The sequence below is a fragment of the Anopheles coustani genome, chromosome 3, assembly GCF_943734705.1.
Source record: "Anopheles coustani chromosome 3, idAnoCousDA_361_x.2, whole genome shotgun sequence".
NCBI classification, from domain to species: Eukaryota; Metazoa; Arthropoda; class Insecta; order Diptera; family Culicidae; genus Anopheles; species Anopheles coustani.
In genome coordinates, this window is record NC_071288.1 from 79,028,271 (window position 1) to 79,316,628 (window position 288,358).

A 288,358-nucleotide genomic window follows, 5' to 3' on the forward strand; every position below is an offset into this window, starting at 1 on the left:
TCCATTATTCATTTTTTCCCTTCCTGTTTCCTTAGAAGTATCCAACTGCCTTTGCTATACGCTGTGGTACTACCGAGGTCGATTAGTTTCATCAATTCTACTAATGTGCCGCCATAAATTGGAAAGGAGGGCTCGTGAAGGGAGAGCAAATCGATTCCTTGCACGATTTTCGTATCTCGTTCTGGACTATTTCATTATCTGTGTCTGCAGGAGCTGCCTGGAAGCGTTCGCGTTCATCCCGAAAGGAGCTCTACAGCCGATTGGCTTCCTCCATCGTTCGTGCAAGGGATGATATTTTTGCTTTGCGCTACTGGCATGGCGATGATGCTTTGCGTACTGTGACACATGAGGCTAACTACAGCAGTTGGGAGAACCCAGCAGTCACGTCCACGGGACACACCAGGCAATGGAGTGTCAACCCGACCCCGTGAACACACTATAATGATAATATTTATCCACGAAATTGTTTTCCAGCCGATAATTTATGGTCCGCAGCCTAGATAGATTGGCCTAGTTTTCGCTCCTGGTACCGGACGGTACGTCCACTTCGGAATGATTTTTATCCGGGCTGCGGGCGTTTAGTAATAAATCGATATTTACTGCCCACTTCCGAGTGGATCACGCCAAGTTGGTATGACGGTTGACGTTCGAGGGAGAAATTATGACATCGGTTGTCTTTAATGGCACTGTTTACATGGTTTTTCTTCCCTTCTATTGGCTACCATCGGTGGTGGTCAATCGATAGTTTGATGACGGGACGATAAAAACATCTTAGAACCGAGCTAGCCAAGGATCTTACTGGAAACAATCGAGAGGAGGGATCAAAGGCGACGAAGGAAAGGACATTAGTACTGAACTGCTTGATCCTAAACAACGCAACACAAATCGACATCGAGGGCCGACCGAGAGTAAGCGGCTTAGGTTGGAAAATAACTTACTTTTCCGATTTTTCTCCGAAGCTGGCCAGGGGCAAGGATGCCCGGAACAGGACACGATTTGCTTTCGACGATTCTACCATGGAAAGGTAGCCTGCATTAAGTTGATACAATCGATGGGGTGGGGGGATGTAGGGGTAGGGAATTCATGAATACATTTTCCTCTCTGCCGTCAATGAGGGGCTTTCCCTGGAAGGGGGCCATTCCTTCCGGCTGCCTTTAAGGAGGGGGCAGTAAAAATATTATCCTTCCACGTCCTGTTTCGTTCGCCTTTAATATGATTACATTCAAATGCAATCAAACGCAAACCGGGTTCCAATCGATTCGAGGGGCTTTTCCGGGGCACCGGAAGTGCTCTTGTTTGTATACAGTATTTTTACATTCTTGTTGCCACTAAAGGTGGACTTTTCCCCCCCATCACCTCACACCTCATCAATCTCCTCTTCGATTGTCCTTTCGACGGATGTTGACGTTTTGCTTCACCCCGGGTGGATTTGTTTTCCGTATGCACGCTCGCCGATGTTGTGATTTTCTTTTCGGGCCACACTATTCCTTCCCCTCGTGGACATGCCGAAGAAAAACACTTTTGCACCGTTCGGCGTACTCCCGAAGCCCGATGGTGCGGTGCTTTTTAACTTCGTTTACCCCGATGCTCCGTGGTTCGGGAAAATCCTCGCTAAGGAGGAATTAATATTACCCTCCTCTCAACCATTTTTTCTTGTCTGTCCTTTCTTCCACCCTACCCTCTTTTGGTTGGCCCGATCGAGTCGTTATCGTTTTCCCTATGTCCAGCACGTTGGGAGGTTTAACAATCACCCCCAGAGGGGATGAAGTGGAACTGTACCAATGTTTGGCCCTATCTTCGGGGCCAGGAGAAAGGGAAAGCCGAAAGCCGTCTTTAGTCTGACGAACGTTGTTATCCTTCCACTGGACCCGGACTGCGTCCTCGCAACCATGAAGGGCTAGTTTACATGATTTGATTACTTTTCGTATTTCCTTCTTTTTCGATGCAAAAGGGGCTCGCTAGTTGACAGCTTGCACGAGTTTTCCTGATTTTTACGGTGTATGTATTTGTGCTGCTTGTGTTTTTTTCTTCAGATATTCCTGTTTTCGATATCGAAATGCTAAGGGAGTGTTCTTTATCGTTTGTCCGGTGGAGTTGTTGGTAGGGTGAGATAATTAGAAATTGAATTTGACTTTAACGAAGTTAATTCTGTGCAATGTTGTATGGAATGAAAACAAACATTAGGAAGGTTGGTAAAAGGGGAGTTAATCTAAACCAGTTTAGATAAGTGAATCGGAACAGTTTTATACAACAAGAGCAGGAAATATTTGCTGGTTCGCGTAAAAATGTTTAAATTACTGCAATGCATCACATTTACTTACAGCGCAGTAACGATAATAAAAAACCCCAAGCAGAAATAAGATAACAACCCCATTACGGTAATCCCTTCTGCCCAAAAGTGTTTGCTCATGCGAATGCCATAATTATAATTACATGGAATTATCATCTCCCACCGTCATCCTCGCCATGCAATGCCTATTTACGGCATTTTTTCTTTCGTTCTCGCAAGACAGGGTAAGGTTTAGGTCAACCAGACAGCGGTACATTCCAACGTACCTAGCAAAATGACCGATGACCGATGGAAATCTCTCCGATGGAAGGAAAATGAGTGGAGCCAAAACGAAAAAAACTAAAGTAGATAAAAGTCCTTAGGATGTAGGCATTACATCGACGGCAAACGGAAGCCCCCACGGGTGAGAGTTGAAATCCAATTCCGTTGAAACCATCGTAAGCCGTTCAAAGTAGGCACCACCTACTCGTGCCCTTTGGATTTCAATCCTTTCGTTTTTTTTCTCGACCTCCATTGCATGATTATAATATTTCCTGTCAGTTTGTATGTGTGCTCGGATGCTTGTCGTTTGTGTCTTTTTTGTGCCTCCTCTCCATCCGCTCCATCGTACATTAAGGCTAACCATATCCGCTCGTATCTAGTGCAAATCCACACCGGGACAGGAAACATTCAACTGGCCAACGGTTTAACAAAAACAAACACACACACAGTCATGTGTTTTTCCTACCAGTTCCGGACCGGGATGAGAGGCTTTTCCACCTGGCTTCGACCGGAAACGCCCGCCCGCTTTTGGGGTCATATTTCATGACGGCCTGCGCCGTCCACCTTATCTCGTCGCGACCGAACGGGCCGGAAGTACGATGAAAACATTGTCGAGATCTCCGGCACATGTAGGTAAGTTTAAACGGTTTAAGCGTCAGCAGCGTTTTTTTAAATATTCAACCCACTACTGACTGGTGCATAAATAAGTAACAAACTATTTCGCAACATTGCCCACAGACACCGGCACATCCGTTGAGCGGGTTGGAAGTTAACTGTTACAATTTTAACATTTCCGAAACCTTGTCATTTTCCGTCTGTCGTAGAATGGGAAAAACAATAAACATCTGCGGACAAACATTTGTAACTTCCGGTTCGGGTCGGGGCAGGTTCTACATGGTTTCAATTTGTTTCTCATCTTTGACCGGAAGTAACTTGCGACGGAGAGCGAATGAATGTATGTGTGGTAGTGTTTTTAGTCCTCCGGAAGCGATTATGTCCTTGTCCATCCCGGAGAGTCAGACTATTCATTTTTTGTAAATTTCAAACCTTTTTCGCCCTTAATCCTTCATAACTCCACGTCATGTTTTAATTTCCCAGGGAAATGGCCGGTAGTTTGAAGACATTTTTTAACGACTTCCCTTCCGTTTGGGACGGTGGCTTAGCCACGCTTACATACACATACGCGCAACGGTTACATGCATTCCTCATAATCCCTCTCGGACCGTGATGTGATGATATTTCATAATTAAAAGCGTTATCCGCAAGCGATGGGGAAAAGGGGAGAGTTTTGGATAGGCTTCCACCCGCTCGTCTTTTCACCGTTGAACTGTCCTCTTCGGCAGCTAGGCCCAACACAAGGGCTGACCAACTGAGTCTCCACTGGGAAGATACGCCGAGAATGTTATCCGTTAGCCGTTTAAGGTATGGCAAGATTTTTGTAGAAAAAACCAACTCCCCAAAAAAAACAAGTGAAGCGTGGAAACCGGGTAAATTTTCCCCCGTGGAGACACGGTCGAACAGGTCTGGTTTAATTTCCGTCATTCTCACGATTCCAGAGCCGACGGGATCGGGATGCAGTGTTTTTAGAATTCCTGTAACGCTTGTCCGGCCGAGATGGAATTTTCAAATTTTGTGTTGGTAGAATTTTCTTTCACCGGGCAATTTTTCGGCTCACAGAAGGCAGGGCTTTCCGGCTCCCAACAGAACGAATCAATTGTGGTGTATTTACTGTAACGTGCCTTTCTTTCGTTAAAAGATTCGTTAAATTCATCTAATACTATTGAATAAACTAGGAATAGTTTGTTTAAGGTTTTTTATAGGAACAAAACATATTTTTTCAAAAAGTTTTTAGTAATTAAAAAAGTACTCTCTAATCATGACAAGAAATTTAGTTGTAGAGAATTTTGTTTCTTGAAGACATCAGTTTAAAACGCAATCTAATCATACGATAGTTTTAATCCACTCGTTCGTAGACCAAACCGGAAAACCTCAACTTCGTTACACCAAATGGGACACTCTGTCCACTGCCTGCCGGTGCACTGCTGCATTCGTCATCTCCCAACCACAAAACATACAACCCTCATTCCAACCCGCATCCCTTGCCGTATGTAGGTGAAAATGAAATTAAAACAGCCGCCCTCGAAAAAAACTAGGTTATGGTCGTCTGGTTTTCTATGATTGAAGTTAGCTTCTCGTTACGTTTTGCAGATGTACGGAAAATCCGGAAGGCGTGTGAGGTGGTGGAAATGCTGGAAAAAACTCCACATACCACACGGCAATGCAATGCAGTCGGTGACACATTTGTGCTGGCGAACGGTATCTGCTGGTTTGCAGTAATGATTTCGAAGCGTGAACTCAACTCTGCAGCAAACTCAAACACTTGTTGGAAAGGGACACGTAAGGAACAAAGTCGTAAGCTGTAAAATTTTCTCCGGAAAAACTTTCGGTGCTCGGTGGAAGAAAGTTTTCGGGAACCCAGATTGGACCCAGGATTCTGGTGGAAACCAACGAGGCCTTGAACGTGAATGAAAAGGGTTAGCCCTAGGATTAGTACCTCAACAGGCCACTCCCTTCGGGGTTTATCCGGGCAGCAAAGGATCGTTTTTGTGTGCGTGAAGCCAACCCCAAGGCACTCCCATCCGCCCATCAAGCACGTTCTCTACTTTTGACCAGCACTGTTGTGGCCTGTTTCTATCGCTGCTGGTAGTTTTGTCGACTTTCTGCAAACTATAAATTAGAAGCGGCTTTTTATTACACACCCACAGACACACACACACACTTTTACCAAAGGGGGGATGTTTGGTGTGTTTTCCAAAGTAGCCTGTGGGTGAGCGAACGATGGGTTCCGTTCGGATCGACAGGACGGGCCAGAAGCACATTTAGCTAATTGCAGAACTTTGTCCATCCCAGCGCGTGAGTCGACCTTTCCGCCATCCAGTGGCTCTGTTCGAGGTCCTGAACTTGATCCTCTAAGTGGGTGGAGGAAACTCCCCCCCTGGGAGATGTGTGCGTACGGCCCTAAGTGGTGGCGATGGGTCTCTAAAACTCGATTAACCTACATTAAAAGCGTTACTTCAGTTCATCCGGGCCGCTTTTGGACCTGAGGCCAGTTTTTGCACCTGCAATAATCGCCATCAACGGTGGGTTAATGGGTGAGCGCATCGATCAAAAGCGCTCTAAGCTGGACCGGTGGTGCTAAACTGGTGATAAAATGTTTTCATTATGCACTTTGATGCTCTAAAACGCACACACACACACACTCGGCAACGGATGTGCATCCTAATAAGCTAAAGTGCATCACCGTTTTTATTTTGGGGTGAGTTTGGGTGGTGGTGAAACGGTGGGCGGGCGGAAAATCCATCAACGCCTCCGGTAGCAGAACCGAAACGCATCGCACGTGCACGGGTGTGCGTCACGTGTCAAACGAAATGTGCACACAAATTGAACGACTCAGCAAAAAGAATGTTGCCAAACTCGTTTCCGAGTGCATGTAAAAGATCGATTCGAGATCCTGGCACGCTGGAGCGGTAGGAAGACTGGATCTATGGTGCGTGTAAGCGGGAAAGGAAGGGTGACTAAAAATAGGATTTCCGTAACTGTAACCAAAATCCGGCCATCTACGGGGTCCTGTCATTCTACACACGTTCGCACCGGGCGACACCATCCAGTTAAAAAGCAAAAATAATTGGCCCAATAAGTCCGGAATCACGTACGTCACCGAGGGTGGCTGTAGGGTTTTGATTGCAGCTATAGGCTGTTTGCTGGCCTGATGCATGGACATATTTAGCCGACGTCGAACCCCTGAGAAGGATTCGTGCCTTCGGTTCGGAATTTGGGCGTTAAGAAGTGGAGCGTTGCATTTTGCAATCGACATGCTGACTTTTTTTTTCTTCCAGTTGCATAATGGCTAAGAGTGGTTTGAGTGATTTTTATGTGGCTTTTCCAGTGCGATACACTTTTGCTAAATGGAGAAATCATCATTGAGACTGAGATGGGTTTCACTCATGCATGACAAACCCAATAGGGCTTGTAATAATAATCAATCCAAAACACAAAAAGTAAGTTCTAAAAGCGATAGAATGTCTAAAGAAATATTTTACAAAATCTTATCACGTTGAGTACCACGAATATCATTTTTTATCGCCAGCTGTAATTTGTTTTGAAATGTTATTACGTCAAAATATATAAAAATGAAATACAAAAGCTAAAGTTATTATAAAAATAGTTTTTCGGGAAGCTTAGGCTTTGCTTGGTTTTCAAAAACCGGTTTAACACATTTAGTAAACTATTTTTATGAAAAGTGATTGTTCTAAAAAAGTGTGTCAAACACGCTTGGCAATCAACGTGTTAACGACGTTAACATTGCACATGGTTTTTTTACTTACAGAAGAACGTATTCAATAATGAAGACATTTTTTATTGTTCTCTGTTTTCGAGGAGACCAATAAAACTTTATCTGAGAATGAACAAATTGAAAACAGACAAAAAAAGCTTCCAATTCGTACCCTTTTATCTGCCGACAGGTTTTATACATTATCATTTGATCCTCTTGTTTTTTTTTAATCTCGCGAAAATGTTTCTTAATCCAAGATGCCCGAGATAGGTTTCTTTTTCGGGAATAAAAAACGAATAACTACAGTTGACAAAACAAGTAAAAGAAAGAAAAAGGAAGAAAGTAGCAGCAACAAATAAAAAAAACCAGAAAACAACTCTCGGATAACTTCCGGTAATAAGTTCGATCTAATGATTGCCATCCATTGTTCCACCTTCTTCGTCACGAAGGACCAAGCGAATGCGAACCTACAAACTTTTGCCTACTACTCCTACTAGCTACTTGTTAAAATCTCCCGAGATTTCGGTCTTTGCTGAAGAAAGTGTTTACAAACAAATGCTATAAAAGGACCAAAAGTTGAAGGGAAAAGGAAAATCAATCCCAAAGTAGATTGTTCGTTTCGCGAAATTCCCGTTTACTTTCATTTTATCCCTTTTTACATCTACCCCTTCCAGCGGGTTTTTTTCACAAAAGACATTACAATGGAGGTATAGAAAACTTCGAAAATCCATCCCGAAGGGGTTTGCAGGATGAAAGGGGCTCTATGTGTATATGTGTGTCTGTGTGGTTTTCTTATCCTAGGGAAAGTGTAATAATTTCCCTGGAATGTTTTTTCCTCCACCGAGAGAACATTGTGCGATTTTCTGCTGTGCCGTGAAAGGATGTAGCAGAAGTCTTCGGAGTTGCCGAGTACGTTTGTAACGTCGTTTGCTCGCATACAATTTTCCTCCGGCCCTTGATGTTGTACGTGTTTTGCGCCAGGAGCTGCCAGTGGCAACAGTCGAAAGCACTTGTTCGCGTACTTTCCAAGTGCGTACTTCGCCACCGTGCGGTAAAGTTCCGGGACGCAATTCTGCTGATCGTCTCGCACAAGATGATGATGATCGCAACGATGATGGTGTTGCATCACGCACACAAATAATAATAAAGTGTAAAGAAACTACCCGGGTACGGAAAAAAGAAACGTCGTTTTTCTGCCCGAAAAAGGGATCAGATGAAACGGGGCCACAGGGTGGAAAACTTTTCGCTCGTTATCCTTTTTAATGATTTTCCTTTTATTGAAGTCACCGCACATTTTGTCCTCCTGCCCTCGTGTTAATTCTTGGCTGGAGAGAAAGGGAGAGAGGATAAAAAAGAAGAAAAAAAAAACAACGATGCAATCGAGAAAGAAAAGGGTAACGACGGAAAACCCGTAGTTAAAAGTTATTGATAATTTTAAAATAAACAAAGAAAATCTCTTTCATCCTGCATTCCCCCGTCTATCCCGACTGTTGGTAAGAAACAGCCGGCTCGAAACTTGAAGAAGTGCAGATGTGCAGAAGTGGTAGTGAACTACTGCCATCTCGACGAGCGACGAAAGAAGGGTTTTTCCAAATGGGCCCGCAAAGTTTTGCCCGCAATGTTGAAGCGCTCATTAGAGGCTTCTTTTGCTCCCCCGCCGGCCATCGGGACTTTGGGCCTCGGGGATCCACGTTCCCATTTGTTTACATAATTAATTCTGTCATTCCGCAAATCCCGAACCCCAATTGACGCTGTGCAGCGATTGAAACAAGAATGAAGAAAAAAAAATCTGTACAATCCAATCGGAAAACCGAGATTGTTGAACGAACCCACCACTTGTCCCGCCGCTTCCGTCGCCATTTCCCTCGCCAGCCTGGGGAAAAGAAAGCGAAATCCTTACATTCGAATATCTGAAAATTCAATTAAAACAGTACCGAGTCGCGGGATATGGCCACTGGCGGCCGGACGATGGATGGTTTGTTTCCCGGTTTGGGAGCGAAAAGAAAAACCAAATGATGAAACACAAAGTAGGAAATAAAATGTAGAAAGTTTTGGTACAAAAAACCGCTCTGCAGAAAACTTCCTCCGACACGGTAGGTTCGAAAAAGCATAAGTGTTGACGAGGGAGGAAGGTTGATTTTTCCGGCCGGAGGGAGGTGGCGTAATGACCAGTGGGTTAAGAAGCGGCCACTTTCCGGCATCGAGCAAGTGATCCTAAATTATGCTAACAAGTGAATTCCATTTCATTTCGATTTGGTTTTTTTTTCTTTACTACCTACAACTCCTTTTCTTTTCGTCGAATTATTTCTCCCTCACGTCGGGGAAAGAAAATGCAGGCTCATAAGAATAAAGAAGGGCAAAGCGAATAAAGGACGACGGGGAATTGTCACAAACGGTTTCGTTGGCCAAAATAAAGTGTCCAATCGCTCGCGGGTGGGCTTTCGTTAGTTCGTTTATCACTCATCACACTTTATGATTTGCTTGTGTTTGATATGTCGACATAAATGCCGGGTGGGGTGAAAATGCAGCCAAAAGTGTTTCACTTCTTGCTTTCCCGGAAGCGAAGGAAACCTTGCGTAGGAGGCTTTCGATTTCATCGCCAAATGTACTTAAGAACAGTCCTGGGCCACCCTCCCGAAAGAGCACACCCCTTAGTGGGGTTTTCGTGTGAAGGAAAATTCTGACATTTCCCCAATCATAAACATGCCACAAGAAAAAGTGAAATAAAATATGAGATCTGCCCTTTACCGCGCGCCACGACAACCGAAGCGTGGAAATCCGATTGAGAAAGTACCATTCCAACGGGGTCACTCGGTACGTACTCGTCCTGTCATTACAATGAGCAAGTGTGGGAGGCAGGATAGCATTGCGGCATCAGCACGTGCCAGCCGAAAACGGACCCAGCTGTTCCGGGGCGGAAGGTACAGGCGAGAGAAACGGGCCGCTTGTTAACCGCCAGGGCGTAAGATCCTTTCGAGCAAAGGCGCTCGTTGGCGTTTCCGGTGCCGGTTCCGTTTGCGATTGTGTGGTCGGTTCGGGGGAAAGGAACAAGGAAGGTGGGGGTGGCAAACAATAGGAATGAATGCTACCACAATCGTGTAACAAGAAGCCAAGGGCCGAGGTGTAGGAGGGCAAACGCACCGTGAGGGTGGGGAGAATAAAAAAGAAGGCAACGAAACGTCGAAACAGAACCCCCGGCCTGGGGGATATTATTCAAATGAAATGTATCAGAGTGAAATATCTTTAATATTACATTTCCTCGTAATTGAATCTACGTTTCAGACGGCGACGGGGTCGTCGGGACCGAGGCCAAAGCTTGCCGATGCACCGGGAAGCATCCGGTGGCACGTTGAGGTTTCGTTCGTGTTTCCGTTCACCTTACATCATGTTTGCATGTGGTACGTGGGGTTGCACACGGTGCTGCCAAGTGGGGGAGGGAATTCGGAAGAACTGCTTCCTGGGCGCTTGACAGTTAGCTGCTTATGCTCCTGCAGCCTTTTGGACAAGGGCTGATGAATTGGAAACTCCACGCTGCAGCGCCAACTGTATCCTACGGAAAGGGGAAAAACTAAACCATAATACTCACGCAGTGCAGGAAAACCAGCGTGGAAAACCAAAAAGGATAATCAGTTTTTAATGATGTTTGCATGCTATAGAATATGTTTTTCATGCAATCTTCCCTCATTAAGTAGTTAAGGAATCAATGATGGTCTACAGAATTATAAGCGGATGAAAACAAATAAGGCTAACACAATGATTAGATCGATTGATAAATGACAAATGAAGTTATTTACCAGATGCCTTGTAACGGAAGAATGTAAATAAAGTCTGCCATGCAATTGATTCAAAAAATGAAATAATTACTATTACTTCCTGCAATAACTTCTTCTTCTTCTCTTCTTCTTGGCGTAACGACCTCTTGGTCATGCCTGCCCGTTAAGGGCTTACGAGACTTATTTTTCCCTGTTGTACGTGGATAGTCAGTCCTCTCGTACAGGGAAGGGCACGGTCTCGGTCGGGATTCGAACCCACGACGTCGAGGTGGTGGGCCCCGTCGCTCATGGGCCGATTTTCTAACCGGCGCTACCGCTCGGCTGTCGCGGACCCCCCTGCAATAACTATTTTCATTGAATACTTATTTTATTTGATACTATTTATGGAATTGACCTAGAACATGCAAGACATTTCGTTTAATACTGACTACTGAAAATGCTGTACCGAATAGTAGCATTAAATTTTGTCACTAGACAAAGGTGTTTATATTGTTCACTTATAATATAATAAATATATAAAATAGCGGTTCAAATTAAAAAAAGGGGCCATTTTAACCGCAACGAAATTTTCAAATTTTATATCTCAACAACGGCGCAATATTTTTTTGAAACGTAACGTAAGGCATTTCTTAAAATCCAAAGCTACATCTTAAATAAAAATTTCAGATTTTTCTTTTCGATCAGTTTCGAATACCAAATCAACCACTCCTAGCATGCTTTCATGCTGTCCTTTTGACTGTTTTCCAAATACGTTACAACTTCGCTATTTTTTAGGATTTGGCAAATCCATTAATGGCTACTTTTTAGTACATTGATGAGCTATCTTTTGGCGTTTTTGGTTTCTTGGTACACCTCTCCACGATTCCCAAGCTGGAGAAATGCAATTTTTAATTTTTTTAAATGTATAATTAAAGGAATGAAGTTAAGGGCAAATTAAAACTTAATCAAAAATTTCAATTTGAAACATTCTGTAGAATAGTAAAATTTTCTAGGATGTTTTATATAGTATTTAAGTTGTATCAAAAAGATGATAAATATGTTGCACCGATGTGATGAAACGTTAAACGCTCTCCAGTTTGTTACAAGCATGATGCAACTGCATTCGTCACGTTTTCTTCTTTCGTAAAAACACAACACAATCCCAAATGAAAATTGTTCAAAGATAAATCGGATCAAATTAAAAAGCAAGATTAAAAGTGCTCTTTTTTGTTGAATTAGCAATGACATACTTGTAACCGGTTCTAACCCTAACCCCCCGATGCAGATCTACCTAACCCTTTCCGAAACTATCGCATTCGATGGAGTGGAAAAACGACGCCAAAAGTTCCCTAATCCCGGCTCGGCTCTTCTCCGTGGTTCAAGTGAGGCGCAGACAAACCAGCAAGAGTCTATTAAATTGCATGTAGCGCCTGCCGGAGGGACAACTGCTCCCGGAGTAAAACCAACATCGTTGCGCGTTCCGACCGACTCATCAAACCGTAACGGTTGTGAAACTGTTGATTAATTGTCATTATAATCACTTCCCGAAAACCCGTTCGCCAAGCCAATGCGATGCGACTTTCGTTCTCGGTTCCCGGCTCCCGGGGCCGAGGAAATTACCATAATTTACGCTGACAGTTTTCGGAGGAAATCGGAGTCGAATCGGGCGCCCGTACGGTACCGGTTCGAGTCGGACGAGACCCTCGCAATGCCTACGACAATGCCTCTAAGAGATCCCCGTTCCCTTGTTTCGAGGGTCGAAGATGCTGCCGTTTGATTTATAATTGTTCCATTCGACACCTTTCCCCTGGCGGCTGGGTGAGTGCAAGGAGGGGGGGTTGGTAAAGTGGGTATGTCAACGCCACTTTTCAACCCTTTTGTCCCGCGGCGAGGCACCAAACCGGTTGCGAATGCAAGGCGGAACAAAAAAGCTTATTTCAATAATAAATTGGTTCACAATCGACCAACGATCGCAGAGGATTCTGCCCGAGGGGAGGGAGAGGGAGGGAGGGTTAGATCGAGCGCGGGGCAACCATGTTGGCTAATTGGATAGGAAGGCTAAATTGAAATTCAAAAATCGCCAGTCAACCGAGAACACGCCACGATGACAAAGTTTCCACCGGAATGGGCTCGGCTAAAGAGGGGTTCGGAGAGATAGAGAAAAATCTCAACCTCACGCTTGATGCGCATAAATCCATCGAGCGTTAACATCTACCAGCTCCCTTTCGCATCCAACTAAACCCTTCCGGTGGTGCGTCCTTTGTTCCGGAAGGGTTGTTTGCCAGTGGGACACTGGCTACAGGAATATGTAGGTTCGCTGAGGCGCAAGGATGCCATTCACGCCAACTGTGCCGAATGCCGGAGCACTCGACTGTAGCATCAGTTGGATCGGTTCGAAGAGTTCCATGCCGTAAGGGACATTGTGTTACTTGGTCATCGATAAGATACGACGTGTGAGGCGATGTGTGTGTGTGTGTCTAAGGATGGGCGTTTTTGCTTGCGGACACTTGTTATCAGATGTAAATAAGTGATTCTGAGGCGCAGGGAGGTGTTCAGACGTTCGATAAACTATCACACCGATTGACAACTTTCGATGCATCAAGCTTTCGGATTTCTGAGGAACACACGAACACATTCGAAACTCATGTAATGTCCTTTGCTCTACATGTGCACCTACACGCTCAAATATCCCAACGGTTCTGAGAAAGTGCAGTTTTACATGAGGCTCTTGGAAGTTCCATCACCGGGTTGTCCTCTTATCCTCGTGCTGGTCTCCATGGATGATAAAAACGTGGTGAAGCAATGGAAGGATCTGGCTCGTGTAACGCACCTACAAGAGCCGTTACCACCTGAACTCACACCGGATGCACGGTACAACTTTGCAGTGGGAGTTCTTTTCGACGGTCGAGCTTCCCAGAAGAAGTGAGCCCAAGCCGGTGAGTAATGTTAGTGCGTTCATCCGAACCTGGCTGAGGCCGGCAGGCACCGCATATGCACCGCACATGACCTGCAACTCGAGGGTGTTGATTGTTCCATTGCAGAATGGATATCATATCCGAACGGACCTGGCTTACCTCGTAGCAAACCAGCATTTCCTTACCAAACGAACCGGAAATACGGATCTCCGATAAGATACTCAGAAGGAAGTGTTCGGTTTCGGTGCGAACCTACCACTACTCGCTGGGACTAACCTCGTTGGGTCGTACGGGAAGTATCCTACCCCCCTCGGCTGTTTTATCCAACCCATCTATGGGTTAAAGGAAACTCTCAACGATGCAATGGAATTCAGTTTTCAAATGATTTAATAATCAATTTATTCAAATGTATTTAAATTCGTTCGTTTTAGTTACGGATTTACACTTTCTCTCCAAACTGTTTGTGGTTAGACGGGAATGCAAGCCGCCCGGACCATTTCGAAACCGGGGTTGGGTGAGGGTTGGGCTTTTGCGAGAAGGAGTATCTGAACAATCGATTTACGATTTACAAATGGAAATTTCATATCAATAAACGTTAACTTCTTTACTGGGCTTGCAAGTTCTCTGTGTGTGAATGAATCGGTTGAAATTATATTCGACTCCAATAAAGAGGGTGATGATGGCGCATGAAGGACGAACCAGAAGGTGTTTGATTCCTTTCGAAACAGATGGTTAAAATCCAGGTTGATTGAGGGGAACTAAAGAAATTATGCAGCTTAGCACAAGAAGGATATTTTAAGTAGACTACTCACATTTCAAGACAGCTTTGTGGGAGATTCCTTTTAGTTCAAACGAGCTAAGTTTTTTTTGAAGATGAATTAATGAGCGCATGAACGTTATTTCAAACAAACCGCAAAGACATACCTTTGAATTAATTTAAAATTCTAAAGCAATGCAGACTGATCAGTGAAGTGGTTTTTGAGCCGGAATCCACATTCAACATTTCATCCGTTTTTCATGTACCGTTTTGACGCGTGCAGGGTAAATAAATGAGGTAAAACATTCCTGGAGTGCGCTTGTATATTCTATGCATTATCGGTGCCTAAAGTGTTTCGCCGAGACGAAAACCCCAAACACACCCGTTTTTCGTCCATACCTCAACCGAAATGATGGATAAAGTTCCATCGGGTAGGGTAGGTTTTGACTATCCGATGCATTTTCCTTTCCCGAGGATTCGTTTCTGGTGCTCGTGGCAAAAAGTTCTCCATCATCGACCGACCGAGCGGCAGCCGGATCCGGCGTTGAAACCGCATCGTCCGTCGAAGAATGCGCGTCGGGAACAATGAAAAGGGTGGAAAAGACGGTTGAAATTTTCCAAACCTATTTTTCAGACCGCTCTGGAAGGCGAATCGCTTTGGCTAAACTTCACTTTCAGGGTTATTTTCATCCCGGTTCGGGTAGAATTCCTTCCCCGCCAGCCACAAAGGCTTCCTGCACGGCCGGCTATTCGGCCACAAAGACTGGTGAAGGAAAACATTCTGCCCAAAATTAAGTATTTTTCCTTCCGATCCTGACAGCTCGGGCTTTTGGATGGATTCCACCACACGCTGGCCGTTTTTTTTTGTCTCCACTGGTGCAGCGAACCGAAAGCAAACAGAGTTAGACGGGAATTTATTTTTTTAGGAAATGAAGTGGAATAAAATGTTTCACTCCACATGCCGCCCGGTGATAACTCACTGAAGAAAAGCATGTGAAACGTTGGGCTTCTCGTTCTCTAACCAACTTAGGTGTGATTTGACGGATGACAACTCGAACGAAACATTGTTGTTATCTTAGTAGCACTGAATGATTAATGCTCAAAAAGCATAATCGTAGTTCGGGCAGAAACCCACATTCACTTATGGGAAGTAACCTGAATTCAAATGAAATAATTTATACCAACTTCGTTTGAGTGTTAGCAATCGATAAACCAACCATAACCACCTAGCAGATACATACATGAAGCCGGCTTATTAAATATGAACGAGTTTACAGTTCATTACGCGCGTAATGAAGCGCAGTTTCAACTCGGTGAATCGATATGGTGAAAAGAGCACGTTAAAAGTTATAATGACCGTAAATTGGAGCCGGAAAGGATTGTCAGTTAAAAGCGCTGCAACAAAAGTCCTATGAATAAAATTGACTCTGCGACATTGACGTTGTTTTAAAGAGTGTTGCTTGCTTTTTTTCAAATGATATTGGATTATTAATTTACAATAAAGTTAAATTGAAAAATATGTGATGACGATAACTTATACCAACAAACTATATTTTAAAACCAATCTCTTTCAGCGTTTGAAACATGTTTTTTGTTTTTTAAATGCCACTGCAGTTAACAGCAAATGTGATATTTTGATCGGCTCTTCGCTTCTCCGGTATGTATTATTTATCCAGTGATGAACTCCGGCGAAAAAAAGACATCCAGATTGCACCAATTATTCCACGCAGAAGCCAAAGGAAGACCTTCGACGTTTCGGACACATAATTGCCCAGGAGCGGTTTTTGGCTTCGGCCCCGCAGAAGGGGACTGGGCCAGATTCAGTGGCGGTGTTTTTAATTTGCTACAATTTTGCTTTATCGTTGCGTCGAATTATAATGCCATCCTGGACGGAGCTGGCGGTGCGAAATGTTGCTTGGGGTCAGTTTTTTCAATGCCAGAAGCTGTCAATTTCCTGCAGCCACTTTCGAGCCAAATTCTGAGCCCGTAATGATATGTTAGAGACTTGGTTTAGAATATTGTTTGGCAAAATGGAAAAATAAAACGAATGAAAGATTGATATAATTTTCCACAACATGCTTCCATCGGAAGTAATCAGTTTTTTTTATTATCACTAAACATCACTCCCGGTCTGTATTTACGTTCGTCATCACTGATGAAGGCAAATTAAGGCCGTTTTGTCATGCCAACACAGATCGCTATCGGAACACATCCGAATGTCCTGCCTGCCCTTCCCAAAACTCCGGGGCAATTAGACGTTCGACGAAAAATTGTTACCATGTTCTCGTGACAAATCGTTCTCGTCAAGCGCCCGGCTTGCTCTTTGAGCGTAAACAAAACAAAATAAGAGGCTTTACGAAGACAAAACATGTGCGGCGACATGCGGTAGCAAGCGAGCGAAAAAAAAACGCTGCCTGCGCTGCAGTATCCTTTTTGATTAACATAATATTTACATACGCTACAAAAACATTCCAACCAAAGAGGGTGCCCGGTGGTTTTGCCGTGTCCCAAACAATCGATTCCGTAAGGAAATTGGGGCCTCGAGTCAACCCTCGACGGCAAATACTACAACTTGTAATGCAAACGCATCCAAGGGCAGGGAACACGAGTCTTACATTTTTATTTACTTGTTTACCTTGATAGGATCGCTTATCAAAGCAAATATATCAGGAGCATCGTTGGTCGTGAGACGGCTTGAAGAAACCAATTCGCTTCCGCAACTCGCTCGCTCGGGAAGCGGGGATGTTCGGGAACCTTAGAAATCGAAACTGAAAGGGAAACGATTCGTCATAGCAAATATAAACGCGCAACGAGGGTTTATTATGCTGCTCAAAAAATCTCTTTGAATCTCATCCGCTGACAACCGAATCCAAATGATAGTTCAAGGAGTATTTCGTAGCATAAACAAGAGGATGAAGAATGCTTATCAAGATCCAGATGGAACTGATAGACATCTTCCTGGCTGGAATTGATTTCGTCCAAATTCTGGGAATGGGAAGGTATTACAGAAAAATGGAAATGGGAAAATATTATGAAAATGTTTTAGGAAGACATCTTGTACAAACTTGTTGTGCTATTTTCATCTTGAAAAGAAATTGTACATTCATCAACATCTTAACATGTTCACGTTCATAAAGGGTGACAAGCAATTCGGAATTTGTCACGAAACTCATATATTATTACACTGATATAATTTTAAGCTATGGTAAATGTACAAAATTATCATTAGGAAAAGTTGGTCTATTTGTTATTTGTTCAAAAACAAGTCTCAGTATTTGTTTTACAACCAAATTTAACACGTTGACTGCCATGGCTATTATTTTTGATAGCCAGCTGTCATTAGTTCTAAAAAGTTTTTGTCCAATAAATAAATGAAAATGTAACTTACAAATTATAGTTATATTTAATATCAATTCTTTGCGAAGCAAAGTTTTTATTTTGCTTAAAAAACCGTCTGTTATTGTTGTTGAATGTTATAAACAAATTTTATTAAAGATTGTACTAAAAAAGTGTGCTAAAACGCTGAGCAATGAACGTGTTAATAATAGATGATTGTACTAAAAAACTGTTCTAAAAACGATTGGCGTGTTAAAACTTGTTGAAACGTGTCTATGAGTCAACCATTTATTTTTGACGATGTCCTCAAATATCGAAGTACCATATCTGGACCTCCTGTGACCTTCCTAACCACAAGCTCTAATCAAATTGTGATAATTTATTTTAATTGCTCCACGCACCACGGAGACAAACGTCGGTCGTCCATTCTTTCCAATTAGTACAACCGACGGCCAAAGTCAAGTGCGTGTGCCAGCGGTTCGTCTTGAGTTAAATTTAACGTCTACCCCATCCCATCCCAAAGCTACGTCACGTGCCGAAAATGAGGGTCTCACGAGACGTATAATTCTTCATCAGCAATGCCTCAAACCGGGCTAGACCGAGCGCAATTGGGTTGGACTAAGCGGGATCGAGTGTTTCATTAACGAGTGAGTATCGGCGGCCAACGAAAAACAAATTATCGGAGAAGATTGAAGGAGTGAGTTTGATAAGTGCTGACGGTGGCGAATCATTGTGGCGGATAACAACAACTCATTAAGGGTTGTAAAAACAGGTGTTGGAGTGGTCGACCGTGATGGTCGTTGCATGCTGCACGAGAGTTTTCGTTTTTTTTTCGTTTCCGATCAAATGTATTACATTCCACGATGCACTCGTCGGGAAAGTGTTGCCCAACCCGCTAATCAAGTGGTGTGCCATTAAGCCTTTGACCCGATCATTACACCTGACCGGAGCGGTAACGCGCGGAACAAAGTGTTGTAAAACTTTCGGACTCCAGGTCCGGGATATACCTGACGTCATCCAACCAACGCGTGCGTTTACCTTGTGGGCAAATTATTTAGTGATTTATTGTTGGGTGCAACGGGAGAATAGTTGCACATGGCTAACAATGTGACCGAAACGCAAGCTAGGCACCCCAAAAAACGCGATCAGCCCTTTTCTTGTCCACTCCGGAATCGCTTTGGCACACGCAAGGAACGGTTTCGTTCAGGTGATGGTTGCTGTAAAACGGGGTTTCCTTTTGCCGCAGATTGCTGCAGATGTGGAAAATCCTTCCACAGAGACAACATGTCCCGTGTGAGTGTGTGGGATCAATCCCTCCGGGACCATTGGGCGCCCCGTCCGGAGGTGCACACAGAATGTATCCTGTGAAAACTTGCTCGCTCCGCATGCACCACATGCACGCCGAAACTAACGATAGAGTACGATAATGTACAAACAGAGCAATTTTCTCTAATTGAAGCGTACGAACCCCGGTACGTTACGGAGGCGTCAAGGGGTCAGGTCCCTCTTTCGACGGCCAGGTGTTTTCTGCGACCCCGGGCACCGGGTGTGCTAGTGGCCGTAAACTGCACACGGCTAAGCATACAAGACAAAAATTATATCAAACATAACATTTCAAAGTTTAAATTATTAATTAAACACGAGCCAAACTCTCGCCCAAAGCCCAGCGTGTTGGGCGGTGTCCTTGCCCCGGTGCTGCAGTTCGGTTGCGCTTGTCTTTGCCGGGCACGAGTTAGAGCCCTTTTTCCGGAGCACCGAGGAATCTGGTAGTCGGTCAGAGTTTCGTTTAGTTTTATTTACCTCCACCGGGCTGTGCACCGTTTGCTCAACTGACTAATTTCGTTGCTGCCAGATTGTTGTCAACGATAGGGTTCGGCCATGGGAGTCGTGGGTCACTCCACACTCACCGGTGGCGCCTCTACCGGGTCGGCACCAGGTTTTTAACGGTGCAAAATTGTCGCCCGAAACTTCCACACACATACACACACACACACACGTCCCACGTACCTCTTGGGGTTAGAATGAATCAAATTTAACGCGACCACCAACCCGGTAAACCCGGAACACTCGCAAAAGGCGGCCACTGGGTTAAATGGCAACCGTAGACCCTCTTCAGGGTTTAGGGCTGGCGCAAGAGTTAATTTAATTTGAGCATCGCCCGGTCGTGCACTTTTTGAGGTAATGACTGCACCGGAAAGCGCTTCATTTACGGACGGAAGATAGAATTTTCACGGCAAAACAAGTGAAAACCTTGGCAGGTTGTGCGCTCCGGCGGACCCCAGGAGTTCTTTGGATTCGACGCCCGGCTGACGTTTATCTGCGATGACACAGTTGGCCTAATCTGCGACACACCGAAACGGGCCGGTGCATAACTTCGTTGGCGGCGCTGTAATTATTTCATTTCCGGCCGGAATTAGATTGCACCGGAGTTTTCCCACCGAACGCATTACCATTAGAGCGCAAAAGGCTTCTAAAATGATTGTGTTTTAATTGTAAACGATTGTCTGGAAGCGGTTGGTTCTGGAATATTTTCCACTCGGTTTACCACAGCGCTTAAGAATAAGCAAGTGACTCACGAGGAGAACGGTGAAGATACTTGACGTTCAAATCTGATCCCAAACAAGGATCCGATGATGAGCTTGGCCATAAAGAGATCCCCTTGGAAGTCCTTTTATGATACATTGAAAATCACTTCACCTTTCCTCGTCAAAGTGATTCGGTTATCGTATTTTTAACATTCAAATTACTTTGCATGATGGAAAGTGAAGCATCCCCTCAGCCAGCGGGGTAAGAAAAAGTTTATGCATTTCCTTTTCCGATCCACGGCTACGCTCTAGCACTGATGATATCCATATCCACAAATCCAGCCTTGCGAAATAAATTTGAATTGATGGCAGATAAAGTACTCACTTTTGTGCCAGACCGAAACCCGTGGCCTCAAGCGACTTCCATATCGCTACTTGTTAAAACGAGAAAAAGAAAAGAGGGGGGTTAGGGAAAGTAAAACTAGCGATCGCCTGGTGGAGTCTCTTCTCCGACCTACCTGAGGTGCTTTATGTCGAACGAACCGAGCTATCGGAAAACTGCATCCAATAAAGCTGCTCAACCGCCCCGATGTAATAGATGCCTCCAATACCGATGGTAAGGGTGGCGGTTTGCATGAGAAATAAGAACGCCCCGAAGAAGGGATCAACAAAATGGTTCTCGACATTCCTCCAGCTCGTTGCGGATTGACTCGGTCGCTCGTATCGGGGTGCGGGTGGCTTTACCTCGACTGGAGAGGAGTGCGCTGATAAGAGCCTGCAGCTTTATCGAACCGTTCAAAATGGCACCCTGGTTGGGCTCTGGTAGAGGAGGGAGGAGAAGGGACCTTTTTCCGAAAAACCCCTTTCACAGCCGAATGCCGGAGGAATGCACATGCGTTTGATTATATTGAAGCTCGTAGCTGCTTGAGGTTGATCCTCGGAGTTGGGGTTGCATGCGAGCCGAAAAGGAAAAAAAAAACAGTAAGGGACCTCCACACCGATCCGACTATGATCCTGTGCCCCGTGGGGTTGGGAAAAGCCACGGAAAACCTGTGGCTTGATCTGTGTGGGTAGAAAGTTTTACTACATCAACTCGCTGGTGGCGAAAGGATGCGATGGATAGTGGAAATTGCTGTGGGTCGCCCTCCGGCGTGTGGCGGAGTGGAAAGAAAATGGATTTCTTGTTTTATGTAAATTGATTTCAAGATTGTGCACCGCTTCACATGTGCGCGTCCATGCGATCCGGCGATATCCTTTGCGTCGGAGTGCGTCCGCTTCGCAGTTGACCTTCCTCTTCGGGGGGGATGAGCGGGTGCAAAGGGCAGGTCAGGAGGAGTCGGTCGGTCCCGCAAAGTTTTTAGCTCCCAACAGGCTGGGGGTTCGGTGAAATCTCTCGCAGGATAAGAGAAGTCGTTGGGCAGATTATCTGCTTCTTCGCAGATGACTGATTTTCTTTCGTGAGTTTTGGAGCGGGATGAAGCGTGTGGCGGCGGAAGAAGCGTTGTGGCTTACGAACTGTCGGTGATTTGCGAAGGCAAGGGTCCTCGATTCAACCCGAGAACGTTGCCGAGGGCGGCCGGGACGATGCTGATGATGATGATTATGATGAGGATAGCGATGCACAAGGTTCGTGCGGAGACGAGTAGACACTAGGGCATGGCACGTGAACCTGCCAAGTAGTGGTACAAGCGATTTTCATCCCTCAGGAGCACAATGAAGCGAAAAAAAGAATAGTTCATAGAAAATCACCCTTATTTACATTATTTTATCCTCCTTCTCTTCGTGGTGTAACTCTTCGGAAGGTTTTTTCGTTAAATTCTTTTACTCCATACGAACCACAAGAAAGTGGGGTTTCCCGAGGCAGCAATAAAAGAGCAGTGCTCGGTTTTTCTTTCAAGATCTATGAGGGGGGTAAAGGAAGGTTGTACCTTCCCCCGTGCACCGCTCCGCTTCGATCGCTTCCGGTCTGATCAATTGTTGTCTGACCATTTCTCGTGGTCCAGGAAATTGTATTCTCCCAAACGATGGCAGAATAATGATAGTGCTTCAATTTGCTCTTGAAGTCGAGCTCCTCGTAGAAACAGCGTTCTTGTGTGGCTAAAAGAGCTTCTTAGGGTTGCAGGACTACGTTTAAAGTAAAATTCCATCAGAGGACGCAGTTGAATTAAATTATCAATTAAAACAGAATAATTTAACAAAAATGATAGTATTGCTTTCGAACTAAAAAAGATTTTGGGTCAAAAGATCATCAGTTGTTTTAAACCTGATGTTAAAAATATGTTGAAACGTATCTTATGATGAAATTTTTTGTGTATTATTGTGCTATCTAAAAGAAGTGGTGAGATGAAAAGTGGTTGTTTTTTTGTTGTAAATTTTTAGTTTAAATAAACTCTAGTTTTTAAATCTTAATCCACATAAGCCTTAAAGTTTTTCGAATAATTACACACAGTAGTAAACTAGAAGTAAACACATACAGCAGTTTATGTTGTTGTTTATGTTTTAGTATTGTCATAATAAACTGTTAACATATTAAAATAATTTATTTTGCTAGATTCTTAAGAGAACAAAATTTTGAAATAAATGTTTGTGTAAGATTAAGTATAAGAAGAAATTATCATAGAATAACAACATTTTTTTGAGCAATTTAAAAAATGACTTTTTGATATCACAAGAATTAGCTGTAATCAAAGAAAGAAAAAAGAGAATATGAAAGGTCCATTTTGCCATATTTTTAACAACCAAAAAGAATTTGATAACAGGGTTATGAACAAAATAAATCGGAAGTTCAACAGTATTTACAGTGTTTACAATTTTGTTTGTTCAGCAAAGTGTACTTGTAAGTAATTTCTAATCATTGCTACTTCGGCCTTGAACAACTGTGATGTGCGAATTCCAAAATGAAGCGCCAAATTTGCCAACACGCAACCAGAACAGCAAACTAACTCCTTATCGGTCCGTACGCAACAGGAAAAACCTGCTGACACAAACTACAAAGATACTTTCGACGGGCTATTAATGTTTTATCACGCCTTGCAGTTCGCAGGACGCTGGCTGATGGAAAATCCTCCACAGCGCGCCCGTGGAAAATGCTTCCGGCGCGATGCAACCCAGGAAAAACCGCCCCAAACTAAGGCCAACGCCGTGGTGTAATGTGAGCGCTGAGGCTTAGCAAACTCCGCAACCGTTGATTGTGTGGTCAAGGGCCGAAGCACTCCCAGGGGAGGGAGTGGGGGGGAGGGAGAAAGCAAAGGGGGGAGCAGGTTGCTTGCCTTCGAAGCGAGTAAACCGTTCCAGTCGTGCCCTGTTACGGAAAGTGCAGAAACCATCCATTTTGCCAACCGTTTGATGTGCGTTAAATGTATGCTCCGGCACAGCCTCATTAAAATAACAAAGAAGAAAAACATAAACAATGACAGTCCATTGTCTCCACCCGCTTCCGGGGCCGCCCGAGCTTCGTCCCCCTCCCGCCAATTGGAGTGGATGCTCCGGTTTGACCGGTGCTACCGGTGCACGCGGTGGCTCGACGACCGAGACTCACCGAGTGATCCTTACATCTCATTATCTGCTGTGTGTCGGTTCCCCCTGCTCCCTACATTACCCCTCCCCCGCAGAGAAAGGGATGGGAAATCTACCTCCCATAAATGGGTAAAGCCCGAGAAAAGTTGCAAATGTCAGCGAATCCTCGCCTGTGCGCTCGCAAGAACCTTTGGCGTGTGGCAGGCCTGTTATTGTGGAGCGTGTTCCCGGTCATAATCAAATCATCATTCTCGCGCACCGCCACCGCACCACCACCTGCACCACCTCCCCAGGCCGGTGTCGTCCGGTTTCGGGATTCAATCAAGAACCCGGAGGCGTACGCGACATGCGACCAACTAGTTCCAGCGATATGCAATATCGTTAGCGGGCTTTGTGGCCACCGTGTTGCATCGCGCAGTACCGAAATTGCAAGCAGTAACCGGGAAACGACCCGCCAACCGAAAGGGTAGAAAAAAACGATTCGAGTAAACACAAAATACATTTTGCCTTGTATTTTGCAACTTTTCCCAAGGGGGGAGAATTTTTGGTTCATTTCGGCTGCGCTCTGCTGGTATGTCCTATGAGGATATTCATGGCGAATTTCGGCACGGGTTTGCGGTCAGCTGGTGCATCATTCCAATTTTTCTTCTTTTCGTTTCCAGGGAAAACCAGTAGCAGTTTCATTTTTGTGTATATGCATTGCGATGTAGAACGGTTTTTTCTTCATTAATGAAGAGTTCTTCGTTTAGTTACTTTTTGTTAATGTTGCTGCCTGTCAATGTTCGTTTATTAACTGGATTGTGAAGAACGTCGATCTAAACAAGAAAAGGCTCTAGCCGGGACGTTTAACGAACCCAACTGTGATATTTTGGGAATTCAAACTCACAGATATTCTTTTTGATACTTTGAGTAACGGTTCATAAAAAGATATCTTTATAAAATTTCTAAAGAGCTATTTCTTCCCAAATTTTCAGTTTTCTTCCGTTCAATGTTGTTTTTCAGATGTGTTTTGAACGTTGTGTATTTTTTGATAGGTTGTTAGCAATGTTGTAGGTTTCATTTACGTTATTGGTTTTTATTTAAATTTTTACTGATTTTAGCTGCTTTTTTTAAAATAATTTTAAGATTTTTCGTTTGCTTTGTGGTTTGTAAGAGGTTAAAAGTGTTGTATTTAAAATTATGAGACAAATATGTATTTCATTTTTTGTAAATAGCTGAAAATACGAGTTAAACGTTGAAGAATGCGTGAAAATATCCCTTCTCGAAATTCTGCTCCCCGGGGTTATCGGATTCATTTTTCTGCGTAACCGTGCCGTCTTACTTTTCTTTGAATTCTTTTTCGCTTCTTTCGTTTTTGCCTGCCTTACTTTCTGCACGCATTGTTATGCATTGTTTGATGCAATTTATGCATACATTCGCGATATGCGCTTTATTCCTGAGGCCCTTATGCTGGCCGAACTCATCCCGAAAGTTATGCGATGCTAATGTGCATCGTTGGGACCGGCTCTGTCGTACCTTTGCGTCAACGAAATTCAGCCTGCTTCCCCGGGGGGAGAACATAATCTGGAGCAAGGCTCCGAGGGCCCACGGTTGGGTCTTATTATTATTTTATTTATAAATATGCTTATCGGTACGCAGCCCGACGACGCGAGCATTCTCGAGGCGCGGTTAAGGGTTTCGACAAAATACACACAAAAAAAGTAAACAAACACACATACACCGGTAGACATGGGCTGGGAATGCATGCTCACAGTGTATGCTGGGTGGGTGGCTGATGCTGACATTTGCTCCATTCATACATTCGGTCGCGACAGGAATTCTGGTTCGGCCGTTCCGCTTTCGTGTGAAAACTCGTAAGAAACCAACGCTCCGCTCGTTGGTGGAGAAACCGCCCGTATCTCCAGAGATAAACCGAAACAAGCGACTCTAGAAAAGGGTCGTCCAACCAGGGAATGGCGCAGGAGCGCACAGGATAGGGCATAACAACCCCAGAACCGAAGCGTGGCAGGCCAGTGGCAAGAAAGCAGTAAGAATAAAAATGATATTATTAACGAGTTATGCAAATATTATGATTATAATTTAGCTTCTGGTTTGATTGTTTCGCTCTCGTTTTGCATCTGTTTTATTCCGTTCCCTTTGTTGGTTTGCTTCGGTAGCGGTTTCCACTGCGTTGATATCCTTTTGCTGACTCGGTTTTTTGCTTTGCTTTGTGCACCGTACCACCGTGGCTTCCCGGAGCTGATTGGAAAACGGAAGGTCCATTTTGTGCTTTGTGTGGCGTGGGCAGGGTTGGGAACCTTTTCCCGTTGCGCTTCTTCTCTACAGGACTCCACACCAGGTTAGAGATACAAAATACGAAAGACCCACCAATGATGTTGTACGCGAAGAGTGGGAAAATTGTCACACAATGTCCGGGGCTAAGGAAAGAAAATAAAAAAGCGAACCGAACGTGGTAACAATGGCTTCCTCCTTCGAGGACGAACCTGCGACGGAGTGCGCGAATGTTTCTCGTTTGTGCAGCTGCTCGTGTGTTTGAGTTTTGCATTCGCAAACCGCGTGGTGGAAAGCGGTTGCAAGTTGTAAAACGCGTCCATAATTAACACGTTGCGTACCGCGTCACCCAAATATGGGTGACGGCAGTTTTAGTACAACAAAGTTTTTGACCTATAAATAAATGAAAATGCAACATAAAAATTATTGTTATATTTTATATAAATATTTTGGGAAGCTAAGTTTTTGCTTGGCCTTCGAAAACAATCGGTTTAACAAATATTATAAACAAATTGTAATTAGAAAAATTGTACTAAAAATTGTGCTAAAACGCTTGGTACGCAACGTGTTAAGCATCAAACGGCTGGCCGGTGGAATAAAGTGTCGCACTAATTGTACGGTAGGCAAACACGCTCCTGGAGAATGGTTATGTTGTTTCGTATAATGAGATTTTTCACTAAATAGCTGGTGGATGTTTGCTTTTCATCGAACCTTTGCTGCATAAGTGAAGCTTCCCGTTCCTTAAATACTTGATATTGAATTTTCTCTGTTTTGTGAATGGTGTTCTTATCATTTTGTTTCGGGAATCGGAGTTTTTCATGCCAGTTTCTTTAAACACAAGACTTCTGTCAGTCGTTGATCGACCTTCCTGTTCCAATCTTGCACTTCCTTACTGTCACTGATTAGCGCTGAAAGCGTCAAACAGGCGGGAGATACTGCGCGCGAGAGAGGACAACGAACAAGACCATACTGCTGGAAAATCCTTATCATACCACCAGCTGACAGTAGGTTCCGGTATCAAGACTGTCACCGTTGCGCACTGTCCTGGCTTCCGGTGGCAGCTCCCAAGCCGTCCCAACTGCGTCGTCATTAAGCGCGTCATTATTATTTCAGCATCTCGATTCCGAATGGAAATCTAATAATAACAGAGCGAAGCTGGAGTCCGAGTCTGTGAATGACTCGAGCCCCGGCTGTATGAGTTTTGCAGTCCCGCTTCCGGGCCGCTGTTTTCCGAAAAGTGACAACTCGGCTGACTCGAAAGAAAAGGAAAGCGGAAGTACATGAAAAAAGGGGAGCCCCTGGGTGTAAGGTCGAGGGCAGGTGGGAAAAGAAAAACTTTCCACTCACGCTCGCCAAAGAATTTGTGCTTTTCTTTTCAGCATAAAATAATTAAAATATATGACGGAAGTATCACCCACCTCCGGGGGAATGGCGGCAAAGATCGTACCGCCACGGGGAGCGTCTTGTGGGGGAGTTCTGTGAAAAGCGCAGAAAATGTAAAATAATCAACCGTGGAGTGAGTAAGTTACATGGCCCCGTATTGAACGGAACGGAAATGGAAAGTCTTAAAAAAAGGGAAAAATACTGCAGAGAACTTAAGGAACGGAAAGCAACCAAAGGGAAATGGCACGGTATGGCGAGAACGTTGAACGGAAACTCCGGTGGAAAGCCCAGTGTAAAATATTTTCTCCCACCCTTATTCAATTAACACTTGTCGCCGACAGCTTGTCTTCGGTTTCGGAGTTTGTGGAAAAATTTCGCCCCTCCTCGCCATTTCGTTGGCAGGCAGGCAGGATGGAATGTGTGTGTGTGTGCTTTTTTGGGAAGAATTAAAGACAATTTTGGCGAAGTTTCGGGTGGGGAAACCAGTCTGAAGGAAGACGCTCGCTTGTGTTGTTCTTTTGCAGCATGGAAAAATGGGCAAATCTTCGGAATCCAACGGAAAAGTTGATTAATTAAATTAAATTCTTTCTGAACGGCGCGTGAGAGGTACAAAATCACACATTTGTTTGATTTAAAATAATATGCAGGGAAGTTAAAATTTCCCAATTATTATTCAGAACATAAAACTTGTTCCATTTTCGTAAAAGCATGTATGATTCAAGTTCTAATTAGATAATCAAAACAAATACCCTCATCTTGTCTAGATGCACGGGGTTGCCAAAGACGATAGCGATATATTTGAAAACGTGACTTTTTCTCGTAATGATTTTTAACGAATCACTCGAAAGAGCCATGAATGCCAAACGAATGCGAACGTTATGCTCCATCGGCATCGAACTGCGTGTGACAAATCTATGCCATCGCGACTGAGATGAAAACTAAATTGAATTTGATGAACTACCAACCCCTGTTCGGTGCGATGTGAAATTAGCCATGCACGTGAAACCAATTTGGTGACAAATTGCACTCACACGATCGAACGTGTCTTTTGCTTCAAATTCATACGATTCGCTTCGGGCGAGCGCTAAAAGAAGAAAGGATGGAATCGTGCCTTACATCTTGGGGGAAAATTCAAACTGCATTTCCACGACCTCCCCTCCCGCTCCACAGGGCGAAAAGAAGTAGCCGAGGAAAATGCTGTCCCAAAATGAATCGCTTGCCGTGTACGTGATGCACTAAAGCGCGAGCTTGGAACGCACAGCTTTTACCCTACGGAAAGCTGATGAACCGTTCGCCGGGCATGTCGTTGGTGAAATTCTTATGCAGTACAGTTACCGTCTACTTGAATGGGCAGCGATGAATCTGCTCGTGATGGTTGGTTCTTTTCACGAACCCCGGGCCCCGGTTGCTTGGGAAACTCCGAAACTGCATGCAGCCACGCCTGGTGAATGATTACACCCTTGCACACTCACACACACTGTTCCGCTAGTAAATGGTGTTGTTACACGAGAAATAAATCTAAAGTATGCTCCAGGTGCGCAGTTCGGCACGGAGTTTTCCTCCCCGGTGGGTGGAGGGTGAAGTGTTGTCGGAGTGGCGGTGGTGAATTATTTAACGTTTCAATCATTTCACGCTGCAACCAAAATGGGGGATGCGGGAAAACTTTCATGAAAGCAGCCATCGTTCACAACTGGTGGCTCGTTTCGGAGTTGCACGAATCCGCTTTCATGGTAAGAACTAGTACTCATTTAACTCCCATTGCAGCGGGAAATAAACGGTAAGAGTTATCATAAATAAAGGAAAACGGAAAGCACCGTTCGTAATATAAATTATCGTTTCGATTGTTCCCCGATCGACATTAAAAGAACAAAAACGAAACACACTACATTTCCCCTGCAAGGAACCGAAAATCAACAGTTGGTTTCGGATGGGTTTCTGTCGTGTGAGTGCACCGTTTTACCCGGCGACACCATTTCCATTTTGTATCGTTTACGATCGTTTAAAACACTGCTCGTATTTATCGTTTACCGAATCAACAAAAGCTGAAAACTGGATCGCAAATTATTACAGCTTGTAACATGAAAAGCTTTATTGATAGAGGCTGACCGCAATCTTTGCACGAACAACACCCCGAACCGAACAACAATAACAATCCCTCTCCACACACGATGGGAAAAAAGGACCTCTTTTGATCGTGCGTTTGTGTCGAAAGGGTTTTTTTCCATTACAACTCTCGCACAGTCCGAGTTCGGTTGAGTGTTGATTTTCCGAAACATCGATCAACAGGCCTGGGCTGTTTTATTTATTTTCCAACCCCCACGGGAAACCGAGGGCAGCGCTTGCAGTGGCGAGACTGTGCATCAAACAGGATAACACCGCAAGCGAGATGTTTATCCACTGGTTTTGGTAATTTATTTAATTTCAGTCAACATCAACAGTACGCGATCGGGAGTGGGCTCGGGCATAAACAACAACCAGAAAAGGAAAAATCGTGGGGAGAATTTTACTATGTTTTTATTCCGCTGGGAAAATGTGCAAATTTTAGAGTTAAAAAATCACCATGGAAAACGGAGAACGATAGTTTGGAAAACGCTCGGATGAAAATTGCAAAGTGGAAAGAAAAATATTGCAATCCCATCGGAGGGTACGATCGCGGGGACATGGCGGTCAGATAGCTATGGACGCGCAATATTGGTAGTGCAAACCTCGAATGTTTACCGTTTAGCGTCAATAAATTTCGCTCGGAACGGACATTTTCCGACAGTTCACAGCACAGTCAATGTTTGATTTTTTTCCTCACCGCCGCAAATTTTCCCATCCTCCCATTGCCCGCTGCACTTTGCTCGATGAAGAGCACTTTTTTTTGCGCCATTTTAACCGCTGCGTTTTCATTCTCGTGCAACTCTTTTATGGAAATGTTTAGCAATCTCGCGAGGAGGAAATTGAAACTTTCCATCCCCCGTTCACAAGGGCCCTTCTCGAGCAGGCATTAGCAACCGCTGGCAGAAGTAATTTTAATATATTTTCCACTTTTGGAAGCATTAAGGAAGCAACCTTCCGCCGTAAAACGGGCTGAGGTTCTCCTGAGGGAAGGAGTTGGGAAAACGAAAACTAAGAAAAAATCGTACAGCTCTTCATGATCGGCAAAGTTTTGCTCAGCGCAACGGGTTTCCACCACACCCCTCCCCCCAAAACCGCGTTCCGAAAGGTGAGCTGCGATGGTAAAATAAAATGAGAAAAATCTTTCACCAGCGCCCGAAACTATTTTATGAACTATGTTCATTAATTATTCTTACGCTCATAACCATCAAAGCCAGTCAGGCGAGTGGGGGGTTGTTTTTGCGCTTGAGAAGATGTGTTTCCCCCAGCGCGGGAAAAGCTTCCAACCGGTGTGCGGAGGAATTTTTCCTTGCCATTTTACCTTTTTTCCCTTATGTTTGCGTTGGACAATCTTACGGGGTTAAGAAAATGTTCGCGAGCTCGTTTCAAGAGTTCCTCTTGAGCCGGGAGTGTAGAAGGAAAACACAGTTTGCAGATTCGCATAAACTATGCACTGCACCTTGATCAGGAAAATGAGCGTGGAATGTTGCTGGATAATATAAGATTATTTGAAAGAAAGAATCTCTTCCCGGTGGCTGGAACCGATACTGATTCTTTCTGAAAATTTGTTTCAGTTTTTTCATCCTCCGACAGCTTTGGATTTTTCTTAACGCGTATAATGTAGCATTTATTAATGTTGATTAAATAACAAATTGCTACTTGTTGTTCTCATCACAACAATAGCTGCCACACATGATAAAGCATCCTTCGTCCAACGCGCCGCCAATGAAGTGTCAGGGTTTAATTTGTGGGAACGGCGGTCGACAATGTTCGTTGTCTCAAACTTTGATTGTATTAATCTGATACAATTTACGAAACGGACCAGCATCGTTCACGCGAGCCGCGATGGTGGCACCATCAAGCGAACGTTTGACGCTTTCCTCGGGAAAAAACAAACAAAACGTCAACTCCCGGGACGCTCGGGAAAGGCCACAGGCAACCATAAATTAGAGGAAAAATGAATTTGCTCATTGTTGTTGCTTTCCGATCGGCCACAAAACCGTTTCGGCAGCCGCCCACTGTGCCCGAGGAAAAATTCCTCCTCACAGCGGCAGGATCGGTTTGTTCGGACGGGAAAAACTTTCACCACACGGCAGCTACTTGTATCGTTTGCCGGCCTGAGATGGTGGTGTGTTCCCCCCGATACGGACTCCCGGCTTGGTCGACTCTCGGTTGAGCGAGCGTAATAATTTATCGCCCGTAATTACAACGTGACATCACACCATAGAGGAGAGCATTTATGTAACGCGTTCGTTGGCGGTTCCGGACCTTCTCCCCACTACCTCGCGGCCAAGAATTTTGACTTGAAGCCTGTGTTCTTGCGGTACGCCCCCCGGGGAGCAGTAGATGGTAAGTACTCGCTGGCACAAGCTGCCAAGTTGTTGGAAAAGTTGTCACACGACGTTTCGCCCTCACAACGCTTCCCGTCTTGGAGCACTATTTCAACCCGTGTCAAATAAAGGAGGAGGGTAAAAATTAAACAAATTCCTTCCGTTAAACAGCTTCCCAGTGTTGTGCTGCCGTACCGAGTCATAAGGACTTCCCGCCATTAACGGGGGCTCGGTCAGCCCGGAATGTCCGGTCGCTTAAAAATACGTAAGCATGCGTTCCGTCTGCGGTCTGCTAATTGTGAATATTTAATTAAAATTTATCGACTTCCGGCCGGTGACATAGTTTTCGTGCTCGGCTATTTCCCGGCCGGATTCCTACCGTTGGGTGGAATTCACAGAGGACCCAGCCGGGCGAACACTCCTGTTTGGGTAACGACAGGGAACGGCGTTGGTTTTCTTGGAGGAAAGGGAAAAACATACATCCCCGCATATCAAAACTATGTCCGACACGAAACCACAACACAAGAGTGTCAAGTGCGTGGAGGTCAATTGGTCGCCACCGAAACACCGGAGCTGAAGTCACACAAACACACCGCAACGATGGCCGATCGAAAACAGATGTTTCTGGTGCTGGAACTAATGATCGCAAATAATAAATCAATTAATTATTAATAAATAAGACCGGTCGCTTAATTGGTTTTCAATTGAAACAAATTGATGCTGATGTTGCGTTCGGTTCGGTGGTTCGATGCTGGTCGAAAAGGCCTAAGAAGCTGGGCACATGCCCTAGCCGTGCCGGGAATAAATCACACCCAATCGTCGTTCGCAGTGTTATTAACCGTCAAACGATAAACTTTGTCACAGACATTCGTCGTCGTTGTCGCCATTTTAGATCGCTCGCGTTAATAAACCTCATTCTATACTTCTTAGTTTTTTTATCGCCTGTGATGTGGGTTGAGAGCTCATAGAAAATCGATTTGTTCGTGTCTCGAATGGGTTTACACAACGATTTTTCAATATAGTTTTAAGCGGAAAAGCTACAGTCCCAGCTGGGAACATAGTTTCCCCATCCATTGCTCGCCCGAGTTGGAGGAAGAAAACCTTTACGATTTATGGTGGCTGCCAAAACCAGCCCATCGTAAAGCGTAACGACTGCCAAACCGTTTACTCCGTTGACGCTACTAACTTTGCGCAGTAAAAGCCGGCAGTTGCCAGAGTTTGACAAGTACTTAGCCGCGGCCCCGGGGCTACTATTGCTGCTAGAGGTGGTAGCAATTTGCGCCATTGCCCCCTCGCAGTTCACTTCGCGGGGCAGGATGTTTGCTTGACCTCCAGGGCAAGTCTACAAGCGGCAAAGTGGGGGGCGAAAAGATGACGGAAGCCAAGTTATTGCACATTAAAATCTTCGTCAAATCAGCCATCCTGAAAGCGGTTCATTATGAGGAGTTCCAGCGCAGCTCCGCTGAAGCGTTCGCAATGCGGAGGGTTTATCCATTTTCTTCACGGAAAAACACACTCCAACCGACGACAGTTGGCCAACCGGGTTACAAGCAAAAGCACCGGAACATGCAGCGCCTGGAGGAGCGTCCAGAGGAAATAATAAAATCTTTATAGCCGCTCGCTGCAGCTACCGCCTATAAAATGCAATAAATGCTTGTTTTATTAACGTTGAATAAACTTATTATTCTTCGCATTATGCAAATTCTAGTCACAGAAGAAAAACAATCATTTGGTTTTTGATTTCCAACGAGTAAAAATTGAAAACGAACAAAAGTGATAAAAATGTTTTCTATCTCGACGATATCTTAATGATCCTTAAAGAGAGTTAATTTATCTCCGAGCACTGTGCACTTTTCATTTATGTAATTAAGCCTTATCATGTTTAAAACATAATCTTAATATTTGATGGGAAACTCAATCAATCAAAAACGGTTTGTAAAAATGTAGCGATTTAAAAGAATCATACATCCACACACAGGATTCAATTTCCTACATGATTCGACCCAAATCAATCTTGCTCAAATTACACTCGTTTACCAGGTAAAACAACACGCAAAAACTATCCGAAATCAAATTACAAATTGCAATTAATGAATGTACGTGAAATTTCACGTTTCACTTACCGCTCCATGGCGTTCCATCGCAAAAGCCACCACCTCCAACGATCAAGTGATGCAATTTGCACCAAATAAAGGACAAACATTATATCGGCAAACGGGAAAATAAATAAAATAAACTGCCACCCCGTTTCCTCTTCGGAGCGCGATTCCCAGAACTCCGCTATCGGAGGCGGAAATTGATGAAAAACGACGGCTTACGACAATCAATTTTATACTATCGACATCCGGCTGTGATGAACAGGATTTTTTCGGGTACTTTTTTATTCAACTTTACAAGTAATTCTCGTAACATTCGCATAACGATTGTTACAATCACTGTTTTGATACGGGGCAAGTTATTGAAACCTGGTACAAACAATTTTCGGGAGGTCCGAATAGCATGGAAAACTGTTTGATGAACAAAAAAAAATCACTCATGGATGACGAATAAACAAACAATCAATAGTAAAACGGTATCTTTCCTGTGAACCAACAGCTTCTCTTTTAATGAAGCGCACAAAGGTGACACGGGCACGAGCTGTCGAAAATTACATGCAAAATGACATCCCCGAAACGAAAAACGAAAAATAATGGCTCACAAAAACTCCGCTTTTCAATGTTTTGCAACCTTTTGGTCCGGGATCGCGAACCGTGCCGGGTTTTGGCAAGTGATATTGTTTTTAACGAACGGAAAAATCATTAAAATTCAATAATACTATTACCGCCGCTATCGGAATCGGAAGGGTGAAAAATCAAATGCACAGTAAAAACATTTCTCGCCGGGAAATCGCCGCCACGAAACGCACTGGTGATGAGTTTTTCCATTTATATTTATCGTCGCAAACGGACAGTGTTTTCGTGCGTGTTCGAATTGTTTGATTTTTTGCTTCGCTTTTCATACTTCGATCTGGCATCGGTTGGGGATTGAGTTCATTCGAACTGTTTAATTGGGAAAATATTAACGTTCCCCCCGAAAAGTAGGCGAGAGGGAAATGCTTGTACGGTGGGCAGTAAATTTACTGGCAAAAAATTCCAATGCACCCGACTGTCCATAACGCAACATGTAACATTGATTTTGTGTAATTTTTTGTTTTTGCCAAACCATCGGAAAGGCTTCCCATTTGGGTTGCTGATGGCAGAATTTACGCCCCACACGCATGCATAAAAAATAATGCTGGAGTTGATCAAGTCGTTTTTGCCGGCCCTTTTTGTGGGGCTTTAATGATGTGCGCTTCGTGTGGTGCAAGTTCGATTTTTCGCGTCACCGTGATGAATTCTATGGCTTTCCCGGTGCTTTCGGGTGCCTCCTATCAAACAATAGTTCCCTGTCCGGGATGAGAATGGTCCTTTTTGGATCGGGAGTACAATTTACGTGAAATTCATTCATCGGAATGAAATCACCGTTTTGGGGAAAACAATGGCTGCGAGGGCTGGTTCGAAAATGAAAACACAATAATGCAATGCGTCGGTAGCAGAATGGGAAGCAAAACGAGAGGAAAATGCTCGATGGGTTAAATTGCTTACAATAATAGAGTTTAATTAAAAATATTCATATTGCATGAGATTTTCGCGCAATTTTCGTGCGCGGCCCGGGAAGATGGGGAAGGATTTCCCCCCTCAGAACCGAGATTGTTGACGAAATGGGCAAACCGGAGGTGCACCATTGTCGGTTTCCACATCCTGACGGGGTGAAGGAAAATGTAATTTTCACCCACAGTCCAAAAATGAATCCCCACACACTAACGAAGTGTATATTGACGGGCTCGTTTCGCTTTGTGGATTAAACAGGATGAGCCGGTGTTTTCGCCCATTTTTATGTCGGGCTCTCGATTGCAGTGTAACTCTATTTTATTATTACTATACTATCATAGCTGTGTCCGGTTTGAACAATAGCTCCCAACCGGAGCTCGGGAAGGAACGTGGAAAAACAAATCTCTTTCAATAGTTCCATCGTGAGGTTTTTTTTTTCGACCGGATTAAAAATTAATGAATCAAACGGCTACCGGCTTGCGATTTCTGGTGTGGTTTTCATGGTTTTGGGAAGACAATTTTCGTACATTTTGCGCATCGGCTTAGGGACCTAATTAAATGCTAAGTAAATCATCAATTGTTTTCATCTGCGGAATGGATTTCAAATGATTTGGAATCAGTTTTCTTGTAAGGTAAACACCATTTTTCCACATTCTATAATTCCAATATAATTGTTGGTATGTAATGATCGCGATTCCGCCATATTTTATGCACGAGTTATTTTCATAAGACAAACAGTCCTCGCTAACTTTTGCGGGAATGCTGTAGCTGTTTCCATCTTTCATGTTGATCGCTTTGATGTCACATTAGTTAATGGTTCGTAAATGCTTCGGCTTAATTGACGACAGTCAGGCCACCCACGAAATTCCACCCACCGCGCGCCGTATCAATAAGGCAAAGAAAGTTAGAATTTATCTTTGATTTCGCGCTAGTGTGGGGCCTCCATAACCCTCCTTCGTTCCCTCCAGATCCCTCCAATCACCATCAATCGTCGGTCGGTTCGCTTCGAAGAATGTTCTTTGTTTGCGCTCTCGGAGCTCCGGATCGTAATCTTCAAAAGCTCCAGAGACTACGCGGGCTGTCAGAGTGCGGCTGGAAATACAAAGTAGCAAATTGTGAGTGGCAGCAGATTTGCCACCGAGTGACCCCGAAAACGCCCACCCCCCCTCCATCCATCCATTCGGATGCGCCAGAATCGGTCCGTTAATTGGTGGAAATCTTGCTCGCTTTCGCCGCCCGCTCCAGTGTTTGCTTACAATTAGGATCTCCGTTCGTGCATCAGAGCTTTACGAAATGGGCGCTGGTGGGCCTTTTTCGACCGCTGCACTATGGAGCGAAAAGAGCAAATTGCCGGGATAAAATTCAGAATCAAATGTTTTGCAATTTTTTCATTGTAATATCGTGTAATACTATTATATTACACGAAATTATGATGTTTCGGGACAATCCCGCCAGGTGGCGCTGCAAAAACCTCATATTTTTGGAATTTTCTATGGGTGCATTATTTTTTAATTTTTTTTTTTATACTAACTTAAAGATTTTTTAAAGTTTGATATAAAACAAACTAAATTTACTACAAACTTCCATTCAAAATATTGTCATCTGGAATATAATTGATATTCAAAGCATCTAACGCGGACATAACGTCTCCTAACGAAGAGCTACTATCTGAATATTCTGAACTTGTACCATCATCTTCTTGGGTTTGAATTGGCAAGGGACTGTTACTATTTGAGGAGCTGTAATCTACGAAGAATGTTTTTACTGCGTCTGGGTATGGAATTTGTTTTTTATTTTTCAACGATTTAGCCAGAGATATTGTTGAAATGTATGGATCGGATGATTGTAATGCTCTCATAAAAATGTCTTTAATATTGAATTCTCGTGACATTTTACGGGCGTGTTCTCTTCTATCCCTTCTGTATATTTTATTTCTACCTTCTGCTGCTTCCTCTCCTAAGGATCCCAATGGAGCTGGGGCATTTACAATGATTTCACCTACATGCGCAAGAACTTTATGGACAGTGGAAGGCATTTTGTACCAATTGTAATGATGTATGTAAAACTTGTATGTATCTTTGCAATATAGACTAATAGTTTTTGGATTTAAAGGCTGTGAACAGTTGATGGCTATTAAAATATTTCGAAACCTTTCTATGAGTTCTGTTTCTATTTGCAAAATATCGCTCAATTTTTCTATGTTTGAAAAAGCCCGACGACAAACATTTCCCGTCGTACTATTTCCACCCATTTGCCTTGGTTCATCTACTTTTACACCAAATTCCTTGTACATCTTTTCCAATACAATTTTTTTTCGATCATTGTACATGCTTTTAAAATTTTTAGTAACCTTCCATTTTTTAAATTCAATTCTGTACGAAATGTGAAGCAAGCATTCGAAAAATCTGATCCAACAGTGCAGTGGAGATATTCCATAAGATAAATTCTCAGGAGTTGGAATAAATCCATTTTCTAAGTGCTCTACACTGTTCATTTCGGTTGGTTTTGCACCACATATACAACATGTTTGCATAGATAGAGTGTCGGTTAAATATGCCAAAATTTTTCCATCAATTAAACTCATGTAAAATGAATAGTTTACCGTCACATTACTTGTTTCATTTAGCTGAATTGTATAAGGAACTAACCTGGTTATTTGGCTTTTGATTTCGTCTACTGTTTGTAAAACTTTTTCTTTTGACTCTTTCGCAAACTCGATCACAATTGGCCTGCAAAACCTAACACTTTGAGGCATCAAGTTTATCCAGATGATATCTGAATCGTCACTGATGAACGAAAGACGGATAGGCGTTAATGCCGATACTAATAAATCACTGTCTGATGCAGTATTTTCTCCGGAACCATGAAGCGGTTGATTGTAAATGCTGTGTCCACTAGATCCGTCAATGCCCCACGAGCACAATAATACGACGCTTAGTGAATCACACAAAGAAGATGAAAGGTGTCGCAAGATTTCTGCCTTTTGTATTTCAATTATTCTACACGCAGTGTGATTAACCAACTCTTGTAGATTAACTTCAGCTTTTGTTTCACTAATAGAAATAAAATCTTCACTTGGTGCGCAGGTTTTTTTAAGTTTGTTGATTTGGTAATATGACGGAAAAACTTTTTTTGATACTTTATGCAAATCATTATACTGGGATTTTGAGAAACTATTGTCTATAAAACATGCCAACGCTTCTTCGGCAGATACTAAAACATCACTTTTGGTTGTCATTGGCATAACACTTGAAGGATTTTTCAAAAACATGTCTATCATACTCATCAGCCTTAACTGCTTTTCTTTAAAAGCTAACAACCTCACTGAGTATAATTCCTTTTCGAGATTGCCGTTGATATCTGTCTCTTTGGCCACACTTCGACGTTTATTCCTCACGCAGAGATCATTAAACTCTTTTTTTGGCCGTCCACGACTTTTGTTTTCCGTATAGGCACTAATGTCAAATGGTTTGTTCAACCAGATTTTCGAATCCTTTTGAAAATTCTTCGAGTTTCTAGCACATTTCTTCAATCTAGCCTTGAAACTTTTTTCCAGTATCATCAACTTATTAGTCACTTTCAATTTATCACACGGTTTGATGCTTACTTTACTTTCAATGAACTGTAAAGCATACCCAATGTTTTCCTTGCAAGAAGCATTGTTTTTCAAAACGTTTATGATATCATTGATTATAAAGGAACCCATCGTGAAATTATTAAATCAATCTCAGATAGATTATTTACTTGAAAACTAAAAAAACGTTGTTCGTTCTCCAAGGAGCTTTCTGACAATTGGTGTTTATGCTGTTCAAGGTAAAGCTTGAATGATGTTTTTATAAACGAACGTATGTTATATATGTATCTTTTCAAATGCATACCGCTATGGTATGCCGTTCGAAGGTCAAAATTTTAACATCTACCTTAGCTGTTACTGTATGGTTAGGGTATATTGTTTTCAAAAGCAAATATTATCAAATATTTGTGTTCACTTCTATGAGTTATCCACCCACAATTAGCGGCGTTTTACCATTAGGGTAGAAAAAGAGTGTCAGGTATATCTACCCAAAATTCACGGCTTTTACAGGTAAGGGTACAAACAGAACAAAGTGTTAGTGTAGGGTACATTTATTATTATTTATTATTTTAGTGTAGGGTACATTATTCCGAGGAATTTTGGGTATAAAAAAATGGGTTTGTGAGCTGTAGAACAAGTAAAAGCGACCTGATACATTCAAAGCAAACCAAACCAAGTTTCATTCTTTGCCAGTGACTTGGCTTGTCTTTCCCCTTTTATGTGATGTTCAATCACTACCCTGCTTCACATTTTTCATTGAATGAGAATTTCAAATTTGAATGCATTGAATGAGAATTCATATTTCTTACCACACATGATGCTGCATATGGCATGATGGAGGCGCCTAGTAGCTGATAAACTATAAGCTTCACATCTAAAGTACAGAATAACGTAAAGATGCGCGCGTATGCGCAAAAAAAACTATCATTTATTGTTACAAAACATTCTAGGCTATAAGTGGGTATGCATCATATTACAATCTTTCGCAATCCTTAGCGATGGCATAAGGTTAAAAACAGAAAATTGAAAAATTTTCCGGGAGTTTTGCGAAACAATGCTTAATATTTTGTGACATTCAATTTCAATTAGCTTAAACTGTCAATAATTTTAAAGCTTGATAATAAACCTTTCCAAAACTGTGCTTGGAATCCGATTCCGACCATTATTATAGGAGTTACAGACCTTCAAAGTTGATGGATTTTTTTCAATTTTTCACGCAATATTTTCACAAATCTTGACTTTGAGAGGCTGTTTCTCAGAACCTGGAAGAGCAGAGGCTCTAGTTTTTGGGTCATTTCTTAGTTTCATCTTGTAGTTTAAGAAAACATGTCTCTTTTTTCTGAAATCCAAAAATGAATTTTTGATTTTTATCCCGGCTTCGCTCCATCGTGCGCTGGTGATAGGTTTAAGGGCTGCCCCGTTCGATTCCACGCCGTAGGTTGGCGCTTTCATTAGCATCAATTAGAAGTCGTTCGCGTCGAAAGCCTAGCCCTCTCGGGAGCTCCAGGGCAGGGTTTGGTCGAATGTGTTCCCAGACAGCCCGGTCGAAGTAAACGCAGAAGCTAGTGGCTTTTCCACCACGTCATGTTTTGGGAGTTTATTCCCGACCACGAGTTGGCATGACTTATCGGACTGATTTCGCTCGCCGAATTGAGACCATCGCCTGTCACGACCGACAACTCGTCGATGAGCCGCCGCTGAAGGTCTTGAACCATTGAACTTGACGGATGGTACCAATGGGCGACGAAAATCGGCATCCATGGTCATGGCGCATTCCCGATACCGATGAAAGCGGTGGAGATAAAACCTTGGAAACAGAGCGCGACAGCCACGTAGCCAAAGGAAACGAGGCCAGGGCAGAGATTAAGTAACTACAAGAATTCAGTCCCCCCCCCCGGGTTCGGTTTTGGGGACCGCGACGGGGAGTGGAGAAAGCAACGAGCATAAAATTGTCACGTTTTTGCATGCATCTTGAATGCATTTTTCATATTAAAATGATTTACGGTGGCGACCTGCCGCGGGTCGAGGAATTTACAACGCTTGCCATATATATTTATTTTCTTTACTACGCCAAGTGACAACATAATAAAGCGATGGCGAACGGGTTATGGTGGGCGAAGAGAAAAACGAATGAAAAAAGGTTCATATACCAAGAAGGAAATCCTAAGGAAGACGCGTGGGGTTTTTACCTCGCGGAGATAGTTTGCGCGGGTTCATTGTCGTCGGTCCAGCAGAAGGCGTCTCGTACTTCATGGAAAAGAAACAACGCACCGACCCAACGTAATGAAGCGAAGTAGCTAAACGGGATCAATTGCGTGCGGTTGTGTTCGGTTGAAGCTATAATCGGGAAGGTGTGCGGCAGAATATAGGCATCGCTACCGCGAGAGACACCACCGAAGAATGGAGAATGGAGGATGCTGCCCGGACGCAAACGGCAGACGAAGCGATGCGCTTAATAAGGTATTTAAACCTCGTCAACAAACTTCATATCGCGGGTGGGAGGGCAAACGTGAATGGAAGCGCCCGTGTGGCACCTCCTGCATCGCCATAAATAATCCGCACCGCACCAGAGTGTTGTCACCATTAATTATGGGGCTTTTAAGGGGGTCGAGTTCGGACGATTCCTGTTCGCCCAAGATGCACTCTGCCATTGTACGTTTAGTGTACCTTGAGGCGGTATGTGATACCTAGGAGCTCGTGCGAGGCATCTCCACTGCTGGGACAATGCTGCGAAAACCTGTTTGCCACCGAAAGGTGACCTTCTCGTACGAGGTGGAAATAAATCTCAGCCATTCCAAGCGACACTCCACTCCAAGCTCTCCCGAGGAGTGGACAAAGTTGCAACCGGCGGGTAAAAGGTGGAACCCGCGGGAAAAGAGTCCCACCCGGAAATCACGGATCATTAGACTAATTTGCTTGGCGCGCGCGGCAACGGTTTGGGGACACTCCGAGGAATACCAGATGTAGATTTAGAACCAAGTTCCCACCGGTTGTCATCGGTCGCGTAAAAATTGCCCTTGCGCGTCGACGGAGGATCATGGAGATGATGTCATAACCGTTAACACGTCAAAGCATCCGTCAACGTGGTCCGCGGTAAGACGATTCCCATTTGTTCCGATGCCTTCAGAAGCAGGCAGATGATGCAGAAGATGATTTGTTTGCATATAGGGAAGAAATGACAACACTGCTCGGATCTTCGGTAGAATCCTATCCGGTTACTGCGAAACGTCTTAAAAAACACACACAAAAAGAAAACAACGGCATCGAATGGGATAGCTCTTGCTCTTGCGCTCGACAACCACGAGGTACCGCGGGACACACCTTCTCGCCGCATCTTCCAAGAAGATTGAGACATTCCTAAGCAAACATTTTCCACCCGATGTTCGTTCCAGAACAGATTCATCACACGAGGTGAAGCAATGCGGTTTTGTTTGGGAAGCACTCTACCCCCGCCAACGATATGCTGATGATGGTGATGACGATGGTGATGATGATGCTGATGACGCTGTCGAGGACTGTTTCAACACCCAAGCGGGAGCGAAGCAAAATGTGGAGCATCTCGCGGAGCCCCGGGGAGGTGTTTGAAATGTGAGAAATTGTGAAAGCAAATCGTGCGCTCTAAAGTGTCACTAACGATCTTGCCCCGGGATCTAATGAACTGTGTGAGCGACGACGAGCTGCAGCTGTATCAATAAACTTATCCGGTGTATCTGGGCTGACGAGTGATGTGGTTCAGTTTTTTTTTATCGACGCTTTGGACGTCTTCTTTATCGATGAATTTGTCATAGATGTTTAGTAAAATATTTGGAAATAACTCTTAGAGCATTATCCAGTGTCTAGGACTTGAGGTACCTTCAGTTCAAAACCCCTAAAAGACCCTCTCAAAATAACCGCAAATCGTGGCCTTCCTTCATAATGTTGAAATTTGCATAAATCCGCTCTAGTGCCGCCTTTGGTCGCAATTCGTTTAATGCTTCTCCATTGACCTATGAATCAATTTCCCTACCCTTAAGACAAAACGCTCCAATGATATGCAGATAACCTTCACCGGAGCCCTACAAAGACATCACGAACCGTGGCCAACAGGGAGACCTTCTCATTCCACCCGCCCGTGTGCCGGCTTAATTATGCCAGCATGCCGGCCCATTCCACATATGCTAAAGAAAAACCTCCAGTCCCGGGCCAATCCCATCGCGGGCCAATCCCAGCTCATTCTTTCTTTTACTGCGGTGGCGTTGCCTGGCCATCGGTTGTGCAATTAGCAAGCAGTTCTAGCAGTTCGAGCCGCTTATTTATCCGTGTCATTGTGCTTTCCACAACCCCAAAACGATTGCATTTCATTACCTGCCTAGCCACTGAGCATAATTATTAGCATATACACCGCGCGTCACGGTATGCAGTAATCATTGCATTCCCGATACCGTGCACCTTCGACGACGGCTGGTGCGCCATTGTGTTGTTCATTTGTTTCGCCCGAACAGGGTCGGATTTGGCGGCATTAACACAGTGGGACAGTGACAACATTTCGTCGCTTGTCGCAAAACAAATAAACGTGGCGGCGCGGAATTATCGCTGGACTACATCTTGTGATCACTCCCAAAAAACCGGCCTGCCTCGATGGAAGAGTTTCCACCAACGTTGTCACCAGCCGGCGAAGGAGAAGGCTCGTCCCGCACTCTCCCAACGGTGACGGAGCGCTCGGTTGTGGGCCTGCCCAGTCGACACGATGTGAAGATTTACGATACCACACGGCCACACGTACAGCTTGGGAGCTCCAACTCGGTCACGAAGTCGGCAGTGCAGTGCAGTATTTCGGCCAGCCCGTAGGACTTACTAATTAGGTAAAGAATTCGAGCCACCGAAAAACTGGAACTCCGCCAAATCAACCGTAAACTTCAAACATTAACCCACGGGAGCGATGGCGTCGTTGCAGCTGCCAGTTACCAGCCCTCCTTCTCCCGTGCGGTCTCTCTTTCATCCTTCCAGCATCCAGTAGCCGAATCTGGAACGCTTTCGGTTCTACTATTGTTTGCCAAAGCAATTGCTACCTAAACGCGACGGAGCTGTCGTTTGGAGGAATGGTCCCGGTCGGCTTTTCAGATGCAACTTCAGGTAAACATCAGGTTTAGTTTCCTCGAAAAACTACAAATGGTTAAGAAGGTGTCAAAATACACACCACCGATTCGGGCAGTATCTTTCGCACGTAGGGGTTTAAAGACTCCCGGATGTTTGCAAGCTACCCCCGATCGCCTCGGAGGCATTGTTGTTACACGATCGACTGGTTGTCGGGTTGCAGCAAAGTTCTAAATTAAATATGAAACCATGTTTCCGTGCCTGGCCCGATCGGTTTCTTGTTTGCTTTCTTTGAGGGATCAGCCTTCTGAAGAGAAAGCACAAAAATAGATCCTCTTTATTACCGGTCGCCGTTCGTCGGTTGGTTCTTTTCCTTCTTACGGGGTGTAGTGTAAGAATGTTTATGTAATCGCTTTTGCGGCACCTTTTCCTTTTCCCCATATTTAACACCATCCTCAGTTATCGATGCTACCGGAGTCTGCTTTGTGCCTGCATAATCCGCTATAATCCACAAACGCACGGTGACAACTCGGCCGCAAAGAGCGCACTCGCATAACCACATTCGCTCACGTTAGTGCTCATTTCCGTTCCGGCTTTTATTCATGCGCTCATGTGCTTCGTCCTTTGCGTGGTTTCATCTTACGGAAAAGATCCGCTCGTTTCCCCACGAGCAACGTCAACATCCCAGTCCGGTCCCGCTGAGCGATGGGAAGCGCATAACGGCGATGAGGTCGTTCAGTGTACGATGGCCGTTTTCAAGGCGGATATTACTGTCGTTTGCGATAATCGACAATCGAGTGTCATATTCTGAAGCCGATCGAAGTGCTGATGACCCAATCGGCGTGGATGGTACAAGATATTGCAATAATCTTTTGTCGATGGACATTCGAGAACGAGCTTTGGATGAATTGATGCATTTTGTTGTATGGTTGTTGTACATTTGTATAGTTGCGCATGGGAAACAACTCAATCTGTTGGAAACAGGTTTTTTGTTCCTCACGGTTATCCGCCTTTTACACGAGGGTAGGGAGTAAATGCTGTTTTCCATATCGCAAAGTTTGTAATTCACGTAAGATTTCTTTCAATTACATATTTCATGAATCTTAACATCTACAAGCTTTTCCTTTCACACGATCTTAACGCCCTTGTCATCTCATGTACAAATCGGTGAGTCAGATGATAAATATACAAACCGCCTTTCGAAGGGATGATCCAGTGCCATTAAGACGCCTGCGGACGTCGAAAGAGCGGCGATTAGTAGGAAGCTCTTCAAACATTTGCCACACGTTCTGGCGAATACCCTGGGAAAAAGGAACCGAAACGTAGGCTAGCACTTGCCGAGGGGAAAGGATTAACCAAGGCGTGCGCTCAACTTCCACTCAGCGGAACAATCTGTAAACACTCGAGACGCAACAATCAACCCGATGGAGCATCAACAAAACGTTGTCAGCGTGGTGTAGGCAGACACTTTAAGCTGTATCTGGTTTGAACTAAACTCTGCCTAACTGGCAAGAAGGTTGTCTGAGGGTTCCTTCCAAATAATGACTCCAATTGCCACCGTTTTGTCAACGCCGTCAAGCTAATCGGTGGAAAGTAGAAGAACAGTTGGAAACGATTTCCATCATCGCCGCGACGCGGGCTCTCGTTTTGGGCCGTCTTGGAGTGGTGGCTCCCGTTCAATTGTGGCACTGAAACCGACGGGATTAAACTGACAGCTGGAGGAATGATGATAGAGGGCAACCCATGGTACCGCGTCGAGGATAGAAGGGCGAAGTCAAACCGGGAGCCCAGATTAACCACGTGATGGTGATGTATGACAGCGTCGTTGTGGTTTCTGTTTGTTCAGGCATCCTCGTACAGGGTCGGAGGAGGTAAAAGAAATACCAATGCATCTCCGCGTTCCATGGATTGAACCATTGATCGGTTTCGGTAGCAATGTGGTAACAATATTTACCAGCTAATGGCTACTCGGGTCGACTCAGTAGGCTTTGCAGGCGAAGCAGAAGCCGGTAAGAAATATCGAACATTCCGATAGAGGAACGAAAATAAAAATAAACACACCAGTAAGACACGGCTCGTTGTAGAGCGCGATTAGAGGAAGTCTGGGAAATGCGTCCGATGATCACCTCGCGTGAGAACCTTCCGTATATCAGGCGTGGATGCGTTTCTCTATTGATTTCTTATGAATTGTGTTTGATTTTATTATTGGACACTCTTGTAAACACTGAGAAACTTGTAAAAGGTTTGTCATTGACTGACATTATAACATTAAAAGATTTTATTTACAACTGGATTGAAGCAGATGATCGAGGATTTAATTCAAGCATTATTTTGCGTCAACATGTTTAGTTCGAAGGTCAAAGTTGCAGCTTTGTTTCGCTTCTACTCAGATAAGACTGTTTTGACCAACATTTGCTTTGGTATTCAACCAAAATCGTTATCAATGTGTTATACACTGCAAAAACAGCGATGAAATACACAACAACTGACAAAAATACTACTCCAGTTAGTTCCTTGAGGTCACGAGTAATTGAAATTTATTTTGGCACAAACAATGTAGAATGAGGACACATGTTAACTTATCCACCGAACGAAGACGAAAACGACTGTGAGGATGCTTTTGTATTTCCGCTGACCTGGAACGAGGACGAAGAGCTGGTCGACTTGGTTACCACCGTGCCATCGGCAAGTACGACCCGCTCCGAGCCGGTGTTGGCGTTCGAAGCCGATACGGACCCATCCTTTCCAATGTTCTGGCTTTGAGCCGATCCGGTCGATCGGTCTCCCTGCTTTCCGCCCTCCTTGAACGATTCACTGTTTGTCTGCGCCTGACTCGCCTGGCTACCCTGCGCCGTCTGCAGCGAAGAGGCGGCCCCACCGGATGTCTGTTCGCGCACGTTCTGTCCATCGCGGACCGTGTTCGTGTTGGTGTTGGCGTTCGACAGCGCCTGATGGTCCTTATCGAATGACGCCGATTGGCCTTGCGCTTGATTTTGGCTCTGGAACTTGTCGCCGGACTGGAACGACTGCTGCTGCGTGTTGGTCGCACTCAGCTGGCCCTTGCTACCGTCGGCGGCAAGGTTGGCGCTCTGACTACCGCCGGCCGTTTGCTGCTGTACGCTTCCATCCGGTCCGATCACCGTTTGCGAGCCGGTATTTGAAGCGGCACTCGACTCCATCGGAACTCCGGGAGCTTTAGGTTTGCCCGATCCACCAGTAGGTAAAAACACCGGCAGTGAATGCGGCGGTTCTTCATCTTTAGGGAACACAACGGCATCGTTGAAACCGGGGCGAGCGAGTACCAAGGCGACACAAGACAGAACACCTACCACAACGGCATACTTCACTAGGTAGTTCGCCGGCATCTTTAATGTTGCTCGTGTGGTTTACTATTGCGGATGGTTCGAACGACGCCAAGGCACGAGCAGTACTGAGCAGTCCGGGATGAGCAAACGGCACAGCATCACGGACTCTGTTAGGTTCAGGAAACCTGATTTCACTGACCTTACGTGATAAGTGATGATTACGAGTACTTCAAACGTGCGATCATGCTCGCCAAGGTTGATTATTGGTTTGAGTGAGAGTTTTCAAGGGTGTGTTTGTGACACAAACTTGAAGGAATCCCCCCATGTTGTTTTCTTTTTCGTAGTAACTCCGGAGGAATCTTGCTCTATTGAATCTATGAGATGGAATTCAATGATGCTCTCTTTCCTTGGGGTTTAGTTGGACAAAATGTTGTGAGGCGTGTTTTAGTCTGATTACTTCGGAGCTTGGTAAGGCATGAAATAATCTGCGGAACTGGGGATTTCCTGTTAGTCAGTATAGATCTGTAGGAATCGAACGACTTTATCTCAGTTTGCCAAATGTTTTGAAATTAGCTTTTTGATATGGTTTTAACAAAGAAGTACAAGCAAAACTTGTTTTAGATAACTGAGTGAGATTATATAAATATGTTTTTTTTTTTAAATTAATTTTCTTATGTTTTTACAAAAACTCTCAAAAATGAAGTGGCTTTCTCAGATGACGTCAACGCCGACGGCTTTCTACGCGATCGGAAACCAGTTTCCGATTAAATAATTAACGGAAAATCGGAACTTCCCAAAGAGCGGATCTGAGACATCGTCCTCGATATTGATATGCCTCACCGTTGTCTATGGAAAGTAAACTGGTCCTAGCAAATATCCACCAAGCAGGGTGAACTGGTGCTCTGAAAAACCCCAACTTAACACCCCGAGACTAAGGGAGTCCCAGGAGTAACACGCACACACATAGCGCCGGTGTGTTGTTGTTTGGAAGATCGCACAGAAGCAACACTACTGTCAATGAATATACAGTCTCGGCTTGCATCGGCACGTACGGGCGATTGTGATCGCATCGTCATCAACCTTGGCATCGAGTAACCCCTCTCCGCCACCCTCATGGGTGTGGTTGTGGAGTGCCGTCCGAAGCGGGACGTTGTACGTTCGCTTCCGTTCGGACTGCGGGTGTTGGGGCGAAGGGCAGAGTTCCAGCGGAGCGTGGCAAGCACGCCAAACCAGTTTTTGGAGATGCTGGCCGAAGACGAGGTCGAAGACGTCGCCGAGCTGCCGTGCGGCGAGTGCTAAGTTGCCACGCCACCTTGCACACCGTCGCCGTGCGAAATGTGTTCGATTCTGGTTTTTGTCGCTTTCAATGCCGACGTATTGTCCGACTCGACCGTCGCCGACCAGCTGTACGCAATGGACGAGACCACCCCACCCCAGCGCCGTCACCACCGGCCGAATACGGGTTTTGAGCTGCACGGGGAAAAACCAGTTCTTCAGAGGTTTTGGGGTAGCGAATCCGTAGATTGCAGAGTGTTGTTGATCTAGCGACGTTCAGTTCTACGTGGTACCGTCTTCCGGACAGACTCGTTTCGGACCGAACGCAGCTCGATTTGCGATAGTTCTCGAAAGGAATGCCGAAGTGCGGCGAAAAGGTTTGAAAACTCGAGTGAACTAACTGTACTCAGGTGTGACGAAAGGCTGAACGATGATACGGGTATTGATAGCGTGTAGTTTGCTCTTATTGTGTTCGCAAAGGCAAGGTAAGATCGCACAAAGGTGATATAAAGATCACCTCCCTTTAAAGTGCTTTTAACATACATTGTAGCTCACCCTTTCTAATATAAGAGCCAAGAGTATTAATGCGCAACGTTTTGTTTCTTGCCGTTTTAGGTGTAAATGGTCATCATTACGATTCGGACGAGCACGATGACGACCACCATCACCGCCATGGGCCGCATCAGCACGGCTACGGCCGCCAGGGTGTAGCGATTGGAGCCGGTTTCGGATACAACCCATACTACGGCATGCCACAGCAGTATGGGTACGGTGGTCAGCCCGGAAATTTGTTTGACGTGGTGACGAAAAACACGGCCGCAGTTTTCGATAACGTGAACAAACAGATCGGACAAACGTTCAATGCAGTCTCGCGACCGTTGGGTATCGGATTCGGGTTCCTTCCGGGGATGGTGAGCATTGGTGGTTCCTACGGAGGTGGCTATGGACAGTACGATCCACAGCAAGGTCCTGGGTTTAACCAACATGGGCAGCATCCGTTCCCGTATCCTGGAGCAGGAATACCCGGGCAAGGTCCACCGTTTGGCCATGGAGTGCAGGATAGACCATCGCATCACGGAAGACCTCACGGAAATCGCCCAGGACAGGGATTCCAACCGCAGAATCCTTCCCTTCCTGGAGTACCTCCTCTAAGTCCAACGAGTCCTACCGTACAACCTGGTGGTCCCAACGAATGGACCTCTCCTCCGAAAGTGCCAGATAGTCCCCCACCAGTTCCGGTTACACCTGCTCCACCGGCCGTTCCAAGTGTTCCCCCACCAGTTCCTCCTGCACCGGTCCCACCACCAGCGGTTCCACCGGTACCGGCTCCACCACCAGTACCAGAAAACCCACCCCGAGTCAATACGCCACCTCCACCACCAGTTCCAGTAAATCCACCACCAGTAAATCCTCCTCCTCCACCGCCACCACCAACATCGGACAATAACAGTTGGAGTCCCGACAATCTGCCACCAGTGGCACCACCACCAGCCGCCCCGAAAGGAGGAGACAACGTTGAAGATGAAGATGACGCCGTGTACGATATCGACATCCGCCTCGGTGGTGACGATAAGGTGAAACGAACAAAGCGACAGTTCTTTCCGAACCTCTTCAATCAGATTGGAGGTCTAGTGAATACAGCCGTCAACTCGGCCGGTAATTTGGCGCAGGGAACTTTTAACCCTGGTCAACCAGCTCCCGGTGGTTTTCCGAACTTCTTCGGACAGCCACAACGACCACAACGTCCACCTCAACAACCAGCACAGCCTGCGCAACCTGCCCCCAACACACCATCGCCACCACCACCACCACCACCGCCACCACAACAGCAGGGAAGTAAGTCTCCCGAGTTAAACCTTCAGACGCTTGGTGAAGATGGCATGGTTTGGACTTACGAATCCCTCGGGGTGAAGCCTCCTGCACGGGTGCGTCGTGACGTCGACGCCATCTACTTCCCCGACGACGAGGATGATGATCGTTTCACTAGCCACAAACAGCCACCCACACACAAACCCGCACCCGTACACCTGGCGGGAGTCTCTGGCTCGCAGGCGGGAGCACAAAGTCAGTCGCAGAACGTTGCGAATGGATTCCAACAGAGCAGTGGATCGCAAAGTCAGACGCAAACCGTTCAGAACCAGCACGGTGTGTTCAATCAGAATGCGGCTGGGAGCACGTCGGGTAACGTGGCCGTCGATGGTTCGTCCGGGCAGCTGAGTGCGGCCAACACGCAGCAGCAAAACTTCCAGACGGCGACCGGTTCCGGCAGCCAAAACCAGGCGAACAGCCAGTCGGCCAACTTCGATAAGAACACGGGCAACCTGCAGCTGTCCAACTCGAACGCCAACACGATGTCGATCCGGGAAAAGGACAAGTACAAGGAGCAGGCGAACGCCGGATCATCCTCGGTGAACCAGAACCAGTTCGGTCAGTCATCGAGCAACGCGCAGACTAACTCCGAAACGTTCTTCGAGAACGGCGTGCAGGGCAACAAGAACTCCGCCTCCAGCCAGAGCTTGCAGACGAACAAGGATGGGTCGGTGTCCGGTGCGACCAGTAACACCATGTCGAACACCTTCACCGGGCCCGGTGGCCTGACGGGTTCGTCCTCGTCTAGCCAGTCGTCGAGCTTCAACCAGGGCGGTGGAGGCGGCTCCCAGACCGGTGCCTTCAGCGGAGCGTCGAGTGGCGCGTCCAGTGGCGCTTCCTCCAGTAGTTCCGCGGCGAGCTCGTCCGCGTCCGGGCCGCTGTCGTTTAGCATAAGCGGATCGTTCGCAGGGCTTCCGCTGGGCACACCGTTGGGTGCCCCGTTGGGTAATCTCCTACCCAATCTATTCCCCAAGCTGGTGGGACAGCAAGCCGGTTAGAAGTAGTTTAGCGTTAAGATACGAACAAAGTTCGAACAACAGGCACAAAATGTTCAAGGTGACCCCCCTTTTTTAATGGGATAAAAATAGCCTACCTTTGCAGTGAAGAGCCGCTCGTTATCGTGTTTGCTTTTTGAATGTTGAATTCGTTTCCGAAATGATTCCCATTTTGCGTAGAAAAACCTGATTGCTTGATATTTTAAATGTTTCCGGGTTGCATGTTTCGTTTGTAACCTTTTTTCTTGGAGTTCGGACTTGGGTTCTTTTTGACTGTAGACAGGAAAACGATGACGTATTTGCCGTAAGTAGCGATTGTGGTACGCATGAAACATACTCCATGCAAGCATTTTAGTGGACCCTCTCTAGATGTTGCTAAAGAACACACCTGACACGCAACTCGTGCCACATTTTTGCGAATGATTGATTTCCCCCCGATTTATCCAAGGAAGAAACTAGGGTTCAGTATAATTTGTTCTTGCTTTTGACAGGAGCTTATTAAAAGTGACGCGGTATTGCCGAATATACGCCCACAAGGTACCAGCTTAGTGCCACCTTTTAATAATAAGAGGTTAATCGCATTTATCAAACGTCTAATTATTGGTGAAATATCCACCGAAAAAGTAAATAACATAGCAGGGAGCGCCCTCGGTTCGTAACCTTACCTTTTTTTTGTGTCACCCACTTTCTACGAAGAGGTGTGTAAGGAGTTCCAGACGCTGATTGTTATCACATCGTGATACGGCTTTTCCTCTTCAAGTGGAGTACAAAAATCAATATCTTCGACCTGCTCCGAGGCTCCAGGGAACCCGAGCGCGTAGGAGTTGAATGTAAATTTATTGCTGTCAACAACCGCTGGAGTGGCGACATCATGGCAAGTGCTCGAAATTCAATAAAAAATTCATTTCGCTGGAAATATTTACCCATCCCGCCCGGCAATCAATCGAACAGCGTTTGCGACGGCGGCTCTTATGTGCAAACCCAAGGCATCCGCCTCCGCCAACGTTTGTTTTAAAGGCTTCACCCGTGGCGGAATCTCGGTGTGGATCTCCCTCGGGGCGCTGTCATCGTATGTCAATGAGATTTTTGAATGTTATTAAAGATGTCCTCGCCTACTTGAGGCTCCAGGCATGCTGGCTCCGGTTGCACGTACCATGCCAACTGAAAACCCATGCAACCTCCAACGAGATGATGGTCTTTTTTTCCCTATGTTCATTCAAATTTTCGATTCCCCTTTTTGACGATTTCCTGGAAAGCGTAAGGCCAATCTGGGGCCCCGGTGCAAATGTCGTCAAGTGCGACTCGATTGGAGCTGGTAAAGAGTAAATATTTTCTAAATAAGCATGCCTTGAAATTGGAGTTGGAGGTTTGTACCTTTGACCCACCAGCGAGTACGCAGCACGTAAACCAGGTGTAAATACGCCCCTGGTCGAGTTTGCACGTAGTAGGCGAAGATTTCCACGGATTGATTCAATTTTCGATGTCAAAAGTTATGATCGGCGTAAAAAGACTAAAGACGATTCATGGTAATATGCATGAAAGTATGATTGTGGAGTAAAATGAATGTCGATTCAAAAATATAATGGTAAAGTTGTTCTTTTCCGACTTATCAAATGAGAATGATTTATTTTAAAATAATACAAAATCGGTCATTTGACCAATGTTTTCACCTCAAACAGAATGTTAATTAAGAGCAGATATTGATGTATGTCCAAAAATAACTGTACACCGGTCGAAATAAAAATATTCCAGAGCCAATGTGATCAAATAACATTCAAATAACATTTCCAACATTTTTTCCATCGAGCTGCACCCTATGAGTACCAGACACCTCGCACTCCATTGTTCTCGACTTGATCCAATTTACTTCCGATGTGATCATGCAGATATTTCCCACCCACACACACACATCGAATGCTATGTGTTGTGATAATCAAATTGAATATCGATGTAAAATTTCACCGGAATCTTACAGCTCAACTGACGGATTCACTTTATCACCTTTCATCGGCCTCCTTTTCTCGCACCACTCGACGTGCTGATGGCTCAACAGCGGAGCAGGGAGGAACATAGGAGACACTTGTGAGGTAGAAGACTCCCAGAAGACAGTTGCTCGGTGACTTTTCACACTGAACGTATCTCGATGGATACTCGAAGAGCTTTTCCACACGATGATTGGAGTGGAGCAGCATCGGAATATGAAGTTGGGGAAACCGACGGTCGTAGCCTGCACATCGCCCCCTGGCCCCTCCCCGGGCGCCCCGGTAACCGAAGTCAATCGATCATACTTCGTTGAAAATGTGATTTATTGATTTTGAATTCCGAAGACTCAAGAGACTCACCAAAGCGGGCATACGAATGAGGTGGCTGAGGAAGCGGGCTGAGGGAAGGTACCGTGTTGATGAGAGTGCATTTGTATTTCTCGTACGCTTGCAGGCCTGTGGACAGGAACATCATGAGCGTTCGAGCAGCGCCATCATCATTCGGAGTTTGTCCATTTTTCAGCTTCGGCGAAAAAGCGGCGCAAGGAAGGATGGAAGGTGTGGGATGTGAAGAGGTTCGAAGGCGAAAGATAAATGCATCTAATAAGATCTCGATGCGAGCGGAGTCGGGAAGCTGGCAACGGTTGCCGCCTCTGCATACGGGTCGTGTTTCGAGTGCATTCTCAATCACACTCAAGAAGCTGCAGGTTTTCAGTGAGCTGGAAGGTGACGAAGGAACGTTGGCAACAGAATGCGCTGGACCATTCCAGTGGAAGGATTGTGTTTATCCAGGGAGAAACCTGATGGTGCTGATTCTCCTCCCCGATGTGAAGATGAAGAACTTTACGATCTCAATTGAAAGATGATCGACGAGAGATATTGGGTGTTATTTCTTCGCAACTACTGACGCTGTTTCCAACCGATGTTTGTTTTACCAGAGTCAACTTCAGGCTGTTGTTCTTCCGAGGTAGCGGCCTGATGATATGCAGCACTAACGACCACAACGGTATGCCCAGTGTTACAGGACTGTTTAGACATTTTTTTCTCTCACAAACTCCCACCCACATCAGACGGTCTCTCACAAACTGTGGAAACTTTCCACCGAACCAACAATGCCGGCTCAGCACTCTAGCTCTCGTGGCGGTCAATGCCATCAGCCTGATGAGGGTGATCAACATCATCACCAAGAGCGATTGGTTTCGACAGTTTTCATCACGTAAACGGTGCACTTGTAGTCTGATTGGGCATTTGTTTTGCCCTCGTTTCTCGTTCACTCCTGCCGGAAACTCCGCTGGATAGGGCGAGCTGGGCACGGAAGTGTATTAAAAACTGCACTAAATATTTATCAAACGAGCCGTAAACACGACAGCACTCCATCGTCCCGTTTTCGCTGCCATCCAAGCTCGGTTCTTTGTGGCCGGATCCATTTTTCGGAATCGAAAATGCTTGTAAAACTAAGTGCAATTCAGAAATCAATCTACCGCAGACCTGTCTACCTTTCCACCGGGTCAGTTTGGAACCGTTCGCCCCATCGTCCACAGCAAACGCATATTCGGCTCACGGCGGAAATGCATCCCAACGAAAAAGAAAAACAAATGCAGCCGAAGGTGCGATTGCAGGCTTTGAAAGGTGTTATGCTGGTTTCACTTTTCGGGATGCATTTCCGTAGAAATGGAATGGAACAAAAACGATGTACACGGCCGCTAATGCTGGGTCGTAACGTTAATGGATTTTAGTTTTTCCTTTTCTGCTGGCTTAGCACTTCTAAACTACGAGCCTAGACCGAGTGCAATAAAATAATAAAATACATCAAGTTTAGCTTTGCCCGGGATGCAATAGGGCGAACCGATTGCACTTCCCAACGCATCATAAATCGGAAAATTGAGTGGTTCTGAGTGAAAAGGGAAGCAAAGCTTCTTATATTCAGACTTAACGACGAAGATTAGACCTTAATAATTTGGATAACGGAAGATTTTTGTGATTTGAACTGATTTTGAGCATGGATTTTAAATTTTATGAAAGTCACACTTAACGTAAAATTTATATCATGAAAATGTATCAAGACAAAGTGGACAACAACCAAATACCTTCTAAAATTCCTGATTTTTATGAACATTTACTCTCCGTCAATTTGGTTTAAGATGTTTTAATCGTATATACTTTTGTATTTTAATGTGATATATGCTATTAAACAGTATTCGTGTCGGATATAGTTAGGGCATAAACAATTATAACATAATTTTTGACGGAAGAGTCAAAAGCATACAAAGTAAGAAAATTCCTTTAAAATTGGAAGAAGAGAACTAACTTTTCAACTATTTCAAGGATGTTTGTTAACTGATTCGGATTTGAAATCTCGTATTGATCAAAGTTTCAATAAAATTGACACAATCAAAAAAAAGTAGTAAATACTTCAAACATAAAAAAAAATTATCTCTAACTCCTGACTTCCTTCTTATTTACTCTGTTGCAAGTTGTGAATTTCGATTTTTGTTCAAGTAATTTTTTGTAATATGTAGTGGTACTCTAAACTAAATTTACACGTATAACGTTTACATTAGACATATTTGTTTTTCTTGATTGTTTGTTGGACTTTAAAATTTTTTATTTTAAATATTTTTTTATTAGTGGTTCTCAAATGTCACTTTGAAACCCTCGTGGTAGATATAATGTTCATAAATAATACAATATCATGTTTGATATAGGATCCGATCATGTTCGACGTGGAAACAATCCCTTTAAGAACGGAAACATAACTAATGTTTGTTTTTCAACTTTCTCGATCGATGGTTTACGACCCAAAACAATTCCTTTATTACTTTTCTCCTCTTGTCCATATGTTTCACCTCAGTTTTTTCATTTGATAAATTTCCGCTTTTTCTTGCCAGACTGCAAACCAAAGAGAATAAAATACAGATAAAGCGAAACAGCTGAGCACTTCAGGGAAAGCCGTTCGAGGGTCCTGCAGTAATGAAAAGGTTTTTTTTTCTTCTTCCTCAGCATTTGAGTAATTTATAAGTGCCCAACTAAGGATGGTTTATAGTCCACTTAGCTTAGAGAGATAGAGTGCAAAAAAAAGGCTGACCCTCCACAGTCGAGGGGTAAAGAGCAATTATTGAATTTCGGTTCGCTACCGTCCCTTCCAGATGGATGGTGTGCACAAAAACGCGATCCCGAACGATGCCAATGGACGTTGGGAAAGGTGCAGCAGTTAGACTGCGGTATATCGGTTTCTCCGGTGGTTTCGGTGGGCAACAATCTTCCGATCGGTAGTGTGCATGGTGCATAAATGTTTATCAATTACGAACCTCAATAAAGAAAGGCGGAACGACGATGCGGTATTCCCCTCGGCATTCGAAATGGCGAAAGGATGGCACGCGGTTCGGCAACGGAGCTGGTCGATGTCTCTAATGCCGTTTCCGTGTGAGCTTCTGCCGGCGTTCTGGTAATGGAAGGGTAGCTTTCAAAACGGTTCCGGGGATCGATTCCGTACAATCGGCACAGAGAGGTGACAGATGTGCCAATGGTCTACTTTATTTCACCATCGTCCAGGACCACCGGGATGTCCACCTTTCGTGTGTCCGGAGGGGTTTTGGAGTTGGTGCTGGCCGGAGTCCGGAGTAACTGCCTCGACTCCGAGGGGTGCATAAGACAATCCATCAATTATGTCATTCCGGAGAATAGAAATTTTGCGGTCAATTTCAATTGACATCCGGCAGGCGGCAACCCAATGGAGGGGAGTTGGTCGGAGCCAGCAGGGGAAGTGAATGATTTTACCGCAACGGTTGACCGGCTTTTTGCGGTTGTGTGACGTCCGGTGTTTCGGGTAGATCGCCCTGCGTCCGTGGCAGCACTTCCGCCAACATCTCGTGCATTCATCACAAGGAAGCCCACCGTCACCGCGGTAGGGGAATCAAACCTGGCGCCCATAAAAGAGACCCCTTCCCCCAATGGTTCGGTTGCTCAAATGTCACCCGGCCCTGGGATGTGTTTTGTTTGCGGACACCACCACCATCGCCGGGGGCGGCCGATGGAAAATTAATTCTCCTCGGAGGTGGCAGTTTATTGGATGGAAAATATTTATTACACGAGAATAATTCACAGCGGAAGGGTCGCCAAGCGGACGATGGCGCTGTGAGAAGCTGTCATTTATGCACTAATCGATCGTATCTCGGTGGCTTGGCCGGTAGGACCCGGAGTTCGTTCCGCTTGTAAATTTCCGGCCCCGAGTTATGGACCTCGATGCGGGCAACACTGATCTACGATAACGGCAGACCGCTGACCATGGTGGACTGCAAAAATGTCGTAGCGTCCAGCAATACGGCATCGATGACGACGCCCCGCATGCTTGCAGAGGGTCTAGGAATGGTTTGTTCTAATAATAAAAACGCTTCAACGCATTCTGGCATGTGGTGCACTTTCATCAACTTCGAGGAAAAACTTTCTAAAAACTCCTGGTGCCAGCGGAGAAAGTTGTCTGAGAGATTAAAGGAACTAGACAAACTCAAAGGATGCAAAAACAATCAGCAGAATGCATCATTCTTCAACTCCTATCGTAAAAGATCCAGAAAGTGGTGGTTCTAATGAGACACAAATTAGCTGCCAGACAATCGGCTCTACCTTTTGTGTTTCCGTTGTATTTCTCATTTTACAAAAAAATGGTGAGATCCGAAAGGAATGAAAACTTTTCCCATTTCCTTCAGCGTCGAACCGCCCGCCGAGTTGTTCATTCTTTCAAATACCAATATCACCTTTTTGCTTGCTTATCAGGTCAGCTTGAGCTAACCTTTTCTACACACTCCCAGCGTGAGTTTCGGTGGACGACCGGCTGGAACCGAAACTCATCTCGCTTTCCGCTCCTGGCGGGTGGTTTCGTTCGTCTTTGTGGTCCGAAGATTATGTTGTCCATCCAGGGGGACGGGTGTCTAACGGAAAGGAGAGAATGGTTAGAGGAAAGAACACACACACCGGTCGACTGTCGCCATTCACCGGCATCGGACATGCTTCCTGCTGGGTTTGTTTCTCCGCGTTGATCGGCCATTTAGTCGGAACGGTGAACAATCTCGGTGCCTTGCGGAGCGCGATCGTGAAATCGGAACGCAAAAGAAAGAAACCCACCCTCCCCCCGGATCATAATGCAGCCGATGGTCATGTTTGACAGTTAACACCTTCATAAATACCGGGCCACTTTATGGGCAAGGTCCTCACGGTGGACGTATCCTTCGGAGTGGAAGCGTACCGGTGACGTTCGGTTTCGTGGCGGGTTTGTTTTTATTGTCCAACATTCCGAACGCAACTCCTACGAACTATCGGCGCACTCTGGCTCATGTCTCACTCGCCGATATTTCGCTGAACAAAAAAAAACAAGGTGTCACCGACTGGACTAACCGAGACGGTGCCTTCCGTTCATCAATCTCAATAAAGCGAACTCTGGGCTCCGGATAAGTGAGTCATGTGCGTTCCCCCCGGTGTGGAAGAACGTTCGAAACGTTCCGGTTGTGGCCAAGCGACTTGGGAAACACTTCAGGTGGAGTGTGCTATAAAATGAATTACATATCGGACTGTAGACGAAGGCGGAGGAAGCGGCAGTCCGGGGTTGCAGTAAAGCAATAAAAATTGTTTTAGCGTGTCGCCATAAACCTATTGAGCACAAAATATTCTCCAAAAGTTCCGAGGAAGTCCGGGACCGAGCGAAGGTAAGGGGGCTAACGAAATGTAATTTCGAAGTTGAAATTGAAACGACACGGATAAACATTCCCTAAGCTGATAAGAAGGGGGCGTAGCACTGAGGCCTAGAAATAGTGTGGTGAACCGCGATGGACGCAAGAATTTGTCAACTGAGTCCATGTCACTCCCCTTAGTTTTTTACTCGATTCTCCGTTATCTGCCAGTTGTCAGTCGGACGCTCTTGGCAGGATCCCGTAGCGTCATGGAGCGTAGTACGGGAAAAAAACATCCGAACACAAAGAATCGAGCCTCCGAAAACCGAAAGTGACAGCGAGTCGCGATGAAAAACCGATCCGACCACATGTTCCCCCGCGGTGCGATAACCATCGACGGTCGCGACTTGTGTGTTCGGCGACTATGTTCACTGTGACAACAAACAAACACCACCGATAATCTTCTCCCCGGCCCAGAGCACTCCGGTCCGATGTGTCTTTCCGCTGGCTTCGACGGTGCATCTGCATAATGGAATATCGCCCAGGGATAGGTTCCGTTTCCCGCGCTCAGGGTTCCCCTTTGACAGGCGCAAGGGCGCATTAGATAAGAAATTTATGGTGACACGCTTAGAGACCGCTGCTGCTCACCTGCTTCCCTGGCTGCAAGTTCGTCCTTGTTCGTGTGCCAGTTGCTGTTTTGTTTGTGCTCTACGTCCCAAGGGATGCTCGAGTTGGGTCATTAAAGAGCCGGAGCAAAACATCAACAATGAAAAAAAAACCCCTAGTGAAACCTACCCATCGGAAAATCCGCCCCGAAGCACCGCTCGATACGAATCAGTTAACAAAATTAATTGATTTCAAACTACACACGCGTAGTTCGCACCGTGTCAACTCCCTCGCGGGCTTAGGCGTGTTTTTTTCCGGGGCCTTGTTGGCCCAGAGGCGTGCTCAGTCGACCTTCTCGTGACGAAACGCAAGACAATGAACCAATACCGAGGCCTAGGCAGCTGATGGAAATGCTCCCGGTAAGACCCGGTCGCATCAGAGCTTCATCAATTTGAATTCCTACCGCTCGTGATGCCGCTTTTCCCGCACGGTTTCGTTTGAAGTTCAGCTCCTCTTTTTGCCACCATTGTTTCGTGTCACGTAGGAAAAAGGCAGCCATCCTGGATGACTTTTCCGACCTTTGCCTACGGGGGTGTGAAAAAGTGGACGAAAACTTCGATGGACCATTGTGAGTGAGTTAGTGACGGTGGAACACCTGCCGATCTGGGACGTGTCTGGTGATACGGAGCTTTGCTGCAGTTGGTCGAACCGCTTGGAAAAAGGACGAAGCATGCCCATTCGGGTGCGGAACAGGATTACCGAAATGGAAGCAGAAGGAATGTCGGTCTCTCAAGAACACTGGAACACTGGAAAAGTCGTTTTATCCGTCGTGAAACATGTAAAACATAATCAAACTTTGTTTGATCATTCGGTTCTTTTCACTTCAGAACAAGTATCATACGTTTTCGTCAATTACTGGATGCGATCAGCTTGGAAAAAGTAACATAGGCAAATCAAGTGAAATTAAGTAAAAAATATTGAGAAAGCTTCAGAAAATTATTAATGTATCGGAAAAGATCAAATATTTTCATTATTGAGTGTATTATACCACAGATATAATGTGACATTGTATTACTAAACAAATTGGTTCAGTTAAATTAAACACGCTGTTGTTTGAAAACATGCTTTGGGAAACTTTATTATCGACGTTTTGTAGGTCTTAGTTTTTAAAGAATGATAAGCAACTATCAAAGGATTTAAAATACCTAACAGATAAATGGCGCCACTTGATTCAACATTGTTTGGCATTTTCCAGCATATAAATTGATTTATGCGTTAATCAATGGCAATGTCTGGTAAGCAAAGGCGGATCTTACGGTAAGTAAACTAAGCAGCTGCTTGGGGCCACACATTAAGTTGTTTGTTTTATCAAATACATTTGGTTGAATGAGTTTGTGAATTTACTTTTGAATGAAAGTAAATGAAGAATATGGTAACGTTAAAATGATCAAACTACATGTGAGTTATATATTGATGCAGAAAAGGTGAAATGTTTTTTGGGTAAATTTATGAGATTAACCCACACAACACATTTTTTATGTATATCGGAATACAACTGCATGTAGAAACATGCAATGAAATTGTGTTACATTCTTTACCGGTATCATATGCAACAAAGAATATATAATGCTTGTACATTGCTTGTATTGCTTGTACATTTTACGGTAATGCGATTTCGATTCGAAATATACTGATTGGAGATTACATTCATACAACTTTCTACGACTTCGGGTTGTGTGGACGATGCATCAATCATTTTGTTAAAAATGTGTAGTTTAGTCTACATTGAAGTTTTATGAATTTTTAAATAAAAAATTGAATGGCGAATGTGTTGCATGTTTTTGTGCCCTTCATCTTACAGCTGCTTGGGACCTTTAGAACGCTTAAACCGGCTGTTCTCGTAAGGAAACTCATATTGTTTCAGATGTTTTTTGACATTACCAACATGCCAGCTAAATCAGCAAGAGGATCGTCTTCAAATCAAACTAACAATGGCGTGCAACTTCTTCCGGCTCTCATCACCTCATGTCTTCCGCCCGAAGGTCGTTAAACGGTTCGGTCCAATTCGTTCTACAAAAATGAACACACAGCTGAGCATCGATCGAAACTCCTCCCGACAAGTTGTCACTCAATCGTGCTGTGTAGTGTAGTGTGACTTGATTCTTGCCACCACCATCATCCCCTAGCATCCCCAGCGTTCGGTACGATAATCAGAAAACCTTCGACCCCCAAACGGACGGTAACTAGTGGCGACGGGGGGGGTTCACGGGATGCGGGCCAGTTAGTCACTCGTAAAGTACTTCCCTAACAGCTTCCCATAATCGAAACCTGCCCAACAATCCGTGCCGGTTGTAATCGAACCGTAACGGTTACGCATCGGCTGAGGCCGGAGTTTTGGCAGGCGTTTTTTGGAAGTAGAACAACTCGATGACGGGGAAGGCGATGATAAAGAGAAAAATCACATCCGAAGCAGATTCCCCGGTAAAAGGGTAAACTTTGCGCCGGTACCGGTACCGGTTTCGAGAGAGAGAGAGTGGGACAAAAAACTCATCCCATTAAGGGCCAGAATGTGCCATCTGGGACTTTTCTGGTCGATGCCGCCGGATTAACCCGTAGTATTGTTCGGCCGTAATGCCGACGTATGCAGGCCGTGCACGATTCCTCCGGAATCCGCCGCGCTTCCCGCCGGCTCACGCTCACGATGGCCAATGTTTCGAACTTTATCCGAACAACTACCGTAAACAGCTTAATAAGCAGCAGCTTAACCACTTAATTACGGAGATTCCGATTGATCTCGGCCGAGGTTTTGGGAGCGGTACCGGGAGCTGGTACCGAAAGCGGAAGTCCCACATACCGGACGCCGGCGGTGGTCCGGACGAGGGAAAGAATTTTCGTTCAATCATCCAAACTAATCGAATTCGGCCAAACACTCATTTCCGGCAACAAGCCACGTCCGAAGATGCCTACACATGCAGAGGAAACACACTAAACCCTGGAGCGACCCGGTTCCGATCTTCCCGTTCCCGATTAATTACACCATGTTCGGGTCCTCCGGATTGAAGGTGGGACAACTTTTCGGTAAATCACCTCTAACTGTCTCGGGAAATGAATGTAAACGATTCCCCGCGCCGCGCTAGTAATCGTAAAGAGACACAAATTGTCAATTCTGCGTGCCCCGGAGCTTCCGACGGAAGACGCGGCCCCCGGAAGACGCGGCCACACCGGCTCGGAACACGTTACGGGAGCAGATGTTAATGGGAATACCATCGGAGTTTCGCGCACCGCCGTTGCGGCACGCATCGTTTCCGGCCGCTTTTAAAGTTTTGTAGCCCGGCTCCCGAAAGGATCATCATTTCTCTCAACGCAACCGTGACCGAGCGCGGGCATGTTGTCCGATGTGTTCCAGATGGTGCCCGCACCATCGTAAGGACCCCGAAAAGGTTCAGGTAGCATCTTTCCAAGGGGCCACTGAGGTGTGTGTGTGCGTGTGTGTGTGCTTGGCAGGAAGGAATTCTTTAAAAGCCACAGCGCTACAAGGATGGCAGCTCAATTCACCTTCGTAGTGGTGGGTGAGGGTGGGTAAGGGGAAGTATTAATAACAGCGTGTAATTACGCCTCAACAGCCCTGTAAATACCCTTGGCCGTGCGTGCGGATGTTCTTAGAAGAAAAGCGGTTCCGATCAGAATCATCAGAAGTCCCGACGAAGCGTGGTCGTTTAAGGGTGCGTCCTGCTAGGTGCGTAGCCTGTGGGGGGAATTATCCTTGAAATTATAACCTCAAAGAAGGTAATAAAAACCCAGGAAGCACTCACCGGGGCTGGTGTACTCGCAATATGGCAGGAGGCCGAGCTGTGCTTTCGTTCGGGTGTTTTCTTCCGTTGCTCTTTAATTTTCCACAAATTCCACATCCTCTCTGCCCAGGGATAAGATTTACCCTCGACAAACTCCAAACCCGGTAGTTGAAAGTGTGAAACCGTAGGGCGTAAGGTTTTATTTTCCTTTGACCATAATTTCCGAAACCATGACACCGCCGTGCGGGGAACATATTTTAATGCGAGGTGTTTTATTGTATTATTATTTCAGTAGTCAAATGAAGATAGGCCCATCCAGCACCCTCGAAAGGATGTGGTCGTCGTTGTTGTTGTTGTTGTTGTTTTTGTTGATGTTGGATCCAAGGACTAACGGCGGGACGGATCGTAAGTGTTGGCCAACCACCGAACCAAGCCATGGTGCTAGGAAAGATTAAGTGGTTCCGATGGAGAAATGGATGGGCGCAAATAAGGATCAAAAAGCAAAGGGTAATGTATGTAATTATGCTCCCTAGAACCTGAACGCACCTTAGTGGGCGTACTGGAAAAGATCTTCTTTAACGCCTATAGGAGGATTTTTGAACGATTTAATTAGTTTGGTAGTGATGAATGTCCCTTGGGGAAATTAAGTTCTAAGTCAGATGGCGCTCGGCGTAGAATGTCAGCAGGAGGAAGTCATTTATGCTTGAATGGCACCTCAAATTGTGGACCATATTTCATTGTTTTTATTTTGTTTTCAAATGATTTATTTAAGAATTATAGAAAGTAGCTTTTTAAATGTTTACACATTTTTTTTTAAATTTACTCACAAAGTCAAGCAATTGATTTTTTAAAACCATTTGTTAGTTCTTTTGATGTTAACAGAAGGTAAGATGTAATAAGGACGTATGTAAGAGGAACAAAATCTGACAAAAAAAGGAAAAGTATTAATTTTGAAAAATGTCTCATAGAAAAGCCATTGGTACTAAGGACAGGTAAACTAGAACATAAATGATTAGTTGAATTTGGTAAATTACAGTTAAAATATTATAAAACATAAATAAAAACACTTCAAGAAACATTAAAATGTCAAATAATGTACTTGAATAGAATATGTGTAATCTTTTCGTTAGATACATGTGAGCGTTCGTGTATACGAGCTGTCTTTGTATATTTGTACTACTTTCAATATGAAACAAAAAGCGAGGAACAGATTGCTAACATCAAACATTAATTAGCAAAGATGTAGAAATAAGTCCGGAAATAATAACGCGCCAAATAAAACCAAACACGCAAATTAGCATCCACCTCAAGGTTGCTCTTCTGTAATATTTTTATTTATATCCCTTTTACCCCCTCGGTCTCTATCGTCTTTCCGCTCGTCAGCCATCATCATTACCGTAATCATGATTAATTCATTCGTTTTGGTTATTTTGCTTCGCATCCACCTTCATCGCGGAACTACTCAAAACTAAAAGCTCATGACTTTCATCAAAAGTGCATTTCAGAGTCATCGTTGATTCGTTTTATGCTGCGGTGAGTTCTTCGCCATCTTTCCAGATGCCAACCGATGGCCGCTTTTGCTATTTTTTACCCCACACCGAAGGAAGCAAGTTGGAATGCTTCCCATACCCGGTAGGTTCCGTAATTAAAATATCATTAACTTACGTCTCCTTTGGCGATGACGGACGCGTCCGATCGCTGCGATTCGCTAAAAAGTTAGCCGCCTGCACATGCAGAACAGGTCCGTTCGCCACCAACCAGTGGACCGGAGTCCAGACCAGTGAACGAAAGTCCGAAAACCGCAGAAACGCAAACTGCATATCACGGACTCCGGGACACACCTTCGCATCGGATTAATGATATCCAACGCAGGACCTCCCTTTGGCCGACGCCTCCCGTCATTGTTCCCATGCACGTGGGTTGCATTTGTGATGGGTTTGTCATTCCATAATCACCCCCACCACGCTTCCTGCTTGCCGGTGGTCGCGTCTTCTGATGTTATAGGCAGGTCCCGGGGATTGTTTTTATTTCCTTGACTTTGATGAGTTTCCCTGGAGCGCGTTGCAGACCTGAACCTTCGCTGCTTCAAAGTACGATTCTGTGCGAATGGTAATTAGTATTCCTCTTTTTTTCGAGAGTGCTTCCTCCACCTGACTCTTTTCCATGTTCTTTTCGAGTTCGTGTTCCCCTACAGACCAATATAAAAAGGTGGAACATATCTCTGTATCGACTTTGCACTTCGTGGACCTCCCATCAGTCAGCTTTGGCCATCAGGTATTCATGCGATCGCGGCTTTACCACTCCTCGTTCGAATTCTTGGAGTGTTTCAGTTTTGCAGCGCAAGAAATATCTGTGGCTGTTTTTACTCATGCTTCATGTTTCTGGGTCGCCTTGTATTCTGCAATTTATGTTCGACCAGGCAAGTGCTCGTTGGTGGTGTACCTTTGAATGGTCATCAGTGGCGTTTGATGTTGTGCGTTATTTTTCGTATACAGGTCTTGCAAGGGATGTATACACTCTCACCATCAAAGTTACACGGAATGCAAAGCCCAACCCGAACCATCGCAAACGCGCCCGGTAATGAATTGTGAGCTAATAAATTAGCTTATTTGCTTCATCATCCGTGTCGGCGATCGGATGTTTCAGGAGCGTCCAGGACGCCAAATACTCCTGCGACTGGTGAGTACATAAATGTGCGCGAAGGCTCGATTTTGATTGCCGTAACCGAACCCAACGAGCTCACGACTGCTGCCTCACATATCGCTCGCAAAGTAATGCATAATTTCTGTAAATAATTGATTTGCCCAACCGTTTGCCGATGGCATATATTCCGGCACCGGTGTTGCCGTTTGTGTCGTCGGCCGGCAACAGGCTCGAATGGCGTAAATCAAATGCTGGAATCGGGTTATTCATCGACCCAGTAATAAATTATCAAACAACCGGTGAAGCTTACTGCGAAGGACGTGTGCCATTGCCTCGAGTCGCAGGTTACAGAATTCGCGGCGCTCTGTTCTTCCTATACTGAACGGGAAATTCGAAAGCACGTGAAATTTAATTTGGTCAATTTTCCATCAAGCCTTCACTTCGTGAAATGGGTTTGATTAGATTAGATACAAACCGTTCGCCGCTTCAGTCGCGATCAATTAGCCCCAATTTGTCTTCCTGCAGCGAATAGGCCCTCAAGCTGCGCTTCCAATCGAGCCGTTACGGGCGGAGGGAGATTGTGTTAACTAATTACACACATTCCTTCCCGCGGTGCCGTTCAACACAGTTTTCGGTGAAAATTACTTCATCTCCTACGGCATCGGCGTTTCGGAAGGGAGCGCATTTTTAACCAGAAGGTGTCCTTTAAACCCCTAAACACCGTTTGAATATCACATGTCCAGGAAATGACCCAATTATCCGGCTCACTTTCGTACACCCCTTTCAAGGGCAATTCTTGCGCGATGAATAGAGCAATTTCGAGCCGTCAAGATATCGTCAAATAGACGGCACGAGAAGTAAAATTAGCTCTCATTACGACGAGTTTAGGTTTTATGTTGTTTCGACGGTAATTAACATGTCCGATGTAGCTGCGGCTCATGATTGACGTAGTGATGTATTTGGTGCGTGCAGATGAAGAGTGTCGAAATGCGTTCGAATTAAATACGGACCTTTAAACGCTTCAGATGAGAACAAACGAAGATGGTTATCAAGCGGAAGCGGTTAAGAAGTTCTTTCTTGCGGCCATTGTGGCTACTTATAAATTACTCTACAAAACCAAGTAGAAAAATGGAGGACAAATTTATTTTCTATACATTATGAACAGTTTAAAACTCATCGCTCCGCACCACTAGGGGCCGCCAGTTTTATGACGCTTGTCTGGCCGAAATTTATGATCAAACTTCGTTTGACCATTAGAAACCCCTTTTGATAGGGAAATGAATGTCTTCCCATCCGAGTGGAATGGAACGGAAAGTCCATTATAAAGGCTGCACAATGGGAAATCAATCGTTCGCCATGCGCCATCCACTCGATGGGTGGAATGTGTCATCGAAACAAAAATTATAACCAAATAAATATCTCATTTTTCACCCGCCACGATTATGCGATGCGTGTCGGAGCGACCGCGGAGTGGAAGCGCACGTAAATCAAAACCAAATCCCATAACCTGCCCAACGCGAACAAGTGTCCCCCTGAACCTTACCCGGTACGCCGGTGGAAAACTAAAATAAATAAATGAATGCGCACGTCGGTCATTAAAAATGCGTTTTTCCAAAGTCGTTTTTCATTCCGATGTTTTGATGAGCCACGATCGGCGTTTTGATGGGAAGTTGATCAAACTCTGGTGGTGTGTTTTGACCGCTTTGGCCGGTGCTCCTTTAGTTTCAGCATTTTAAAATTCATTTGATCGCACGGGGCCGCCGGGGTAAACAAAGGGAAGGAACTGTTAGTTTTGAATATGTTCGGGCCGATGTATGTCTCCTTTGCTCGGTGGGAAATAAAATAATAAAGTCATAAATGTCCGTCCGCCTGAGCACGTCCTTCGGCATCAATTCGCGCCATTCGAACGACGATGAAATTCTGGGCCCTGGGTTGCCACCCTGCACTTACCGCTGACCACCGTCTGATACGTCTTCTACGTCTTCAGAGCATCGACCGTTTTGTTCTCGACGCGTGGTGTTGATGGCTTGTACGAATTTCGAGTCAAACTCTGTCGGGAGGGGAAGAAATAAAACCCGTGCTTCAGCAAATTGCCGACGGGAATTTGTTTGTTCGATGGCATATTTACATATCATTCATATGATTAACATACAAATATTGCTGAACTTCGCTGTTGGGCATCATTATCTCGCACAATGTGGCGATGTGTGGTAAATTGGCCGGCTGAACATTGTTGCCGTTTATCTCACCGTTCCCGATGCCCGATTCGGCGAATTATTTATTTCGCGCAGTTAAAATTATTATTTGTCGATGAAACAAAACCAAAAAACTAATAACACGAGGATCGAATAATTTTTGCAACAATAATAGCACAGCATGGCCTTAGATGAACATGCTGGACACCTTTCATGAGTCACCTTTCCCCTGAAATGGAACAACACGATAGAGAGTTAGCATCAACAAGGAGTAACAAATATGACAAGGAAAAGAAACCGACTTCGAATGGGAACCAGAACGACCCAAAGGAATGTGCTCAACATATGATAATTAGATTAATTTACGATGGTCTTATCTCTACTTTTCATCCGGACATTATTTATGATTATTTCGGATTCATTTGTTCGAACAACCTTGTCGATCCTGGGCGCGGTAAAGTTCCTTGTTTTTCTTCTCCCACGATCGCACTCCTCACGACGCGTTCCGAGCGTTGGGCCAATAAATTAAATTCGTACAAGTGACCGTGTCAGCGGCGACACCATAAAAATAGAATAAATGAGCCACGCGGAAACGCGCTGTTGGGCTGTTTGCCACGAGAATGGTGTCCTGTATTTTTTCCACGATGCACTCAAGGCCCTGAAAGGGTAAATAGACAAAATGAATTGGTTGCAAACGTTGTTACGGTTGGTGTTATTGCATCGGTTGTACAAAGTGACACGAAATAATTGCTTGCATGTCGAAGAAAGCTAAAAATGCCAGTGACGTGTCGTATTGGCATTCCACGGTTAAACATTCGCGCTATAAGTATCGCGAATAAGGAATGAAAATTATTCCAAAATGGAGCAAAAAATGCGGATTTGGTAAAAACATTCCATATGATACTAATAATAACTAGATGAATTACGTGCCTTGTGCTATGTTATGGAACTTTGGTAAGTCTACAGTTGAAATCGTACGCTTTAGTCCTATGCGACCTGTTTTGTCCAATAGTAGCATAACCGTCAATTTTTTGCAATAATGAGCAATGATTTTTCTAGGACATATTTTTTCTAGAGACACAATTTGTAACTGAATAGAAATTTCTTTCTGCAAGGTGAAATAATGTTTATTGGTCTATTTTATTGGCTTTCACCAAACATACAGCAAGATCTGCTACTAGTGCAAACTGTTTTGAACTGGAGGGCTTGTCCAGCAGCAGTTTCTTTCTCTCGTAGTAAGATTTTAACGTGAATGTATTCATGGTTCTCTCGAACTCAATTGTTTGCATAATCTGTCTCAGCATAGCAGATTTATTATTTGGCTTCTAAAAAACAGAAACAGTTTAAAAACAGCTAATACTTTTATGATCCGCAACGCACTAATTTAAATAACGTGGACATTCATAGAATCGATATCTAATAATTATTAATGAAGAGTGCTATTCAGTTTGTGCAACCAGAGTGGTAAAAACTTTTACTACGTTTTACTGCCGGCTGGGTACTTTTTTCAAGGTTTGTTTCCAGAAAAAAACTCGAAAGGCTTCCTCGTGTCCGTATGCTCCTCAAAGATGGTTATCGTTATTCGCGTGTCGAACTATTTCTTAGACATTTCGAAGCAAATATTTGTCCGATTTTTTCTCTAGCATGTTTCGTTCTTGGTGCCTCACTACCGCCGATTTTCCAATGTGGTCCAATCTTGTACGCTTAAAAACCTTCTAGATGGCGCTACATATAGTAAAGTTACTATTTTAATCAAACTTATTAGACGACTGGAAAGCTGAAATTTACTATGATGAAAATTTTAAAGAATCAAATTGTGGTATGTGAAACGATATAACGCGATGTTAATTCCCTTTTTCTGTTTTTGAAATAGATTATTGTTTTCTCAAAGTAATCTGGAACTTGCCTAATAAAGTACAACATTTCATACTTCACGAGCGAATTAAAATTTTTCAATTAGATTTTCCAATTTTTTCTCGCGGGAAAGTTGTATCAAAGAGATCAGGTGACGCAAGGTACGTGGCTGTTATTTAAAGATCAAGCTTATGTCACGAACTGGCCTTCAATAAAAGTCGAATAATTTCGTTCTTTCACTTAGCGTGCGTGATTTCTCTTCGGTGAGCAAACATTATTTTGTGTATTTTCATATTTTCTATCCCTCTGGGAATGACATCGCTGCACCACAAAGGAAGTGAAAGGAAAAAAGTGTGAGGGAGAGAGAGCATGTTAGAGAATGCAATTTAATGCATCGGTGCCATAAAAATGGAAACAAATGGAAATTTTATGCTATCGAATGGATTACGTTATTGCTCATTTCATTTGTGGATTTGCTGTGTTTGTGTGTGTGTGTGTGTGTGTGTGTCGCGTGATTCAGCTTACCCTGCTACCTTTTCAAATCCTTTTTAAACCCTTCTTTCCCTTCATACCCGCTTACATGTTAGGCAATCGATGGTTCACGCTATCGAAGGGGTTTCAGGTGGCTGCGGGTGCAATTTTGTATACACTGGGCCCAAAGTTAATCCGGACGCTCAAAAAATGAGCATGCGTCCGACTTTGTGGTCGATTTTAGAGTACTTAGAATTGACAACAATGATTTTTGTTCATTGCATCTTCTTGGTGCACCTTCCTACGAAATACGTGCAAAAAGAACGGTGAAAAAAATCGTACCCAAACGGCGCAATAAACAATAGAGTGGAAAAAGTCAGAATTTTGACGGCCAATCGCAAAGTCGGACAGTTATATTTCATCGTATTTTTGTTAGCTAAAGTGGTGTGTAAGTTAGTTTCGACACTTGATATTTGTTATTATCGATGCAGAAGACTCTTGGGCATCGTTAGAAGCACTCGGATAATTCGATTTATTAAATTATTGAAGTTTTTATTGAGATATGCGTCACACTACTTTGTTGGAACGAAACGTCATCATTTATCCATCATAACGATGGAAAAAGATTTCAAAACATATGAAATTAGATTTACATTAGCAAACTAACAGATTCAGACACCATTAAAAAGTATAACACTTCAAAAAGTATCCTAAAATCACCAAAGAACTGCTCTTTGCAGCACACAATTCGGGAAAGGGGAGGAAGAACCAATCGATTCATCCCTTTTACTACTTTACTACTTAAAAGAAACTTTACTAAAAGTGTTTGTTAAGTGCTCTAACTATAAGGAACTATTTACACTGCAATGGGCTGCATGCCAGAACCCCGGGAAAGAAATCTTTAACATCGGAGAAAAATTGAAAACTACGATTCTGTTGCTAGAACTAATATCGATAAATATAATGATTTTAGGAACAAATTATATCATTCTACGTCGAAAAGATAGTTAAAGTTAAACAATCATGATATTTTGTGCATGTCCTGTTTACAGTTGACACAAAAATTCGCAATTTTTTCTCAGATGGAAGGCGATACATATGGTGCGTTCGAGGGAAAGGGTTTCACCAAAACTGTCCGAGTTTTTAAAGGTTCCTAGATAATATGAGAGTGCACGTAAGCTAAAGGAGTTGGAAAATTACATAATATTAGGGGAGTAGTTGAGAATTAGTAGAAGGGCAATAGTAACTGGGTTACATCAAATGGTTTTTTGAATCATTCTACCTCCCCTTTCCCGAATTGTGTACTACAAAGAGCAGTTCTTTGGTGATTTTAGGATACTTTTTGAAGTGTTATACTTTTTAATGATGTCTGAATCTGTTAGTTTGCTAATGTAAGTCTAATTTCATATGTTTTGAAATCTTTTTCCATCGTTATGATGGATAAATGATGACGTTTCGTTCCAACAAAGTAGTGTGACGCATATCTCAATAAAAACTTCAATAATATAATAAATCGAATTATCCGAGTGCTTCTAACGATGCCCAAGACTCTTCTGCATCGATAATAACAAATATCAAGTGTCGAAACTAACTTACACACCACTTTAGCTAACAAAAATACGATGAAATATAACTGTCCGACTTTGCGATTGGCCGTCAAAATTCTGACTTTTTCCACTCTATTGTTTATTGCGCCGTTTGGGTACGATTTTTTTCACCGTTCTTTTTGCACGTATTTCGTAGGAAGGTGCACCAAGAAGATGCAATGAACAAAAATCATTGTTGTCAATTCTAAGTACTCTAAAATCGACCACAAAGTCGGACGCATGCTCATTTTTTGAGCGTCCGGATTAACTTTGGGCCCAGTGTATATTTTTAACCGCTCGCTACAATTTCACCTTCTACAGGCTTCCCAAAGACGGGTGGAGTAAGCTTCGGGACGAGTTCAAGGTAATGGAGTGCAATAAAACTAATTCTGGAGTGTGGTATAAATTCAGCCCTGGCCCGAGAGACCCTTTCGGGTGCAACAAATTACCTTATGGTGGTGGTAGTGTTGAGCATACCTGCACGGTTCCATTTCATGCCGGGCAAAGGGATGAATAATGCAAACCATTCTTTGAATGAATCATTTGAGCGAACCATCAGACAACCTTGTTTAACGCCCTCAAATAGCTGTACGAGTGATAAAAATCTAATCAAACCCATATCCAACGCCAATGGAATGTTCTAGTACAAGATTTCTATCAGCAAAACTGCAGTGTGATTTTTTAAAACATTTATTTCAGCCACTTTTTTTACTCCTTCAGCATTTTTCGGTGAACAAATTGCTCTCGTTGGTCCGAAATAAAAGCAGCTCACGTTAAAAAAATCGACCCGTACCAACGGTGCACACAAAAGCTAAACCGAATAAAGCATGAAATCACCTCTCATCATGCGATTGCGAACGTTTTGCATGTACATTTCCATTTTTTCGAGCATGTTTCTAGTGTCTTTTCTTTTCCCGGCTCTGGTTTCAGTCTGGAACGGCTTCAGGAGCAGGAAAGCGAGCCCGCAAATGTTCCATGGCGATGGAATTGGCAGTAGTCAGTACCATTTTCACAGGTCTTTTGTGGATGGGTCGTGCCTTCCCTCAGGCTGCTTTCCCGACCCTCCCCGTCCCGATGCGCTCGTTACAACGAATGCCCTGCCAAAGGTGGTGCATAAGGCATAAGAAAACGGTACGGGACACTCTCTGCGCTTTGAACATTTTCCACCAACCGGGAAATTCCCTTCGTAGGGAATCTAAGAAAGGACTTCTGTTTCTTCTCCGACCGCCTCGATCAGATCCTTTTCTTGGTTGCATCTATCCAAAAGGAGACTACATGGTTCGGTGAAATTTTCATGCAACACGAAGAAGATTTCTTCCGTCGCTGCACTTTCGGGAGAGGTGAATGCTTTGGAGGGGGAGTGGAGGACTGAGTTTTCCCTCGGGTTTCGGGACAGAGCAAACGGTACGGATCTGGCTTAGCTTGCACGTGAAGTGAAGTCAATAAGCGCAAACGAACTTAGGCACTTGTGCACAGCCAAGCGTCCCGGCCCGGCGTTGGATCCGGTGGTGGAACTATTTTTCGATGCTAGCTCTAGTTCCGGACAGGTGAGAGATGCCGCCCCGGCTGCATGGCGGTCCGGCGATGGTGAGGTGTACGAGTGGCCGACATTTACATTTATCTGGAAATTTCGTTCCTCTTCCAATAAATTATTCAAATTTGATCTCGATCCACTCGGGAGGGGAAAATCCGGCCGCCATTGGATTTCGCAAGCTGATGAAGCGGGGCGCGGCCGGGGAGGTCCGGGAGAAAATACCGGAAACTGACGCTCTTGTGATGTTTGATTTGGAAAACCCGGCACTCGAGCGCCAGACACCGACTGATCGGTGTTCGTTGATTACTCCAAGGAGTTACCGACGGACACTCGAAACCGAACCTCCGAGATGAGAAATAGAAAATTAAATTAAATTATTTAACTTCAGCCCGTGTTTGGAAAATTCCTACGGGGCATAGCGGCCTATCCGTGGTAGGCGAAATTGGCGTTTTCAATGGGATTATTGATATGACAATTTAAATAAACCACCGATGCGCCGTGTTGGGACGCCCGGGCTGGTGATCATGGAATTCTCTGGCGGGAGTCAGTTCGTATTTTTTTTCCACCCAACTCGACGCTCAACGATCTAATACCTCGCCGTTGGCCGTTGGCCGAGCTATGTTTGTGCGGCAAATGCAACGAGGTAAGATTTATGCCAACATGCACTTCGTACCACCAGCACGTTCCGTTTTCCCATAACGGACCAACGGGCCTCGCTTAGCTGGACGAAGGTTTCTTCACGTGGGTGGCGAAAAAGCCATTGCTTCCCTTCGACCTCCGGCGGATGGGAGAGGGAGCGCAGCGGCGGGGTAGAGGACTACTATGGCCTGCCATGTCACGATGTGTCATTAGCGATAAATTAAAACGGACGGTTAGCAGCGGCAAACGGTAAAGAGGTTTTCATTTCGATTCCCTCCCAAAGCGAGGCCGGGAGAGGAATTCATTGAAAATAGGAATGTAAAAAAAAAAGAGGTAGAACGAACCCTTTGGGAGGTCGGCTGCTGCGCGGGTGGCTAAGTATTTGGATATGGTTTCGCGGGAAAAAGATTTAGTAGCTTGGAGTGAGCGTGTGTGTATGTTTTCTTTTTTTCCATTCGAGCTTGCCCGGTTTTGGGGTATGTTGCACAAGCGAAGGGTGCGATATTTATTTTTATCGCATCTAAATGGACAAAACCTAGCCGATTCAGTCGGATTGATGTGGCAGGGATTGCGATCGCGATGGAAATGTGACACATGGTGGATGTTGTATGGAAATTTGAATGAGAGCAGAGTGATTCATTAGTGAAGCGAATGGAAAAGAATCACTCTTAAGTACTTTCATGATGTAAGCTACCGAAGGCGATAAAATATGAAATCTCACAGGCAGATCATAAGGTAAGCAAACTAAACAGCTGCTTGGGGCCTTGAGCTTTCGCGGGTTACATTCTTTTTGTCCAATTTTTTTTATGTAAAAATGTGATCCAACTTATCTAAACTGTGTTTTGGTTACAAAAAATGTTGCTGTATTTATTGGGTTGAAATATGAGATTCATGCACTCAACTAAAAAAAGTGTATCTAATTTTAATTTTTTTAAATCTAATTATTGTAAACGAGCTAATTTTTCCGAAAAGGTTTTCGATAAGGGACATGGATTAGCAAAAGTATTGTAATACAAATTTGCAAATATAATAATTTTGATTTGTAATATTCTTTATTTTTCTATTTTCAAAAATTTCGCGACAATCAATTTCAAATCACCTAAAAAATTTTCAAATAACAAGAAAAAGTTAATTACTTATCTGATTACATGGGAAATTTTATTCGAGCGAAATGATTCTCTTGCATAGTTATTAATCTTTTGTTTGAATTGAAAACACTTCAATTGAATAACATTAAGAAAAATTGTACTTCAATTTAAATTTTATTCTTAATTAAAATTGTATGGTTTAATCTTCTTCTTCTTGGCGTAACGACCTCTTGGTCATGCCTGCCCGTTAAGGGCTTACGAGACTTGTTTCCCTGTTGTACGTGGATAGTCAGTCCTCTCGTACAGGGGAGGATCCGGTCTCGGTTGGGATCTAAACTGTTTTTTTTTTAATTTTGATATGAAAACCTGAACGGTGAATGTACTGCATGATTTTGGGGCCTTCAACTTACAGCTGCTTGGGGTCCGTAAAACACTTAACCAGCCTCTATAAGAGGGGTTTATGTACATCCAACGAATATTATACTTGCTTTAAAGTTGATTTTTTGTTAAAAGCCTACCTTACCTTTTTAAAATGTCACAAAGAAAAGTATAAATTAATGGATTAAATAGATAACAAACAAGCAGTCTATGAACCAAAAATGTACAAATGAACCCAATATACTTGTTTCGGTGACTGATGTGTCTTTTTTCTACCCAACGTGGTTAACATCGTTAATAAACGATTTCATACTTTATGATTTATGTTACTTTTGGTATTTTCAGCACCTTTTTTCCTTCCATCGGACAACAGGCCCGATTTTGTTTAAATCTTTCCTGTAACAGGAAGCGACCGATTTACAGTTTCAAAATGTTGTCCACCAACACGAGCGCTTCCGCAGGAGAACTCATGCAGCAGAGAGGTAAAAAATGTAACGTATCAACAGCTTCATTTCGGTGCCATAAATTATGCAGATTGTTTAAAACAACACATCAGCCGGATGACACTGGGTGGGTGGCCATTTGAATGGTTGGTAGAGGTAAAAAAAAGATAGCGAAAGGCATAAAGCATTCACAATCAATGCTCATAAATTTATGTAACGCCTGTGGACGTGTGATGCAGCAAATGACATCAACAGTAGCAGTAGCTGAGGTGGAGGAAGGAAAAATTGGAGGGGTAAACAAAGCGGCACCGCTTGGCAATGACAGTAACATGGTGGGGTTTTAACTCATAAGCTTATTAAAACATTGCTAACCATCGTAAGTAAGCCTTTTAAAAATTTGTTCATTAACTGAATGATGTTCTTCCTTCATTACAAAAAAGAATAAAAAGATATGTTGCTGACATTCATTATCATCTTCGAGTGAAACGGTAATTGAAAACACGACGGGACTTCAAACATTGTGACATTGTTTGAGAGGCTTCCGAAGAGAATGTAAGGGTTCCCTTTAGCATCTGCGATCGACGTTAACATTCAACAACGATGCGTCTTGCTAGACGGTTTCATGTCCTTGTAGCATTCTCCATCCATCCAGCGAGGCATCTAATGCGTTTTCATTAGTCCTAGTCCAGGAGCTAGCTCGACCATCGTTTGATGATAGACAGGAGTTTACAATGTGGCGTCGTTATCGGGATATATTGTAACCACCGATGGCTGGAAGCATTCGGTCAGCACCGTCCATTGGACACTGATTTTCCGACACAGATTTAGGGCTTTCCCACTTGACTGGTGAAGGGGCAATTTAATTGATGAGCTGACCATTCGGATGGATGCTGGAAATCAAACCATTGGAAGCATCTGATTAATTGTGATTCACCTCCGACCCCCAAGAGGCTGCCGGTTCGCCAGCAGAGGAACCGTTCTTCCGCTCCGGTCCAGCTGTAAATCATTCAATTAATTGATCACCGGCGATCACTGCATGCCCGGGAAAGTGTGGTTATGGTACCGATTTGCGTCCGGAAGCATTTGATTGTTGCCGTTGTGGTCAATCAGGAGAAATTGATTTCAATTCCGACCGGCAAATTGATGGCGGAGCATGTCGTCGGTGAGGGTGACGGCTCCTTTTGCGATGGTTTTGGGGTAAATTCTGGGCGGAATGTGATACACCGCATTCAGCATTTCGATTGTCTTTCGGCAAGGGCGCTCTTTTCCCAGCGCTCGACAGCTCGACGGCATTCGTTGGTTCAGTTTCGAAAACCACATAAATCATTCCAATTATTCACGCCTCATTTCTCTCCTTGTTTCGAGCTTGTCCGATGTCGAACGGTGTGCTCAGTTGGGAAAACAAAAACACACACGAAACAAAAAAACACAAGGTCCCCCAAAGCTCCGATACAATTGTCCGAAAATGAATCACCTTCCCGGCGGGCTGGTTAGAAAATGATTTAAGCTCGTATCTAGTTTCAACCAGCTCACCTCATAAAGCAAACCTCAACCGAGCGACGGCCGAACCGTGGCGTCTCTGCAGCTTAATCGATTTAGGACCCTCACATTCGTTGCGCACCAGCATCGTGACCGTGAAACTGCGCCCATTGCCTTTCCCGGGACTTTCGTCAAGATGGTGTTTTGTTTTAGTTTTCCGTTTCTTTTTTTCCACGTTCCGGAGGCTTTTGAAGTGGCGCATGCCGGACCTTATGTGGCGCACGCATCGAACGCTAGCCGCAGCCTTCGAGGTCGATTATGTGGAGCCGATTCATTATCTGTGGAATATTAGACGGGCTAGCGGTAAAATTTGGGGTCCTCGAGGCTGGTTTTGTTAAAATTTATGTCCGGAACGTCTCCGAAGCAAGCAGGTTGAGTGCGTTTGCGCCCCGGAACAAATGGGAATGGACGGCCGGGACCGAGATGTTTTCAAATTGATTAAAACACTAATGAATCGTTAAGGAGTTATGAAGTTATTATTGATTTTTTTCATGTGATTTTTAGTCTCAAAATGTATTTGATAGTCACTTCGTAAGCTCCAACGAAAGACATACTTGGATGGCGCATTCAAAGCAGAATATTTTACTAAGGTTTCGTATGGCTTTGAATGATTTCAAATGGTTGTTTCACATCTTTTATAGTCTAATTCAACCAATCCGCCCTTTTATCTCTTTTTATCAGCAAAGTTAAAGTGCCAAAATGGTTTTTTTAGTACATTTTTTCAAATTGATATAAAGCATTAAACAATCTATACCAAATTATTTTAAATACAGTATGTTGTCAGGTTTTTTCTCATCAAACTTGTCCCTCCACAGTTGTAGTAGTATATATGAAACAACATTTATTTCCATGTTTTGCATTGATACATTATTTGAGGGTTTTTGAATTTCATAAATAATGGGTTCGCAATATTCTTTACGCATTGTAGTAGAAGTTTTCTATCTATTTGCTGTGTAATAAATAAGAATAACTGTTATGCAAGATTTGGTTTGTATGATGGAAAAACAATGATGGAATTAAACACCCTCGAGTTATTGTTAAATTAAATATAAACCTACGCTAATGACTAAACTAATAATAACAACATTTCTACATACTAAACTAACACTTACTGACTAATAACCAAGATGTGATGATCTATGGATTGAAAGTCCCTCCACAAGCTTTAGGAAACGATTCCATCGCACTGTGAATGTTCGCATAGTGAATGAAGTCATAAGTTTAAATAAATTTTAATCGAAACATATGAATTCATTCACTAAGCGAACATTGTTTACAGTGTTTTCTGTCATTTGTAAAACGATACTTTCATATTTTACTTTGAGAATTCCTTAAGTCGTAAATACCATTTTGTATAGAGTTCAATCAAGTCACAAAAGGCTGGGATAAATCTCAGAAATACTGATTTTCTAATATAATACCATTATAATGCTTTCTATAATTTTGCTCATATGATTTACTTTGGTCACACGGGAGAGTTAGACAAATCTGTGTTAGCTCCGAATTGAAATTGTTACAAATATTTGACATTTAAAAGAGATAGTGTTTTGATTTTACATTGGTTTGTATTCCGCCAGGACGAAACTACAAACCCTTGCCGACCCCCAAGTAAGTTGATTGCTCCCTTGGGACAGGACCAACAAATGGCCACCAAACGGAACCGATGGATTGCGGACAGGGTCGTCGTTGTCTGGCCACCGCACGATGATTATGCAACGACGCTGCAACAATTAGCCAATGCCGAATGCAGTTGCATCGGTAATTAGGTCACGAGCGTTCTGTTTGCCTCGGTCGCCTGCCTTCCCCGGGCGGTCCGTGGTTTTGGTACAGTTTATCCACGAATCCGGAAGCATATCATCACCATTATCGGAGCGTCATCATCAGTACAAACCTTCAATCGCGGAAGTGACCGTTAGCAGTAGTCGGGGAGGCCGCTGGCACGTAATCACAGACGGTGGTCGGATGTGGATGTTTGCGAATACATTTGACTTTCTCGTTGGCGCCATCCGCACTCCGGTGACCCCTCCCTGGTGAAGGGGGGTGTCCATTCTGGAGCAAATGGTAGTCTCCATGTCCCGTGTTCTCGTACGCCCTGCCATTATGCGGCGCATTCGCTCATGCGTTTGCGGGCAAATATTTATAATGAGAGATCAATTTCCATCTTAATCATAATAATGATTGATAAACACTGAAAGTCAATTTATTCCAAGCGGTGTCTTCCTTGGACCCCGTCGCGTTGCATCGAGCCGGACACACGAGATCGGTCCATTGCTCCACGTGTTTGCGGCTTGGACTTGCCGTCCTGGTCCAGCTCCTCTTTGCACTTTTGGCGCATTGCGAAGCGTCCGGGAGTCGTGATTGGAACCCGATCCCTTATGTTCCACATCGGGGATCCTCTTCCTTCCAGGGAGCTCCAGCCAGCTGAGAATGATGCCAGATTTCTTCGCCACCTTCCCCCATTCTCGTCTTTTCTATTTGTCCACATTGCTGCCTCTTCGGGCAGGAACTCGAGATGACCAAACCATCCTGCTGTTTGTCTATGCATTGCCCGAGATGTGTGTTTGTGTGCGTGTGTTTGGGCGTATGTGACGCGCATATAAAGTAAATGCAAATTGATATGTTAATTACTATGCAAATAAAACGCAACCGAAGCGGATGAGAAGCGAACGAGGGGACGCGGAGGGCGAGAATCCGTCATGCAAACGCTTAATTTGTACAAACAACGTCAAACTCGCTGGAAAATTGAGACTCGGTGAGAAGGGAAGGAAGAACATTGACTGCGGTTTTGATTTCTGTGGTCTCGACAGTTTCGCAACGTTTTGCGTGATTTAGAATGCAGTTTGCAGTTTGTTTTCTCCCAGTTATCTTGCACTTGTAAGTGGGGAAACTTTTCGATATGAAGTGGCTCAATCTCGGTTGACAACGCAAGAGCGGAGTTTGTAGAACGATATCTATTTAGAAATGAAAGAAATATATCCTTAGGATCCTATTAAAATGAAATACAATGGAGCTTGAGGATGTTTTCTTGTTTTTTGATGAGCAGAAGAGGATGAGGCGTTCTGGGAGCTCCAAGCAGCTATTAGTTTTAAGCTCCAAAAACATGTTATACATTCAAATTTTTTTTTTGTAGTTTATAAAATTTCAAATAAGTTTAAACCGCACATTTTAAGCGAGGAAGTAAATTTAAATTAAACTACAATTTTCCTTAACCGCTTCACAGTCCTGCAAAGTTGAGAAAATGACTCAAAAATGGTCACACTACTTTTTTGCATTTTTGTATAGGTTTTGCTCTAGAACTGAAGAAAACATTGAATTTTCTTAACAAAAATTGGATTTCATTGATTAAATGATTTTTCATTGATTAAATGAGAAACCCATTTGTTTGCATGTTAATTTTACAACATTTATTAAATAATTCAGATTAGGTTTGTGTTCCATGTTTTGATCATAGGAAAATAGCATAAGGACCATCACAACATTTCAAGAAAAAATTACTAAAAATATAATTTTTTCTTAAATTGAAACGTTACGAATTGATCATGTTTAGCTTTACATGTGGTAGTGGAAAAAACGATACAACCTCAAATCTAAAGTAGCTTCACGTGACATCATTTAAAAGTGTAATGATTTTGGTTGTATTGAGTTTAAAAGTAAGTCTGTATCTCATCAAAATATTTTTCCTTATAAATTGGCATGGAATTCAAAACGCTTGCATGGTATCATGAGAAAAAACGGTAAATTTACGATGATAGAGTCATTATAGTTCATTCATTAGTGGAGCGACGTAAATAAATCACTAAAATGCACTTTACATCAACAAAACGCATAAACATGACCATTTAAAAGCCCACGGAATGACATTGTACCCCTTTTCTCCTTCCCTTCCACATTTCCAATCCCACGCCACCCACCTGCCCACTTGCTGTTCAAACTCCCGCCGTGAAATTGCGTTCAAATTTGCTAAACACTCATCAGCATCCTGTCGCATTATTGTCGCTAAAAGGCCGTCGAGCTGGCGAAGAAAGACGCCGGTGGGGTTTTTGTAAGATAAAAGAAAAACAAGAAAGCCTCTATAACTCTTGCACAATTCCAATCGCCCCGGAGATTTTCCTTCCCTTTTTCTTCCTTTCACATGACGCTCGGCGAACCCGGTGGGCCTCGGGGATCAACTGGACGCGTCTCCGCCGCGGGCTCGTTAGAGGCCGTTAGGTTTTTCGATTTTATTGGCTAATTAGAAAACGAACTCATGTCGACATCACCCGACGTGTCCCCGTTTTCCCCTTCGAGGCAAAACCTTGAAGACACACTTTGCGGACCCTCCGCCAGCGGGAGAAGGCTCTGAGGACAGATAAAAAATAGCGCCCTCCATCGGAACCGCACGCCGGTGGACCGTGCCATAAAATAGACGATCAATAAAACTGTTACCATTTCCCCAGCCCGCCCAGCTCGCCCTACCGAGGGGGAGGTCGTCCCTTTTCGGACCACCGTTTCGGACGCAATCCGCAACAACCTGTGCGCGCACACGTCGTTTGTCGACGGTGCAACGGGTCGCGGGAAACATTACGTTTAAAAAATTGATGCGTATGAATAAAGAACAGAACAAGTCGCTGGGCTGCGTCCACGAAAAGCCATCCCACGAACCCGCGGGCAACCCAACGTTGAGGTAGGTCCCGGTTGAAGGTCCCGTTTGTCGGGCTCCGGTTCGTTCGGCGGGCGTTGATCGATTTTATTCGACGGCCTTCCTTTCCTCCGATCGAGGTCTCCGGCGTTCCCCGGCGTTGTTCGGGTAAAGGGTCGCTTCCTTCGTCCACCTTGCGCCCGCACTGGCGCTCGTAATTTATTCATGGTGAGTAATGCCGCTGACAGACGGACTGGATTCGCCTGTGGCCTGCTCTTGATTGCTGGTCTCGGACAGTTTTTACTGCACTTTTAGCACAGCGGTCAACAAGGCGACGACGACGACGACGGCTCGAACAACGAATGCCAGCGGAATCGCACCGTGCATGCACTTGCGATCCGGTTTTTCTTTGCACCTCCACGTGCAGTCAGTGATATTTTTAACCATCCAGTCTTTACCGGACGGACGGTTTCTTCCCCCAGCACCGGCCATACGCCATTAAGGGCTCGTTTCGTTCGCTCTATCGTGACTAATGAGTGTTTGATGGTGCGCTCACCGAGATTCGATGTCGTTCCGTACACAAATAACACATTACGGCTAGGCTAATGGAGGGAGAAAAGGGGGATATTCCAATGTATCAATCGATTGTACGCTAATTGGCATTTGGTTTAATTTGTTAAAATAGGTGTACGAAGGATGTGTGTTCGGAGCACATTAGAAGCTTGATTAATTCGATGTATGTTGAGCAGATAAGCAAATTTGTCTGAAATTAAAGTAAATCTGTGTTGATATGGGATTGTAATTCCTATTACATTTCAGCTTTTTATTGATTTAAGATCACTCCTTTCTTAAGTTTCTTTTAAGCAATATTATATGTAGGCTATTTCTGAAGCATGGAGGCAGTGGAATTGAAAATAATTTAACAGTTTTCCAACAACTATTTATATGTTCGTGTTATTAAATTATCTCAACAGCTAAGATTGAGATTGAAAGTAAAGGAATTACATCTATTCGATGGTAACCAATGATGATGATGGTAATCGATCAGTATAGATCACTTATGTCAAACACGTTTGACCTCGCGGGCCGCATTTCCTAGCAAAGTAGGTTTGCGGGTGAAAACGTATGATTGATTGTATTGATTATAATATGTTCTTATCAAAGTGGTTTCATCTTAATAATCAATCGTGTTTCACACTTTCACATTTTTTAAATATTATATTATTTCTTGTTAAATTTACGATTTTGAGTAAAAGAGAAAGTTTCTCGATCAATCGTTTTCCAAATTTTAAAGAATTCAAATAAAGTTTATTTGAGTGTATGTTGCAGTTCAACCCCTGCGGGCCCTATGTATAAAATCTAAATATTTCCATGTTCTTTAAATTGCGGTGTATACTTAACATACTCAAACTTTTTGACCCACAAGAAAATGTTTAATACCTAATTTAACACCGAACGTGCTATTATCCGTGTTAGACATAGATTTTTTCATGCTCTCTAACTTATTTTTCTGTGTAAGGTATGGTTAGTTTTCAAAAGGCTGATGAGTGGAAAATGTTAACTTCTACAACTGAACTTTTAGTTCCTGCTTTCTTCCTTCTCTTAAACGTCCATCTTCGTTTGCAAAAAGATGCAAAACTCATCAGTTGACAGTATTATTTTTTCTGCGGAACATGTTAAATAAATAATTTAAAAATTAATGCTTTAATTAACTTAAATCAAACAACGAACTTTCAAAACAAACAAACAAATAAAAAAATTGCTTCAAAACAACCACCATAAAAATAAGATAAATTGATTTGTCTTTCGTAAAGAAACTCGTTCGAATCGATCAAAGCTCCTTTGTAGAAACATAAAAGCAAACAACAAGGTTTCTGAACCAAACCTAACCACTAATCGCTAAGCCGTGCCACGCACCGAAGCGAATATTTCTCCGATTGGCAATGTTGTGCAGCACGTCAGGTGGAAAATCGGTCCCACATACGCACCCACGGTCGTTGATTTGACCTCGATTGGCACACGTGTCCTTTGCACCCGTGTGGGTGTGCGCCTAAGTGTGTGGCAAGCAGGCTCGTTAATGCTTTGGCTGGAAAAAGCGGCAGCATCAGGTTTACACAAAGGGCTCGATTCCGGTAGGCTGGTTGAAGTGAAATTCCAATAAGTATTAATTTCATTATGATCATTTTCCGGGTGGCACTGAGCGCTACCGGGCTCGGGATTAATAAAGCGAAGTGTGCCAACGATGTCGCTCGTAAAAAACGGCCCGATACGCAACCGCTATTTGTCGTAAATCAATCACAGATTCGTGCGTGGATTTTTCACGGTTAATTACACGCTTTTCCTCCTCACTGCACACACTCACACTCGCTCCAACTTCCCGGGGCAACAAACGACCGGTCCCCACGCATTGTTAACTGCTTCAGTAGCGCTCACCGTCCGTTGATCGATCCGACGGTGCTACAACATCGACGTTCGTCAGCAGAAATGGCCCCTCGGGCTGCCATCGGCATCTCGACGGCGACGTGGACGAATTGTAAATTTTCCATAAAGCCATACATGCGGAAACGAAGCAATGAGTTAATCCTCCCGCTACGGACTCGTGATGAATGGTATGATGATTGAAATGTCGCAATTCGAACGAACGAAAAACAAAATAGTACACCGCAGCTTTCCCTTGATCCCTGACGCCGACGGCGTGCGGTAAGGGACGTGGGGTCGGGTTTTTCCGCCGACCGTATAATCTTCCCGCATGGCTTGAAAGGCGTAGCGCTCGATTGGCACAAATCATTGATTTCTGCTTACACAAATCGTTGACGGAAGTATTGGTTTTCCCGCGCTTCAAACTTCCCGTCACTCGGTCTCTCGCTTCTGATATACACGATTGTAACTGTGTTGCGTTCTTTCGGTATTTGACTGTTCTGGGAAAAAGGCCACACACGCTGCGTTCTGACTTTCTCCCCGCGGTAGACCAAGGCCCACTCCATGCGGCTTAAGAATGGTTCCCATTTTGACGTTTTCCTTCGAATTCGAAATCTGCGGCGGATAAACCGACTCCCTCCCGGTTCCGCACGTCGTCCTCCGGTGGAAGTTTTGTTTTATCTTCACCAACCGCTTTTCCGCTCAGCGAGCGAAGAAAAGCGGTAAAAATAAAGCCCCATCAGTCGGCACGAGACGGCTCCGCAGCGTGGAGTTGATTGACTTTGTGCCATTCGAATGCTTTTTATTGCTCAAGCTTCGGGGGGGATGCTTTTTTTTCTCTCTCTCCTTCGGGCCGATACAAATGGTTGAGGGAAACGCTTTCCTTTGGAAAATGCGTGGCTTACACGGATGTTTTTGGCACACTGCAGGCATCCGGGCCTCGAACGGCGAACGGAACGAAACGCCGCCTCCGGTGATGTAATTTGGACGCATGAAAAACAACGGCATAAAACATTCATCGAGTGAATTACACAGCATGCCACCCATGCACACGCACACACAATCACGTGCGCATCCTGCGGTAACGTGTGGCTGTTTCACCTTTTCACCGGCCTAAGTTTTCCTTGGAAAAAAGGAATGCCTCAAGGTGAAACAAAAATTGCCTAACCTGGGAAGGAAAAATCCGACGGTCGACAATTCGGTTCGACACCAACCCAAAAGTCGACGTTCGAATTCCTTAAATGAACCGAATCTTCGAGCGATCGATTCTGGCCGAGCTCGCCCATCTATCCATCCATCCATCCATCCATCCGGCCCGATAGCCTTGTCGTCTTCGGCGCCATCGTCTCAGTGGCAAGAGTCGCATGCTTAAATCAAGATAATCGAATCAAGATTAGGGCGCTACGTGACGGAAAGCATTTCGGCCAGAATGTGTGTGTGAGTGTAGGTCGCTTTATATCCAATGTGCTACCACGGAAAGGTCCTTTTTGGGGCGAAAACGAATGCACGAACATAAATTGGCACCGATATGCTATTGTTATTGCTTTTGAAGTTATGTCGTGATTGTCGGCAGTCAGTGGTAAATACGTTCCGGAAAAGTCGAATAACCAAATAAACATTTGCTTGCATGTGTTCCACCGAACGATGCACGGTTCGGTTGTAGGAGGGAAATTCAAGTGGTAGTTATGTTAGCGGTTGTTTCTTTGATAACCAATTATGTTACAAAAATAACTTCAACATGTTTTGTCTAGTTTAAGGAAGCAGATGAACTTACATTAGCAGAATATTTGTTCGTTAAACATTATTCAACGATCAAACTTCATTCATCACACAATTAAAAGTGAGAAACAACCCATGGGGAAAACCTCTATCTTGTCCGTAACAGTCCGTCATTCAAATCCTCAACCTTCGCCCTCGCAAGTGCGGACGTGTCGAAAGGATCTACCTGCAGAGTCAAAGGGCACCCGGAAAGGAAAATCCGGTTCAAAGCACTTGAATCGTAAGCACGCAATTGAAGCCGATCGTAATCCTGATTTACATCGTCATCCTTCTGTCAACCCGTCTCGAGTAGGGAAAGTAGCTCTTGAACCTTTCCTACACCTCGCCCCTCCTCTCCCCGAGGTAAGGGCTGACTCGTGACATACACCTCCACTCAAATCCCTCGAGTTGGAAAAGGCCTTTCCGAAGGCTTGGGATTTTGATTGCGGAAATGCGTTTTCCCGTGCAGCCCGAGACGGAAAATTCGTTATTATTCGTTGCAAATTAAAATCGTTCATACCGTTTCGCTCGGTCGGGGCAAACTCATGGAAGGCTCCTCTTGAAGGAAAGGCTCTCGGATCCTATTTCGCTCCCGGCCGTTCGACGGGAACAAATTCAGAACTCAAACAAGCGGCCGGATTACGACGACAAACCTTTTGGCCAAAGGATTCCCGGTCCATCCTAGACATAGTGTCGGCCAGGGAACGTCGCTGGTCTGCTCAATCCCCCAGAACATTCAATTAATTATAGTTATTGCTTTTAATTCCTTTTCCGATCTGGTCTCCCAGTGGTCACCTTTCCTTCGTCTCCATGGAACAAGGAGAAAGAGGAGGCGCAACAAATCCCGAACAAACGGAAGTGATAGGAAAAACTTTGTCGCTCGTCCTGGTGTAATCCTTTTCCCGCCCTTTTGTTCTCCGTTTGCATGGACACCATTCTTCTTTACCCGCTTGCTGCGAGGTATGAAGCATGAAATTTTTCGTAAGTGTCACTGTGTGTATTCGGTACCACCACCAACGTCACCTCCACTACAACTATCACTATTTGTCCAAGAAAATGGCTAAACGTTTGAGGAAAGCCGAAGGGTGAAACCAGCGCGCCAAAGGGTGGTGTAGGTGGTGTCTTACTTCTTAGCCCAAGCTTAGCCGCTGCTCTTGAGGCTCTTAAGGCAGCCCGTGGTTGCCGGGGCTGCTAAAAGGATATCTTGTTTTATCTTGACATCGTGGAAGGACGGACGGTCTGCGTGCTGCGTTGTGCGTCCGAAACGGGCTGACATTTGCTGACTCCAAGCGCGCTCGGCTGCCAACGAGCGGAAAAGGATTGTGCTTGCCGGAGACAATCCTTTATGGATCCGGATCGACGGAATGCTGGGGCGCCGGGAGGGGCGGGAAGGCTGGGAAGCATCAGCAAATAGAAACGGATTTTCTCTTTGAAACAATGCTCAGATTATTGTGTTACATAAGAAGAATTAAATCAGGGAAATTGTCCGTTCGCCTGCTTGGGCCGGGGTCCTTTTCCCCGGGAAGGACGGAACCGGGAGTCTCCCGGAAGGGCCAAGCACTCGTTCGTTAAGGGTCGGATTCGATAGAGTCATTGCAAGCCGTTGGGACAATGTGTGTTATTCCTTCCGAGGCGAGGGATATCGGACCATCAGGCGACAACGGAGGAGGACAAGAAGTCGCGGAAGTGTCTGAAAGTGACTTAAAAGTCCTTAAATGAAACACATATAAAAGCGTTCATGGAAGCAGAAGCCTTTGGTCCATATACACGCTCATTTTCAGCCCCTTTGTTCGTGCCTTCAGTGGCAGAATGTTACGGTTTTCGGAAGAAGTTCAAAGTTTACTCAACGGATTACATTTTTGAAAGAAAAGGCAAACAAAAACTAGCACCACTAGAGGAGTTTAATATTTTTCTAACCAAGATGAGGATGTGAAGAGCTTTCGAGGGAAGCAAAATGCACTTTGTTTCGAACGTTTTGTGCAATGTTGAAAGAATGTTACCCGATGGGAATAACATTTTCAATCTTAAAACAATTTTTTTCATCGTTTAAAACCATCTGTGGTAAGCAGTAATATAATAATATTTTCGAAAAACTAAACATTGTTGCTTTATGATGAGAATTCACATATGAACAAGCAAACTCAGTCAGTAAAACTCATCCTTGAGAAGATCAACTCCAATGCAGAGGCAGAGCCTAAAGAAAAAAGAAAACGGACAGAATTGATTCCAGAACGAGACTAACAGAAGGTATTTAAGCAATTTGAAAATGATTTTAATATGAAAGCATAATATTTGTTTTCTATTATGCGCGACTGATGGGGAAGCTGATGGCGAGCGGTGCCCATTCAGCCGTGGAAAATCGAAGTGACATGCCACCACCCAGCTGTGTCCGTCGCACACCGGGCCGGGAGGTTATGAGATCGGAATATTTTCATAAGCCATTACCATCTCGACCGCGACTGAAATGGAATGACGGGTCCGTTTCATTTTTTTGTTGTTGCTCCTGCCCTGTCCTCCTCTTCTTCGGGTTGAATTTAAAATTCTGTTAGTTTTTCTTCGCCTTCCCGTTGGGTTCTTCTGCATCGGCACGCTTCAGGCCCCACGCATCCGGATGGAGCGATCCCGTTTACGGCAGTAGCGTCTCGCGTTGATGAGGCTGGAGCAGGTTTGACCGGCTTAGCGCCGCACGGAAGGGTTTGGGCCGCGAGGGAAGCGAAGATATCCGTGGCATCCTTCTAGCGTGTCATACACCATGACAGCGATACACTTCTCCGCGCACCCTTCCGTGGTAACCGTTAAGGGAATCTCCATCTGATCGCCTTTTTTCCCCCGTTGGCATCCGTTTAGCTTCGTTCTGACCACCGCCAAGAAAGCCATCTCATCATCCTTCAACGCCATCGCTGACGATACGAGCCACAAGTGTGTCCATGATACCTTTTAAAGACACTCCACAGTCACACACACACGCATACATTCCCCGGTACAACCATTCTTCACGATTTCGATTCCGTTGGCAGATTGGAAGTAATGTTTATCTTTGTCTCTGACACACCATTTTGGTCTGTTTTGTTTCTGATGTTTATGATGAGTCTTTTCCTTTTCTGTTTTCTTGTGCTACAGTATTATTTTCAGATGTCTTTTTGTTTAACTGTGTTGTTTAATGTTAAATGTTTAACTGTGTTTAAATGTTTAAACATTCTGATTTTGTCCACCTTTCTTTTTTGTTTTCTTGTGTTACAGTATTTGTTACAAACGTTCGGTAAAAATTAACAAATTTTAAGGAAGTTTTCAACTGTGGTTGAGAAAACAACCAAAACTTTTGTCTTATACTTTACTCGATGTAGCAGAATTAACCGTTGTCTATTTTCGCACTTATTTATTCATTTTACTATCTATCATAGTTTCTCTTTTCTATCATATTTGACAGGTGCTTGTTAGGGCAAGCCCGGGCTCGCAGTTTCCGACTGTTTCTAACAGTATTCTTTTCAAATGTTGATTATAAATTTTTGAATGGTATCATATTGTAAGTTATTTCAAATTTTGTTTGATTTTTAATACTTATTTAAAAACATTGACTTCTGTTCGGCTTTCATCCACCTTTCCAGCTGTTTTCTTGAGCTACCGTATTCTTTTCAGATTTAGATCAGTATCTGAGATGATACTTGAACAGTAAATATAAAACTTTTCAATTCGTGCTTTATTTTCAACACTTCTTATAAATATTGAACTTCTTTTCATCTTTCATGCACCTTTCCCTCTGGTGCAATCAATGTAGAACACTTTATAACAGTCTACTGATACTTCTACTGGCATTCATCAAACTAATAACAATTTCCCATGAAGGTTCCTCTTATCTATCTCCTTTCTTCATGATCATACTGATGATGATGCTGATGATTCTAAGCCACTTATCAGCATCCGCTTGCATGTCATACAGTCTGAAGCTTCATCATCAACGCGAACATAGAATCACTATCTACGCCAACTAACCAGCATTCAGTTCAAGGCCCACTTCCCATTCGATTCTCTCACTCGCACTCAAGAGCGAGACAGTTGAGATGATCTTGAAATTTCATTCCATGTTTTGACAAGGATCATTAATTTCACTGCGCGCCAGCAAAACGTCAAGATGTTTGTTAAACGAGCGAAGTGGGGCAAAATCTCGGCCTTCAAGACGATTAAACCGACCGGGATCTCCTTCTATTGCTGGCGGGCGGATAGAACACCACCACTCAGGAAAGACACCGTTCAGCCGGGTGAATGGTTTTTTGTTTTAATGGTGTTTTTCCACCGTCAATGTTTCATTTTGTAGAGTCATGCAAAGGAAATCAATTTTCGCTGTCTGGAAAGTATCTTTTATCGCCTGTAATGAGCTATTTTTCAGTGACGAGTGAAGCTGTCAGGGTGCCGGGGGTGGAGGGGCGCGTCTATGTATCGTTCTCGCATAAACAATTCAATCGCAATCGCAATCTGGCACTGATCGCCTATAATTCAATCCCGAATCCATTTCATTATCCCATCGGTTTTTCGAAAACGCTGCAAAGACGGTGGAAACGTCCTCGGGAGACAGCTTTTCGCAAGCTTTTTGTTCATTCCAATCAACAGGGCGATTGGGGAGGGTGGGCTAAACTGTTTCTCATTTCCCCTAATCAACTCGCCGGAAGATGGTGAAAAGGTGAAGCGACGGGCAACTCGGCATCGCCATCGTGTCGATTGTTCAAACAACCCACGAGCCCTCGAGGACGCAATCAACAATGCATAATCTCGAGAAGCCACTTTTATCTTTTCCACCGGGTTTTCCACTGGATGCCAAATCGAATGTTTGCATAATTCCACACGGAATGGAACGATTGCGACACAACGCCTACAGGGAATGAATGCTAGAAATATGTGGTGGATAATGCTAGCCAGATCCAAAAAACGATTTGGATAAAAAAGTGAAGAAATAGGGCTACACCCTGGCAAAAAAAAACCTCCCAAAATAGTCGCTAGATGTACGAGCACGATTGGGCAAATATATTACGAATTGATTTTTCATCCCATAGCAATTGCTTGCCCGGGCCTGTAAGTCGTGCACTTTGGCACACGGCCGTCGTGTTCTGTTCTACTTTTGAGAGCTGCAACCACCAACACCCCCCTCCCTTCCCACAGCGTGTGTGTATGTTTTCCTTTCAGCCGCCCAGCAGGGGTGGATGTTCCACGCGAGTGGAGTCGGTTCAGAGTTTCGGGCCACAAAGATTACGTGGTCGAAAGTTGAACGCCCTTGCACCAAGGGTTTGGGGGGAGGGAGGGTGACAGAATCGGTAGAATCGTATGGTAAAGATCGGAGGTGGAGATCTTTCGCGATTCTCTTGCGTCGACGTCGGACCTCTAAGGGGAAAGGAAAGCGGAGGCATAAGCTTTGACTCGGTAATCATAAATCACAATTAAAACTTTATTTAAGCCAACAACGTTTAGCTCTGATCGGTTGTAAAGTGTGTGCCATCGTCGGGTTCCTTCCGACCTCCAACGCCACCTCGAAAGCCGCGTGTGTTGAGTGTATCTTGATATGTTGCACTTCGTGTCTGGTCGAAGATCAAACACATGTCCGTGGGAGCGGGACGTATGCGGACGATCAAGTAGAACCCGACCCGATGGAAAGAACCAAGGCGTGGGGAAAACACGGTGGACCGATTGGACGGTTTCGGTCGAGGGGAGAGGGAAAAAATCAACCCGAAAAACAAACAATGATAAAATTGTGTACACAAACCTGGGACGAGATGAAATATTGTTTATCTAATTGTTTACGTTTTGATAGCGCTCGCTTCCCTAGCGCACAAGAGTGACGATGTTCCCGTGGATTTGCTTTCCGAAAAAGGGGCGTGTGTATGCGTGTTTGTGTGTTTGCGGTTGACTGGCCCCACGTACGTTCGATGAAGTCGTCTACCGGACACTGATAAATGGGAAACCCAATGTTGGGGAGTATCGCTTTGCTTCCTTCCACGGCCTCGAGCTAACACGTATCTCCGGATGGATCGTTCAACATATTAACATCGAATCGAACCCATCCGTAAAAGGGCCCCACGATGTTCTATTTCGGACTCACTTTGTCGGATTATCAGCATCGCATCGCGGGTTGCTTGGAAGAAACAACAAATACTAACCGCCATGTGAGGCCCGCGTGCGGCTGTCAAACGTCAAACGCGAGCTCACCGTTTGAAGTGTGTCTATTTGCCTCCCCGAAGGCGACCGACGGCCGGGGTCACGAGGTCAACGCGATAAGCCGTTCCGTTGTTTTCGAGATAGGGAAGCCGGGAACCGAAGCGACACAGTTGACAACGTTTCCAAGTGTTGCTCGCAACTGTGCTGTGACTGTTTTGGTTGGTCGTAATTGATTCAAAAGGGGGAGTTCTCCTTCCTGTGCGGGATTTTGGGTGCAAGTAAGCTCATTAAATTTGACAGTAATATTCAATTCCATGACGCATTTCACCAGAATTGATAAGAGTTTATTTCACTCTCAACGCATCGGAACAGTCAAAGGAACAGACGATGATTTTTCAGTATTGAAAAGTCCAACAACAACTGAGCCCATAATTCTGAGGACCGGAGATCAAAACTACGCACTACTCTCTTCCAGAAACAATTTTGGATTTTTGGAAATGATTTATTTCTTTTTTTCCCAGGATGTCCTCAACATCCAGTACGTAATAAAAATGTTCTTCTTTTATTTCCCTTAGACACTTTACGATTCTTTCAGATAGTGTCAGAAAAAGGCATATTTTATTAACTCTTGAAGCTGGACAATTATTTCATTCTATTGATGTTGTGTACTTCAAATTAATATATTTCCTTTTCAAAATCAGCATGACGCAAAGTCAGAAAAGAACCAAGAACACCTGGAAAGGCATCGATAATATCTTTGGTCGCTTTACGGTCGCCTAAAAGGAAGGATGAAATATAATGGCTAGGAATGATCAGTCAATAGAGTCAAGAAACTGTCCTTACAGCCTTTCCGTTTCGTTCCGATTGTTTGCTTTTCTTGTCAACCCCTCCTGGAATCCCTTTGGAATCGATTTTATGCTTCCAGGATGAGCCGTACAATCGACCGACACGAGCCCAAGGTGTCCCTGTCAAGATCTTCATCATCTAGCTGTACAGCTTATTGTCACCGAGCAGGGGACAACAACGAGACGACATCAGAGTCCTATCATGCGTCCTTATGCCTTTTTGTTGGTACATGGTTGGTCTTAAAATTATCACATTCCTTGGTTACATGGTATATGCCGAGGGTCGGTACACCTGGACCAATAGGACTACCTGGCCCTGAATCCTGGCCGGAGGATGGTGTTTATTAACGGGTATGGGTATGTACTCACGCCGTCTGCGTCTGGGGAACCCAAGCCGAAGTCAAAATATTTTGATGAATTCCATAACCGACAAGGACACGACGCTCGGTGCTCATCAATCATTTCCATTCCGGGACCGGGGAAGTTCCTTTCTCTAAGACATTCCCTGCTCCGTCGGCCCTACCTCCACCACCATCACCACCACCGGGTCCGTGGGGAGAAGAAAAATGGTAAAACACGACCGGTCGGATTTTGACATCGGATGTTGGCCATGCGTGAGTAAAATAGACCGCAAAAAGCAACAGCTCGAAAACGGTACGCTTCTCGGTACGCCGTAACGGAGAACTCCTCGGAGACTTCATCGAGGGAGGTTCATCCTGCCCGTTAAAGTTGTGGCCCATCCCAGCCGATTTTCAAGTCCGTTCATCCAACGGGCAACACTCCGGGAACGGGGAGGGAAAATCAGGGGTCCCCCGAACCACCGCTAATGGCTCCGGCTCGCTCTCGCTGGCCCCCGTCCGCCTCCCCCATCCGTCAACATATGGCGTTGGGACGAGCGCGAACAAAGGAATCATTAAGTGCTTTATTGAGATGAAAAGCCCCCGAGTCCGTCCCGTATCGAAACATGAAAGCAATCGCGCTAATGTGTGTCCCATTCGCGAAGGCCAAGCCACGAAAATCGAACGACCGTTTCGCTCGCTCACTTCGAATGCATTCAATTAGACGGCGGGGAATAAAAGAAGGTGCCGCTTAGAGGATGGCTTCAGGGAGGATGGACTGCGCCTCGCGAGGTGGGAGCTTTACAGGTGAGAAAATGTCCATAAAAGTCGATAAAGAAAACGTAGGAAAAAAAACATACAAATGAAGCGACGCCAACAGTTCTTTACATCCCCGTCGTGTGATGTTGTGGGGTCAAATGTCAAAAGCGCACCATTTTGTACCGCGTGGGGAAGGTTAAAAACTCCGCCGGTCGGACGGTAATTCTTTTCGGAGCAAAAACGTGAGCAAATAATAAATGAAGCCGAAGGTGACAGGTGATGGTGAACGTGTGTGTGTGTGTATGCAGCGTTGGGATGCGCACGGGGAATAGAACGATTTGTATAAACATTAACTCATATGTATCCATGGAACATTGTTGAAGGATTTCGACACCGAAAAATTATGAGTTTTGATGGAAAACTATAAAACTTTCTTAAACAATCCTCTGTAATCCTACAATCCAGCTTAACCAATGCATTCCAAAACGGAAATGATTCTTTTAATCTTCCATCCAGAACAAATTATTTGAAATAATTCATTCTAAATAATAAACCCACTAAAATCATGTTTTCAGAGGTTTTGCTTGATGTCAGATAGTGGAGTAAAAATACTATTTACGAGTGTTAAAAGTGACAGTGATACCAGCTAAATACAAGAAACGGCAACGTTTGACGAACGCGAACACCACTTTAACGTTTTCGCTCAAAATAGATGTGACTGTCAACAACGACTTGCAAGCATCGGTCAACGTAATGACGTTTCGGCACGGATCGATTTCGTTTCGACACATTACTTACACATGAATTTCTTAACAGAACAAAAAGATGAGTGTTCTATTTGTTACTTGCACGCTTTCTCGTACCGTATATGAGATCGGTACAAATTGATCGTTTTGATCCCTGTTGTTTTGGTTTTTGTTCGTCTATTCAAATGGATATTTGTAAATGAGGCATTGCATTTCATTGTCTCTGCATTTTTACTTGCAATTGCTACTTTATTATTGGTATTTAATAATGGTGGCTTCAATGCTTACCATCTCATTATCGCTTGATGGCAGGGGCTGCCTAAATCAATCACTCAACAAATTCATTACAATCTGGAATATTGGTCTGTGAAAATACTTTAAACAATCCAAAAGTCCAACTGCGTGAGTTGAAGGTTTTATTTTCGATTTGAATTTTGAGATTTGTCTCGCATGCTAAGATTTTGAGGAGCTTCCCTTCTGCTTAATTTACAGGGTCTAATTTTTTCAATTTGTAAATGAACTAAAATTGTGTAAAACGGGGAAACTTCTCAAATCCATCAAATAATTTGCCAGCTAATTATTAAAATAAACATCATTAAAACGTTCTTTCTTTTAAACTCGCAATTACCAATTTTTAAAAGCTGCCACAACTCGATCGTTCAAGCTCCGTATGGTTTTTGTTTTCTATGCGAAAAGGATATGCTCCAGAATCCAAGAACACATCGACACTTGTAATGAAGCTTCTGAGGAGGGTTTAATGCAACCTCCCCAAAGCATAAATAACCACATTTCTCACGAATGGCGGGGTATCGGAAATCGGAAAACATCGACTACCCCAGAAGGGCGGCTCGTCGAGTCGAGTGCATCATCACCGAGCACCCATTACATCGGCAACGTTGGATAAACGGCCATTCCGAGCCGCCCCTTTTACACCCCGCTCTTCTGCACCACCCGCCGAGCGAGAGTGAGTGGCGCTGGAAGAAGTCAAGCATAGCGAAACATATTTCATTTTCCACTCGAACTACCTGCCCTACCCCGGGATCGGGTTGGGAAAACAGGGGCCAGTTTTACCACAACTTCCCGAACTGCGCAATCAGTCCCCAAGTCCTGGCTCATGCTGAGCGCAAGTGTATGTGTATGTGTGTGTGTGTGTGTATAAAAGCGTATCGTAAGCTTTAAGTGTAGCAATCGTTCATGTCCGTCCTTCCGTAGTCCGTGCGGCCGGTTGCGTTATGATTTGCGTGATAAATGGGTGCATATTAAAGTGTATCAAATTCAAATATGTCTCCCTGCACTCCTTCATTTTCCCGACCACACGACATCGGTGCGGTGCGGAACCCAGCGGCGTCTTAAATGGACTCCACGCTCGACGATGAACTGAATCCTCGTTCCAGGCTGGCAGCTTCCTGGACGATATGGATATAAGACTTCCGCCCGGAAAAACCTCGACCTTAACCAACGCTGCGAGCAAGCACCGTGTGCTCGGGTGATGATTTCTGGAACGGCTCCGACATTCAAAAGGCGCGTAGTCCCCTCCCTCCCATCCCCGCCAATTTTCCCGTGGCCACCTGCAGGGAGAAAAACGAGTGCAGCTGATGAACAACAACAACAAATGCAAACGAGAGCAAAACAAAGCGAACTTCTAAACACACGCGCCCGAGGCTGACACGGCGAACGGGGAAGGAAAAAACGTCGAGGATTTCCACGTGCCAAGTGGCATGCAAAGTAGTGTCGGCACCGGGAACCATTCCCTACCGGCTAAGCCGAGCAGAAAACTCCCGAAAGCTGGGTTAAAATATGAGAAATTTATGATCTTGCAAAAATGATTATACCGCTAGAAAACAGCAGGTAAAGGCGAGGGAATGCCTTGCGAACACTCCCATCGCTGCTGGGAAAAGATGTGTCGCAAGAAAGGACACATCGTTCGCCTGGCGGGACTTTTGAGCGCGCTGTCTTCGGCTTCGGTTAGTTTTTGTCCACCATCCTTGGCCGGCTTCCACCCGATGACATCTCGCTGTGCACGCCACCCTTGCGTTTTTGGTGCAAATGGTGGTCGAGTGCCAGAATCCGCTCGCCGTTATTCCTCCACGGGGAGGTCGGGGACAGTTCTCCAATGTAACGGCGAACGTCTGGCGAGCTCATAAATAAGCAGCCGGGGATTAGGATCCCGACGACTTGGGTCATATCTTGGGATCGGGTGCTCGGTTGGTGCATGCAAAAAAGGGCCACCTGCGTTCCGTGTTGAAAACCCCAACACAGATGTCCGCAGGGATCATTGGGGGTCTTCCGGCGAGTGAAAGTGCCGAAGGAAACCCGTCAAGACACCCGGAAGGACACACATGGACGCTTGGAACCGTCGCGTTACCTTTGTTCTGGCTCTGGGTGTCTGTCTGCATAGTTTCCCGGATTTGATAAACGATGCACTGCTCCAAGATGTCTCCTTGCCGGAGAGATCGACACACACACAAACGTGCGGCGCGCGTCAAAGCATATGCGCCAAGGAAAATATGCATGCATGCATTCATGCTTGAACGAGGGAAGAACCTCCTCCAAGACTCCACCGAGAAGCAAAGGCTCGCCCAGCACGTCACAACCGTTTAATCGACCATCCGAGGGTGATGACATCTCAATGGGATCGCACCACGGTTTGCGAGTGTCGCTGCCAGTTGCCGGGAGTAATTGGACCACAAAAACCGTCCGCAAGGAGGATGATTGTGTTTCGTGCATTCGTGCAAGGGAGGTTTGTCCCATTTCATTATTTTCCGCCGACTAAATTGAAGCTCAATTGTGCAGTCAAAGAAAATAAGACTTTTCTTTACGCCTGTCAACGTATTACTTTTTTTTATGGTCATAGGGAACACATAATATCTTCTTAATTGAATGCATTGTCCTCTTTGAGGTCGAGGAGGGGTCCAATAACTTCATGCACAAACCTTGATGAAGTTTTTTATCTTTAGTATTGCTTAATACTAAAGCAAAAAATGTTTTTTACCACTAGAAAAAAGACTTAACTATTAGTGTTACAAATTGTTCAGACAAATGAAAATTCTCTCCTATTTAACACACGCATTTATCAATCCATTTTTTGCAATAAATCATTCAAAATCACTCGGAGGTAAAAGCAAAAGTAATCCTCTAAACTCCATCTCTTAAAAGTCGACAACAGATTTGTGGCCCGTGAAGTAATGATGATGAGATTTTTTCATCTCCATTACTCATAGATCACACCATTACATTCAAGGTTTCGCTGATTGGTAAATGATTTGTAAAATTTCTTTCCATTAGCACAAAAACAAACCAAACATCATCGGCTGATAACCGGTTCGTTAGGAAATGTTTTGACATTCGTTCGACGCAATCTGTTGTAATGAGGTGCTGTTCCTTTTTTTTCGCGCATTCTTCAAACCGTTGCAGCGTCTTGTCATGATAAGAAAAAAAAGTGAACGAACAGTTCCATTTTTGTTAGTTGCTTTTCTTAACGCCACGTTGAAGAGAAAAAAAAACAATCCAGCTCGCTGGCAGTAGTAAAAACCCAGTCGTAAATCCCAACGGCTGGAGCATGGAAAAAAGGCATCCGAAGGAATGAATCTTCAGATCATTAATTTCCCGTTGACTGACTGTCGCGGCGAGTTGATTTTTGGCTTCGATGCCGTGACGGTTGTCGTCCGTCCCGTCGGGTATGCCTAGCTGGAGGAAAATACCTTTCTCAGGTACGTCCCGCGAGCATTCGACTTCGTTGGGAGAAAGATTTTCCGCACGGACGGATTTCCGGCGTGTCGATTTTTTACCAAACCCTCCGTGCTCTGTAGGAGGGACATTTTGGGGAGCAATTTTTTATTATTATCTCGAGCGGCTTACCGTTCTGTCGCCGAATTTGGTCAGGATTTTCCACCAGCGCGCACGAATGGAAGGGAAAAACGATCCGGTATCATCTTGAGACACGGGCTTTTTCTCTTGGCGTAATGGATTTAAAAGGAACGTCTTGAAACAACAATCGTAGGAAGAGGAAGGAAGAGTGAACAATATGGCCCGCGCAACTGGAACGTCTTGAAGGAAAGGGATTGATTGTAAGATTATTGTGTTCGCTCAATTACAAGGTTTCATTGCACGTGCTCATTTAAATTTTCTTTGAAGAACTCGAAGCCTTTTTGTTAACTTAGTCTTAAAAGCTACGGGCTAATCTATGACATTCTTCGTGATGGAGTTTTTTACATTTATCTCCGTTTTTCACTTTCTTTTGTCCTATTTTAGACCCATAATCCTAGCACGTTTGTCTGTTTTGATTTATTTACTTCTCGTACTTATTTAAATATTAGGCAAAACAAAAATAAAATTGAAAATAAAATAATGAGGGATTTTTCCCAGACAACGTTCAATAAGTTTCCTGAACGCATCTGTTTTCCCATTTGTCTTTTTAGCGCAATCGTTGTCTCAATATGTTCCAAAAAAAACCCAAGAAGTGTAACAATCCTTCGGGTGCTCCTTCTAAAAACGCGGTCGTAATTTTCAGCACCCCATTTCCCACCGCGACATAGCGTCCGTTCCGTTCCGCGGTTGATTGGGCTTAATTTTGATTGATCACCAGTTCGTATGTCACCTCATACCCGAGAGATGCCATCCGGGAAAAAACAAACACCAGTAAGGCACGTTCCAACACGTCAGGCGTTAAGAAAAGTTCTTCCACACATAATTACCCCCCGGTTGGTTCCTTTTTGCTCCAATCACGCCGTCATTTCGGTAGCACTATTTTCTTTCCATCCACCAAAATAATTCACCTTCCGGAGGGAAAAGGTGAAAGTGAAAATTGACGATAACTATTGCGGGAAGTTTGTTGGTTTTTTTTTCCTGTTCTAGAATAATTTTTCCTGCCCTGCTTGAAAACCGGGCGTAATAGAGCTCAAGGGAGACAGGGTAGAAAAAAAACCCCGTCCAAACGAAATATCTCCCAATTTCTCCGAAAGCAGTTATTTCTGCGTGCTGTCATTATTTATTCTTAATGGACCATTAATGGATCCTCGGCGGCGGTGGCTGGACCGGAGACGACGAGGAGATGGACGTCAAGCTGCTGCCGCACGGGTTGACACTAAGCTTGAAACTATAATTTCTTCACTCCCTGGTGACACAAAACATGGCAATTTTTGGGGAACTGTAACTGTGTGGGCCGTTGCTTGGAAGATGGAATGTTCTATTTCACTCGGTTCTATTCCACCGGGAGACAGGGGGATTTTCCACGGGCCGGACAGGGAAAACAGCTGTCAAAAGTAAGACGCACGCAACGATGGGCGAAAGGGGCAACGGGTTAGGGTTAGACGGTGGAAGGAAAGGAGGAGAAAAGCAACGAATAAAAAATAATACTGTCCAAATATTGAAGCCAACATTTTGGAAACAGCAACACCATGGAAAAAGAGAAAAGCAACTCCGGTCAAGCGTGGACAAAAACCTGTCGACTCATGCCTTTCGTTGTTGCCGCTCACCGACAGGGGGGAAATGGAAAATGGTGCCGGGGCAAAAAGGCCAACAGATTAGCCCAGGTGATAAGCCATTCAAGTGAATGATCAGAAATTGCTTCCAACACACGGCGACACGTTCAATGAAAAGATGTTCGAATTATTGCTCGTGACTTCTGCGCGAGACTTTTGCTCTTCCTTTTGGTCGAGTCGTTTTTGGGACCGAGTTTGTTTCCCGAAAGAGCGGGCTTTCGGTGAAAAAAAACGTGGAAGGGCCAAAGAAAATGTTTGAAAGATTCCGCCACGAATAAGTCAAATGTTGCGCAGCAGCCGTTCGAGACGACGTTTCTTTTCGTTCGCGAAACGATCTTTGTCACCGAAGGGGACGGTGTTTGAAAGCGGATGTAGCGTGCAGGTTGTTTGCCTGCTCTGTTTATCACCCGAACCCGTTTGTGCGCGTTGAGTGTGAAGAAAATTGCATGCCAAAATGATTATTATATGCCATCGATGAGGCGATTCCCGAACCCGGTAGGAAAAGCAAACACCGGTTATTTTGCAAAAATTATCAACTCCATCTCGAAATGCCATTGCTGGTGACGGAAGACGGAATTTCGTTCACCGTGAGCCACACTGTGTGGTGTGTGGTGTGTGTGTATGTATTCAGCTGCCTTTACCTTCTGACTTGAGATCGCTCGAAACTGCAGGCAAAACTTCAAAAGAACCCCGCTGCAATCGTCAACGCCGTGTGGCAGCGTATAAAGGAAAGATAAATTTAAACATAGCAAATTATATTAAATGACGCCACATACTACACGTTGCGACGTCGATCGCGCAATCATTTTGATCTCCGACGACAGGGGGGAAGGATGGGGAAACGTTTTCACGGAGTCCTTTTCAGCTTCGCTCCGTGCCTTTTGCTTCCAGTCAAAGACATTCATCTGAAGAATGTCACGGTGATGTGACCCAGAGAAACCCACCCGAGGGAGGGGGTCTGGGTTGGATGTTTTCAAGAGGAGAAACATAATTTCATCCTCTATTCTTCTGCGTGCAATCGTGTCTTCTCCAGGTTTGTGCGAAGATGATCGTTTTTTCTCCTACCTTCATTTCCTTAAGAAGCCCATGAGGGATCGCCTATGGGAGGACAATTGTCAATCCGTAGTCTCCCGTGTGGAACCAACCCCAGTGGCCAGTGCGCGCATATGAGCGATTATTTCGATGTTACTTTTATTTTCCTCCCCTCCGGAAACTTCCGTCCCGCACCGATCCACGAACCGGGTGACGAAGGTAATTTCATGACTCGTTTCAGAAATTAATGCAAACGCCGTCACCGAGCAACGAAATGGAAAATAATCATATAAAGGTCGCCATGGTCGCCAAACCCCAGCCCGCTGGAGATAATGGTCACAAGCACATAATAAGAGAAAAGCATTGAAGGGGAGAGTACAGAAAGGATAAAAAAAAACAAGTTGAAGAAAAATGCCACCAATATGCTTAGTCATTCCACCTAACTAACATACCGTGGGCACGTTTGCCATACAAAAATATGATCATCGGTTATGATCGGAGAGGTAAAACAATATTTGCGGGCCAACATGTGCAGGGAAGGTGGGAGGAAGAAATTATCGCCTTTCTTTCCCATTTCACATCAGGTGGGGTCAGTCAATAATGAGTTTGTAAAGTAAATGAAAGGAAATTATGAAAAGGCATTTTTTTTTTAACAGGGAGAAGATAACAACAGTCACGCTGAGACATTTGACATTCAAAAACGATTGTCTCTGCATAGATTCCGAACCGAAGGAAGTTGTTAAAGGCAGTGAAATGCAGCTATTGTAAGTTTGTCTATAATTTGAAAATTAAAATTCGATGTCGATTCTTTTCAAACGGCTTTATTATAGATTTTGGCAATTTGTTGAACAAACAACCGGACCCCGGATTGATCGTGGAAGATTGCCCCGCGAGTGAACGGAAAAAGGAATCTCCCGATTGTCTTCCAAAAAATGTGCCGATGCTGGGAAAGAAAATCAGACAATCGCTTGTTCACACCCTGCGGGCGGCCCTGATGCGAACTTTCCGGGGCCGAGCCCTTTTTGCCGCGTCTTGGGAGAGGCAGCCTGGGCAGGGTGGGTGAAGTAAAAGACGTTCCTTTTCTGAGCGACAGCTGAGATGATTTGTTGAATTTAATTTTATGCCTGACCTTTCTATCAGCAAGCCAAATCGATCATCACACCGATCAATGCCAACATATGGCGGCAAAGCTCACAGCACCGACCAAAAAAAAAGAAACCCCCTCCCGCGACATACACTCACACACACACACATGACTAAACACATTGTCAAACCCGATCGGTCGATCGGTCGGCGGTACGGAGGATCGATTTTCTCGTCGGCATCGTAAATCTTGCATCGAAAATCGATTATCAGCAGATATTGAATAATTGCTTTTAATTATGCTTGGCTGGCAGATTTTTCCTCCCCCTCCCCCCTGGTTCGAGGAGCGAGGGGGTGAGGAAAGGTGGTCGGTGTTGCAGCATCCCATTGAAACATCATCTCCCGTGACAGCGGTGTGTCCATTATGTGGGGATTCATGTCAGTCCATGTGAACGTACCGGTTGAACCCATAGGTGCACCAAATGCTTGGATGAGGACCATCACCAAACGAGCGAGTTGGAGGCTCAGGAAGAAGAACTTTTTTTTTTACCTGAACTACATGGACCACATGCATATGAGCCCGAATTCCCAACCTGCACGGAAGAGACGCCTCGCGGAACGATGTCATGGCGCATGCTATTGAATTGTCATTTAGTCGCCGAGCCGATTCCAGCCCGGCGATCCATCGGTTGCCGTCATTCGGCCGCTTTCTCCGTCCCGCCGCACCCGTAACTCACGAGACCCTGGCAGGTTACCAGAGGCCGTCGAGATTAAGTGGACAAATGAGCGATTATCTGCCAGTCAAGTGTGACGCCAGAAAAGCGCGATGCCATGCTCTCGTTCGGTTCGATTCTCGACGTTCTACCGGGTTTGTTTCTTTTTTCTTCCAGGAGTTATTTTACACTCTCCGAATGCGACCCCCCGCGGGGGCAGCGGCGTTCTTGTTGGCTGGCGGAGTAAATTATGTCCGGTCAAATCGAGAGCAGACATCGCCGCGCGATGAAGCAACCGGCACTCACCGGAACCGGGAAACCCAATACCCGAAAATCGATGATTGAGTAATTGTGTTTACGATTCCCCTCCGCGCGCGCTCGGTTAATCGATCACCGGATTTTGTCCACACCGGTTCCGGTTCCGTGGATCATCGAGCGTTCCGAGCGCGCGGAGTTAATTGATCTGCTCTCGTCTACCCCGCCGGAACGCCCCATGACGTGCGCGTTCTATTGACGGTTCTATCAAAACTTCCGTCCCGAGTTGATGGAATTCCGTCGGTCGGGGACGGTTTTCCAACCGCACGATGATTATTTATACGTAAATTTATTTTAATTAGGAAACTAGACTGGCGAAGCCAAACGGATCCCGAAAGAGTCAGCGATGCGGAATAACGATGACTTTGTTTTTGGAGTTCGTAAAACTTCCAAACCGCTGGAAGGCGGCGGCCACCGGTTGTTGAAGCGGCAGAAAGAGAACGATGGATGGGACACACTGGTTGCCCAATGGTGTTTGGATCGTGATCATAAAACCGACCGATTGATGACCGGTTGATCGCTATCGCGAACCGTGCCCGGGCTAATCAACATCGAATTCTAACGATCCGATCCTCTTCTTCGAAGGGGCGAGAATTAACACGGTGGTTGAATCGATCCTCTAGCCGCACCCGCCAATGGCCTGTTACGGCGTGTCAATACATCTGTAATAATATAACTTTTACGGAGGATGAATTCAAGCCTTGTTCTTCGATGTGCGTGTACGGGGAAAGGGACGAGTTCTCGCGCCCTGTTTGTCTTTTAAATAAAACCATAAAACTCTACCCCATCTCTTACCGTATCTTAAGCCGTTGGGAACAACTTGGTGCATCTGAAATCCCCCCGAGATGAAGTTCTCCCATTTCGCCGCCTTTATGGATGTGTGATATGATTCCCACATAGGACAATCACGGATTGGAAAGAGTTTGTCTTCCATAAAACGTCGTCCCGAATCGTAGGCGCAACCTTCCAAACCGAACGGCCTGCGTTTCGACTTTCATCTCGCACCTGTATGTTGGGTCGTTCAATTAAGATGCGTTTTTGATTCGGTATACCGGTATCATTCGATGGAGTTTTATAGTTGCACCCACGATTGAAGCCGAGTGGAAAAGTGCTGACGAGTTATGAAATCTCGATCTCGGCTCGAAGGAATATAATAAACCCCACGACCGATACACGCCAGATGCTACCGATGCCCGAAGACCCGAGCCCGAAATTCACATTCCCTTACCTTCTTTTTTCCTTTATTATTGTGCTCCATAATGAACTTTATTGTGTGCACGTTGAAGGGAAAAGTTTCATCGAGCGTATCCAAACGATCATTCCTGCGCCAAGGCCTCTCTTGCCCCGGTCTGAAACACATTTGCATTGTAGTCCATTTCGCTCCAAACCGAGAATCATTGGTACAGTAGCTACCGACATTCCTTCGCCCCTTCATCGACGGTTCCGCGGTTCGTTCTTCAACTCGACACCGATCTCGAACCTCAAGCAACAATCTTTGTCGTGCGGCTGGCACCTTGTCCAATTTTCAGGTGCATTAAGTCCGGATAAAAATTCCAATCATTAGCAAAACAAATCGATTGTGCCAAACGAAGGTGCGCACGGAAAAATCGTGGCAAGCGGTTGAGGTTCTAGCAAACGTGAAGGAACGGGAACTGGGAGAGATTCTTCTGCAGGTTTGGGCCCATGCGGGAAAAGTGAGCGAGGGTAAGTGTGAAAAATGTACTGAAAGCGAAATCTTTGGCCCACGCGACGCGTAGGAATTCGCCTCCAGAAAAGCGGCCCGTAGGTTTGTGTTTTGTTTGAGTTTGGAAAAGTTCCAGGAGTTCCTGCCTTTCACAAGAAATCGATGCCGGGAGGACGTTGTATGAAGTGGGATGATTGCTTCGGATTTCCTCGTAGAAAGTTTCCACCGAAAGGAAGCTACAAAAGTAACATTTTGCATCTTTTTTTTCTCTCCTACTGCAGCATGCGGGTCCTACCACCTATGGTGCATCCCTGCATACCGCTGGCAGGATGTTCTACTGGCCACCGGACCTACGCCACGGGGAGCACGAATTTCGGGATCTGGTTCGGGAGTGCTGGCTCAACTGTGCCTTTCTGTCAAAATATCACAGGCGGGTCATAAAAACCGACAGCAGGCCACCAAAGGGACCGTGCGGGGTGAGGACTAAACTTTCCCAATGGCTAACACGACTTGTGCGTATGTGTATCTATGAACTGGCAACTGTTGAAACAACACAGGACAGCCTGGGCTTTCTCCTGAGGATTGTCCTTTTTTTCGGTTTTATTCTTACCCTGTTCTTAGCTCACTGCATGCCCGCTGCTTGTAGTGGCTGTTCATTTTGGGATCATCAGGCACCGTATCCTGCTGATCGTTTATTAAGACACGAGAAACGAGACACCCTTCATGATGCCACCACACGCCGAACGTCGTTGAAGAAAAAAAACGCTTCAACCTAAGAAAACGCTTTCTTCAGAGACTATCGTTCCGGACATGCCGTGGGTGGTCACGGGTCGGTAGGAAAGATGAAAAGAATTCTTCTAGTGAGTGCGTGTGCGTGTGTGTGTGTGTTTGTATGAAAGTTGCCATTTTCCCACCCACCGCGCCCCGCATAAGGATCGGCTCAATCTCGGGGTGTTGGCGAGATAAATGGTTTCTAACTGCCCTCAACTGCATATAGGCCGCCACAAATTGTTCACCCGGCAGACCAACAAACCCCGGGGCCGACCCCAGGCTCGAAGTTGGCACATTTTTATGACTTAATAGTGGGCCATTTGAAGCGGAAAACCGGATCGATCGAAAGGACTGGATGGTGGGTTTCAAGACGTCCGTTTTCGGACGCATGAGCTATGGAAATTGTGCAACAGGCCATGGGCGCGGGGATGTCCTGCGAATGGTCCGCAAATTGTTGCTCCGTGTTTGGCTATAAAACCGAAAACTTACGATGGCGGCCAGCCGGAGTCGAAGTCCGAGAAGGGTAGGATTTTTAGATTTATATGACGATAATTTTGAGCAGCTTTTTTGTGGGCTTTGTTTCTCGTTCTTCCGCTTTTCGTGATGTCCAACGACACTTTGGGGAATTCACTGACGAGCCCAGTGGATGATGATGGGGTGCCTCAGAGGAGCAACAAGTGATACACAGGGGAGGAATTTCGTAAAGGCAAGCAGGAGGATGTCATTGATTCATCCATCCAGCCGATTGGTGAACTCTTGTCATGAATGCCTACGCTTTCCACGTAGCACATTTCCTAAATTCCTCACCCAGGATGTCCCTTCGCCCATCGTGGAATGCAACACCAGGGCAATCGCCTTGTAAAAGCGGGGTGAACACAAAAAACAGCACAGAGCTTCTACGTGCCCAGAAACCAATCAACCGTCATAGATTAATAAAAATGTGCGCCTAAGCGTTCGAGCTAAGTCCTTGCCAAACACCAAACGAAAAAAAAAACAACGGATACCCCTCCACATTAAAACTCCTGTTCGGCTTCGATGAGTTCCGAACGCCGGTCACGCATCTGCCCGGCAGAGGATCCCAGATAACCAGGACTTTAGCACCCGACGTTCCGATGAGTGGAAGAATCCGTTGTAATTTTAATTAAATTTTATTGAACTACCTTCGAACGGTGATCGACGAACGAGATGAGCCCTTCGGTGGAAGCTCTTGCGTTCAAAAGGATTCGAAGGGTGGGAAAAAAAACGTCGGAATCCTCCCGATCCTTGGGAACGAAGCTCCGGCTCGATGGAGTTTCAAACGCACGGGATGAAGCCGGCCCAACACGATACGCTTGGTTTAGTGGCAGAATTCATAATTTTTTAATCACCACTCAACCGAAAAACCCGAACCTGGTCGGATTAGATTCCGGAAGCACTCACAGTGTGTGCCTCGAGTATTAATATCGAGGTTTGCACACACAGCTTAGCATCTGCAGTCACGGGCAGTTATGAATCTTTTGACGTTTTTTCCATTATTTGGCAAACTGCAGGTTATGGCAAACACTAGAGAAGAGAAGGAAAAAAATGGTTAACATTAATAAAGCCCTTGTAGTTACCACCAGCTGTAATCATTTTAAGTGGGACGGAATTGGGTCAACAAAAACGCACATTTTCTGCATCCCAAAAGTATTGTCAATGGGTTACAAAAAAATATTACCTGAACTTATGATTTTTGAGGATCATAAGTACGCGAACATATGTTGCGTAATGTTTAACACGTTGACTGTAATGTCATCCAAAAGTGGGTGACAGCAGCATTTAGTTCTAAAAAGTTATTGTCCCAAATAAATGAAAACTGAGATATTAAAACGATAGTAATATTAAAAACAAATTCTTTGGGAAGCTAAGTCTTTGCTTGGCCTTCAAAAACCGTCGATTTAACAAATGTTTTAAGCAGATTTAATTAAAAAAGATTGTGCTAAAAAAATGTGCTAAAAACGCTAGGCACTCAACGTGTTAAATTTATTGCTGAAACTTTAACGTTTTTGGTTACCGTTTGTAACTTTTGTCACAAGCATGTTTCTTTCCTATATTCCTCGTAAACTTGTGTTTATCTGCCCATGAGCCACTTCAATCAAGGCCTACGGATATTCTGCTTTGTAATTACCGTGTTCCCCGGTTGTTTGGGATTTATCGTTCTTTTCAAATATTTTTCCACTCATCCTCAACCACGTTTTCTGGTATTTAAAAGTATCTCCAAAGCACCGAACCCGTTTGATGGCTTACCGAGGCGAAAAACCGCCATTAAAAGAAGCAAAAACTCGTTATCTACACCACGCACCGACGATTAATCTGCGTGTCACCTTGGGCTGTGTTGTGTGTGCAAGGCTAGAATTGGCGCAGGCTGATACGGTTGCGATGCCTTCTTGGCTTCGGCCCGATAGCCCCAGGGAAGGCCTCCCTACGATTCGTTTCCATCTGTTTTTGGTGAGGTTCCATCCCACCCGACTACCGATTATTAAAATCTACCGATGATGGCCTTCCCTCCTTCTATCAACCTTCTTTTTTCCTTGTTCTTATTTCGAGCGATGAGTCCAATGCAGGGAAACCGATCACGCGCACCGATATCTTCGGTCCCGGGGTGAAATAAATATCCCTCTCCGAGGCGTCCGTGACTCCGTTTCGGATGGTGCCGATAGATAAACGTACGTGCGGCCCAATTTCTGGCGTTTGCGATAGGAAACAGATCCACCGGTCGACTCGACTTCTGACTCCGAATCCGTTCGGCTGGCGAAGAGAAGCAAATAGAAAAATGACCCAACGGGCCTAGGATGGAAAATAATAATTAATTTGGATTCATTTAGATTATAATTAGTAAAGAAAACAAGGACAGCTGAGGCCGTCAGTTTTGATCCATTTCTATTCGTTTTGCGCACGATTTCGACGAGCGTGTGTGAAAGGGGGTGGAGGGGGGGGATGTGGGTTTCCTCCACCCACTCCCTCCATCCGGGGATCATCACTTGAGCGAAAACGTGGATGGGATCATAGGTTGTTTGCTTTTATTTTAAGTTTTTGCTCTCACCACCCCAACCCCCTTCCCGTGGGTGCCAACCGTAAATCCGTCGATCGGACGGAGGAAGCCCACGGTCAAGTTGTTTCCCGAAGCGCCGAAGTGGCCAACGAAACGATACCTGCCGATCATATGCCATGGCCGAAGACGACGGGTCCCTGTCGAACCGCAGGCAATTAAACGAAGATATTATGCTTAATCATACTTTTAACAATTTGTTATCTCTACCCCTCGCCTCGACCCTCGCATCGGCTCCCACGAGGTTCACCTGACCGTAGCGTTCGGTATCGTTCCCGAGCCTCCCTCCGGTTTCCCAAAAGCCTTTCGAAAAACTCGACTCGGCCTCAACAGCGAAAGCCAAACGCGAACCTTCCCTTCGACAAGCTCGCCCAACGAGCGTTCAGCGAGAAGTGGTGGAAAATTGCTGATAGATCTTCGTCATCTTCATCATCACCGCCATCGTCGGCGGACATCTCCGTCGTCTAGGCGAGGAGGAGCACAACGGCATTGAAAGAAAAAAGGTTGGAAAAATGGATGGAAAAAAATCCGACGACTCCGCCAGGTCTCTTTCATCTTCGCAAAGGGGCTTTACACGCTCTCCGCCAAGCCATCGTCCTGGTGGCAACCCCCGGTTCCCCGGTCCACCCATCCATTCATCCTGCTAGGCCCCCTTCGCCTTCGGCCTTTTATCTTCTGATTAATTAAAGTATGCCGATCAATTTGTTATACAAGCAATTTTGTAGCCTAATCGTTTCGGAAAACAACAACCGGGTCGATTGGTCGGAGGAGTTTTGGCCACAGGTCGCTCGATGTGGCCGGTGCCTTTTTTTTCTAGCCAGCTTTTCACTGTCTTTTTCCTCCGGAGGAAGTTTATTTTTTCCCCCCTCCGCAGCTCCGTCTCTTTGTCTTCGTTTGACTTGAAAACCCCGTTCAATGAGGTTTGTGTGTTTTATCCATTTTCCACCGAGTACTGACCGGGTAGAACCACGGTTTGACTCCACCCACCGGAGTTGGAGCCCTCCCGTATGAAGCCAATGTTCTAAAGACTTTCCAGATCATTTTTTTTTTCAGAACCACCCGATGGAAAAGAGTCATTTACCTTTCGATATGCCGTCACACGGCTCGTCAGCGAGCGATGATGGCGTTGATGATGATGGACCATAAAATGCATCATCTGTGACGACTTCTTTTGATTGCTCGACGTCAAACTGGAGTCTTTAGTCCGGTTTGGCATGAGTTGGGGAAAACTGGATATGTTTTGTCGATGAGAGAAATTAATTTTTTATTACTTTCATAAATTTACAGCTCGTTTGTCGACGGCGGTAATGTGTACCGAAATTGGATAGCTTTTGAGGCCAGTGAAGGATGGGACGTTGGGAATTGATATTTCAGAACGATTCAATCGGTCAGACCATTTTCGGCTGTAGGATTGTGACAAGGGTGATATTTGTTTTGAAATTTGAGCATTGATCTCGAATAAAACTAGGGAACCGTCACTAGATTAAATGATCGAATTCTAAACGATATGAGTGAACTGGAAGAAGTGTTTGGTGATATCTAATGTCAGTGACTTGAAGTGTTTTGTCCAAAAATACATTTATGATGTTCTATTCTATGTTAACTTCAAGTCAAATCTTCAAACATCTGGGAATGTTAAATCATCAATCGCAATAGCAAACTTTCGTTACTAATAAGCCTTCTTCACTAGATACATTGTTTTACCAAATCTACCCTTTTCACGAGTGAAATCGTACAAATTGTTAAAAATGCTATCACATATTTTTCTCTTTTCCCAGAAAAACGATTTATATTTAACAAACGTGTACATAACTTTACAAAAACTGTAAAACAGAGATTTCAGAGTGCTGTTACAGCATTCATGTTTTTCTTCAATTCCTTCTCAAAAGTACACAATGTGTTAAATGTGAAATATTTCCTAATTACTACTACTATCACGTATTTGATTCGCGATAAAAAAATCAGGAATTTACTATTGTTTTAAAATGCATACAAAACTTGAACAACAAAAACAAAAACATAAAAGCCATGCTTTAATTAACAAACTGACATACAGTTGAATAGCTACACTTTGATGTGTAGATTATTCCAATTGAGATCAAAGATGATAAAAATTAAAAAAATTGTAATATTTTCATCAAGCTAAACATTTTCACCATGAGAACGGTTTCATCGTTTAAATTATCAGCTTGAAATTTAGAACATGTATCTTTCATTTCTCAAACTATATTGTAAACGACTGTGAGCGACATTTCTAAGGGTTTGGGAATTTTATTTTCTCTTTTAATAGTTCACTTTTGCTACCGTGAGGGCGAGGAAATATTCTCAACACGACCCATTAAGAAAAATTCGACGCTGATGACGCAGGTGTAGCACGTGAGACTCGCCACGTTGCGGAGATTACCTTAGTTTGGTACCTTTCTCCGCCGTTCCACTCGTAAGCTACCTGGATCTGCTTTATTTCTCTACCTTCGTTTTCTTTCACTGTGAATCAGAAATCTCGCTTCTTCCCAAGTCCTGCACCATTTAACAATCGTCATAAAAAAGCCCGCGACCGTTCCCGGTGCTTCAAATCTTGCGTGCCCACGCCTCAACAACCTAAAACTTGAGAGGCCGCACGCGAAAAGTTACGATCATCTTCATCTCCCGTGGGTGCCCTGTCCTTGGCCCTTTCGGAAGCGCTGGACGCACTCTACTTAGCATAAATCCTGCGTACAGCAGTGTCCCTGATTGAACCCACTGGAAGGTTTGTGGCAAGTCCTGCGGCAAGCGGCAGAACCAGTGTGTTGGGAAAATAAAACCATTCTGGTGGTGAGTAAAAATTCTTGAAACAAACTGTGTGTCCTCGAGATGGCCGGGAAGGAACTCCATCCCGGGTTGTTGATGGCCACATTAATGAACCTGACCGACACACCGTCGAACGGGCCTAAGTGAACCGGACGCAACCCCCGGTGAGGTAATAAACAGCTTTTCAATTTCGCCCCCCACCGAACAGCTCACTTCCCTTCGGGTGAAATTTGTGACCGTTTCCCTCGTGCTCTGCCAAGGGAGTCACTCCTCCTGGACGGCAAACGGGAAGCGTAATCCATTTCTCATGGCAAATGTCACGATTATAAAAGTCAAAATAAAGCTCGTCCAGTCGATGGTCCTTTTAGGTTGACTTTACAACCCGGCACGGCTCACGCTTTTAGAGAGTGATTTTTACCGACAGTTTTCTTCTCCATCGAGGGGTTGCTTTTTTTGTTTTCCTTTACAGATCCGTGACGTTAGTGACGTAGAGACAAATTATAATTGATTTGACGAGGTACGAGGGAAGAATGTCTTGTGAAAACTTTGATGGTTTCAAATAAAACAAAATATTACCATCGAAAATCCTTCCCGCGAACCTCAAACCAATGCGTTCCCCTCTGGGCGCTAGTTGAAAAAGGGAAAATAAACAGATAAACCCTCCTTATCCTGGGCTGAAGGAAGGGAAAAAATGGAAACAATCCTACTCTCTTTACCTCTCCAGTGCCAAGCTTAGCCGTCCGGGATTAGGGGTGAAAAATTATATTAAGGAATTTTCACTCGCTTTTTGCGCCATTGGGGAAACAAATTAGATGCGACTCGCGGTGCGTTAATGACGGGATCAGTCACGTGAAGCTGCCGTGCCTTGGGGGAAGGTTTTCTTTTTTCTTCTGACGGGGAGAATGGACAAACGACGACGACAAACAGCACTTAGGCGCAGGCTGGTTAGGTGATGGATTTGGGAGTCGCAAGCTTTTTAAGACCAATTACGACACTAATCGCCAGATGGGTGGAATTGAATTAAATCTCGGGCTTAGCGGCGGAGGTGCATCCCTTTCCAGGGGATCATTCGAATTCCTTGAAGGAGTTTTTGCTAGGTTAACCATTTTTTTAAATGATACAAATCACAAAAGTGACGCTTTGACGTAAATGTCAAACAAATAAATATTGTTGAGATTAACAGTTGAATCAGATTCAAACTTTTTAAATCTGAAAGAATTTAAAAGATCAACATGATCTTTAACTTTTTGTTGATCTTTTAATTTCTTTCAGATTTCAGCATCATCTAGTCATTTGTTCGATATATTCATCAATCTCCAAAACTCAAGAAGAAGCTCTTGCCTTTTTGCCATCTTTATCCCAGCATAAACTCCAGCTTCAAGTGCGATAAATCAAACAGCGCAAAAGAACTTCAACACAGCCCGTACCCGAAACGGTACATCACATGGTTCATTTGCACATCCTGAAAACATCATAAACTCCAGGACACCATGCGTCCGTGCAAGTGCGTGCCGACCCCCTGTATGTGCTCCCTTGTTGAGACAGCAGAAGCAGCGGGATGCGGATGGCACAAGAATCCACGGACAAAAATGAAGCCCATCGCAGGACGTCTCACCGAAACCATATTGAGCCATCAGCCGATTGTTTCAGCGCATCCAAAAAGCCAACATTCATCAGCTCGGGTTTGAACGGTTGCCAAATAATTCCCCTACCGACACAACGGAAAACAATAGTGAAGCAACGGGAAAGCAATGAAAAGACGGAAGGGACCTCACGGAGTGCGCACAAAACCCGACCAGAACGCAATTAAGCTGTAAATCTTCCAGGGTATCTATTGCAGGGTAGTGTAATTGTGCGTTCTTTACTGTTGGTTGGTTTTCATAATTCTCTTGTGAAAAGTGAGCCCCTTCTATCTGAAATACGGATGAAATAAGCAAACATGCTTTAACTCAACTTCTTCTTAAAGAAGCAATCGTCCGTAAAAGCAGATGTGGACGATCCTCTCGACATTTTCAGACATCGTTACACTTTGAAACCGAATCAAAGGGTCACTTTTTCTCAACCCATTTCTTCAAGAACACCGTAAAAAGCCCTTCGAATAGACGAAACGGTTCAGTTTTGCCGATAAATTATCATTAGGGCAGCTGTAGCGCTGGCACTTGTGCTTTCGTTCTGCCTGTCCCGACCCGATGGATCATAACCCCTTAAGGATCCGATTAAACTGCACCAAATGTCGCCCGCTGCAGGCCCCCGATTTTCTCGAACGTGGCGGACCGAGTTATGAATTTATTTACGACCGCTCGCAAAGGGCGCACCTTTGACGGTGAGATCGGTTTCGGGGTATCGATTTCAACCCCGTGTGACGAAGCATGGGGAAGGATTAGAAGCGAGAGGATCGATTTTCTGAGAACGAAGCTCGGAAGCCCGAAAGGGGTTGGTATCGGGGGTGGAGTTTCCCGGGCGGTAGGAAGGCAACCCAAGTCGGACGAAGCCGAAGGACGGATCAGTGTCGTTCATATTTATATAAAATATTGAAAGATTTTCTTCGTCTCCGTTTTGATTCACGTCGGTTCGCTTTCTCCGCGCGCGTCCGCCTTTCGCTCATCCTCTTCGGCGACGGGAGAAGGTAACGAGCAAATGATCTTATGATGTATTTTATTGCTTACTTCTCGATTCCCGCACAAACACACCAGCTCGAAACGAAACGGAATCGAAGGACACACCGCGGGGACACAACTTACGCGAAGGCTGCGACAAACCGAGGCGTGCGACCGCGATTCAGCGGGCGAAATGACGAATCCCTACCCACGGTCCCCAGAGGCGAAGGACTTACTTCCCTTTTCCCCGTCGGATGGCAATGTGCGGGTGTGTCCTTCTCTCTTGGGCGGATTATAAGTGACACCGGAACAATGGTCTTCACAGCAGGACACAGCCATAATATTGTTGTTTATGACTTCTTTTTCGTTTCGAGTGCAACTCTCGGGACTTTTCGTTAGGCGGACAAGCCTTTGGACGGGCGGAAAGCCTGTCGGGAGTTGACGGAAAGACGGAATCACCTAGTTCTGCCGTTGCCCGGTGGATACAATGTGGAAGGAGTGTACTCTAAACGGAAACTAGTGCTCTTCTCGGAACGGCTCGGTCAACCTGTCGCGATGGGAGTCGCATTTTCTCCGGGAAAAGGGGTCCAAACTGTACCAAATTGAAACGAAAGAAGTTGATCTGGTCGTTCGATAGCGCAGTTAACAACCTTCGTAATGGAGACTGGGAGGATTTTTTAGACAGTATTGTATATTTGTTTCCATAGTTGTCTTTGGTGAGAAAACATCTCAACTTGGGTGAGACTGAGTCCAATTTAAGGCAGTATTTGTTTTTCTTCAAACTTGAAATGCTTCTTTATTGGTAGACAAAGAACACAAATTGATAAAATAACAATTTTGCATAAGCTGACAGAAAGCATTAAGATAAAATAGAAATAAAGACACTTTTTTACTGTCATCAGAAGTTTTTCGTCTCAAGAATTCTTTCTTCATTTTCGGTTTTGGACGATCCAACTTCAATAGGTCTTTAAAGCAAAAAAGAATATTTAAGGTACCAGGAATGAAATTCAAAACTTCTGAAACCAATAAAGTTATAGATCAATTACATGCCTCACAATTCCTGGTACAAATCTCTCAATAATTTTTCCTTTCACCGTGAAATTTGTTTCGCTATTTTCTAACAAAAGACATTCCCAAACATCCCAAAAACCTTCAACATGGAAGGATGATACAAAAAAAAAGGTGAAACAAACCGTTTCCTCACCTTCGTGGCTATTCAACGGTCAATCATGTGGCAAATCATGCGTCCGAGCGGACTTTTTTAAGTGTTTTGTTCTGGTACGCCTGCACCGAGCACGGTCGCAGCCGGTAGCAGCAATGCAGGTACAGCATAATTGCACATTCGATGCACTTCCCCGGCGAGATCCGTCCGTCCGAACAGCCGGAATGCACATTTGAATGAATTTGTTGCACCGTCACCAACACTTACACCGATGGTGCAGTAACTTTACGGCAAAGATGCAGTTCCCCTGAAACACCATGCTGTGACATCTGGTTTCCCCTCCCGGCGGAGGGGAAGATTCGTTTCGACCGCTTCTCTGTGTGCGTGAACGGGAAGCTTTCGCTATAAAGTTCGAAGGGGAAGCGCATCGTCGTCTACACGGATGCTGTCAGTTTGCAAAGCAAGTGCCTGAAAGGGGAAATGGCTTTGACAGCAAGCTGGCAGCATTGTTGTAAGGGTTGGTATATTGGTTGGTATTGGTTGTATAGCGTTGTGCTCTGAAGAGATCGCGTAAAGTGTGCTCTTCGGCGATTCGCGAGAAATAAACAAAACGAAACGCGCTGAGAGCTGAGCAGCGGCTGCTGAGTAATGGACGGTGGAACATGCGCGTGACAGCAAAACACGCAGAACAAACGCGCGGCGTTCCGTTCCGAAGGGCCCCGTCTGTTTGGGCAGAGGCAGATACATCTCGCTAGGAACACGTTTGGCCCGATGTTGTTCGGCCCTTTTGTATTCCGTGTGTGTGTTTCTGTTCTTTTTTTTTCATTTGATTCCCTTCGAAAACATGAGAATCCTCCGGCGAAGAGAATTCTCCGAATGCGATGATGCATCCTTCCCGAGAGCAGGACTGAGAGGAGCAAAAAGGAGCCTTTGGTTCGTCGGGTCGTGGTTGTTGGTTGGTTCGATGCTCGCCCCTAGGAGAACCGGATTCCGCGAGCGAGCGAGTTTGAGCGAAAAAACGGTGCGGGGACCCTTTTGCTGGCAGCAAGTTAACTTCTATTACATTGCACGGTTGCACCCCTTCCGCACCCCTCCCCCCATGTCGCCCCGGTGTCGGGCCGTTATTGCTCCCGAAGCGGAGACCGGAACTCCTGCGACCGGAACCGAGCACTCCGAACTGTGCGCGCGGGGATCGAAAAAGGGTCCGTCGGACGGCAAGTCGCGAGGGGTGGTTGCAGTCGGGGTGGCGGCGGCGGCGCCGGGTTCGCCTTTTTCCCGAATACCACGCCAGACGAGGTGCGATTTTACACCGAGCAGGGAAAATTTAGTAACGTCGTGGCTTCGGTGAAAGCAGGTCGTAAAAATTTGGTTGGTCGTCCCCGGACGCGCGTCGCGGTTTTCGGTCGTCGTTGTCGTTGCCGTCGAAGTTTTCATGTGTTGTGGGAAAATTCGATATTTTCCGTTTGTGGAGTGGTTGAATTGGAAATCGTACAACATCCAACGTGTGGCGTTTCTAGAGGTGCATATCGAAGTTAATATTGCTTAAACGTAGACGTTCAAATAGAATCGCACAAACTGCTACGATGTATGCGATGACTCCTCGAGCACAAGACACGGCACATTGATCGATTTTCCCTTTCTCGAGTGAAGCCCTCAGCCCCGAGAGGCTCCTGTTACATCGGCTTAAGCGATGCCCCGGACACAGCATCCCCGGGGGTGGCCAGTGGCGGGTGCTCCAACGTGTTTGTAGGTGTATGTGTGTGAGGCACCAAACGGTGGCGTGTTTTTGTTGGCCCTCCCTTTTGTGGCCACGTTCGCCAGCTCGCGATTTATTGCGCGCGGCCTGTTTCCACCTGCTGATGATGGTTGTGCGTATTTTCGTATCGGCGAGCCCTTTGGCGTGATTGCATGAGCTGAGTGAAAGAGTGTATGTGTGCTGGTTATGTTGGTGCGTGGATGAAAATCGCCCCGAACGGCCCCGGGGGTCCCAATGCGCCGAAGGTTTTATAAGGTTCCATGCTGCGAATGAAAGGGCAATATGAAAACCAAACGAACGCAAACAAACAAAATGATAGAGCATCAATTCTAGGGAAAATGGTCGGGAAATTAAACACGCCCGTGTGAAATGTAATACAATTCTGCAAAAATGTAATAAAATAAAAGAAAATCTCGTTCGCGTCGAATTCGGTGGAAAAACAAACACACAATCGAGCCCCCACCCATCCCACCCCAACCCGAACAGGACGTGCTAAATCAGGAACACTTTCTTCGGAAAAACACCTTCCACGGGCGATCGCATTTTGTTTTCACCAGGGCCACCCGTAAAGCAATGGGAAATCTTTATTCACGCACCGAACGAAGAAAATCCGCATGGCGACCGGGGGGGTTGAGAAAGTCCACCCAGGGAAAGCGCTTTAGCATTTCCATGGCGGATGGTTGCTTGGGTGTGATTTGTTGTCCGTTTGATTTCGGAAGAAAAATAGCCTCCGCGACCGGGAAGGGAGGGGGGGGGGGAGAGGTGGGAGCGTTGGAGTTTGTAAAAGCAATACCATTTTCCACCGTTCCAAGGCGACAGGCGACGTGTTTTCCGAAAGTAATAACGTTTAAAGTAACTCCCAAGGCAAAAGGGAAAACAAAATCCCGAGAATAAAAAATACGTGCAGATTGGAAGAAAAAAAAACATCACGACAGCGAAAGGAAAAAGAGTTTTACCAAAGTTCTCATAAATTTTCCCTTCCGTTCCTAGGGGCGACCGGGTGCCGTTTTTCGTCCCAGTTTTCCACCCCATCCTTCTAATACTTCGGTAGCAAAAAGAATGTCGAAATCAGGCAGACTTCCGCAGGGCGAAAAGGGATCAAACCACCGAACGAGACACCTTCCCGGTGGAAGGACCTGGTCATGGAAGTCGACCTATTTCTTCGGGCGCTATCGGTAAAAGTACGGTAGGCGTACCGGGGGAAAACCCGTTTGGGGATTTTTTTCTTCTACGCAAGGCACAATCGAATACTGTGGCTTCTTTTCTTGTATTCTTGCGAAACGACCGAAGGATGGAACCATTCCGGACAATAACAAATAGACAGCGAACGGGCGGAATGGGCGGAAAATCATGTCCTTTCCTTGGGTGATTTGGAACCGCGTACCGATTTATGCTTTTGTTTTATTTTACTTTCCTTTCTGCTACGTCTGGTGGTGGTATCAGTAATTTTCCCAAAACCACCCAGATCGCTTTTCCACCGAAGCGGTTCATCGCAGGCAGAAAGGGTGTTCCGTTTCCGGGGGAACTCCGGTTTCCGGCCTGCTTGGTTGCACGGTGCCATTCAGCGAATCGGGCATGATTTATCGATGATTATAGCGCTCCACTCGCTACGAAAACAACAAAAAGGCCACCAAAAAAGCAAAAGGATAAGATAGTTCGCGATGGTGTGAGGAAAACTCGACTAGTGAGGGGAGTGTTAGTGCGTGGAAAGCGTTATCAACCCCGTTTTTCCCCGGTGTTGCTCTTGTTTTCATTTTTTTTCCACTGTTTATTTTCGTTCATTCTAGGAAGCGTGAGTTAATGGTGAAAGCGATCCACCTGAAAGACACACAAATAATGAGATAGAGAAATGAAATGTGAAATGTTGTCGGTGGGCGAGATTTGTCGGGCACCGGAATGTGCCGGGTGAAAGGTTGCCGGGTTGCTGCTGAGGCGTCCTTCGACGAACACCTGAGGTCTCGGGTGTCACACGAATTTCGGTGCGTTCTGATGTGGTGATGTTTTAAAGCCTCTCCTGTCTCCGAGCCGCCATCAAGGGAGAGCAAGTGTTGTGTCGCTGGTTTTCGTTGTAAGCGGAGTCGACATCCGGAGGGTAACCTGAGCCCCGTTGGCGTGTGAATCGATGAATCCGGCCTACCAGAGGCCCCGATTTCCAGACGCGGTGTGAAACTGTTTTGACAGTTTGACAGGTTCGTCGCACGGGACACGCCGACAGGACGATCGTCTACGGGCTTCGAATGATTGATGCGGTGCGTGAGAAAAGTGAGTTTTGAAACAATTATCCAAGTCCCGAACAGCCCCCCCCCCCACCCTTTTTTTTGGTTGTACCAATTTTCCAATGCTTTATCGAAAATCGAAACCGAATCGATACGATCGATCGAATCGGTCGGGTCGGCAACAAATAAATAAAGCCAAAGTCAACGTACGTTTTCGAAGCTCGGACCTCACTCGCCCGACGAGAGCACGAGCCACCCGAACCCCCAAGAGCCTTCCGTGCGCCGGGCGGGTGGAGCGGTGCGGAAAAACTTTCTAATTACTTGAATAAATAATAGAGAATTGAGTCTGCGGCATCGCTTGGTGGTGCTGTTTATTTTCCCTGCCCAGTGGCAATGCAAACTTTGCCCCGATTGGTGCCGGTGCTTCTGTTTCCACTTCCCGGTGCCCGAATGCGGTCGGAAACTTCGCCACCGAAAAGCGAAGAGAAATCCACACCAAAGGCAGTCAATTAGTGAAGTAGTTACTCGAGTTCCCCCGCGTCCCCGGAATGCAACGGAACAGATTAGGATGTTTTTAGGGATATGGGTGTTTACTCGTGTGCCACCTCACGCTTTCCTCACGTCCTTCCCGGTGGTGGTGCGTCCACAGGAGCACATGAGGAAAGAAAGAAAAAAAAACAACCACCGGCTTGGAAAAACTGATGGACGCCTGAAGTTTGCCTCCACTCGGTAAAGGGTGGTTTTATTTGTACGGCATGCGGTGGTGCTGTTTGGTACGGATACACGATGAAAAATGACGATCCAAGTACGCGGTGGCCAGGTTCGGTTTTCGGGTGCTCTTTTGGTCCGCGCTACCATGGCAATGTAAATGGTTCGGTCTGTTGGTGGTTGCAATTATGTGCAGGCAAAATGCGGCACATGCTAGGGATTAGTGGAGAGAAATAATTGATGGAATGCATCACCGGTTTGTACGTAAAGGGAGAAAGTGCCGCTTGAAGCTCGGCTTTAAAAGGTTGCTAAAGCGTTATTTTTAGAAAGAAAATCATGTTAATTGCATCACAATACACTGTTCAAATGATCAAAAATACGTTACATCTCTTACAAAAGCCAAGCAAAATAATGACGAATCACTTAAAAACGGAAGCATAGTTTCATTTCCATTTAACTTTGTTTATAATTGTTTGCCTCAAGGGCTTTACAATGCAAAATTCAATATTACCTTCACAAGTAAAGGGATTTGGGAGAGGATTCGGGCACGGAATTGGGAGATGGAAATGTTTTAATTAAGTAGATATCAAAGTCATGAATGAACCTAATCGTTTGTTGGAAAATTAATGTTAATTGATCTTTTTTCTACAACATTAATCGAACACAATATTAATACAAAATCGTTTTGAATCATTTGTTGTTAATGTATAATTTTTTATTGTTATCGTAACATATTGTGGATAGTTTTTAAAAATAATTGGAGCGTATGGTAAACATTATCAACCATTTCGATATATCTTTGCTTTGTACAAATTTAATCATACCTACCATTATTTTAAAATTAATGAAAATGATTACAGTGCTCGGTGTTCATACTTAGAACATTTGTTGAATAATCTAAACTACTTTGATGAATGTGTAAAATGCTCAAATATAATAAGGGTGACTCATGCAACGCAAAGTTATGTACTGATTTTTGACTTCTCATTTACTTAAAATTACGTTACAAAATCTCCCAGCTGCTGCTTATGCCCGCTACACAAAAAAAATCAAAATCGTCAAGGTGCCTTCTTCAACTTTTCTCAAGGTTACCCAGCGCCAAATTAAAGTACGAATTGCATCCATAAAAGCAACATCGCTCTGCAGCGTCGTCATCTAAAAAAAGACTAAAAGAAACGTATAAAATGTTCACTTTGAAACAAAAAAGTTCCTAACCTTCTCCAACCTGCCAAAGCCGACACATTGAGGCTCGAGCGTAAACCGGTTCCTTCTAACACTTTACCGAGCATCTGTTAGCGTTTGAACATGCCGCCAGATGTGCCGTTGTCCTCCGGTCGAGCGTAGGTATGTATTTTATTTTTGTTTAGGATTTATTTACGATTTTATTTTTGTTTACAATCTTCGTCACCTTGGGAAAGGGGGAAAGGATCGAAGCGATGTGGCCACCAGGAAACCGAGGGAAAAACACGTCCGCACTTGGAGAGCGTTTTTTTTTTTTGAGTCGTCCTTTTCATTAGAACCAGTATGGTTCTGATGCTTAGCGTTCCTGTTTATCTTGTTTATCTTGGCCGAACAAACTTTGACGGCTGTGTGTTGTGACAGCATTTATGCGTTTTTTGAAGTTCCTCAAAGTTGCTCACCTTTGCCCCTTTAAGCTGAACTTCCCCCATGATCTACCGCCACGTTCGGCTTCCACGGAAAAAGTTTCACTTTCATGGCTCGATGGAGATGACAACGTTCCCAACCGTCGGCCAAGACTCGGGTGAATGTGTGTGGCTGTTTTTTCTTCTTCTTTTGGTTCTATTTGTCATTTTTAATTACATCAACTTTCTTCCCTTTTAAACTTCCCTCTCCCTCTCTCGGGCCGTGGTACTTTTATTTGCAAGTAATTATTCTGGTCGGTGAAGTATCTGTTTTTTTCCTACGTTCCGTTTCTTGTTACGAATACACTTCTTCTGTCTTTCCCAGGAGTTGCGTCATTTTCAGCTATTTAGCACTCCGCCCGGGTGGGAAGCTTGCAGAATCAAAAGGATACGAGTGGAAGAAAGAAGAACACCCAACTCTTACAATAAAAATTCCATCTTCAACTCCTTGGCCAATCCCCTCTCATTCCTCCTCATTGTGCCGGGTTGTCGCACTGGGAAGGCAAACTAGCCGAGTAACTTTGTAACGAGGACCGAGTTCCCAGCAGACGGAGAAAATGGGAAAGGCTCAAGCAAGAAAACAAATAGAAAAAAAGGCACAAGAGTGAAAAGGGAAAAAGGACCGGAATGCAATATTAGTTAGCGATCAGAAGATCTTTGCCGTCTTTGAACATCCTTGGCGGTTCCATGGGGTGGAGGGAAAATAGTGGAATTTTTCACGCCCACCGGTACCCAGAAGAGTGGCTGGCAAGTGGTGAAGGGAGCCGAACGGGGGAATAAAAATGGAAAAACTTAACCTGTAAATGGAAGTCAGCAGCATCTTTTCGCCGAGGACGATGAATGGGTCCTGAGAAAACTTTCCCCCAGGAGAGAACGGGATGGGGGATGGAAAAAAAGGGAGCAAACACAATTTTCCCGTCATATCCGGGATGGTAGTAGTATGCGTTCAGTTTGGCCGGTCACCTACCTTCCGGATACGGACGTTGGCCGCTTCTTTGGTCAACTTTTTCCATCCTGAGCTTCGGTTTCGATGGAAAAATTATGGCACCGAACAATCGAACTCACCGACTTCGTTCGATGCTGGAAAGCATCCTGACGTTGCATTTCCTTCTCCTGTAGGTGCATCTGTACTTTGAACAATGGCTCGAACACATTTGAAGCCAACCCACTCATACTACTCCACCCTGGGGAGAAAATATTTCTTAAAGTTGGCCACGAGTTGGTGCGCGAACGGTTCCTTCACGAATCTGAGCTTTTTTCGTCCAACATCGAAACGCTTACACCGGGAAGGATGTTAAACATGGTACGTGGGAAAAACTCGGATATTTAGTGACGAAGGTAGCGGGAGCAAAAACGCCTTTCTTGTGCAACTCACCGGTGTCGTGGAATTTGGTGGAGCAGAACAAAAAACAGCATGTTGAGGGTATTGAAATATGTTCGCCTTCTTTTGAGGCATGTTTTTGTTTCAAACCAACATCCATATGGCCGAAATGGACAACAGAAGCCAGATTGCTCCGGTTCGGAAATGTTCGGATGACTGCTCGTTTCGGTACTTCTTGGACTAGGTCAGCGATCGTCAACCTTTTCAGTTAGAACATCTTAGAGGCCTAGAACAAATAACAGAAAACATAAATGTTTTGAACACGTTCTAATAAAAAAAACAGTTCATTGGAAAAACCTTTACGCGATTGAACAACATTAGATTTCTTATTTAAGTTATAATATAATGACTGTGTAAACATTCTAACTAACGCTGTAAGCACTTTCCATTACTTAACTTCATTATTTTAACTGATTTTCGAATGAAATTATTTATTGAGATTGAACAAAACATAATTCAAAATTCTTGTCTCAAGTATAACTTCTCCTGCTGTTGATAAAATTCACACTGTAAAATATTGGTCCGCACAAATAAGTATAGAAAGAAGGGCGAACGCTTCTAATCTTGAAAATTGAAGGTCAAGCTTGGTTTGAATAAATTTAAATCATTATATTGAAAGCTTGGATAGTACCATGTATAAAAATATAAATATGGCTACAATTTTACAAGGCTACAATTGACAAGATAACCATTCAGGAACATAAGAAGTTCAACATCAAAATGACGAAGAGTGTGTCCAAAGCTACACAGGTTGTCGACCACAGTGCTAGTAGAAATGAATGGTCGAAACTAATTTTTTCCCATCGAAATCCATCATGTACTCGATTTTGTTTGACACATAGCGTATTTCTAGTGCAAGCGGCGTCATCAGCGAATGAGTAACCATGTAATCCCCTCCCGCTCAGGTACGATAACAAACAGACTCTACCGCCAAAAGTTTGTGTAAATCAAACAGACAGCGTTGACTAGTGTTATCAAAAATGTCTGATAGCCCCCAGGGTAATCAGGAGCGGAAGGCTCTGTCTTTAAGATAAGGTACGGCATTGATCGTGGTTAACTGTTGAGGCCCGATTTAGTATCGTCAGCTATGGCGAAACCGGTAGGTGCGTGTGGTTTTTTGCTTGCGATTATCGCTCTCACCAAGATTGAGAGCGTTGCCTGCAGTGAGACGTTTCAGTTTCCCGACTTTGTAAGTACCTTATGCATGTAATAGAAGCGTCCAGAATGACAATTGATTTACGGGGGGTACTGGGGTTGTTATCATGTCATATTTCTCTCGCCCATCGAAGGTCGCCATCGAACGGAACGAGGTTCCCGTGTGCGGGGGTTGGATCGTCGATAAGACGTTCCGCCGGTACGTGTTGGTCACGGAGCGCTGTGCGTCGGAGGCTGCCGAAGTGAGGGAGCTGCTGGTGCGGCATGGAAGCGCCAAGGTAACCTGGCGTACGCTTAGCAGTGGCGTGGACCGGAAGCTGTACCATCCGTCGAACCAGCGGTTCGTGGTGCTGAGTACGTTCGGGAAGTTTCGCCGTGGGGTCCCGTCGTACGAACCGCAGCATCACAACGGCACGGTGATGCTTAGCTGGGGCAAAAGGCATGGAGTTCTCGAGAAGGCCGTGCTGGTGCTTGCCGAGGAACAGGAGCGGTTCCTTCCGACGCTGGCCGGCGATCTGTTGTGCAAGAGTTCTGAGGACGCTTTCGTTTTGGAAGGAGGACTAATCCTGCGTAACCTCAAGCCCTACGCCATGCTGACGGTACGTCCATCCGGGGAGTCTGAGAACTGTGCCAGCTCGGTGGAGTTGCTGGAACTTGGAGATTTAACAAGCGATTGGAGAGTGTCGATGTTGCGGGAGGCACCGGTAGTGGGACACAAGGGAAGGTCAACTGAACTTGATGAATCGACAGGTTGGTTCACGCAAGCCAACTCCCCGTTTGGCTACATCATGTACACGATCTTTCTTGCCTACACCATGCTCTACACCATGCTATACTTCATACTGGCCGTAGGGAAACCTCCAGATAGTAGCGATCTGTAAAACCGTTCGCTTTCGAATAAAGTAACATCTAAAGTACAACCATCTAGAGCGTTGAACGATTTTATTCATGATCTCAAAAGCACCCGTACACGTTCTTGTCCATATGCACTAAACTAACAACGCACCGAACTAGTTAAGGAACAGGGCACACACCGCCGCGAACAGGGCGGCCGCAAGGGAGAGGGAAAAGCTGCTAGCATCACCTCCCTGTCCGGTGCCACCGAGTCCCGGAAGTGGCGTTGGTCCAGCCGGCGGTGTGTCGGTCCGGATGAACTGCTGCTGAACCCAGTGGTTGTAGTAGCGAACCTGCGTGTGCACCGTCATCGAGTTGTTCTGACCGCAGCCAAACCCGAACGAGATAACACCGGTGAGCAGGTTGTCACAGTACAGACCGCCGCCTCGATTTGGGGCGCACACTCCCTGAGTACCCTGGGGCTGCTGGTACGCGGTACAGGCCATCGAGTCACGCAGAACACCGTTGTGGACAACGTTGCATTCTTCCCGATTGGCGAACACCACCGGGAGTACCTGCAGCGCCACGTTGGGGCCACCCTGCTGCCAGTTCCAGCCCACCACATGGCAGATGGCCGCCTGTCGCACTATGTGATGGTTCATCTCTGCCGGCGCCATGTTGGGTTGCGCCACCAGCGGGAAGTTGAAGTTATTTAACATCCGCAGGACGGCGATATCGTTCTCGCGGGTCCACGGGTTGTACTGCTGATGGGGGAAAATCCTCTGCACCGCTAGAACAGGTGCGCTGGCGTCGATCAGCAGCACACCGGCACGTACCGTGACCGTGTTTGCGGGCACCAGGTTGTTGTTCGCGTCCAGCACACAGCTCGCCGCCGTGAGGACGTGGTTTTGGTTCAGAATCGAACCACCGCAGAACGACGCGGCACCGATGTGCACGGCGACCTGCGCCGGGAACTGTCCCATCGCGGCCGGCACGCCACCGACCAGGAAGGGGTTTACATCGTCAAGCTGGGCCGCTCCAGCCAAAGCCAGCAGGGCCAGGAATACTATCGGGCGGACTCCTTTGCTACCCATGGTGGATACTAGATATCACTTAACTCTTACACTCGTACTCGTGCCTTCCAAGGGCCAATGTCGAAACGGAACTAACTACGCCAACGCGCACCAGAGGTAGTAACCGTAGTTGGTGAATGTAAAACTGGCCTCTGCTTCGGTGATATCGACTTCGGAATCTACTGATTGTGATATCAGGAATTAATGCCAAGGATTAACTGTCGCATTACTTATCCAACGCACGGCATAAGTGATACCCTTTCGGGGACGGGTACGTGGAAATTCGATAATCGACCGATAAGGAGCTGGTTCCAAAGGCTGGTTCAGTACTCGCTGACGTTTTATAGCATGCAAGACGACTACTCAAACCATAATTCACGCAAGCTGACTAGTTTATTCGGTATTCTGTGCCGTTCCTCAAACTGATAACACTGTGGGGAACTATAACTAGCTTTGTCATCGCAACACCGGTCGGGCATCATTTACGTCACATAACCTAACTAACAAGCGTGTGATGTTTGAGATATAGGCCAACCAGAAGGCCGCTTCCTCCAGTGACATGGTCCTCGCGAGACCAACACACCGGGTTCGGTGTTGACAGTTTGCCAGAAAACCGCCTTTACGACAAGCACACACTCGCGCAAATGTTGTGATGCGAAATAAAAACTAGTTCAGGGACATCGGTGCACACACAGGAGATTCCCAGCTCCCAGGGCGAAACGTGCGAAGTCCGAGGAACATACCATGCTCCCCGATGGATCATGCGTTATTTTCGGCCAAATCCAACCAGACGCGCATCTGCCATCTTGGCAACGTTCCACCAAGGCCCAGAGTCCGGTACCACGCAGCCTCAATATCTTGATAATTAATTTCTGTAGCCACACGAACGGCAACTACTGCTCGCAAACGCACCAACCCCACGGCCGGGGTGTGTGTGTGTGTTTCAGGAAACGGGTTCCGAGAAAACGGCCGCTTTTCGGGCGGCAAACTTCACACACGTGACTGGAACTGTTTCACCGCATAATTTATCCGCGTGCTCATCCTTCGCTGTTCGCGAGCCTGCTGCAGACGACCAACCGGAAGGTGCCGGTGGCGTAATGAAACTTCACCCGAGCGACTGCGGTCAGCTTTAAGAAAGTCCGAGAAGCAAACGGCTGAAAACGGGCGAATGGTGTCGGTGCGACAAATTGGTGCGTCCGAAATGCGCGTATGGTGTGAAAAGACGGGGGGAGAGCGCCGAAAGGTGGCAATGCCTGTCGGAGTTTGGAGTCGGGGCATTTTTCGGATAATTCTGCAATCGTTTTTCGTGCGGTTTTGCACCAACAATTTGGAAAGTTTTGCCAAAGACGAGAGGGATACATTGCACTGTGTGCTGGGATGTTGGTGTAGAGTGGCTAAAATGTTGTTTTACTTCAAATGGTCCATTAAAATATGATTGTTTGACACTTTTCTTTTATGCTTTTCTAGTTTATAAAAGTATTTTGAATTCATATCCGTAGATTTCAGTAATTTATTATATCTTGATTCTAGTAAATGTTATTGATTTATTTATTATCAGTAAATAGATCTTAAAAAACACTATTTTTAAATTTTATTTCAGACAGACTAATTTGTACTTAACTCTAAAGACAATTTATTCTGCTGGATTGACACAAAGTTTAAAACTGTTTAAAGTCCCATTAACGTTTCTTATACACTCCATCCCTTGGTTCATTACGCGAAACACTCGGGCCTCTCGGGAGATCACCGTTTCCACTGCAATCCACCAGAATGCCCTTATTTATGAGCTGTGGTTAACCGAGCTCATATTTTTTCCCCTCCCCGCTTCCCAATTGCCCCTCCTAAAACAACGCCGCTGCTTCTTTCGTGCCGGCGCATCTGTGACCGGGCCCATCTGAAACCAATCCTTCGACCAACGAACCTTGACACTGTGGCTGCATTCGGGGCCTCGCGGGTTCTTTTGCGGAAAGTAACGCTGTCAGGAGCAATTAGGAGCATCGGGTTTTGGGGCACGCTAATCTTCGCCTTGGCCTTCAGCTCGCCCAACCTGGTTCCCTGGTTTTGTTACCCTCCCGCTTCAGGGTTAGTTTCGGTTACTTCAGCTCAACCAGGGAGTGGACTCGAAATCGATGGAAATTGAACCTGGTGAAAACGAGCCGCCTCGAGGAACCGGCAGATGCGTTTCCTTGAACGGAAAATGTTCACCAAGAATGGGTTGAGTGCTTGTTTTCCATAACACGATAGCGTAATTTTGTTATTTCCGATGACGCTTTAATGGTGACTGCCATTTCTCCCTCGAGGGTTAAAATTTTTCGCAACTTCTCCACCACCTGGCAGTAGGGAAAACAGACCCTCCCAAATAACCTCATTCGGTGACCTATTAACTGAAGGGGTTTACCACGAGCCTGAAATTCTGTTTCCCATTCCAGAAGTCCATTAAGTGTTTCGATTGGAATTTTTGCTTTGAGTTTGCCATTTTTCCACACCAGGATTCCCGGTACTGCCTAAGTCCACCTGAACCTTACCAGGGACATACATGCCACAGCATATTAGCGCACACGGATCTAGGACGCTTCATTGGAATGTATGTGGGGAATTAATTCGGATTCTCAGACGAAAAAACTAAACCTCCCGCGTTCAACCTTCGTACCTCTCGGCAGCGAAAACGCCTGATTGGATAATAAATTTCTACTATTTTCCAACCGGCAACCGTGGCAGGTCATTAATGACTCAACACTGTCGTAAATTTGGGCACATTTCTGGCACACCACACGCGGTGGCTGCGGATCGTGATGTGGCCTTTTTGTTTTCTTTTTTTTCGGGACTTTTGGAGGTGGTTTTTCGATGCGAAAGGTTTCCATCTGCCACCCGATGGTAGGGCGTAGGTAAGCTTTTGTTTTTCTCTACTCGTCTTCGCACCCTGTGGGGAGGGGAGGGGAGGACCTAACTCGTTCATTTCCTCTATCCTTTTATTTCCCTACGGTGCACAACCCCGGGGTGGACAGCACATTTTTCGATGATTGACAATGGGGGCAGTCCTCGCAACGAAACTAAAAAAAAAGCCCCCAACGATGGTAAAAAACAATCACGAGAAAAACCCGCCCCAAATGAACGTTTCGGGGCGATGCAAAAATAAACATATACCTTGTTTTGTCTTTCGGTTTCGTTGTTGCCCGTGCTCCCAGCACAACAAGCCGGATCTCTAGCCGGGAACGCGCGCGTTCACTCCCTATGCGCTCCGGACTACACGAACTAACGATGACAAGCGTTGGCTTAATTAACGAGAATGCAAAATATTTCGGATCGAAACCTCGGAGCGCCCGGGGGGGCGGGGGCGCGAGGGGCCTTCCGTTTCGGAGTTTTGGCCTGGGGTGAGCATATTTTCGTGTACATGTGTGTGTGCGGGGCTGTTTTTTAATCCTTTCCTTGGCGCCCAACCGTGCCGTATCCGGATCGGGTCGGGAACGATACATGACAGATTTAGGAGATGCGATCGGGCCGGCGATTTCGAGCGAGCCGTAGCTTTTTTTTAAACTCATCCGATAGACCCTTTTTTATCATGTGTGCGTGTGTGTGTGTGTGCCTTGGAGATGGAGCCTCACACGATCGGTTATCGGCGCGGAGGTTATGATAGGGATCCGTCGTCGTGGATTGTTTGGCTTTGTTTACTTTTCTTCGCCCCTCGCCGATCGGAGATGGAGCTGACCTTCTCACAAATTAATATGATATGTTTTAATTAAAAAAAGTAATCCCCACCGTGTGCCCCGGCCACCCCGATTAGTGTAAACATGGGAACTTTATTTCTCTATTCCGCGGCCCCCGGGTTACTTTAACAAATAACTAATTTAAATGATAGGTCACGGTACCGGTTTGGGGCCGGAGTCCAAAGGGAAACCGGGCTATGCAAGGGTCACCCACGGCCCGAATGAATAAACCATTTTAATGTGCAGCGCCCTGTACGAAATATGGCGGGTTTCGGTGGCTCCCAACGGTGAACGGGGAGACAAACAGTTGCATGAATATGAATGCAGCATAAGTTTCGAATTTGAGGATCATAAATTCACCTGCGCTGGGTGTACGAGAAGCAAACGACGCTGAAGAGTGAATCGTTTTGTGAGCCCTTTAAAACACAATTTTGCTGAGGTGTTCCATGTTTAATTAGAAATACAAACTTACTGATACGCTGAACAAGATACATTTTGCACGGCTGGAATGCAAAATAATCTAAATATATTCGATAATCCAAAACAAGAAATTGGTTATAGCAATGATTGACGAACTCTTTGAGACCTTCATTTCTTCTCTACATTTTCAAAATGGTTTTTACAATGTTGACGCGCTCTGTTTAAAATTGATTAGTAATGTTTGCTATAAAGATTAGTTATTACATAGAAGGAGCAATAAAAACTCAAAATTAATTTTAGTTTGAAATAAAAATAGGGTATTATGGTGTATTCCTTCCTGTATTCCAAATTCCTTAAACTATTAGTTGACTTGCATGTTTGGCATTCGCTACTTTGTCAACTTTCATTTGAGTCATCAACACTTGAATTTCTAATAACGAAGAAAATTAATAAATACATTTTCTCAAAAAAGTATGAAACTAATGAATCAATAGAAATCTCAACTAAACAGGGTTTTTGCCGGAATTTCATTGCGAAAATTATATATTACATGGATTAAATTGCTTAATGGTTGAACTTCAAATAACGTCCAAATGTTGAATCGATTAATTCAAATGGCCTTTTCGTTTTCCAAATTGTGGAATTTAATCTAAGTGAGGGTAACATAAATATTTTAAAAATTTTAAAAACATTTTTAGATTTTAGTAGGCTGCAAAAAGGTAAAAAATATCAACGTCACCTGGTTCTGGAAAGCCTCCCCTCTAGGAGAAGGATTTTCTACACCTGATGAGATGATGCTGAAATATATGAATAATAATGCATCATCGCTCCCGTGACGACGCTTCGATGTCAAAAACGGTGACGATGACAACCAACCGATGAACTGGACGTCAACCAGCACTAGGATGTACCATCCTATATAATAATTTTCCTTCCGAGGGTCGACCATGGCCCAATAAACACGCGCGCGAAAAGTAACCCTTATTCGATCGAAGTCTCATTCGATGTCGCTACTAATTCAAAATCAGAAAACTGGGCTTGCTAAACAAAACCGACCCTTCTGTGCGTAATTGTTGGAATTTTGTGTTGTTAGTGTGTGTAAGAGTGAGAGAAAGAAATAGGGAAAAGTAGAACGAGAAAGTTAGAGAGAAAGAGAGAGACATATAGTAAAGATAGAGGCAGTCATAGTAGGTAAAAGAGAGACAAAAATGGAAAGTATGACTAGGTGAGGCATAGGGACAGGGAAAGATATAGCCAGAGAGCGAGAGAGAGATAGAGAGAGAGAGAGAGGGAGAGAAGAAGGGAGAGAAAGAGAGATAATGAAAGAGAGAGAATGTGTGAATGCGATGGGAGATTTGGCAGGCAAAGTAAGAAAGAGTACAATGGGGAGAAGAGTGATTGTTGATGGGAGATGGAGAATAGGAGATGGGAGATGGAGAATAGGAGATGGGAGATGGGAGATGGGAGATGGGAGATGGGAGATGGGAAAGAGAGAAAAGAGAACGATGTTGAGAAAGAGAAAAAGATAAAGAGGGCGAAATTGAGAGAGCGAGAGAGAGAATGAGAGATAGGGAAAAGAAAGAGAGAGACAGAAAATGAACGGCATAGGACGGTATGTCTGAGCTGACTTAGCGATTATGTGAGAGGGAGTGAGAACAATGGCGCTCGCATACTGGATTAGCTTACAACGCATCCAGTCGATTCGAACTCGCATCTCTATGCATGTGTTAACGGATCTGCCACTACAACAAAACAAAACAAGAACGTGAGAAGTGGGGATCGCTATCCGTGGCAGAGTATACGGAGGACCGAGCCGAGACTGCAATTGTGTGAGCACGTAACTTTACCTTCCGCGAAACGAACAAGGCAAGAGATGGGGGATAATTCCTTCTGCGAAACACAGCTGTCGAGCCGATACTGCGCCTTTTATAAATCATCACACATACGGAAGGATTCTCCATTACAAACGAAAGAAAGAAAAAATCGACACGTATTGAATAGTGAGCCGCAGAACGTGCAGCGTATGCGGCACTGATGGCACAGAGAGAGAAAGATGTGCCCCGACAATATTCGTTTTTCGATAAGGTCAGGTAACGAGTAATCGTGTTTGAGTTGATTTTTATTATTGGTCGAAGCCATGCCGAATTCGCATCGCAATAATATGGATTATCATGCGTGGCAGGAGTGTTATGCTCAGCTTAAACGAGAAGCAAAAGCCTGATAAAACACGAGCAAATGTCAGTTTTGCTGTCATTTTTTTGTCATTCCGTGTCGACGCTACTATTCGTGAGCCGATCCACATGAAAGCGCATTCAGTGTTGATTTGAGTGCTTAACTGTAAAACAATAGCAGAGAGGTAATGGGTCCACCGAAATCTTATCAACAAACATTAAACATCATCACAAACAATTATTTTCCATCCGCTTGCAATCAATACCAGGTGCACACATTTTTCCATACTCCTTTTTTTTAACTCGACGACCGGAAAACAAATTTGCGCAGATTTTGACAGCTGATTGACTAACTGACAACATTTTACCGTTTGCAAAGGTTGCTTTGTGCTTCATGTATGCATAACAACCCGACACTTTAAACACGCGTTTGGTTTGGTTTTTGGTAACTTTTTGTGATATAACAGTGCTTTTGCATTTATATCGATGGGAGCTTCCGTTAAATGAAGACATCCTGTGCGCCAAGATCAGGTAATGGTCGAACAGGTAGAGGGTTAGATTGTTTCGTATCCAATTTTTTAATACGCTATCCGTATTTTTTTTTAAACCCGCTTATAACGCTTGGCAATTGCCGACTCAATAGACCTTCTTCAGAAAGACCTACAAATTGTAACGGAGACGGCATGTCACCTGTAATGGGGCGGTAGGGGAGCCAGGGACTGTCGACGGGCCAGGTACCTGGCCTAAAAAACCTAGTTTTTGTTGATATATTTTGTCGGTCATCAGATTGCCGGACGTCCCGTGTCGACACTGTTATTCAGGTGCGACGATCCGATCGCAACCCGTTGGGCTTATAGATCGAGAAAAAAAGCTTTAGTGAACGTCCCTCCCAGTATCATCGCCCTCGATCGTTCGAAGCCTTATGGGATGATTTTTTAATCCAACTCCGACGAACGCTCCGAACGTTGCATTTCGGTGCACAATGTGTTCGCTCATTGTGGGAACGGATAATAAAAATAAATGAAATTTTCGAGCACCAACCCTCCGCCATATATAGCTGACGATCGGTTCGTGGACGAGGTGTTGCTTCGCGGGAATTTCCGAAATGGCCCGGGAACAAATCCGAGGTAGAAAATTCATTCCATTCCATACGCCGATCGGAGCGAAAACTGCGAATGAGTCGATGCATTTTTTATGTCCCAACGCCGCGGTTGACACCTGGCGCAAAACTGGGTGGTTCCAACCGCTTCGGAGCGTGAGCATTCGCGTTTCATGCTCGTCTTTTTTCTGTTTTGCTTAAATCATATAACATACTGCATTGAGAACAGCTCCCAATCTGCTTCTTTTCATTTCATACGTTCTCCGTATCGCGGGTTTGGCGGCGAAAGACCGGGAAAAACGTGGTCCCAAGAGCATACACCGTGGCGTGGTGTCCTATCGGTAATAACTTTGGCAAAAAGTGAACCAAACTAATCATGGCGGAGGCGCAAATTTACGACACCCTCGTGCTGCGCTCCAGTTTTTCCTTTTCCTTCCTTCACCTCCTAGTTTCTCCTGTATTTGGGTGTGGGTGGGGGAGAAATAGTTGTCCGAGGGAAAAGTGGTCGGCCATATTTCGCTCAACTCATGTCGGTGTCCCCAGCCCCCCTCCCGAACACCTGCAACGGCGTCCCTTTCGTCGTTCCCGAAAAGCCCGCCGCACCGCGAAACGGACGGCTCAAGTGAACTTTCAGTTTTAATTGAAATTCATATCTCATATGTTCATTACGGTTTTCCCCGTTGGCAATTTCATTTAACGGGCCGCCCGGAGATGGGTCTCGTGTCCGCTCGTGGTGTGGTTTTCGTGTCCGACACTTCACGATGGCCCGATGGATCCTTGCCCGGTTCGGTTTTAACTTTTTTTTTATTCCCCGAAAAAGGTCGCTAGAGGAAACCGGTGAACGGTTCACACATTCGCTATGCTATGACGATATGCTCTATGCTCGGTTGTGCGCAAGGACACACACACAAAAGAGTGGTTTGTACTTCAATATGTACAACATAATTACGATTCGTCACTTCTTTTAACGCCTTTCCGTGGATTGTTTTCCGGCGTTCCGGGTTTGTGTGTGGAAAACGTTGTCACCCTGGAATGAGCAGGTCGTTCGGTATGCTACTTATCGAAAGGTTTTTATCCTTTACTTTTCCCACCCGAGTTGAACGGGCGTAGAACATTTTTCCTGCCGACATTGTACCGAATGAAGCATAATGCTCTCTCATTTGTTTGTGTCTTTTTCATTTTTCACCGTCACACATTCGGTAGCATAAATCAACTGAAATACGATTGCATTAATGGTGCATCTCTCTCCCCCTCCCCTTTGCCTGGTGTGCGTCCAAATTTTTTTATGTACTTATTTTCCAAACCCCGAAACTTCAGCCACACATGCAGACATTTGATGGCAATTATTATTTATGGGGTTGTCTGATCCTACTGCTACTTTCACTCTTCTCTCACGAGTTTTTCTCACTATGGCACATCATCCTATGACGCGTCATTCGGTGACGTTTTTTCTTTTTTTTTTTTGAAGAGAAAACAACCCTCCAAAAATCGAACGCGACGCGGTGTCCATAATGGTGATGAGCTTTTGCTTTCATGCCAGTTTTTTTTCCGCCCAGGACGGGTTGCTTTTTGCTGGAATTGAAATGGAATGGACGTCGATGAAATGACATTGTCAGGATGGGAAGAAATGCAATTTTTGATGCGTACACAAATACAGACACATACACACACACACTCACATCGGATAAGTGCACGCGGGTGCAATAAAAGGACACCGTGTTTCCTGTTGATTAAACTTGTCTCATCCAATCGGACGGCGTTTGAACTGGACCTAAATGTTTGATAAAGGCAGCGTATTATTTTCTCTGCGTCATCACCTTTGTTTCATATTTTTCTCAATTCCACAAGGTAATTTTTTTAAAGAGAAAGTGGAATTTTCGATTGAGTTATAACTCATCCCCGAAGCCGTGCACGTGACACCCATCGTTACGCAGAAAGTAATTCCACTTGTCTCGTTCGCATGTTCAAGTTGATTTAAACCTTCGCTACCTTCTCCACGGAAGCGCCCACGGAAAAATTAATAAGAAAAATATTTCCCTCCCAAAGAAAGGGACCATTACGCTGGATGTTCTTTCAATTTGTTTAGCACCATAAATTTTCACCACCGGGTAGTTTTCGTTTTCTCTCGTGCGTTCTAAACAATGGGAAAATAAATCACACAACAGTCAAACAAAAGGGGCTGGCCAAGGGATGAAGAGCAAAGATGGAGAAAAAAAATTTGGAAAAAATAAATAGACAACCCAACCGCGACCGGTGCGTTCCCATGTGCGTGCGTCGCTCCTCGGAAGAACTTGCGGGCGTGTCGATGGCCGCCCCGCTCGGAGACCCGTAGATGTTCGAGTTTATATTTCGGGGCGCGCTTTCGAATTTCCATATCTCCAGCCGACCCGGGTGGTTCCCAATTTTTTGTTTTGTTTCGGGAATGTTTTCATGCACTTCTCCTCACCCAAAAACAGCCAAACAAACAGGTCATATATCAAAGGGAAAAACATGATTTAATCACCCGTTTCCGAAGCCGAAGCCATGAAGGTCGAACGCGGTCTTATCGGCGAGCTCCGCAAAGGGGTTTCCATGCTGAGGAAAACTATTCTGTTTGCTTTGAAAAACAGAGAAAAAATTAATCAAAGACTCTTGGCAATAGTTGGCTCATTAATATTAAGTTCAAAGTCATTGAAATTCTAGCTGCATCGCCCTACGTGGTTTCTACTGGGTTATGTTTCGTCTCCCGTGTTTTTAAAGGTTGTCTATTTTTTTGTCCTTCCAACCGTCCCTCAGCCGGGTACCGAGTGTTTACGGTTGTTTGTCACATGTATCAGTTTTAATGCTTCCTAGTGCCTGTTCCTTGGAGGCATTTATGAGCCATTGTAGTTGCGGCACCGTATCCAGCTCCAGCGGCAGTAGCATAATTATTATTTATGCTCGTGTATACACAAACTTTTAATGGCGGTTCAATTCCGGCACGCCAGCAGACAAACCACGCCTCATGAGGGTAGGTTGTTGTGTTTACCAAGGAACCCGCAAGCCGAAAGTGCGTCCCAACCAACGAATCCAACTCGAGTTGATCTGCAAGTCAACGAGAGTATCATCGCAGACACGCTGGCAGCTAGTTTTTCGTTGCGTGCTCCCGGGGTTGACGAATAGGAGTCGAGCATGCAGTGTTCTACGGCGTGGAAGGATAAGGAAGAGGGAGGAACCTTTTCGGAAAAACCTAACCGCGAACCATCGAAGCGCGAAAAACTCCCCGGCACCCTTCGGACCCGGGGCGTCGGTTTATTGGATTCCCTTTCGTAAACCCTGGTCAAAAAGTCGAAACACATTAAAATGTTAATTACTTCAGTCGTTTGTTTCGAACCAGCACTGTCCGGACCAAGAAGAGAGAGAGAGAGAGAGAAAGAGGGACTCGCGAATGAAGTTTAACTTTTTGCAGAGGTTACACACACACACACACACATCGAGACCAACACACACTGACTTGGGGTTTTCGGTGGGGCGAGTCAGGGGAACGATTTTCCGTCCTCAGTTTGGCCACGAAAAATTACACCAAAACAAAAGCACCATGGAGAACAAATGGAAGAAGGAATAAAAAGCACACACACACACACGCGACCAGCACAGGAAAAAAGATAACAAAAAGAACATTACAAGATGAATAGATAGCAGCGAACCAGCGCCAGAGACCGTGGATCGCGACTTCCATTTCCGGAAAGTGAAGTTTCCCCCGTTGAGGCAACCATGTTTTATGAGGGTGGATTGGTGGCGCATTTCCGCGAGTGTGAATGCGAGACGAGAAAAAAAACGGGGTGGAAAATAAACCCCACCGTTCTATGTAGGCCATCTTTTCCACCAGGTTTTGGTGACTGTGGCGTGCCATAACGGACGTTTGGGGCTTTGGATGCACAGTGGGATAACGTGGAGGACATGTGCGGGCAATAAAACTGGTTTGAACAATTTTCTTTGAGTTTTAATATATTGCCATCGGTATTGACTTGACAAAATAGACAAATTCAGTCCAGATAACGTTCAGATAATAAAAACATCGAAAAAACAAAAAAAAATTCTAACGGGAAAACTTTCTCCCATGTTTTGAGCTGATATTCTGGTAACAAAACGTTTGAACTGCACTGACATTTCAGTTCTTAGTTAACAAATGTGACAAATACTACAATCATTTAAGTGTTCATTTTCAGCTAATTTATCTTCATCATGTTTACCCTATATAATGTTCTCAAAATGTCATCCTATTCCCCCACCGTGCGGTGGTGCAAAATGCGTTTCTGGGTGTAAATGACTCGCTGGCACGAAAGAATTGGGTTTGGTTTTTCATCCGACGAGTTCGACCGAAAGGGACGAATAAATTAGCTACCGGAAAAATGAACCTTAGAAAAGTAAAAAAAAGAACACTCATCAAACACGGCAAGACAAAAAGATGAGAAACGCACTCCAAACTGGAAACAAACATGGAGGAAATAAAACACAAAAAAACGAATGCACGGAATGGTCGATGTTGCTGTCGATGGATGGATGGGTCGAAAAGGACGAAAAACGTGTGTTGTGAGACGAAATATTTGGAACATTAGCCGATGATGGTTTCATTATGAGGTTTCGTTTTCTTCTGCTCCCTTGTGCTCCATTGTGAAATGTTTAACAGCTGGAAAACACTCCGATCCAGAGGGTTTTTTTTATACAAAAGAGAAGAACATATTAAAACTGTGCGGCATTTAAATTCAAACACATGTGCCTGGTGACGCAGTCCGGAAGTGGATCCGGTTCGTTTCGGTCTCTTTTAATGGGACATTCCCGTTCGCGCATTAACTAAATCATAAATTGAATAGCACATCATTTTGAGGTTAGAGTGGTAAGTTTTTTGTCGGAAACTTCCGCCCCCAAATGACCTGCTCATGATGGCGATATAATGATTCTGTCACTTTGGTAGGGGAATTTGATTCGAATTTAAATTCTTGCCCCCACAATGAACTCAAAGTATATCAGATCTGCTCGCCGAGCCGATGCGTTACGTTGGTGAGAACCTTCGGTATCATAGAACGCAATATCCGAGCACCAAAATGGGTGGCTTTGCGAAAATCGTCCTGAATGTCGCAATTTGTTTGAACCGTCCATTACTTTAAATGGCACTTGGATTTCGGTTGGCAAAACTTTTGGCAACCTTGAACTTCATAAATTTCGCTCGTCATAACTCCACTTCCGGTTATTACCCCCCGGGTGAGGGAGCAACCCTCCTTATCATACGGCCCCCTCCTCCGGACGGGGTGGTCATGCAAGGACGAGAGTAAAGCCTGTGGTTTATTGAAGGCTCGTTGAGCAAAACAAAATACAAAAAAAAACCCCACGAGGCCACCGAACTCCCTCGGCTGAAAGTGGAACCACTTGTGGAGAAAAACGGTTCACACCCACAGCCCTCGCACCCACCCCACCCCACACTCCGACCACTTCCGGCTCGGTGCGGTAAAGTTTCCCACCGAGAGGACTCTCCAAAATAACCAGTGAGGTTCTCCCAAGTGACTTCCAAGTACGGGGGTGGTGGGGTGGATAAGGGAGGTAGAGAGTAGAGGGTGCGTAAGCGCAACTCCTCCTCCTTCTTTTCCTCCTCCTGAGGCCGCACTTTTGTGTGCATGTGTACTTTAAAAATTCATTTTTACGACCACGTGGTAGGATAGCGTTGGAGGAAGGGGGATTGGAGTTTTCACGAGGGGGGAAGAGTGTCAGCAGGTCAGCAACAGTTCATTCCGTACCGTGTCCTTCCACGTGCCCTTCCGAAAGGGAGGAGGCTTTTAGCTGCGTTGGCGTTTGTGCAACGAACTGTAAGTAAGTCAGCTCATTCTAAGAATGGAGCGAGGAAAATTCTGTTTAGTGAGGGGAGTGTGTGCAGTTAGGGGGAGAAGAAAGTGGGTGAGTTGTCAGTCTCGCGTGCCCTTCAAACATGAGGACGAACGCCGCGATGGTTGATGCTACGGGGTTGTGTTTTTTTCCCCTGACTCGACGGTGGAAAAGCTTTCCTTTCCTCGGGTGCCTTTTTCATCGTTCGCAGGTTCGCGTTCTGCTCCAGGAAAAAGTCCTGCCGAGTGTGCCAGTGTGTGTGCCATGCTTCCCCCCGGTGCGTACGAGCGTACGAGAGTGTGCACAAAGTATACACCATAAATATAAATTTCGAACCACTTCTTTCTCCGGCTTTGCTGCGCCGTCGTGCGGAAGGACATGGACTTCTGGGTTGGAAAAATGTTTCTGCTGACTCAATGAAGAGTCCCCCCGTTTGCAAGAACCTTTTCCTGCGCCAACGGGGGAAATATTTTTTACCATCTTTTTCCCTCCCCCCTCTCCCTGTGAACCTTGCAAAGGCGTACCGATTCCTGATGCCAACGCAGTTTGTACTTTTGCGTGCGCTTCGTGCCAGTTTTCCGGTGGAAAAAACATGCTAGGGCCCGCTCGACTGGAATGGAAAACAAGTACATTGTCGAGAAAGGATGCCGAACTCAACGCCAAGTGGCACCTTCACCGTTCCGTACCGGAGGGACCGGGAAAGCCCGGCGAAGGTTTCGTGCCACTGTGAAACGGCATTTTCATCCCATTTGTGCAAATGTTGCCACTTTCGTCTCCCCCCCTCCCCACCGTGTTTTCCCATCCCCACCCATTTGTTGTTGCTCGGCACGGCGAGGATGAGATGATAGTTGGAAGAAAATTATTAATATCATATCTCAAAAGATTAAGATTTTTATCGAGCGCATGTTTACGGGCGGCAACATTGGCGTTTTTGTTTTTTACCTCCGTTCTCTCGCGGAAAACTTTCAATTGTTGATCGTCCGTCTCAAGGGGAGGGGTCGTTCGGTTCGTCGGACCGGAGGAAGGGGCCGCTTTTCCCGGCGGCAGATTTACCGATTCCAACTTGTCAGATAAGCCGTGCAACGCGTTGGCGCCGTGAAGTGCTATATTTGGTTGCGCTTTCGCCATTTTCCCCACGCGAAGGAAAATTTTCCTCCCAACGAAACGAACGCCAACGAGTCTGTTATTTTCGGCTGGGTTACCCGAGAAAAGTGTTTTGTCCTCTTTCTTTCTTCTTTGTGTCCCACTTCAACAGCGGACGCCCGGATTGCAAATCCTTTCCAGTGAAGTGGAAATGTTTATATCCAACGATTAGTTTGTCTCGGGCGAAGTTTGTTTCCTTGTTGTTGTGCTTCAGCGTTCTGCTGCTGCTGCGCCAAGATTGGAATTATTAAATAAATTATTTGGAAGATTCTGGCGCTCGGTACTTGCTTCGGGCGATGCTCCTTCCGTGTGAAGCTGCGAGCGAGTCCATAAAAACTATTGATAGGATAATTGACTTTACGATAATGTTCGCAGGGAAATTTTCGCTGCGTCAAGATATTCCACAGCGGGGCACTTTTGGAAGAACCGTCCTGACGGTTATGGTTTCCATTTTTCACTTGTTTATCGAGTGCTTGTAGATAAGTTGCATTCGCTTCGTTAAGGGTGTGATCTCGATTCGCCATAAACTACTTAAACCCTTTGGCATAACAGTTTTACCGCGTGCATTACGAAAAGGGCTACGGGATGGTTCTCTTTTTTTTGTTATGCTTTGAAAAGCTTTTGTAAAAGCATTCGGAGAAAAGGTATTTTAATTCCCGCTGCCCGATAGATTAAAGTATAAGTGGAAGCAATTAGGGAAAGTTTGTTCAGCAGCAGCAAAGCAGTTTTCCGAAAGTTCCGGTTGCGAAATCGTTCACCGCAAACGCGCCACTCGGATTAAAGCGAAAGAATGCTCCCTGTTCTGCTGCTACCGGTGTTTGCCTTTTGTCTACCAAAGGGAGCTGTCAGGAAGCTGGAAGGCTTATGTTTGTTAAGCCCCGAGCCTCCTTTCGCTCATTTCCCGGCGCCTCCTCCACAAAGCTCGACACTTGAAGCGGGCCTCCTTTGAAACTTTTCTAACAATTCCAAACCCGAGTCCGCCGGTCAGTAGGCGATCCTTGGTGCCAAAAAAGTCCCTTCCTCCAGGCCCTCCCCTCCCCCTTTTTCACCATCCCTCGGGCAGGAAGGCGCCTGTCGAGTTGGTGTCCGCGTGGTCGTTTCGCAAAATATCTAGGACATCTAGGACCGTTAGCACGTTTCTCCCCGGTTCTCCGGGTGTCGGTAGCTAAATGCCCATTAGAGTGCCAAAAAGGATGAAACAGGGACAAATATACACACAGACACGTACCGACACAAACGGCATGGACTTTCACACGTGAAAAGTGTGCTCCACGTGGGTGGACGAAGAACGATCTTTCGGTTTTTCCCGTTTGTGAAGGATGAGGTTTTGCTGTGGAAAAAGGCCTGATTGTTGATTGTTTTATACTCGGTCACATTCGTACACGCACACACACACACGAGTTCCGTAGGCGCTTGTGGGTGATGCTTTGACACGTCGGAATCATTTCACACGCGGCACACACACACATTCCAAGGCAACAAACCCTGATGCCCGGAGGGAATGGAAAGGTACGATGCTGGACATCCCGGAAAACTGACCCCCAACAAAATGGGGACTGCGGGGGGAACAAGCTGGGGTTGGTGTCTGAAATAGGATACAGAAAATATGTCAACGAACCTCACGTTCACGTCCGTTTGCTTTCTTTTTGGCTGAAGGACAACAGTGAGGGGAGGGTGGGGGGGAAGGTCGGAAACATAAATGGCAAACATATCTCTTACCAGAGACGGTCCGACACGGCTGACAGTGATAAGAGTGTTTGTCTTTTTTATGAATCGCTCACATCGAGAGAGAGTTTCGGTGTGTGTGTATGTGAGTGACTCTGATGTTTGGACTTGATATTAGCATTTTACCTATTATGATGCATAAGACCCCCGTTTGGTTGGACGTTAGTTTAACTTTTCCGAAAATCTATTCCGGGAACCTTTTTGGAAACCATCTTCCAGACGAGTACCTTGGCTTTAGGCCGTTGGAAAAACAGTGCTTGGGTGGGGTTTTCCTTACGAAAGCATCGGTATGTGTCACCGTTATGTGTGGAAAAATATTATTTATTTCACCGTCACCGAACCAAAACTGATTCCTAACCGGGAAGCCTTGCCGGGAAGTGCGACGACGAGGAAAAACAAAATAATCCAGCTGCTCATTTTCCCACAGACACATGCTTCGACAATTTAGCTTCACGGAAAGCCCTTTCCCAGTCCTTTTCGAGAGGCAATAATCGGTCGGCTCACGTTCCACACAACGGACAACGGTTTGGGCTGTCAGTTTGCTGCCAGCCCAGACTCCAAACTCCTTCCAGAGGCCACACACATACACATATTAACACACGCAAACAGGGGCACTAACAGCATTCTATTCATTTCATTTATTTTCCGCACGAGCAATCGAGAAAAGTCCTTCTAATGATCTCCATCCCGCTTCTCTTCGAACTCTTTGGTCTGATGGCTGTATTAAAGCGGACCGGTCAAAGGGAAAAACCACAACCATCGGCCGCATTCGGGAGTAATTTGATTAGGAGCGGCCAAACGGCAACGGGCCGGCAAGTGTATTAATTTGGCGTCTCATTATCATATGTCTTGCGCTTGTATTCGGCTCTTTTTCGTGTTCGGTTGAAGTCCTTTTTTCTTCCCCAGCATTTCCGGACCCACTCGAATGGGATTATGTTTTCCTTCCCGTTGTGTCATTAGCCAGCAATTATCATTAATATACCCAAGTGTTCGGAAAATTACACTTCACCTGAGGTTGTAATTGATAACAAGATGAGGTTGAACGGGATCAGGTACCGATGTTACCGATTTTTAAAGCTGCAACAAATAATTCCCTCACCCTCCTTTTGGCATCGATTCGGGTTCCGGCTAAGCCAAAGAAAAATGGCTTTCATCTTTCAGGCATCCATTTTCCGGGGGGCCCTTTAGCGCTGGCTTAATTTTGCCGTATTTTAGCTTCGACGTTGCGAAATTAATCTTCGGATTATCATCGGAGCAGGCAATTTAGTCAATTTCGTAATTACTTTTCCCATACGTTTTCGCCCGGCGGGAGGCGGGCGTTTTCCGTGGGTGAAGGATTGGGTGTGGAGTTGATGCTGAGCCTGGGTATTAATTTTTCCTCCCAGCCAAACACGCACACAGACACACGCACATGGACGCACCGATGGAAGCGCCGTTAAACTTTGATCCCGGAAAGTGCCTGACTTCGGGAAAACATCAACGTGCCAGAAAAACGGCCCGCTTCGCCCGGGGGCCTATCGAAACGCGCCCGACGCCCTTCTTGTGTGTGTGTGTGAGTGTTTGTGGATAGGTATGGTCAGTGCCTAAGGGTCCGTTTAATCACTCCGTCCTTGCTGTCTGCGGTTTGGCCTTGGCTCGGATGCTTCTCATTACGCCTCACGTACGCAATCGTACGCATAATCCTACACCGGCGGCCCCTCCTCCCTCCCGTTTTTCCGGCCTCCGGAGGTCCGGAAAATATTTTCGCCAACTAATTGTTATTCATCCCAGAAACCCTCCAGCCCTTGGGTAGCTTGGAGCGTCTACCGATGGCGATTTGTCGATGGTGTGGGGGCAATGCGGCCATCACTCGATGGCTTCAGAAGTATTGAGACAACGACCCGATGCGGTCATCGATAGTTCTTTTTTTTTTTTTGAGGAAGCAGGGGGGAACTTTGCCGGCAGCTTCTTGTTAGAGGATTTCGAAGAAGAGACTATGGTAATTAATTTATCAATTTATTTGCTCGGATCGGGCAATCGTTTGCGTCTGGGTCGTGAGTCTCGTCTCGGGAGGTGAATACTGATGAGATACGATGGATGAAGATTGTCCGTGAGCTGCCGAAATTGGCTCATTTAAATGATCTTTTCGTTTTCGATGATCAGAAGGGTTTTTTTCCGATGTGAGTCATTTTTCTGATAACTACCTCACATTTAATATCATAACAACTGGATGGTATTAAAATGTCCAATTTGCCCACCTTCAACACCGGTTAGTACTCGATCCTTCCAGGAAACTGTAACAAGAAGTCACTCTGGCAAAACCCTCTACGCGAAAGGACTCATCTGTTGAGTAGTTTACGGGCCGTTACTGTCAGCACCTTCTTACATCACCGCTTCCGCACACTTTCCCATCGCCACTTGGGCGCCTTTCCGCGGCCATTTGCTGGCGACACCATCATAACCGACTTCGGCAATAGGAGGGCGTTAGAAATTATTGTTACATCCTGACGCCCTCCGAGGGTGAAGCAAGGTGCTGTCGACTGGTTGCGAGTTATACCACGAACGCTTTATGGCCGTAAATGATTCAAATGTCACCAGACACACACACCCAGGGCTGGGGTGGCCAAGGGACGCGTAGGAGTCATAATTCACACGCCATCTGTCCACCCATAAATCGGAGCTCCGGGTTTCCTCCAGGGTCCTTCGGCCTACGCGAGCGGGGGCTAGTGGGGTTCCATTTTGTTTTTGGAGCGAAAGTTGGATACGACAACGGCTGCCATCTGCGAAAGGTACCCTCAGTTGTTTGACACTGGTCCGCGTTAAGTCTCCGGCTGGCAGAACGAGTAGTTCCTCCCCTGTTGGTCTCCCAAATTCCCTTTTGAGGTTTTAGCATGTTGCCAAGCACTTCTCCAACAGGCCTACCGTCGGGTTCGGGTGAGATTCGAAAGGATGGCAAAGAACATACACAAACACACACATTCACACATGTGGGACGATAAAACAGTCGAAAACGGGCAACAATGCGTATAGGCGGGTGTTGGTTGTTCATCGTCTGGTGCGCTTTGGGGACACCTTCCCTGGTGCTCTAGCTCTCTGGTGCCCCGGGAAAATCGCTGGGAACTGTACCACATAAGCATACACACATCCTACCGACCACTCACACACACACACAAACGTGAGGGAACCACGAAACACTCGAGCCTTGTCGAAAGTGTCACGTTTAATTGCTGTCATAAACAGTGAGAGACACTACAGCAAATCGCCCTGAACATAATGCTTGAGAATCACGCCGAGTCGTGAGTTGGGGTGTGAAGGGGAACCGGACGGAAGACCTAGGCCGAGCTGGAGAAAGGACAATGCAAGAGGGAAGTGAGCGAGAGGAAAGTCCTAATGAAGACAAAAATAAATAAACATCCTTGTTCGAAACGGAGCGCTCGCACGGTTTGTCGCCGTTTTCACAAGTAATAAAAATAACACAGTAATAAGGGTGAGTTTGTGCGTGTATGCCGCCGTTCGGGGGTTCATTTCTAGTTTTTATCCTTATCTTTGGCCACCCTTTTCCGTGTGATGTGTGTGCGCTCCAACGTGCCGAGGACATTTTTGTTATTCAAGTCAGCGCGTTGGAAGACTATTTGTTGGTTTGGGGGTGGGATTTTCTTTTTTCTCCTCCAGTTTTAGTGTCCAGGTCGTCGTTTTCTGCAGAGGGCGTGGGCAGGTCCTTTTTTTTGGGCTGCGTCATCGTGTCCGGCGATGGAGACTGGGCGACCACTAACGTCACTTGCCACCGTCCCACGCCAAACCAAGGACGAACCATTCCGGCCGGTTTGATGGTCACTGTCAACTGCATGCGCCATGTTTTTGCTGACGGAAGCTGCCTCCAAAAGCAGCTTACTAGTGTGTTTACCTCAACGTCTGTCCGTTCGCGTGTATGCGTGGGTCTGTTCGGTGAATTTCCACGGTAGCCGGGCGGGCGAACCTAATGGGTGAGCTAACATGGTGCAGTTTCCACGCCGGGACGGTGGGATACATCAGTCATCAGGGTTTTCCAGGGGCTGGACCCGGCCAATATCCAGGCTGGGAAAACTGACCAGAAAGGACAGAAGAGGGAAGAAGATGCTTTGTTTGCGTGTCTATTGCGCTATGCTGACCCAACCCGGTCACGCGGGTGACGGAAGCTCAAAAACAGCACGCCATATCCACCGGTCCGGTTCGCTTCATATAGGAGTCGTGTGAGAGGGGGGGGGGGGGATTTTGATGGGTTTTCTCGGTTTGTCCGGTCGTTACGAGGACAAATCGACGCCAACCGCCAGCGAGCATCGTGGTTGACTTTGTCCGCTGGTGCTAGGAATGAGGGAGGGGGTGGTTGGGAATATAGGGGTGGCGAATTAGGAGCGGAATTTGTTGCGGCGATGTCGCTTCCGGGGCTGCATGTTTGACCGCACACACTCGCACACTAAACACGACGCTAAACAAATGTTCGCTCCGAGGATTCTGTTAATTATGACAGTGCTAACATTTCGTTTATTAATTGATGAAGTTGCTCTATGGGGAGGATTTGGAAATCTCTCAATGGTGAAGGAATCATGAATGTTTGTTATAAATAAAACAAACATGTGGCTTGCCTCAAAAAGTAGGGAAGTTAAAAGTATGCATGTAATGTTTGCAAATTATTGTGAATCGGTAGGATGATCATTTGAATTTTTTTTAATTTACCTGTTGCTTAATTTTCTCTATATTCTTCCATTGTTTTAATTTAAATGGTGTATATGAAAATCATTCATATTGATGTAGAAGTTTTTTAAATTATGAAATTTACAACTTTTTTAATCAACAATTGTGTTAAGGGAAAATTGAAACTTTCTTTTTTTGGTTTTAATTATTTACATGTGTGAATATGTTCCTTATTATGACTGCTACTAAGACAATAACTTACATCTCTTAAAGAGATGAACCAACATTGTTCAACGGTTTGTTTGTTGCTTGGTTGGTTTTTTATACCCTTTACATACTAGTTGACTACTACTTATATCCTTTCATCTTAAGACTAGTCAATGTAAGTTATGAATCAATTATTGCAATGAAAGAATGCAATCAGTTCTTTTAAATTGCTCCAATAAAGAAAACATACAATTCAATACATTCATTGGCTGTTCAATTATGTACGAATTGATAATTTCTAATCGGGGATTAGTTTGCTATACCGTTTACTACACAAACACTTGAAGATGGAAAAGAAATACAATAACATACTTGAGATGCATATTATTTTTTTATATTATCTTAAGATGCTCAATTATGTTGCTTATCAAATTTCAATTAATTGCTCGTTGATAATTGTAGAAATATCAATTGTGCTGTAGTTTTGAGTGAAAGTTTGAACAAGGAGCTATGACAAACAGTTCAGCCAATAAGTTTTCAAATTTGCTTTCAATCAATTAGAAAAGTTTGAAGATGATCCAAAAATGTTTAACGTGATATAAAAAAGTGAAACTGCTCCGTATCATCATTTCAAGCCATATCTAGCTTCATCATGAAACGCTCCATTAACAAACGAATGCAATCATGACGTGGAAGATGATGGTGCTATTCTTCAGCGCCAGACCCATTGAGAAATCGAAGCCATCGAGAAGGATCATTACTCGCTGCCGTCGTCGTCGTCGTCGTCGTCGTACGCAACCGAAGTTGAGGTTGCCGAGATTTGTCGTCGCTCGTCGTGAAAAATGGTGCCCTTTGGTATTAAATTCATTTCCCAGCCCATGGAATGCCCCCGAACGAAACACTCAAGGCGCGTTCCGATACAGATCGTCACCAAATCGGAACGGAAGGCCCTGAGACGGGGTTCCGAATTTGAGCGTTAAATGACTTGGTTGCAATTTTTTCGTTCTTGATTTTTCGTTCCTGTTCCACTCCGCTTTCCCGACGGATCACGGATTTGTCGCGTTAAAGTGAAATCCACCGATCCGGGGCGTGCCGTTTTCGAGGACTTCGCTCGTCCATTCATCGATCGATTCGGTTTGCGGGTGGCAAACACGGATAGTACAAGGTTTTCGCCCAAACTGACTTCCACCTCCCCTCCCACTCTTATCGGTCGATGGTCGGGGAAAAAGAATGGAAGAAAATGATGTCAATCAAACATTTTGTGCCTCGTGCCGAACCCACCCCGGGGGTTTTCGAAAACGATGACACCGTATCGATCATTTTTCACGTCGTTCGCCGAAACCGAATCCAGGCAGTTCGGTACGAATTGACGGCGCGCGCTTTTCACTGGCTTTTTCCACGCTTCTCAAATCCCTCCAGCTTCATTACAGTACATTTATTTTGTCTTAACGGTGGCCTCGAAGTAATGGAAACCGATTTGTGGCTGTGACGTCACGAAGACGGGCGGTGGGTTGGGTTTTTTGGAAAAACAAAACCGATTCATATTATTCTTCCTCTTCCGAGGAAACCGAGTGACGAAGCGAATGGATTTCCACGGGGTTTGTAATTAACAATGAAAAATGTCTCACATTTCTTGGCAAATTTTAATGGCTTTGCTTTGGGAAAAGCGACAAATTGACTCGTCGTCTAGAATGGATGAACAAATTCGTTTGAGCTGAAACATTAATTTAGTGAAGCCATGGCACATTAATTGAACCACGCCAACGTTGATACCTTCCTCGGAGGCTCCTATTTTCCCTCCGCAGTTACGAAGAGTTTTGCCCAGCATCGAAAACTTTGCACTTTACGTCGGTTGTGCAATAAATGTCAGTTACAGTTTTAAGCTTCACCTGTTCCAGTCCCAAGTTACGTAAGTTTTTAATGGAACCTCCCCCAAGAGAGAGAGGGAGAGAGCAGGTTTCATTCATTGATGTGTGTGGGAGGATGCCGTTTACAAAACGGTCACTCCGCCGTTGGTAACATCAATGTCACATGTGAGTAGGAGTATAAAATTGGAGCCCAGCTCAGGATCGACAAAGCGTGCCCCGAAAGATGTTGATTAATTCAATCAAACCGGAAGAAAGTTGTAATGAAATTTAAAGTTGGTTCATTCGTCTATTTCCCGGGCCCGTTTGTGTATTGTCCCGGCTGCGTGGGCAGTTTGACATATTTTCGTATCGGAAAATGGACGCTACGTATTTTTCCCGTACATTAAAACCATGGGCGAAGTTGTTGTTTGCTATCAGTGGAAGAAGGAGGACATTATAAACAGGCTAACAGGCCAAAACACGTTACATTTCGGAGGATAGGAACATTTTCCCATCCTCTCCTCCTGCAAACTTCCTCCATTACCTTTCCCGGGTAAAGCATCTGGTAAAAGTATTAAATTAAATAATGGTTTCAACTTGGAAGTCCAGCTGAATGGACGTTTGCACCATAATGAGCACGTCGTTTAGGCTGTTGTTAATGCAATCAATTGCGTTCGGGCGCTAGCTGGTGAAACAACAAAACCTAAAAAAATGAAAAAAAGCCTGTCCAAAACAAAACCAAGTTGAGGAATTCAAACGCTTCATGAAGTTAACGCTTCATCCCTAACTAGGGCCCATAATTCATTCATTCTCTTCGTTAGGTCGGCACGGGATTCAAATTGGCCATTTGTGATCCCTCCGAACGATCCAACTAACCCGGCGGAATGTGGTGTTGGTCTAGGGGGAGGAAGAGACCCGACGGGGGCTTCTAATATTATGCCGACATCGGCAACAAATCACACAATGCGTCCCGTCTGGGTGGCTGATTGCAAATAGCACTTGAGGAAAAAATAAATAAATATATTAAACGTAACATAACAGAAAAAATAGCCACCCACACAAACACAAACGGGAAGGAAAACGATTATTGTTTGACATTAATTTTGCCAATTTTCTCACCCCCACGCCGGCGTGGGCGGACGGTAATGATTTGTTGTCGTTTGGTCGGTACATTTGAACGGTTATTATGGAGGCGCCTTTTTCGCCCCGTTTTTCCCTCGGGGAAAAAAAAGAAACGCGTGAGTATTTGTTGCTATTCTAATTTTTCATTCGTCGTTGAAACAAATGGCCATTTGTGTGAGGCTTGGCGAAGTCGATGGATGGATGGTTCGAGCTGGGCAGGGTACATCCATCGGAGGGTATGATTAAAGTAAATATCGGCCATCTCCAACAGAAATACACACACACACACACACACACACTCAGACCCGCACCATGCTAAACCATCGTGGAGGATTGGGCTGCTATTTACCAGCGTACAGCGAATTTATGTTTCCCGCCGCCAACTTCGCGAAAACGTTGTCAAACGGGCGAAAATGACATTTGACAGGCGTTGGTAAAAACGCATAAAATTGTTGCTCATGAATAATAAAGCGCCGTTCGAGGGCGGATCGCCCCGGCGGACCGAGGGCCTGCAGGACCTCCAGGAGTCACAAATCCTGCGAGGCAAATGTGACCGCAGCCTCGTTTCGCAGACGCGACACCGCCGAAAGCCGAGCCGGGTACTTAGCGCCGTGAAACCTTAATTTGATTTAATTCACACCGCTTATCTTATCGCACCGTGTGACGGATGGGAAGGAAGGAGGGAGAGGGGGGGACGGGGGGCAGGAAGGTCGGGTAAATTTTAAAGATGCCAGCCTAATGCGCCGTAAAGACGTCGTGTCAGCGGGCAAGAAAAACCATCGTTGGTAAAAAGCCAACCTGAGCGCGATGTTGCGGAGCGTTTGGGAAAGATTTCCACGCGGCTGAGGGGGTATGTTGCGGGCGGGGCAATGTGATATTTTATTAACGCCAGCGTCATGATGAAGCTTCTCTTAAACTGCTGAATAATACATAAATTGTTATTTCTCCCCGCGGAATCGGTGCTTGCCGCTCGAGAAGAAACTCACGAGTCCGCTAGTGAGCGGATTCGTTTGAATATTGATCGAATCCGATTTCTACTTCTTTGGTTTTTGTATCAACGTGCGCGGGTGTGTAAACAATAATCTTCATATGTAAATTATCGGCCGAAATGTAAACACTCCATGGTAAGGAGCTTGCTTATCATATCGCCTACAAAATGATATGACAACCGATGTGCTGCCGATCGGCGGTTGACGTGTTGTGATGACGCTCCGAGGTGATAGCGACGTAAATAAAAACAAAGGTTAATCCTGTGATAACGCGCCCCATTGTTTCGGCTCACGAGAAATATCCACGATTTGTCATGGATTTAAATTTGTACCATCACGTTCACGTTCGATGGATTCGCACCCAGCCCGGGGAGTGTGAATCACTCTCTCGAAAATGGATGGATTGTGGCGTGTCGTGAAATTCCGCAACCTGTCATGGCGTACATTCCTATACCATTTGCCGATGAATGGGGCCGGCCAGCAACAAACGAAATTCAATTACCAACCCCGGCGATATCAGCGTGCGGAAAGGATGAGGAAGTGGAGACCAGCGGCAACAACGATGGGATGCGTCGTTATACTACAGAAGCCGAGCGTCGAGTGCATCCGTCCGATAACGAGAGCGATAATGATTACTCCTACGGATGGATGGAAGGATGGATGGATTCCAAAATCGATGCAAGTCCATACTGCATTGACCTAGTCCACGAATCGGTTGTAAAAAGTCTCTAAAGTGTCAAAGAGCTATCTGGTTCGAAGCTCAAATCGAATTTCTGAAAACTTTTAGAAACAAATACTTACCACTCTGAAGTAAGTTGTCAAAGTTTTGTGGAACAAAAAGGTCTTCTCGAAGGTAGCTTTCGCTCTTACCCTCACTGGCGTTACAACTTCATTCCTAATTATTTCAACGCAACGATGTGTAGGACATCGATTGCCAGCGTTCCCGTAACTATCTCCATCATTGGCATCGACAGCATGCACTTAACAATGTGCATGCCGCCAGAGTTCGGCCGTGGCCCGTACGCCAGACATTGTAAGTGTGAGGTCTATTGATTCCACTTTAGCATCGTTTGAAAAGAGCCTAGCAGTTTGAACTTCCCGGGAGCTGGGAAATGCTGGCAGCCCCAAAATTGGGTTTGGCGAAAGTTTCCCTTGCTGTGGTCAGGGGCGAACTCCGGCGAGGTGTGCTTCAATTTGCCATAGTTTGAACGCAGGGCGTCGTTGTGGTGGGAATGAAGGAAGTTTCATTCCTGAAGTGGCAAATAGCTATAGTTTCGGTAGCCGTTCGGGATAACAAATCCAATCAACTACAAACGGCTCCAGGTTAGGGACTTCCAGGTCCCGGAAAGTCGGGGAGTTTGCAATCTCGGGTCGATAATAATGTCGGCTTGTTCTCACCTAGATCGAACGGAAAACTACTAGCGTCTCATACACCTGACCCTACTCTCGTCACTCCTCGAACCGGGGAGAGGCCTTGGTCCTGTCGGTCATCGCATTCCACACTCGGGGAAGATGCCATTCACGGCCGATTGCACACTCGAGAAAGGGCTTTGCAACGAGAGTCAGGTCAGGTTCGTTAATATTTCCCCACCTTCACGCCCAAGTGCGCACTCGAGGGAAGATGCGTGAGGGGACACACACACACGCAGGACGGTGGGGGTGTAAGTAAATTTTATCATGTAATTAATTGTTGCACCATCTGTACCACTTCCTCCATTTCCTCAACTCTCCCCATGAGCTTTACCATTTCAACCTAATGTGGTTCAATCAATCGGTTGCTGTTGCTCGGCTCGGCCACCACCCTCAACCGAGATTCTGACCGTCAAACGAAGGCAATCAGTGCCGTCATTAAACAGTCACAGGATGTTTCCAGTGACGTGTTCAACCGAGTCAACAACAGGGGCGAATTCCGTTGTCGACATGCTTGGGACGCAATGTTAACAACGTTGTATGCAAGTGGACAGCACAAGCTCGAATTTATTAGGTGCAGGGCATCTGGGAAGCTCGTAATTTTCCGATTTTCATTAGCGAGGTTGAATTATTTGATTTATCAAGCCGCCACTGTTTACTTCGTGCGATTGTTTGTTGGGCAAGCCGTCGAACGGCATAAATTGAATTGTTGGCATGGTCAATCGTTAGATTAACAAATTTAATTGAGTTAGACAATCACATTTACTTCAACAAATAGAAATAATTTCTGATAAAAAAATATATTAGTCAAGTCGTCGTAGCAATTTCACTAACGAAGATATTTATTTTCTCGTTTTAGGTAAGCATCCTGATCAACGCAACACTAAAAAGATGTCTGAATGAATGAGTCTGAGAATGTCCACACATTTTGTGCAAAGCTCATTCCCAAAGAAGATTCTCTGAAGGTTAGATTTTGTGATTACAGGTTGTTGAAATGTTTTAAAGTACGAATTTTATTTTTAAGAGCCACTCCTTCCGAGTAGTTAAATCCTGCTTGTTTTAAAGATTGGAAGATGAAAATTTTTAAAAGACCGCTCGAAGCTCGCACTGTAAGTGTTTAGTTTTAATCAAGTTTCTCATGCGAAAGAGAAAAACTCATCACGGTCGAAACACTCATGACGGGCTAGAGAAAATGGGAAAGTAACTGCAACCGATGCCGTTGATGCTGTTGATGGTGATGATGATGATGATGATGATGACGATGGCGACGTTGATGAAGATGCATCCCTTCGGAAGATCGGTAGCAATTTAGTAAAAATCTTTCCCCAACGACGCCCACGCGAGGCGAGGAAAAATGCTCATTTCAGCTAGAAATAAGAACACCCTCCCGGTGGTTGGAAAAGCGCCCGAACCTTTGCAGAACGAAGCAGCAACATCATTTCGGCGCACGGCGAAAAGAATGCAACAAGGGCGCATTTTGCTTCCCACACTCCGCCCTGAAGGTGTGCGCTTTCCTTGTGCAGGTGATTTTTATTGCTTTCCATCTCATCTTCTCATCGCACCGCGCGGATGGAAATCTGCACCATCTCATCGGGGAGGGAATGGATATTTCGCCATACGGCTCCATAAATATTTCCCAGCGCCAGTTTTTGCTTGGTTGCCCTTTTCTACGCGGCAACGGCCGGAGTCAAGTGTTGGCGAAAAAATGGAAAAAAAGGAAAGTGTTATTGCAAAAAGTTGTTGATGGAATGATGCACAGGTTTTGCTTTTCTTCTCGGTACTGCTTTTCGCATATTTTAATCCTTTGTCGGAGCCTTAGCGGGGAGGTTTTGAAATTGCAATTGCTGTCTGGAGAGTTTAGCCAGCGCTTGCCAAGCGTTTGCACACAAGGGAATGTTTGTTAGACATTTAAATTCCTTCGGGGAAAAGCAGTTTGATATTTATTTTCCTCAAAAGGATATGAGCTTATCGTATCGCAAGGGCGGCTTAAAGCCTATCCCTAAAGAAAGGTACGAAAACCGAACCCCCCAAATTGGTCGAGTGTATGAAACCACCATCCATCACTCGCCCTGCATCGGCGTGGAGACGCATGTGTTCGCGAGAGGATTGGATGGATGGAAAATGCCACGGAAAAATCATGGCACCTTGTCCGCCATTCCTCTTCGAGTTTGTGTGCGAGTGTGTGAACAAATTCGGCAGCGAGATTCATTGGCCGTGGTCTCCGTGTGTGGGGTGTTTATGTGTGTTTCGGAAGCGAGTGTGAAAAAGCACACTTTTCCAGCCGAGGCTGGGCATTTTTCGGGAGCTGTTTGTACGCAAACGAACCGGGCGTGAATTTTTTTTATTTATCTCTATTTCTCTTCTCTACTGCCACGCTTCGTGAAAAGGCCTTTTGGATGCCATTTTGCCCGTTCCCGGAAGCCCGTGGAAAATGAGCTTCGAGAGCGGAACAAACCACATCCTTCATCCTCCTTCTCCCCGCAGCGTTCGTCCATTAGCGTTCGTCCTGGACAACCGCGTGACGATAAAATACGATGATGATGTGTCTTTTAATGGTTTTCACTTTTCTTCATTACTGCGCCTGACCGTGAACTAGTCGTTGGGGGAAAGCTGGAACCCGTGGGGTGCGGGTGGGAGGACGGTGTCCTTGGCTGCGATTAAATTTATGCTCGGTATATTGTTTCTGTCCTTCGGGTGTACCGGCCGCAGTCCGGTCACCGATCCATCTTTTTCGGCCATTCATTTGCAGCTCCGCAGGACGCAGATTTATGTCCAGCTACCGGCTACCGCACATGATTTTTGTGGTGAGAGACACTTTTACCGATATTACCTCCAGTCATTCCATCCAGGGATGGAAAAATCCGTTTTGAATGACGCTGGCACAACGCGTCACGGGCGAATTAAACGAACCAAAGCTAACGAAATGGGCCAATGAAGGCGATAAGCAGCTCGGAAGAAAAAGGGAGAAAAATAAATAGCGGGTAATACCGTTGTGGTGAGTTGAGAGAATGTCGTAATAAGGATGATGACGTTGGTTGTGCAACATTTAATATGCAAGGCAAAGTGTGGGTTGCACGAGATGTATTTATAAATTATACTTGGGAGTGGTTACATTTTAAATCATATCACTTTTAAACCTTACCTAGTTTTAGATTTGATGTGTACAGTTATTACTTTTCTTTACTTTACCATTCATCTTCAGCCATTTCTCTGCTCCCAGTGAAAGTAATATTCGTTTTTCGAATAAAAGTTTTGTAAAAAAATATAAATTAAATAAGTAAAAAATATGTATGTTGTGAATCGTGGTGTCCTTATTTGCAAAAATAATAATTATATTGTACCTTACTTATGATGACACTTTCTCATGGAACAATAGCCAGTTAGTATTGAATCAAAGCTTCGGGAAACAAACAATTTCTTCAATTCTTCTTTTTTTATGTCGACTAATTTTTTGTTTTCCGCGATCAGCTTATTATGTTATGTTTTACAATTATGTATTGAAAAAGTAAAGTTTTTGTTTCAAAAACTAATATCTTGTGAGACCAGCATTAAATTCCTTTTCTCTTTTTTTAAATTTAATATGCCCTGTTGATTTTGGTTTCATTATTACTAAAAGAGTAATAGTAGTAGTATAGGATTTATTTCCTTTTCTAGTTTAATGGGAGTTATAAATACAAAATAATGGCTTCGAATATTTTTTCTGCATTTTGGTTGAGGTTTACTAGCTGATTTGGCTAAAACATATTTTTGAATTAACGTAACGTTAAATTTGCTCACTATAAAAGAATGAAAAACTATCGAGATAAAGAATTCAGTTGTATTAACTCTTAACATACGCTAATAACTTATTTACTCATAACATTAACTTCTACATACTGATTAATACTTTTTGACTAATAACCTAGATCTGATGATTTAGGGACTGAAGTTCTCTTATCATTTCACAGGTGCTGTTGAAGGTGGTTGAGTAGTTTGTTAATGTTCGGAATAAGGTGGTCATATTACTTTCTTGATGCAATAAGGACTTTCTGTACCAAGGAACTCTAAGTATAGCCTTCGGAAGTTTGTTTTGAATTGTTTGTAATTTAAGTTTGTGAGAATGAGCACAATTTGTTATGATTGGATAAACTAGTGCTTTCATTATTAAAAGAAAAGTTTAGCGTGTTGAACAAACTCTTAAAACGTATTTTTTCGGTCTTTCATTTGTTGTCAAATACTTCCACCATAAGGCATGAGTTTTCTATTCAAAAAGCGACCCACGCAGCAACCAAATCGTTTCGTCTCATTAAACGTAGACAGTCGACAGTCGAGCCTTGCTCCGAGCGCTTGTTACACCAACAAATAAATAACACAAATTTTTCTGTCTTTAGTCACGTATGCAAACACTCGACGGAAGACACCGAAAAAGAACTACAAAACTATCCAACATCCGAGCACGGCCCGTGGCTCGTGTTCCAACTATGTCGACATGGCCGCGCATAAATACACCGAAGGCCGAAAAACCGGGCGAGGTTTTGATTTGGAAAACCCCGTTTGCCACTCGGCCGAGGGCCGGAGAGGGATTTGTTTCGAGTGGTGATTACGGAGCAGAGCGGAAAATCCTTCCCCAGCGCGGCCGAGGCCGCTGGCGAGTGGAATAATATGTTTTAATGAATATTACGGAACTCTCCACCTCGGGGGCTTCTCGGAAGCCTCTTCGAAGCATCTTCATTTTGAAAATCCCCAAAACTGGCCACTTGAGCACAGATTTCCCCTTGACCCAGTCGGGGCGGGAAAAAGCTTTTATCTTTCCGATTCCTCGGCTCCGATTGTCGTTAGTAATTAGGAAAAGTGCTCTCGGGACCGGGCTCAGGCCTGTGTACGTTTCATTAAAAATTATTCCACCCGGCCGTGTCCTGGTTGTGCTGCGGTTTGGAGGCCCGCGGAGGCATGCCAAAAAAAAGAGCACACAACCATGTAGAGTTATTGCCCACCGGGGGCTCGAATCATCGGCTGGGGAGGGAAAACTCGCTCGATCTCCTCCGGTGGGGGCCACCAAATCGCCGTCAAGTGTCGTACGAGTCCGGCCATAAATATGGTCAACTTTTCACCGGAACTCCTTGGCCCCGTAGCCGTTATCTGTTCGTGTCCGGTAAGGAGGGTGGGTGGCTCGCTAAGAGCCGTTTCCCCGGAAAACTCTCGAAACAAACGCGAATGGCCTAATGGCTTTTTCAAATAACCAGCCCAGCGGAGCGGGGAGGGTTTTCTTTCCGGTTCGGCAGCCGCCAAATGTTTTCGGGGGGTTTTTCTCCTCCCCCAGGGGAGGGTAGCCGTTCTGCATCTAGGATCAAGGGCACCAGTTTTCCACGGGCTGTTTCGAGGGGTTTGCGAACCGTAGGTTGAGTCCCCGAGCGACGCACTCGACACTCGACCCATCCGATTAGCGTAGGCTAATCGAGGTAAAATGTCACAGTATTATGGTAATTAACTTTTCGTGGCTTTCCACTTGGCAGTGTGGGCTCCATTTTCCGGCGTGGCTCTTTGAAGGTACGTGGTTGGAGCTCGCTAAACGATAAGCAGAGCCGTGTTGGAGCGATACCGGTCCGAACCCAACGTCACATTAGTTAATGCACTGCAATGGCCATCTTTTTCGCCGGGTTTGACAGTTTTCCAGATGATCAATTCTTTCCTCCCACGACTTTTCCTTTTTTATTTGAAGTCCAATGTAAACAGGTCGCTTTCCTGCGCTAAGCGCTGCTGACGGGCCATACATCTTTAATAAGATTTATCGATCTCCCGATCCCGGTGTAAAAGCGTCTGAGATGGACGTGAGGACGTGAACGAGCAAAACAGGAAACCCACCCAACGCGTGACACCTACAGCACCACCCTTCTAGCCCAGGTGAGGTGAGTTGACCCAAAAAAAAGAAGTCCCGAAGAAAGGCTGCAGAAGCATCGCCCTCGGCGCGGTGTGTGTCAATATTGATTTTCGAACTGAACCGAATTGAGATGAGCTTGGGCCACCATCCCCCTTCGGATCCCTTGAGTTGTCTCCAGCCTTCGATCGATGAACGGAAACGAACGGAAGAAAAAACGAAACGGTAAGGAATATTGGAAACCGTTCCTTCTTCCAACTGGAGCGTCTCGGGTGTGCCAGACGGCAGAAAAGAAGCAACTTGACGTCTAGTGGTTTTCTCGTACGTGTCAGTCATTGATCGTGTCAGCACACATACACACCCACACCCCGGACCAGGGAACGCGAAGTCGTCCTCGGCGTTGTAAGTGGCGAGCTTTCGAATGGGTCGGAAAATATTTATGCTGTACTAAATTTCTTGTTTGCCTAAGCACTGCCGGTAGGTGTCGGCGGAAAAGGGTCGCTGAGCGTCTGGTCCCATTGTGTGTGGGTGTGCGTGTGTGAGAATACACCCCCTACATACCACCTCCCGTTGAACGGCCCCCTTGGGCAGGCTTACGACACGTTTTCCTGCTACGCCTCGCCTCGTCTCGGTGGAAGAAATCAAAATCGCTCGCCTTCAAAAGCCAGCACGTGTGAGTGAGTGTGTGTGGGAGAACACCGCCGAAGGGATGGGCAAGTACGTGCCCATGTCGAGGGCACATGTGAAAGTACAAAATGTTGTTAAAATTTTGCGCAAAAACGACGCGAACACAGCGACGCACCGGAAAGGGTGAGCGAACTTTAATCCTCGCTACGTGTCCTTACGGCCGAGTTTTCGCTTTCCGGAGTTTTCCACCACCCGAGCGGAGGAGCGATGGTTTAAAATCCATTCTCGGCTACATGGCACAACCTCCGAGTGACTGCAGGAATCGAGCAGCGAGCGGGTAATCCACTTTAAGCGGTAATCTGTTCGGTTTGATGCGGTTCACTGTGCTTTTTGCTTCGACTTTTGAATTCGGTTGGAAATTGTGTGTTTTTTTCCTCCTAGCCAGAGAAAAAAAGGGAAAAACAAATGTGAGTATTTTTACCACGCTGCTCGAAGGATTGTTGTGGCCGGTTGGCGTGGCCGGAACGCTCTGTGTGTGTGTGTGTGAGGATTTTTCTTTGCCGTTTGCCGTGAAAGCATAATCGCCCGGCAGCATACTTGCCGCAATCTTCTGGCGCTCATAGTGGGTTTTCATTGAAACTCGATGTGTTTGTTTTTTGTGTGCCGCTGGTTCCGTTGGGCTGGGAAATTCCAACTGCTGGCTTATGGGCGTCAAGCGTGCGAGTTTCGTGGTGTTGCTGATTTTTGATTCCCTCCCCCGCAGGATAGGTTGTGTAATTTTCAATAAACGATTCTTGTTTACATCACGTCCTGTTCTTAAAGCGAATTGGAATTGTTATTAAAAATTAAACCGGTAGAAACCGGTGGCTGCATGCAAGTCGAATCAATTTTTTATCATAGTTGGATGATTTAACGACGATATTCAATTTTATTATTGAAGTCGTGGACCACTACCGAGGAATGAATTTGAAATTTTATGTTTCTTGTTATACTTTTTTAATGGTTTCTGGTAATTCTAGCATTACTGGAGGATTTTGTAAGGTACACACGAAAAATTATACCAATACTAAAAAGAGATAGAACCTCTCTATATTAATATTTTTCGGTATGTTTAACATATTTTCCTATTTGAATCAATACGTTTAAACAATATCTCCAACACATGAAGTGTCATGACTTGGTGCAAACTTCCGAAGAATAAATAACTAGAATTTTATTACACTCTGATCCAATTTTTTATCAAATAAACGTATAAACTGTGATAGGTTTCAACGCACTGTGATTGCATACAAAACAAAATTTTAAACACATTTGTTGATATTTATTCATTCTCATTTTCTAAATCCTAAATTTGAGTAGTAGTAATAGCAGTATTTGATTTATTTTGTATTAATACTATGGTGATTTCCATCATTAGTAACATAGTTGTAACGGGTTCACAATTTGTTTTTCTCATTGTTTTGAAATACCTTTTTTAACGTTGGCATTGAGAATATTTGATGGGCATTGAAATCTGTATTGTGGTAAAAAAATAGAAAATAACCCACAGCAAAACAATATCAATTTCATTTCGTAAACCTCAAACCTAACCTAACTTAGCTTAATAACTTATTTTCTATGTAGAACAAGTTAACTTTTGAAGTTCATGCTAATTATTTTACACTTTTGTTATAAATTTGATGCTGTTGCAATATCGATGTTTTTGGTAATTAAATTTTCCTTTTTAAAAAAAAACAAAAGCTCTAAAAAAATAAGCTAAAGTTACATTAGGTATAAAATGATTCTTTAATGCAATGTGGAAGCATTATTTGATTTGTGTGAATGAATTGTTTGCATGCAAATTAATGTTTGCATTGTTAACTGTTCATCCGACATCCATCGATATTCAAACGCTCCATGCTTGAATGGCAATTTATAACACCATTTTTGCAAACAAGAAGAATCTGGCGAGCAAATACTAGAACCCGGGGCGTAAAATCGAACGCCCGGCAAAGTAATATTTTCTTTGCCCTCATTCCGCTCCGCTAGATCAACACACTCCGATGGGCACCGAGCACCGAAGGATTTTTCCTCAATCTTGTTTATGACGACTTCCGTTCGGTTCTTCAACACCGCACCGCCATTTGATTTCCCTCCTTCGGATGTGTTATCTTGGCGCGCTTGGCTAACAAATCGTAAAATCCTCTTTTCATTTTATTGCACCATCTAATCTCCCACGACCGGCAGTACCTTCCCTCCCCTACCCCTCTCCGACGGGCGCTCGATTGGTGAGCTCGTTGCCACAGTTTCACACTCCATCACACATCGCCTTAATTAATCAATCTGGAAAGCTCGTCTACGATGTTTTCCTCGCCGCATCACGCGATTTTCTGCGCGACGGACAAATCAGTGCGCTTGGTGAGGGAGGGGCGGGAGAAACATGCGAAACTGCAAATGGAAGACCGGAAGCCGGCGGGAGGCACTTCGATGGGATGATACAAGATGGTTAATGGCGACATGTAGACAAACATACCGAACGGCACTGGGGTTTGCTGGAGGGAAAACTTTTCCACCAAACACACACACACATGCACAGCTCTTGGTGGAAATGGTGTGCAGTTAGCTGGTCAATTCGTTTCGTCGCCTTCCGCTGTGCGCTTTCCCGGGTTGCATGTGATTTCATTTCCGCCTTTGCTCAATTCACTTACGCTCGTTTAATCAAACATATATTCTTCATCCGTTTCGCCCAAGAGAGCGGGGGCGGGAGGGAGGGGGGAATGGTGGCTTCGGAAGTGGTTAGCTCGCGAACGACCGACGTCGACCAGACGCAGGATTATACTGCCGGGGATGAAGATTCTGTGTGAAAATCTGCTCCATCCGGAGTGAGTGGCGATTCGGAAAATATCGTTGCTGATTGCCGAGAATGCCGGCTGGAACAGGGTCATATCCTACAGAGGAGGAAAGTGGAAAGGGGACATGGGGTCGTCGGAAAACGTTCCCTTTTCCTTCCGGGACGGTCATAGGATATCGAGAATATGATCCGAGATCTCCGCTTTGTCGGTAGCTGTCGCTATCGGCGGCTTTCCGGGGCTTGTGGAAGGGAAATGTGTTTTCCCGCTCGCCCTTCACCTCCCTCGCCTAGCCCCGATCCTTGCGACTTCCCAGCGGCGAACGTTTATTGGGCTGGCAAGGAATCGAAACAAAAATGTAGGCGAGTGTAATAAAAATAGATTAGAGGAATATTTGTTTTTACTGATTTCTTGCACTCCCAGCGAAACGTCGTGGGCGTAGGAGCGATCGATAGTAACAAAACTTCCCGCTACGTCCCCCGTCTCCCCACTCCGCCCCCTCCGAAGGAAGCCACATGATTAGAATGGTTTTCCTGTGTGCGCTGGATGTTTGTAGCTCGTAAAGGAAAAATGTCAGCCACTACCTTCGGCTCATTTGAAGCGAGGTTGCTAACCGAAACGAAGCTCGTCTTGAGACACATCTTCACCACCAAGGCCGAAGAACTAGGTCTTTGTTTCTCTAGGGCACTTTTTTCAAACTCTCAGTGTGGGGGGTGCCAAAAACAAATCGCCTTCCCGCGAGAAGAGGGTGTGATAGCACCGGGAAAACTTTCTTCCCAGACACACACAGGGGACGCTGTGGGGAGGGGAGGAGAGGTGGAGAAAAGAAAAGATAAGCCCCCACGACCAGAAAAGGCAATCACAATCATCATTCGAGTTGGAAGTTCGTTTGTTTGGTTGGTCGGCCGGGAAAAGGCCTCGGTTGCCCGAAGAAATGTGGGGGCCAGAGATTTTCTTTCTGCTTCCCATACGCCTTGTCCTCGGAAGGGATACGTACACGATGCAGTTCTTGTGTATGTGGGTGTGTGTGTGTGCTGTGGCTGACTTTCTTGGCCCCAAAGTTACACCACACCGTTAAGGCGCGTGCGGACGTTTTGATAAATTACCCTGGTCATGATAATCCGCTTTCCCGGAGAAGCGATCAGCTCAAGGCGAAGAAAAAAAACCTGGAACGCGTTGGGGAAGGAAACTTTCCGCCATCCCGCCATTGAAACACTCTCCAAAGGGAACTACGATCGTTCGATGTTCTTTTTTCACGGTCTCTAGTGTTGTTTTCCTTTTTTAAAAGAAAATCAGCATTTTTTCAGCTTCACCTTTAGGATCCCACAGGAGGAGGGAGAGTTTTCCTACGGTTAAAGCTAGTTTGCTATAGTGATCCCGACGATGATGACCACCGGCGGATGCGTCAGAAAGCTAATAAGCGTGTTCCGGAGCATTATCAGGAGGGTTAACTCGGAAATGGTTAAGCTCTCACTGAAGCCATTTCATTGTTGCACATCGGAAGCGACGACATTGTGTTGGATTAGGTTGATTCATATTTTATTCGCTAGTTAAGCTTGTCCAGTTGATAATTTATAATTCAAAACTTTCATTTTAAAACTTTTCTTCTAAGCAGGAGAATAAATAAATTATTATCAAATAAACACTAAACTATTTTGACCACAAAATGGCAACGCTCGTCATCGTTGTGCTAGAGCCTTCCCGCTGACGAATAGCAAACGAGATAACTTACCTTCATTATGCTTTCCACCATTGTTTGGATGATCCATCAAAATTTCTCCCTCCCCCCTCGCACCACGCTTCCGTTCCGTCCACGAGCAAGCTTGGCCAACAAGTTGCCGGGCGGGAAAAAGAATCTTTCGTGGAAGCAGCATAAACCCGACCCGGATGCCACGCGAGCAAGAGGAAGCACGTGATATGTAGATCAGTGCTAAGTTATGCAGGCGTACCTCAGCCGCCGCCGCCACCACCACCACTCGCCGGAATGATGCATCAAAACATAAACAATAGTTGCATCCACAATGAGATGAAGTCCTCGGGTGGTATAGGCGAGGGGAAAAATCCGGTAACTGGGGGAAGTGAGTTCCTAGCACTTGGAAAGCAGACGAACGGCAAAGCCAAAAATGCAAACGAGGTAAAAATGATAATCCTTCGTTATGGTGCACGGGAAAGTGTTGGAGATTGGGGGTTCGGACGAACACCAACTAACTGCGCCAGTTATCCTGGCTAGCATGAAAATGGTGCCGAGTGGAAAAATTCTGTTCTTAGCAAATCATAACTCTTGTTCTCGTACAAGTTCTCCATCGCTCGGATTCCAGATTAGAATGTTACTTTCGGCTGAAATGCTTGAAAATGAATTTTTAATTGAAACAAAACCAACTCAAAAACATTAACAAGAGGAAATAGCTTTCGTTCCTCGAACCAAACCGAACGTAACTTTTGTGTTCACAATCGAGATAAATATCTCCCCTTCCCCATTTCCATCGGAATGTACCGACAAGCAGCTTGATCGTGTATGAATTTCATATTTTGTCCGTTTTGTCTTCCACCTTCGAGGCAGCATCAAAATAAACGTATTCGGTTGCAAGCGACGGACAAAATGGTTATTGATCAAAAAATATGTTTCGATCATGTCGCAAACGAGCATTCGTTCTGTTGTTCTTGTTTTCCCTGCGCATACATGGCATATGTGTACCGCTTTACATTGTAGAACCAATCGAAACGAAGCAGATCGATGGCAAAAGTATCGGCGACGATCGTTCGGTTGTTATTTTCTTCAGCTCAGCTTTTGCCATCGATCGATTTCGCTTTCGAAGGTGTCTTCTTGTCTGTTACGAGCGAAAAGGGGAAGAAAAAATCAAACAAGCACACACAAAAATAAAGAAAAACAATGTCCACGGACTCGGGAAACATAATATTTCCAATGTAAATCAAATGTTAAAGATTCCGGCCGGCTCGGCAGAAGTTTTGTGTGATTATTTTTTGCTCCACTTCAATCCTTCGAAACATTGTCCTACCCCCGACGTGAGCCCGGTGTGTTCCGGCGTGACATGACGGGAAAAGAATGTTCTTTCATGTCGTCCGCGCCCCATACCCTGCCTGCCCTCTGTCCCTCAGCCTTTCCGGGGGAAAAGTTTTCGGAAAGGTGTTTTTACTTGCTTTCGTTATGCGTCCCCGCACTCGCTGGTCACCGGGGCTCGTTACGGACGGGAAACTGGAACCCGTATATTTCAAACTAACGAGCTCACAAATCAAAATATTGATGATTTTTCCAACGTTTCCATGTTTCAGTCCGTGTGTCAAGCGTTCGCGTTTGTCCTTGCCGGTAGTCTTCACCGGGCTTCTAAATGGTTTATGCAGGATTATGCTGTCGAAGTGGTTGTGTTGCTGAGATGGATGTGGTGTTAATGTGGGCTAGAAAGAAGCACCACGTTTGAAAAAAAAAAATTAAACTAGAATAAAACAACCGTTACCGAAATCGAGTAAGGACCTTTAGTCATAACGCTTGAATGTTGATTTGATACTTTTAAAATAGTTTTAATCAATTCTTCTTTCAATGATAAGCTGAACTGGGAAAATGTATGTTCATGTTAGTCTTTTCTATTATTTGAAAGCAGAGGCGGAGCATAGAATAAGCAAAACAAGCAGCTGCTCTTGGACCCAAACTTTCAAGGGCCCCGTACTTTTTGTCCATAGTGTTTTCAAATTTTTATGTTGGAGTTATTTTGCAAAAAAAGCTTACATTTTTTAATAAATGAAAAGTTTGTGAATTTACTTCCGCACAAAAGTAAATAAAGAATATGAAAATGAGAGAGTCATTCAACTGAATTATCTGAATTGAGTTTTGATGAAGAAAAGGTCACCAAACGTCGCTTTCTCGTGTTTTATTTTGGTTAAAATATAAAGATTGATGTTTTAAATGATTGATAAAGTTTTTATCAAAGTGGAGAACAACTCTTAGAATAGATTGTGGATAAAGGATTAATAAAAGATAAACAAACGTCTTTACATTACATTATATAGAACTCTTCATTCTTCAAGTTGTAAAAACTTTTTAATTTTTTAATTTTTTAAACGAACGAAAACTATCGTTTTGAACTAAAACGACTGAAAATATATTGAAGTAAAATGTGATATAATTAGTAAGATATAAAATTTGACCATAGAAAACGATGTTTTGAATTACTTTAAAAATTCATCAATGATTTCGTGGTTTTATTCTAAATTTTATTCTAGTTTTAATGAATAGTTTGATATTAATTGAAATTGTATTAACTTTGAAACAAAATACTGAAAGGTTAGTTAATTGTAAGGTTTTTGGATTATCAATTTATAGCTGCTTGTGGCTCCTAGAACGCTAAATCAACCGCATTCGACCATTTTAAAATACCTATTTTCTAAAACTTTTCGTAACCATATTAAAGTCACAACATTGGCTCTGAAACCCTTTCAATCGCTACATCTTCCACAACTCGCTAACAAACTTTTCATCAATCATACAACCGTACAAAATACCTACAAATCGTTATCGAATTTTCGACCTCGTCCGCATCAGCTGCCAATGTGGACAAGTGGACAGGGAGGTGCGACGGCTTTTGCATTCTTCTTGCGGCGACGTCTGTCAGTCACGTCTTCCGACGATGTCGTTTGTCCTTCTGCGACCAGCTTGAGCCACATTTGGTCGAGCCACATCTGGCGTAGGAGGGGGGTGTGAAGGAGAGACGGTGCGGAAAAAGTGCATAAACGAATTCATAATTTTGTGAACCAACGGCACCAAAAACGTGTGGCTGCCACAGCGCGACAAAACGTTTCCCCGCTCTTATCTGGAGCGGATCACTGTCACGTTTTTTGGGGACGGCCTTAGAATCGGATGTGGGAAGTAGAAGGGAACGTAATGAGGGAGGGAGAAAAAGAGACACATCCACTTGCATCCGCCGAACGGTGAAAAGCCAAAAAGAACCGGAGGATATCCTCTGCAGACAAAGAAGCTGGCGAAATGTTCAAAGCCCCGAACGAAGCGGAAATACACCATCGGGAATAATAATGATTGTCTACAGGCAGGCATGTTCGCTCGCTGTTCTTGCCGTTTGCCGTGAGTTATTTCTACCACGTTAGAGGAACACGCTTCTTTTCTTTTTATTCTCGCGAGCGACGAAAGTGCGATCTGGCCCCCGGGCAAAACCCGGCATCCTCCGACTGTCCCATTAGAGGGACTAACTATCAGCATCGATTATGCTGCATTTTGGTTGGCGAAATTATGTCGATGCATGATGTTTTATTTTTGCTAAACACTTTTCGGGGCCAACTTCTTTGTGACGAAATATAAAGGCACGAAATCAAGGCACCAGCTCCAAGGTCATCCGAGACGCCGCTAGAAGAGATGATAGCAGATTTAATATTTAATATACCAAAGATGATCATCTTCCGTCGACGGAGAAAAAAAAACAGACGGTCGATTATTTGCGATTGTTGTCTGTCCTTTGGACCCTTAGATAGTTTAGGACAAATTTCGGTCTAATGATGGGATACTCGGAATGTATGATTCCTCGAAAATCCGAATGAGAAGAGGAACAATTTGCGCTCAATTTAATAATATTGTTTAGTTGGAACGATAAAGATTTTGTTTACCATAATAACACGCTAACAATTTGTGTTGTGAGGTATTTGATGATTGACGATAATAAAGGCAAGTTGTTAGAAGACCAATGGAGTTAGCATGAATGGAATGTATGACTAACCTTCCGGTATAATATTTTTGAGGTTAAAACAAGTTTTCAGCACGTTGAAAAGTGTAAACAAAACTTCCAGAAGATAAGTAAATTCTTTATGAGAAAAATAATGCCACATCCCTCCATCCGGGAAGGTGTTAAAATATTTAACTAAAACGAAACATTCCCATTCGCTTTTATTATTCACGAATATGCTCATCATCGTTTCGTATCAACGCTTTCGATTCCAGCGATAGCATTCTATCTACTTTAATGAACTGCAACCATTATGAACCCCTTGTCCTTTCACTCGGCCGGACCGGGAAAATGGCAACCATCAGCCTTCGCATAATGATGATCTCGTGCATCTTAAAGCCCCTTTTCACAAATGAGATACAATGCACACACACACAGACGCACACATGCGCTGAGGATGTTAAGAAACACGGGCGCCTTTTCAACGGCTCCATCTTAGCTTTCCCTACACCTTTTTCCCACTTGGGTCGGCCTTCCGTGCCCTGGTTCCAATCAGCACCGGCATTGTCCCTTTGGGAGAAAATTTCACCGACTGGTTTGTGTGTGTGTGTATTACTGGCCGCCCGTCTGGTAGTAATGGCGAGCCGTGCATCCTTTTTCTCACACCTTTTATGCCTTTCCGGCCTCCACGAGTAAAAGTCCAGGGTGGTTGACTGGTGTCCTTTCTTTGTGGATGGTTTTTGGAGCTGAGCCCTTCGTATTTTTTTTTCTTTAAGTATCCAACCAGGTACAGACACACACGCCATTATAATTCGAACCGATCTTTTTATTTTCGGAAAAAAATGATTCATTTCATTCGCAAGCGGAAAAAAAGGATCTAAATGGGAAAAATCCTGTGCATCTCCAGTCCGTTCAACTCTAACGAGTTAAGGCCTAGAAATCCAAACCTCGCGTTGAAACGACAACCGATGATGATTTCGATGCCGGAAATGACTCGTTGGTTTTTTTTTTACATTGGTGCTGGCGGAAAAATCCTTTACCACTCACTCACTCATTTTTGCCATCGCGTGTTCATTCGTCGGGTGACGAAACGAAAGGGACCCAAAAGGAAAAGCTGGTTCATTTTTCATTATTCACAACGTGAGATTTCACATAATTACATGCTTTGTGTAACGAGTTCCAATCCCTCCGTGGTGGAAGGATCCTTTTTGTCCCCGGCACTTAAAGTCTCCTTTTATCAGACACATCCACCATCCAGTCGTCGCTTCATTTTCTCGATGTACCGCTTCCTCGGCAGTGTTTTTATTCCTTTACCCATCCATCCATCCACTCGATCCGGTTCTGGATGGGGTTTGATAATAACATTTTCACTGATTTCATTGTGATTATTGTAATGTTGTTTAATTTTACCTCGTAATGGTTACAATCGTATTTGAAACTCCCTCGCTTTGGTCTGGGTGTGTGTGTAGGGGTTTTTTTTATGATGTCCTTGATGTTTCAGAATTTTCCACCCAGATCAACCCTTGCTTATCCGTGATGGAAAACTGCGTAGCTGGCGAGTCAAATTTTACGACCATTATGAAAATAATCTCCCGGAGTGCGAGCGTGAATTGGGCGAATGTGATCCTCTCCCCCGCGCGGGACGAGGGCGGGAAAATGCCGTCCACAAGGTCGTCCCCGGAGTAGATATCGGTGCGAGTTCAAAAGATTTCCTCCCATCGTGCAAAACGAATCCGGTCCACGTCAAGCTGGGGTTGGATGTGGTTATGCCTCGATTCAACGCATTTGTTCCGTTGAAAAAAAAGGGGGAAAAGTGGTCCGAGGGAAATTCGTCTAGGTTTTGGTCGACGTCGATGAATTCATCGCCCACCCCCTTCCACCCTGTTTTTATTGTCCGGGGTTGGTTGGTTGAGCCATTGTTTGCCATTGGATGCCGGAGCAAATGTTTGCCGAGCAGAAAACGTTCGAGTTCGGATGGGTTGTAACAAGAGTTTAAGCCTCAGCTTCCTTTCCACCACCCCGCCATCGGTGGTGTTTGTCTAGCAGTCGGTTGAGTTTTCACTGGTGCAGTTTCAAATTTTCCAAGATTATGCAAATTTATCGCTCCATGTGCCATTGTGCAAACAGAATGCGTGTGATGCGATGGATTTTCACGGCGTTTGATGCAAGGGATCGGAGCGTCTAGAAAATATCCGATTTTAAAGCGGCCCTTGTTGGCCATGTAAAAGATATCGCACTTGCATTGGTATCCGGGGCGTGTTCAACTACGACACTTTGTCATCGAGAAGTCTTTCCCACCCATCCGGGGTTGTGTTTTTCCTCCCCCAACGCTTGCATTCCCCTTCCGTTGTTTGCTTTTTGCATCATTAATAATAGTCTCTCAGGTCTCGTTGAAGAACAACACCCTATGCTGGACAGTTGTACTTCGTCACATTTTCCCCAGCACCAAAACAGCATTAAAACAACAACCAGGACTTATCTTAACACAATTTCAAATTGCACTTCAACAAGCATTGCTATCCTTCTCTCTCTCTCTTTCCCTCCTTTTTCTTTACTGACAACTTTGGCCACTTTCCCACCCGACAAAAATACCCTCCTACATTGTGAAATGACGAACAAGAAGCCGGACGTGCTGGAAAAAGCGGGACTGGGGAAAAAGTCTTCCAAACCAGCCTTAATCTAACATTCTGACCTCCACCCACCAGTGCACACACACCCACCCGAACACCGGAAGACACTCGGAGCTCGAGAGTTCGAAGCTCGAGAGTTTTGCGAAATCTTTGGATGAGTTGTTGAGAAAAGTTGCCAATGGGAAAGTTTCGCCCCCACCCTCGCCCGATTCAGGCAACTTTCTTGCCCGGGAAAAAGGTTACGCTTTCCAGTATCTTTCTGTTCGATCGCAATCTCGAGTGGTCTGTAAAGTTTAAATTATTCTTTATTATCAACATATCGCAAAACTCATCGTGAAACTCTAATGCATTATGTGAAGGAGTTTGTGTGTGTGTATGTGAAGGAGGTTTCCACGAGACCGGAAACCCGATCGGTTCGAAATGGCTTCGAACGGAGAATAGGGAATCGATTTTTCCAACCCATGAAGGTAGCTTCCGGGGGGAAAGAAGGCAACTTTGTCTGCAGCCGATTTGAGGTTGGTGGGTTTCGCTCCGGTACGGTTCACCGTAAGGATCGTTCCATGTAAGGATCTTCATAGGTTTCCTCACCCCCTCCTCTCTCTCTGTTAAACCACAACCAAGGGAAAGGATTTTCCCTCGGAGAAATACCGTGGCTTCAGAGTAGACAAGAAAAAAACACATTCAACCCGAACTCGAGGAAAATCTTAAACATCCTTCACGGGCGTGTGTTGGACGTCGTCGTCTGCAACGGAAAAAGGATTCTTCTGCGCTCTTTCTTTTGAACTTTGGCCACCCTGCTAAACCACCCACCGATTTTGGGCGTTCTGCACTTGAGGTATTTTTCCCATTTTGCTCTCCTTTTTTCCATTTCCACTGCCAAGACGTTGCGATTCGGCTTCAATTTGTGGCTCAACTTTGTACTCGACACTGTGGGTTGGGAAGGTGGGCGTTAAAAAAAAGTAAGGAAAAAGAAAAATCGTCCGAAAGCACCTCTCAGCGACGGCCATTGTAAACGGGTGAACCAGTTGTGCAAGATTTTTCCCGCATTTCTTCATCGCGGAAAAGGAAAATGACTGCAAGTACCGTGCAGGAACTACTCCGTTGGCCACGGGAGAGGATATTGATTTTCATCCGCCCACCAATACCAGCGTCGGGTGGTGAAGAAAATACAGCACGCCGCGGGTGGGTAGGTGTTTTCTTTCGGCTAGCGAACGAAGAAAACTGGGTCCGGGCCGCCCAAAACTAACCCAAAATGGGCACGGTGAAAGAAATACGAGGTTCGAGTGCGCCAAGAAAACACCCACCGTGTGTAAAAAAATGCGAAAAGTTACCCAACAACTTCGTTGAGGGTGGGGAGGGCAAGGAAAAGCGTCGAGGGTGTGTCGAGACGATCGAGAACATCTGCTTCTGCTCGTCGGACGAAACGGACGGACAAACCCGGGCTCGACATTGTCGGGAAAATGCGATTTTGCACTTTTCTCCGATGGAGCTTGTTTTACTTGCGATTTTCCTCGTTTTTCCCTTCTTTCTCCATTACAGGGAGGATAAAAAAAACACAGATCTAACGCTCAGTTTTCCACCGAACGACCGAAAGTGCCATGAAGCACCGTCCAAATGATACCCTTTTTCTTTCGGGAAAGTTTTCGCTATTTTACTTCGCTTTCCTTCCTGGGACCCTTCAGGTACCTTCCCGGTCCATTCCAGCTCCCATTTTCCCGTTTCAATGACCTTTTTACCAGCTTCCTAATCGTTTGATGCAATTCTCGATGGGTCTAACGAATGCGATGGGACTCTTGGTCTTCGGGACGAGGGAATCGAAAAGGAAGCGTACGAAAATCGAAGCCAGATACCGAATCCGGCCCCCGGCTTCCGCCACCGTCCGGCGGCGATGCATCCGTGTGAAAATTGTCAAAACGGGCGGTAATTGTTCGGAAGACGTTTAATGCAATTATTTCATGATTACGACCAAACATCGAAGAATCCTACTTGCGCTGAAGCCATCCGGGGTTGCGTTGGTTATTTGTTTGCCTGCTGCAGACTCGCCGGCACCAGGCGGGTTCCTTTTTTCCCGATGCTTTCCTCGAGAGTGCCAAGTTTTGGGCCCCGATTTGCAATTTCGGTGCAATGCGGAAGCAACGTGGAGGAGATTGTGAATGGAGTTTCCCAATTTCCATTTCCTTACTTTGTTGACAAGCAAGCACAAATCGAAGCGATCCTTGGTTGCTGCATGAAAAAAAAACTTGGCCAAAAGAGTTGAAGAACAGCTTTCCAAAAAAGCTTCGGGAAAAGCCGGGAAAGAAAAAAAACAGCCTCCAATGCCACAATCACAATCACGACCAGCGCTGGGGAAGCGAGTGTTCCACTAGAGTGCTGACACAAACATTTCGCGAATCTTCCATCACCAGCCAAGAGTTGAAGTTTCCCTTCCCTCTTTCCCGGTGGACCAGTTTCCGCGGGCACCAACCTCGCGATACATGATGGACTGGAGCAGAGAGTCGTTTGCCCCGAAACACCCAAGGCTGAAGGGAAATCTGCATGATGTAATAAATTTCGCTTCCCACCAGACCGCTTTTCTTGCTGCGAAGTTTCGGCCGAAGGTGCTTTTTCGGGAGTGAATCTTGATGGGAAGCTGTTTAAAGAGAGAGAGAGAGGTAAGAGCCGAGCGGGGAGGGAATCGTTCCGTTGCCTCACTTTGACTGCATTTTGCACAACTTCATGTAGGAAAGTTCCTTTGGTGCGGAAAGGCAAGCAGGAGGTTTTACACTCGTCGTTGCCTTTTGATTGCATCGCCTTCAGTCGACGGTGCAGGATGATGATGATGACGGCGAAACCGTGATGGCGTTGGGCGATGCGATTCAGGTTTTTTTTTTATTCTTTTTTTTTGGCAAATGGCGGGAAATTTCCCTTTGACAAATGAAATGTGCAATTGGAAGCGATGAAATGTGTTTGCCAAGCAGAATGGAATTACATGCACCGGCACCGGGAAAAGCTCGGGCACTCGGCAGGATGTTGGTGGAAAATTTGCCAGTGATAAAAGCGCCCGAAACCCGGCGATGGTGGGAGCGGATGAACGGTGAATAGTTCCGATAACGATGTTTACGTCATGCGCGTCTGCGACGGATGGCGTCCTCCAGAAGAAAACCTTCTTCTCTGCTAGCAATGCGAAGAGCTGATTGCAAATGTGTACGGCTGTGCTGACGAAGAACTTACGCTACATGTGAGTACGTGCACTAATCGAACGGCACCGAACGGCGCAGGGTTCCGGAGACATCAAAAGAACCCGAATCGATTGCTTTCGATGACATCAACGACTGGATTGATCCGCTCCGGAGGGTTCCTTGCCAGAGGATTTGCATTCGGTAGTAGCACCAGCAAATACGATGAAGGTTCTCGGTGTCGCAGGTCACTCGATGAATTCCACCCTCAAAACCGATGCCATTAGTGATGCCAGAGAGAAACCGCATTCGTCTTACGTGGGTGCACTCGTTCCCCGGGTCCATTTAATGGTGTAAGGGAAGTTTTCAATATTACTTTCATTTGTTATTCATTCGCAAAGGAAAACCCGACGAGGGGCGAACGTGCGAGGGACGGCTGGGATGGAATGCAATTATGAATTTGCATTAAGGTCGTAATAATAAACGTAATGCATCCACGAGAGGGGTTTTCGCATTTCTTTTCCGCACTAATCCCATTTCCCAGGCGCAAAATGGCGCATCCCGGGGGCGAATGTGTTGTGGGCTGGCAAATGGACCCGGGACACATTATAAACAGCTGGCGGAGCAAATGAACTGCCCTTGCGTGTGATGGCGCTGACGGGGACGAGCTTAAGGATGGATTTTCCACTTCCACTTTTTCCTTCGCCCGCCGCTGATAAACATTTGCAGAGGACCGTATCGTTACACTTCGTTTTTCATTCCGAGGCGACTCTGGTTCGGGGGAAAAAAAAGGTGTCCTAAAAATAGAAGAAAGCGAGAGAGATAAAATGCAAATGTGTTGCGCGCTTTAAGCGTGTCGTAACTTACATTAAATGGCACTTACGTGAAGATTTTCGCCAAAACGCTCCGGCACGCAAACGGTGATTTGGACGCAAACGCGGTGCTTTCAATCATCGTTCAAAGGGAGCGCAAATTTAACGCACCTTTCGTTTTTGGGAAGGTTTTTATTTTTCCGCGTCCGCTTTACGGCCGACGTCAACCGACGTCTCTGCTTTTTCTGGGTGTTGTTTTACCTTCACACGCCCGAAGGCTCTAGCGTGGGCTAGGTAAATATGTTTGTGTTGGGCGCTTCAAGCAGGATAAGCACCTCGTAGGCCACGAACGCGTTGTTTTGGTGGTGTCGGTACCGAGAATCGGCCAAGGAGGAGCTCTAAGGAGCGGGCGCTTCAAAAAGGATGATGATTTGATTTGGAAGTTCTGGGCGAAATCGGGAACAAGGTGATGTGCTTAGTCATATTGAGCCGCACCAAGTGGATCCACTGAGTGGCGGTTATTAGAGCCGAGAGCCGGTGGTGAGGACTTCAAGATCGGCCACGGGAGAACGTCTTGAGAAAAACCGATGATACCGATGCCCTTGGAGGATAAAGCGTGCTGGCTGAAGCTGCCGTACGGCACACAAAAACACATTACCATAATTATGATTTGATATTCTAATGATGATAATCTGACCGTCTGGAGGGAAATCGGAATAAATTGCTCATTTTGGTGCTCGATGTCGGTCCGCCAGTTGGAATTGTTGCCAAAATTCACGTCGTCTTCGATGACGGTTATCGAAGACGTTCAAGGGCAAGGCACGCTTTCCCGAGTAGGAGATATACTAAAGGTGTTGGGGTTTTTTTTAAATTCCCCGAGACGATAACGAGAAGGTTCTTTCCCAGGCAGCACGTGTCTACAGCTACGGAGACGACCTTTCTCGATTTATCGCTAATGTCGATCGTACTGTTAACCGTCTAAGCAGGCGTCTTCGTTGCCTCCTCGATGGAACACAAACGGAGGAGGTGAGTTTACACGACCATCATAATAGTCGAACCGATCGGAGCAGGCTCGACACGTACGTTCTCGAAGCGTCTTCAACGAAGGATATTGATTTTACTTCCCATCTCGAGCCCACGCCAACTCTACACACTGAAGTGCTTAAAATTATTGATCAATTTGCCCGCCGTACGGACGCTCGCTCGGGTGCCTTTCCACCAAACAATGGGCCTGTGTTTGACATTTAAAACGGTACAAAGCGGTGAAACGTTCGATGGGAGGCCAGTGAACCACTCTGCTTGCGTCACATCTTTTATTCAGTGTCTTCGGTTGCTCGAAAAATAATATCCTTTTCCTACGTTAAACCCTCGGAGGAGGGTTGGGCGGATGGGAATTGGGTGGTCGTGTGGAAAACTTACACAATGCTATCGTTTCCTTACGACGTTTCCGTCAATAAACCTTTGCTCTGTGAGTTCGAACCACCATCGAAGGATTCCCGAACAGCAAGTTGGAGCGGGAGTCATGTGCTTCATGGTGCTGTTCTGGTATTTTAAAGGGAGAACATTTGGATAGGTTTATGAGAAGGATGCCTTATTGATTCGGTACAGTGAGTACAAAAAGTATAAGTCTATACGAAAATTTCTTAGGAAAGTCATACTTCGGAGCGTTGTAGACTCAAGAAATTAATTCAAATGATCATTTTTGGTAGAGGATTGGCCAATTTTTTATATATCATCCAAATTTGTTAGTAAAACTTGAAAGCACAGATAATAATGGAAAAATATTACAAAAAATGCATTTATTATGAACGCAAAAAGTATTTGTCTAATTCGGATTGTTTTCCTATTTTAGAGACAACCAGAGAAAAGAGGATATAGATTTTATGTTTTGTAGACTATCCTTTTGATTCAATGACACTTTTAGTCGTGGCAAATTTGCTAAATTTGCTTAGACGGTGAGGTGTATTCTGTCCCATTGTTCTTGCAATGCGAACGAATGGAATCATCTAAGATCCATAGATTCCATAGATTTTCTATCAGGTCCATATCTGGACTCTGTAAGGGTGAATGGAGTTGTTTTGAGACATTATAAAGAAAGCAGAATTTGGTATTTAAGGCTGTTTGCCTTAGATCTTTTTGGATCATGTTGGAATATTCATCTTGCTTGTAGTCTTAACTTCTCGGTACTTTTTTTTAAATTGTTTTTCTAAATATGATTGTAGATTTTGTGATCCATCACCCCTTTAATGAAGTGCAACTGCCCCAGTCCCGCTACACTGATGCACCTCCACACCATGTTGGAACCTCCACCTGATTTCTTTGTTTGCATTTTGTTTGATATTCGTTGCTTATTTTTCGGGTTGTCTTTGAACGTTTTCGACGCATGAAGATATGCTTGATTTAAATCAAATGGGAGTATCATTTCATTAGCGTGATCTGTCATTAAGTAGTTTCACAAAAATCTCACAGGAATGTGACCAATTTCCAAGTAAACAAATATTTTTTGAGTTAGCTAAATAACAAATTTTAATTTATTTGTTTCTAATTTGTTTTACTATTACGATTTTGTATTTCTTTATTTGTTTCGAACAGTGTCAGTGCATTTACCGTTCCAGCACTAAATCCATTTGATGTTTTATTTTGCGCTAGAACTCTCTAAAATCAAGGATTTTTTAAAGAAAAACTTGTCCGTACGAGCACTTTTTAGCCTCACTGTATGATAGTTGAACAACTTATATTGAATGAAAACCTTCTCTTATTTCGTCTATTGCAGGTGATCGAGATTATTAAAACGACCCAAAGAATGCGTGTGTTTGCGGTTCGAGAAAAAAGTGAAATGCTAAAAGGGTGAAATGAGAAAGAGAATGAAGTGTTAGTGCAAACAAGGTGTTCGAATCCTTATTGAGGAAAAGAGAAAAGAAAGAAGTAAAATTCGCAAAGTATGTTACCTTCCATCAATTCGGGCGGCCAATCGATGGCTCAATCATTAGTGCGGATGTGTTTTCCGGTCGGCAGTGGGACCCCATTTTCCACCCGGCGGCGAAGGTGGACGATGGCGGCCGGTGTGCTGGTGTTGGTCGTGCTCAACCTGTCGCTGGCGTCGGCCGCCCACTGGGACCACGCGGTCTTCCTCGACGACGACTATCGGCTGCTGTGGAGCATCACCGGGCAGGATATCACCTTCGAGGTGCAGGCCCGGACGAAGGGCTACATCGGGCTCGGCTTTTCCAAGGACGGCACGATCTACGGCGCGGACATCGTTATCGGCTGGGTCGACCAGGGCCAGGTCCACTTCCAGGTAAAGCTCACTCGCATTCCCTTTTCCGTAAATCGTATGTAGGTTGCGCTGTAGGTCAATATTTCCGATAATTGGATTCCATGCTTGGCTAGGAAAAACTAGCAACCGCTCAGCGGAACGCTGGGGGGAAAAACCGGCTACGTTATGTGATTAGCGCAATATATTTCGGCTCGAGCTTTTCATCGCAACCATTCCACCGATCGTTTGCCGTTTGGCGATATTTATTGAAACGCTGCCGCGGGCGGGCTGGGAAAACAATTTCCATTTTTCCTCGGCCCCCACCAGCCATATCCACCTGGAGGAGAAAAAAAAACAAACAAACTAACCACCTACACATTGAACACAAAAACAAGAGTCCATTTTGGGGCCAAATCCATCCACCCAATCCCGACACGGATTCGTTCCGCCCCTCCGGCGAACGGTACGGGCTTCGGTGTATAATTTTCCCATTTGAAAACCCCCCTCCCCTACCGAGGGGGGTTCTTGCAGGGTGGGAAGGAATGGTGGGAAAAAATTAGAATCACAAACAATCCCACCGAACAGAAACATAAATGCGAACATAGCAGCGCGTTCCGCAAAATTGCCGCGCGAAAAACCTTTCGGTTTTGGAAAATTCAACAAAACATCCACATTTTCCGGACTCCTGCTCGGGCTGCTTTCAGCGCGTTTGTCGCGGTGAGGATTTTGCGGGTATCGGGAAGTGAATGCAAGTACAGGAAAATCGTCGTGTTTCAAAATGTCGTCGGTCCGCGATCCGTTCCCCGATTTTCCCCGTCCTCAAGGTTGCGAAAATTGTGTATCCTTTTGTTCCCCTTGGTGGTTGTGCGGGTGTTCGTGGATGGAAAGAAGCGACCCATTCGAAACTGATTGCCCAATACGTTATTTGATCCCGTAATGTTTCCTTTCTTAGTCCCGAAGGGAAGGTTGGTTGTTTTGTCCTCAGAGAGAGAAAAAGTGCGCTGTTATTGTTTTGTCTGTTTTACGGACGCAACCTGTAGCCATGGACACCAATCCCGATGACATTGGTTTCACTTCCTCAAGGACACGGACCGCCCGATCACGGTGGTTTCCTATCTGTGCACTATTATTAAAAAGGAAATGACGGGAAGGGAAGATGTCAACAGAAGCTTACTACCCTTGTCGGAAAAACTGAAGCCACACGAGGGGAGGGTGTATGGAAAACAAGAAAAAACCACCTTATTTGCTTCCAGTTTTTTATTTCACCTGAAAGCAATAAGGTCTGATGTTGATGTCCTTTTCCCGAAAGGTTCATTAATGCTACCAAAAATGTCATTACCTACGATGAAAAGATGGTTCTTTTATCGAAACCCGGTGTCCCTGAAAGCCGAAAGGTATTCCAGCAACGTGACCACTTTAGCTCGCTGGACCAAATTGAAGGTTCGCCGGTGGGAAATGCAACGTAATCATCGCTCGCTCTCGGACACACCCTCGGACACACGTCCGTGAGAGGAAAGCTCTCCAGCGCTGGTCATAAATTATTTACGGATCGTTTCATTGCGCCACGGATGACTCTCCTCGGCCCGGTTCTTCGCCCGTGCCCTGACTCGGCCCGGAACGGAACCACGGCTCATCAATATCCGACTGCTGAAAGGTGATTTATCGAACGAGAGACTAAGGCTACCTAATGCAGCGGGTTCTTCTTCTGCTGACTTTCCGTCGCGGGGTTCGTAATCATTGTTTGCGTTTTTTGGAAGTTGAAAATCCTCCTCTGTCTTCAGGTGGCAACGTGTCAGACGCCACCGGACGCGATGCAGCGGACCTGAGCCCGTGCGCTGCAGTAAAGGAAGTCGTTCAAAATTAATTTTGCGTTGATTTATTGTTATGGTTTATTGTCTCGAGAAGTAGCTTCCGAGCAGCGCTACCGTCGTCTGCATTCGCGAGCAAAGTCTCCAAAGACTGCAGAAGTGTGTTCGGAAGAGATAACTTCTGCAATTGTGTGAATTGTAAGCTGTCGGGGGTGGATTTGACGTCAATTGCAAAACAACTACGAGTCGGTGGAGATTGGTTCCTTATAATGTTATCAAAAGAAAATTCGAAACAGCTTTCAGGCACTTACAGCGTATAGAGTACGTCATTTAAGGCGTAGGAAAACGAAATTAGAACTCCTAACGAGAGTTTCATCTACAATTTTATTTCGTTGCCATGCCGTCCTCAGCCCATTCTGGTGAAATTTAAAACAGTCTCGGTGATTTCGAAAGAAATTGTGTCGCGTTTTCCCGAGACAAAACAATTGCAAAAGGCGATGGCGTTCGTAAACATGTCAAACAAGCAGCACTTTGTACCTTCGCTTCGTTTTGGCTTTCGCCCTATTTGCAAGTGCGCGCTGCAATGCGCTGCGCGATATCTAATCTAAAGTTTTCCGACAACGGTGCTGCCTCCGACGATGTCTCGGGGCCTCGATAAATGCTCCGGCGTTATGCCATCTTTCTGCTGCGTCCGACTCACGGCAAACGTACGAACCGCGAAGATCTTTGCTCCATTGGCTTCGGGCCAATGAGATTTTACTATTAATAATTTACTTTTACGAGCTCACAACTACGGAGTGGAAAGGCGCCTTGCATCGCCATTTTGGTTGGGCTGCCGTTTCCGCGAGGTGAGCCTACCGTCCCGGTCTGGCCAAGCTCAAGTAGTTTCGGATGAGAGGCCTGATAAGCCGACGAGAGAAATGGCCTACTCCCCGGGGGTGGTTGGGAGCCGGGGTCGAGATTGTGACGCAATCCCCCCAACCCGACCCGGGAGGAATAAAAGCGAAGGGAAAAAGGATATGGTGAAATAAACCAAGATATCCGACTTGACGTGCTCGAGGAGGGGAATATAAAGATGGAGCGAGAAAAAAAAAACACAAACACAACGTGGCCGTTATCGGGACGATTCCGGTAGCGTTCGCATCATTCCGTGCAAGGCGAGGGAAAATTAAATGCTCGCTCTTTATCATCGCCCTCGAACCATCGCCGCAAGGATCGGAGCGGTGGATTGCTTGATGGACCTGAGGATTCCTTACGCACCGACGTCTCGGGCCGGGCGTGCTCGTTACCAAAGTTATCGGCTTCTTATCTCGCGCTGGTTCTGCGTCGGAATCAGCAGTTTTTCCGACCTCACCATCGATGCGCCGCAGAAAGGTGAGAAAATAACTAACTGGAGTGAACCGAAACGGAACAATCTAATTTCGACTCGTCCTGTCTCGTCGAGCTTCGGTTGCTCAATCAGACCGACGGGCGGATATTGGGAATAACGAAAAAAATCCCCCTTGTTCGCAGTTCCTTGTTCAACATTTGGGGCAAGTGTGCGCTGCCTGCCGAGTGTGGTTTTGTTCCAAGTGCAATAACCAGCAATATAATGTAACTCGGCACCTTATTTTTATAGCCCCCGTGCCGAGTTCATGTAACGCAAATGTTTCCCACTTTCGGGGTGACTGCAAGGTTTTTCGGCCTTCGCACCACTATAATCAGATGTATAATGGATTATTGGACCCGGACCCGAATGGCGGGCGAATATCTGAATATAAAACTTTATGGAAGCAAATTAATTATTAATGAAAGTACATGCTGAAAATCATTTCAACCGGCGGGAAACAAACAAAATTGATGTAAAGAAAAGGTAGGATCGATGTAGCATTAATTAAGTTATGTAGCGCTAACCGAGGTGTGGGAAGGGCTTTTTCCTGCTCCTGATTTTCCCTTCCTGAAACGATTCATTCCATAGCATCGAGGTAATCTCTTTGGAAATGTTTCTTAGAAAAGCTTGTTTTGATTCGAAAATCTTACCATTGGGTAACCGATAACCAACCGATTCGATCAGATAACAACTTCGATCCTTCGGGTGGAGTTCTTAAGAGAGAAAATCACTTACATCAGGGCAACAAGGGAAAGGATTATAGTTTCTCTCTTCATCAATGTGGTGAATGGTCTACTCCCCGAACTAGTTCTTCTCTTCCCCGCGTCCTCAAAGACGTCCATGAGCTGGTCCAGACCTTGGTCCGAATGTGGCTTTGCCTAACCGCTGCCTCACAAAATCCTTCTGCTGAAGCACTCTGGCCTTAATGATCTAGAAATAATTTAATTTACGCTAAATTTATTCCACTATCCTGGCAGGAAGCTGGATTTCGGTCGGGGGACCGGTTCCTGCAAGTGAAAAACATCGAGCTACTGCAAAATCGGCGAACGGGCGATTGCTCAAGTAAGCGCACTGCGAAAAGGCACTTAAAGCTGCACATTCTCTGCACCCGCTTTTCCCCCAATCGGCTCGCGTCCATTCGGGGATGGAGTTTGGGGATTTGTAATTAGGAAGCCCTCGGTGTCCCCTCCGGGGGGGCCATGCAATCCGATACACCTTGTCCCCTCACCATCCAAGGGGTGGTTCATTATTATCGTTATTCCGTTTCCCTTTCCCAGCGATGACCCGGGAAGTTTAATGCGCTGGAAATGAGCTCGCCAGTTCCGGCTTTCGGGTGCTTTTTTTCCTCACTTCCCGGTTTTCCTCCGTTTGGGAAGAAATTAGGCAAAGGATATGGTGCCGCATTCGGTGGAGGAGGTTTCCGTTTTTCCGTACATTTCGGGCGTCTGTTTCAATGTTCCTTTTTATCCCCCGCTTTTCCGACGGTGCCCTATCACAGTAACTACCCCAAACTCCCTCCCCCCACGCGTTGGGTCGTTATCGATCGGCGTGGAAGAGGGCCGACCGGAAAGAGCGGCGTCCACATTTACGCCACCGCACCCGGCCAGAATCGAAATTAATGAGGTTTTACTTATGGGGTCGAGATTTATTGCTATCACGTGTGAACCCCGGGAAACACCGGTAAAACTCACCGGTGGAAAAAGGATGTTTTACGTTACTGGGTAGGTTGCCAAGATATCCTCCAACCGGGCGGGAAGAAAAAAAAACCACGATTCCTCCCCCCCACCCACCCGCCATGTGCCTGTTTTACGATTCGTTTCAATTCGATTACTGTGTGTACGATGTGGTTCCTGGCTCGTTTCCGGAACGGGCCCGACTCCGGCTCGCGCGAATCAAAAGGGGGTGGGCGGGATCGGGAGGATTTTATTTTTCGCCTTCCAAAAGTTTTCTTTTTTCCCAACACTCGATTTTTCGGAAGCGTCGTTCCGGGTAAATTAAGCTGTTTTATTTCGTTCGCTACACGGCGCTTCGCAAAAAGGTAATTTATTGATCGTGTGCGATTATACGCCCTGGGAGAGCGCGCGAGCAGATCGGTCGGCACTAGATTATAAACTGTGAACCCATTCCCGATGCCCGGTGATTACATCTAAATGGCGTATAAATTAAATAGAGCAAAAGGTTTTGCGCCCCGGCAACGGACGCCCGCTCGAAAAGTCACGAAAATTGCACACACATAAATTGAGTGCTAAGTTATTCCGCCGGTGAATTGAGAGCGGTGGGCAAGGATTCGCTCCGTGTTACCTTTTATCTGATGGGAAAATAATTGCGAAAAAATACAATTTTCGCTGCATTGATCAAGACGGCGAGGGGTTGGAGTTGGGATGAGCGTGGTTCGCCGGGGGATTACCATTCTTTTTCCGATTGTAGCACGTGACACTGACAGAAAGTTTTCCCAAATCGCAACCGAAAGGTTTTCCAATCGATCATGTAGTAAGTGAGGGTGTTTAACTTTTTTTAGCCTTCTGCCCCCTTTGGAAAGCGATTGGCGAAACAATGCGTGGCGGGAAAAAATACACTTTCGAAGAATTTCTTCCTCAAATTTCCCCTTTTGAGAAACAAATATCAAAAGGAACAAAACTTTGCTACTTCCTGTCACACTTTCCCCGAATGGGATTGCTTTGCAACGAGGGAAACGCATCTTCGCCTGATGCTAGGGATGAAGAGATTTGGAAATTTCATCCCAAAGCAACGGCGACGCACCGTCTTTGGGCCGGGGAAAGCGATTTCCATTCCACAGCCGGCCCAACCATCCTTCCGAATGGCTAATTTATGATTGGCACATGACGGAAAATCCACTCTCTCCCACTCTTGCGCCATTCCTGGGTTGGCTTCGGTGGGATACATAAATATTTTCAATTTTCACGCCATAATTGACGTTCGATGCGGATCAAAACCGAGTGCGTGCTGATGCCAGGCGGCTTTGGGAACGGAAAACTCCTGGTTGAATATCTTCGCTTACTTCTGCACACCGAGGATTTGCTCGAGCTGAGCGGGGCGAAATACGTTCTGCGATCGGAAAATCCAGGGCCGAGCCCAACCTCTTCGGCTACCCTCCTTCCCTAGGCAGGGGATGGGGATTTTTGCCATCGCCGTGGCCGCTTGTGATGTCATTTACATAAACAATTTCAAGCCGAATCAACGGTCCGATATAAATCCGATAAGCTGTTGCGTGCCCAGCGTGCGTTGCTGGAAAATCGGAAGTTTGTTCCCTTTTCTGTTCATAATTTTGTGTTTTTTTTTGTTTCCTTTGAGTAAATTGTTTCGAAAAGGCGGGATAGTATCAAAGGGACGTGAGTGGATTTCTGCCAGAATCGATTTTTCCTTCTTGAGGAGGTTCGTTTTTCTTGGAATTTTCCACTTGACTGTGAGTTCATAACTTGATCGAGAGTCAAAAAACTGATCCATTGGAAACAGTACACATCGTTTCGTCAAATGAGACATCACGGAACGTTAGTTATAATTTTCCTGCTAAAATTTCAAACAAAGCATCGAACATTTACGTCGTAAAATGGATAAAATCTTGCCTCAGAAACGAATGGAAATCATACCAAGGCATGGAAATGGTGATTAAATAATTCTCAAAAACCATACCCACGCCATTGTCGTTCGGAAAACCTGACGCCACACTGGCGTAACTAATTTCTTCAGCAGCCCGGGCAAATTCGATGCTTCCAGTAATCAAATCGTTACTGCCCCGCGGGGTTGCGGTTAAAACTTTCACGGAATTGTCTTATAAATTGTAACGAACCCCATCAATCAAATGAATGAATCCGGACTCCGGGTCAAGGGGAGGGTAGAATCAGAAGAAACAGAGGAGGAGAAAATATAGCTAAAGGACATTGTTGGGGAGCTTTGGAGCAGATTTTCCATTTCATGGGTCGTTTGCATCGGGCGTGGCGTTACGATTTTGGAGTGTATTTTTCATTTTCTGCCCAGATTTGCCACTTGGCTTCCCCTGTTTATTCAATTTTTCATTTTTCTGCTGAACCGGCCGGTTCGGTCGAACGCCACCGAGTTGAAGTGTTTGCAGTGAAAAGGACATTAAAATTAGTCGGAATCGTTTCGGAGCTTTTCGTTGAGTTGAATGAAACGAGTCACACAGAACACGTTTTGAATGTTTCTTCGTTTGAATTTGTTTTTCTTTTTTCTTGACACGATGTAAAACATGTACTGCAGGCATTTTTGAGAATTTTGAAGAATTTCTATCTTATCACTCTACGTTGCCAAAAATGTGTAGGTTTGGTTTGAAAACGAATATTTACCCTGTAGTCTCTTCGACTCCGTTGCCAGCAATTAATTGAGTGCCTTTTCTTCTGACTCGTTTCTCGTTGTCAAACGTCGGAAAATCCCGCTCTCGGTTCGAGGAAAAAGGGTGAAAAAAAGACACCGATCGATCGAGTCCCTTTCGCTCTGGCAACGGTAAACCAAACTCAGCAGCGATATTTTTATCAGGGAAATGGAACACCCATTCGCCTTGCGCGCTTTCACCATTGTCTTCAAAATGATGGATGAATGTGCTTTTGATTAAGATATCCTCACGTCGGCAGGCGGTGTCCCAGCAACTTTTTCTCGCTTCCAAGCAAGGATACACGCATTCGCATACTTGGATGCGTTCCGTGTTTCCATTTGACGCAAGACTTCCCCTTGGGAGACGAATGTGTCCAACAGACGGTGACGAGCGAACGTTCGCTCCTGCGTTTGCTTGTTGCTCTCGAAGCCATGTTCAGTGACGCCCGCAGAGATAAAGAGTTTTTCTTTTGCGATGGGGAAATCTTTACCGCTTTTGTTTTTCTTACTATCCCCATGGAAAGATGTAAAACAGCTCTATTACTTCTGTTATGCGGGGAAACATGGAGTTTTTGTATTCAAACAAAGGTTTTTTTTATGTTTGAAAAATAATGATTTTTAACTTTAAACTGTAAAACACTTTTGAACCAATATGTTCCACAAACAAAATGATTTAAAACTTTTAAATTTTTGAGTTTGGCATTTACACAACCTGTTTTTCTTAAAGACTTGCCTAGCAAGATTTGTAAACCCCGCTGAATGCTTGTGTTTTCCTCTTTATTCAATGAAACAGATGTCTACGGACCTTTTCTTTATCTTGAGGGTTTGGAAATAAAACAAAAACAAACATAAATTTGAACGTTAGTTTTATTACGATTCTTTTACGTTCGCTCAACAACGCTCCATCTTTCGGCGAACGACACACCACACCAAAGCCAAAGCTGACCAACCCAACGTTTTTTCGTCTCGATGGTGCCTTTTCCTTCGTTGACGATGGGCAAGAAAATCCCCTGCCGAAAATGAGTCTTTTCTTTCAACCTTTCTCGCATGGCAGCAGGTGGGGAAAAACGGTGCATTGGGACAGGCTGTTATCGCGCGCATACACACACCAACATCGGGACCAAACTGATGGAGTATGTTTTTGGCCCCTTTTCCCACCGTTTGCGTACCTGTAAAGCCATTTTCCGGCCTCGAGCACGTGGGGTTGGTTGGTTCACTCGTTACGTATACAGGCGCCTTGATGTGTGGGACAAAGGATATCAACAGTCGGAAGCTTGAGGATCCTGGCGAGAAGGCTAAGAAGTGGGAAAACTCGTTAGCCTTTAGCTTACTTTCTTTCTGCGGCGACACCAAGCGCTCGAGAGGACAGGTGCTCCCGAGCGGAAGGAAAAGATATAAAAATGAAACCCGGTGTTTCCAGCGACACCAGCGTCAAAAGGAAAACCTCCTTTCCAGCCCTGCCTACCAGAGCCCCCCCGGTGGGAAGATGAATGTGGGTGGGAAAAAGGGCAAACGATTGGAGGAAAACGATACATCCAATGATGCGTGTCCTTCTGGTCGACACCGAAAATGGCAACGACGACGACGACGACGTATGTTCGATGAACCATTCACGAGCGCTTCGTCCTTTTGGGTCTTTCGTACACTCCGTACTTGAAGAGTCTGGGGTTTCCTTGGCCATGTTAATCCAAGCTATGTGTACACACATAAATAATGTGCTGTTTATTGATTTTGTATTATGTGATCGAACATAATTTTCAAAAATCTCTTTCTGCTCCATTTTGCTTGCTATGGTTCGATTTTCATTGCGGTGATGTTGAAAGGTTGATAGGTGCTTGTTTATTGTACTAGCATTACGCCACTGGTTTTTCCGGCATGAAGACTATTTTTTAAATATTCATTATGCAACACTATTTTCATGTTACTGTTATTCGCATCACGAATGAAACTATTGATTTTGTGTTTTTGCTCGTTGTAATTATTTTCCGAACCACTTTTCCCGCTGAAAACAATCGCATCGATATCGCAATTGATATTTATCGATTGACTAACGGGCGAAAGCTTTTGCCTCCGGTCCGGCAGGGATTTCAAACCTATTCCCGGGCTCTCTGATAAGCGAATCCCTCGTGGATTACTTTTGCAATAAATTAATTACACTTTCAGTCCGAGCGCAGCGAAAAGCTGCGGCATCCGGGCGAACTTTGCGACGGGCATTAGTGGGGAAAATTACTCCGTGACCGTGTACCGTACGCGACGCCAGAGCCCGATTTCCCGGTAGTGCCATTCCGGGACCCGCGGCTCAATCCCGCTGTGACACATTTATCATTGAAATTATTAAATTGCACCATGGCTTGGAGGAAATTCGTGATGCATACGCTTTCCACTGTTGTATAGAAAGCGGTTATTTTTCGTGGGATTCCGGTAGCCCATGCTTTCGTCCTAGAGGAAGCGTCGTTTGGCAGTAAAAAATAAAAGGTCCGGGAAAAGAAAGGCGCCATCATCCCGTGCGTTCATCCGGCACCAGTTCCGGGAGATTCTTGTATGCGATCTACCCCAGATATCCTGTCGTTTGGAAGCGTTTGAATATTGTTCTGGAAAATCCAAACAAAGAACAAAAAAACGACTGGACAGATAATGGCAAATACTCCCCTTTTTTTCGCCACTACCATGGTTGACCACTTCCGGGAATCAGGGACCTTCCGACGACACCCGCCGGTGGTGAAATGAAGGTTTTCCCGTTGAACGTTTGCGGGTCATTCGGCTATTTTGGGACACTTTATCCTTTGCTTCCCTTTTTTAATATTTGGTTCTTTTCCCGCCCACGATGGGCAGTAAATTTTTATTTAGCTTCCTAGGACTGTTCAAAAGTACTCTAGCTTTCCCGGACAATATTGTGCGCTTCGCCCGACTGTCGATATCGGTTTGCATGGTTTTGGTTTTGGTGAGATTTAACTTTGCCTTCCATAAATCTTCATTACGGGATTCCATTTCGATTTCTGGTTACCCTAAACGGGTTGAAATTGGACATAAGGAGCTAGTAGACTCGATAGGAAAACCGTATGAAAATTTAATATGTTTAGATATTTTCGGCTAACTGTTGAAGAAGAAGTTTCTAAGTGTTTTAGTATTGGGATCGATTCTAAGAACAATAAAGAAGAATCAAAGGAAGTTTTATGTTTGTCAATTTTCCTTTCATTTATCATACACAACGTTTCCTTTCTTTTCACTCGGAAAACCTTGTTAACAAAGAAGCTTTTTTTTCTGCGAAAGGAAAACAAATGGTTCATATTCGTCGTAACGTTTTATGGAGGCTGTTGCGAGCCATTCCTCACCTTCCGAAAGGCCATTTCCATTAACTTAAACGGTTGCTACCGGAAGGAAGTGTGGCCTGTTTTCCGAACCCGCCAGTAACGGCCGTCCATTCGTGGGCCCGAACGTGCTATTTCCGGTCGGCGGTTGCCACGACATTTACTGCCAAGGCAATGGGCCAACGAAAACGGCCCATTGGAGGGAAGAAAAATAAAACACGGGCCTAGGCTTTTGGGGAAATATTTGTATTTCGTCTAACGCGTCGGAAATATAATAAACACGCTGCCCGCAATAGAGCAACCCAGACATGGAGATGCTATCGATCGATCGAGCAGCGGGAAACTATATTTGGGGGTCCCTCGAAAATCTTGGGACCACGGCTTGTTCGCTTACCTTGACGAAGGGCAGCCCGGAGTGGTGTTGTTGCTTGGGTAATTTGGGGGATTCATCATTCATCAATGCGCTGATTAATCATCGAACGGGTGAGAATGCGCGCGCCGAAACGACGTACCAATAAAAAGGCTCCGGAATAAATCTTCGGAATCCAATGAATCAATCGGACCTTGTGGATGTCCAGGAAATCGTTGGCGTGTCTTTCGATTGTGCACGGGGTTTCATCCTCCACCCCCGGAACTGTCCACAGTTCGATCTGTTGAATCGAACGAATTCATCACCATCCGAGTGTTGAGTGATGTAAATGGGGTTCTCTGTTTCTCGATCGGTTGCCGCCAAGATTTATTGGCCCACACGCAGTTGTAGGCATTGTCGTTTGCTCAGCGTGTGTTACTCCAACATCACCTATTGAGGCGTGCTCGAAAGGATGACGTCACGACATCGAATGCGCAACATATCCGCAAAGTTCGTCGTGAAGCAGGAACCGAAAACATAAATAGAGCGTAAGGTATCACCTTTAGAATCGGTCAGTTTTGTCGAGTAACGTGTTTTGTTGGCGATTCTTGGGATTCTCAATGCTTTTTGCAAGATGACAATTCAGAAAAAAAGGTAGCTTGGGAGCAAGAATGCTTTAATTGGAAAACTTTCCAACAAATCGATCTTCATCATCATCAACATACAGGAGCAATATTCCCATCGACGTCAGCATCAGGCCTCGCCGAAAGAATCAAAGGCTGAGTCATCGCCGCGTCGGAAGCTGATCTTTGACCACATCGCAAAAGCGCTTGGGTTATTTCTCCCTCGACTTGGGATATAAAAAAAAGCTTTCAGGTCATGAGGAGGCTACCGTTGAATGATAAATTAGTAGGTCAGGATTTCCCTTCTTATCTTCTCCGGGCCTTTTTGCCAACATTATTCGCTTACCTTCCCGATGCCAGGAGCACATGCAAAGTCATCAGGATCGGTCAGGATGTTATGGTGTGAGTGTGTTGCTTCCCAGGACGGAAGGGAATCATATGAAATACCGTAGGATTTCCGCCAGCATTCCATTCGCAAATGGCCAACGCCGGCTCAAGGTGAACGTGGAAAACGGACGGGACATGCTTGTTGAATAGCGTTTTCCTTGGACGAACTTCTGGGCTTTTTTTTCTTCGGCCCCCTTTTTCCGGTACCGAACCTTCACCTTTGAATACTAAACATCTTTGGCGGCGGGTTTCCCACCGGTACTGCTTCTCGTTGGTTTTTCGAAAAGAGAGAGATATGACACGGGTCGAAGAAGGACGCAACGATGATCTTAGAAAAGCATTTTTTATACGTGTTACAGAACAAAGTTTGGAGTAAGTTTTCCTCCAACTGCGCCAAAAATAATCTTCGGAAAGGTCCGGGAATGGCTACTTTAAATAATTAAAATTGTTCTCCTCTGCTCAACCACTTCACCTCCCAAAATGAAAAGTTCATAATATTTGCAAGACAAAATGTAGACAGAAAATGGTTTGAAAAAACAGACTTAATATTATGATCATAACTTAAATCAAATATTCACTTATATAGTGAAGGCAGCTGTTTTTAGATAAAGTAATTGTGAACATTTTCCAAACAGTTTTGAATAAACAATATGAATATTGTTGAAACATCTTTATTTCATTATGGAATGCTAATAGTCGCGTTCACCGTTTTGGCAAAGTAAGAAAGGGTTATGAAATTCTTTTCAAACTTTGCAGACCGGTGCTTGCTTTCATCATTTCTTTGATGGCATTTCGCAGTACGCGTGTTTTCCCACTAGTCTTTTAAATTCCACTCATAGAACGTAACCTTTCACTCAGATGAGCACTTGGCCTATCGTTTTTCTGATTGGTGGATGGGTGAATTCTGAGAAGGCTATGGTACTGGCTCGGTTTTACGAGATATAACTTACATTCTGGCCTGACGCTTTCCAAAGAAACGTTTTCCAACTTAGTGAGCTAGCTTAATTTGTATCCGTTCAAGTAGCACAAGGTGGGTTTCACTTCCAATGTATCAATTTGCTACCTAGCTCAATATAGATAGGTTTCATAAAAAGAAATATACCGGATGCCATGCCCAGCACCTTTATAATTCCGGAAGGGATCACCGGCATGTGCCAAGATAGGAAGTTAATGGGGGGTGAGAAAAGGAAAACTCACGTCCCACCATGACACTGCTTAACATGGAAATGATGTTACATTATAAATATTAAAAGTTTCCCAGATTTCCATCACATCACCCCCCCAAAACGCCGCTTCCTTTCCCCGAACGGCCGCAAAGTTTTACAAATCTCGACTATTCGTCCGAGCGCACAGGAACAGATTTCCGGTCGGTTGCGTTTCGCCAGCTGGTGGGAGTTTTCAAGTTTGCTCGCAAAAGGAAGTGCAGAAAATTTCTTGACCCTTGTCAGGATCACTCCAGTCATGATGAATCAGAGAAATTTAGGTCACCACCGGCGCTCGTCGGCAGCCTTGGGTTGGGAAAGAGATTTCTGCTCGTAAGGATTTTTGTCGGGAAAAATATATGTATATATTACTGGCGGTTGCTCGGGGAGCAGGAACTAATTAGTGCCTTTTCAAGCGAACACCATTCACTGGACGCACCGTTTGAGGTTCCGACGAGCGGGAGTCGTTTGAAAAATGGACCAAAGTGGAAAAATGGGAACACGCTGTTTGCATTAATTATCTCAGCTCAGCCCTCGCTGGGTTTCATTGCAAGGCGTCCGTGGTCGGTTGGTCAGATGTCTTACGTAAACGCTGTCAAAAAGGCGCCTTTTGTTCCCACCGCATCAGGTGCATCTGGAGGCTCAGGTGTACGTGCAAATTCTCCGAACCGTAAAGTTGGAGCCGGGAGAACGCTGGAGCTCTATAAAAATAAGATCCTTTTTCTTCGGTTTTATGTGCACACCACGTTCGGCAGCTATAAGCGCCTTGCGAAATGGGAGGATCCCAATGTTTATGCTGCTGCCGATAATTGGACGTGGATGACGTGGTCTCGTTACAAGGTGAGCGACGTCCGCGTTCACGACGCACCCGAAGTCGTCACACGCTGGAACCTGGAACGCAGTTGCGTAATAAGGCTTATCAGACTTCACGATTGCCCGCGGACGCTTTTTGACTGTTTTATTAAGAGTGCAGCCCCGTTGGGTCCTCACAAACAAAAGACGTAGAAGTAGTGGGACCCGCATATGAGCACACCCCGAAACCATCAGCTCGCTCGGAGACGTTCAATTACGGTGCAATTTGTAACGAGTTGGACCGGAATGGAAAACAACGGACCAAAGAAATTCATTACCTCGCGTAATTGTGCATTGTGCTGAGGAGGGAAAAATGCCCTGCACTAAACAAAAAATGAAAACAAATAATGAAAAAACCAACCCTTTGGGAAAACAGTCATAAACAGTGCAGGTCCGCTGGAAGCATAGAAGTGCAGGGCAAGTGGATAATCACTAGTGTGCAAGGTTATGCTTCGAAGCAGGAAGTCTCCTTCGGAAGGAATCTTCAAACGACCCAGTACACCTGTCATTTGCAACCTGAAGCTCCAAACGGATGATAAGAACCGGTTGGTAAATATTTAAGTATGGCAAGTGAAGCAAAAAGGTCTCGCTCGAAAAAAAAGGGTTTGGCGGGGAATAGTTTGTGTGCCTTGGGAAATATTCACGCGCACGACAAACGATAATATCGGTGGGGATGTTGTTTGAAGGAATTACATCAAATATTTCAAAACTCTTTTGCTAATTATGATGGATCGAGCCTTAACCACAGAGCATAAACATTAATATCTTTGAATACATAATGAGTGTGTATTCAAAATAAAAAATGTATCACCTTAAAATGAAGGCTTTGAAATCGGACATCATGAAACATCAAAATGATTAATCTCGTAAAATAATGTGAAAGCAGAATTTAAAAGGAAAATATTTTCATTCCATTATACATGAATGACTTCAAATATCCCTCTCCGAAACGATGCACAAACGAGTGCCAAGTGGATCGATGAGCATGAAATCGATCCGCTCCAGTCCAGCGGGCAGACATTCCATCACATATTTGCACAGTATGGTTGTTTACTTGGCGTAATTAGAATTGATGTAAATGATGTTCCGCCGGACGATGGGCTGCGGGCGGGTGCCGGGGGTTGCGCATGCCATCCCGCTCGTGGAGGTAATTATGGTTAATGTTGTTTTTAAATTACATTCCTTCGTTTAGGTTTCGATGGCTCCGTTTCGGTGCGAGTGCCAGGGTTAATCTTTCATCCGTAATGGTGTGCGTACATTAGTCCTTTTTAGTCGCAAGGAGCGGAATGGGAAAAAAGGGTGCTGGGAAAGCATTATGCCACGCGAGGCTAGCGCATAAGCTGCAAGTTCCTTGGTGGCATACTGACATTCACCCCCCACCGTGATAGTATCACGTAATTTCATCGGTAAAGATCTGATACAGTGCGGAACTATTCTACGGTTTCTAGAGTTGATCGATTTGAGGCACCTCCACGCACGGTTTGACGGGCGACAAACGGAAAAACCATTTTCCATTGTTACCAAACGGGGGCCGAGAAGGGTCCAGTGCAGGCCCCCAAACGAGTTGGGTTGTTTTTCTTTTAGGTGACGTAATAATCGTAATAATTTCCATTGTGCACGCGATACATTCATAAAACCGAGCTATATGTAGAACGAGGGCTCGAACGGGGAAATGGGTCATGTTTAGATGAAGGGAGCCTCTCATTTATGGATGTACCATATGGATATTATGTGTGTGTATGCCTATATGTGTGCATGAATGTAAGCAAACAAAAACTCACGTACGAGCAAGCATAAAGCTTGCCCCGAAATGAGGCACAAGAATGAGTTATTAAAAATTCTATTACTCACACCGATGCTTTTACTTTCTTGCTCGAGGTGTGGGAACACGCTGGAAGGCTCCTTTTACCCCAACATACCCATTTGCTTCCCCCCACCCTATCATTAACTTCCCGACAAAGACCGACCTTCGGCTGCGCGGTGGAAAGTTCTGCTAAACTCCGGCGTGGCGTTAAAAGCCTCCCCAGAAACCTAATCATCGCCAACCTCCTACCCCTGGAAAAGCTATTGCAGGGAAAAAAGCGGCCCGCCGGGAACGCAACATGTCGCGCTCGTCATAATGGTGGTGAAAAGTTAGCGAATATGTGCAAAAGTTGCGCAGTTCTCCCCAGAGTGGCGCGCGAGGGCGATGGACCGAACCGTATGCACATAGCCATTCCATAATTAGGTTTAATTTCATTAAAATTAATTGTTACATAATAGCTCCCGTATGCGGGAACACCATGTCCCGCGGGAGGAGGGGGCCAGCGGGTTTGAACCCGAAGAACTCCATCTCCCGGCATAAGGCGTCTAAAGCTCGCCTGTCGACACACTCCCGGTGACTAAAGACATCCTTTTTGTCGCAAGCTCCTGGGGCGCAAATCTTCGACGACGGCACTTCCTACCTTTCCCTCTGCAGACACACACACACACACACCCACAAAAAATGTCCTTTGTGTAGGGACACAAGGTAGGAATGAAAAAAAAACACCAAAGCAAGCAAAAATGGCACGTAACATTAGCGAGTTATTAATGTAAGGCGAACGCGTGGGTCCGCTTTTGAAAGGACGGCACGAGCGCTCAACAATGTCTCATTATCGTGTATAAATTATGATGCCATTTTGAGAGTACTTTTATGTTCGGCACCTTGCCAGAATGGGTTTCTTTCTGTCGTGTTTTAATGATGAATGACGTTTTCGAGGAGTGCCTACTTCGTTGAATTCTTGTTACGTAAAAATGAATGATTAGTTTATAAAATGTTTAGAAACAGAAGTAACTCAGTGTATATAAATTTTAAACAAAACTAGGTTTTTACTAAAACTGTTTTTCTCTTCTTGTTTCATTTACAGGTAAATTCAGCAAGACATCTTTTAGCACATGAACAAAGAAGAAAAGTGTGGTGTCTTACTAACGTTTAAGGTACATTTGATGTAACTGCTGCTACCGGACTCTTATATAAGAAAAGCTAAAAAAGAGCTTTGAACACGAACAGGAGCACAAAAACATAAAGAACCCTTGGAACACTATGTGGAGCGTCACGTATAACACTGCAATGGCATCTACCCGAGCTCGACTACTACGTTGTTGATGATATAAACCGCACAAGACAAACGCTCACACCCGTGGCATGTGAGACCGGGGCAGATTATATTGGATGGTTTAGTGCCTGGGAAAAGCGAACGACTTCCAGCGGTAACGTACCTCAGCAAAGTAGGTCACAGGCAACCCCATTTCCGGCGACCATTTTTCTCCGCCCGAGCGTTCGGCGAAAGGATGAAATCCTCACCGATTCGGTCTGGTTTTTAATCGCTGTTAGCAGATTTCCCTTTCGCCACCGCAGTGTGTGTATGTGTCACATACGGAAGTGGTCGGAAGACTGTGTGTCCTTGTTCCGGGTATCTTAGATGAACCATGGTTGCGTTCAGTACACTCCAGGGGGTGATAACTTCATTGCCGAAACGGAGTAACGAATGGAGTGGCCCGTCTTTCAGGCAGGGGCGGGAAAACAAATTATGGAAGGCGCAGAAATTGCAACCACCCCGTGGATGGAGACAGTTCACTTCACTGGAGTAGATATGGTGACTCCTTTAGGTGCGTTACAACATGTGCGCAGTTCACACATCTGCCGACTGAGGGAAAGTCTTTTAATTTAGTTTTTTCTTGACAGCAACAGGACGTGAACCATTTTGTTATCGATTTAAATGAGACCGCGCATACAAACACAAGCAACTCGTGGAATTGCAGAAGGGATTGCATTAAGCAAACAAATTGTCGGTAGAATTTAATCTCGTTGAATTACCCACGGTTGGACTGTTGTATTCTGCAATTTAAATTGCACCTCTTTACTCAGATAATTGAATTAACAAACTGCTTTCATTTATCAACAACACTGAGAGATTCTGTTGTGAGTGAAGGACATTTGGAATGCAAATCAATTCGTGGTAATAAATGCGTACTGCAGATGTAGTGGGGTGCAAAATGGTTAGCAAAGTATCAGTAGCGTTGCTCTCCATGTTCAGGAATCGGTTATCAGTTTAAGTCTGTGAGTAAGTGTTCGATGAGTTGTTGCATATGCACTTTAATTAAGCCGAATAAGGTTCAAAGCAATTGCATATGTTTGAGAGTTGTTGAAAAAGTTTGTTTTGAGATCTTGTTGATGGTTAAAAAGCAGTTTTAACTGCATGTATCGTTTTAAAATGTTTAATATACAGTCTAGAATGTGAAATGATTTGCGAATGCTTTCCCAATAGCAGGCGGGGAATTCACGCTTGCATCTCACTATCTTCAAAGTACTTCATTTTCCACGAACACACATCCATACACTCGAGCACACAGCAAGGTCCGTGGGCTCTATCTGAACATTTCTGGTCTGCTGGATCGTAATTACTTTGTGCCGTGAAATAGAACAATCAAATATACGTCGTTTCTATTCATACACCGGCCCTGAGACGGAGGATACTTTGAAGCGCAGTCTCTGTCCCATCATAGAGATGAGATCTTTCATATTCCCGGCCGCATTCAATGGCTGCCACGCGATGCTTTCAAAAAACCAACCCGCGCAAAAGCAAATTTAGCCATCCAGCATTTTCCAAATTTGTGCGCGGGGAAAATCGTTTGAAGAACGCATACGAGCGTTCCGTCGCAACGGGAAAAAAAGGATGCGCGTATGTTGCAATCATGGCACGCGGGAGGGGGGGGGGGGGGGGGGGAACGGAACGCCGAATGGGAAAGAAAGGCTCCCATTCGTTTCATTATTTCGTTGCAAAACGGTTTCATAATGATGTTCACTTTTTTCCATGAAAAGTTTTTTTCCCTACCTGTTATTTTACATCCCGCTTTCCTTTCCGAGTGGGGTTTTGTACGCATGGAAACCGAAACTGGTTACAGGACTGGTGTGGAGCGTCCTTTTTTTTCGTTGAAAACCCGCCTCTGCGTCCTTTACACGTCCAGTGTGCAGAAATTAAAGAATGGCTTATTGCTCGCTTTCTCCCTTTTTTTGGTAGCTAAAATTTAACCCGCTCGGAATGTCTGATAGTCCCGAACCCTGGGAAACTAGCATCGTCCCCAAACTGCGCCATCGTCATCATCATCAAAGTCATTATGGCATCGAAACAGTATGCTGTTCTCGAGCGTTATTCACCCCTTTTAGTACCTTCAAAAAGTGGTCAAACCAATCAAAACATGGATATATTTTAAAATGTGCCTTTGTGCGTGCCCGATATCAAGATCTATGCGCACATACGATGTACTACGGTCGATAAGTTACCTTTTTTGGCGAGCGAGTGGTAACTAACTTTAAAATCCTGAGAGGGTGAAAAATTGTTCATAATAGTTTGATGAACGATTTCATTTTCAAAAAGTTTTAAGAGAGATGTTTAAACACATTTTAATAAAATTAATCCTTTGAGAACGTTTTAAGCAAAGGTTTGCCTACGACTCTAGGGATCTGCGTTCCGGAGTCCATGGTCCATTCTGGCCGGCATCACTGACCGGTGAAGTACTTTTTATAACCTGCACAGAAACTGTGATCGAGATATAAAAAAAGAGCCAAAACAAACTAGAGCATACATTGTGAAGGAATAGACTGAGAAAAAAACAGCAAACGTTGGTCTACTCCACCCACCACTGGCCAACGACACCCGGGAGCTGGGTTGGGTTGGGCTTCAAAGCATCAAAGGATTTTTTCTGTTCCTTTTTCCCACCCCGGCGGGGCTTTCACAATTCTCCCCCCGGAGTCGGTCGGAGTCTGGCCTCGTCGGTAGTTCGTAGGCAAAGCATAAAACCCTCCCTCGAAATCGCCATCAACGTCGTCATCGACTCACTGGCTTTACGTCACCATGACCAGTGGCATGACAGCAGCCATGACTTCAACCACGAGAGCTGCACCTCGAACCGAAGGCAGTTGCGGGTGACTTGGATTACCGTATAATTATGATTGTACATATAAATAAATTTAATTCCATACAATTATGCGCCGTAATGTTGCATCGCGTTGGAGCCCCCTTTTTTTTTCTTTCTGCACACACGATGACGTTTGGAAGCCAGCCCTGCCTGTACACCCCCTGGAGGGACCTGTAAACCGGTCGGTAACTTGGCCGGATGGATTTATGGGGACGGACTCCAGTACCTTCACGTTGGTCGATACCGATCCGGGCGCATTTTTATGCCTCCCCTTGGCGGGGGGAGGAGGGAAGCTTGCAGGCAAGAAGCCTTTCGATCGTTTCGAAGGGAACTGTCCCTCCATCCCCCCCTCCCTTTCTCATGGAGAAGATATCAAAACTGTGCGCTTTGATGTACGCTGCCGGTTGCGTAAATACTTTTGCGAATCGTTCGCGATCGCGGAACGGGCTTTCGACAGCGGCCAACAAATTTGGCGTGTAGGCCAGCCTTTTGCCACATGCAAACGACGCAGCGATGCGGGATTGGCAATATGGCCACTTTTTTCCCGATGGCTCGTACAACGGCCACGAGATGGTTCTTTCCAATCTTCCCGGCGGTCTGATTGATTGTCAGGCTTTTTGAAAGTTGACACAAGCGTGAGAGGAGGGTAAGAAGAGGGGCAAGGGGGGGGGGGGGTTGGAGCCCACTCCCAGCGAAGGCTTTTAGCCCGCAAAGGTACGCCACAGTCACTCCGTACAGCGTACCTGCACATTCGCATCCATGCACATCCAGTGCAAATGTGTTTTTCCATTCGGGGCCACTTTCCCAGTTTTTTTTCTGTTTTTTTTTTTGTAGTTGCTCCCTTTCGTTTGTCATCCCGCAATCGCCTAACGTGCAAAGGGATTTGTTTGATGAACACATTCATATCCAAATGGATCCCCAACGGGCAGGAACTCCACGGGAAGCGCCACTATGTTTGCTTACTTTTATTGATTAAACAGTGAGCGAGCCATGGGTCGAAAAACCCGAGATCGGAAAAAGTGTGCATATACGTTGGGTTATTGCAGAGTGCAATTCGGGAATAAAGGCACACATTGCAGTGCTTTGCGTCCGAACATCGCGCCTCGCTGGATTTGTTGATCCAACGCCGGGGACGGTTCGCTGTTTGCAGTGGAATTAGTTCGATTGCATATGATTGATGTTGCGCACGCACGGTGTAGTATTTGCGCGCCCGAGTTTGTAAGCCGTTGTTCACTTCGGCTAATCTTGTGTCACTTTTATGTTCTTTCGGACGGAGTACAACGAACCTCCGGAGAGTAACACAAAAATTGTCAAAACGCTGAAGTTGAAAGGTGGATTTACTTGAAGAATCATCCCGATATGTTGAATCTGTTTTATTGAACTAGTCAGACAATGTTAATATCTCTCGCGTTTAACCTTCAATGTTGACGTACGTCTTTTATAGCAATTTTTATTCCCTAAGCTCTTCAATCAAACCCTCCCCTTTCGGGTACAAATTCACCTCTTCATCGAGACTGATGCGTCGGCAAATTGTGCCAACAATGATCAGTTTTTCCTTATCTGATGAGCTAGAAATTCAATCATTACAAACGAACCTCAACCCTCCGGGCGTCAGGATCTCAACAGGGATTTATCCCATCGGTGTGCGGCCGTGTCTGGACTTCTTCACCTGCTCGACCTGTCGATTGAACGCGACATTGCACGACATACAATTCGCAAGCGTTCGACTTCCAGGACTCGGTGTACGTGTTTCGCAGTCCCCGTGGGAAATCAACCGGGAACTAGCCAACTTGGCGTATGCGTATGCCTGCACTTGGGACGCGATGTAACAAGGCATGGTTGGGACGACTTTTGCGTCTGCCGGAGGAAAGAATTCAGCGAAAGTACTCGTGTGGTCTGGTAGGTTTGTTTGTTTCCTTTTCTGTGTGTGTTTTCAACTGTGCCCTGGGGGTCAACAATTTTCCTCCTGGTTTTCCACTTCACGCAGCGTATGGTACCAACGGTACAAAAAAACGAAGGTACAAACAAACAACCGGGCACAGTTTGAAGCGCAGTCGTGAAATCACAATATTTCACTCGCGCACGTCACGTTTCGTGACATGTGTTTCGCCGGAACGGTCCATGTCCGGTCCGGTGTGAAGCCGGTCGGGGTGGTTTGGAAAAATACGACAAACCCGGCGGAAGGGCGAAGAATGTCTTCATCTTAGTTTCGAATGTCGCATCCGCAAACGGGAGGTGTTGTGTGTAAAGTTCGGGCGTGATGTCGTCTGCTGCTGTTTTTCCGCCAAATATAGCACGGAAATGGTTTTCCAACCTCCTACCGCGAAGGGCGGTGACCGGGCTTGTCTCTACGGTGTGAACAGCAACACCCACAAACCAGCACCAGACTCGGTGGCGGGGTCCATGGAAACGATGTTCCAACGCTCTGTAGGAAAGCCGACATCGTTTTCCGCAGATTCACAACTCGAGGAACGGGCGAGGTGGGGAAACTCATTTTCCTCAAATTAGTCCGTAAATGAAGCGTGCTAATTGAGAAAGTATGGTGATGTGCGAGCGGACAAGAAGCGGTCCGCCGTCGGGCACTTCTGAAGTTTCCTCCGGTGACAATCTGAAGGAAAAGCCGGGCCAGGTTGGGTGGCAAGAAATGTTGTGAAAAATTAAAACTGACAGCACACCGATCGAACGAAACACCCACCGCCACACAGGTTGGCCCGGGGAAAGTTTTCATAACATATCTGGCAGATGGTGTTGTTGTTTTCTTCTTTTCCTCGAAATTAAAAGAAAAATTGGAAACTTGTCCCACAAAACGCTGGTCGTCCACGAGCCTTCGGAGAATCGAATGTCAAGTTATGTCCACCGGAATTTTTGGGTGATTGTTCTGAAATTAGCTTTCCGACGTCTGTGAAAAGTTTTCCCTACAGTCCGCTCTAAGCCCTCTCGAAAACAGAAGACGCGGCGAAAAAACAACTTGTTTTGAAGCAACTACTAAGCTACCGTCTTTTCGCACCTTCAAAAGCTGAAGGCGTGTTGGTGCAGGCGTGAAATCTGTCCTAAATTTGAGTGAAATATCGATTTGCCGAACGGAATGAATAATTGATGGGACAAATGGAAGCCTTGACGGGGGAGTTCTATAAAAGGTTCCGAAGTGGAGTGCTTTTTTTTCGTCCCCACATTTTTCACTCAACGATAAGACGTGTTTGTGTCACAATGAAATGAAAATCTCGTTCGTAGGAAGTGTCGTCACACGAACCACTTGAAGTGCTAGCTGGCGGCATGTCGCAGTCATCCAATATCCGGAGAATGGGCAGTGAGGGCGGAAACATTTGCAGACTGACAACGTTTGGCCCCGAGAGTCTCCAAGAGGGGAAGCCGCCAGCTCGAGCAAAAAGTGTTCAGCGAACGCTTGCGGCAATGGGATTATTAATGCTCCCCTCCCGGATCGATGGGGACAATTTGCATAGATCAAATTTCAACGCTGCATCCCAGCATTGGGTGGAGGACACGAGCCAGCGAGGGAAAAGCGCAGGAAGAAGCGGAAGAAACGAACACCAACCCATAAACGAGCGAAGCAGAGACACAGAAAAGCACGCGACACGGTCGAACGGAGCACGGAAGACAAAAGGCATAGTAATTAATCATAAATTTAAAACAAATGAATAAGTAAATGATACGATTCATTTCACTCTCTCGATCGGGTGGGGCGGAACCACGGGGGAGTGAGCGAGACAGACGCGGCGGTGGTTGCATCGGTCCGGGAAGAGATAGAGTTGCAGAGAAATGATGTCGTAGTGGAACGATCGTTAAATCTATTATTTATCGCCATCTTGTCAAGCTCGTCGAATCGGCCATTTATAATGCAAAAAGTGGCTAAAAAGCATCCTTCGGTTGGATGGAACGACGTTAAGCGAACCTGCTCGTCGAAGGACTTTTTCCGAAAGGGGTAGTCGACGATGCAACGGCTCGGGACTTGATGCTGTACAAATATAGACAGTGTCTGATTTTCTGCAAAAGAATAATCCAACAAACTTTCCTCGCTAGTCACTTTTCAATTCCGCTGAATAAGTAAAAGTGTTTCGGGTTTACTTAAGACTGATCTAATTTAAAAGTTTTTCAATTCAATCGATCCCATCTTTTGGACAAACGCTTGCGCGTTCAAAGTAGCGTTGTTTTTATTCCACTAGCCTCACAGCGCTTATCGGTGAACGTGGCTTTAAAAGTCCGACCTCCTCCATCGTTTATAAGCTGTCATACATTTTACCCCTCGAAAAAAAAAGATGGTTCTGATTTTGTCCCTACTTCTGCCTCTGTCATGTGCAGGCTTGGGACCTGCCCAATACTTTCTGGCTCTCGGACAGGGATCAAGTTTTACTGTGGCTTCGATGGCTTCGGCTCCTTCGGCGTCTATGAAATTGAAGCTCCATCGTATGGAAGACTCGGTGCCTCTGGACTCTGGCAGCTGGCCGCTATCGAAAGTGTCTCCACCAGCACCGATGACGGGAATAAAGATAATGATGATGATGATGATCATGATGATGATGGTCATAGTTTTTCCTAGCGATTGGCGATGTGGAAAAACGGCTGCCAAGCGAACGAAACCACCTCCACCGGAACCGAAGGCAGCACAAAGGGACAGGAATCGACACGGATGGAGGCTGATCGTTTTATCCTTTCTTGCTGCACTCCAGTTGGACAGTGGTTGGAACCGGGTGGCGTCGATGCCAGCGTCATCATCGGGTTTCGGCTGCGAGAGTATCCCGCTGGGATGTACCCAGCACAAGGACGACGACACAAACCCCGTACGGTTTGCAACGCATCGAAAGAAGATATCAGCCAATATTGGCCTGGGGAGCGACCTGGGTGTATGGATCATTTTTCTTATCCACCACATGGTTGCGGAGGGACCGTGTGCGGATCTGCAACACGCAGAGGGAACGCTGCGAGACCGTAGGAGGGACTGGAATTTATTGCCATCGCCGTCTTCAAATAGCAAACATTTGGGATTTTGTCTGAAAGGTGACCTCCAGTATATCCGTGGCGTCCGCTGGGTGAGTGCGTCCATATCGGTGGACGTATCGTCGTTACAAGTCAATTAATGTCCAGCGAAGTTCATTGGACCGTAGTGCCATGTTTTTGCCGAGATATCAGTCCGTTATGTTCTGTCCTTGCACAACGTGTCACTTCTTAACTCCGCAGCCGTTCCCGATTTGGGACCATATTGTTGACATCGCTTTTTCGGTAGCCCGGGATCTACTCGCACACTTGCTCTGGGGAGTCATAAGATTGAAACCACCGTAACAGCTGCTGCTTCCTTTTGTTTGTTCATGGAAGATAATGAGCAAACACAGAAACATACACACAACTCACACACTAATGCACACGCAAGCTTATCCGCTCTTGCAACCTCTAGTTCAGTGGTTGGACAGATTTGGTTCCTCGTTTGTAAAACTTCTCCACAACAACGTGCGCCGGGTACCTTCTGCAATCCGATCGACTGCAATCTCGATGAATCTTTTGCCTCGCTCCGGTACGTCACGGCCGCAGTATGACTTCATTCTCGAGGCGACCGTCCCGAGAGCTGTCAGGGCGTCCACGTCCCGTTACCCGAACCCGGGCCCTGCCAAAGACTGCCCATGGAGCAGACTAATTAATGTAAATTGAACTATAATGTGCCTCCCTGTCAGTTTCTAACGGGCTGTCGATCTCGGTGCGGATGTTGTTGTTGGTGATGCGGCTACCAGCAGGGCCCCCGGACCCCGGGTTCGGCTTCCTCCAGATCGGTAAACGTCAAATTGGTTGGGATATTTTAAGACCACTTCCACCGGATCGTTCGTTCAACGAGGAGCGGGGTGGTCGGTGGTGTCGAACGTTATGTGTGTGTACTGTTTAAATTTAGTCCATTACAGTACCTCAGATTGTCACCAGACCAGGGTGTACGCGTGTGTGTACTTCGGGTATCCTCTCTGGGTGTGTGTTTTTTTGTTTCTTCTAACGTGAGTACCTAGTTGGGATCGAGAAAAAGCGGTAGGGTAAAACGCTGTCTATACCCCATGGCCGAACACATGCTGCCTGCTGTTGAACTACAAAGCAAGCCGTACGTAGAACCGATGGATGCTGTTTGACAACCACAACGTTGCGCTGTCGGGCTTGTGGAATGAGGGGGTCCCGGGATCGAAACAATCGTATTTTGCCATGTTCCGTTGGACGTTGTCAAACACTTGAGAAAACACCGGTTTGTTTGACTTTCGGTTTCAATTCCCGAACCTGCCTACGGTACGTACGCTCTCGGTGGACGTCCGAAGATAGATTGGTAGCTGTCGGTTCCCCCTTTCCGGAGGAAACCGTTGCATGGGGGCTGCATCACCCAAAAATTCTGAACGAACGATCACACCGTTGGGAATTTCCACCTCCGCTAAAAGCATTCCAGCTGGTTCGTTCTCCCGTCCGAAAACATTCACGAAGCGAATGGAAGATTCAGTTATCGAACTTAGTGGCACTCATGTTGTCTGTAGGACCAATTCCGATACGGAGTACAACAAAACTGAATCCTTCTGTCATCGGGAGTCGAGTCTACTACTACGCGAATTAATTGGAATTTCTATCAACCTCACCATAAAAGTGTCAAACATCCTTTTAAATTATTATTATCACATTTTGATAGATTACCTTCAAAAACCACCACCAATGTTGCAATCGGAGAGGTTGGTTTCACTTTTAATAACTTCATCATTTTAATTATAACGATGATGCGCGCGGTCGGTCGGTCGGTGGTAAGCAATCTTCCCCGAACTAATCTGTTCGTGATAGGACTCAATTAATCAACGATTTCGCTCGATTTGTTTACCTTCGCCTGCCATCGAGCTAACCGACACAACCGAACGCGGTTGAAACATATGGTCGGCTTTTCTTTGGTGACCTTCCCTGGGGAAAATATTTGTGATTGTTGTATTTTTGGACTTTTCGTGTTGCAATAAAACCATCCAACTTGCCACCAACAACCGATGAATCCATCCATTACCCGTTGATGGGCTTCGAACTAGTCGGGTGTCCATCGGCCCTCCGCTGGTACTCTATTCTGAGCCCGAAAGAAAGTCCAACTTCCCCAAATAAACGCCGAACTGCCCAGCGTCGCGCGGAATTAATTTCTAGACACATAAATCAAAACGATACCTTTTCCAACGCCCTCCCGCATATCCGTCTGGTGTAGGTAGGTCGTTCTAATCCTTTTCACTACCTCCTCACCGCCACCCTCGCATGGCATCATCTATCGGCCCGTAAAATGGAGTCAATAAATCAACTTCTTTTCGCCGTTTTGCACTCTTCTTCTGCAGCCTCGGACGTCCCGGCCGGAAAAAGCGGGGAAGTTTCGTGTCGTTCCCAAGCCGCCCCGGGGCTGATTTGATCATTTTACCTCGTGTTTCTTTGATAACTCCGGCCGGTGTCGGAACGACCGGCCGGCGGTGCGTTATCTGCGAAAACAGCTACACCGACAACAATTCTAATCGTATCCGGAGGAGGGGGGAAAAGAAAAAAGGACCGGTAAGAAGCGTCTTGTTTAGGTTGTTTGCAAATGTGTAAATCCTTTGTTGAGCCAGATTGCACCTGAGCTGGGCGGTGGGAAAAAAAACGAAGCTACCGCCTAATTTATGAGTTCCTAGATGGAATCGAGATATCAAATCCAGGGTTTTAAATTGGGCAAGAAATTCCCTTTAGGCTTGATGTTTTTTTTCAAATGGAAGTATAACGTATTTATTTGATCTTGTAAAGTGAGTCTAGTTTTGTTTCAAAAAGGTTTTCGTCTCCTTAAAAATTTGTAGAAGTTGAGGCATGCAAAAGACCCTTAGGATCTTACTTTCCTAGGTACCCTTGAGAATCATAAGGGTTCCATTAAACAGTTATATAACCAACATCGATATGGTTCGATTTTTAATCTTCCCGCCTTCGGTTCGCGGGCCGTAAACAAACCCCCGCATGCACACACCCTTCTCTGACACCTCCCCAGCTGAAACGTCGACCAGATGAGGACGCTCTTGGGCGTCGCATAAACATTTGATGAATATTTATGTCGACGCCGCTCGCACGAACGTTCTCTTCCGACCGAACGGATGTTGGGGATGGCAGAAGGAACTAGTGGGACGGTGGAGGTATCTTTCTTGTTCGGTGCTGTTTAAACAATGAATCATTGGTCCGTTATTGGCTGTTTGGTTGGTTAATTATACGCTTGTTATCTTAAGTTTTACGGCATGCTGCCGATGCCGCTTGGTTATCCCTGAGGTGCGTGTAAAAATACCATTCGCTCCACGCCGTCAGCCGGCGAGGGAGAACGGAAGGGAGTTTACACGTACACGTGCTCCAAATGTTTGACTGCCGGGTGATGTACTTAGAGTTGCGGAGCAGCGCGTCACGTAAACAGCCGCCCGAATAGGGGAATCATTAGCCCGGCGAAGTGTGGGATCGGTTCCCCGAAGAGTGTATCTGCTAGACAGCGGTCTGGGAGGACTTGTGCTGAGTGATGATTGTCAGAAATGTTTTTGGAAAAGGCGTTGAACCCGACGAGAGGTTCGGTCGTGGCCGAGAGACCGTTTATGAGGCCAGGGATTAGGAAATGTCTGTGGAAAATATTGAACCTTAGTAGCCTCCAAGGGGCTGTACTGAGCCGAACCTCACCGGATGGGAAATTGAGTAGTGATCTGGAAGAAAATCCACCCGATGATCGTGATTGTAAACCGATCCGCTTCTTAGGAGGCACTGATTATGTTTCGAACCCAACCGGCACTAAAGAAGGAAATAAAACATCTTTGTTGGTCGGAGGATGAAAGAGGCAGATCAAAGCAAAGCAAAGACAGGATGGTCTTTTACCCTAAAATATCTCTCTAGGGAAATTTTAGTGCGCTCTCAAAATATAATTCTTTGATGTGTTGATAGTTTCATTTCTCCTAACCTTTAAGAGATCATCCTTGCTCGTACTTTTTTGCCTATAATTTATCTTCCCCCGTAACATGCTGCATGTCATTAAGTCATTATCTCCAACAAGCAACTTTACCAGTTTACAAACAAAATCTTCATTTATCATAGCGGCGGTAGTTTAAGGCACACTTTCGCAACCTGCTCGTGCGAACTTTTCCCAACGGAAAAGATGACGACAATTTTGCCCAAAGCATAGCGAGATAGAAAGAGAGTTTGTGGTTTGTTTTTCAGCTGCATTTAAAAAGTGATTCCTTTCCAGGAGTGCTCGCATAAAGCCAAACTGGCTCCGATTGCACGGGTAAGAAATTTCAAATGGTTTAAGGAAAGTTTTCCCCTTTGCGTGCCCTCGTTACGTCGGGATCCTTGGATGCAATCGCAAGCCCGTCGCATGATCACGTATCGCCCGGGGGGATATCCTTTCATCGCGAGCGCACCACAAACGAGGCTCCTTACCCCCGCTTCCCCGTGTTTTCTTTTATCCATCATCTTATTTCCATCGCCCTTTGGCGACGAATTTGTACGACGACGTGGTCGTACGCCATGGTTTATCTTGGTCCGGTAAAACTCCCGAACTCTTCGAGGACAGGCGGTGTCGAGAGGAAGGGTTGTAATTAAAATTCTCTCCGTCGAGAACGAACCCACTAACCAGGGTTTGGTAGATGCGGAAAGTGCGGGGCAAAAGTGCAGCCCGGGATGAAACTTTTACTAACACAACAAACAGATTCAAATCTTAGCCACAGCGGGTTTGACAACGAGGTCTGCCTTTGGGGTGGGGAGTGTAATTAGGAGAGGTTGAAGAAACCTGGTACTTCGGGGCAAGCAAGTGAAAGGCAGTTGGCGTTCTTCCGGAAGGCGAAATAAAAACCGAAACCATTTGGCCAAAACTTCCTTCCCTTGCGGGGAGTTTCGAGCGAACTGAGAGCTACTAATTGACGGGTGGAAGTAAAAGTAAGCGCGGAATAAGTTGTGATCAAGTTCTGCTACCTTGCGGAATGTGGTTGGAAGATGTTTTATGCAGCGTCAAGTTAGTTTTGGGTAATAAAACTGTTCATACCAACTTGCGTTTTTCCCAATACAAGCACAACGAAAAGGAAAGGTTCCACATAACACAGGTAGCACCGTGGAAAGCTCTCAGGTCGAGTAGCTCTTACAAAAACGGTTCAGAAGCTGAGCGTAAAAGAATTTGTAAAAAAAACTTCGCCCCCTTTTCGAAAGCTCTTACCGACGTCATCTCAACGAAATAATTAACTTCCAACTGCCAGCTTAATGGGGAACCTGAGCGTCATTGACAAAAAAGCAGAGTGCCACTACGGGCCGGCATTGGGCGGTTGTGCAAAAATTACTCCAAACCGTTTCGTGCGCCATCGAAAGTGGTTGGGGGGCGCCGGGGTGGCAATTTTCGAACGAACTGACCATCGGCCAGGCGGAAACGCAGCGAGGCTGAAGATGCGTCATTTGGAATATTCATAAGTGTCTTGCCGTAAACGGCGTAAAAATCACTTCACTCGCTGCGGATCGGGAGGCCAAACACAGACGGCCACATAAACGGTCCGGGGGCCCACTCTCGAAATCGTTCTGCAAAATCGACAGCTACACCGTGCGAGGAGGAGTTGGGCAAGCAAGAAAATGGGTGGAAAATAGGGTTCACCTGTACCTCTTACTGAGGGAGTACGCAAGAGGTAATTGCATTTATTAAAAGCACATTCGGTGCCGAGCGCAGACAAACCAACCAGTGCTACCGATTTCCACCTTACGCTTGGGCATGCCATGCTTGAAGAGATTTCCCGAGTGGCTGAAGGTGAAACAAATGGTCGAGAGGACTGTTGAGGTTCGCGTGGAAGGAAACCGCGAGTTAAGTGTCAAGGATAGGTAAACAATCCATTCGAAGGCTAATTTGAATGACAGAAGAAACGATCGCTCTCAGTGATTTGCATTGACTGAGCTGTGCTTTAGCGTTTGCCAGCGTTTTACAAATAATAGATGCGGAAATAGATTCCAAGTAATGTCTCCATTATGGTTTGTTTGAACAGCTTTTTGACCCAGTTAAATACAACCATAAAGTTGGAGGAGTTGATGCAGCAAACGTATATGAAATAAATTGAAAATGAGGTCGAGTAAGACGTCAAACAACTTTGGTAACCATCATTGCATTTACCTTCGCGAAAGATTTTCTTCCTGCAGTTGTAAAATTTATACATTACTAATACTGTTGTTAGGCTCAGGACGATTTGTTAAAATATTAAGCTTAAAAATGCGTTTATACCAATTTTTTTAGCCCCAAGTAACCAAAAATAACAAAATTAGTTTTCATCGGTGATTATTAAATATGTTACATAAATTGAAATCGAATTCACTTCCATGTTAAAATGTTGCCCTATTGACATAGTTCTGCAAGTTGTTTTATCGATACGCATCATTCACATATGATATGATACGATTTTTTTATAGAGATGCCTAACTTCTTTCATTCAATTGTCCCGATTTGAAACAACCAATTTCATGCATCAGTAAATGTTTCGTATAGTTAAATCAAATCACAACACTGTTACACTTAAAGGTATTACCTGTAAAGAATCAGTTAAAGGAACAAAGAAAATAAATCGCACCAGTTAGTAATTTCGATGCACCAATTCGAGACTTGCGTTGCGACGATTCAAAGCCCCCGATAATAACAACCTGTCCAAATTAAGTCAATCACGTATGCGAACATGCTGCGTAAAGCCCACGATCGGCTGCTCCACTTATCGTTCTCATTCCGTCAAAGTCTGTCCGGTTTAGGTCCACCTCCCGACGTCGAGAAGAAAGCAAACTGCTGACCAACAAACACAACACCCCCGAGCACGTTTCAAAAACTCGCCACCACCGGGCGATTCCAAATCGTCTATCGTTGGGATTTTGGGAGCTCCGAACTCCCGAAATGGAATGAAAATATTGTTATCGCCAACGGCTCCCATGCGCTGGCGTCCGGCGTCGGACCCATCAATCAAAGTGGGCCCCGCGGCGGGTCTGGGGAATCCCTTTCTGGTGTAGGGGGGGGGGCCACGTTAGAACGTCCCTGGTCCGCGTGATGGAGCTTATGAAAATATGAAAACGGAGCGAAACACTTCAACGAACGGAAAAATCTCCCAAAACGCTGCCAAGGCGCCCTTCGAAGCGGAATTGAACAGCGACGTAAGGAATGCCGTGAAATGCCGACGCCGTTTGTTTGTGGTCGTGCTCGAGACTGCTTCCCAGCCCCACGAAACCCCCCTTCTCTTTCTTCAAGAAGGGAATTTTAATCTCAAACAAGATGAAACGAAAAAAAAACGCTGTACTAGATCGCCAGCGATAAACCCCTTGCCGACTCGATTTCGATTCTTTCCAACACGGACCGCACTGCGGATAATGGAAAGGGACCTGAGGTAGTCACGTGTGGCAGCGTCAGAAGAAGAAAAACACGATGGTTAGCGCAAGAGCACGGCTGGCCACAATGGAAATATGGCGAGAGCAGCAAGAAAGGAATGAAAGCGAGCAAGTGACAGCGAAACAATTTCCCGTTGATGCGCGGAAGACCGCGCGTGTGGCGTGTCGTCGTCCGGGGTTTTTTGGGGCACTTTTGGGGGGGAAGGGGAGAGATAAACAAAAATCTCCTTCGGCACGACATCCCCAACACCCCACAAACACAAGACGCACCTCGGCGCGTGAATCAGAGCAAGTGTTTATTTTTCCTATTCTCTCGGCGTTTGGTCCTCATCCAGATCCGTTATACATTTTGTTCCCCTTGTGTTACCTTGCTTTTTTCGCCGCCGCGATTGGCGTGAGCGATGAAAATTTGTTTTCATCAGCGTGTTTTCCACACACACATTCCCCTGTGGTTGCTGTTTAGAAGTTCTCTGCCTTGTTGTTGTGCCCCGTTAGCATCCCACATTCTTTTGGCACATTTTCACCTCCACCCCGCCAGCCGCTCCAAGCGTCCAACGTCCGGTGCGTGTTTCCACACCCGCCCGTTAAGCTGTCACTCGATCCTACGCACGGCTTGGACCATCATCACCGGCCGGGCCGTCATAATTCCGCCGCGAACATGCACGCACGCCATTCAGCTGGGCGCAATGGCCGTGTCGGGTGACATTCGGGGGTCTCTGCCTGCCGAAGGTGGTCATTATGTTGGACAATATCTAATTGGTTTGATTATGGAGGAAAATGAGCGGCATCGCACACGCAAACTGTGTGTGGGGAGGGGAGGGGAGAACGGGGCGATAAAAGGACGCCTTCGGTTCCGGCCTTTGGCGGTCGAATTTTAATGACACTCTTGTTGTTTTGTTTGAGGCGAAACGATAATTGCATTCGAACGCTTTGTTGAATACGTCACCAGGGAGATTCGGGACTCTGTCACGGAAAAGAAAACGAAAACAATTTCCATCGAATAACTTTCGGCTCAGAATTTGATTTTCTAATTTATTTTTTTCAATTACAATTTAAATCAATTTGACATAAACGTTACAAACAAAGACAAACCAAACTGTCACAATTGAAGATGCATAATGTGATTGTTGATTTATTAAATTCAGCATTCTACGCCAAGAAGTTTTTCCATCTAGGAAGCGTCGATTTTGTTGTCGTTCTCCGGAAGAATTAGCATATTTATAAGCGATGGATGTTTCTTTAAACTTTTACCATTACCACGCTGAGATAACGTTGTCGCATTAATTATTCCTGTTTGTACTGTACTCTGCAGAGGGAGAAAGAATGAAAAATTATTTTTAAAAGCCACTTCTCCACTTTTACCACGAACATGAAAATCACTTCCACTTCCGCGCCGGGTGTGACGTTAGGGCAGCGATTTAATTCCATCCCCCATATTGCCGTTGTTTTATGGCATGTTTAAATCAATTCAATTATCACCTCTTCTGCACCGTATCGAATCGAATTTCCGGCCATACGCCTTCGCCGAAGCTGGGACGCGGCGCTGGACCAATTTCTGGGCAAACTCCAGTGAGAGAGAAAGAGAGAGAAAGTGACATTGGTTTTTGCGTTTCTTTATTTTGGCCCGCGTTCGCCGTATCGCAGGGTTTGGCGTCTCAAGAGGGAACCCGAAGCCGTCTGTTACCGCCGTTTGACGTCGACGGTCCTTGACGCTATCACCCACCTTCGGAATCGAAATCATATTATTGTGCGATAAAATTCAATTTCCTGAACAATTTTCCCTTGGCTGGTTTTTCCTGGAACGCGAAACGCCATAGTCGGCGCGGTCGAGGCTTTGGTCGCGTAAAATCGAACGGGTCGCTGTCTCGGAACGCCATCAACACCACCACCACCACCACCATCGCGAAAGGGCGGGCAAATGGATCGCGACGGGTTTTGCCATCCAACAAAACCCAACATCCGCCACCACATCCGCCCGAACCGTGTCTATTGACAGTTTTCATATCAGATGTTGAAGTATTCATGGTAATTGAGAGAGTCGCTGTCGGGCGCGGCATCTATCCGGTACTACGCACTCGCCCTGGATCCGCATGGCACGGCGAACATTCCAGGCGAACAACGTCGCCGGGTTGCCAGCATTTCCGGCAGGCAGATGATGAGGTGCGAGTAACGGACCCGCCGTGTAACGCAATCTCCCTCGCTCCGGAAATGCCGTGACGTACGCGGGCGCACCATGTCACAGCGGGTAAGGGTGGCGTTCCGGGAAAGGAGCAGGCTCGGGCAGAAAGAAAAACCTTATCGGGCCATCGGGGTTCTCCCAGGTTGTCTTCCCATTCAGGCCGAACCGTTGGTAGGGAAGTCCTGTGCGAGAAAAAAGGTCTCCTTAGGGATCGTGTCGGGAAATGTGGGACTTCCAAAAAGCGGCAATCGCGTGCTGAGTGATACCATCGAATTCTCCCGATTCCATGGTTTCCATTCAAGGGATGATGGCTATGATACCTAGTGTTGCCATGTGTTTGCCATTTGCTGGTGGAAACACATGCCACGTGGTATTCAATGGGGAGTGCAGGGTTATCATAAAGAGATGTTTTCTGCTCCTCCAAAGAACAAAATGGCGTTGCACAAATATAGTAATAAAAAAAGATGTTCTGAAATCAGAACTTCCGCTTCCGAACCTTGTACAAAGTCTTGCTCATCGGACCAAGGTGAACCAACGCATTGCTATTCCGATGCGCAACCCGTTTCGGTAGAGATTCGATGGTCCAGCTTCTGATTTCCTTCCGATAATGCTAACTGCACCATGCATCCAACTCCTAATGAATGCTCGAGTGAATCGACTAATTGTTTGATTTTAATTATGGCTTTACATCGATCCCGGGATTGGAATCCCCACCTTTTGGGATCGACGAGAAACAGGTAACGACGAACTAGTTGGTGTGCACTCTGCAGTAAGATACCGATTCTCAACACGAAAGTCTACCTTCGCGGCTGGACCGTCTCTCACTCGAGAATGGTCCATCACGTTCTACCCGGGAGCGAATGGAAGTAGCGACCTGCCAGCACATTACAGAATCGTTTGCTACTGTGCTTCCGTTCAATAATTGAATGCTCAGCGCCCGCGAACCTTGTTCGGTGCTCGCCGGAACGGGAAGAACTTTCACTCGAGTGGAATTCTAGGTTCCAACGTTCGATCCCGGAGGGAGCGTGTGTAAGAAGCGGAGGTTTGGAAACAATTTTTAAGCTCCGTAATAAGAACTGATTGTTCAGCCGGGCCGTATCCCAGTGAGGGGTTCTCTTTGCCGCTATTTTTGGAACGTTCCGTTCGGACGCTTACTTCATCCACGTTCGTGTGCGCCCTTCGATTGTGCCGAGTGGTGTTTTTTTTCTTTCTTCTGATCCACGTTCCGAATTTTAATTAAAGCTACAACTCCGCTCCATTCCGGGAATGTACGTACGGTTACGGCAATTCTTGTTCCTGGTTGCGCTGGAGAATTGGCAGAATCCCCAAAAGCCGAGCCCTATCATCAGCCCGTCGGCGGGGAAATCCGGTAAGGAAGTGGCTCAAGAATTGCTCGGATTGACTAATGAATATCGAACACATATCGATCCGAGGTGCTTTGTGGAGCCCTTCACCGAATCGCATGTCGTAGTCTCGTATTCTCCCTGGTGGCTTCCTTGCGGTGCACGTGGTTCCCCACCATCGCTCCCCGAAAAAACATGCTGATTCATGACCTTTTCAACAGCGACCGGGACTTTGGAGTGGAACATGAAGGTTCTTACAGTGATAGCTCCCAGACGGAGCGTAATTGAATAATTGCGGTCAATCAGACTCGGTGGATCTGAGCTTGTAACGAGTCACCCGGCCGGCTTGGCCCCTTTTGATGGGGTCAGTTGAAAGACACGGTAGCAAGATTTTAATTTTGCATTCTGTGTGATTGCGGTGTGATTGCGAGAACTCGGTAAGCAGGCACTCTTTGGGTATATCAACATTCTTGCCGGCACTGACGATACTTTAACCGTCGTAATGGTAGCCATGATTGCGCCGGAAACGATAAACGGCGCCAAAAAAGGGCCCTATGAAGACCTCAAGGTCGATCGAAATAATTGAGATCTGCATTTTTTCCTCCTCCACCGTTTCGCGCTGCGACTTCGACTCAAATGCCCTTGCGATGGCGTTGTTTTGTCGATCGAAGTTCTCCATCGGTTTTTCTGCTTCTTTTTCGTTGTCTTTCCAACCTCCCCGGCATTGGAGCCGCGTGGCCACAGTCGCATTTTACATCTCCTCGCCCTCCCCCAAACGGCAGCGACGCAAAACGGTGCCCCGACGCAGTCGTTGTTATTTTAATGAGTTGCAAGATGAAGCCGTTCCAAGAGGGCAAGAAGCTCGTTCAATGACCGACCAGAACGGTCGTTTGGGGATGGAGAGGAGTCGTCTAGAGGGTGTGGAAAAAAGACCACAACATACACACACCCCACACAAACGATAATTACGGTGCGTCCCGACTGGAAGTTGGAGCGACTACTGGAACTTGCGTCACTTCGAGCGGGGGAGTTTCGGGGTTTTCGATAAGAACACGCCACACAGTTTTAACAGACCTAGGAGCGAGAACCGAAAAGTCGTCTTGGAGAAAAACGGACCCGGACCCTACGCCCTTCACCCTTACCGCGGACAAATCAACGCGCCAAACATGGTGCGTAAAATTTGAAATTCAGATGAGCCAGAACGAAAGTTCGTTTGTGGTGAAAGTATACATAGGACGCCCGCTTCGTCTTCTGCCTTTTGGGTCCATAAAAACTCCACAAACTTCCCAATAACGTCGGGGGGTGGAAAAGTTTTAACCGCTCTCAAACCGGGGGGAGTGACTGACTGGTGACTCATCCAGAGAGGCAAATTGTTTCGCGCAACCCAAAACTAATGGAACCCCCTTGCTCGACGAAGGCTTTAGGCCCGCCATCCATCCCTCGAAAAAATGTCAAACCACAACCGCACACCAAACACATTAATCATTAATTTGTTTTCCGTTCGCTTCCGCTGGCGTGCGTATTTATTTACCATTAGTTGAAGTGGAAGGAAAATAATGATGCCATTTTTATTTCGGGGGGGTAGGCCGATGTTTAGCCGAACAATCCCCTTCTTCAGCTCCGGCAGGGCGACAGGTGAACTATCCGCTTCCGAACGAAACGATAATGACATGTAAAAGAGTGCATCGAGGGACGGGTCCCGAGCCTCCTTGTCCCCTTACTACTTCAACCTCGACCGTCGTAAACACGCAATATTCCGATAAGTCGCGGGCCGAAGTTCATTAAAACGATGTTTTTCCCTTTTTCCCGCTCGTTGCAGGATCGACACACGAAAAAGCACGGCGACGGCGAACCGCTGGTCGACTCCTCGCAGGACTACGTGCTGCTGCTCGGCTACGAGAACCAAACCCACACCGTGCTGCGGTTCAAGCGCAAGCTGGACACTTGCGACGTGGCGTACGACGTGCCAATCACGGTAAGAAAAACCCGCTCCCATAATCAAACCGATGGAGTGATATCACTTGAACGCTCGCGAGGACGACCTTTGCGAGCGTCAGATATGACAAAATAATACCCGCTATTTATTCGGCCCCTCATTAAGAATCTCGTCGACATTTCCAGCTGGAGGACGTAGGTACTCGTCCGGAGTTGAAGTGGTGTATCGAAAAACATGTTGCGTAAGGCCCCGTATCTCATTGCGCGATAAAATAACAATGAAAGCGACGTCCCATGCTCGTTCCTCTCGCTATCACCTCTTATGATCACCTGAACGATCGTGTTATTGTGCCGCGACAAGGTGGTGCGTATCGTTTACGCTTTTTGCATAAATAATACTTCATGATTCGATCCATCAGGAAGGCGTAACAACGAATAAAAAAACTCAACCAACTTGACGAGTTAAGTTTTTGCTCCATCAAGAGTGCGTGTGGCGTTTTCCACTTGTACGCCATATTTCTCCTCTTCAGCAGTCTTTTGTGTGCATGGGCCCGGCAGCTCCACCGTGCAGTGTAGTTGCAGCTGAAGAGAGGAAAGCAAAACAAAAAGCGAATCCACCAGCACCTTTACCTTTTGCAGTCATCCTTCCTTTGGAGAAGTGCACTTGAAAACTTCAGCAGTCGTTCGAGTGCATTCGAGTCGTCGTCCCAGTCGTCGTCGATCGACGTCTCATTTAGCGGCGTGTGACATAAGTGCCACCAAATGGCAGTAGATGGTAACCAAAAGAAGGGCTCCCAAGGCGTCTGATTGAAACCGAATCCCCAACGGAGCCTTCACCTATGCCGCATAACCAGACGGGAATGGGAAAGAATCCGAAGCACCTTGCGACGAAAAAGGGGTTGATCTGTTTACGGCATTGACTGCTACGGGGCGCGATTCGCCATCAGCGCCATCATCCACGACGTCTGTAATCAATCGCACACTTGCCCAAGGTGGTGGCTTGCCCAAGGTGGTGTTGGAAGATCTTTTTCCCTTTTCCTACAGTCGATCAAATTCCCTCAAGTCAAATTGCATCCCTTTCTCCCCATCTCCCTCTCTCTCCCACTCTCTATCGAAAGCACCGCACGGTGGTAAACCGCTGGAATTGTAATTAATTTCTCCTCCGGACAGATTTAGGCCAGCGTGAGGCTCGAGATCGCGCCGTGGTCATGCCTTCCACCGGCGGTCGATGGTTAAATCGTTGGAAATTGTGCGCGATTTCTGATGGTTTAATGACGCCATCGAACGCTGTACCGGGGGGCATCGCACTCGGACGTCTCCGCAACGGCCTGTCTGTGCCGGTTTCAAGTGCGTCATTGCCACATAACCCTCCGGGCTCGGGGCTGCGTAAGAAGTTGAAGCCTTTCCGGGCCGCTTTGGAAAAGAGATGTTTGCCAATCGGGTTTGCACGGGGCCCAATAAACCGTGCAATCACGATCGATATGTGAAGCAATTTACGACGACGAAATGATGGACATTGTTTGCTCTGCGACGGGCAAGAAGAGGTGTTTTTGGGAGATCCTCAGGGGAGCGATGATTCAATATTGATTTTGATAAAGTAGGGTTGAACATATTGAATCGTTATGATGGATTTTTAAAGCCACCAGTTTCAGAGGCTTCTGATTAATTGAGTGATATGTTATTTGGAGAATTTCGAAGCCTCTCTTGTTATGGATATATTAGGAGCTTTGTTGAATCAATTAGAAAACATTTTATTTCTACTAGGGTAATGGTACCAATAGTGGCTCATTCAGTCTTGTTACGGATAATATGATGTTATTTAAAAATGTTAATGACACAATATTTTACTAATTTATACCAATTATGATCGAAAAACCATTATGCATCTGAAAAGTATCTATTTGGAAGACAAAATCAAAATTCAATGAAAATAAATATGAAAATGTTCAAAAAATTTAACGATAAAATTACATATGGTTTATGTTTGGCCACTTTTCATATAACGTTACAATTGATGATGATGATGATGATCGTGTAAGGTATCTGGCCCGCGCTTTCAGATTTGTTTTAATCATCTGGCCCTTCTAGGAAATGTATGCCGACCCCTGGACCAATGCATTGGACTCAAAGTCGATTTTTTGTATTTGTATGTTGGCCATAAGCCCAGATAAATTAATAAATAGAAATTGAAGTTTTGCAATTATTAATAACCTTAAGGAAATCGAGGCAAAGTAGATTTTGGAGCCTTAATTTATTAGGTTTATTCTTTATTCTTTGAAAACTCCGTATCAAAGAACATTTTATGCTTGGTAAAATAACTCTATTGCATTTATTCCTTCTTAGAGCTAGGATTTTATTCCACTTCAACCACTGTTGGTACTATTCTAAACCACTTACCCTAGATTTTTACTTTGCTTCAAAAATATAATTCTTTAAATACCAAAAAGAGTTCATTTATAATTTTCTTTATGTCACGTAATATGAGAAATTTCCAGTTCCAGAAACGTAATATGAGAAATTTCCAGTTCCAAATGTTATTTTCATTTAAGTTTACATTAAAGAAGCCTTTTACTGAGTTTATCAGTTGATTACTAAACAGTTAGTTCTATTGCAGTAATCTTTTTAAACGTTGTTCGCAATGTTCACATTTTAAACATTGATGGATCAAATTTTTATTATTATACTTGATGTTATGTAAGTTATATTTAATTAGCTTATTTCATACTGTTTGTTTTCGCTTCCTATCATCTTCAATCGATTCCCTCTAAGCTAACCACACTCATTAGTGTGTTTATTTGATCGGAACACAATACACTCCGCCACAAAACGGCATATCAAACCTAGGCGATTAAAAAACGATGGTCAAACAAATCGATATCATTAGGCAGCAATCGGTTCCGGGCGGTTTGAGGTCCGCCGAAACCCTACACATAATCAATCATCGATTCGCTCCATCAAGTGCCCATTTGTTGGCGGTAATGTGTGGCCGTTTGCCTAGTTGTGTTTTCTCTGTACGTTTTACGCTAAAACAATCGATCGTGGGTTTAAAGGAGACAAACCCCAAACTATCGGACACCCCCCCCCCCCCCCCCCCCCCCCCCCCCCCCCCCCCCGAAAACGGTGACATAAACGGTGGTTTGTTTTCGTAGGCGTTTATGTTGTGCGCGTTCGCGGTTCGTAATGGTGGTCGCGTTGATCGGTTTATTTTTCACGTGCCTGAATTAACTGTAAATAGGTGAGGTGACCGCTTTTTCACGCGCATCCTCCTTCCGTCACTCCAGCATGAGCGAGTGTGCGTGTGTGTGTGTGCGAACGTTTGTAATCAACGTTTGCACGGTACAAGATCTCCCCGCTGGCAGCCTCCGTCTCCCGTTCTAAAATAGGACAATTTATGCAAACGGGCGAAAAAGAGAGCACCCGTCAAAAACCCCGTGACGCAAAGCGCAAACAAACGCAACGAGTGGTTACCGTAGACGCGCCTCGTAATTAAAATCCATAAAGCGGCAATTTTCCGTCTACGGCACGGCATGTGATTATCTTTCAATCGGTGCACTTTCCGTGCACGGTGCGCGAAAAACCGGTGCATCGCCTCGTTGCACCGCGCGATGGCGTCGGAAAAAGCTCCGGAGCAGCAGGAGCTATCACGGGATGCGTTCGCTAACAATTATGCATACATCGCCGGGGATTAAATAATACATGTGTGTACGCCATCGAACCCAGGAACCCCGCTTTCGGGGACGGATGAGAAGACGAGTTGTGATCTTGCGCTTCCCGTTTGGCGTCCCATTTTTCCCTGGTGATGCTGGAGGGAGCTCGATGGATGGATGGATGGATGGATGGGGTGGTCTATCTCGGTAGGAAAATGGCACACATAATTGTAGACCCTTTCCATCAGTCCATTGTTCCGGTAGCGGCGAACGGGTGCGACATCTTGCGTGTGTCTGTCCGCGAGCCCAGAAGGGACGCAAAGAAGGGAAAATCCACGGACGGAGATTGCGTCGTTGCAACACCATAATCAGTAACATCATCATCATCATCATCATCATCATCACCGGTTGGGTCGTCTTCAAGGAGCCATGGGAAACTGTGTGACGCAGGCCCTACGCTTGTGTCGGGGCTTTTTCTTTCTTCTCGGGCTTGTTTTAGGTTACGCGTTAATTGCTTCTTCGTTGTTCAAAGTACGAACCAATCAAGCGCGCAGTAGCTCAACCACGCAGAGTACAAGCGGTTTCAAGCGAGTGGTGAAAGGGAAAGGACGTCGGAACGGGGACGGTTTTTGCTCGCCTTTATTATCGACCATGATCGATAATTGAACAGAAGGACGGTTCCCTTGGTGGTGTTTGCGTTATTATTTTTATTTTATCGACCTACGAGCATGGCTCGAAGAAAAGAGATGAGTTGTGAAATGAGATAGAATCTTTCAAATGTCTTCTTTAAGTAAGGCTTTAACGAGGCAATATCTTTATGCTTTAAAAAGCATACGCTCCGTTAAATCGACTATAGAAATTGCTTGTTTGGAAAAGTTCTTGACGAGCCGAGTAGCGTGCACGCATTCGAACAACGCGCTGAATGTGAAGACAATTTTTCATTAGAAAGTCTCGCGTGTGAAACGCAACCCGTCCGAACTCGACCGCCCTCTGGGTGCTGGACCCGTCGTTGGAGAAGAAAATTCAATAAAATCATCATCAGGCGAGAAACACCCGGCGGGAGAAAAGGAAAGAAAATTCCTTCACACTGACCGTTTCCAATGCCTTTTTCTTTCGTCTTCTCCCCGGGAGCAAAGAAATCGATTGTCAATTATAGAAAAGTGTAAGAAAGTGCAAACCAGCGCCACATTTTCAACCGCTGGTCGCTTCCACCGCTGCCTTCGGTGGAAGAAAAATAATAAAAAGACGGATTGCAGCATGTTAAAACCCGCGCCTCCATCCCCGATGCTGGTACTTTGCTGAATGTTATGGAAAAAAGTGACATCGGCATGCGATGTTGGCGTCGGGTTGAAGAAAATGAGAGATAGTGTTCGCGCGCGTGCAAAGCGATGGCAAAATAGAAAAAGCAGTACCCTAGGTTCGGTGAGCCCATTTCCGGCGAGATGCCACCAGTGGGGGCATGCTTGGGGAAAAGGGGAGGCTCTCGGTAAACGAATCGATGAAGGAAACTTCTTCAATCGATTAATTTCCTTACGTCCGGAAGAGTGCGATCGGAACCAAACCGATAGTTGGCGGTGGCAGTGTCATCCGTTCTCCGTCGTTCTTCTCCAACTCCAGCCGATGAGAAAGATGAAGAAGCCAAGTTCCAGGGAATGACGGGCGGGTGGAAGGTTTTGTAATCAATTTCTGTGTCACAGGCAGCCAGCGAGCAGATCTGGAGGCGTCGATGCTACTGCTGCCGGTGATAAGTTAGTGACGTCCTATCAGCGAAAGTTCCCACCAGTCCCATTTTCTTTGTGCCTTCGCCGTTCGGTTCTTCGGCGACGCATTTTCCTTTTGCTCGCTTTTTGCCCCGATTCGATTTTACTTTGTTTTCCCCGGAGTCGGTTCGGGATCCCCGGAGTCGTAACTTAGTTTGCTAGTTGCAGCCTCTATCGATCGGAGTGAACAGTTTCGCCGAACGCCAAGGGATGCCTTTCCGTTGCGTTTGCTGAGAGATTGCATTTTATTACTTGAATTTGAGAGAAAAAATAAAGTACAACTTGTCATGGGAAGGACAACGCAATCATCGCCATAGTGTAGGTGCCATCTAGAGCGAGCGGCGTAAGCGTACTTTAAGCCAATTAATAAAGCAAATATCACTTTAACACTAGAATCCAAACAGCGGTCATTTTGACCAAAACGCAATTTTCGATTTCGAAAATGGCTGAAAATTTGTATAAACAAAAATAAGGCTTTTTAATAATCCAAAGCTACATCTAAAATAAAATTGTCACATTTTTCTGTTCTTCCCGTTCCGAGAGAGAAATAGACCACACTAAAACTTCGCTATTTTTAAAGATTTTTAAAATTCGTAAACCATTAATTTTTAGTTTATATGTCAAATATATAAATATAGTTAACAATCTTTTCATTTCGCTCTCGAAAATGTGTTTTTTCAGCGTTTATTTTTTCAAAATGTATAATGTAAATCCAGAAAAACATGTGTGTGCTAAAATACAAGTGCATTGAGCACCGTTTAATAAGCAAAATCAATTTTTTGTCATTACAAATGATGTGTGTGTGCTAGAATGCAATAAATTGGCCTCAAAATATTGTTCGAAATTAACGCCAATTCCCATAGGAACGTTTGTCGTATAAAGCCTCGAAATGCACGCGTTCGTAATAGCGGAACAAAGTACAAAACGGAAACAACTTATGGAAAATTAAAAAATTAGAGCAAAATTATTTTTCAAAGGTGGCATAATATATAAGCGTTCTAGCACACAGTTTTTTTGAATTTGATACATTTTGAAAAACTAAAAGCTGGAAAGGAGTAAAATTCGGTCCAAATTGATTATTTTTGTTTTACACCGAGGTAGCGGGACGTTGAAGATGTATATCGCAATAAAACGCCAAAAGATAATTAACAAATAAACTAAAAAGTAGCCGTTTATGGATTTGAAAAATGACGAAGCGTGTTAAAAATATGCAAAATGACCGCTAAAAAGCAATCGGTCAAAAATGCATTCTAGTGTTAAACCGACTCCGAGAGCGATAGTCCCGGCATGGATCCACCATCGGTTACACTTTTCCACGATCGCCAACAATCAACAGCTCAATACGTCCGAGGTGTCCTCGTTGGGGAGAACCTCATAAAAAAAGGAAACGGTGGACTTAAAAGCGACTTTCCGATCTTTAAAGGCTTCCGGCGGTCTTTCGGGAGCAAGCTTGTAGCCGGGAGCGTTCAAAAACAACAGCTCCAGCTCCAGCAGTGGTCCGTCTTTGTCCGGGATGTGTGCAAGTGCAGAGCGACAAGTTCACTTGCCGTTGAGCGACAAATGGGATGGGCCTGAGGGGTTGTGTTTGTGCGGCCCGAATGGACGATAGCTACCGGATGGTGAAGTGAAGTCGGTACCATAATCAGCATGCTGCACGTGTGCTCAATTAAATTGCAATTGGTTTGTTACGCTCCGTGCTCCATCTTCGACGCGGTTCGCCATCTTCGCCCGTTGCCGATCATTGTGAGTCACTAAATGAAGCATTGCTGAGGCTATTTGATCGAACATGGGCTTACGGTGTGGCAGCATGTCCACAGTAGTGGGATATTGGAATCACCACCATCACCACCACCACCCCCAAGGGCGTACAACGAGTGACCATCGATGACGACAACGGCGTCGACGGTGTCAATTGCCTATCACTTCCTCGGGCCGACATCGATAATAGCTGCCTAGATGTCCGGTGCTTCAAGAAGTGCAAGAAGAACTCGTCGTCGTCGTCCTCGTCGACGCCGGTGGGATACCGCAGGCGATACAGGAGTGGATTGCATTCCTCGCTCCTCTCCCCGGCCGGAACGCTTGGTTCGGGGACCGCGTGATTTCATCACTTGCATACGTGCCCGTCATACGCGCCGTGCCCAGTGACCGCTTGTGGCTTCGGGGGATGAAGTTCATTGAGCAGACGACGAAACCATCAACCATCATCAACCGGGACAACGGTCCACGTTGCTCCAGGGGCGTTGGAAGGCGTTTGTGGTAGCTGCGGTCACATTGAGGAGATAGCGGTCGTGTCGAGATTAAACGCCGGAAGCGTTAATGCGATGTTGTTCTATAATGACCCGGTCCGAAAGTGGGACGCATTGTGCCAACTTCCGATCTGGCTTAAGTCCTCTAGATTCTGATTTTAGGTCAGAGGTTACTAGCACATTTTATGAAATCATTTTTCCCCAAAACAAAACAGCTTTTGGCAAAATAGTTATAGCGCTCTCAAAACAATTAATACTAGAAGAAAACGACGTAAAAGTTTTCACCACTATCCTTCCATCTAGAAAGGCATCTCGACAAAGCGAGCGAAAAGAAAACTACAGAACTACAAAGTCGACCCGAGTGTTTGGAGTCGCTCTCGCCTCCGATGGACGATTTTGGAAGATTGCAAAAGATAAAACTGCAGTCGAGAGAGTGTGGAAGTGCTGGACAATGAGCTTTTGCCAGTCGTCCATAGCCAGTTTTGAGTCGGCACTTGGCCTAAACGGAAGGTTCGGTCGTTTCTACATCGACACCCGTTGGAGTGTTGCCGGGAGGTTTTTCTCTGACTGTTGGGAAAGTTGGGACTAGGTAATCAATTATCTTAATGGCTCACTTATCTCAGCTTAATTAATTGCTGCATTGTTTGGATTGTATTTTGGGACTTAAAGAAGGGGGAATAGGGTTAGGTTCTCCCAGGCGGGAACTTGCTTAGCCTGGATAATGTTATGTACGTTCACTTCACCGCGTACTGTCTTAAAATTTCGACATTATGATATCGCACAACCTTGAATTCTAAAAAAAACACTGTATTTTATCTTTCTATTTCCACGCTTTTCCTTTCTTTCCGTCCACAGAACGACACGATGCGTGTCATTTACATGTACCACGATAAGGAGCCGCACGGGGCGTTCTACACGCCCGGCAGTCTACCCGATCCGGCCGAGGCGTTCAAGCAGGCCCGCTCGCTGTTCCTCACGCAACGGATCAATCAGACGCCGCTGAAGACGGATCCGCGGATGAAGACGATGGAGCTGCTCAATCAGGACGTCAATCTGCCGCAGCAGGAGGGCACCCTGCACTGGTGCAAGATGTTCAAGCTGAACGATATCAATCGCAAACATCATCTGATTAGGGTAAGTTCCGAACCTCGGTAGGCCTCGGCGTCCGTCGCTGTACGTGCCACAAAGAGGGTGACAGAAACATTGTTGACTCTTCGTGAGGGCACTTACTAACCGGATTTCTCGAACAACCTCCAGCTAACGAAGAGGTTAAGCATGCGCTTCCAACTCTTTTTTCCCCGTCCTTGGGGATAAATGGAGCAAGGTTTGGAAGTTTCGGTTTGCCCCGGACTCGCTTGATGATTGCAAATTTGGTCCCAGCCCGGAGGGGATTTATTTATCTTTCTGGTTTTCCCGGTGTTACACCTTTCCGCCCCCGGGAAAACACTCCTTTTTGTTGATGAAGAGTTGCGATACCGATTGACCATCGTCTTACGGTGGATATTTTTAGTTCCCTCAGGATCCTCGAGCTGAAATTTTATTTGTTCTTCTCTGGTTAGCAATCCTGCCGCTACTTTACTGCACAAAACTTTTCCCATCTTCTGGAGGTATCGTTGCGTTTTCTTTCCCTTCTTCTCCTTTTAACGAGGGAAGATTTTAAGGATTCCAAAACCGTTTCGTTGTAATCTCATTCCAATCCTACCAGCATGTATTGCTCACGAACGATTGTTTATCTGGCCACCGTTTCATCCGACCTGGTACTGAAAACTCTCTTTAGAGGCAAGGTTAGAGCCCTTTTGACCTCATCAGTGTAACTGATGACCTAAACAGGAGGTTGATGATGCCGTCTGACATTCGGAGTTGATATCTATTTCATTTAATTTAATAATAAAACCATCGAGTTCGCGTTGTCCTTTCGGGTTGCAACATGGAGCACGGACCTGCCGCAATAAACATCGCTGTCAACCTGTGCATGTTGTGCAATATGGCAGCAGACGGTGGCATAAAACCGACTGGTAGATGGTTTGGTCGTGCCGTAAACTTCTTCCTAACAGTTGTTCCAAATAACCGTCCCGAGTTGGTGGAGACGGTACCGAACAGAACATCCTAATCCTTCGCAAGCGAAAAAAGGAAAAGCATCCGAGTACAATCCGCCAGGATGAACTCACAAATTGGAAGCAATTTAAAGAACGCTTTTAACAAACACTGTCGTTTCGGTACCCCCTCCCCCCCCCTTCCCCCTTTGCCCACCGAAGGAATAGAATACGGAAAAAGTTCTACGCTCAACTGTGACTCTCATCAGCGAAATCGAAATCACTAAAACTCGCTCCATTATCGTCATCTGCGAGCCTTCGCCGGGCTGTTGGGACGTAAGCGTACGATTTCGGCCGTCGCTGAGATTGTCCCCCGAATGCATTCCCCCTTAAATTCACATATACTCGTGAGGCAAGGCATAGAGGTGGCTTTGAGACGATTCCATTGCTTTGATTTCTACCGGTTTTTTGCTAGGATCATACCGGTTCTCCGGCTGCACGAAAGCATGCATTCATTGGAACTCTAGGAACAAAAAAGGGAAGCGGCATTCCGATTCCTCCATGAAGATGATCATCCGATGTGGAAAGTGCACACACAGTGGGTCGGACAAAAAGTGAACGCCAAACGAAAGTCCCATTATCTTAAAACAACACCCATCATCTGGCAAAACTCCCTCCAGTTGCCCCTTTTGAACGACGACGGAGACTGGTTCATATGGCGTTCGGTTAGAACACATCCACAACCGCTGGCACTGCGCCTTGGTGACAATAAAGTTTTCCCGACCCCGAAAGGGCCCGTTTTGCACGAACAAGAGTACGATTCGTTTTCGAACATAATTCTATGCTTCATCATCAACAACAGAATCATTTGTTCGATCCTTGGCCCAGGACAAGCTTTTAATTGCGAACCAGAGCATGTTGGCTTTTTGTAGGCTTAGATAGAGGTAGAATTTAAAGTTTATCTGTGTTTTGTTTAAAAACAATTTTTAAACAATTTTCAAAAACAATTTTTAAAAACATTGGTATAATATGTACTTAGGATGTTTTTATAACTTTTTTACTTTAAGAATTCACACAAAAATGGTAATGAGTAGCTAGTGGTCTTGGTCGTTTTTTTAAGAACATTTTTTCTTGGCTAAACGGGTGCCAGAATTACAAATATTTTTCTTTGTACTTTTTGCTTTATTCCTCATCTACCTTCTCAAATTAACTCGGTTGGTTTGAAAGTTTTCCAAATAATAAATTCATTTTGAACAATGTAAAGCCAAGGTACAATACTGCCTTGAAAATAAAATTTGATGTAAAACTAGATGGCAATTATTTGAAAATGTTAGAAATATTTCAAAATTCCTTCGGAGATATCAGATAAAATAATTTTATTTAGCTAGAGCATTTAATAATCTATTTTCGAGCCGTTCAATAAAGAAAATTGGACGTCCAGTTTGAAGGTGACCTTGCAAGTGTTCGCGTGTTAAATTCGCCTAGCCCGCGACAACACCGTCAGTCGGTTCACTCCTTTTCTTTATTTTTTTACCACAACCAGACGATCAAACCTGATGTCGCAAGTCATGACAATGCTTTACCAAACAAATCTACACCCGTTAAGCAACGATTTGCGATGAATTGTGTTCATTCACTGCCTTGTGAACAGAGCGACAAAGCGCGCCATGCCGCAAAGCTGTCGGGGATGCTTTCACCGGGAAAAGTGCATACGCTCCCGCCCGGTGGCTGCCTGCATAACCGCGATGGTGCAACATTTCGGCCAGAGGCAACCGATGCATAGCAAATGCTCAATGTATCAAGCAATTGACGGCACTTTCCATCAACCAACGGTGGCGTGGAACGACCGGGCGGCGTGAGTGATCGCGAGTTGTTTGTTTTATTGATTTGCTGATATTTGAAATCGTTTCCACTGAACGGTTTAAATTTATTGCCGCCATTTTTTCAACCCCCAACGTTGGGGGTGAGGAACCATCCCATGGCTGCCGGTTTTTCTGCTACAAACCAGAGGTTCGACAACTGGAGGTGGTGCAAATGGGAAAGCAAAACAAAGCGTTGAGGATAGCAGCGGTACAAAAGCGAGGAAAAACTATTGTTATCACAGTTTTATGCTGGTTACAAGTGCAACCCGAGAGTGTGTGCTGTCTGGCCCGCTAGATGGATGGATGGGTGAGTAAAAGAGAAAATAAAAACACACACATAACAATTGCATTGCATAAAATATGCAACCGGCTATGTTTTGGTTTGTCGATGGTAAATATTAAACCCGAGCAACCTTCGCCTCACCGAAGACAAACATTGGTGCAACGTTTTTGCAACCCGCGCAGCGCGGTGTCGAAGCACGAACACCTAAAACCGTGGCACGGGAACACGTGGGACGTGCTTTAATAAACGTGCACCAAAACATCCGCCGGCATGGCCATGTTGTGCAATGGTGCAATGGTGTAATGGTGCATCGGTGGGTGAAAGGAAAATCGGTTGGGTGGCGTTCCCGAGTCTTATCTGCGTGCTTGTGAACTGTGCAACGTTATTTAATTTGAACGCCCTTGGCATTACTCGTGGGAAATATTGAAATTTAATGCTTAATTGTTTTCGGACAGCATTGTTGTATAAAAATAGGTCATTTCAATTTATGACAAACGTATTTGAAATACCTTTTCTGCTTGCCATCGAGGATTTGTTTTTCATTTTTAAATGCATTTCCTTATCAACAGCAATGCATCGTACAATACCCATGTGACCATTTGTTCGACTCCAGTGACGACAGTTAAAATATCTGAAAATGGGTCAACTAACAAACAATTCCCTCCGGGAAAAAAGTATCACCATCATGGTCATCATCATCATCATCACTATCACCATCGTGCAATGCAGTACTACATCCATTTGGTGGCCATTTAGTTTTATGTCCCCCCTCTTCTTTTTTTTTTTGAAAATTTGTCTCTCTTGCGGTGGAAACTTCTGGCAAAACAATCCATCCCAGCTCGAAACCGGTTAAAGCTTTTCCTGCTGCCAGTATCCTGTGCTGACTTTCACCGACGGACCCGGCATTGTCTAGGCGAAAACCTGCGCCGGGTCCGGGTTTTCCGAATGCCGACGGCAGCTTACGCCACCCGTTTCCCTTTATCACATGTCGTGTTCGTCTCCTCTGCCCATTTTAACCCATCATCCAGTTGAAGTTTGCTTTCAATTCATTCTTTTAATTTAAGCCTCCGCTCGGAGCGCCGAGCGCGCTTTCCCTATATAGTTTCATTTGCTCGCACCCATTCTGCCATTCTGTTCATCTCGTTTTGCAAAACCGTTCCGTTGTCTTTTTTTGTTGCTGTTGTGTCCTCCTATTTTCCCTGCGAAACTAGGTCCGAGAAGGTCGATAACAATCGTTTAAACAGGGTTCAGTTTTAATTATTGCTGCCTTTGGCTCGGGAGCCCGTCCAAACCCGTGTCGTGCCCTTGTCTAGGGTTTAGTTTATTCGATTGGTGCTTTTAATGGAATGTTGCCGTTTGCTATTTTGTTATGTTATCAGTGTATGTTTAACCGTTTGTCGTATTCGTCCCGGGTCAAAGTTTCCTCCCACTTGTTATATCTTCGCTCGCTGCAACTCGGTTTGTTTTCCCCTTTGCTTCATTTTAATTGCACTGTTTGATTTAACAACAAACACACACACACAAACGTAAACACACAGTTGGCCATACATAAACATGCTGGTGGTATGCACCTTCCACTGCTGAAGCCAAGCAGTGCCTCGATATCACACGACAGATGATGGCACCAGCATCCATTCAACGACGAACTGCGAAACTGTGATCACACTCGCCAGCTTGGGGGCGATGCTGGGAGTATTGTTTGTCATTAAATTACTTTTCCCAGTTTTTCCAGCCCGAGGCGTCACGCAGAGGCTCGTGGTGGGGGCGGGGAGACGATGCACGAATGCAAATCGAATCGTTTCGCTTGAAATGTATCCTCCACTGTCAATTGGGTCGTTATTTTTAGTTTTTTTTTGTCCAACTTTCGCCGGGAACATCAAGAGTTTTCCCGTACTTTGAACACTTTGTCATGAACTTTTCGATAGGGTTGATTTTTTACCTGAGTTTTTAGACAAGTTTTTTGTTATTTCGGTTTGGTATTGCATTTAATAAATTTGTTACGTTTATTCAATCAAACGAAAATTAATTTTAATTGAGCGCAAACGTATTTACTCGGCGAAATGCAACATTGCGTTTGATGTACGGCTTTTAATAAGTTTCACTTCAAAGTATGTCCTTCATGATTGACAATCCTTTCCCGGAACAATCCTCGACTCGAAGTTTGTTTTCCGTTCGATAATTCCATCAAAGTCAAATTGCTGGAAAACGTGTCATCGCAAGGTTATCACGAATGAAATCAAACATCAGTTTACTAAAATCTCATCCTTGTGTCATTTTCCTTTCCCACTCTTCCATTGCAGTACGAGCCCGTGTTTGATTCGGCCACCAGCGCATCGTTCGTCTACCATATGATCCTGCACGAGTGTCAAGGATCGTCACCGGAGCTGGAAATCATGTCCCGGGAAAATGGCAGTCCCTGCTACAAGGCTGACCGATCGATACTCACCTGCAACTCGATCGTGGCAGCCTGGACTCGCGGTTCGGAGGTGAGTGCAGCCGAAGGTTATGCTTGTTTTTTTTTATCAATTTCGACTGAAAGTGTGTTAGAGAGGCCATCTAAATGTATCGTTCTGTCAACTTTCAAGTTTTATCGTTTTTATATAACGTTTTTGGTTAGGTTTCATCTATTTTTGAAACCAACTCGCCGCCACCATCATCAGATGGAACCATTTTTGATTTGTTTTCCAGGAATCGGTATTCATTTTCAATACTCAATCAATAGCAATCAAAAGATGGCAACGTAGTAAAAGTAAACACATCAAAGTAAATTAAATTTTGACTCGCGTCAGACATTTCCCGGCGCGCTTCCTTCGGTTCGGTTTATTATCTGCTCCTTTGTAGGTCAGTGGAAAAATAAAATATGATGCCGAACTGAATCAAACATGTTCCGAATATTTCCAACGGAGTGTTTGGCTTCGATTGGGTTCCTTTTTTCCTTGTCTTCCCAGAAACACTCCCTCCAATTAGTAAGCGATTTGAGCGAAATTGAAACACATAAAACCCAAACCAACGCCAAGGCCCGCACGTCGCGCTTTTCCGATTCTACTCGCATCCTCCACCCCCTTCTGGTGGGACCATTATCTGGTGGAATGCATAAATGGAACTTGCTTTTCTTTGTCGTGGAAAACCACACCTGCGACCGGATAGATAGTGTTGGCGGCCAAAACAGGAGCTTCGGTGCCGTTTTGCTGCTGCTCTGGCCGACGCCATTCCCGCTGCGTAGTAAATCGGTTACCATATTTATGTCCTTTGCACGCCAGCCGCTCGACTTTCTCCCGCCTCCCCGCGGTTTCCGGATCGGGGGCATTCTTTTCCACCAGACAACGAGGCTCACTTTTTCCATAAAACTTTATGGTTTTCAATCAAAAACCCATAAAAAATGCGATAGAAGCTCGTCCTGCTCGTCGGCAAAGGGCGGCGCGGGCTTATGGTGTTTTCCTCGTTGTTTTGTTGGGTGTGCGTTTTTTGTTGTGTTGTTGTTCCCCTTGCCTCCCTTTTCCGGAACAGGATTTCCACCGTTTCGGTTGTATGTGTGTTTTTCGGGTTTATTTATATCAACATTCATACAAAACAATTTCTACGCCCATGTTTTTCACCACTCTCGGCCATTGTTTCGCTTCTGGCTGGATGTTGCCGTGGTTGTTTTCTTCGCGCTTTTGCTATCAATATTTTTACGACTTTTGTTATTTGGTTTGTAGTTTCGTGCTGGGAAAGGGGGGCACGTGGTTTCGAAGTCCTACGAGGGAGGCCCAGGGACAGCACGGATTGGAAGGAATTACTGCCGGTGCCATGTTGTGCCTTCCTCGAAATCCCCCCGTAAGCCAATTCACCCGGAAATACCGGGTCGGTTGGCGATTGGCCAAGACTCTCGGAGGTTCGGAGGTTGAGCAATAAATAAATTTCTCAGTTATTGTTTTTTAATAGAGCACCGAGTTAGGCCGAGCGGGGTAAATTTGACCTTTTCTCAATCGAGTTCGTGGTCTATTTTGTTTTTTTTTGCGCTCTGAAATTTATCCTTTCCTCTCCTTTTCCGCAGGGTTTTTCCTTCCCAAGTCAGGTCGGGTATCCGTTGGAGTCGAACCAGGCTCGCTTCTACCTGATGGAGACACACTATAGCCTGAGTGCCGGAGATTACGGGTGGCCGTCGGAGCCGAAGGCGATGGTGGACAACTCGGGGTTGAAGCTGTTCTACACCAGCACGCTGCGCAGCCATGACGCGGGTGTCCTGTCGATCGGCATGGACCCGAACTGGCGACATATCATCCCGCCCGGCCAGGACCACGTAGTGTCGGAGGGTCATTGCGTGGGCGATTGTACTCAGCGAGCGTTCCCGCGTGACGGTGTACACTTCTTTGCGGTCATGATGCGAACGCACCAAATCGGGCGTCAGATAAAGCTACGGCAGATACGGCATCGCGAGGAGCTGCTGCCGATCGCACACGATCGCAACACTGACTGGAACTATCAAGAGTATCGAAGGCTCGCGGATCCGGTGCGAGTACTTCCCGGGGATCGGCTTATTGCCGAGTGCATATACGACAGCTCGGCCCGAACCGCAATCACCCTCGGAGGGTTAACGACACGCGAGGAAACCTGCCTGGTGCTTGCCCTGTACTACCCTCGCCAGAAGGAACTGACCACGTGTCACTCGCTGCCAAGCCTACCGACTGTCATCAACTCGCTTGGCATCAACGAACTGGTGCCGTGAGTAGCTTTCTTCCACTCCCTACAAATCACCACACCTTCTCGCTTATGAGCTCATTCTCATAATGTCCTTTTATTCTCATCCTTCTCTTATTGTCCTTTAGTGGTTCGAATCCGGTCAGAATTGCATCACCTCCAGAGCTCTCCGGGATGACGCTGGAAACGAGACTCATATCGTACGACTGGCGAAATAATTTCCGCAGCTTCCAGTACGTCACGCGGCGGGGGTCCTTCAAACCGTTGTGCTGGAGTGCGCGAAATCAACCAATGCCGGTAAGTAAACATTCAAAAATAAATTGTCACACCCTTTAAATCATACTTTCTCAGAAATAAAGGGAATACTGATGTTATTCATATTTGATTATATTTGAAAATATCCTTTTTAAAGCCCATAGTTAGAATCAGCCCGTTTCGATAAGTTTACGTAATGCGTTTTGCGATGCTGCTATAAAGCATAATTTTGTCTTAAATTACTGCCTGTTTAGAGTTAACTGGAAGTGTGGAGAACATCTGAATGCTTTGTGAATCAAAGTTATTATTCATTAACCCCTCCACAGTCCTGCCAATTTAAGAAAATGACTCAAAAACTTGTCACACTGTTTTTTTTTATATTGTTGTACAGTTTTTGGTCTAGTACCGAAGAAACAATTATATTTTCCTAAAATACTTTGGATTTAATTCATTAAATGATAGTCAGTTTGCATACGTTTTATTTGTGATTGTGATCAGCAATAATTTACATAACAACATGTTTTCAAAGCAGGTGCACACGAAATAAACAACGCGCAACGAAAGTAGAAATAAAACCCCCGAGTTACCCGAGTCAGGCTCCGGCAAAACTGTCAAGGGGTTAATTAGATTATTGCAACTATATTATTCCCCGTGAAGCATTTTAAATAACAATTAGGCTTTTTCTGTTTAAAGTGTACAAGCAATACTGGAATAAATTTTCCTTTCCATTGTTTCGAACAGCGTTAGAACCGAATGGATAATAAATTACGTGAACGATTTAGTTGAAAAACTTGTCTGCTCTTTAACAAAATGACAGCAAATAATTCGACCGTTAAAACAATGACAGTAAAATTAGTTTTATCTTTTTGATCAGTTGTTTAGCTCATAAAGTGATGTCACAATATTGCTCGTATAATTTCATTACGATTGTTTGGACAAACAACAAATATCTGTACACCTTTTATCCTTGTATAATTTGAACAATCTTGTACAATGGAACATGATCCTGAGTATAAACTATCACATTCTAGGCATGTTAAATAAATTGTGCTACCACACAACGTACGGATACTTATAAGACCTGCTTAAAACGGTTAATGCTTCGATAGCATATTTCCCGTTTATAAATAAATGAAACATATTCAATAATCCTTCTTTAATCACGCTCGCCGGTAAACCCGGGTACACACCGTCCGGAAGCTTCACCTGCCTTCGGGCACACAATTTATTCATCCGGCCATGAGGCTTCGAGAGGCTTCCATTGCACTCCGGAATGCAAGTAGGGCCAAAGCCGGAAGCGCTATTTGAATCCGCACCACACCAAGCGTTCCACTACGCTCTCGTGTCGGGGAGAGAAAAAGAGAACGAGATGGCTTTTGCAAGTCAGTTTTCCACACGTTGCCGCAGGTCGTACAATCTGTCTCCATTTCGGATCGGGCGCTCGAGTGTGCCTTTAGTACTTCTCCGGAGCCTTAGTGGAAATAAATTGTATTGATAAGCACCCAGCTGGCAGTCGATGAATGTTGCACAAATCGAATCCATGCACAATTTATTGGCCTACCGGGCGGTTGACGTTGACTTATTGCCTCGACGCACTGGAGGAAGAGCTTAAGCGAGCTAAGATGCGGTTGTTCCGGTATGAAATGAAACATTCCTCTTTGATTTGTCTCAATGGGGTGACATTGCTTCGGCGAAGGATATGCTTTCCTTGATTGTGCCGAGACAATTACCATCAATAAAAAGAGCTAAAAGATGCTTGATAGAGGATGTTTCTGCCTCATGGAAGTGATTTCAAGAATCTTCCCGACAGCATCCAAAACGATGGCTGTTGATGATCCCAATATATGTATCGTATTCGATCTTCCTTGTGCGTGTACGGACCAAATAACTCAAAATATCCTTATTGTTTCTTCTATTTCATCCCTCCCCCCATTCCATCGGCGCCAGGGCACCGAGAACCTGGAAGGGTTCGCACCGAACATCACCAAGTCGTACAAGATCATCCGGTCGTGCAGCTTCGTCGGGAGCACCAACGTGGCCAACGTGGTCGTCATGCAGAACCGCAACCGGTACGTGACGGAGCCGGAAACGGGCGTCGAGCTGCCGCTGGACATCGGCGACGGCGACGACGACGATGACGACATCGACAGCAACAACGTGATAGAGGGAGCCGCCCGGAGCAAGGTGTCCCGCAGCTCGGTCACCGAGTCGATGGGTCTGAGTGGCGCCCTGGCCATCTCGTTCCGGGCTCACGTCGAGGCGAAGATGTTTGCGTTTCTGCTGTTCATCATCTTCCTGAACTCGTTCCGGATAGCGACGACGTAAGCGGGCGTCGGGCGGTGGAATGTTTGCCATTCGGGGTTTCCGACTCCGGCACATGACTGGAGTGGGTCAGCACATGACTGATTGAACGGTTGGCCGGCCTGGGGTCGCAAAACTAAATCGATCGATCGATGGAGGGATGTTTTATTGGGCGCTCTTGAAGGAAAAGCAGGAACGAAATGAAAGCCGGATGGAAGAAAGGCGCACAATAAAATAAGTAGACAACAAATTACACAGAATCCACTCGAAGCATTCGGAAACACACTTACATACACTAATACCAATGGACACACATCCGTTCTCCATACGTCTCAAACTTTTCCTTCGTGGACTGGCGCCAGCGATGTGTGATTTCCCGGCAGGAAACACCAAACGATGGGAAAACAGCTAAACCCTAGAGTCCTCGACGCCAACCGTTCGTAGCGAAAAAGGCAAGTGCGTTGTGTTTGTATATAGTGGGTGGGAAAAAGGGGGGACCTTCAGCATGAAGCTTTTCTCCCCTTCAAGCAATGATGGGCATTTTGAGAAGACGAGTCAGTCCGTAGCTGGTTACCTTTGAATACCACCAGGTGGAAAATCTACAGAATAGTTCAATGTCGCAATGATGTCTGCGTGTGTGTAAGTGTGTGTGTTGAAAAGAGCGCTAGTAGAAGTTCTCATTCTAAAAAAAAACTACGAAAAAAAGTTATAAAAAATTTTCAAAAAAAAAAACAGTAGAATCAGCAAAACTCCTATGTTCAACTCACTGAAGCGATTAAACTACTAGAAACGTTTTGTTCGTTGAAAACACTTTTAGTTTCAAAATGCTTTCTAGATCGGTAGCATGATTCTTTGAGTTCGGTTGTTGTTCATTATCACACATTCATCGAAAAGAAAACTAAAAGCAAGCGACGTTAGGGAAAGGAAAACAAACAAAACTAAACTCCGTGTCAAAGCACATAAAACTTATAATTGACTCAAAAACTCGATAATCGATGTAAATAGTGAGCAGGCTTTAGAAAGCAGTATCTGTTTGTATATATGGCATTTTGTAATAAAAAAAAACGGAATGAAAGAAACGAGAAACTGAAACACCTAAGTAGTAGCTGAAATGAAAACAAATAAGTATAAAAACAAGTAACACAATAATAGACTCTCGTAAAATTCGGTAGACAAAAGGTAAACTTTTAGATGTCAACGTGGTAGCGTAATTATGAGCAAAACAACAACGGCCAGAAATAAATCAGAACATATACTTTGAAGCAGAAAAAAATAGTTGAAAACAAAAAATCATGAAAATATAGAGAATACAATACTCTGGTGCTGGTAGTAAGAAATAGAACAGAACTCACTCTCGTGTTTGTACATTTCTTCCCACAATCGACGAAACCCGGTGCCATGTGAGAGAAACTGTTTGCGTTTTAGCACGAAGGGCAACCCAATACCGCTATCAATCAGATACGAAACAAACTTTAAATAATCGATATAGGACTGGGAGGAATGGTTTTTCCACTGCAGAAAGATAAAACACTCTATTTTTATGTTCATCTGTTACACTAATTGAGTCTGTTACTATCAACAGTTGGATAGTGCTCCCTCGGGAACTGGGAAGCGTCCTTCGGGGATGGAAAGTGAAACCATTGTCCATGTATGTTTCGCTAAATTTAACTCAAGCATAAGAGCGTGGAGAAGAGTGAAGAGTTAAGCGAAAAACGAGAAAGAAATATATAAATAAACGGAAGCCGTCCTGCACCAAGGAAGTAAGTGGCTTCGTTAGGTTTCGAAACTTATCTGCTTGGTTACTTGTTTCCTGAAGCTATTTTTAAAAGTGACCTGCAAGTGGGAGGAAAATCCGAAAGGAATGAACAGTTCAGTCCCACATAGCGCCTGGTGGAGAAAAGCGGTTCGGTGGACGGCATCCTTTTTAGGGTAGATTGTTTTATTTTTCTCCCGTGTGTCTTGCTTCACCCTCCTGAGCTTCGACAAGGAGAGACTTTACCAAACGTGTCCTCGATGATGGATTTGGCAAAAGTTGTATCCAAAACACCCCGCGACCTTGCGTTTCGGTTTTATTTTTGTTCGGTTTTATTTGTGTTTTCCATCAGCAAAGTTTCGAACGACACCAGCAAGTGTGCAGAAACGTGTACAAACTGACACAGAAATGCTTTTTTTTTGGTTTGGGGTTTTTCCTTCGTTTTGCTTGCCACCACCTGCCAAGTTCCCTACGCCTTTCCACGGGGCCAGTGAATGTGCGCGCGCGAGAGACAATCATAAAAACGCTCAAATTTATAGCCACCACACACCGACTAAAACACAAACCATGCACACCTACACACATACATACAGAGGACGAGCGAATACCCTGCCTGGGCGCCGGTGGCAAAAGGAAGCGGAAAAACCGAACGGAATGGTGTGGTGTTGGTGGAAAACCCCACGCCTGGCAGAATGGTGAGAGGCGAAACAGGCAGCCGACCCGGGAGCAGCAATAGTGAAAGGATGGGTTTATTTCTTTTCCCTTCAAATTTATTGTTTCGCGTGCCGATGCGCGTCTTGCCATGGAGGGGGGTTTGGGCCGTACGCAAAGTGGCAAAAAGGGATGTTTTAAACCTAATGTAACCCCAACCGAAAGCGAAGGACATTCGTGCAAAAAAGGGACCACTGTGATGGCAGTCTATTCGTGCACGTCTCGTTAATTTGCCTATAACAACACATCTTCATTTTATTTGACCTACATTCTTTTCGTAGTTTGTACGCGCTTGTTTGGTTTTATATGTGTTACCAGACCGTCGTTTGTTCTTGTAAACCTTATGAAGTTTTTCTGCCAATTTGTTGTGATTTAAAGGTTCTTCTAATGAAACCTCTGAATCTATGTTGTAACCGACTAAATGTTACGCAACGAGAGACGCCATAAGAGTGTCCCTGATCGTGAGGAAAAGAAAGCACCAGTTAACCCGGTGGACAATTCGAGCAGCGGGGGAAAGCAGAAAAGTCTTGTACTACAATTATTTTGTACACATATTTTCTATTCGTGGAAGAAATGGCTTGAAGATGGTAAGAAATGAGTGCAACGCAAGTGAAAGTAGGAAAGGATAACCGTCTTTTTCAAATGTGATACGATGGAGGCAAGTGAAAAAAAGCTGTAGTGATGGACATAGATTGACGAAACATTAGATGGAAGCTAGCAACCGGTAGACCCTTCTTTGCTAGAAAGAAATGCTTCTGAATGAAAAACAAAAAGAAATCAAACTAAATGTACATATAATTCTAGTAAATTTTAAGCGGACACCGACTAAACTCAGCGTCTAGATGTATATTTTCCGTCTGTCCTACGTTTCTCGTCATTTCAACCGCGCTGCGTCGCCGTTGACGGACCACCCCTGTGCACTTTCCTGCGAGTTCTAACCTCCTGCCTTCCCTTACTGTACCAACTCAAAGCCCTCAGTAACTTTCACTGCTCTATCCCAAAAAGAAAGAGAGAGAGAGAGAAAGAGAGAACTCTTGGTCTCCCACCGACAAGTACACCATGGCAGCATGAAATATAATTGGTAGTATTTATTCTGCGTTTCCCCCGCAATCTGGAGGGCGATACGTCGAGGATGGAGGAAATAAAGTGACATAAAGTTAAATACATGGAAAAATAAGATAAATATGAAAGTGAACAATAGAGAGAGATCAAAAGAATGACATTTGCTAAAAGTCAAAACACTACATTCCTATGCGATAGAGAAAACGAAACAATCCCTAAAGACAGTATAGAGAAAGAAAGAGAGAGAGAAAGAGGAGATTCCTATAAAAGAAACATAAACTTCAATAATTCAAAGTAAGAGGTGCATGAAACAATCTCGGTTAGAAACTCCTCATTCTATAGACACCCTGAACGGCAAAGAAATAGTATCGTTAGTGGGAAACCATTTGAATACCATTACTCGGAGCATAAGTACGGTGAAAATCCCATACGCCCGGTTTAGGGCGACCCAAACGTAAGCATGCGAAAGAAACGGAGAGGAAATGACGAGCAAACTAAAGTAGCGATTTCAAACGATGTGAAGTTGAAAATCTAACCATTACTTTACTTAGATCGTGTATGTTGTACCAACGATGGCTTAAGTTTAGGCGTTTCTCGGTGTCAGTGAAAAAAAAAAAAACACACACACGCAGTTCCGGTAGTAGTCATGTTGAGTTCTGTTTTGAGGAGGGAGAGGTGAGTTTTTAGAAAACAAACCCCATCCTTCGTGCGGACGGGCAGGTGCATGTAGCTTTGTTTTTGGGCGTGTTTGAAGGGAAAAATAAGGAACAGGTTGAATGAATGAAAAAAATAAAATGTACGATGCACAGGATGACAGACTGGATGGCAGGGAAATACTGGATTGCAGAGGGAGAGAGATTTTGGAGAGCGTTTGAATGAATAGAAACCAAACCGATACACTACCGAACACTCACATGACGAGCGGGTCCGGTGATGTGAAACCCAGAAACAAAAAAACGTGGATAAAGCAATATGAAGTGAAATAAATTTAGATATCGAAAGAGTACTCCGTGTGGCCCTGTGTTTTCCATAATTCTGACCCTCACCGAAACCTATCCGAAAGCGAAACCGAAAATGAACTCGCGGAACAACCCTGCACTTGATGGGGGCATTGTGCCCCCGTGAGCCCTTGACGCTTTCGAACATTGGTCGGTGAGTCTTGGGCGGTAAGACTTAATTAGTGGCTTTGATCAAACAGTAGGCGGGCCTCCAGAGCCTTCAAGGCTCACTTTGATCGATGGCCGAATTATGCAAATTTGAAAACGTGATCAAACCATCTGAGCTTTTCCCTCATTCAGCTGCTTGATCGCTTAACAACTCTTCCTCGTTGCAAACATAACATTTTAATTCATCACGAAAAGTACAAGTTTGATGTTTCTAATTCACTTGTTGATTGTCACAAAAGAGGATTTTGGTTAAATCAACATCATAATTTTCAACAACAGGAAGGTTAAAAGCATTTCTCTTCCGACAAAAAGTCACAGCTCTTCCAAGATCTCTCGGCTCATAAACACCGTAAATATTATGCTCGGTTTAAAATCTCAATAAGCCGCATCCTTGCACTCCAACAATAAATCGACGAAATGGGAACAATGTTACAAATTTGAATAAACCTTTCGCTTCGCAAGATCACCACATTTTTGTGGACAGGCAAGGAAAGGCGAACACGAACAAGCCAGGCCAGGTTCCAGGTTCAAACGCTCGATTGACCGATCAACATCAAAACCACTCAGTGGGGGGATCATGAGGTTGCGAACCGTTCGGGCAACGAAGAACGAGCGACGAAACGGACGGGGAAATCAAATTAGCCACAGTGGAAATCCGTTCTTAATCTGTTGCTACCTTGTACCGGCGAATGGTTTATATCGCCGTAAAACTAAATCATCGAACGACATTAAAGCCATCTGCTGGCGAAGCCATCCCGCCCCGGTGCCGGGGCCACTTCTCAGCGGGCGCCACGAACGTACGCGTTCGCTGTCCCTTTGCTCGGGGTTTTCCGCGATGCTGTTGATACTTTTTCCGCACGCAAACCGGGAGAACCCATCCCGAGCTTCGCGAGCCGGAGCTGTGGACGGAGCATATTTGCTGTGGCAATAAAACATTCACAAATAGATAGAGCCACCCGTTTCACCTCCCCTCTCACCCTGGATCGACTACTTGAGGCCAGTCCGGTGGTTAAGCGACGAACCCTGGTTAGAAGAAGACGAAGAACCTTCGAAGGCGCAACCGGAACGGGAGGGGGCATATTAAAAATAAAGCTCCGCTCCGATACTGAGTTTAATGGAAAAACCGGTAGTTGGGAGGATTAATTTAATATTTATTGAAAAGAAATATTACGAATCGGGCGGCGACGGAGCGTCACGCGCAACCGGTCCGGACTGCTCCTGTTCGCCTTTTTCTTTGCCTTTCTTTCTGAAGGCTCTCCATTTTCGTTCCCTTGCTGTGGCTTCTTTCGCTAATCCTCTGCACGGATAGTGCTGGCCTGGTCCTGGTCGGTTCCAGGCCGTTCGTACTTACGATAGCAGAAGATAGTAACGTCGAGCTGGGAAGGAGGACGTAGGTGATGATGATGATGGGAGGAATCTGCACGAGTTTTTTGGTTGCAAAACCCATTTCGATCGGATTTGCGAAACCAACGAAGTCGTCTCGAAAGAGTCGTTTTTAGCGTTTCACAATAAAAGGTTACTTTAACAAAATCTTTGAGACATTTTACCACAAATTGAGTCAACTTTTCACACACAACCGAAAACAATCTCATACATGTTTGACTCAAAAAATCTCGAAACGAAGGCTAGATTTAGCGTTCAATAATTCAAGCACGCCGAACGCTACTGCAACGAATCAATAAGGTATTAGCGCTAGAGCCAGTTTTCGGACCAGCTCCTCTAAGCCACGTTCAAACAACTGACCGGCAGGCTAAGCTCTTTCTCCGTCCAATCCGAGCCAGCCTCACCGAGCCGCCTTGGTCTAATCGATATGACATTAATATATTCTAAATTTATTAATACCATCAATACGAGAATGGCACGTCGGTGTCCATTTTCCTCCGGATTTGGCTTCTGCCTTGCGGGACGGGGATTATTGTTGAAATTCTTACGGTTTTTGTCTCCACCCTGTTTCTCCCTACTCTTCGTCCAGAAAGAATGGCCCAGCGGGAAGGGGTCAGTAATGAAAAAAAAAGCTTAAGGTACATCTCAAAAGGAGTAGAGATATTGCGCCCGAGAAAAACGTGGTGTCGCCCGCGAAAAGGAATGGAAGAAAAAACTCCTCCTGATTCCATGCCGTGGCAGAAACGCGTTTGTCTTCGAAAAATCGATGCAGCGCCCTCGGCCGCCGGTGAAGAAATAATGGCCGGTATACGCTTTTATCATTTTCGTTATTAATATTTACATTCCTCCTTGCGCCTTGTCTGATGTCTTTGATTTTGCCTCCGTTCACCGCAAGATTATGCTGTAATCAATTCTTTCCTTGATTCGGGCGAACCGCGAGGGGAATGGTTAAGAGAAGGGATAAGAAACTTCTGGCCGTGGGCGTTTAACGATGCTACTGCATCCGCTCGAGCGCAGGGAAAACATTTCGACGGGGTTTCGCGTGCTGCAACGCCGCTGTTGAGCAGCCAATAATAAACTCCATTCGTTAGCGTCCAGCGCGTCCCGAAAGCAGCGGGAAGAGTAAAACCGAGCGATCAAAAGCCCGGTGAGAAGATGAGACATGCATGCATGGACGAAGAAATATTAAAATGATCCAGCTTTCGTTTGATGTGGAGAACGGGTGAAAATAAAGCCACGCTTCTTTGTGGTAAGAAATCTTGGTTTACATTTTGAATTATATATGTATTATTGTTGGAGTTTTTAACATTTTAACATTGATGAAGTTGTATTTTAAACATTGTATACTTCTTTACCCTATTTTAACTTTTTAGAAAAGCATTGTTATAAAATATTTTTTTCAAGAAAAATAATCCAGCATATTTCTGGTGCACACCTCTTTCTCTTTTCGATCTACCTGAAATATAAAAAACTAAAAGGAAAACAAAAAGCAAATCCTTCACTAGTCGAACAATACACTTTTAGTTCCTGTAGGTTGTCGTAACCAAATGAATGTTTTACCGCATGAAGTAGACGATCGTTGTAAATATCTTTGTATGAATAAAAGAGGCACATTCAAAAAGAAAAGCATACTTGGAATGTTTCAATCAGCTCATTTCAAATTTTCTTGTGGTATTTTTTTCAATTCTAGCGATAGCATTATGAAGCACTCATTTGAAAGGTATGCAATCGAAATGATTATGAGCATTCAGAGGAAAATAAAAGAAAGCATCAGAGGAAAATAAAAGGAAACTCAACGCAACAATTTGAACAGTGAAATTTGACAAAAAATCATTTTGAAACAGGGTTCCATTATTTACTTGTATTTCAATTTATATCATTCGTTACAATATCTGCAGATTTAAAATGAAGATGAGTTGCCAGATTAACTTTCCTGTTGCAAGAATTTATTCAATTGAGATGGAATATTATCCTTTTCTATATCGTCAGTAAATCCATCCGGATGCATCTTTTCAATCAATCGAAAGGTACGCCGGAAATGGTTAGTAATGCTTCATCGCAAATTGAACCGAGTGCATCCGTGAAGGGCTGCATTGAATGTAATAAAGCTTTTGTACATTCGAAAATCATTTACTTCGCCTGGGAAATCCGTTGTCGAGTTCGCTATCTAATCCGATGCTATTCAGCGGGTCGTATGATTTTCCCATCGGTTCGTTGCAAGTGCAGTTGCGCCGCGTTTGACTTCGTGGCTTTCCCAGTGAATAGTGCCACGGAGAAAAGGATCATTTTCAGATCAAACCACGCGCCACACTGCAAACGCATTCATCCACGTTACACATTCGGTTCCGGGATTTATTCAACCGTGACACGTTACCGCAACTACTGAACTTTAAATTAATTTTCCAAAAAGGATAAAGCTTCGTTAAGCCGAATGAAAGTCACCGGCGTACGTGTGGAATCGGCTTGGGATGAAGGAAAAACCTTTGAGTCGCAGGTGCAGTTTCATTTTTGCATCCATGAAAGAACGCGTACTGAATTGAGTTTCTTGTGCGCGGTCGCTTTTCAAATTACCAATCTGTTCTCAGTGAAAGAAACTCAACGAGCTTTGCCTCTTAGCGTCTTCTAGCGTCTCGTTCTGTTGCCCGTAAGTCGTGTTAATGGAATTTCTTGCAGCTTTCCGGTATTCAATAACCACACCACTACCACGCCACGGAGGAAAACGACGGTACAATGAGGGAAAATTGCAGCCACCGGAACTCTGATTGAGACTGGCGTGTGACATTTTGATGAATTAACAAATCACACTTCCCCGATGCCGAAGTGCCAACTAAGTCGCTGGTGGGAAAATCGTCGAAAAACCCCGGACGACACCGTCAGCGAAAAATGTCGCGAAAAACAGGAGACGCGCCGAAAATCACGCAGCATGATGAAGTGGAAATCGGATCGGTCTGGAGGTCTGGAAAGTTTCGCTGCAGAGAACACACAGAAATCGTTCCTCCGGACGTTCATCCCTTCTCCCCCGCCACAGGACCAAGGTGAATTAATGAGTTTTCCAGCACAATGGCAACGGGGCGGGGAAGAGGAGGGTGCCGATGTCTCGTTCCGGACGGCGAAGAAAGACGACGCCGGTACGCCGGGGCCAAAAGTTAAGAATGTAAAATGAAGAGTAATGATCCTGCTTCGCTGTTTTAAGAGCCCGCGTGCCGGAAGCAAGGCTTTTCCCTGGCGGATGGAAAGCGGCCCGGGCACTCGTGGAGACAATTAGATTAGAGACCGCGCGCGGAAGGAGCAGATCAGGACCACTCCATGTTGCGACAACACTTACACTTACTCTCTCTTGCAACCCGGACCGCTCGGCGTCATTTTTCACAACCGACAGCCATTTCCGGATTGCTTTTTGATGGTTTACGAAGCTGACAGGCTTTGGCTCGGTGATATGGAAAGCCCCATGGAAAGCACTAAGTTTGAGCCCACAATGATCTCTTGTAGGAGTCGATAATTTCACCCAAAGGGGGGAATTTAATTTGAATTCACAATCGAAAGAAAGATTTGTTGCAGTTGTAAGAATAAAATTTGTTAGGAAATGCAAGACAAAGTTTATCCGACCAACTTTTCGGACGCAAGTTTTCACTTCTCGTTCTCAGTTTTCTTCAACTGCAAATTACAAAACCAGCCTCAAAGTAGCATTGAAATTAACTTGTACGAAAACAATTCGTGAATTGCAATCCTCTTACTTTTCCGCAACCACCTTCCCGTTTCCACAAAGGGCAGGAAAAACCTGCCCAAAGATTCGGCTTCCTTTTAGCCAATAAAAGTCCAACCACTCAAAGCAAACAACTCCAATCTCAATATTATTAACACAATGTTATGCTTTTCCTTTCCACCCGCCACCGGCGGAGAGTCCCAACCCAGGTCCTGTACGAACTATCTGCTTTTCCGGTGGGGAAATTCGTCTTCCAACAACGACACCGTTCCGTTCGTACGCTCTCGAAGCGAATCGTTGGAAGATCTTGAAAGAACAACGTATTACGATTGCGAAAAAGAATTACCGATTTTCCTTTGTTGCGAGCACCACTTCAAGGGGGAGAGAGTGAGGCGAAAGTAGAAAGGATAGGACCGATCGATTGGTGTAGCATTTTCCGTTTCCGTCGGCTTTTCCCGGAGCCCCAAAACCCGGCAAGCCGAGCTCAAAAGAACCTCAATGATCAATACCATTTTACTTTCGTTTAAGCTCCGAAATGGAACAAATGCTCGCCCGAACGATACGGAAAGCGGGGAAATGGAAGAAAAGCTTCCGGACGCCGGGCGAAGGTGCGGAAGTTTCGGTAAAGTCACTCCACACCCGGGTTCCTGGACGCCTTTGGCCTCCACCGGAGAGTGGATGGAAAAGTTTTCCCATAAAGTAGATTAATATCAAGAAATCGAAATCGATGTAATTCCGGTCGGCTTTGGTCGACATCGTGTGTTGCGTCCGTTTTTCTTTCGGCTTTTCCTCTTTCACCGGGCGGTAAAACTTTTGTCACACAACGTTCGAGCCGTGGACGCGTTGCCTAATCTTACCATACACTTTTTTTTTGTGTTATTTGTCTTGAAGTTGGTGTTTTGCATTCCATCCAATCGGGAATGGATTTTCCGGTGTCGCTTCCCGAAGACAGCACGAAAGCTTTTGCCAGTTTTCCTGATCCCCCCCTTCCCGGGCCGGGCCATCAAATCGGAGGCCGATGAAAGGAAAGTTGTTCTTATTAATTTTCTTCGATTTGTAGCAACAGCGACGTGTGTTATGGTTCCACATCTGCTACAACGGCCGCTCTTTCTTCGGCCAGAAAATGTCTTTCCATTTGAAGTTTTCCGCGAAAGCCCTGTTAGGCAGCACTAAAACCCTTCAGAAAAGCCACATCATACGAGCGTCTCGTACGGCGCACGTTTGGTTTTCCAGTGGTAATCCGTTGGAAATAATTTGGTAAAGAACCCCGGTTTGCCTTTCAAATCCTGGTCTTCTTTTTTTTTTTATTGTAGACGGAAAGTCAAGTGTACTTCTCGGAGGCGTTTGAAGTGTTTGGAAAATCCGCCCGGCTAATCCTTCGTTCGCGCGAACTCGAACGCCACTCACGAGTGCTTTCGTACGGAGCAAATCGTGAAATTGAAATGTAAAATTGAGCAATGAGGTGAGTAAATGGATTTTTCCCGCCTTTTCCACAGCCAACGTGCGTCTGTGTTTTCCAGAAAAAATAAAACAAATCTTTCCGAAGGATCTTCCACTGTATCGCAACATTTTGACAACGTTCTTCGCTTGGGGATTGATTCGATTATTTTGAACCTAATCCTATTCCAAGTGAACCGTCTTCATGCGTCCGCTTTTCCTAATCACTCCGTGTGGTTTTGGTGATGGAAAATTAGTAACCCGATCCGACCCATTCCCTCCCCCGCACAACAGACGGGTCGTTTTGTAACGGGTGACGATCTTGTTAGTTACCGAAATTAGTTGAAAAGTTTGAACAATTTTGAATCCAAATTGGGCTCGCGTGCAACTCAATACAAATCAAATCGGGACGCTGGATGCGGTCCCTTAAAATTCGGGACCTTCATTAGACTTCAGCACATGACTGGATGGCACCATCGTCACCGAAAGATGATTGATAAAGTTTTAATTGAGAATTTAAATTGGGTCTCCTTTGGAGCGAACTGTTCAGTCGGGAGGCCTTGAAGGAGTTTTATTTGTCAAATAGAAAAAAAGGAATAGGAAACCCACAAGCGAACTAGTTTTCCTTATCTGTTTGGTTTGGTGATGTTTTGCATTTTGGGATGATAGTTTTCTCAAGACGTTTTATTTGACTGTGAGTGAATATTCGGTTGGGCCCGGGGAAACACTCTTGACAAAATGCCAACTTTATGGATGGAATATTTTAGTCCCAAGAACAGCTGCTACTTGCCATTTTACCGGAAGCAACGAAACGTCCTAGAGTTCGTGGATGAGCTTCAGGTGACATTTTTATTGCATCTCTTGCCCGAACCCACCGGGATGGAATATATTTTCCACCTCCTCAAGCGATGCATAATGTGCAAATTGCATCGAAAAACAGATGTGTGGATCTCGTAGAAAAATGGATGGGTCGTGGGGGCGGGGGTGGGGACAATTTTCCACCCATGTTAACACATGTTTACTCACCAGACCGTTTTGAGTGACAACCGGTTCGGTTGGAATTTCTCGGTTCAATTGCTTCCTTGAATAGGGGTTTTCTTCGGAAACGTCGGAAAAGGGTTTTTCCCGGAAGGAAACGGAACGAGCGAAACGAGTGTACGATTCCACGACACACCGGGACATCATAATCAATTTACATTTTATCGCCTGACGATGTGCGGGGAGAGTGCAATTTTGTCGGAATAAGGAAAAAAGGGCAAGGAAAACAACCAGCCAAGTGTAACCTGCATCGAAGGTAACAGCGGGATCGAATGCACTTGCACGAAATCAAGCACCACATTGCAACCGTCCGTGGAAAAGCGTCCGTCTATCCGTTGAAGGTTTTCATCCGACGGACAAACTGGAGGGCGGGGGTTTTATTTGCCTGCCAAAAAGAATTTTCACTCCCAGGACCGTCCTCGCCGTGGCTTGGCTGGATCTTCCGTTGTCGAATGTGTTTGTAGTTCGTTTCGTTCCGGGCAAGGACGCGATTTATGTGTCACCCGGTGAAGGAGGAACCGCGGGAAGCTGCTCCGGGCAGGCAAGATTATGAAACAAGTGCACTCCATGAAGAGTTCGCCGGGTTTTTCCCTTCTTATTCCTTTCTCGCTCTATGAGCAATAAAAACCACTCTTTGGAGTACACAAACTCACACATGGTTACGGCACATCGTATTACTGCTGACGCTTGCACTTGCTGTAACTGACGTGGGCTTACCATTTGCCTTTTTTTTCAATCTTCATCCTCTAAAAAGGTGGACAAAATGTCATCCAAAAACGGGAACTGCCGTGCATTTACGAACCGACGAGGAAAAAAACCCGACCAAAAGGAAGGACACGTGCAATGGGGAGCGAGTGAGAGAGAGAGAAAACCTGAACGGAACGAAAATGAACTCCGACACCCGTGAAGGTTGGATCAGTGTTCGCGATAATGCCCGGGTGAAAAAAAAAAAAAAATACGGGAGTACCTTCCCTCGGCCACATTCGGGAAGTTGCCCTTTTTAAGTTCATTTATTATATGCTTGTCTTGTTTCATGAAGTTGTGAGCTTTATTGCTGGCTTTGGAGGCACCACTCTCTAGGACTTGTTTTTTTTTTTGTTCTTTGCTGTTCAGCACAACCGCCCTTTCGAGGGAAGCTCTTTTTTACTTGTTTTTACTCTGCGAGGACGTACCGGCACAAAATTGTTGAACCAACGGAGCGTCAACGGATTGATAGTGATATTTGCATTTTCGAACCGTTTCAAGAAAAAATAAAACCCGCCCGTCAAGGACCGGAACAGGGACAGGGCAGCTTAAGGGGAAAAAAAGAATTAAGCATCGTTAAATGGCACCAGCGAGACCGTTCGAGGTTATGTTACCTCACTCGACAAGTGTATATTAACACGTCCCGTTCGCTTTTCTTGGAGCAGACAACCGACAACCCTACACCGACGATGGCGAACAGGGATCGGTTGGTGAATAATTAATAAACTAAACGGTTTTCGCACGATCCAAAGAGATCTCCAAGGTAGGTTGTCCCAGCCCCGTACAAGGATCATTGTTATGAAATTGGAGTCCCCGATCACGATCGATCGGTCGCTGAACCAGAAGTGACAAAATGAACTCCTCTACCGGAAACCTTCCATCTCCAGTTTCGTTCACCTGAAGCGCATGGTCATGTTACCCAAAGGGCCTCGAAATAGGCCCGAAAACACTGGCGAGACTCCGATTTGAAGTATGCCGAAATGGAATCTCTCCTTGTAGCGGCGTTGAATTTCGTTCGCTAGCGAAAGGAATGTGTTTTTCGTGGAATCCGAAATCTGATAGCGTGATATTTTGATTCATTTCGTCCGTCTGAAGATCTGCCGGAGCCAACAGCACCTGGGAGGAAGCGTTTTGAGGGAGAGCTAGTCCAGGGCTGGAACTCTGATATCGTGGGCAACGGGTTTCGTAGAACACTCCGCTCTCAACAGTGTTGGCATCCATCTTACGCCGTAACGCCGATCGAGCGTCAACCGGAATCATAACATTTCCATCGAGAACACCACCCCGAACCGGTGCGGGAGATTCCTGCCTGCCGGAGAGCGGTCAGAGAAGTCCGCCCGATGATTGATTGCTTCAATCATCCGCGCTGACAGCGTTTTCAGCTTTGTCCACCCGGGTTTTGCAGAGGAGAAAGGTGCCGCCTCAACAACCGGGAAACAAACCAGAACCAGGTGAGCGATAAAAAACGCGTTTTCATATTTACTTGTTAATTAGCACGCAAACGCACCGTTCCATTCTCCCGGTGGCGGGTTCTGGAGGCTGTTGAACCCTTCGGCTTGACCGTTGGCTACTTTCGTGCGAAAGTCCTTCTGATGAAACGATTCGCGTACGCCGTGACAGAGATGAATTTGTTTTAATGAGCCCACGACAGGGCCGTGCAATTGGCGTTAAAACTGAAGCGGTTCTGATCTTGATTTTCCTGTTCTTCCGCACCGCGTTCTTGTCTGCGCTTTCGAAAGGACTCCGATGTAATGTCATTTTAATTATAACATTGTCAATTTTACTCCATCTCGATTGACATGGGGCTTCCTTTGCGAGTTGTCCTCGTTACTTCACTGACAATTTGATAAATGTCGAATGCAAGTGATCGTACCAAGCGATCTTCCTTTTAATTACTTTCAAACGTTCCTCACCAGCACGTAAAGACCCAGCATTATTTTAATAAAACGCTTCCTAATTGTTCCGCCTGTAATTTAGCCACCATTGGAACCTGGAACCTTTGTCCACCACTTCGGCTTTCGCTTACCTCGCTTGATTGAAGGACAACTCCGGTGTTTTGATTGTCCGCGGCATTGGCTGCAAATGTCACTTCCATGTGAACGTAATGGTGCGCCACGCGCACTCCTAACCGCTCCTAATGCGCTCCTTTGCGGTGGCCAAACGGTTTCTGGTGGCGCTGGTAATTATGGTCTGCGCGCATTTGAAAAACAATTATCCGCGCAATCGTACGGTTTTGGATTTCTGCGTGTCCGTGTGTGTGTGTCTGTTACGCTCGTCCACCGTGCGATGGCCAAGTGTTTCACTGTGACACGGGCGTAATTAAGAAATTACCGGGTAGAGGCGGTAAAGGAAAAACGCGGAGTGCGGTGTGTGTGTTACTTTTTCATCAAAAAGTCTCTGAGGGAATGGTTCGCCGAAGGAGTAGAGCAGCAGCTTGGATTGCGAAATGCCCGGCGGGAAATGCTTCCGAAGTGACAATCGAACGCGGCGGTGTTATTTCGCACAGTGGGATTAAAGAGCGGACACTTGGATTTATTTGAGTAAACGGAAAAATTGAATTTATTTGAGGAAAAAATTTCATGGGTTTATGTGATAATCCAACAAAGTATCAGAATTTCAATTTGATCGATTACATTTTATCATGACTGCGTAAAGTCAAAGTTTGAACAATGAGAGATAATTCAGTATACTCCTGTTGTCTCTTTGGTTCATCTCAAATTTGAGTGAAAAACAATTGTTCAAGTCATCTTTCGTTCCATATTTGAGAACTAGTAAACAACATCCACTTATTATGCTTATACAATGTACTGCTTAAACGCAAGAAATATTTCAAATTTGAATTTTGCAATAAACACGCAGAGAAACTAAAACAACCTGTTTTTATTTACACAGAACCCTCATCAATTCAACATAGTGAGATTGCCTGTCAATTTCAACGTCTCCGCTGTGGAGACTCCAGATGACAAGGTGTTAACACCTTGGAGACTCTCGTTTTGATACAAAAGCTCAAATTCGTGTTCGTTGCAAGATTTCAGAATGTGGAAATAGTAACATAACATGACACAAATATAAACTTACAATTTAGGTTTTTTATGTTGAAAGAAACGGAAGCAAAACAAATGAAAATGGGGAAAAGACGGCCTAAGCTTTGCATTCATATTTATTTCCATTTTTTAGTTTTATTTCGAGATTTGTTTTATGAACTTTAAATAATTTTGACTTCAATTATTTGTTAAATTATTTATTTAATTATTCAAGGTTGACTCAAAACTTGCTTCAGTTAAATGATTTATCCATTCATATTACAAAAATAAAATAAAAGTGCATTTATTTGTCCTTTGTACTGAAAGCTTTCTTTCTTAAAACTGAATATACTTCTGAGGTTCTGATTGTAAAGAATATGACCATTTTTTATTTAATTTAACTCAACTGTGAATGTGAAGAAATCTTGTTGGGAATTTTCCCTAGCAATCAAACATCCACCCATCGGCATTATGTTATCCCACTGTGCGTCACAAGTTGCTCCACACTGATTGGGCGGTAAATAAATCCCGTAACTGGCGGCATTTCCCGGTGGAAAACTCTATCCTTTCGCACCTTCAAACACCACGACGGTGGCAAACAAGCCCCCGGCAGTTTTGGCAGGTCCAGATGCGAGAAATCCAGTTTGTCACCTTCGATTAGCGAGGGTGGCGACCGATTGCGCCATTCCGATTGCGTTCGTATTACTTCTGCAAAAGCACCGACGGCCATATTGCCACCCCTGGTTCGGTCGAACCCTACCGAGTTGGCCTCCTCCAGCCTTGCCTTGTGCTGCGACGTGCCCTCCTCCATTTGTGGCTGGGGGAACGGAAGCTGTGTGGCCCGAGGACGAAAAGCCAATTTCCACCGGGCTACCCGAGTACTGGGAAAGTTTAACTTATTTGCTAATTTATTTAACCGCAATCAAGAAATTACTTGGCCTCGAAGTTTCACTTTAGCATGCCCGCGCCGAGTCGTTCCTTTTTTCCCACCGAATCCCCAGTGTCCGTCGCTTCTGTTGTTTCGCAGATCGCACACAACAAAACACACACATACACCAGAACCGTTCTCCTGCTTCGCCCCTTTGCCAAACCGCCAGCCACAAAACCCCACCTCCCCTCCATTGGACCGATTGGACAAACATTACCGAGGGTTGTTCGTACCTCAACATCCTCCCCCGGGGGAGGTTTTTCCACACGCCCCCTCGAGGAGCGTTACCCGCGTCCGCTCGGTTCTTGGGACCAAAAATGCAGTTCTCAAAGTTTCCGAAGAAATACACAAGACCCACACCGTTCCGGTTGAAGCAATCGGTGCGGTTTTCCAATTGTTTTTCACAATGGCACTGGAAGCCCGGTTTTGGTGGGGCGCAAGTTTTCCCGACAATTTACTAGTGCGCCGGCGAACGGTCGGGGTACCGAGTCAGGTACCGAAACCACAATCTCATTAACGTGTTATTGATTTTTTACATTTGTTTCCCGTCGGTGCGCTTAAGTAAGCGCAGTAATAATTTCTTGGTGGGAAACGGTACCGGGGGTAATCTTTGCTTTTTTATGAGAATTTTTCTTTACTGTTGTTGCAACTTTGATAAAACTATGCAATTGGACACGTAACATGTTCAATGTGGATATGAAATATTTTTTAGAGAATTCAGGTGGTATTTTTCTCCAATAATTTCGATCTATTCAAATTTTTATTATTTACAAATGTTCAGTTGAACTATTTCCTTGTTTTATCATAAAATATACGTTTTTAAACAAAATTGTAGGTTTTGGTTTGAAAAACATTGTTTTCTCATGAAATGTTTAAAGCGTTGACAAACCTTCAGTTTCTCAATCAAATAAAGAGAATTCAATGTTTATACTTTTTGTTCGTAGCTTTAAAACACATTACCATCTAATACGCTATTGATTTTTTATTTAATGAAATAGCTCACCAAGAAATACATAGCCTAGCCGTCACAATTTATAACAAAAACATTTTAAAAGGGAAGGTTGTATAAGTAGGTTTGTTAAAGGAATTAGCCGAAGTGAACCAAACAGGAACTTTTATTACAAAAATCTCGCAACGTCTGAAAGTAAGTGTTTTTCGTAGTTTTGTTTGTCTAATTTAAATTATTGTAACATTTCAAGCGTGGTAACGCCTTTGCTAACTTGTTTAAAATAACATTAAATCCTATGCATTCAGCCTCTTTCTAGTGAGATTCGGTTCGTGTTCCAATGTAATCCAACTCATCATCCTAGTAACCGATTGAGTGACTACGATTTGCGGTAGATTGTCGTCTAACCTTTCGCGTAACATCTCGCAACCGCGCCAACGCGACTTGCAGTTCCCGTCATTAACACCGTAAATCTCGCTTCGAACGCCAAAGTAGGTTTGATATCGATTTCAAACCATTGGCCGTCTGGGTCGACCTTCATCCAGCATCGCATCCATCGCCCACGTATCGATCGTCGAGCTTCAAACAACGATGATCTCACCTGGCACGAAAAAATGCGCCCGATCGGCAATTAACAGCTCGACAGAGGCTCGGTTTGCATCGAAACGGTTCATAAAAACTATTAACATAATAATTTAACCGATCGGACAGGCGCACGCGGCTCAAGCTGATCCGCGTTTTGATCCGTGGCCAGTTTTTTTCCATTTTCTTATTCAGGTGTGGCTCACTGTGCCATGATCCCTCCCGGAGCACAACTTCATTTTCGTTCGGTTGGTTTTTGTAGCCACAAACCGGAATGCAGTTGCAACCCACGCAATACACATGTTGCCCACGGATTCGGATTGAGCGTTCGGTTTGATCCGAAGTGGCCGATTGCAACCGAAATGCAAATTGGATTTATTTGATCTCCGCGGCCGAAAGTAACCTAATTTCAAGCAAATAAACAAACTCAGGATGTTTTAAATCGATTGCTGGCTGATACTAAGGTTTGGGGAAGTTCTGAAACAGGTTTAAACCCCCAAAGAAGCAGAATACATTTCGCAAGGAGAACCGGGAGAACCTTACCGTTAATCTTTTAATTTATGCACACGCTCCAGTGCGGTTTCAGAAAGAGCTTCCATTTCCAAGCGCCATTTGAACGCACGGTTGGCAAAAGAAACAAAAATAGTCTTAAGAGCCTCTAATGCCCAACGCCACTTACAGTGACGGTTAAATGTGAAAAAATGCCTAAATGTTCACCGTGGCTTTTTTATCAAGCTCAAAGCTGTTCAAGATAAACTGCGGAATGCGTTCGGGACGGTGGGAAATTTTCATCGTCGTTCCATTTTGAGGAATAGGCCTCTATCTTGGACGATAAAAGAAATTTGTTTCTGTTGCAATCAGCGTGCTGCGACTGCCTACTCGGCCGGCTCGTTGTTAACACGAACGGAGGCAAAAAGAAAAGGAACAACTCGCACGAACGGTGAAACAGATTTTATAAATCGATAATTTACCTTTAATTTACATCCAGCTCAAAATCGCATGTCCACGCTTGGCTTTTGGTGGTCGGGCGGGTTTCCTCCGCGCCCGCAAACTTGTACTCGTAATTAACGCACGCATAATCCTTCGCCAGGCCAGGGTGTTCAATCGAGCGGTTGTTGCGTTGAGATATCGCAAACACCCTCACCTCGTTTACCTCTCTCTCTCAAGGGGATTAACTTATCCTTAGGCTCGTTTCGAACTCGTTTCGAATGTTCTGGCCACGGGCGTACGAAAAAAAAGCCCGAAACAGCAAAGAGTTTAATTTATTGAATCGTTTTATATCGCTACCGCTAATCAGCCGCACAAATGTAACACCCACTGTGGCACAAGATCGCCCGGTGCCACGGGGCGTCGTCGATCGATCGATCGTTTTTTGGAGGAGAAGGTGGTCGACAAGTGGTTTGAGTACAAGAAAAAACAACCCCCAGAACGTAAGGGAGTCAGGAGCGACTCCCCAAAAGGACCCTCTTGGGGCTGAAAGAAGAAGCCGACATGCAAACGACGACAAACGGCTTGATGCGTGAAGTCTGCCAGTGGCTGCACCGAGGTTGCGCCTTCCCGATGAATCCCGGGCATGTCGATTTGTCTTTCGCATTTCTGTTATTTTTCCTCCTCAACTCATCGATTATGGAGATGCTCGCTTGTTGTTCCCGCTTGTCTACCGATTTCAGGGCAGTTTCGCAATTCCTCTTGTTGCGTTGCGTTTTTATCCATGAGAGCCTCTCCATCTGGTTTTCCGAAATAATTCTGCGAAGGCAAGTGGTTCCTTTTTTTTCGATTCTGACTTCCAACTTCTGACAGAGTGTATCGTTTTTTACACATCGGCTAGAAAGGAATGCAAAACGTAGCCCACGAAAAGGGAATATCTTGACGGTAACATCGGTAAGAACACTTGGCTTCGGCAGAGCGAGGAACACCACGCCGGTCAGCGTTAGGCCGAGTCGTCAGATCCGTAACCGGCGGCAAAGAAAAATTGATGAAGATAAAATCTTGCCAAAGATTTCGGACGATTTCCCCCCGCACATCACCCGCCATTCCTTTCCACCAACACGAATTGGCAATGAATCGCAATCCAGTTCGTACGTGTTCCGATCGAATCTTTTGCCAGCCTCGAACCACCTTGAGCTCCTCCCTTTCGCATTCGAAACGAACGGTGCACTCGGCAAAAACGATTGCAAAGCTGGAGCTTCCTCGAGGACATATTAAAACATAATTTATGCCACCGTGCGTCCGTGTGCCGGTTCCTCTTCAGCGTAATGCCCCGCGGCCCGCCTTATTAATGATGTACCGCATTTGTCAAAAAGCGCCTTTTGCTCATTTAAATGTCAAACCGTACGTCCCGCCTTGCCATTCGATTTTTTTTTTGTGTCGATCCGAATGCGTTTCGCGCGAAGGGAAAAAAATAAGGAATGGTTTTGCATGCGCCAAATGAGGACTTGTTCTATCACCTTCCGAGGGGTTATTTTCTAGCCTTATGATTACTCTGCACACACAGACCGATAGTTTTAGCGAGGCCTTTTTAAATCTCCACAATCACATACACGCATATGGGGCGGGAAAAATTTGCGGACATTCTACGAACTAATCACCATGCCACCTTTGTCTACGCACTCGGTAAAGATAAGAAAAGCCTGAGAAAAATAGCGTTCTTCTTTGTACTTTGCTCGGCAAGCGAAAGGAAACTACAGTTTAACGGCGACGCGTTACATACGGCGGGTTAATTACTTCGCTCATAGAACCGCGTCGACCGGAACGGTCATCTCTCTCGTCGTCGTCGATGGGCGGGAAATGCGGGTTGTGAAGTTTCCCACCGCTTGCCGTATGGGAAACGCCGTTCGAAAACTCCGTTGAACCGTGAAGACATCCCAGTTGGAGGTTGTGCGATAATTAGTGAGAATGTGTAGTAATTCCGACTGGAGCTGCGATGACATGCTGAAGTGGCCTTCGAGGGAATGGCAAACATATTTTCTTCGGTTTTTAAATATTGTAATAAAAACAACAATTCTCGGGAATGGTAAGCAATCGAAGGTGGTTAAAGCACGGTAATTACTTCATAATGGCAAAGGAAAACCACGACGTAGCGCAATGAAATGTCATCCTTCATCCCTAATATGACACCCGGACCCTTGTGACCGTATCGCCATTATCTATTCCATTGGAGGAATAATTGCATTGCCGCGCTATGTCATCCCGTCGCACCTCCCTCCCGATCCGTAACGGCCGAGTGAAAAATTATGTATGCACTTTTCATTCGCTTCTGCATCTGATAAATGTGTCATATGTCCATTCGCGGGCCCTGAAGGCTAACCCTGCTCCCTGCGACTTCTTCCAAGGCAAACCCATTTCGCTGGAAAGTTACACCATCAATTCTGGTCGAACGGACGTTCGCGTTCGCGGTGTTCGATGCCATTTCAGGGATTTGGTGTCGCACCCTTGCACTTGACCGCAACCCCCCTGGGGGGGAAGTGATATTTCCATTTCGATAAAATCATCATTTTTCTCCGCGCAGGTGGGAAGAAATCCGGTATCGGAAAATTGGCTACCGGCCGCACGAGGGGACAACCTCTCGTGTGAGATAGCGGAAAGGCGAATCGAGGGCTTGACACTTGGCAGAGAAAAACAGCAACCAACTCGATCCTCGCTCGGAAGATCAAAATCAGCCGAGGTTTTTCTGCCGTTTCTTGACTCTGTATATTTCTCTCCCTTTAGAAGCCAGCAGAAGAATCGGTAGCCTAATGTGCGGATATTAAGCGAGCCACCAAACAGCATCTTCCCGAAGGAGGATACTTTCATAAATAACCGTTTAGTACAGGTTGGCAAAGATTAATTTTAACCGATACAACTCGAACCGTTTTCAACTCCATGGTCTAGTACATCCTGCGGTTGGCACGGAGAGAACTTGGCGAGAGGCTGAAGTTAATTTATATCCGCGCAATCGAGCCGGCAGAAGGGCGCCCTATCTCCGGGCTGCAATCGATTCCCGCAACCGGGTGGGTTAATCCGAACGGTGGCCCTGACAGTCGCACCCGGCGACACGAACATCTCGCCCCGATACAGACAGAAGCCGATTCGTCCGTCAAGATAATGGATGCTTCTTCCGCGAGGCGAGCGAATGCGCTTCGCCGGAGTTCTGTCGTTGTTCTGGGTTTGGAGAATTTTTTCGGATCCACAACCGGGTGGAAGATATCGCGACGGACGGATCGACAGCACGCCCGATCTGCATGCGATCATGCGAAATATGGTCGGTTCGCTAATCGTGACATTCACCTGCGCGTCGCCCGTACAAAGCCGCTGTCGGCTTGTCCCTTTGACCACGACAAATGTTCTTCCGTTTGTCTGCGGGACACCATCGGCGGATAGGGATCTCGCTGTCGGAGCAACGGATAAGGATCGACAGGGATCGTGTGGTGCCGTTCGTCGATCAAAGCTGTCCCTGGCGGGTGACATGTCCACGACGACGACCACGACGACAATTCATTCCCTTCGACAAGCGTAAGCTTTCGCGTCGGATGGGGGCTCCTGTGAGGCTAATTAACAACCCTCGGGGCCGGAAATGGAGTAAAGATCGGTTCGGATGGCTTCTGCAAATTTCGGCAGAAAGATTGTCGATAAAAGTATCCAACCGATGATGCCATTCGTAAACCGAGCAATGAAGAAGAGTCCGCCGAAGACCTGAGATTTTTCGAAAGAAGTGATAAATATTTTGCAAGAGTTTCTATGGCAGTGATGTCGAACTCGTTGGAACTCGCTATCCGCAAAACGTTGTACTGGTTAGGCCAATGAGAATAGTTTGTTTTTTGATAGCTTTAAAGCTGCTGATCAGTCATAATTTACACTTTGACATGTTTTATATTACGCTACCTTTACAAATTTGTATTCAATGAGATCACTAATTTTCTTAAGACTAATAGCACCATCTCTGCATGAGCATTCTCCAGTAAAATAAGCTATAATATGATAATTTAATCTGTTTGACTGCAAACACTCAGTGCAACAGTATTGTATTGCAGTAATATTGGAAACGAAGGAGCAGCGGAAACGGGAAAATAATCGTTGTTTGTGAATTGTCGAGATTAAGAGAAAGTTACTTGAATTGCTCAAATCTTTCAATTATTTGCAAATAAAAAAATGCATCAAGGCGCTTCCCAACAGGTTTAACTTTATGTGTTTTTTGTTCATTAATCAAATGTTTGAATAATTTCGCAAGGATTGGAACACGTACTTTGAATTTGAATTTGTTTTCGTTATAGTTTTTCGGGGTCTGTATAATATAATATAATATTTATCAATCTTGATGAATTTCTTGTATTAAAACATACATGGAAGTTGTTACGATCACTTCGCACAAATCAATTAAGTGGTTGTTAGTTATTCATGACTTAAGTTTTGACTTATTTGTAAAAAAGTTGCCCAGATATAATAATTGTTTAAAGTAAAACCGATAAAATGGATGTTAAATCAGCTTATATTAACTTTTGCAGAAAGAACTCCGTCGTTACCGCATCGAAGATACGAAATCGTTCTCCAAATTCATATTCAACGGTTCAGTTCTTTTACTCGAATGAAATACATAGTTCGTGAAACCACATTCACAAAAACTGTACAATACATCAATGGAAGTCAATATTTGTGCGATAAAACTTGCCATTTATAGTCTCAAATAGGTCGCGGGTTGCAAACATTCATCAAATGATTGATATCTTTGCTCTACGGTTTGAAATCTATAAAAATGTTTCAAACGGGGAACAATTTAATTTAAACTTTCGAAATAACAGAACATAATACCGCTTCAACTAGCTTAGAGCGCATCATGACTTTAAGTTTTATTCAACTTTATTGAACGAATTTTCTAGCGAACACATATTTTCCCACAATCGTAATTCACTAACAAAGCTTCTTCAAACAAAGTAAACAAAGCTTCTTTAAACATTTAAAGCATAGGCCATTTGGTCAAAATCGTTTAAAACAAGCATGATTCAAAACACGCAAAGGAATGTCGCGACGCAAAAACAAACATCTTCCAACATGGTGTAAAAACCTTCTATTTTGAAAGGCTTTGTCAAAGTAAATTCTTAAAACCGCCTTTTGCGATAAATTTTCTGCAAAACGGCAACATCTGTGATTGTTTGTTGGTACATCTGGTTTCGGACCCGAAAGAGAAGAGCGCCATAACTGAGGTAATCATCTGCGGAAACACCAATGTTACATTAATAACTATCATTATCGTCGACCAACTTCTGGTATTACGTGTTTTACGCCGCCATGACATTTACGAAGTAAGGATTAACAGTGTTTGAAGTCATTTCTTGTTGTTCCCTCCTTCGATAAGATAAACAATGAAGCTGGTGGATTAAGCAACGTTGCGCGCCCCAATGGTACAGTTGATCGATTGAAGTAAAATGTTCACGAAATTATTTGAACAAATGTACGATCGTTATGTTTATCTCTAATCGAATGATAAATGTGTCGCCGCGTGCTGCGCGTTATTCCCGTGCTGCAGACACACTGGGCGCAATCGGCGCGAGATGAGGACGATAGCGTCAGCGGGCTCCGGGTGCTTTCGGAACGGAAATAAATCTTCCACCGATCCGGCTCGCGTTCGAACGCGCGTTTCGTACTGTAGTAGTCTCTAATTCAAAACCCCTTGGCTTGGTATTTTCGCTTACGAAACGTTCCGACGGTTCGGTTTGTTAAACGAACAGGCCAAACAGCTAAACACAAAAAAACGCAGCAACGACGCTCTTGCTTTGAATCCTTCCCAGAAGTGTACCCCGGTCGGTGGAGTTGAGCTTAGCAATTCTTCTCGCAGACTAAAGTGGCCAAAAGGTGTAAAATGGTACAAGAGTTGAACGAGTTGTGCTGAAATTGCAAAACGGAAAGGAAAAGAAACCAAAAACAAAGGATATGCCAGTGGTAAAAAGTACCAACAGAAACAAGTAAAAATATTGCGTGCAATTTGTTATCATTCCAAACCAGACTTCGCATGTTTCTACTTCATTTCAACCGGATCGATTGGCGACGGGAAGCCGGGGAGGAGGTCTTAAGCTTTGCTAAATGGGCAGCTTGGGCAATGAAGCGTGCTGGTTTCTTATTTCTTCGCTTGTAACTATACGGAAAAAAGGAGTGAAACATTACAACATCTTGCGCCGCACACAAAAAAACCGAGAAGATATCGAACCCTTTGCTCTCCCATCCCGTCCGGCAATCGGCAATTATTTTCCAATAAAAAGAAAACCAGCATCCACCCGAAGGGGAAGGCACTTCATCTTCGGGATTTGTGGTAACCGGTTGAGCGCTGAATTAAACCCCTTTTCGCATTGGGATTGGACAAACAATCTTTAATTAGACCATTGCCGCGGTCTCTTCCACCACGGAGGCTCACCCTCCCGATGGTTCCAGGTGCTCTGAAGTGTAGGCAGAATCTCCCGCGAGCCAGAAGGGATTCGGCCGAAAGGTATCACGCAAACGCTCGGAACGAACGCTCGTGATACCAACAACCTGACATGTTGCGATCGACACAGGATCGCATGCAAATTAATGTCCCGACGATGGGGTAGACATGATGCAACTGCACGAGGGCCGGGGTTGTTGGCGAGTTCCTTCCGCTTTTTACACCAACATACGGTCAGATTGCGTGCATCCACGGAACATCGTTTTCCTCCGACGGCACAGGAAAGAATGTGTGGTAAGCTCAGGTTGAAAATGGGAAGAAAAAAAAGAACCTCTTCCTAAGGGCTCAGTGAGTGTTGGCAGTATGTTGCGAACGTGATGTTGTAGTCACCTTGGAACTCTCGACGCATCGGTAACATTTGTCAGCTGGTACTTAGTGCTCGAGTTTGGAACTGCCCCCAGCTAGCTCCGGTGGTGGTTTGATTGCCAGTGCTAGAATCCACCTGTGTGTGTGACGAGTTATAATTATGCACCACCACCTGGGCACCACTTACCTAGCTCCCCAATAACCCCGGTCTATCGCAATTGCGCCACTCCGAATTAGAGCACTTGGTTGGTGGCGCTGCGGAAAAACTGTATTTTATTGCGACCGGCGACAAACTGGATGCACTGGCCAATCCGAGGCCAATCAGACAGCTTAATGAATCCCAGACGCTGGAATTATCCACACGCCACCGCCGCCATTTCGGTACCCATCGAGCAGCACCGTGGCCCAAGCGGGGCCGAGGAGCGGACCGGGAAAGATTAAAACCGATAATCGTTTAGCTCGGAACAAGCGACTTCAGCACCTCGGCTGGTGTTATTTCAGCAAATTATCCGTACACCGTGTTCAGCGCGGCGGAGGCAAGGAACGTGTACGTACGCGCCATGCGCCCCACGTTGCCCGCTTCGCTATCGCGCGCGGATGCAATAAATAATATCCGAAGAATGTGGTGAACCCTTGCGCACGGTAGCCACGGGGTCAGGGGCGACGGTGCACCACTTGCAGCGAGGTGACTGAAGAAACGCTGTATGTTCATGCGGCGAAGAAGAAGGTAATGCAAACCACATACCGCAGCATAAGCTGCACTTGCACATAGCGCAGAGGGGTTGCATGCATGCGAAAGTGAATTCTACCCCTTTGTGCCATTTGTTTAGAACAAAGTAGTGTGCCGCGGTTTGGCATATGGCAAGTCGTGTTGAGCATTCTAAGGGGTGAGAACTTTGAGCGGATGCATTTCTGTGGGAATTAAGTTAATGTGTTTTCAAAAGCCCGACAAATTCGATTGAAATTTTTTCTTGTTTTTCTCAAACAAATTATACTGTAGAAGAAAAATGCAATTTACCGAATACTTAAACCTGCGAAACTAGAAATGGGCAAAGAAAATTAGATTATTGTGAAATGATTGTGTCAAAAATGTTAAATTCAAACACTTTAACCGCAAAAGAACCATTCTTTTAACCATTCAAAAGAATTAAACAACTTTTCTGTAGTTATTGTTATTTCGGAAAATAGAAACAAATGGGCATTGAACCATGGTTGCAAGGATACAACATTCATTCCAGTACACCACGTTCATTTAAACAAATATAATGTTTAAACCAAATCTAAAATAAATCAGTGATATTGTAATGCTTGCTCTTCTAATTTGTTTTTGATGCAAGAATTTTGAAATTCTGCAAGAAAATAAATTCAAATATTCATTTTGTTTGGAAATCCGCCTCCTCGTAATGATTGCACAAAATGCGGAATGAAAACATTATTTAGAAATATTGCTTATTTGATACCTCAGAAGAACAAAAGTAAAAAAAAAAATTAATAAAAATACTGCTAATTAATATCCTTAGCATCACTCAGATAAGTAAACATACAAAGAAATCCCAAATTTGAACAGCCAAACACATATTTACAAGATTTTAAAAGATTTCATATCTCTCAAAGATATGTAAAACTAGCTTGACGCCCCGGCGTTGCTCGGTGACGAAGGGATTGAGAAAAGAATTATGGTTTTACTCTTTACTTGAGAGTTTGAATTAATTTATTAGTTACAATAACGGCAAATTTAAATGTATGAAATCTCATGAATTTCCCCGTGATGTATAAACCTTAGGGTAATTATGTTAGCTACACCTTGACATTTGTTTACATGCTTGTTTTGTTAGTGTTAGTAAAACTGATAATTTTATCAAAAAATAGTGATCAAGCAAACCTTCAACAACATCTGCAGTACTTAAACTTAATGTGTGAAAAGTTTCAGAAGCGACTGTTCAGTATTGGTCGAGATTTTAGTGTACACAGAACTCCATACATAAAAAAAAGCTAAAATATGTAGTAGATACACCTTGACATTTGTTTACATGCTTGTTTTGTTAGTGTTAGTAAAACTGAGTTTAAATTGTAAAATTTAGATAATTTAATCAAAAAATAGTGATCAAGCAAACCTTCAACAACATCTGCAGTACTTAAACTTAATGTGTGAAAAGTTTCAGAAGCGACTGTTCAGTATTGGTCGAGATTTTAGTGTACACGGAACTCCATACATAAAAAAAAGCTAAAATATGTAGTAGATACAAAATATATAGGGGTGGATGGGGTAATACGCACCCCTTAAGGAAAACTATAAAATTTTCTAACAACTTGGCTCTTGATTGTTGATTTTATCACTGGATAGGATTCATAAAGGTTCAAACTAGTTACCAATTCAGGAATGTTTGCTTTTTTTGCTAAGAAAAACGTATTTTTTTCAGTTTTGAAAAAGTTCAATTTTTGATCGATCTGTATCTGGTTGAGGCAAAACGCACCTTTGCTAGGGGTAATACGCACCACAACAAAGGGCAATACACACCACAACAAAGGGGCAATACGCACCACAACAAAGAGGCAATACGCACCACAACAAAGAGGCAACATCCACTGTCAAATAAAGATAGTTTGTTTACAAACTGGTGCATTTTACCCCGACATACTGGGTGCATATTGCCCCCATTCATAGTTCCCCACATTTTCAACTAAAATATGAGTAAATTGGCATACTTTCCGAAATTTTCATGAATAGTCTCAAGCACTGATTCTCAATTCACTAAATTTCGTATTCCTCGTGGGTAAATATCGGTTTTTGCACTTAATATTCCTTAGCGGAATGGTAAGTCACATTATAACAAAAACTGTGTGAGCTGAGAATCATTTTGTTTTGCGTTTATTTCGCGTTTCTGTTGATGTAGAGCTATCAAACTCACAGGGTGATCATATTTCAGGTTGATCTTGCAGGGTGACTACTTTTTACGCGTTGAAAACTCGTTTTTCAAGGGAAATGGGAAAGGGTGCGTATTGCCTCAGGGGTGCGTATTACCCCAGCCACCCCTATCGTATATAGAAAAAGGTAGAAAGAACTAGCTTGACGCCTCGGCGATGTTGGGTAAAGAAGGGGTGAAGTAAATCATTTAGTCTTTAACTCTCCACTTGATTTTAAAATTTTCATATTTAGTTTTACATTTTTATTGTCATATTTTTCAAATCTAGTTCTGAGCATAACTTTCTATTATATGATATGTTGTTGTTGTGATAGGTATAATTTAATAGTTAAAGTAAGGCATATTTAAAATGATTAATATTTCTTCATTTCCTCCGTGCTGTATAAACCCTGCTTTATAACTTTTAACGAAAACTACTTCTACTGTAAAACTACTGTTTTTCGAAAAAACTATCAAAAGTTTTAAATATTTTTTGGTTTTTGGTGTACGTGCGTCCATTCTCCATATACAAACGCTATATAGATACTATGATTATTTGAAAAATTGGACCCTGTAAACGATATGTTTTTTCCAACATAGTGCCCTTGAAAGTTAACATTTTTCAATAGCTCAAACTTCTTCAACTTCTAACAACTCCAAGTTGAGTTCAGTTGTTCTGTGCTTCTGTTTTCTCTTGTTCCTTCCCTCCAAAGTGCACAATGCGCCCAAACAAGAATGTGGACACCAATCGATGTAGCCTGCGGGTAGAAATATGTTAACTTTTCCACCTTATGGACGTGCAACATGGCGTACAAGCGAAAAAAGGGGGATAAAAGCACTCCAACGACTTCGCCGAGGTGTTGATTTGAAGGCTCCCGTAACGCCTTCCAGGCTTCGGAACGCGCACTGCAGGCAAGATGTGTGGCGCGTGTGGTCTTTTGGTCTCTTTCTTGATTTCATAACGAACCGGTGCAACTCGCCCGACTCGGTACGGACAATTGCTTGGGGGCGCACAGAACGACAAGGGTGTCTTGTGGGTTATACTGCAAAAGCCACGGTGACCTCTGACCCCCTCGGTGCGGCTGTTGAGGCTTTCGGTACCCTTGTGTCGTCGGCAACGTTAAAACGACTTTCGAGTGTGTGTGTCTGTGCGCAATTGAACGACAGCCATTTGTGATGGGAGCCCTTCGGCGTTAGGGTATCGAAATAATAAATATAGCCTTTGGCATTAATTTGCATTAGAAACAATGCAAGCAAATGCACCCACGTTGGGGACGGGACCGAAAAGCGGGAAGCGCCAAGAACTTGGACCCGAAACACTTAAGTGCTCGCCGGTCTTCGCCCTCATCAGGGGGGTCTGCATTGCCACCGCCCGTAACTTTAAACAATGACCACACCAAATGGAACCGTTTGACCGCCCGAGGAGCCGAGCCTCGGCCAGCAGCTACTATGTTCCGAGCCGCAGCTGAAACCGGGGGGCTATAAATATCGTACGTGCACTTAAATCAAAGCGATATTTATTGCCTTTCTGGTGCTAATTCACACCAAATCGTGTCCCGGTTTGCACACCGTCCGGGGAGCTGCTATCAGCTGCGTCGTAGCCTCGGGCGCAACCGCCCACCTACCCAGGCCCCTCCACCGCAGCAAGGAGTGTATCGCGTTCCACGTCTCATGTATGTTTTATAAGCCTCGACCGACAGCACTTGAGGTGAACTGCACTGGAAACTGGTACGCCATCGTACTCTCTACATAAAATATCAATTTCAAATAAATGAACCCCTCGGATATTCATAGGGAGCCGCCGGAGGAGCCGATGGCGGAGGCAAGGGCAACCGTTAGTGGAATGAAATGGTTTGTGGATAAACATGGCGATGGAAGTTTCCCCGGAGTGACTTTCACTTTTAATTGTCAAAACATAGAAACACACACATTCTAGCTGAGGAACTTATGTGTATCCAGAACTCGATGAGTTTCTCGGACCGGTTTGAGGAACAGGCAGGGTGTATCGGGAACAGAGGGGATCGGTGATGGCACTCCATGCGGTTTAAGTGCTAAAATATTCAAACCGAGGAAAATGTGCATTAAAATAATGAGCTTTTCGTGTGCACAGGCACAGACAGCTAGGGCGAGGAGGGGGGGACTCCGGACGGCGTAAGAGAACCTCACTGTATCCCTCTGAAGGGCCTCTTTAGCACTGGCAACAGGCACCTCCCCCGACAGGAGCAACTTACCGCTTTGCCACTAATTGAGTCCGTTTACAGTTTCGGCTTAATAAATCAATCAAAGTCAAAAGCGGACTCCATCGAACTACGCAGCCCGTGCGACATCGGGGGAACAGTTCGGTAGGATGCAAATCCACCGGAGGGCGGAAAGGGAAGGGACGCTTGTTTGTTTTGACATGTTAGGGGTGTTGCGAAGGCCCACCAGCCGGGTTAACCGGGTGACAGAAGTGATCGGAAAGGCAAAGACAAAAAAGTACTAGATGTCCTACGATCCACCGGGTTGGCGATTGAACCCGAGCTGTACCTCGGCCATATTTGGCCCGCAAGCTGTCACTTTTCCTGCCCAAACAATGACGCCACCGAGATTGCGCGGTTTGACAAGTGTTTGGTGTTCGCGTGGGCCTAGGGTCTGTGACAGGTCAGCCAGTTGCGGGTCATGCTCCTAGCGCTCGCGATCGTTTCGGATCGACTGGTAAGGTTAGATGAAACGGATCCCTCTCACTCTCGCTTCATTACTTAATCGATTGACGAGACCCCAGGCCCCGGGTGTGCATCGAGGTGCAAAACGAAATCGGACGCCAGCGCGCCATCGCGGTCCTGACATAATCACGACAAATAAGCGCCCCACATTCGGTTTCAAATTCTCGCCCGTAACCAAATCGCCACCGATCAAACAGTGCGCGGCTTGTGGTCTCTTGCAGGTCGAACAAGAGACTCGCGCGTCGACCTTGAACGATCTGTCTGGTTTTACTTTCCCTCGATACGGGGCGAAACTCAACGGGGAAGGCAGTCGCGAGGGGACGCGTTCCCAAACATGGTTTCAATCACTTCAAGCTTCAATCTGGCGGGTTCAATCTCTTCCATCGCGGCGTGAGCCACTCGACGACAATCGCGCCCAAAATTATCGCACCCTCAGAAGCGGCATGACGTGAAACGCTCCGTGAGGCTACGGCCAAATTCCAGAAGTCAATGGAACAGTGTTAAAATCTTTGCTGCTTCTGTGGAAGCCTGTCCGAGTGGGGATGGAATGGAATGTTCTCACCCGTCGACTCCGTGACGCGAGTCGCGGCTGATGGTGAGCGACTGTGGCAATCGACCCCGTGCTCCTTATGGTATATGGGATCTGGGGTTTTATTTTGAGTCGGAGCCTACACCGATCTTCCTCCAATAACCGATCGCAACTTGAAGCAATTAAATTAATAAATTTTATAGCTCCCATCGCCATGCGTGGAGGACGCGCTACCGAAAAGTGATTCTCTTTTTCCCGGGAATCGATCGAACCGGCAGGTTCCAGCCTCAAGTCCAGAGGCTTCCGAGCCACTTCATGGATTGCCGAAGTTGAGTGGATAATTGGAGGCGGACTCGTCTTCCTAAACGCGCGGACGCGCATTTGGCCGAAGTAGCACCTAATGGGCCGGAATGAAAAGGGTTCGACATTCTTGTGGTCGATCGATGTGCCCGTTCCTCCGGCGGCTGAGTGACATTAAGTTTCACTCAGCAGCTTCCATTTCCGGCTGCTTGGGTGAATTACAAACGCTTGAGGAAACACATTGACCGTAATGATGATTAGGAGTATGAGAGGATCTGAAGTGGGGACATTAGGACCAGCAGTTTACACTCAAGTGATTGAAGGTCTACTTACTGAGTTGGTTGAAGAGCTAAAGGGGATGTAATTTACGTTACAATTTAATTTTCTAATTTTGGAATTAAGGTGGAAAAGTTTTGTCAAATGTATTGAAATCAATCGAACCCATTGAATGGAAGTTGCCAAGCGTTCAAATGCATGTAATTTCTCATACTCAACATCCTGTGGAAGACGTGCGAGTTAAATAATGTTTTGGAACGTTTCCGTCCGAATCGTCATACCGTCGCGACAGACCCAAAACTAACTTACCAGCAACACCTGGTGGAACTTTTCACCGAGCCAAACCCCGATGACGTGCTGCGAAAGGCAACTATTTCACTAATTGCATCCGATCCACCACCTGGTGCAAGGGAACACTCTCCCCGCGCATCGTTGGTTTTGGGTGTTGTGCATCGCAAATAGTTCGATAAAACCCGCAAGTTCCGTACAAGAAAACCTCCGGTGCCCTGGAATGGCGCCCCCAAAACCGTGGATTCCGGGAAGATCCTGGAGATTCCGAAGCCGTCTCTACTCCAACCGATGACTAACACCTTCTTCGGGTGGCTCTGCCATCGGCTCGGCGGTCGGCAATGAAGACGTGCGGTTTTTGTGAAAATATTAATTAAAACTTTCCACCAACAGCTTCTTGTGCGGCACCGGTATCCATCCGCTCCGTGCCACAAAATGAAGTGAAACTTTTACTCCATTCGCTGCGAAACATTTGCCACGATTCTCGTCCAACTATTCGAAGGGAGGGAGGAAGGAATGTTGCCTTTTTCGACGAGAAATTGAAAATGTTACTATTTCAAAACTAAACAACAAACTATGTACGTGCGATGCAACGTGATGTAATGGCGCATACCGCAACGGCAGTGGCGAAGCGGACAAACACCCCGGTATCAACACACATGGCTCCGAATACGTCGACCAGAGATTAGTCCAGTGCCCCAACGGCGGAGAATGGGAGAATCGAATCAAAAGTCTCATTAATTTGTGCAATTTATGTTACTTTCTTCACCGACAAGACGTGGACGTCGAAACAAGTGGTCTTTAATTGTGGTACATATTAAGCTTACCTCATACATCCCATCTGGGAACCTTCGAAACGATATCACGTCTCGCGAGCTCAAACTCCGCGCATGTAACCAAAAACAAAACCTGTCTGAGAGTTAAAATTGCAACATTGAAGTCCGGCGAAAAAAATATCGAAGAACTTGACACATGTAAGAAGCCCGATTACATGGGAACCAACACCTCGCCAACCGAAACCGATAGTCGTCCATCTGGACCGGAGTTAATGGGGTCAAATTTGAGAGATACATTACCTCGCGGGTCAATCTCCGTGGCGTGCCGAAAAAAAAGGAGAGGAAGAAACGAAGTCAGAAACGACCATCGAAACGATTAATCTGACGTAATCCTCATTAACTTTCAACTCTGCGGCGCGGTACGCTATAGTGGTGGCGATCGGTGAATTCCACCTATTGAACTTTATCGCCAAGGTAACGTCAACCTCCCGAAATCTCCGGAGTCACCTCGTCCTCCTCCTGCTTCGTGGCGGCGTGCAGTTTAGTCACACAAAAGGAAAACCGATTAAAATTCTTCACGGCTCTCGGTCGCACCTTGGCGCACGTTGGACACGCACCGGCCGTAAACGCCATCTTGGTGAACTTTCCGTGCGCGCCGTCTTCTGTGAACTTCGCGAGCGAGGTTTGACCACCGCGTGGCTTTACTGGGCGGTGGCGGTTTCTCGCCGTGGAAAAAAAAACCAATCGAACCGAACCGGACGGCGATAAACAAATGTGACGAGAGCTAGTGCAAGCTGGCGAAGCCGCTGGAGGGCGCGGATTCCGATCGACTTGTGCGGCTTGGCGACTTCATTGGAGATTTTGTGGATCTACGCGATCCAATAATCGATAAACGCACGCCAAGCTCTTGATCTCTCGCCATCTTTCGGCTTCGCTTCGGGTCGGTGGTGGTGCAGATGATTAATGGACATTATGCGAGGGAACGCACGCCGTAGTCGGGATAAGTGAAAGTGAATAGGACTCATTCGAATAGTGGTGGCCGCCCTGGAGCCGACGAGTTGTTGGACTAGCCGGGTAGGTCCATTGTAGGCGCAGTTTAACCTCCCGCCGGAGGTGTTGTGTGAACATGAAAGATTACTGTATCGAATCTTTTGAAACGCGCTCTAAGTCTCAAAAGGGGCCACCTAGGTCACAGCAACGCACACGAAACCGGGCTGGGACGGGTTGGTCGCTACGTTCTTGCGTAAAATGTGTTGAAAACGATCGCTGTCCTGCTGCTCCGTGCAATCGATATGCTTCAACACCGGGTTTCCAAATTGTTTTCTTGCCAAAGATGCACAACTCGAAATAAACTTTTTCGTTCATTAGACGCCGCAGGACAACAGAGTTGGTTTTTTTTATACTTTTCCAAGCAACACAACATCGACGAGTTTAATTTATTGCCGCATGGGGAGATTTTAATTAGAACATGTTGGAATTGACAGTTTGCACTGATATGCTTGCGTTCGGGTGTTTCTGCTGATTCGCAGACGATGGAAGCGGCGCACATTATCAACAACGTTGCACTTGCCCTGCTGAAACGCACCGTGAATGTCGGTTGTCAGTAATTGCAAGATAAGAAAGAAGGAGGTCAGCGACAGATGGGATCGCTGCTGCGAAAACGTTGCCCAAAGCGAAGGCGCAAGCAAACATACTTTGTGGCATGGAGATGGCAACATTGGATTGCAGACTCATTGGTACAAGCAATCGTGAAAGGTGGAAAAGAATTTATGGCAACATTTCCGCACACCAAACAGTGTAGCGACACGGTGGACATGTTTTTTAGAACGTTTGAAGAGTGCGGCGGGAGACCATAAAAACAACCTAATTTTGATTACGTCCGTTCCGGTACATCGGTTCGTCTTGTACACACTCGTTTGACAGGTTCCCTCAATAGACAACCCATTGTCGGTGGGCGCTTCGGTTCTTGTCTAGCGCCAATAACGCGCTTATCAGCGTGTTGCCATCTATTTTTGCTAGCAAACTCTTCAACCCGCTCGTATCGTTCCCATCCATCCCCCATTTCCTAGTTCCCGATCAGTTTATAGTATCTCATTTGAATCGGTTGACGATAAATAAAGTAAAATATACGTCCGTCGAGACGCGCGTTGGCGTTGACGATCGTCACTAGGAGCAAGATGTTCTGGTGCGGAAGATCGAGATGATCGTGATTCAAATGAGACGCTCAGGTCGTTTGTCAACCCCTGGAGGAAGAATAATGGACCGGTCGTCCGCTGATCGCACAGTTATGGCGAAGAGAAAGGTAGATTAACATGACCATTGGTTGCAGACGTAGGGTTTTTGAGACTTTTTCCACAACTAAAATTTTATGCTTTTCAAAGCTTTGAAGAAATTCAACTTATTTCTATAAAATTTCAGCAAATATCAAGTCGGTCACTGTTGAAAAGGGAAAAATATAAAATTCCGGTCAAAGCATCAAAGAAGGGGCACACATTAGCGATCGTGAAGAACGGCGATAAGAGCCGATGGCGTTGTAAAACAGCGAACATGATGCGATCGTTATTTATGAACTCGTCCGGGCGACACTAGAATTTAATTTCCACCAGCACCAGGGCCTATATGCAGTCTCCCTCCCCCGCCCCCCGGTTCCGGTGCGTGGCATATTGGGCTCCAAAGAGTGCGGCGTCGCTTCGGTGTCGCTTTGAGTGATATAAATGTGTCTATATTTTCACCGTCGTGGCTGAAGATGGCGGCATCTGAAGAAGATAAAGAAAAAAAAGACAGTGCCGCCCGAAAAGCCGCGTTGCTGAGTGACAAGTATTTTCCATTCTCGGAAATGGAATAAAGTGTCATCGCTCGTGTGCCGCCCTAGAACCCGCACGTGGGTTCGTGGGGAGCGTGTTTGTTTGTTTTTCCTTTATTTTTTGTTGTTTTCTTTTAAGGGCAAAGAGGTTCCTTTTATCTGGGGCCCGAACCGGATCGGAGGAAGCTACTTCGACTTTCTTCCGGGGCGACCGGATTCGGATTCAAATGGCCAGCAATCGTTTCTTCCTACGGGTTTTCTGTCACGGCCACTATGGAACGCTTTTTTTCTTGTGTTGGGGGGGATGACATTCCTTCGGGGAACGGGCGAAAGCGGATGAAATAGAGTTTGAAGGTAGTTTTATGATTTCGGTAAAATATAGAGCCCGTGCTCGGGTCGTCCAGCAAAGAAGAAATTAAGCAGCTAAAGCCCTCAACAACAACACTGGCGTGTGTCACCGATCTGTGGAAGGGACGACTTGGAACGTGTGCACAGAGAAAGAGAGAGTGAGGAAACTCTAGCCCTTTTAAATCCCCACCGTCACACTCACCCGACATCGCCAAAAGGCCAATGCCACCAGAATGTGTTGCAGTGGAAGCCGTCTGGAAGCGATGTCCGTCCGTGTGCAGATCGGGCGATATTGAGATGAAATTCCATATCACGGCGTTTTAATATATTTAAAGTAGTTCTTAAATATGGCTATTAAGATAATAAATTTCTGCCGTTTTAATTTATTACGTCTTGTTTATAAAATGTGGTGTTGCTGTTTCTGTTTCCGTTCCCCCCTTCGTTCCCCGGTCGCTCCAGGGCTCCGTTCGCCTTATTTGTCTCCCTTGTCTCGGTGATCCGGTGATCGTTTGTTTGTTCTCCGCCTTATTCCTCCGGTCGGGGTTGCATTTTTCTCAGGTGAAGTACCCGGGACCGGGTTCTTACGTTCATTTCGCCCATAACCGCGCAAGTGTGTGCGGTCGCACGGCATTTGGCTCGTTGTTGGCTTGAGATGTATGAGATTGTATGCCCAACGAAGGTTTATTCGCAATCGAAAGTGACCAATCTTCCTAGCGCTTGTTAGGAATTTTTAATAAAAATTATCTTATATCTCATCAAACCTTGTCTGTATTTTATTTTTATTAATTCGAATTAAACCATAACAACTTCATACCAACAATTAAAAAACAATCTAGGAAAGCTTCATTTAACATTTTATTTTCCATCCCTTAAGAAACGTTACGAACAAAATCGCCTTCCCAGACGTACATGTACAACCTTTGCCCGCACCGCGACACCTTTCGGTGCAAAATCCGGCACCACCGAAGGTGCCTTCCCCCTTCCACACCCTCAACCGATGCCGTTTTTTCCCATGATGCACACAGGTTGTTGTTGAAGCTGTTCTTCGTTCCATCGTCTTCGGGGTTGAGATAAGCGTCGAGTAGTGCGGCTTTCATTCCCTAAAATGGAACACACAAAACACATTTCACCGTCATGACAAACAAAGGGTGGTGCGGGGGGGAAACAAGAGACGGGTCCGAATTTGCATCAATAAATTTTCTCCCGGCAGCAAACTGCAAGTAGCAGCAGCAACAGCAGCAGCCTTCGGGAGTGCGGGAAAACAACAACACCAGTACAATTTGCATATTAACAATTCTCGTCATTTTTAATACTTGGCGAATGGCAGGAAGCATGATGCGGCTGGCAAGCTTGAGACGCCGGTTGAGGTTGACGAGAGGATTTGAGGCAGAGCGTAGCCATGTGACGTTGATCTGTGCAGCGCTCCCAAAAGACAACACAAAAGGGAAAAGTAACAGCAACATGTTTGTTTCGTAACCATACTGAGTCGGAGGGTAAAGGAGGCTGTTGTTTAGGTAGACGTGGATGTGGAAGGGGCGGGAAAATTTGCCCTTCTTTCTGCAACAACAAGAAAAAGCACAAGGCGCACAAAAATGCTTGAGACGAAATGGAGTACCGCTTCAAGACACCACCGGTTGCATGAAGGTTGCACTCAAGGCATGGTGATGGCGTCAAGCCCGCTTATGTCAGCTAAACAACACGCACGCCTCCGCTCCTCCTTCGACGACCCCACCTCGTTCACTTCCACCTGAAGCTGCTATTACATTAATTTATATGAATATTAATTTTAATGCTTCCATGAACATTCTAAAACACAACCTGGCCCATCTATTGGAAGATGAGCACAAGATGGGACAAATGGTGATGCCGGAGCGGAACTGGGGAAAGAAATACGACAACGGCACACACTTAAAAGCGTTCGCGATCGATTGGCTAGCGGCGACGACGGCGGAAACGAAACCGCGGCGGAATCTTGTTGGTTATCGGAATTTATTTTTCCACCATCATCATACTTGTCATTTGCCGTTTTCGTTCACCTCCCTCTTTTTTCAACGTTTCACCAAGATTTTGTGGAGGTTGTATCCGCGGACGATCGCGACCTTGCCCCGAGAAAAGGAAGAACCAGCGAATGGAGCGTATGTGTGGTGTGTGTTGTGATCGATAAATTATGATTACGTGTCTGATAAAACAATGGCCAGACGATGGAAACATAACAAACCGAACAAGATGCTCATGATCGTAATTTTGCCCCGGTTTTTCGTGCGAAACATTACTTTGCGGCCTGCGTCGGGGGTGAAAATTGGAGTTTCCCCCGGGATGGTTCCATTCGCCATATTTTTATTTTTAACTACGCAGCTTTTCAATGTACTGTCAACACGGAGAGTTTATTTACGGAAGAAAAACAAAAACGACATACAAACTAATTTATCGGTAATGTTATTCGTTGGTGTATTTTTGTTTGCCCATCCAACCAGGCGTTTATCTCGGGATTTAAAAACAATCTAGGTCATTCCACCGTAAATGGTCCGGTGCGCGGCGGAAGCTGTCACAAACGTAATACACCCCAAGCTGCGCATAACCATGCAGTTATGATATGCAAAAGGTGGAAATGAAAAATAAAAACGCTCACATTCCGATAAGCGTTGATGCGTTCCATTTAAAACAATTCCCAGAGCCACCGTCACCGGCCGACCGAGGAGATAAAAAGGCTGAAGCAAACAGAACAACCGAAAATTCGCATCATTTGCGTGATGTGCCGGGTTTGTTTTGCTTTTCAAAAACAAAAAAACTAAAACAATACAGAGAACAAAAAACAAACGGCCAACATCTTTGGCCGGCACAGAGAATCACACTATCGCAAGGACTTGACCGCTAATCGGACAGTTAACTGACTCATTCCCATCGATCGCGATGGCGGCGGTGGTATGGCGCGATCAAAGCGAACGAAGCCGGGAACTATTTTAATTCCCTCCTCTTCGCATCCCAAACCCTCAAACCGGGCTGCTTGGACACCGTGCCGGTTCGAGAAATCCGAAAGAAGCTTAGAATGCGCTCCATTAGCCCGGGACAAGCACCGCGTGACATGCCCGTGACTCTTTCGCTTCTTCTCTCTCTCTTTTTATCTTCCTCCTCTTGCACACACACAAACATAGCAAGAAAGCAACCCCAACTGTGCCGTGTTTTGACTTGATCAAATATTTGTTCATAATTAGTTGAAAATATTTAAATTGTCGAGTCAGTAGTGAAAACATTCCATTCGCTTCGGGGGGTTTTTGCCGCGAACGGTGAAGCTTTGGCTGCCGGCACTTTTTTCCCTTCATTCCCTCGGTCCGCTTCCAACCTGGTGCTCCTTGGCGACATGGTGGGCGAATTGTGTTTCGCGAACAGCGGGTTCCATGGCTTTCGGGAAACCCGAAAGCAGGAGCTGGAAGGGACGATGGAACCACGTACAAAGTAAATGGCCAGCCAGAATGAGCTAATTCGGCAAAATTGTTCTTGTTACCGGAGATAATTTGAAGCGGTGTAAGTAAACGTTCTTATGTGCCCTGTTACGTGGGCAGCATGGTAGTTTGTTTACTCCTTTTCCATGACGTTGGAAATGGTTAATTAATTTCACTTTTCCTCTCTTCTGTTAGAGTTTTGTGATTGGTTTTAAACGTTTGAATGTTTAACCAATGTGTAACTGTATAAATGTATTATAAGATTTATTTAAATTGTGTAAAAGGACACTGTTTTTTACTAATCATAGTTCATTTTGACCTTTTTTTGTTTTTTGTAATGAGTTTGGAGTTTGTTTGCAATTTCTATTTCTATTTATATAATTTTACATATTTTAGCATTCGTGCTTTCCTTAAAGTTTTAATTTTTCTCCCCATTTCATTATTTCGTTTTTTCCTAATTTTTTTTAAATTTCAAAACAAGGTGTCAAACAATTTAAAATCGTTGAAACGGTTTTTCTAATCGATGTTGGTTTTATTCTTTCTATTGTTACATGATTGTTTAGTCATACTAATTGCACTGCTATAAAGCATTATTTCTTTTAGATACATTATAATTTTGTTATGGTTGATTTTTATTGCTTCATCATTTAAAATACAAAACCTTAGATAAAAGTTATCAAATATTAATTTTTATTGATATTTATTTGACTTCACTTCCCGTAGTTTCAATTAAGCTAATAAATTAAATAAATAATGTTTATGTTATGTGGTTGGAGTTAATTTTATCCATTTAGATAGTACATAACAAAGAGACGAGGCTGTTATATATTTGAAAAAATAATTTAATTGATGCTGGTTTTATTGTTTTTTATTTTTTTGTCACAATATTGAACAGTCGTATAAATTACCTAGCTCTAAAGTTGACTTTTTTAATTTAACGCATTACATCATGTCTTCTGAGTTATCTGAATGATTTCCGTATTTAATTAAACTTAAATTATTATTTTTTAACTTAGGGGTCATTTTAACTTCAGTCATTTACATTCTTAAAAAAGGGTGTGTAAATTATTTTACACAAAAACTTATTTATTATAATTTCACCCAAATCACAACCTCAGCTCTTTAGTTCAACCAGATGGCAACTGATGCGCTGTTTGTCAAATCGATAATTGAGTTTCCATCGGTAATTTATGTCATAACATAGTTCGTAACACTTTGTTTACCACACCGAGCCAGCCCACCACCCTGTCAGGATCCCATCAACGTCTCAACCCGCAACCGGATCGCGGTTGGCTAGAGTGACAATGCGCGGACGCTTTCTCGCCATCGCCGTCGATGGACGGATGGATTTCTTTCGTCGGCACCAGCGAACCCGCAGATCGGGATAAATTATGCAAACTGCTACCAATTCCAATCTGCCCACCAAAATGTATCTAGGTTGTTGAAAGGGAGAGAAAGAGAGAGAAAGTGAGAAGGGAAACGAGCGAAAAAAGGGAGAACACGAAATATGACCGCGGAACCGGTAGGACCAAACGGGATCAGATATTTCTATTGAGTGGCTAGCGTGTGGTTGTGTTCGTGCGCCACTTGCCAGCTGAAAGGTCCACAGGTGGCGGGCTGGTCCGAAAGCCCGAACGCATTGACACGATTCCAAACGATGACGATGCGCCCTGGCCAAAGGATTATGGATGTTAATTGATTCGAATTGTATGCATTTTAGATTGGGAACGCAACGAGCCAACAAAACACTGAAAAAGAAAAATTGTAATGGGAAAAATCTCAACGATACATCCAGCTGGCCATACCCGACAATCCGGAACCTGCGCGGTGTCCGGGAACGGTTATTTCGTCCCGAATTATGGCTATTGGATGAGCTGTAAAACCTAAGCGTCAAGCTTTTACTCATCTCACGAGCCCCGCGGCTGAGGACGTCAAGTTTGCTTGCACCATTAGGGCCGGGCCGTCCATGTTGGATGTGAGGAGGGGGGCTGGGGAAATGGAAAACAAGATTAGCGGAGATGCAGACGCTGCGATAAGAGGTGGATCTCTAGCAAAAAGCCCATTAGTAGATACCTGTTCGGGGCCGTGTAGGGATGAATATAAATCGGCCATATTTGTTATCGATTCTGTTTCGGAGGTTTATTATCAGTAGAAACATCTAAATGGGATGTATGGCGAAGCAAGGAACAGACAAAAGCTTTCGCAAGACGTTTTGTGCGCTGACATCTTTGTTTTCTATAGCTAAAATGGATCTCGAACGTATTGATGTTTAATATTTTTTCACCCTAAGTTGTTTTCAAATGAGCCTATGGATTTTTTTCCCCAAAGTTTAATCCTCACCGTTCAGAAATTTGTCGGAAAACTAAGGAAAATATTTTTTGTCTACTAAACAAATCACAAATGGCATCAAATTAACTTGCCGAATACCGTTATCCAATTCCACTAGGCGGATCGAGTGATTTTATGATCCGATATCCCAAGCGCACAATAGGATGACGTTATTGAATCCGATTGATTCGAACGATCATCCACCGACCGGTATTGAACCAGGAAGATTATGGCGGCCGACCCTCTTTTCGGCCTCATTGGCGTTTGGTTTATTGATTGCTGGCAGCAGGTTCGGAGCCGCACCGACCACTTCGGCTGGCATTTATGTGCAATAAATAAAAGTGAAACTATTGGTTCATCATCTTCCTCTTAAAGGCCCATTTCCAACGCCATTTAACACCCGGCAAATAGGACGATTGGTGGAACCAAACGTCGTAGGGACTGCGAATGTGTGTCTGTTTATTTTTTCTCAATTGGATTTTTCCCTTAAAATAGTGCCACTTCGTCCGACGCAAGCAGGTTTCTTGGTTGTAACTTTTTATTTGATAGTTGATTTGAATATTTGCAGTGCATCACTCGGAATAAATGCATCGAAAGGAGGAAAGAAACACCCACTGGACCACCTGGCGGAAACTTTCCAGAGGTTGCCCAATAAACAAGAAAAAGACTCTATATCTTTTAGGGTGGTCACGCGAAAAACAGGTCAACATCCGTGACGCTACCAAACGCCACATCGAAAGGAGCAGCACCAAATTGTGCATTAATTTTGTAACCATTTCCTGTTTGCATTCAGCGTCACGAGCGATTAAGAATCACTTGCCGCTCACCCGGTTGTTGGGTGGGAGGAAAAAAATTGTCTACAGCACTTGGGGTTTCCATTTCGTCGACATCGACGCTTCGCACCGAGTCACCGACTGCAGATGGTGAAAATATGTCCCCAACAGTCAGTCACATTGGCACTCGAAAAACTGCAATCCACCCACCCACAACTGCACCGTCGACGGATGCATCGCGCACTAACACGCGCCCCAGCACCAAACCACAGGAGGTGTATTTAATTTTCGCCAACCACCCAACCGCCCAACCAACCCGACAAACAGGCGGACAAATGTGCCAACCGATCGTCCGGAGTGTCTCTCGGGAGGTAAAGTTTCACTGTCCCCGTGTTTTCTCTTCTTTCGTTTTTCCTCCGGACCCGTTCCCCCCATCCTCTTTCCAACGCGACGGGAGGCATCGAGCGTGGCGCATCGTAAATGTTACAGAGTGCCGGTTGCCATTTCCAGAAGCGCACGCTCTTCCGTCCTCAAACGGAATGATTAGCGAAAAGCCGCGTGGCATGGTGTGTGCAGTTTTCAAACGATACCGCCGTGAAAATCCTACCGACAAGAAGTGGGGAGGGCTTTTCCTCATGGGAGAGCGTCACATTCCCGGCGTCGGCGTTTTTGCCCGTTTTGCTTTCCGTTTTTCTTTTATTTTTTTAGTCGAGTTGGCAGAACGGAATCGTTTAGCCGGTTTCGGTTCGTTGGGTCTCTGGTGGAAAATTAGAATTTATTTTTAACGATTACTAGTTTCGGATGTTGCCGTCTCGTTTGAGGAGCATCGTTGAATGTTGCAAAACGGAAAACATCTTTTTCTTCGTTTTATTTGCCGGGCTATTGCTGCATAACTCTTTCTTTTTTCGAACATCTAGACTATTTCTAACTTTTCTAAAAATGTTGTAGCACACTTCTACGAACTATTTTTATTATTTGATGCCATATTATTCGCTTCAAGATTATAGTACAGTTCAACGAAACAAGATCCAACGTGTATTGATTGTAAAAACAATTGAAAACTACTTGGAAATTCAGGCCGTTGCAGTCATGGCCTTTAAACGGCTGTATAAATCTGTGTATTACAAACTTCATTCTACCAACACAAAAAAAAATTACCAATCAGAACTCAATCAACAACGGTAAACGCTATGAACTGTAATTTTTCATTTCGCGTATTGCGAAATCGCGTATATCCAGTATACCGTACTGCGGTGATCTACTGTAAATATAATTTGTTACTGTTCGATGGGGTCTTTAGGAAGGTTTTTTACCGGTTATATCAAAAGAGAAGATGATTTTTGCATATATAACTCGACCATTTGTTCCTCCTTTATGGCAACATTACTACAGTTTCGGACAAACATTCAAATGGAGAAATGCAATTTTTCCGATTCGGTTCACATCAAACAGCAGAATGTCTTTGAAATGCAACATTGGACGCACATCTGAGAGAAGAGCAATCAACTTTTGACGGCTCACGTACGCGCAGGATGATTAATCATAATCGTCACGGACCGGTGCTGCAGCTGCACATCGCCGTTGCAGTTGGTGCACCGGGAAAACTTGGCTGCGAATTGCCATTAATTTGGTTCCTTTTCAGCGTTTCCTGTTTTGCACCGTCCCTTTTTCTACTAGCAAGAATGCACACATGTCACACTGTTTGTAACGCACGCTGTCCGAAGAAAATGTGAATGGAAATTGCACTCACAGCAACTTGCATTCTCTCGAGATGGTGTGGAAAATTGACGCACGGCAGGGGGAAAACTTATCGGTTGGCTGCCCGAGTTTTTCCCGCACTCAAGAAATCCCCAAGTTTGTAGACGGTTGCTGGAATCATCTTCTACATTTTGCTTCTGCTTGAGTAAACGCACCGAACGCTACCTGTTCCTCTTACCACCACTTCGTTGAACCCTTGCCAACCATGGTCCCTAAAGAATTCACATCGGTAACATTTCGGTGCAGAAAAATTACCGAAAAACTTCACATTCCTCCACACTCGATGGAAGTTTAAATATTTCATTCGATTTTCAAATATTTATTTTTCTATGTGATGCAACTTTTCATGGAACTTTCGGTCGCCCTGCTAGCGGGATGGCTGCCTTTTCAGCCGCACACTACTGCCGCCACTGGTGTGAGAATGGGGTGTGATTTGAGATAAAATATATGTAGAATTTATGTAAATCGACATCCCAACGCTGTCAAAAAACTTTCCGAGCACAACCGGAATGGCTAAATGGCGTCTTGAGGAAGTGTTTGCCTGTGAGGTGGGAAAAGTTTGCGACACATACACACACACACACGCATACAAAAACATGCATTTTTGCAATTGCAACAGATGGTCTGTAAAAGGCAAAACGACGACATGTTACAGCTAGCTTCTAGGAGCTACAGAACGAATGGATGAATAAAATTTGGGGTTGGAAAAATGGGAAAAAGATGTGGAAATGTTCAGCTTCAATGGCGAATAAGATTATGTTTCGAACACGATGCATTCAGAGGAATCATTGGAGCAGATTGTTCCGAGGAAGTTTTCAATGCCTGATGGAATGCTAAAAGAACATTGTCAATTGAGAAAAAAATGTTATCGTAAATAGTATGAACAATCCTATGTTTAATGCTTAATCCTCTTTCAGGCTTGATTTAAACTACTTCAAAACCCCCAAGGCAGCGTGAGTTTGCAACGCTTTAAAAAGACTCAAATCGGTCCATGGATGCCGCTTCGTTTTCCTTTCTGTGGCCGGATAAACGAAACGTTGTTATAAGCACCACCCAACGCCAGTGAACGAATGCTTCCATTTTTATTCCCGTTCGTTCTTCGAAGTAGTCGGGAATTTCTACAAATATTTTCCACCCCACACCTACAAAAGCCGCCCAATGCTTCGAATGCCGGCGTCGGTGCGAGTACCCTTTTGATAAGGAATGAATGGAGGAAAGAAATCCTTCCAGACCCTGGGAGATTCCCGAGCAGTTGGGCAGCTTTTGTAGGAAGGAAACGTGGGGTGAAAAAAAAGCGCCTGTATATCTCCGGATCGATGCCAGGTATTCAACTGACAGACGGAGGAAAAAAAATGTACGGATGAAAAAATATCCGCTTCCCGAACACCGGTTTCCTTTACAAAACTGTCCGAGGGAATTCGACGACACCTCGCCGCACTGCGAGCGCATGGAGGTGCCGAAGCGTAAGCAGCGACTACTGGCGAGAAAGAAATCAGTGAGATTTATGGTTTGTTACTCGAAGGAAAATGCAATTTATTGTGAAAGTTCGTTCGTCGTCTCGCCAGCGCCAAACCCGGAAGCCGTGGCGGATCCTCGAAGCACCGGAGTGTCTCATGTGTAACAATGCCTTTGGGCTGCCTCCTAACGTCGCGTTCGAGCGTGTGTGTGTGTGTGTGTGTATGAGTGGAGTGATTTTTACTGCCATCAAGCCACCGCCAACAACGGGCCGGTGGCCCGAAGTTAGCTGCGCCGGCAACAATGAGATAAATGGGATTCGGTTGGACGGGACAGAGGGTTAAGATGGGGCTAGAAAAATCGCAGGTGTGAACCTATCCCATCTCACCACTTGTGTGTGTGTGTGTGGGTCTTGAGTTGGAAGATATTTCGAAGTAACAAAGAGATTTTCCCGTGGGGGGGTAGGAAATGTTCGCTACATTTGCATCCAGTTGCATTTCCGTTGCAGAGCTTTCCTTCGTAAATAACCGATTGTTGTGCACTCGACGTACGTTTGTGATAATTAATGGCACACAATTCGAGGCACAGTTATTTTTTTATGGAACCACTTGTCTAGCAATTGCGTTAATGTACAGTGAAACAAAATGGTTTGCATCAAACAGCGTGAAGAAACACTCGTCTTAGATTCGTGTTTGAAAGCACACAGCGAACCGGTGTCATATAGTTAATGGAATAAAAACAAGTTGTTTTAAACTTTATCGTTCGCGAGCCGGAAAACTCGCTTGGAATGGAATAGCAACAAAATCCTCCCAGTTTTCCACTGCCTTTGGGCGAACTTTCGGCCGCGTAAAAAAAACAACCCGAAGTGCATTGATATAACCAGCGAGATCGTGAACATGAGAACGATAAACTTTACCGAGCGAGAGTTTAATCTTTGAATAATAGAGATAAATTGATCCCATACGGGATCTGCACGTACCGACGCTGAATAAATCACGTAAAACCCCCCCTGTTCTACCCTTCCTTCCAAGTTGGTGAGCGTTTCGATGGAAATTGATCAGGGAAATTCCGTTTATATATCCGGAAACGGGAAATGGAGGCCACCTACACTGGCGCGAAGAAAAGGGAAACTAATGAAGAATGAATTTCCCAACTCAAAATGATCGAGACACTTGAGTGGAGAGGAATGTGCCTCTTCTTCTTCTTCAGGAGTGAAACTTTCCAATTTCCTCACCCATCCCCGTGGGTGCATCACGAATCAAAAATGCACCTGGGAAAACCGACACTGAGCAGGGAACGTTTGTCCCAACCACAAGCGTGGAAAGGAAGAACCAGGGGAAAAACTCTCAACCGAAACTCAATTCAAACGATGACTGTTTTTCCGCAACCATCAGTCGGGATGAGAAAAATCGATGGTTTTTTTAGCGACCCACGGGAAAGCCACTTGTGCGAAGAAGCTTCCTTACCGTTGGTGTGGGCGAAATTTTCACGTGTCCTTGAAGTAGAAGAGGCACGTGGAAGGTGATGAAGCATGACGAGAGTGTGTGTGTGTATTTTGCTTTTGCCATAGGATAATTTTTCCATACGATTTGTTTATGTTTCTGCAAAACCAGCACGACACGCTCATGGCGGCCCTTTCGAAAGCGAAAGCCGAAGGAAAACTCCAACGTGGTTGCCGCGTGGAAAACCGTTCCGTTGAGAGCAAATATGCTTTGATCAGCGAAATAGAAGTTATTAATTAAACTCCTGTTTGATTAAGCAAATGGAAATTTTCACCATCCACCCTGCGCCCGTGCCGTCGATGGTGTTTAATGAGCCAGAAAAAGATTTCCATGGATGGAAATTTCGCCACACGGAAGACACACTCGAGTAGCGCCGTGTTTCGGGTGAGTGTCGAAAAAGATATCCTTCGCTGCCGGTGGAAATCGGAAGGTTTTGCCTCTCTCGATGCCGTCAGATGTGTGCCGTTTCCTTCCGGTAAGCGGTTTCTTTTAATGAACACGATTAGAGCAGCACATCTGTGTGGAAATCTGTGGCCGTATGAATTCCGCACCTGTGCATCGTATCCTTTTTCCCTTGAAATGAGCCGCCTTAGTAGCTAATATTATTCCCAGTAAATGATTCGCTTTGAGAAGCATAAGCCTGCTTTAGGTACGCGACACAGATGAAAGGATTCGTTCGATGACAAAAAGGTGACCTCGGGTTATTTTGATTTCGAAACCATCTTCCAAATCTATTTTTGCGAAAAGGGCCCTGAACGCCGAACATATTTTCCCCTGTCTTTAAATAATAGTTTTAAGGTTCTCAGTCAAGCGCAGCTAATTTCCGTGCATCGTGAAACAGATTCGAAACGACGACGAGATCAATCATTTCGTTTCGCTTCGTGTGCATTCGCCTTTCGGTTGGGCAAGCGCGCGAGTTTCGTTTCCAAGTGTCCCCATTTTCCCGCTTTTTTCCACCTTTTGGAAGGTGAAGATGAATTTTTCGAACAGGAACCGGCGGGGGGGGGGGGGGGGGCTGTGCGTGTTTTTATTAGTATAACGACCCATACGCAGGAGAAAAGAAGAAACCGAAGGAATGGGGGAAAGGCTGAATCGGGCGCGATGTGTGTTTCTTCCAATTGATCACTCATTCAAAATCCATTAAAACGAAAAAATTGTGCGGCGTGATGTTGCGTTGCGCCGCGTTTGACTAAGATTTATGGCATCCATTTGGGGAGGGCATCCCCATCCTTTGTATACCTGTTCGTTCTTGAGTCGTCCCTTTCTTCCCAACGAGTTTTATTCGTTCGAAGCGTCTCCAACTTTGCTCGTGCGACACGATCGTTTTCTTCTATTGCAATTAGTGAACTGTTAAGCGAGCGGTGATATAATTTATCGATCTACAAATAAGAGCCGTGAAAGCGGTTGGGAAGGCAAAAGAGACATGGCCACATAAAGAAAAAAAGCCACCACCATCGAAACCTCCGCCAAGGATCATCAAGCGAGCCCAATAATCAATCTACTGCTTTTTCCCTGCCTTTTGGGGTGTTCGCCTGTGTTCGCTTGTCTTAAGCTCTAAATCTTTCGCTTTTGGGTGCTAGCGATCTTCTCCCCTCCACCCTTTATGTTGAACTGGGGCGGTGGAAAAACCGGCGTATGTTTCAGCAGTGCATAAATTATCACCCGACGTGATGGAATTTAGTTTTTCAGTTCGCCCGCCGTAAGCTGCTCTTATTCAACCCTTATTAAGCCATCGGGTGCTGTTTCGCCTCGGTTTTAGATTCTTTTTCCCTGCTTCAGCTCGCGAGATTATCCCGCACCGGACAACCGTTAAAAGTCGCTGAATTCCATCGTGTTGTAGTTCTTGTTCGCTCTTTCACTCGCTCATTCTTTATCGATCACCACCGGACACAGGACCTTGTCGCAAATTAAGAGGTTATCTATTTTGTACGGTCCGGCTGAAGCCACGGTGAAGGCGCGCAGAGTTCTCCAAGGTGCAATAAAATCATGCAACCAAACAGACACCAGCAGCCTGTGGCTAATCTTGATCGCGCTCGCCACCATGGGCTGCCGTTAACGACAGCTAATTGGAAGTCGAAAAGTGATCAGGGTGCGAGCGAGCGCGCCCAAGCGAACACCGCACCGACGAGCGGAACTGGAGCAGATCAGCTCCGGTTTAATTGTAAGGTTAAGTCCTCGCGTGCGACGTTGCGAAAAAGGAAGCTTTCGAAAGCGGCGTCGCTCGGTTGCGTACGGATTTGCGGCGGAAAGTGAGAGTAAGCTTATTGCTTTTTATGGTCTTTTTGTAAAACCAACAAAACTGCAATAAAATTGCAAGCACAAAGCCGTAAACGATTCGGTGTTTATTCGTGGATGAACTTTGTAAAGGTCATTTAGTTTTGAAACAATAGGACGAAAACGTGAAACGTTATCTAACCTCTAAGAGAAAAACTAATTCCAAGAATCAATTATGGAAAATTACATCATTTTACCGAAACAAAACTTTTTACAGAGATTTACAAACTCATTTACCCTCTACATTAATGTATGTGGAATTGAAACGTCCATGCAGTGGAACATAACGAATGAAATAAAAAAAAATTGTTGCTAAAACGATTTATAGAAACAATCTTTGATGATTTTGAATAATAAGATATCTTTGTATACGAATACAGATGATCATGAAGCAGCATATAAATAAGGCCAATCTTTGAACCAAAAAGGTATATTTGATGAACATCGATTTACATGTATCTCATGAACATTTGAACATTGCTCGTCCCAAAACTAATCATACTAGGGTTTTATGCATCTTGTTCAAGGAAAAGCATAGGCAAATCATAGGATGAGCAAACTAAGCAGCTGCTTGGGATCTCGAGCTGTAGAGAACCCTGTCGTTTTTGCCCATATACTTTTCAATTTTAATGTTGGAATAAGTATTATTATCTTCCATAAAAGTTGCATGTCTTATCAAATGCGAGATGAACTTAAGAATGAATTGTGCTTTCATTAAGAAAAGATCACCAAATGTCACAGTTTTTAAAGTCAATATTTAAAATACTGATGTACTAGCATATTTAAAAGCAATCGGTATACAGATTATTTTGCAGAAGAGGACAATTCTTTGAACAGTTATAGGATAATGGACATGGATTGGTAAAAGTAATACCTTGCACATTTCCAAACATAGTTCTAATGCTTTGCATTAACCTTGTCTTTTTCGAACTTGTCATTGAAAAGAACATTTTTGGTTTTTAAGAAACTCCATAACTAGTAAGATTAAAAAAAGAGATTACTCGTCAATAGTCTACAGTTTCAATCAAATATCTAATTCTTCTTCATAAGCGCCCGTTGGATGAGCATTTTGAAACCGATAACGTTTCATCTCGTTTATTCTGGTTTGTTTAATTTTAGTGTCCTGAAATTAATACAGAGTCCGTGAAACACAAAACTTAATTAAACTGTTAAATTAATTGAACTGTTCTAAAAAAATTATGTGCATAAAGCACTTTCTACTAGATTAATGCCGTTTTACATTAAATAATTTTCGTTACCATTACAAACGGTTGATAGTTTACCGCTGTTTGTTTTTAAGACAGCAATTTAGTGTTAAGTTATGTTCGAAAGATTATCATAATGTTTGTTAACAGCGTCAACAAAAACCATTAATGAACCATTACATGCAGTAAATTGACTTCCAGTCGATTGGTTAACCACTCAAGAGTTAAAAACGGCCCACAGATTTCTGATCGCCTGGAGCCACTCTCTGCTTCCCTGTTGCACACTCTGCTGTTGCGGTTTTCTTAATGGTTCGCTTTCGGTGGAGGAAATTGAAAAATCAAATCATCATTCACGACCCGGATTAAACCATAATAATAACAATAATCGTAGCTTTCCGCGTATTCCTACCGGTCCCCCTCCCTTCCCCACCCTTCATCGTCTCTGTGAGTTGGTTGAAAATTACTTAAAAATCACATTAGTCCGCTTGTCCGCGCCGGCCAACATCAATTAAGGCAAGCCATTCCGTGGCATAAAAACAATACCGCGCCAAAATGTGATCCGTGAGACGCGCTGCGGCTTTCGATAAAACTTTATTATTACCGCCACGCGGCCGAGAGAGAGCGGGAAAATGTTTTCCACGCCATCCATTTTCACTTTGGCACATCGTTAGTTGGGTGGAATCGTGTGGCACACGATCGCTGATGGCGCTCGAAGCCCGCGGGAAGATTGATAGTTTTCGGCAGACCCCAAACACGGTCGCCCTTAATGAATGGTATTCTTTTGAAGCTTCCCGTCTCCGTCTCCGGGGGTTTCCTTTGGACGCGGCTGGACGGTACATCTTCGGCTGACCGATGCTTCGAGAGAACGTCACGACTTTTCAATCGTTTACGATGCCATCGAAACGGGGAATGGAAGAAAAAAACAGTTAAATTAAAGCAATTAGTAATTAATTATTTTCTGATCACTTGTGTTTTGATGTGTTTTTGTTTTGAACCATGTATTCTGCAGTTCATAGTTTTTTTTTTGTTTTGTTGCAACCCCAAATGACCTCCTGCGCGTTCTGAATTGAAGTGCTAATGAGAAATTCGCGTACCTTTAAGACGTGCTTCATGGCTCTTAAGTCATGCGTTGAAATGTTCCTTTAAAGTCCATACACCTCCCGAGAAGTTGTACACATTCAAGTAAAAAAGAAGAGACTACATCAAATCAGAGATTGCTCTATTCTTCTACGACTGTCGGTGAAC

At 45.1% G+C, this 288,358-nt stretch overlaps 5 protein-coding genes across 5 annotated transcripts; 3 read left to right on the forward strand and 2 right to left on the reverse strand.

Moving 5' to 3' along the window:
• Positions 1–46,624: 46,624 nt before the first annotated feature.
• LOC131267153 (sericin-2-like) lies at positions 46,625–47,410 on the reverse strand. Its single transcript, XM_058269936.1, has one exon. The coding sequence runs from the start codon at positions 47,408–47,410 to the stop codon at positions 46,625–46,627; it is 786 nt and encodes a 261-aa protein (XP_058125919.1).
• A 1,053-nt stretch (positions 47,411–48,463) lies between these two features.
• Positions 48,464–110,134, forward strand: LOC131267160 (trithorax group protein osa-like). Its single transcript, XM_058269950.1, has 4 exons — positions 48,464–48,638; positions 49,241–51,483; positions 58,411–58,485; positions 110,000–110,134. Exons 1-4 carry the CDS (start codon positions 48,464–48,466, stop codon positions 110,132–110,134), a joined length of 2,628 nt encoding a protein of 875 aa, XP_058125933.1.
• A 7,457-nt stretch (positions 110,135–117,591) lies between these two features.
• On the forward strand, positions 117,592–235,245 carry LOC131267187 (MOXD1 homolog 2-like). The gene is made up of 9 exons (XM_058269986.1): positions 117,592–117,731; positions 119,756–120,230; positions 177,664–178,188; positions 216,039–216,194; positions 224,663–224,941; positions 230,286–230,471; positions 232,022–232,689; positions 232,794–232,962; positions 234,868–235,245. Exons 3-9 carry the CDS (start codon positions 177,832–177,834, stop codon positions 235,243–235,245), a joined length of 2,193 nt encoding a protein of 730 aa, XP_058125969.1. The 5' UTR covers positions 117,592–117,731; positions 119,756–120,230; positions 177,664–177,831.
• LOC131267171 (uncharacterized) lies at positions 125,004–125,952 on the forward strand. Its single transcript, XM_058269961.1, has 2 exons — positions 125,004–125,105; positions 125,206–125,952. Exons 1-2 carry the CDS (start codon positions 125,004–125,006, stop codon positions 125,950–125,952), a joined length of 849 nt encoding a protein of 282 aa, XP_058125944.1.
• LOC131267177 (cationic trypsin-3-like) lies at positions 126,082–126,999 on the reverse strand. The gene has a single exon (XM_058269974.1). The coding sequence runs from the start codon at positions 126,997–126,999 to the stop codon at positions 126,082–126,084; it is 918 nt and encodes a 305-aa protein (XP_058125957.1).
• Positions 235,246–288,358: the final 53,113 nt, after the last annotated feature.

What these genes read in the sequence shown, in the direction of transcription:
- LOC131267153 (XM_058269936.1), bottom strand. Translation starts at nt 47,410, where the DNA reads ATGCCGGCGAACTACCTAGTGAAGTATGCCGTTGTGGTAGGTGTTCTG.
- LOC131267160 (XM_058269950.1), top strand. Translation starts at nt 48,464, where the DNA reads ATGGGTGTGGTTGTGGAGTGCCGTCCGAAGCGGGACGTTGTACGTTCG. An exon ending in CGTCGCCGAGCTGCCGTGCG is followed by an intron (nt 48,639 to 49,240) that starts GCGAGTGCTAAG and finishes TTGCCGTTTTAG; the next exon opens with GTGTAAATGGTCATCATTAC. An exon ending in TCGGACATGCTTCCTGCTGG is followed by an intron (nt 58,486 to 109,999) that starts GTTTGTTTCTCC and finishes CGGCCTCAACAG; the next exon opens with CGAAAGCCAAACGCGAACCT.
- LOC131267171 (XM_058269961.1), top strand. Translation starts at nt 125,004, where the DNA reads ATGGCGAAACCGGTAGGTGCGTGTGGTTTTTTGCTTGCGATTATCGCT. An exon ending in CGTTTCAGTTTCCCGACTTT is followed by an intron (nt 125,106 to 125,205) that starts GTAAGTACCTTA and finishes CGCCCATCGAAG; the next exon opens with GTCGCCATCGAACGGAACGA.
- LOC131267177 (XM_058269974.1), bottom strand. Translation starts at nt 126,999, where the DNA reads ATGGGTAGCAAAGGAGTCCGCCCGATAGTATTCCTGGCCCTGCTGGCT.
- LOC131267187 (XM_058269986.1), top strand. Translation starts at nt 177,832, where the DNA reads ATGTTACCTTCCATCAATTCGGGCGGCCAATCGATGGCTCAATCATTA. An exon ending in CGTACGACGTGCCAATCACG is followed by an intron (nt 216,195 to 224,662) that starts GTAAGAAAAACC and finishes TTCCGTCCACAG; the next exon opens with AACGACACGATGCGTGTCAT. An exon ending in CGCGAAATCAACCAATGCCG is followed by an intron (nt 232,963 to 234,867) that starts GTAAGTAAACAT and finishes CATCGGCGCCAG; the next exon opens with GGCACCGAGAACCTGGAAGG.